Source organism: Polypterus senegalus, chromosome 5 (genome assembly GCF_016835505.1).
Source record: "Polypterus senegalus isolate Bchr_013 chromosome 5, ASM1683550v1, whole genome shotgun sequence".
NCBI lineage: Eukaryota > Metazoa > Chordata > Cladistia > Polypteriformes > Polypteridae > Polypterus > Polypterus senegalus.
The window spans coordinates 169,049,261-169,337,558 of NC_053158.1; the positions used below are offsets into that span (position 1 = coordinate 169,049,261).

At 38.4% G+C, this 288,298-nt stretch overlaps 1 protein-coding gene across 4 annotated transcripts; it reads right to left on the reverse strand.

The window, feature by feature from the left end:
- Positions 1-138,442: 138,442 nt before the first annotated feature.
- On the reverse strand, positions 138,443-240,947 carry LOC120529636 (dnaJ homolog subfamily B member 6-like). Of its 4 annotated transcripts, none has more exons than XM_039753612.1 (11): positions 240,786-240,947; positions 240,482-240,546; positions 224,903-224,995; positions 221,500-221,609; positions 219,333-219,404; positions 218,979-219,083; positions 217,714-217,827; positions 217,340-217,487; positions 215,245-215,315; positions 146,315-146,479; positions 138,443-140,885 (listed from the first exon to the last, which is right to left on the reverse strand). In XM_039753612.1, the coding sequence occupies exons 3-11, from the start codon at positions 224,965-224,967 to the stop codon at positions 140,788-140,790; spliced, it is 948 nt and encodes a 315-aa protein (XP_039609546.1). In that variant the 5' UTR covers positions 224,968-224,995; positions 240,482-240,546; positions 240,786-240,947; the 3' UTR covers positions 138,443-140,787. The 4 variants fall into 4 exon arrangements, with proteins under 4 accessions (XP_039609546.1, XP_039609548.1, XP_039609547.1 ...); XM_039753614.1 differs by having other exon boundaries at positions 240,882-240,900; XM_039753613.1 differs by lacking the exon at positions 240,482-240,546.
- Between the last annotated feature and the right edge of the window lie 47,351 nt (positions 240,948-288,298).

A 288,298-nucleotide genomic window follows, 5' to 3' on the forward strand; every position in this document is an offset into this window, starting at 1 on the left:
ATTCCATAATTCAGTATTCACATTTACTTATTTATTTACTTTTGTGGAAGTGCAAGACAAATATATCTCTACATTGCTAACACTTATGATTGACTCAAATACCGTATTATTAACATGTCAAAGCAGTAAGTGAAGATCCTATTTTAAAAATGCCATGGGTAATACAGTATCCTGTATGTTGGCAGATATTAATGCTGAATACAAGTTTAAGTAGCAAGGTAGTCTATTTGTGCAGCCAGCCTACAATTGACTGGTATCCATCCAGAGTTGTCTCTTGCCTTATGGTCAGTGCTGCTGGCATTGTCTCCGGCTAAATACTTGCAGCCTAAAATGTATATTTCTAAATGTATCCAACTATTCAATGCAATATTAAAGTGTTACCATAATATTCATTAAGAAAATGCAATACACACAAAAGACACTGACTATGTTAAAATACTATATTGAATTAAATACCACACAAAAATGATTTTGTCAGCATTGATGATATGAACAAGCCAGCCAAGGAAGTGTATGTATTGTATGTCTGACATGAACTGAGATAAACCTTTGATTATAATTGTCCGGCAAGTACAGTATACATGATATGCAGTTTTTTATACATTCATTGTTTTATGATGAAAAGGCTTACAAAGCACTTTATTAAAATAAAATATAAAAAGTATTGTACGCGTTGTAGCCTTCAAAGTGAGTAAGAATACACAGGTGTCAATTTTTTAAACCTTTTTCATATGACAAAAGGGTATAAGGGTGAAAAAGGAATCCATCTGCTACAGAGGGCCCTTTTGCCTTTTTCTCTGGAGAGGTATATTTTGGAATCATTCTTCACGCCTTATTTTTCACTTTCTTATTTTTCAGACAGGCACGGCTGTCTTTTAAGAAAATACATCTTTCAAAGGCAGTGGCAACTCTGCATGAAAATTCTGGAGGGAACGTACAATATTCACCCAAAAAAAATTGATCATGCAATCATACCATGAAGATATTACACTGAACTGATCCATTTTCACACAACTAGTAAATATCACGTGACGGCGCAAGGGAGAGACACTGCATTTCTCAATTGCTAATGGATTAGTCTGCTAGCACTAGTGACTGTAAAATGTAAATTGTAAAGTGATTACAAAACACTGCAGCTCAAAAATCGCACAAACAGTATGAGCTGTCAACATATCTTTTCAGATCAAGATTGTATCCACCAAAGCACAGAGTTAAAAGATCTGTTGACATCAAATACTCAAGACCAGAACCAACATCCACTTCTATTTATTTTCTGTTTAGTGGTTGTTTTAGTTATTTTTGAAATACTAAGGGGCTCTGTCCCCTGCTCGCTTCGCTTGCCCACCTCTGGGTTTGGTTTACTGGATATACATTTTAAAGAGATCATTATTTTCATGGGAATTGTTACATATGTATTATTTTCACTTTTACTTTAAAACTTTTGTAAAAACAATAGTTGTCCTTTATTTCCGGCCGTGGGCATGGTTAAATCTCTTTCTCGCTGGATGTATAACGTTGCTTGCGTTGTGAAGGGGGGTGGTGGCGGCTGATTGCACGCTAAGGAGATGCTATCGGATCAGCTGCCTCTTTTTGCTGCTGCTGCTGGCGAGCTGCGTGTTTTGTTTGTCATGCTGCACGTCAGTCATTTAAAAGCCTGTACAGCAGCTATCCTTCTCTGTCGTTCGTATTGTGAAGGGGAGGAACGACTGATCACATGCTAAGGAGAAGTGGTCGGATCATCTGCTGGCGAGCTGCGTGTTCTGCTTGTCGCTTGTCATTGTTTTAACAGCTGGGAGCACATGATGTCTGTCTGCCAAAAGCATTCCAACAACGGCTAGGTTAGATGTCCGTGAACTTGTTTTAAATGTTGTTTCACTGCATTTACTCATGTGACGTTAAAGTGTCTCTCACGGGACATCAAATTGTCTTCCGAGAAGATCACGTCTTGTCTCCCTCCCAAGATGTTTTTTTTAAAATAGAGAGATTAGTTTTTCATATTTGTTATTTTGCTTATTTTAAATTTTTATGTACTCTCTTTAAATGTTTGTGCAATCTGTGTACTTTATGGGTGGAACACATGGGACATACGGCCACCTTGATATCGATGCTGTTGGGTCCTCCCTCTGCCTTTATGCATCCAGCAGCGGATCACTGACTTAGTGTAGGAATCTTTGTAATTATTTCTTTTAATCAGTTATTTCTGGTTTCTTTGCTTGTGTTATTAGATTCTGTTCTTTGGATTATGTTTTGGAATGTGTTTGTCTAGGATTGCCTTTATTCAAATCTTACTGTGATTTTCTGCTTTTTTCCTTATTTTTAAAATTCTGTTAATAAATCCTTCTTTATAAAGATTTCTTATTTAGAAGAGTTTTACATCTGTTAAGACATTGTTGATATATTTTCAAACATTGAAAGTCTTCTTGAAGCTTCTCTTTTTTGGTCTATTAGGTCAACAGCTGCAGGCAGTAGTTGGGGGCTAGCTGCCTAGTGGTAAGGCTACATTTTGACAAGCCAGTAAAGGTATTGGCCTGCATGTATTTTGGAGGCCTTACACCCCCTTTTGCCATGTTTGTGACTCTTTTGTACAACACAACTGTTATGAATGGCACCTTTAATTATTTTTGTGTGGGTCCCCTACACAGCATAAGATTCATTGTGATATCTTTTTGTGGGGTTTCTGACACAAGGAATTCAAAATGGGCACCAACATTTTGAAATAGTTGCTAGGTCATTGCCATGGCAATCTTTTCAATGATGCACTGGGAATGAGAGAGAAGTGACATCATTAACACAACCATAAAAATGTCCTTGCATACGTTGATTTTTGGTTAGTGATTTGGCTCTGCATACTTTCTTGTTTGCTTCCACTATCGATCCATGCTTATTTGTTGTTTTTTTTACCCACATCTGTTCTCCTTGTCATCCCTCATAAAATTTCTTGCTGACTACTTTTTCAATCAGTAGAACAACATTTATTCATTGAAGGGTACACTGCCAATAAATGGCAGGTAACACACCAGTCAATCCATGGAGTTAATATCAATAAACACAACAGTTATTTGCTGAACAGTACAAAGCTGGGAAACCATTGAAACATCATTTCTCAAACATCATACCTGTAGGACTTGCCACTTCTTTGAAAGAGGGTCTTTATTTCCAAACCAGTTTTCTTCAGTTGTCTTCTGTTGGTTTCTTTACTACGATGCTAGAAGGAGCACATTTACTGTAAGGCCTCTTTGGTCACTTTTTAGAATTTAGATTCATCACCAGAGATAACAGGCCTCACCAGAATTAGCAGAAGGTAAATATTAAAAGATACTTTACAGTTACATTCTCTTCAGTGTAATATCTTGTTCTCGAAGCAATCCTTGTATAAGATGCCTTCTTTTTTTCTTGCATTATTGTGGCATCCTTTAACAGAACAACCACTACTGGACATTTTAGAGCTTATTGCAAGCATGTACTCCAAAGCGTTGAGAGGGAAACTGTAACAGTACACATGCAGTAAATAAAAAAAAGGAAAATAGCACTCATATTGCTTCTGAGAATACGGTGGATGAGAGCCTCAGCATTTAGACCTTTCCATGAAACTACAAGTTCATGTTGTACGTGCACACACATGCATAAAGATATGGGTATATCTAGGAGACTGCAGGGGCAACAGAACCGGTCCCACCAACCAGAAACAGGCTGGCAGCACCAGGCAAAAAGACAACTCCACTTACTACAAAACAGTAATATTTTTAGATATTAAATTTCATAGAGCGTATGATGGAAAATTGAAAAAGAAAAAAAAAATGATTAAAAGCAGAAAGCTAAGTTGGCTTTAAACCAGAGGTTCTCAGGTTCAGTCTTTCGGTACCACTTTGGCTGCTGGTTTTTTCCAACCATTTCACAAATCAATGAGTCATTCTTACATGTAATTGATTGAACTTTTTAATCAGCTGGCCCTTTTTCTTCACTTCGGAAACATGTTTTGGTATGATATTTACACTTAGAAGAAATTCATAATTGGGTGTGTGTGTTACATTAAGGTGAATTACTTTTCTTTTTCTTGTTATTTGAGGTTTTCCTTACTAATTCGCACACAAGTGGATATGACACTGGAGTAGCATCTCCACATCAGCAGCCAGATATCTTTGCACCATTGTTTGCAGGGCTCATCAATTACTGTTGGCATTTGGATGCAGTTAAAGGAGCAAACTCTACAGGAAAAGGTGAAGCATGTAAGGCTATGACAGAATATAAAAAATGATCTTCATTTCTTTTAAAATATAATACCAGTCAAAAGTCCGGACACACGTAGAACCTTTCATGTTTTGGATAAAAAATGTATACCTAATTCTTACTAAGATACTTTTAAATACATTTAAAAATACAGCCAAGATATCACTAGTGTTGTCAGTATCTACTACTGCTTAAAATTACTGATTTCTAATGTATTATTCAGATATGACTGCAAAGCCCCTTTTCAGCAGCTAAAATTTTCTCAAAAAATGTGTCAGTGTATTTTATTTTTTCTTTTTGCAGAATGGAGGATACTCCATGTGACAGATTACCAAGAAATTGAAGATTTCATATATGCCTTGAGAGAAGACGGTGAGCTAGATCTAACCAAGATAGAAATAGAAGGGAATGGCCCAGATGCACAACTGCATAACGCAATAAGTGCATCATAGTGTGTAGTTTGAGAAGACGAGACTTTACAGGCCCTCAGTTGGCATCTTCCTTAAATACAAGTCAAATACCAGTATTGTCTGCAACAGAAAAAAGACGACTCCAGAAATGAGTCTGGCAGTCAACTCTGGGTGTTATTCTGCAATGCTTTCTCTAAAATAAATTTGGGAAATGTGTTTATGTGAAAAATACTAAGCTTAAACGTTGATGTGATGGTGTTTCTCAGTACCAGGTTTCAGCCAGTGATCTATAATATTGCCTTATCCACAAAGATCAATTAACAGCAGGATGCATCAAAGGCAGCACTAAGTGAAATGACTACCTTGACCAAATATGGGTTCTCCAGACAAGACATCAAAATACATTTAGAAGAGAATCCTGTGCACTGACTGAAGGTCCTGGACTGGACTGTGAGACTGAAGTTAAAGAAATGTTAAATGTAAGAGAGAGAAAGAGAGAGGGATGAGCACAAGAAGCAAATGGAAGCGGAGCAGGGTAGAACTGAACATAAAGTTGTTACCATTCACAAGAAAGTTAGATGGTATATTCCTTATTTGTGGTAGATCCATTTCTCATGGAAAGTATATTGATTTAATAGCCCCAAATTAATGCTTAAGTAAGTACATAAGAGGCTAACAGATCTGAGCAATTTAAAGGTCACTTTGCTCAGATGACTGTCTGCTTGAAGATCACTTGACTCAAACTTGGTGACCACTAGTAGTCTGTGAACCACACTTTGAGAACCACTGTTCTACAGAAATTGCATTAGAACATCACTTTCATTTAGGAATGTGACAATACTGCCACTGATACTACTACTTATAATACGGTGAAATAAAATACCAGCCTCACAGTTAAGGCAAACACACCAGCTGTAGAAGCAGGGTTCAATGGCCCATCTTTAGACACAGTGTAGTAGATGCTGGAGGAAAGATAAAACTGGAAGAGGACACTTGAATGTAAATTTCTAATTTAAGTAGAAATGTTATGCTGATGGAGGTTGTCTTACTTCTTCAAACTTTCCATTCCTAATGAGCCATTAAATTACCATAGCACCCGTTTCTTCAACTAATTAAGACAAAATAATGTTTAGAAAAAAGATGCTCAGTGTATCATAATCAATTCAGTCAGTAACATCATTTTCACAGTGAACATGTTTCTAAAGCTCTATCCAAAACAGTCATGTATTTTTATTTGTAAATTAGGAGTTATTACTTTAGAATATGGATGGATGGATAATCTAGTTTAGACAAAGAATGGATTTAGGAAAATGAGAGGAGAGACTAGAAAAATCCAGCGTGACATTGTTCCTGGAAACATATATTTAGTTAACTAAAGTTAAGATTAAGTTAACGTAAGTTTAAGTTAAATTAAGATTAAGTTAAAAGTTAAGTTAAGACTTTAGTTAACATACATTATAGATAAGTGCACTTCAAAATTCCAAAAAGATGCAATTCTGAAAAGACCAGAGAGTGTGAGTGATTGTGCCCTACAATGGGTTAGTGCTTCACCAGGGTCAGTCGCATCTATGTGGGTGATGCTATTAGAATGTTTGAAAATGGACGTTTCTGTACACAAATTCTTAAAATGTCCATTCCAATATCTAGATATTTTATTCATGTCCAACCAAGGGATACAGTGATTCAGATTTTTCCTCAGAACCTTGTTATGTCTCAGATCAGATTTTCTTCTTCTGTTGCTGTGACTCTGGTTGTAAACATCTTGACTTATAGAAAGACTTTTCACCTAAATTGTAATATTACACATATAAAACATTAATTGGGGCTTTTTTATAAAAAAAATACAACCAAAATTAAAAGTGTGATCCTAGCATAAAAACTTTCCTACAAGGACTGTTGACTTGCTGACTAATATAATCATTTACACTTGTTGAAGCTAAAGACATCATTGTTATGGAGTAGACAATTATCATTTTGAGGCTGTAGGCATGATGTTAAAGAAAAGCTGCAACCTGCTTCATTTACAAATTGTGCTTAAACGGACTGTGATGACCTGTAAATGAACTCTGGGACTTACAGAGAACAATGTTTTGAAATCCTCAAGTCAAGACAATTGGCTTTATTGTCAAACCATTCACACACAGTATTGCAGCATACAGTGGCACAACATAATGTTCCACAGGACCGCAGTGCAACATAAACATAGGACAAGTGCAAGACAGGTAAAGAACTACTGTATATTATACTCTATAGTACATAGATATGTAAACAAACAAATAATAATAGGTAACTGAATAGACAGTAATGATTTGAAATAGATAAATAAATAATAACAACTAATAATAAAAAACTACAGTAGCAGTAAGTGTACCAAATGTACTGCATATAAATATGCTACTAGGAGCAGATCTGAGGGCAGGGGGGCAGCACAAAGTTTAGAGTCGGGACAGCCAAGGAGTACAAACCGTTGCAGAACCTGACAGAACTAGCATGATGGAAGTGGGGCAAAGAGGCCATGAGAGGTCTGGGAGCAGTCCTTCACAGTGCTATAGGCTTTTTACAGGCAACACTTTATAAAGATCTCTTTCATGAAGGGAAGACATCTCAATGATCTTTTCTGCTATGTGCTCTATATGTTGTTGAGACCTTATGGTCAGAAACACTTGCAGTTCCCAAAGTAGAGAGTCATATCGCTCTTGATGGTACTCCTATGGAATGTGGTAAGATTGGCAGGGAGGTAGGCTTTTCTTCTTCAGCCACCAAAGGAAGTGAAGACACTGCCACACCTTCTTGGCTATGGAGTTGTGTGTTAATTGACCAAGTGCTCTTAACCAATTCCACTGCAGAGCCCTTGACGTGCAGTGGGTTGTTTACATCATGAGCCTTCCTAAAGTCAACAATCATCTCTTTTATCTTGTGCATATTAAGAGAAAGATTCTTGCACTTGCATCAGTTTGCCAATTGTCATATTTTCATTCTGTAAACTGAATTATTCCTATTGCTGATGCTACCCACCACCATTGTGTCATCTGCAGACTTAATGATGGCTTTAGAAATGTTTGCAGTCATACAATCATGAGTCAGCAGAGGGAACTGAAGTGGGCTGATTACACAGCCTTGAGGCACACCAATGTTCAGCATGATAGTACTGGAAATGGCATTTCCTACGCAGACTCTCTGGCATCTGTCTGTCAGGCAGTGCAGAATTCAGTTGCATATAGAAGTGTTGTAGCCTAATAGGCTGAAATCCTGTGAAGATCAACCCTGTTATCAACCCTGTTATAAATCTGTGTATTTTCTTCATTTTGCTTTTTCTGTTCTCTAACTCTATGTAAATTTTCTTTTGCTAATATCTAAGTGTATAATTCACATTCTAATCTCACATTAGAATAACCAGACTTCCTATAATTCAAATGTTAAACAAGAATGACACTTTTACCAAGGTGTCCTAGAGGTGCAGTCTTCACAAGATAAATTGTTTGGGAGATGCGTTTGTGACCAAAGATGTGCATAATAGGCAGAGCTGTCCATCACTAGCCAATTATCTATATGTAACAACACAAGGGAGTTATTGGAGGGAGAGAGATCCCCTCTACCTGAAAATCGAAGACCCTGCCCATGTATCAGCCCAATTGATAAATCTAAAAGACGCCCAACAACATAACTTCTCCTCAGACACAAATGTTACCTTTATCTTAATGGAAAGAGTTTTTTAAGCTTTTTAAATTTGAATCAAGACTTCACTATAATTCCCTTCTGACCAAAGTATCCAGAGTTGCCTGGGTATAAATTAACAGGGGTTATGCATTTTGGACATTCAACATGGCTAAACACAATCCATGAAGAGGAAAAAACACGTATTCTTGAACAAAAGCTGTAATCCTGTGAGACAATGCCAAATTAATTGAGAAGAAAACATCATTTGACCTTCTGCTTTTGCGGTACAAAACTTTATGCATGCTGATAACAATATATGTGTTGCAGTGCACTCCTGTTGCCTGATGGGAATTGTAGTCCTTGTGCCAGCACTTTTTTTTTTTAGTTTCCCCCTCCCTTTAAAACCTTTCTTCCTGATATGACATACAGCCTATATTTTAAGTTGGACCAATGGTGAGGAACATGCAAAATGTTATAAAAATTGGTTCAGCCATTTTTACATAAGTAGCAAACAGACATCTAAACACAAATGGCTAACAATTTTATTTATATAGATTTTCTATCATTAATTTCAATTAGATCATTTGCTATTTCTTAAGGCAAAGTGCCTGAGGATATTGCAAGCCAGATATGAATATTAGAGGAAAGGAATGTATGAGTGCTACCCAATTTACAGAGAACCCTGCGAGATGACACAAGCACAATGACCCTGGTCACATGATTTCAGCAGTCAGTATCACGTGAATACAGAAAAACAAGATGGCAATAAAAATAAACATTTTTATTACACAAAAAAATACAAACAACATAATCTGGTTGCATCAAAACCCCAAATAATTTTAAAAATACACATCTATATTTGTGTCTGTATTATACTATTATTTTATTTTAATAAATACTGCTTTGCTTTTACATTTCTACAGTTTGTCTCTACATTTGGGGTGATTTAAGTAATAAAGTAGATAAAGGGCCGCTGGTGTGGGGAGATCTTTCTTTCTGAAAGGAGTTACCCCAGTACAGGAGAGAACACTGACATACACTGGCATCTAATCCTGGCAAGTGGTATTTTCAAAGGTGTATTAGCCTCCATATGTTTAGATTATTTTCGGGAAGCAAGATGGTATTATTAAGTTACTAGGCATTAAGCCCGTTACAATAACAGGTGCTAGAACAGAAGTGCATAAACATTAGTAGGAACAGTCTATATTAAATGGCAAGGGACCTTGTATGTGGCTGTAATATGCGTCACTGTATTGTGTGCCTTTAATTTTCTCCTGCAGTAATACTGGTTTGTATTTCCATAAAATGCCTGTAATTTTCTGTGACAATAATACAGTGGAACCTCGGTTCACGACCATAATTCATTCCAAAACCCTGGTCAAAACCCTATTTGGTCATGAACCAAAACAATTTTCCCATAGGATTGTATGCATTTAAATGCATTTAATCCATTCCAGACCGTACGAACTGTATGTAAATATATATATTTTTTACATTTTTAAGCACAAATATAGTTAATCATACCATAGAATGCACAGCGTAATAGTAAACTAAATGTAAAAACATTGAATAACACTGAGAAAACCTTGAACAACAGAGAAAAGTAACACTGCAAGAGTTCGCGCTATAGCGCTACGAACAGCTCGCTAAAAACACTTTTTTTTAATAAGTTTTAAGCACAGGGAAAAAAATGAACATTTGAAAAATCTGTAATTTAATAAACAACCAAGAAAAGTAACATTGCAACAATGCACGCTCGTCTGTGTATGTGTCTCTCTCTCGTGTGTGTGTGTGTGTGTCTCTCTCTGTCTCTTTCTCGCCCCTGTGTGTGTGTGTCTCTCTCCCGCGCCTGTGTGTGTGTGTGTGTCTCTCTCCCGCGCCTGTGTGTGTGTGTGTGTGTCTCTCTCCCGCACCTGTGTTTGTGTGTGTCTCTCTCTCTCCCGTGTGTGTGTGTGTGTGTGTCTCTCTCGTGCATGCCCCTGTGTGTGTCTCTCTCTCGGCACAGGGAGAGGCTGAACATGTGCGGCCCCACGCAAGACACACACACACACGGACACCTGGACGCACACAGGGGTTTTATTAAAGAGGATAGCTAGGGACATCATGAAGGTATTTTAACTTCCATATGTCTATGTTATTTATTGGGACCAAAGTTAGGCTTTAAGGTTATATGTCTAAGTTATATCCTGGGATTACTGTGTGTTGAGTCCCTATCTGGAGTACTGAGGAGTGATAGGCTTGCACGCATCACTCATAATTAGTGCTTTTATGGATAGGGTCTTTGTGTGCGTGTGTCTTTATTTTGTAATGTATCTGGTTGAAGCTGTGTATATTTTATATTTCATTGTTGTTTTTATTAGTATTATTTTATATATTTTGGTTGATTTCATATTTGATGTGATAACTGTGTACTGCCCATTCAAATGTAGTTCTGTTCCATGTATTTGTGGATGGAGACCCAAGAGGCGGGACTACCCTGATGACGCCACTCCTGATACTTTCCTCAGGTTATTTAAACTGGCTGAGAAGGCTCAGAACTGGAGGTCATTTGATAAACTGGAGTTCTGTAAGTATTGTGTCTTTCTGTTGGATTTTCTGCCTTGCTATATTATTTTTGCACTCGTTAAATGAATTTCATTTTTGGTTAACAGTGACTGGTTTACTTTAGGATTGCCTTTTTAGCAGCTTTTTGTTGTGTTGAGCTTTTTTTTCAATAGTTTCCTATTTTTGCAAATAAACTGATCCCTTGTTTGCCCTTTATTTTTGTAATTTTTAGTGTTGTTTTGCGAGCTCACCATTTTTGGGCCTACTGCAGCTGAAGCCAGCAGGCCTCAATGTTAAGGTTGCCTGTGCTGGGCAGACCAGATAAAATTATAGCCTGCTTCCTAGCTGTTTTTGGAGGCCTTACTTTATTTTGCTTTGGGGAAGCTCCATATCATAACTCATGTGTTTGCTAAGCATATATTGCAAGAGTAAGCAAACCTATAACAAGGTTGATGAATTCCTTTAATCCCACAATAATACAATTGTTATGTAGTAAAAGTGTGCCCTGTGAAAAAATAATTTCTGGACAGATGTTATAGTTCTGCAGTGTCATCTTTTTAATTATTTCCCACATGTCCATCAATGATTGCTAATAATTGATAACTATGACTGTCCATAATCTGATACTTAATAACTGATGTAATCCAATTTTAATGTAGAGGGAAGTGTTTCTCTGCAGTATCAGGCACAAGGCAGGATCCAACCCTCAGCAGGAGGTCACTGTAGATGGCTTTTCTCAGTTGAACAAGCTTGCTGAACTTAATGTTCTACTCTCATTTATACAATATATCGCATGAACTGGTTAACCTCATGTTCACACTTTCCCTCACTTATTTTGTAAGACTATATCACCTCAAAGATTTATCATCCACTGTATAAGAGTGACCTCTTCATTATTTAAACTGCCTCATTTTGGAGCTTTAATAACTAGAATGTAACAATTTTAATTGCGACCAATTATTAATATTATTTTAATCATGATCATTACTGTGGTGATATACAGTGTGTCAAGTTTTATGTATATTGTGTTTAATATACTAAGATTAGATAAGAATACTACTCTGGTTTATTCCTATTAAAAGTATATTAATACAAGGGGTGAGATTTCATTTACAAACTATTTTGTGGTGGACTCTGGATATAAAAGGCCATCAGTTAGATATGTCAGTGACTATGTCATCCCTATTTTCTTGAGAGGTTGGGATTGTTACAAAAATACAGGCTCAATGATAACAAACCATTTGTAAGATAAAATTATCACAAAGAAGGGTAGACAACTGAACTGTCTATTTACAACTTTTTATCTAATATCCTTATGTTTAAAATGAAGGTCACAGATTTTAAGGGAAAGAAAACAAGTGTGTTAGATTTTAAGCTAGGACTGTGCCATACTGCAGAAGTCTTTCTTCACTGTCACTTCCATTTAAGTTGTGTTCACAGCATGACTGAACTCCATCTTAAAAAATAATATAAGAAGCAAGAATGATCTTCATACAAATATTGTTTTCAGCTTATATATTTTGAACGGTTCATGCGCCTTATGAGTTGTGGAACCTGTTTATGATGAAGCGGCCTCTGAAAATGAAGAGGCGGAATGCTATGTTTAAATAGAACATTCATAAGATGCAGCTCACAACTGCTAAAATGTTTCAATATAATATCAGGATGTGACAAAATTCTGAATACTACAATATCACAACACAATACTCTATGATGGCTAAAAGACTATGTCAGAAAAATATTGGAAACTAATAATAATCATAAATTAAAATGGGTTTCCACACATTTCACAATTTTATGCACCCACTTTTTCTATAATATTGAAACAGCCTGAACATATGCCAGAAGAACTGACACAAATTAGAAACCAACCCTGAATAAGAGGTCAGTTCATTGCATGACTGACCACCAGCAGTTAACCATAGCACGAATCTCAGAGCTAAGATGCTTTGTAGTGTAAGTCAATGGCAATAAACTTGGCAACGAGGATGGGATTAGCACCTTTGATGGGTGGAGTGTAGTGGCAACACTGCACAGAAAAGATGCCGGCTAACACACAGAAATATCAGCTGATGTTACCAGGAATTGCTCCACTTGCAGTGTTCCAAAGTGGCCTCTGCGTGGCTGACTAATGGAAATCTCCATTTAGCCCATGCTGCAAAGGGAATGCTTCTCAGCCCAAAAGTGTAGGTTAGTGTCTAGTAAGACAGTGCAAATCTTTGAATGTAGATGCTTTGTGGTGTGTGTCCAAGATAATTCAATGACACACTCATGTACACACATACTGCCACTCAGCACCAGGTCAGCTACAAACTGAAAATGAATATTGAAAGCATGATATGGGAGGAACTGGAGTAAACTTGTACAAATGTTGGAAGAACACACAAAGTCCACATGAAGGGCGAGTAGAGCAGGCATTACTCACTATCACACCACTCATACCAGAAGTGAGTCCTTTTCTTAGCAGGAAAGGGTTTCGATTGACTTTGGGAGTAAAGGAGTAGGTGTGCAAATGTATCTAAATAACTTTTAAATTAGTGTTCTTCAGTTTGACATAACATCTTCCTGTTGCATCACTTTTACTCTGCTTATCTTGGTAAGTATCACAGATGTCAACATGTTGGGGTGGACATACCAAGCCCTTATCCTCATCCTTCTTTTAACTCCTTCTGAAGAATTCCTGTATGCTTCCAGGCCAGTCTAGAGATGTAATTAATACCACATATGATGGGTCTTCCCCCGGTCTTCTCTCAGTGGACTGTGTAAGATGTCATCCATGGCATATTCTTAGAACATGCTCAAATGATCTCAACCAGCTCATCTCAATCCAGAGGTACAGAGATTTCTGTTCCAAGAGTCTCCCTCAAACATGGAGAGTGGGCCTAGCAATCCTGTGTAGAAACTTCATTTCAATCACCTGTACTCACAATACCATTCTTTCAGTCACTACTCAGAGCTCATAGACATTAGTGGGAAGAGAGATGTGTTATGACAGGTAGACAAAATCTTCATTTGAGGACTTAGAAAAACTTGATTGATGTAACTTGACATAAGTAACTCAAGTCAGAGATTTTAAAACAGTGCAAAGCATTACAACAACCTCACTTAGTTTAAGAATGTTACAAATAAAGAGGACATACTATGTGGCTTACCTTGCTTGGTGTTACTAATAACTTACGAGCTGATCAGCATCTTCTTGACATAGTAAATTCGTCATTAAATATGGGGGTCTTCCCAGACTGACTTAAACCCCTACTCAAGAAAAATAATCTTGACCCCTCTGCTTTTGAAAATTTTAGACGCATCTCTAACCTGCCCTTCTTAAGTAAAATTCTAGAGAAGACAGTCATTATGCAGTTAAATGACCACCTTAATAAACATGCTATTCTTGATAAATTTCATTTAGGTTTTAGAACAAATCACAGCACAGAAACTGCACTCGATAAAGTAGTTAACGACTTGCGGGTAAATGCAGACAGAGGCCATTTATCTGTTCTCATCCTCCTCGATCTGAGTGCCGCATTTGACACCGTTGATCACAATATTCTTAGAAATCGCCTTAGTCAATGGGTGGGCCTCTCTGGCAGGGTCCTAAATTGGTTTGAATCCTACCTGGCAGGGAGAAAATTCTTTGTTAGTTGTGGTAATTACAACCAAAGACACATGATATCCTATATGGTGTTCCACAAGGCTCTATCCTGGGTCCGCTGCTCTTCTCAATCTACATGCTTCCGTTAGGTCAGATTTTCTTAGGGCACAATGTGAGCTACCACAGCTATGCTGATGACACACAGCTGTACTTATCAATAGCACCTGATGACCCCGACTCTCTTGATTCACTAACACAATGTCTTACCTGTATTTCTTAATGGATGAATAGTAATTTTCTCAAGCTAAATAAAGAGAAAACTTAAATTTTAGTGATTGGCAATAATGGATACAATGAGGTTATCAGAAATAAACTTGATGCATTAGGATTAAAAGTCAAGACGGAAGTAAAAAGCTTAGGGGTAACTGTTGACTGTAACCTAAATTTTAAATCGCATATTCATCAGACCACTAGGACAGCATTTTTTCATTTAAGAAACATAGCAAAAGTTAGACCTCTTATATCATTGAAAGATACTGAGAAATTAATTCACGCTTTTGTTTTCAGTCGACTAGATTACTGTAACGCACTCCTCTCAGGACTACCCAAAAAAGACATAAATCGTTTGCAACAAGTGCAGAATGCAGCTGCTAGAATCCTAACTAGGAAAAGAAAATCCAAACACATTTCTCCAGTTTTGATGTCACTACGCTGGTTACCTGTGTCTATCAGAATTGACTTTAAAATTCTGCTTATGGTTTATAAAGCCTTAAATAATCTCGCTCCATCTTATATATCGGAATGTCTGACACCTTATATTCCAAATCGTAACCTTAGATCCTCAAATGAGTGTCTCCTTAGAATTCCAAGAGCAAAACTTAAAAGAAGTGGTGAGGCGGCCTTCTGCTGTTATGCACATAAAATCTGGAATAGCCTGCCAATAGGAATTCTCCAGGCTAATACAGTGGAGCGTTTTAAAAAACTGCTGAAAACACATTACTTTAACATGGCCGTCTCATAACTTCACTTTAATTTAATCCTGATACTCTGTATGTTATTGGTGGCTCTAAAATCAGTACTGACCCCTACTCTCTCTTCTGTTTCTTTTTCCGGTTTCTTTGTGGTGGCGGCCTGCGCCACCACCATTTACTCAAAGCATCATGATGCTCCAACATTGATGGACTAAAAGCCAAAAACCTGCATGACCGTCATCATCAAGTCCTTCTGTGAGAACCCTAAATCCAAAGAGGACTGTTTCATTTATGTGAGGTAGAATGCCCAGAGGGGACTGGGCAGTCTAATGGTCTGGAATCCCTACAGATTTTATTTTTTTCTCCAGCCATCAAGATTTTTTTTTGTTTTTTTCTGTCCTCCCTGGCCATCGGACCTTACTCTTATTCTATGTTAATTAATGTTGAATTATTTTATTTTCTTACTGTGTCTTTTATTTTTCTGTTCTTCATTATGTAAAGCACTTTGAGCTACATTTTTTGTATGAAAATGTGCTATATAAATAAATGTTATTGTTGTTGTTCTAAGAGGTGATTGTTGAAGTAGTGTGTGAACAGACAGACATGTGCATGCATGAATAAAAGTTTAAAGTGTTAATGTAAAACGCACATATTCTTCGCCATTCTCAGAAACTGGCATTAAAAGTACAACATGACATTTATGAAAGAAATACAACCAGAGTACTACACTGGCAACTCAGCATGCCAATGTGGAAATGCAGGGTCTGTTAGGGGATAGGAAGTCCAGCGCTTCTGATGGATGCCTGGAAGGTCTACAGGTAGGACATCAGTGTATCAGAGAGCATTACGGCCTCTGGAGAAACATATGCCGTGGCCCTAGGATACAAAGAGAATGTAACTTAACAACTGCTTGAACATCTCTCCAGAGAGAAAGAGAGAAAGTTAGAAAGAGAGACCGACAGAATGTGAGCCTAGGAAGGTTGGGAAGAAGGCTGCTAACTGGGGAAATTTAGCCCAAGTTGTTCAGTTGAGGCTGAGTTGAGAGATGGCTGGAAAATGGCCAGTACTTTACCAACTACTACTGGACTGCAGCAGTATTTTGTGACTTTCAGGAACAAGTGGCTGCTGAAGGCTCAAAAGGATAGATTTCTGACATATTGTCCCTGTAACAATATTAGTGCTACCCCTTATCTTAGAAGTGATTCTGAGTCTTGGCCAGAAATAACACTGGCAGAGCTGTTAAAACCAACTCAAGGCATAGTTTCAGTTGAGCTTGGAGATAAGAGAAAGGTCGGGGATATGCTTAACACTACGTGACGCATAAGCTTGAGGATGCTGTGGCTTCAAAAGCAGCATACTGTCTATACTTGCATGTCTACTTTAAGTAAATCTGGAGGATTCCACCAGGTGTCAGTGCGAGAAATCATCACAAGGAGAAAACTATGTCCAGTTTCACTGTGTTGTGCATTGAGGAAAGAACGATGTTAAAAGTAAAAATTTGCATTCTGATGCTGTTGCACAGGTGCAAAAAAAAAGATGTTAACATCGACACAGAATGTCGAGACAGTATGTGATACAGTGGGTTCTGGGTGGTCTTTTGGCCTTGGAACCCCTGCAGATTTTGTTTTTTTCCAGCTTAACTGGAGTTTTCTTTTTCTGTTTTTTTCTGTCCTCAGGGCCATTTGACCTTGCCTTTTTCTTTGATACATACTATATAACACTATTGCCTAATCTTGTTTGTTTATGTTTTATATTAACTTCCTTTTATTTCATTTTGTAACGCACTTTGAGCAGCAGTGTTTGTATGAAAATATGCTATAAAAATAAATTTTGTTGTTGTTTAAATGTATCGCGTCATTATGATGGGGAATATGCAACGCTTGTATTGCCCATGTGAGAAATGGATGAAGAAAAGCACCATGAAGACCTTTTTCAGTCATGATTTAAGTTTGATGATTTGATTTACTGCATCAAATCATTTATCAAACACTGAAGCACACAGATTGATCCTGTTGGAGCTGCAAGCCTGTCATCACATGTTGGAGAGTAAATAACGATAGTGGAATGTCTGACACTTTACATTCCAAATTGTAACACTTAGAACTTCAAATGAGTGTCTGCTTAGAATTCCAAGAGCTAAACTTAAAAGAAGTGATGAGGTGGCCTTCTGCTGTTATGCACCTAAAATCTGGAATAACCTGCCAAAAGGAATTTGCCAGGCTAATACAGTGGAGCACTTTAAAAAAAACTGCTAAAAACACATTAATTTAACATGGCTTTCTCATAGCTCCATTTTAATTTAATCCTGATGCTCTGTATATTCAATTAATTATCTTTACTATTCATGGTGGCTCCAAAATCCATACTAACCCCTACTCTCTCTTCTGTTCTTTTTCCGGTTTTCTGGGATGGCAATCTGCACAGCCACCACCGAATCAAAGCACTATGATGTCCTTACACTGATGGATTAAAGGCCAGAAGTCCACATGTCCATCATCATCAAGTCCTTCCATGAGACCCCTGAATACAATGAGGACTGATCATTTATGTTAGGTAGAATGCCTAGAGAGTGCTGGGCTGTCTCGTGGCCTGGAACCCCTGCAGATTTTATTTTTTCTCCAGCTGTCTGGAGTTTTTTTTGTTTTTTCTGTCCTCCCTGGCCATTGGACCTTACTTTTATTCTATGTTAATTAGTGTTCATTTTAAGTCTTACTTTGTCCTTTTTTCTCTTTCTTCATCATGTAAAGCACTTTGAGCTACATTATTTGTAAGAAAATGTGCTATATAAATAAATGTTGTTGTTGTTGTTGTGACGTCACGTACCAAAACTTGCACACACACGCCACCCATATTTTTGCAGGTACTGCAACTCACGTACACATTGTGTTCACTTCTGAGGACGTGCTTAGAGGATGCTTCATAAAAACGCTAGGAATGTGTGGCAGCCATGATGCGTTATTATACGTTCTGAGCGTGATGTATAAGTCTAGGATTTAGAGAGTGACATGATTAGTGACAAGAAGAGTGCCTGCTGGCAATATCAAAGTGGGTAAGTGGGCACTTCACTTTATTTTCCATTATACTTTTGGGCATCATTTCATGGTGTAGTTACTACAATAAATGCAGCAATTTTGATAGATTTACTCTGTTTGATATTTTTCTGAGTGCGTTGGTACAAGAGCCTGTTATAATATAAACCAAGGATTTCTGTAAATCAGAAAGACAATTCCTTGATGCTAATGGCACTTGATAAGAACCATTTTAAAATTCTGGGAACTTTTTCTTCTAAAAGAAAACAACAGCTTTTTTAACCTCTCCTGCTTTGCGTGAATCTTTGATCACTGCATGTACTTGTAATGCTACAATGGAAGGACTGGGTGATAAACGTGAGTCGAAAACAAAAGGAAAATCACAGCCAGGAGGTCAAGACATCAAAGCAAAAAAACGCAAAAAGATACACAAAGTAGTAGTCAGAAAAAACAGAAATCACAAACTTTGAAACACACTACCGGTGAAAAGTTGTAGGACACCTCAGGTTTTCCAGCTTTTCATCAAATGTAATAAGCTGAAATGCTATCAATGACCTAAAATGGTGAAAAGGTAAGCAGTAAACTGCCAGAAGTTTAAATTGAAAATTTAGGTTAGTGAAAACTGAAAAAAATGAAAATTCAGAATATTACAAATGGGTCTTCTTCAGGGAAGAACTAATAGGTTACAACCAACAGATGTTCTGCTGCAATTAAAGTATGCTGTAAATCAAGCCTTTCAATTTGAAGGAAACAATTTGCAGAGGTGTTGCAACTTCTTGGTTACTTAAAATCCCTCTGTCTGTCTTAAAGCAGGCAGCTTTTGATTTTGTTTCTTAGGGAGTAAACTTGATACCTCATGATACATCTCTAAAAAAATTTATTTCATCATGCATTTCATTTCATCCCAGTTGACACAGTGAGTGAGAGAGAGCCACGGGCGATGGCTAGTTTTAACCCTAATTTTGGTTTAATTATGTTTTTTTAATATCAAGAATTCTTTTTTTATAATTTGTTTTTGTGTCAAATTTAATTTAAAAATTTCTGTTTTATTTTTATGTAGTTTTCATTATTTACACAATGCTCCAAGCAGTATCATGTTGTGCTAATGACGTCACAGAATACAATTATATAAGTATGGTGGCATTTGCTCCAAACACTATCCCTCAGTTGATACATGTAATGAATCTCTCAAGAGCATAGTATTAATTAGATTTCTTTTCAAGTAGACTGTAGTGTCAGGTGATGAATTCCTTTTTGTCTTTGACTTTGTCTTTTCATTTTTAGAAAGAGAGACAGACAGAATGTGAGCCGAAGAAGGCTGCTAACTGGGGAAATTTAGCCCAAGTTGTTCAGTTGAGGCTGAGTTGTGAGATGGCTGGAAAATGGCCAGTACTTTCCCAACAACTACTGGACTGCAGCAGTATTTTATGACTTTCAGGAATAAGTGGCTGCTGAAGGCTCAAAAGGATAGATTTCTGCCATATTGTCCCTGTAGCAATATTAGTGCTACCCCTTATCTTAGAAGTGATCTTGAGTCTTGGCCAGAAATAACACTGGCAGAGCTGTTAAAACCAACTCAAGGCATAGTTTCAGTTGAGCTTGGAGATAAGAGAAAGGTCGGGGATATGCTTAACACTATGTAACGCATAAGCTTGAGGATGCTGTGGCTTCAAAAGCAGCATACTGTCTATACTTGCACGTCTACAGTGCTTTAAGTAAATCTGGAGGATTCCACCAGGTGTCAGTGCGAGAAATCATCACAAGGAGAAAACTATGTCCAGTTTCACTGTGTTGTGCATTGAGGAAAGAACGATGTTAAAAGTAAAAATTATTTGCATTCTGATGCTGTTGCACAGGTGCAAAAAAAAAGACGTTAACATCGACACAGAATGTCGAGACAGTATGTGATACAGTGGGTTCTGGGTGGTCTTTTGGCCTTGGAACCCCTGCAGATTTTGTTTTTTTTTTTCCAGCTTAACTGGAGTTTTCTTTTTCTGTTTTTTTCTGTCCTCAGGGCCATTCGACCTTGCCTCTTTCTTGCCTAATCTTGTTTGTTTATGTTTTATATTAACTTCCTTTTATTTCATTTTGTAACGCACTTTGAGCAGCAGTGTTTGTATGAAAACATGCTATAAAATAAATTTTGTTGTTGTTTGTATACAAGTATGTAACTATCCCTCAGTTGATACATGTAATGAATCTCTCAAGAGCATAGTATTAATTAGATTTCTTTTCAAGTAGAATGTAGTGTCAGGTGATGAATTCCTTTTTGCCCTTGAGTCTTTTATTTTACCCTGTGGTTTTGGTATCTCAGTCTCTTTGCCTTTTTGACCAAGGTTCTGGTGCGTTTTGCATCTCCTGGACTATCGCTCCTCACAATAATACAAAGACTGAGTTCTCACAACACAAACAAACTACAGTACACCAAATAGCAATTCCTGTTTAAAAAAACAAAATGATATCTAATGAAAACTTAAATGAATAAATAACTATAAACTGGAAAACTAACACCAGGAACCACTTCATTGGTATCGAACATGTGTATAAATTATTAAATGTTGATGAAAAAGAAGATAATAACGACAATACTACAAGGAAAAGTAAACTTCATAAGCCAGAACTCCCACTGAAATATTTTATATATAAAAATAAACAACTATTCAGTTTTATAAGCTCAATTCATTGCAATTTTTTGCTCAGGCGTATGCATAGATTTAGACTACATTTATACATACCCTGAATCATAAACCTACTGAAACATTCCAATTACTTCTTTAATTCTGTGGTATATATCTATGTGTCCATATGGAATTATGTGTAAGTGCCAAGCTACCAAAATATCTGTGCCCATCTCATATTAACTGAAATCTCTCCATATATGCTAACTGCACTGAAGCTTTTTTCAGGTTTCAGGTAATGGGATTATTGGAAAAGAAGTATGGAATTATACAAGGTAAGCCAATTTGTGTTTTCTGTTTGTTAAAATTATGTATTTCTATAAATTTTTGTTTATAATAGTGCTAGACAGTAAGAATTTCACTGCATATGTGATAGTATTTTTAATATATATATCTAGTAAAAGTAGCTTTTAAAAACACAAGCCAATTTAATTGAAATAGTGTGATAACCAAGAAGTACATAGAGGCATTGCTCAAAGTTAAACTATGTACATTAATATTGTGAAGGTACCCGATCAATAGATGGTTCCTACCTTGTTAGGTGTTGCCAGAAATGTCGTCAACGTCTTGTAACCCTAAATTGGATAAGAAGGTGACTCTCTTAGTCTGTTACTGCTTTGTAATAAGAGATTTTCAACGGTCTTAATAAAACTATAAAATGGAGCATATCTAAGGTGTGTCTGTTAGTCACTTGCTGCTATGTAACAAAGCCTATGCAAAGGCTCTGTTTGTATTACATAGCAGTGGGTGACTAACAGACACGCAATAACATAACTTTGAAGGCTCTGTCCTAAGGAGGCTGGCTCCATAAGTGGATATTATTTCATATTTTTATATTCATAATATATATAATAATTAGATGAGGTTTAATAGGAATATTGCAGATAAGTTGGTTAAGAAAATCATCCCCTCATTTATTTTATTTTTCTGTAACAGGGAACTCTTAGGAGACTAAAGAAAATGCCTCCATAGACCAGTCTCAGTGGTCCCTCTTATAGTAAATCTCTAAAGAAGTTTGTAGCTTTTGCCTCATACATCCCAATGAACAATTAATCCCTCTTGCTTTTACTTGGGAAGTTCCACTTCTAGTTTGCCAACCAAATCCGGAAGGTTCTCTAAACAGGGGAAGACAAAATACCTTGAGAAGAATAGTAAGAATTACCATAAAGTGTCCCTGTAATTATTGGCAGAAATCTCCAGTTATAATCATCAAAGTTAAGTACATTAATACACAGAACAGCACAATAAAATGTAATGTGGTAGAGGAGGACCTGTAAGAAACTTTAAAGTGACTGTATGTTTCTCTACAGTTTATTGCCATGTTATTTTGGTCATTAGTATCACATTTTTGACGGTTTTATTTCCCCATTCATTCATCCATTCGCTTTCTGACCTGCTTATCCGCTCCCCAGACAAAAACTTTGCCCTGGCAGCACAATCTTTTCCCACTTAGCCCTCATTGATTGCAGTGAAGAAATCGATGATGCTCCATGCAGAGAACAATTGCTCTATGGAGATTCATGCTCTAACTGGAAATTTTTTTTTGTAGAATTGTGTGTTTCCCAATCTCGATCCTGGAACCCCTTGTGGTAACTGATATCTGTTACTAACAGCTTGCTCTTTGACATTCTATTTACAGGTATGTATTTTTTTCTAAAATTACTTCTTCTATTACAAGGTCATAGGCACTGACACCTTATATTTGCAACACTGGGCACATGTCATAAAATAAAAATAGGTGGAAGGGCAGATAATGTAGAATCATCTAAATTGTTACAAAGAGACTGATTTGTGGTCAATGAAATTATATGTAAGTAAATGTAATGTATTACACTGAGGAAGTAAAAATGTTAGGCTTGAATACACATTGGGAGGTCTGAAACTTGAAAGGATACCTTTTGGGAAGAATCTACGAGGCATAGTATTCTCGTCTCATTCAATATCAAGATCATATACAGAAGCAATCAAAAAAGCTAATAGGCTGTTAGGTTAGGTTATAAAGAACAATATGTGAAGTACAAGTCAAGGGAGGTTAAGCTTAAATTATATAACACACCAGTGAGGCCTCATCTGGAATACTGAATAAAGTTTTGGTCTCCATAGTACAAGACACAACATCAGTAGAGAAAGTCCAGAGAATTGAACAAGGTTGATTCTGGGACTAAGATATACAGAATGAACTATGAAAACAGCTGCTAAGTGTGCCTCTTTTTATAATATTAAACAGTGCTTACGAAAAGCCGATATCAGATACAGCCTCTTGTATCCTGCCAAACTGAAAGTGGAGATTCAAGGCAAACATTACATATATACCAGTAGGGAGGAAGCAGATGAAGAGTTAAGAAAGCTGATCCCAACACTTTCCTGAAATACGACCGTGAGACGTACCCTGTCATGGCATCAAAAAGAAGATATCACCGGCTGTCTGATCCGCTTGCATTGACACTGGTACTGTAATTATACATTCTTTTCCCTTCTCGGTCACTATCTGTTTTTGTTTTAATTGCAATTTTACACGTTTATGTATGTATGGGTGGAAGTAATTAAATTAGTAACCCTTTTCTTTTCTTTTTATTTATTTATTTATTTTTATTATTCTAAAGGAGACTGTTAAACATCATACCCTTGGTTTATTGCTGTTGATATTATTACACTAGGGTTTACTATGCTTATCCAGGGCCACTATTTAACACCATTCCCTGGGTTTACTATCTTAACATTTCAAGAATGTTGAAGATTTTCTTTCCTTTTTTTTTGTTATGCTTATAGTATTTAGACTGTATTGGCAATACATATCTCAATTTTAATTTACATACACCGCTGCTGGGGGCTTGTTTTGTTTTGGACGCCCTCTGTCACTAGGTATATCAGAGGACTGGGACTTTGTGAAGTGGGGTTCAGCCACAGGGGGGGATTAGGGAGGGGGAGAAAGAAAGCAAGCTATCTCTAATTTATCCTTTTAATTATAATTACCAACGTAACAATAGGCTGCACGGCAATAACTCGAGGGAAAATTGGAAATTAAGATCAAAGCTGTCTCACTTTTGGTTAAGACTACAAAATGACATCAAAATTCAGAATCAGTGTCTTCAAGACTGGACAGTTAACTTTGTGAGCTGGAATGTTAAAGGCCTGAATCACGAATTAAAAAGAAAGTATTCTCTCACCTAACAAGTGTAAACGCTAAAATAGTATTTTTACAGGAGACCCACTTATTAAGCAAGGATCAGTTCCGGCTGCAAAAAGACTGGACTAGCCAAATGTTCCATTCCAACCAAGGTTATTATAGTTAACGAAAACTAAAATCAAAACTGAAACTATTATTAAAAAAACATTTTCGTAAACTGAAATAAAATAATTAACAAAACCGAAATGAAAAACTAAAACTAAACGAAACTATTAAAGTAGCTGGAAAAACTAACTGAAATAAAATAATAATTTACTAAAATATTTGTAGTTTTCATTTTTTAATTGAATATTCTTGCCGTTAGTCTTTAACCCTTGTAAGTTTTAACTCTAAAACAGAAAGTCATCCACCACGAGCCGCCCGTATATATTCATCCAGTGAATGGCAGCTGGTGAAGGAGGGCGGCAGTTCACACAGCATTTGCGGTGACAGAGCAAACTGAGTGCGGGTGCATAAAGCATGTGAAATAGAAAGCGATTTGCGTGCCGCCTTTCTTTGTGCTTTTTGTGTATCAAGATGTAATTCAAATGGCTGAAATCAGAATGTGCTGGTCAATAAAACGTTTACCATAGAAAAATCACAAGTGAGTAACGTTTCAGTTTATTTCTCAGGTGTCTGCTATTTGTTGACAGCAATTCACCTGCCACTTAGCACAGGAGAAATCGTTTTTACTTTCTCATATATAAAAGTATACAGAAAGTATAGTAATCATGAAAAAATTCGACCTCGATATTTTGATGAATCTTGACGTTATAGACTAACCAGTGTCCAACAATACTGTTTTTTGGAATTGCGTGTGTGCGCGTCTCTGTGCGCGTGTAAACACGTTAACTCAAAACGAGATAGATGGATGAAATTCGCATGTTGTTGTTACACCACAATTGTAGATCTGTATTAACTTTTGGGCCAAATCCATCACCCAGAAGTGGTACTTTATCTGAACACATACTCAATTTTTTTTATTTATACAGCTGCAGAGTCCGATTTATTCAACTTTACTTTTTTAATAATTGTTCAATATATTATTAATTTGATTTGTTGTTGATGGTAATGTACATAATATTGAAATATAATCATTGTCTTGCAGTTTACTCCTCAAATATCCATCCCCATATCTGAGTATACAAGAAAGTCGAGGGGAGAGCACTCCGGATTTTAAAAATAAAACGGCGATCGAGAGACTGACTAGGTCATCATACAAGATCAGCATATTGTTACTGACCAATCACTTTTGCTTTAAAAACATTGTTTAACAATGAAGCGATACAAACAAAGGTAGAGAGTCTGACAAGTAATGAAAAACTACTAGTGGGTTTTTGTATTTATTCCATATTTATTAATTATTATTATTATTATTAATCTTTTTTAGTTCATATTCACAACTCAAAATCCCTAATATTGTGAAAGTAATCCATTAGCAGAATATTTTAAAATATTTGTCTCCCTTTTTTCAATGTTTTTCTCTCTCTCCCAAAATAGATAGTTGAAATATCATATTCTTTTGTTTTTAACATCAGCCTTATCATATATATTGCATACCAGGGACTTTTCCTGCCTTGCATCCAAACCTGCCACAGTAGGCTCCAGGTTTTCTGAAATCCCTCTGGATAAACAGGTTTAGATAATGTATATATTGTTCCTAATATCAGAATCTGTTGTTTTGTGCCTGTCTGTACTCTTATTACCTGCTCTTGCCCTGCTCATTATGAGTTTATTGTTTTTATGGTGGGCTATTCAAGACTCACCACACATAACCTTGACACTGCATGCTTGTTGTTCTTTGTTTCCCTCAATACAGCTAGGTGGGGTCTGCACACTGATTCAAGTCTAATAGCCCTGTTCTTCGTAAGCCCGTGTGATTTTCATGAGAAAATATTTAAAAAATTATAAAACTGTCTAAAATTGTTCATATTCAGTGTCTAGTTTTGATTATGCTTGTTTTTATCAGACAAAAATAAAACCAGATAATAAACCAGGCAGTATAGTAAGCTTCCACTAACATTAAACTCATATCCAAATCTGTTAAGTGTACAGTTTTGTCTGATTGTGACACAAATCTAACTCCGTAGGCGCTCCATGCCATAATTACTAAAACTAAAACTGAAACTAATATATATAAAAATAAAATAGAAATGTCTTTGTGAAATAAAAACTAAACTAAAACTAAAAATACATGATGAAGGAAAACTAAAACTAAACTGAATTTCCAAGTAAGGTCAGAAAAAATATAGAAATAAAAACTAACATAAAAAAGCAAAACTATAATAACCTTGATTCCAACTTTACAAAAAAAACTAGAGGTGTCTCATTTGTAGTATCAGATGTTGTATCTGATCCTGAAGGGAGATACATGATTGTTATGGGTAATTAATTTAATTGTAAAGTGATTTTGATAAATGTTTATGCACCCAATGTGGATGATAGGGAATTCATCCAAAATGTATTTGCATCCATTCCCAATGTGAACACTCATAAAATTATAATGGCTGGGGATTTTAATTGTGTTTTAAATCCAGACCTAGATAGGTCTCCTATCACAGGGGCGATGACATCTAACACTTCAAAGACAATTACACAATTTGTAATTGACCACAGCTTATCAGACCCCTGGAGATTTCTAAACCCAAATTCAAGAACATATTCCTTCTACTCACCAGTGCATCATTGCTACTCAAGAATTGATTATTTTTTTGTAGATAACCATTTCTTGCCTATGATTAAATCCTGCAAGTACGACACTAGTTATTTCTGACCATGCCCCTCTGATTTTGGAGATAAAATCATTATGCCCCACATCACACAGATGGCATCTTAACCCACTTTTATTAGCAGACGAGAACTTTACAGAATTTATATCAAAACAAATCAGTTTTTTTCTAGAGACAAATATATCTTCAGAGGTCTTCCTTAAGAGGACAGATTATCTCATATCTTTCCCACAGAAATAAATTGGAAACCAAGTAGGTATCAAAGCTAACCAACGAAATTACTAGAATAGATCAAGAACATGCCAGGTGTCCAAGTGAGGCTCTTCATAGGAAAAGGAAGGCTCTGCATTCAGAACTCAGCCTCTTGACAACTAAAGAAACTGAACAACTCATTTTAAAATCAAGACATCAGTACTATGAACATGAAGAGAAAGCTAATATGCTTTTAGCTCAACAAATCCACAAGCATGAAGTCTGCAATGCAATCCCAGCAATTACCAACCCAAACGGAGACATCATTAACCATAAAAATATAATGCACACATTTAAAGACTACTATAAATCCTTATATTCTACTGAGTTTAAAGCAGACAAGACACAATCTAATGCATTTCTGGATGCATTAGAGATACCACAAATAGATACTCTTAGTGCAGTGGGAAAGCAGCAGGCCCTGATGGCTACCCTGCTGAATTTTATAAGACATTCTCCACTCGGCTAGCTCCCCTCCTATTAGCAACATTCACTGAAGCTAGAGACAATAAAATTCTACCTCAAACGTTTCGTCAAACATTAATCACCGTCTTTCCTAAATAAAATAAGGACATATTACAATGTGCATCATATAGACCAATTTCACTTCTGAATAATGATGTTAAGATACTGTCCAAAGTTTTAGCTAGAAGGATGGAGAAAGTGCTGCCTTCAGTAATATCACAAGATCAAATTGGATTTATTAAAGGCCGACATTTATTTGTCCAATCTTCGATGCCTGTTTAATGTAATATACTCACCCGCAAAGTCAAACATCCCAGAGATTTTGTTATCCTTGGATACAGAAATAGCATTTGATATAATTGAATGGAATTACCTTTTCACTACATTGGAGAAATTTGGGTTTGGCCTGAACATTTGTGCATGGATCAAACTACTGTATACCAATCCAGAAGCTTCAGTTTGTATTAACAACATTAATTCAGACTACTTTAAACTAGAAAGTGATACCAGACAAGGATGCTCCTTGTCACCACTACTTTTTTCAATCACCATTGAGCCACTAGATTATCAGAGAAGGACTTAAACAGAAAATTTCTCTATATGCAGATGATATGGTACTGTATATATCAGACCAACAAAATACTGTGCCTGCAGTCCTAACAGAATTTCAAAAGGTTTCTGGTCTCAGAATTAATTTGACTAAAACTGTGCTCTTCCAGTGAATTCTCAAGCATACAATATTAGATTGGACACCTTGTGAATTTCCCCTTGGGATTAATAAAGTATCTATCTGTCTATCGTCCCTTTTATCATCGCAGATCAGTTTAAATATCTAGGGGTAAACATCACACATAAACATAAAGCTCTTTATCAACAAAATTTCTCTGTCTGTATGGAAAAAATAAAACAAGACTTGCATAGATGGTCAACCCTTCATCTCACTTTAGCTGGAAGAATTAACATTGTTAAGATGAATATCCGCCCTAAGCTTCTCTTTATATTTCAAAATATTCCAATATACATCAATAAATCATTCTTTAAGAAATTAGATTCAACCATAACCACATTTATTTGGAATTCAAAACATCCACATATCAAAAGAGCGACCCTACAAAGGCCAAAGGCAGAAGGTGACATGGCTCTACCTTTCAATTTTACTACTGGGCAGCAAACATACAACATATAAAAACCTGGAGATTGATGGAAACAGATGAACATATACAGGCTTGGTCTGCAATAGAAATAAAATCCTGCAGTTCCTCTTTATATTCCTTGCTTTGCGCCCCAATAAATGCTAATTATCACCAATGTACTAATAACTCAATAGTGCTTCACTCACTCAGAATATGGAACCAATGTAGGAAGCATTTTAAGATAGAGAGTCTTTTATCAGTGGCACCTCTTCACGAGAACCACCTTTTTCACCCCTCGCAAACATATGCAGTTTTTAATGTCTGGAAATAATCACTTAGAAATCTGTACATAGACAACGTCTTTGCATCCTACGAACAATTACACTCTAAATTTAACTTTCCAGCAACACATTTCTTTCACTATCTTCAAATTAGAAACTTTTTTAAATGGAACCTGCCCAATTTTCCTCACCTCTCACCTCCCTCTATGCTGGAAAAATATTGATCAGTTTCAAGGATTTAGACAGCATCTCTGCAATTTATAAAACCATTTTACAGTCCCTCCCTTTCAAAGTTTCCAGAGTACAGTGGGAAAAGGATCTCTCCTTCAACATATCAGAAAAGGAGTAGAAGGTAGCAATGCAGAGAATTCACTCGAGCTCCATATGCGCAAAGCATACATTTATTCAACTCAAAATTATATATCAAGCACATCTGTCTCACTTAAAATTGTCCAAAATGTTTCCAGGGCAAGATGCAACCTGCGAACGCTGCAATCATGTTCCAGCCTCACTGGGTCACATGTTTTGGGCTTGCACCAAATTAACATCATTCTGGACCAAACTTTTTAAATGCCTTTCAGACAGCCTGGGCATCACAATCCCTCCTAATCCACTAACAGCTGTGTTTGGTGGACTCCCAGATGGGATTAAAGTGGAGAAGGACAAACAAACTGGAATTGCCTTTACTAAACTACTGGCACGCAGACTTATCTTGCTCAACTGGAAGAATCCTAACTCTCCCCTTTTAAGTCAGTGGATAACTGTTGTTTTATACTATTTGAAATTGGAAAAAATCTAATTCTCACTTAGAGGATCTTTGCAGAAATTTTTCAAAACCTGGCAGGATCTAATCAATAAAATTTTAAAATAAGCTTTTAAAGCACTGAGGAAACAGATTCTCTCCCTATTCTTTTTTTTTCTTCTCCATTCATCTATAAGCAGAGAGCGGATCAGCGAGCGGAAGCAGAGAGCAGAGCGGCGGCGTCTCCCACAGGCACATAGCCCTTCAAAAGCACCCGAGCAAGTTCACCTGAGGTAAAGCCGCAGCTGACCAGTAGAAATAACCGGCAGTGAGAAATTAAAGTCGATCGCTCAGCGGGTGGTGGAAACTTAAAGTGACGGTGATTCAGCTGAACATGGAAAGCGCCGAAGCACCTATAAAACGGCAAAGATGACTTTAACATTTAATGTAAGTTCTATCTGCTCTCTGCCCATCGAGGGCGTTTATATGTTGTGTGTCCTGCAGTATGTACAGCTCAGGTTTTCCGGCCGACAGTGCAGATAGCTTCACCTGCCAAAAATGTTTAGTTAATTTAGAGTTGGTCGGGAAAATACGCAATTGGAGGACCGTTAGGAATCTGATAGCGATTAGGCAAACCGAAAATTGGATCGACTCGGTTTGTTTAGACAATTCGGCTACTTCTGATTCGCTTCAGTCTCTCCAGGTCCCACTGTAGTCAGTGCGCGGCTGAAATCAGCAGCACCAATTCAGCCACAGGGCGAGTGGGTAACAGTAAGACGGGGGTCTAAGAATCCAAAATTTAGTCCCCCAGCACCCAGGTCACCAATTCGGACCCAGAACAGGTTCTCAGCTCTCCGCAGCGCGCCTGTGGAAACTGAGAATAATAAAGTGCTCATAATTGGCGATTCCATAGTGCGGAATGTTAGAATTCCAAACTATGTTAAACCAGCAGTTAATGTTAAGTGCCTTGCAGGGGCCAAGATTTCTGGCATAAAGGCCGCATTGGACCGTGTTGCCGACGATGAAGTATCTACCTTATTGCTGCATGTCGGCACTAATGATATTTATTTACAGCAATCTGAGGTATTAAAGCGAACTTCATCTCTATGCACCAAAGCTAAAACAAAATGTCGGAATTTAATTGTATCTGGTCCCTTACCAAGATTATATAGAGGGATGTGATTTATAGCAGATTGCATTCCTTTCACTGCTGGCTAGAAACCTGGTGTGCAAATAAAAGCATAGCATTTGTGAACAATTGGGATGATTTTTGGGAAAGGCCTGGATTTTTCAGAAGAGATGGTCTTCATCCTAACTGGAGGGATCTTATGTATTATCCCAAAATATGGCAGCAAAACTGCCTGGTTGACTGATTAGAGCACCATCCAGGCCGCAGTCATGTGATCTTAAATCACAGGCTGTTCTTTATCCCACCTGTTATTTTCCTGAAGCTGTTACCCATAATCCCTGTTGTGGGGCATCCAGTAAATTTAGTCTTGATACAAACCATAAATTAATTGATAACCAAAAATAAGGTGTATAATTAGACCAAGGGATAAAACCAGACACTCCACCAGGGGCATCTGTAATAGAAATTTAATTCAAATTAAAACAAAAAATATATCAGCAGTTCAGAAAGAACCATGTAGTTTTAAATGTTGTTTATTGAACATTCGCTCTCTTGGCACTAAAGCTGTTTTGGTAAATGATATATATTAAGTACAAAATCTGATCTGTGTCTTCTTACTGAAACCTGGCTTAGTAAATGTGACACTGTTCCCCTAGCTGAGGCGTCACCAGATGGATACTCGTTCCTTCATAAGTCTAGAGATTCTGGTCGAGGAGGAGGCCTTGGAATAATTCATTGTAACAAAATGCAAATCACTCCTAAAAATTTAGGCAACTTTACATCCTTTGAGGCATTCATTTTAAATATTAAAACAGATTCCAACACAATTATAGTGCTAGTCTACAGACCACCAGGGCCATATTCATTGTTCATGACTGAATTTAGCAACCTTCTGTCTGATTTGGCTATAAATTATGATCACGTAGTTCTGATGGGGATTTTAATGTACACATTGATGTGGAAACTGACACTTTTAGCAAATGTTTTACTTATTTGTTAAATTCAGTAGGATTTTGTCAGATTGTCAAAGGTCCAACTCATAATCATAACCATACATTAGATTTAATTATAACTTACAAAGTTGAAATTCAAAATTTAAATATTACTCCATTAAATGTAGTTATTTCCGATCACTTCTTAATTACATTTGATTTAGTTCTGCCCATGCCAGCACTCACAGATTAAAACAAAGACAGTGCGACATCTAGATTGTAATTCTGCTTCAAAATTTATAGATACCTTGAGTAAGTCGAGTGTAATTGTGGAAAACCATTTAGATCAGTTAACATCAAATGTAAACGTGGAAAACAATTTAGATCAGCTAATATCACATTATAATGTGACCTTGAGAGATGCTCTGGACACAGTGGCTCCCCTAAAACAAAAGTGATCAAAGCACATAGAAACTCTCCCTGGTTTAATGAAAATACTCGAGCTCTTAAATTAGAGTGTCGAAAACTGGAGCGCAGATGGAGAACAACAAAGCTACATGTCTTTCAAATTGCATGGACAGAGAGTGTTAATAAATATAAAAAGCCCTCTTTAAAGCTCGCTCAGAATACTATTCTACATTAATAGATAGCAATAATAAAAATCCTAGGGTACTTTTAGAGCAGTGGCTAAATTAACAAATGGGAATTCAGATCAACAGTGCAAAATACCAACAGATATTAGCAGTACAGACTTTATGAACTTCTTCAATGAGAAAATTAAAAATATAAGATCCCAGATCTCAGCATCACAGTACAAACCAAATACTAGCTTAGCAGACCCTGCCTCACATTGCATTCAGCACTTTAATAATTTTAATCCTGTAACTCACCAGGAAGTCTTAACTTTAATTACTAAAATGAAGCCCACTACTTGTTCCCTAGATCCAGTGCCAACAAAACTAGTAAAAGTGCAATGGATGTTCTTGCAGCCTATTCTAAGCATTATCAATAGTTCATTACTGCATGGCACAGTACCTGATGCACTAAAAGTGTCAGTCATTAAACCTTTACTTAAAAAGTCAGACCTAGACCCACACATACTAAATAACTATCGGCCTATTTCAAATTTACCATTTCTCTCTAAAATACTAGAAAAGTAGTCGCCAGTCAGCTTCAGTCACACCTTACGCATTACAATTTATTTGAGAAATTCCAGTCTGGCTTTCGCACTGGTCATAGTACAGAAACGGCACTAACACGGGTTGTAAATGACATTCTGATATCCTCTGATGAAGGAAATTCCACTGTAATTATGTTGTTGGACTTAAGTGCAGCATTTGACACCATTGACCATTCTATTTTACTGCACAGGCTAGAAAACGATGTTGGGCTTACAGGCCCGTGCTCGCTTGGTTCAGTTCTTATTTATCAAATCGATTCCAGTATGTACAGAAATGTGCTGACAGTACTCCATCATTATACACAGAAGTTCAATATGGTGTCCGCAGGGCTCAGTACTGGGACCTTTACTGTTTTCACTTTACATGCTTCCACTGGGATCTCTCATTAGGAAACATAATGTTAATTTTCACTCGTATGCAGATGACACCCAGTTATACCTTTCATTTAAATCAAATGAAGTTTCTCCGATGTTGTCTTTAATTAGTTGTGTTAGTGAATTAAAGGAATGGATGAATGAGAACTACTTGTCTTTAAATACAGATAAAACAGAGATGTTAATTGTTGGAGGGAATGACGCTGATCACAGCAATATTTTGTCGTCATTTAACTCAGTTGGAATCCCAATTAATTTTACTGAATCAGCCCGCAATCTAGGAGTTATCTTTGACTCTAGCATGTCATTTAAAGCATATTACAAAGTCGTCCAAAACATTTTTTTCCATCTTAAAAATGTTAGGAAATTAAGGCGCTTTCTAAATAAACAGGATTGTGAGAAATTAATTCATGCATTTATCTCTAGTAGGATTGACTACTGCAATGCGGTGTTCACTGGCTGTTCAAACTGTTCTCTATACAGCCTCCAGTTAATCCAAAATGCGCTGCAAGAATTATTACAAGAACAAGAAAATATGAACACATAACCCCAGTTCTTAAATCTTTACACTGGCTCCCAGTTAAGTTTAGGGCAGATTTCAAAATCCTCCTTTTAACATATAAAGCATTAAATGGCCAAGGTCCGCTTACTTGTCTGAACTTATCATGACTTACAAACCTGAGCACATTAAGATCTCAAGATGCCGGTCTGCTTAGGATTCCAAGGATTAATAAAATAACAGTGGGAGGTCGAGCTTTTAGTTACAGGGCCCCTAAACTGTGGAATGGTCTTCCTGCTTCCATAAGAGATGCCCCTTCAGTCTCAGCCTTTAAATCCCGGCTGAAGACTCACTACTTCAGTTTAGCATATCCTGACTAGAGCTGCTGATTAACTGTACATACTGCATCTCTGTTGTTAGTCATTAGCACTAAAACCTAAGTAACATGATAATTATAATTGAATACTAACCCTCACCTATTCTGTTTCTTTTCTCGGTACCCAAATGTGGCATTGGTGCCACGCCCACCTGCCAAGTTGTTTGCCTGCCTATGGTAAAGTCATCCCTGATGGAGGATCACAGGAATCATGGGAAAGAGGGGTCCTTTCATCGAGCAACGTTTCAGCCGTGGCATGGCCAAATGGGGAGGCAGCTAGATGGATGAGGTCTCCAGGACTCTAAAAATATCCAAACCTAATTATGTCATATCATCTACTGTTAAACCGTACTTCTAAAATTTTTATTATTATGCTGTCTTAAGGAATTGTTCTGTTCTGTGTATATTGTATTGTATTGACCCCTACTTTTGACACCCACTGCACCCAACCTACCTGGAAAGGGGTCTCTCTTTGAACTGCCTTTCCGAGGTTTCTTCCATTTTCCCTACAAGGTTTTATTGGGAGTTTTTCCTTGTCTTCTCAGAGAGTCAAGGCTGGGGGCTGTCAAGAGGCAGGGCCTGTTAAAGCCCATTGCAGCACTTCCTGTGTGATTTTGGGCTATACAAAAATAAACTGTATTGTATTGTATTGTATATTCACTTATTAATTTATATATTTACTTATTTTTACTAGGTTTAAGTTTTATTCTGCTGCCCATGCTCTATTTCTCAGGGGTGGGGGTTGATTTGTTTTCAATCCTATTCTTGTAAAATTTATCTATTTGTATTGAATGTTGTGTGATTTCAATAAAATCAATAAAATAAAAAAAAGTAAACAGATTAAAGGAGTTGAACTTTGTCAGTTTAAAGGAGTTTCATAGGTTATATGATTGAAGTGTTTGAAATTATTAAAGGAATTAGTACACTGGATCCCTGTTATTTGTTTAGAAACAATTTCCACAGGAACACCAGTTAAAAAGTTGTTGTGGTCAGCTTTTTCAAAAATGGTACAAAGCTTGTCTTCACTCAAAGAAACAAGGAATAATGACCAAGCAGTTTGGTGGAGAATAGTCCTTAAGAGACCTTCAAATCTCAACTTGATTTTATTGTGGACAGTCTAGAGAAATAGGATGGATGATTTTGTTGTCTCATCACAATTGTTGTAATGTTCTAAAAACCTGAACAGGACATTATGCTGCTGCAGGACAACACTCACTCAAACTGCAATATTCACACAAGCCAGTCAATGTTACAGTTGTGAATAAACCTAACCTGCGTTTACCAGGATTCATTCCAAGGACTCCAATGTGAGTGTTGTGGGAGTTGTAGACTGATGCCCCTGAGAAGTAGGAGCGCACCAGTCAAGGAGATAAACAGTGGCCACCTGAGTTGAATGCATATCAGTGTTTTCTTTAGGAGAGTAAGTGGCCCAGCAGGAACTATATTGCCTGACCTTCTGTTTAGAATATAAGAGAAAAACAACAAGGCTCGTAGGTGATCATTACATATCATGAGAGTTTACTCCTTATGAAGATAGGAACTGAACTGCTGCATCAAAGAAGAACCGGGTGTCATTGAGGTTTTTAGAGGCTACAGAGTGCATGGTGCTATTCCTTTTAATGAGTAATCAGCAATGAGTTTGCCTGAAAGACCTAGCGCTGTGTTGAAGGACAGTAGGAGCTCATAGGCAAAAATTCTTGATTAGGTTTCCTGTAACCAAAACTTGTGTCCAAAACTTGGCTGAATGTCATCCTGAGTGACAACTTTAAGTTGCTGCAAGCCAGACTCTGAGTTGAGCTTAAAGAGGTGTAGGGATGATGCAAGATTTGTAAGAAAGAAATATAAGAAGAGTACCTCATGACATTATGGAGGTGACAAAAGTGCGTCAGTTCCCCATCTAACATACAACAGGTCAAAACTTGTTCAGGAGGGCCCAGAGAAGCAGCAGTGGTTTGGTTATTTTCTGTTTATTTTAACTTTGTGAATACTTTGTACATAGCATAAATAACATTTTTATACTTTTGTCATGCTTGGCAACATACTGTATGAAGATCACTATGTATTTTCAATCCTAATGGCAACATTTTTCATGGAATCTTGCTAGCACTCTGCACAAAGTTCTTTCCTTGCTTGTGGCTGAAGCTACTGCCTCCGAAGAAAAACTGATGAATTGTTGGCCAAAGAGAAAATGATAAATTGTATATTTATTTTAAGTGTACCAAGCTGTTTCTTTTGTAAATGTCAGTCACATTTGTCTTGGCTTTTATTATAAACTTTTACTGAAATCCATTGGAGGTACTTCATCAATAAAGTTTCATATCAGCTTTAAGGAGGAAACCTTCAAGTTTAGGTTAAACAACTATGACCAGATGATAGAGGTGAACACTAATCCCTGATATCCTATATTATGCTTTTCCAAGCTCCCTGTTGCAGTCTCCATACTCAAGCAACACCTGACCTTTCATAGTTCTTAGTCATGCTTAGGAGATTTGGTTCTATTTCTATTTCTTTCTTTTAGGGATTACATACAGTACTGTTATAAAAATCCTGTATAATAGAAAAGAAAAACACAATTGCAGACAGAAACAGTGTTGTGCAAAAGTATTTGCTTGAATCCTGATTTCCTCTATTATTGTAATTTTTGACTGGGAAAAAATCAATATGAAGAAAAGGGAACATACAGTAAGTGAACAAATATTTTATTTATCTAATGAACAAAGTTATCCAAAGACAACTGTCATTGTATGACAAAATAAGTTCTTCCTATTTAAATCAAACAAATTAAAGGGGTAATTGGATTAAACACAGACAGCCTAATTAGAGCCAGGCCTGCTCAGTATTAACCTGACTTATTTGACCCTTACCATTTGAGTGAAGTCACAGTCACAAAGATTCAACAAGCATAAAAATCTACAATTAAAGAAAATTCCCAAAGCAATCAAAAAAAAAAGATTATCAGTCTGAATAGGACTACAAGGCCATTTCTAAGGCTTTAGGAGTCCATTGATCCACAGTGAGAATGATAATCTTAAAAAAGAAAATACTCGGAACAAGCAGTGAATATTTCCAGGAGTAGCTGGTCTACCAAAATTACTCCAAGGATAAAGTATAAAATCATCCAGGAAGACACAAAGTATCCTAAAATAACTCCCAAATGACTGCAGGCTTTGCTTGATTCTTCAAAAATCAGTGTTAATTTCACAGAAATGCATTGAAGAGTTGCAACACTGGAAGCAGCGCTAAACAAGAAGAACATAAATGCACGTCTCACATTTGCCAGGAAGCACTTGGATGATCTACAAACCCTTTGGGGTAAGAGCACTAAAGGTAAATTAGACAAAAGTGGGAATTGTATGGATAACATTGGTTCTTATCATATCTTGGGTAAAGGAAATATATCATACCAGAGTAAGAGCAACAAAAACAGCACTCAAGCATAGTGGTAGTAGTGTGTTGTGGGTGTTTTGTTACCTCAGGACTTGAAGAACCTTCTATAACTAAAGGGACCATGAATTCTACTCTGTGTTAGGAAATTTGTATAGAGAATATCCAGTCATCCATCCATGAGCTGAAGCTGAAGTATAGTTGGATCATGCAGCAAGATAATGATGCAAAACACCATGATTCAAAAGTTAAAGTTTTTGGACAAGCCTAGTTATAGACTTAATAGAGTTGCTGTGGTAGGACCTGAAATGAGCATCTTATGTTTGAAAACCTACCAAAAGGAAACATTAGTTTTCAAGTGTTATGGACCAATTACTTTTTCACACAGTGCCATTTGGAAATGTAAAACTTAGATCATTCAAATTACATGAGTTAAAAGAAAATTGTGTTTTCTTATTCTGTTTTCTTTATCCAATACTAGACTTGAAGATTTGAAAACATATGGTGTTTAAAATTTTAAATAGCATAGCAAATCAAGTAGGGGACAAGCCATTTTCATGGCATGTGCATTCAATTTGTGATGACCTAAATATTTCAAATAGTAAATACTGTACTATTGGGATGAGACTTCAGAAGAACTGCTTTCTTTTATTTAAGTAATTCATAATATTTAGCTAACATTTTGAGTCAATTCATTGTGAAAATTGCCTTCATAACATATGCTGAATTTCATTTAGTATTTCATGATCACTAGAATTTAGTTAGTAATTCATAGTTTTTCTTTATAGTAAATGGGTGTTATTTTACCTACTGGATTTTTTGTTCTCCTCTCCTCCTTTGCCATCCAACCATAGCATTGAACTCTGTCACTTACCATAATAACCATTAGATATTTAAAAACTGCAGCATGGTAGCGCAGTGGTAGTGCTGTTGCCTAGCAGTAAGGAGACCTGGGTTTGCTTCCTGCGTCCTCCCTGTGTGGAGTTTGCATGTTCTCCCTGTGTCTGTGTGGGTTTCTTCTGGGCGCTCTGGTTTCCGATGCATTGGCGATCCTAAATTGTCCCTGGTGTGTGGGTCTGTGTGCCCTGTGGTGGGCTGGCGCCCTGCCCAGGGTATGTTGCTGCCTTGCGCCCTGAGTGGACTGGGATTGGCTCCAGCAGACCCCCGTGACCCTGAGTTAGGATATAGCGGGTTGGATAATGGCTGGCTGGATGGATTGATTTAAAAACTGAGTGTAGTTAATTGTTTATATTTATTTATAAGCTTTATTTATTTTTTTACTCTAAAGAACTTTAAGCTGCACTTTGTTTGATAATCTGCTATCTAAATAAATGTTGTTGTTACTGGTACTTCAATTTAATTAATTCTTACCTGTTTTTCTACAAGTTTTAATTTGATTTGGTCAGAACAACAGATCCTATAGTTAGGTAAATTTACTATGATATTAAAAGATTTATGACTGAAGTATGGCCTGAAACAGAGTTCTTTTGGTTTCTGCATTGCACCCACTGCAAGGATAAGTTCCAAGTACCTAACTGTGAAAACTGTGAAACTCAGATGAGGCGAGTATGTTGGAAATATGGATGGATTTAGACTGAAGCAGTAGTAAAAATGTCACTAGAAAAAAATGGGAATTTATTTTACATGCACTGTAAAGTTTATAAAAGTTTATTTATCAAGTGTTACTAGTAAATAATTTAAAGTTACAGTTACAATTAGTCATGACATAAGGACATTTATGAAGCAATAAATACCAAGGCATGCTTTTGTAACTCTTTCACTAAAACATGCAAAATACTTTGTGGTAATGACACGCCATGTTAGTGCTTGAAATCTTACTGGTACTATGATGCAGTAGATTAGCTATGAAGAATGCTGACAATAAGGATATGCAGATCTTAAATATTGACAAATCACATCATACATGGATTTGCCAATAAAAGGTGTCATTTTGCTTGGCTTTTCTCTACATTCATAATGGCTTACACGGTACAACAACCTAGTACTACAAACTACAAACAAAAGCCACACCACCTTTTACTTTAGACCAGCATCACACAGAACAGTCACTTTTCATAAGACATACATTAAACACTTAAACAATATGTGTGAAATGCTAAAATAGTTTTTTGATCATGCAGATTGACATAACTTTGCCACCATGCCACAGGCCAGAGGTGCAGTTTCAATTAATTAACAGTGCAGAAGGCAGGAGCTGTACATTTAAAGAGTAAAACAGGGTTGTCTTGCTACATGAATACTGTTGGTATCATGGATCAGAAATCTCTGCCATATTTTGATATCCCATCACACTTCTCAGCAAACCTGAGACAAAAACAAGAAGTAATAACTGAACGGGACTCCTATTTATTATTTTTTTCTCCTGAAAGTCTGTGCTATCGTTCTTGAATCCTCTCGAGAGTTGTAAAAGATGCATTCCCCTTTCCTGTCAGGTAGGCTGCTAGCATCTAGCCCTGCCTGTAACAAGCTTGCAGGCTGCTGCCATCCTGCCTCAATAATTGCTCGCAAACTCAGTATTAAACAATGAGTGGTTTCTAATAGCATAACATGTTTTTAATTAATATTTTCAGGGAACACCCCCACCATTTGAATTTCAGTCTTTCGTCGCCATAAACATAAAAATAAAAATACGATAAATTGTTTTTTTAATCATTTAAATATGATGCATTTGGGCAGTGATACACAAAAGCTGTTCAATCTGCTGTCCCACATAAGTTCACTTTTCCATAAAGGTTGTGCTGGTGTTGATGTGTTTTAGGTCTAACTTTAGAGTTGAATTTTGCTATAGAAAAAAAATCCTCTAGCTAATTAAAATCCTGCCTTTTCCCTCTGAGTTTCATGAAGAATATTGGTGCAGTTTTACCAGCATGTGGTCAGCTATGTTTGATTGTAGCCTACAGATGGAATGAAAGTTTTCTTTGATTATTTATTGAAATGTGCATTTCTGGACTATTTTTCATGTTGAGTTCATTTTTTATCCTGAAAAATAGTAAACTCTTTTCATAGAGTAATTTGATTTGTACTATATAGCAAGAGTTTCTTAGTGAAACTAATATAATAATAAAATCATCATAATTACCATAAAAAAGCAGAAAGCTGATTAAAAATTAAAACAAATTAATAAGTGCAACTTAATAAATCAGCAGTGCAAGTCAAATGCAGTACTAACAGTTTGTTGAGCTAATGCACAAGACTCCTCAAGGAGGGTGGACCAAAGCCAAAGCCCAACTCAAATGAGCTAAACTCTAAATAAAAGATGATTTAAGGTATATCTCTCTATTATAAAAGAAAATCTTGAGACAAGACTATTGCCAAGAGATTTTTTTCAAGTCCTGCCCTCCTCTCAACCATTTACAGTTAACAGGCCATGTCCACGGTCCTCTTACCTCGTAATCATGTGAACGCTTTTGACAGAACACAATTCCTGTGCTCTCAGCTTTTATAAATTTTTAAGTTTTCATCACTTTAAGTTCCCAATAACAGAAGACTTATTATGTCCAAATCTAATTGAAGAATTTCATCCTGAAGGGTTATCAACAGAAGAAATGAATACACGGGCAATCCTAGCACAGAGAAATGATGAAGTCAAACAAATTAACGTGAAAATTGCATATGCAACAATTCCCATAAAATAACAATCTGTTTTAATTGTACATCCGCTCCCCCAAATGTGAGCGGCAGAGTCGTGAAGTGTCTAGCATGCAGCGCTCCCCCGGGCATTGGCGAAAAAAGTTTTAAAGAAGAAATACAACTCAAAATCCAAAAATAAGTGTAATTTCAAATTTAAAAGTTGGGGCCAACAAAGTAACTAATAGCAATTATTAATATTATTATTAGCAATTATTATTATAAAAATCAAACTTCTTTAACAAGACTACAGGGTTGCTTATGATGATTAACACTAATGGACAATTAGCCAAACCACCAAAGCTCATGGAACTAGAAATTCTTAAATCAAAGTAAACACTTATGATTGCGACTTACAAACATAATGAAAATGGGGAATAGAGGTACAATTAAGAGTAAAGAACACAAATAACAAATAAATGAAACTGACAGAAATAACATAAAAAAATTTAAAATGACTAAAAATTGACAAAAACAACAATAAAACAGAAAATACAAATAAATTGAAACTGATGCCTAACCATAGCCCCCATCTAAGTGTCTTCCCCTACAAAACCAAATAATCAAAAGCCCAACAACAAATACAAATAGTCCACAATCAGAAAAATGTTCATCTTTAGGCCTGATAATGATACATGAAGACTACTTTCTGGCTGACATTCTCCCAGCTATGACAACTGTATAGCAGGCAGAACACCTTCAGGCTGGGACGGTTCTTCTGCAAAAGGAAGATGGTTCTGAGTAAATTGTGGCAAAACTCTCTTTCTGAACTATATGGCACATTTGTATTAATGACAGTCTGGTGCTCCTTAGTGGCGAGACCTTCTCAGAGCACTCAGGCAAGGAAACAGTCTCAGGATTCTCATGCATCAGGATGCTGACAACTACTTGGCACTCTGATACTTGAGCAATGGTGACCCTGTGGCCCACAGACATCAACTCAGTGAATTCCAGAGAAAAAAGTGACTGTGCCTCCAGCTGGAGACTCAAGGAGTAAGCTTGGAACACTCCTCCATGGGATGTAGCACGCTGAGGAGCTCCTCTCGTTGCAGAAGTAGCAAAAATTCACAGACTGTGTCTAAACAGCAAATGCACACCCGAATGACTTGAACAGAACACTATATGGAAGTATGGGAGCCCCAAGTTCCACAGATACAGCAAGCAGAACAGAAGTGGGTAGGTCAAAAAATAGGGAGGCAGAAAAAGACGATTGTGGATTGAAGACTCAGGCTAAAATAGGTACAGTTTGAGAAGGTTCAGACAGAAAAACAGTTGAAACTGGAGTAGACAGCAAAACTGGACTATTAAAATGAAGTAAAAAGGAGTTAATTAGCAGTGAAGACTGCTCAATGATTAGGAAAAGGGTTGGAATGAAAACCTGCAGCCACTGCGGCCCACCAGGACCGGAGTTAGACACCCCTGCAATAAAGGAACATGCAGTAGAAAGTTTCTTTGTAACAATTTTTTATAATAGGCCAAAGCAATATAGCACAGTAACTACATTGTATTTATAGAGAATGACATTAACATCATCCAAAGAGTTTTTAAAAAAAAAATGTAGCTCATTTTGAAATCTTTTTTTGTTTGTTAGTTGAGTCACAAACATGGTAAAAATGGGTGTAAGGCCACCAAAATGCTTTATTACCCGCTCAGAAGAGTCTCACCCAAAATCCACCCTCAAAAATTGGAAGCTAGATTAAAAGTTCAAAATGTAAAGAAATATTCCAAAAATATATCAAAAAGCCTCAAAATGAGAATGATGACCAGAAACCTCCACCATGTGCACAAAAGGGCAACCAAGAAATCTTTATAAATGCTAAATGTATTTGCCAAAATTGAAATATATAACAAGAATGGTCAAAACCGAACCAAGCAAACATTTTCCCCAAAAAAATCTAAGAAGAGAAACCAAGAACACAATAGAAACATTTGTCAAAAAAACCTGTAAATCCACAAGAAAGGAAAACTTGCAAATGAATTCAAACAATTTCAGTACTCAACCACTGCATCTCAAATCTAACAGGAAATAAAAGCCAAAAGGACAACTCAGCAGTCATGAGATTATGTTCCAGCCACAAAACACAAGGAATGGGGGCCCATTTAAGGGGACAAATGGTAAGTGTAACTACTAGAAATAACATAAAAACATGAAAAATAACTAAAATTTAACAAAAACAACAATACAACATACATTACATAAATTCAAACTGATATGTAACAATACTAATATATAAAACTAGGAAGTAACAAAATCAAAAGACTCAAAAAATTTTCTTCACAGGTTCTGTTAAATGCTTTGAAGACAAAAACTGACAAATGATCTTATAAAGAACTTGTACAAACCTAAAGCCTAAACCAGAAGTAAGGATTCTGCAAAACAGAACTGAAAAGCACCACCATAACAATGAGAACAGAATCTTAACTCTCACAGATCAAAAGAAGAAGCCAGGATTCAAAAGCCAAAAATCAGAACAAAATAAAAAGGCTTAGCTAGACTGAGAAGCAGTTCTTTATTAAACTGTTACTGCGTTGGTCTTCTTTTATTTTCCCATAATCCTCACTTTAAGTGACTGAGTTACAATTAATATTAGCAGGGAACATCTGTGAGAATGTGAATCCAGCAATGCTAAAAAATGTAAGAGGGACAAAGTCCAAAACAAAAGTTTAAATGACAAGGTTCTAATAGCCAAAAAAATACAAAACCTTTGGAGTCATAGGTGTATTGACTCAGACAGATGCAACGAGAAGCTTGGAAAAGACATAATATGAAAAGATACAGAAGATTGCACCAAGGAACCTTAAGAATTGATCAGACCTAGAGAAGCTAGGAGGATGTAAACCTTTGTAGAGTCTGTTTTTAAAAAGTAACATCAAAACAAATCCGCAAAGCAAGAGTCAAAGAGTGGGTCTTTATCCTTGATTTAAATGTTTTAACACCAACAACAATAATAATGATGCTTTTTATTTATATTGCACCTTTGCCATGCTCAAATCTCTTTTCATAAATTAAAAATGAACAACAGGATAAAAAAGGTAAAGAAAAAGATAAAATACAAAGCAATGTATACAAAAGAATATCAGCATATAACAAAATTAAAGATAAATACAGACAAAACAATGCTTTTAATTAGAATAAGAGGTGATACAACAGAACAAAATACAAATACTTCAAGAAAACCTTGAACAAATAACATCATTTCTGGTACAATCACAAATCATCCTGAGCACCTGGCCTGAGAGAAAAGGTCAGAAATGAAGCTTAGACCATCAGTGGATCACTTGACAGAAAATACTGAAATTGTCTATTACAAGAAATTTAGCAAGGTTTGACAAGAAGGATGTCTTTAGCAAGAAGGATGGCAAATTGTTGCAAGAGAGAAGAATAGTGGAACAGAAATAGTAATGCAGTATTTCGAAAAGATCCCTATTCACAACGATTGCCAGAAATAAAGAATTCAAGAAAACTGAAGCAATCCATCCTCAGCCAGTGACACATGGTCTTTGAAAAAGCAGTAACATTGGTGCTGGTTAAGACAAGTTGTGTGGATTCTGGTTAGAGTGGCATATTTTTACAAGACAGGGCAAATCAAGTTTGAAAAAGTTATTTTAGTTGCCTTGTTAGAGGCATGCAGTGATAGGCTGAGCTACAGAATTGATATTCTTGACTTGGTATGCCTACATTTATCATTTGTTTTAATTTTATGAACTTGCATTTCACAAAACAGTATATGCAGTGCTGTAAGTTTGGTTTTCTGTATGCGTGAGCCCGGGCACTTAGGGTGCCACTTTACACAAGTATGATCAATAACAGCCTGTTCTTTGTTTTGGACCTGTTGAGTTCCAGCTTCAGGCAACATTTTTTTCATAATTTAAATAAGTTGTCTTTTAATACTGTAATGCATGCACGTACCATCCCGGGCTGGGAGGGAGGAGGTGCCGCTAACAACCTTGTCATGTTCTTCCCCCACAGCCCAGTGAGAGCAACTAACCAGTCCTGGAGCTTCAAAAGGACAACTTCCCAGAAGAAAGCAGCATTGACCAAGGAAACGATCTGCAAGATGAGCTCCTAGTTAGAGAATAATTCATGAGCAAAACTTAGAAATAGAGGCCACTTTGCTATGTGACTATTATTTTCATACCATTGAGTGTTGTTTTTTGTTTAAGAACTAAATGGGGAGGTCTGTGTTGGCAACCCAAACTACTCCTGACTTTGTCAACCCTTCCTCCCTCGACCACCACAATACCCACTCACACACACACCCAACCACACTGCCACTGACATTAACTTAGAGTGTTTGGGGAATTCAGAAGATACTCCATGTCTACTCCATGTCTACTCATGAACAACGACCAGGCACAGGTTTCAAACCCAAGGCACTAGATCTGTGAAGCAGTGGCGCTGCAGTGCTTCCCTACATTAGAGCTATTCATCTGTATAGTGTTCAGCTTGTTAGTAAACATTTCCATTTCTAAAATTGTACAATATACTCAACAGCTTCAGAAGAGTGAGTCTTGTGCTGCTTTATTTCTATATTTACTTTAAAACTCCACCCACAATGCCTCCTCCGAGAAGACAGCTAAAGAGAAATGCATCATTAACCAAAAAAAATTGTACCAAGACTTAGTGATTTAATTTATGTCTTCCAAATTAATTTTGCTGTTATAAACATGCACATTTTCTAAGATCGAAACCATTGCCACTTCAAAATGGATGTATTCAGTTAGTTTTAAGTGTTTATTTAAGTCTGTAAGGATGCCACTGTAGGCCTGTTTTTAAACCAGAACAGGTACGTTAAAATTAATAAGAAACGCTTCACTTAAGAACACAACTTCCTGTGGCAAATTAACGCATACCATTCTTGAGAAAAGACTTTGAAATATATGGAATGATAATTAATACAGATTTTTGTATGAATCTTTAACACTTGATACACAATTAGTAATAATAACAACATAACAAGCAATGAAAAATCTCCAAGCAAGAAAAGTAAAAATGCTTAAGGGTAACAATACAGGTCCTTTTAGGTGTTATATAAAAGTTAATTTGTAAAAAAACTTGCTTTTTAGGTAATAAAAGTCAAACTTTTCAGATTATGAGGTACAGATATATTGTTGAAGATTCATGCCACAATCTAAACTGGCAGAGAAAGGAGTCCATTTATACACTAAACGTTTTAAGATTAGGTAGACTGTGTTATATCAGAATAAAATTTGTCTGCAGCAGGGATATGGTACATAAGTACATTATCCCACATTTACAATAACATAAACCAAAAATAATTACACACATATTATAATCAGAACACACATTCATGATTCCCATGAATAAACAACATTGAACTCCTATTGGGCACTGTATTAATTAGAGTATATCAGGGCTCGGCACCCAGTTACTCCCAGTGTGTAATTTAGTTTTAGATATGCACTATAGTGCTGGGAATAGAAGCATAATTAAATCTATTGCTCTTAAATCTAAGTTAAATTTAAAACCTTATGAAGTTGCACAGTGGCTACGGTCTGACAAGTCGCAGTTCATTTTCCCATTTCTGTCCTTTCTTCATGATTTAATGTATATTTGGTCCAAAGCTGTGCTTATTTTTAACAGTCACCTACTATTTATAGTGGCCAAGGATCAACAAATCTGGATAAAGACGTGGGCCATGCATGTCAAAGAGAGTGCGGCTAATATTAGACACTTCACGACAAACACCCCAGCATGCTCTTCTGTTCAAATTGTCACTGTAGCCCACAAAAATGACAAAATGGGTGATTTGACTGTGCTTAAAAAAACTTCAAAAAGCAAAGTGTTTCCTGTTCGAGATGTGTTTGAAAATGCAATTTTCCTTGCACTCATACGTATTACTCATTATTTCTTTCAAAGATGAAATGTATGCTGATTTTTAATGGGGTCACTTTTATTAAACTGCCATGTAACTAAGCATTTATTCATTACAACTAGTTTTTCATTTCTTTTGCTCGTTCCACTGCAATCATTTGATCCACTTTTCCTCAGCATCAGCGATGCAAATTCATAATTATCAAGAGTCTTGAAGTTGAATAGTTCCAATGTTTAATAGATATGATCAAAAAGCTCTAATAAGACAGAATGTGAAACTGCATCTGGCTGTGAGCATGTTTTCAAAAATGAATTTTGTGCATTCATTTGCTTTTTTTTTTTTTTACATTAACTCCAAATCATGTACATTTTGATTTTGTACAATAAAAAAATTAAATTCCACATATTGACCACAGTAGTCTTGTCTGACAAGTTTTCTGTTGCAGTAGAATATTCAAAAGCAAAATATGCACATTAAAAAATGAAAATCAGCCAAAAAAAAACAAAAACAATGGAAGCCATGTTGTCAACCCACTCCTAAGTGTCACTTAATCTTGTCAAATAAAGGTCGTGTTACAAACCTCCTGTGATTTTGTTTCTTTCATGATGCCTTCCTCTAATTGGCTTCCTCAAAACATCTAACCTTAACTTTGGCAATACACTACATAAGTGAACATGCTCTGAGGTGGATAATGCGTCTTTTTTATTGAAATAGAAAGAAGGTTAAATTCTGGTCTGATGTTGACTGGAACATTTTATGTGACCTTTGCAATGACAGGTGACAAGGCACAATAATCCTTATGTGCAGAAACTTACATCTGCAGGTTGCAGCCAGGGAATGCAATAGAAAATAAAGCAGGACTAACAATCATTACTAGGATAAGTAAAAAAAATAATTGAAGTTTTTATATTATCTGGCTGGTTAAAGAATAACTTAAAAAGATTTTGTTTTGCTCATGTTTATTGGTGTCATTTTTTGTCATTCTACAATGTTTGCAGTCTTTATGTAATATAAATAGAAATGCGACTAAAAGAAAACATCTCTGTTCAGCAAAAAGTTAATAGTTAAGAAAAGGAATGTGACAAAAAGGTTTATTGGTGTTTTTTTAAAATAATTGAAATGAACAACAATCATTAAAATACATATGTTTTAGAATAACTGTAAATGGTGTTATTTAACATTCCCAACAAGGGATTTGAATAATGTTTTATTTCAAGTAAATAGCGTATTAATCAGTCATTTTTTGATCCATCCTTCTGAGCCCTCAACCCAGCCTTGATTTATAGCTCCATCTAGTGGGAAGTTGACCTCTTATGTAGTTTCGGATCAATGGATGTACAGTATTTTTATGTTTAAAGTAGGCATATAAAACTCACAAAATACATGCAAAGTGACAAAAACCACTACAATTATTGCTAACAAAATGAAAAAATAAGGCTATTTGTCTCAGTTCTTAAAATGATTACATAGCTTAAAACATCAATTGAGAATTACTTTCATATTTTACTTTATTGCTTTGACACTGTAATTTGTTTTTAAATATTTTACCCAAGATCACAGCATCTATGCTAGTGTGAATTTGTTTACATATATCCACAAAGAACAAAGTAGTCATTAAGTACAGAAGAGACAAAAAATACATACTGTGTTAGTGATAAATTATGTTAGTGCTTCCTTAAAGAAATGGGATTAAGGCTGAAGTAATAATCATTTTAGTTATAAGCTCCTTTAATTAAATTTCTTCCTAATACACATAATATAAGCACTGCATCATTAATTCTTTTTTCATTTTCTTTACGCATGTAAAATGTAATGCAAGCATTAACAAGACAATTATTCTGAACTCAGCTGTATTATAATGCTGATGCGCACTATGCAGATAACATCTTCAGCATTTGCCCATCTCATTGATTATATGCATTCAAAATCTGTCTTAGTTTGTGTTTACTGAAATCCCACTTGTACACAAGAAGCTCCACATTTGTTCTCCACTTCAGGACTTTATCGAGACTGAACTATTGATGATTGCTTTCCTGATCCAGATCTGCAATGTGGCTCCTGTCTTTTGTACCCTTGTACTCTGCTTTCATCTAGGTGGAATATCTTACTCAGCATTCAACTGAACACACCTTTACTTTGTGCCATTGTATTTTTTATTTATTTTTTTTGGTTGCTAAGTGAAGATTCCTGTGAATGCTTTCCTCACACTTCTTCCTTTTTCAGTGAGGCATTATTTAAGAGTGTGCTTTATATCTAAACTTTGCTCAGTCCTGAAATCTCTTTGAAGATTAAGAACTCAGCCCTGGCCTTTTTCTTTGCCATCAACAATGGTTTTTTCATTGCTTTTAAAGACATTTTGTGTTCCAGACCTCTTTCCCAGACTCTGTCATGACTTGCAGAACATAGAAAGTGAAGGACATGCCAAACTGCATCATTTCTTTGTATCAAACAGAACTGACTACTGTAGTGCTTTATTGTACAGCTGTTACACTTGTCAATTACTCTATCTCTAATAACAATTAACATGGAAAAATTAGAAATACAAAGTATGACCATATAACTCAAGTTCTAAAAATGCTGGGTTAGTGCCAATTTTAAAGTACTCGTTTTGACCTATAAAATTACCTTAACCTGACTGATTTTATCAATGCCAAAACTCCCAGACACATGGACAATGATCACAAGGCATACATCTCAAAAATGACCAGGATAAGTAAAACTACTGAAGTAGAAGGCTTTCGCTCTACTTTGAATTACCTATCGATATTAAAGGGACCCCAAATGTCATAAAGAATAATTCAAGGTTGAAAACTCATTTTTATTTTTGCATCTTAATAATTTTCATAACCTTTCTGATGGCAAGTTTCTAAGTATTTCTCCTGCTCTTTCTCTATTTGGTGTAGAGTGGTGGTATTTGTTGCCACTGATAGGCTGATATTTTAATCTGGTTGTCTGTTGGAATAAGGCAGTGCTGCTGGATTATCATCATAGTCTTCAGTTGTCATTAATGTTTCCCTGTGCTGATCTGCATTGTCCTGGGAAACTCTGGATGAATTTGTGGCCAAGGTAATTTGAATACTATTTACCCTTCAGTTCTGTCTTTCTTTTTTGAAGTGTTAGCTGGTCTTAACTAGGCATATTTGTGGTTTTTCATATGATATTTAGGTGCACCAACAAACCCATCAACTTTAAAGAAATGCTCACTAGCTCCTCAACATCCTCAGACATCCACTTGCATTCCTCAATCTTTTCTAACAAACTTCTACAGGTATATAGTAGAGTCCAACTCGCTGGCTGCATAACATCCTGGTACTGCACCTGCTTAGCTCAAGATCATGAGGTACAGCGGATGGTGTCAAACCTGACACTGAATATTACTGGCACCCTTCTTTTAAAGACACACTCACTGCCTTAGAAGGACAAACAGTATAATTAAGGATCTCAGCCATCCAGCACATCCAGTCTTTTTTGTTCATGCCTTCAAAAAAATGGTACAGGGCCATTAGTACTCGCACCAGTAGATTCAAAGATAGGCTGTACCTACAAGTTGTGAAGTTGTTGAGCAGTCAATCATAAGAACAACCATGGTAACATAACAGTGTGTATAAATATGTACTACTTACAAATACATATTAAGAATAAATTATATATAATTTATATAATTTTCTAGCCAACACAGGGCGCAAGGCAGGAAACAAACCCCGGGCAAGGCACCAGCCCACTGCAGATACTGTATATATATATATATATATATATATATATATATATATATATATATGTAATGGACTATAATGGACAGCTAGGACTTCTGCCTGGCCAGGATGCCTTCATAAGGGAAGGATGGGGGGAAAGAACTTGCATGTGCTAGTACCTCTCCCGGGATGACAGAGGGCAGTCACCTTGGATTGATATGGTGCTACAGATTTGGAGCATGGAAGCTCAACACTGCTGGGGCTCATGGTCACTGCCAGGGAAGCATGGGGAATGGTGGAGCCCATGGAAGTACGCCTGGGAGGAGGACAGCTGGAGTACTTCCGGGTCAGAGTCGGGAGGAAGAGGACAAAGCTTGAAGAAGGAGTGGAGATGGAAGAGAGAGAGAGAGAGAGAGAGAGAGAGAGAAGGCAAAGTGCTGTGTTGGTTATTGGTGCTTACTGAGTACTGTATACTGTGAGTTTCCCACCACTGAATAAAGTCTTGTGTGTGTTGCTGGATTTGTGCCTGTGTCTGCTTGTGTTGGGTGTTGGGGAGCTGGAGCCCCAGGTAGTCACAATATACCGTGTATATAGTAAAATAGGACATAAATAAAGATAAAGTACTGAAGCATCATCTTGGTGACCCATAAAACTGGATTTGCAAAAAGCAATAAATGCACAGTAGTCTTTTCAGAATGGAGTTCTAGATAGGAACTGAAACAACATGGTTGATTTCCAGGTTATGAGTTCAAGTGCCAGGAAGGGGAGGGACCAGGAAAATGGACATGGAAGTGACATCAACGATTGAGCGGCTGTTAGTCTTTGATTCTGCAGAGGTAGAATAGGAGAAAGCATTAGTATACAGTGCCAACCTCTTGTGTGGTGGGTGATTACTATCTTCAAAGCCCTGAAGCTGTCTGCCATGTGCACATGCTTGACTCTCTCTATATATATTTTTGTCACAGCAAAAAAACATCTTGGTTATCTTATTAGTCAAAGCTGGAAAAATCAAATCTTGTAGGCATTGCATCAGCATGAAAGTTAAAAGATAGATTAGTATCAAAGTTTACATTGATAGCCGATGATATTAAAAAACTATATTACAATCCCTGTCACTTTAGTGGTATCAGTACTGCTATTGGTAGAAAGTACACCTAATAATAAAGCTTCTGTTTTGTCTCAGTTTATTGACACGTAGATTTTACTCTTCCACACTGTTTCATTCTACTGACAACACAGAAATACCACTAGGTTTTATTCTGTGTCTGCCAGCTTTACTGCCAGACCTTTTCTTAAGTCAGAGGCCAATTCCTGACTTTACATGAACTCTTTTTGTTGCAAGTTTCACCTCTTGCTCGGTTCATGCAAAAGAAGCACAAAGCTTACGATTAACTTCTTCCTGTAAGACATTTAAAAGGTTGTGTAGTGGAGTCCTGAGACTGTTGCCCTCTCCCTTGCAGCACTGACTCCTGCTTTGCAACCCTGGAACTGTGAGGGTTCAGAATGAACATACAAATTAATGTTCTTTAATCTATGACATATAGACATTTGCTTTCTAACTTTCTTTTTTACCACAGTTTAATAATTTAGTCAATGCCACTTGAAAAGGCTCTGTAAGCCATCTTTGGATCATTAATAGATTGTATGTGGAAAAATATACTACAGTAAAGAGCAACAAGATGGTTTAATACACCAAAGGAAATGTTCCAAGCTAAATGCAAAGGACTTTCATGTTTTTTTACCCAGATGCATCATACCTACAGTTATTTTTCATTTGTCCATTAATTGTTACCCACTTACTGTAACTCACTGATGATCACATAGCTTTCTGTTAATTTTTACAGGTAAATTAATCTGCCATTTATTCAGCCTTCAGTGTTTTTTTATTATACTAATAGGCAACCATCACTTCGGCAGATCCACATAATTCCAGATATCAGAAAAAGATATTTGATAACAGTTATTCAGTACAGCTGACCAACTAAAATCAGATAGCATATAATCACAAGCTAGCATGCAGGGAGAGTGCTGCCTCTCCCAGCAGGACGTCTGCTTGCAAGCCAACGCAGTCATGACTCAACCACACATTACTAGAATATTTTAAAATACTGTATTCATTTTGAATTCCTGAAACGGTGACTCTAAGTATTTTACTTTTCATATGATTGTCAGTTGATGAAGGGCTGTGAAATCCTGTGACCTAGTTTCTTAGTTCTTAAAAATTAGCTTTAAGAAAAAAAAAAATGAGTGAAAAGAGAGAATGGCAACACAAATATATTTGGTCCAACTGAGGGAAACGATATTTACCTCTTGATGATTTAAACTTTTGGTTTGTTAAGCGATGTCCTTCTCTATGTGCAAAAATTGTCTTAGTGATGTAATACTTTGAAAAGACCATTCTATATGTCCTAATATTGCAGATACTTAAAACAATTCATCTCAATAACTTCATTCATTCATTTTGCCTAATCTGTGCATTAGCTTGGCATAGTGGTGCAGTTTTTAGTACTGTTTCCTCAGTTCCCACTCCCTGGGTTAGAATACAGGTATGTGGAGCCACACATTACCTCCATATCTGTGAGGGAGATTTCTATGGCTACCCTGCTTTTTTCTACCTGCCTACCCAAAAATGTCAAAATCAAATCAAAATTGGCCCAGGTGAGCATACATAGATTGACCCTGGGATGGAATGGCGACATATCTGAGGTTGGTTCCTGTCTCCCACCTGATGGTGCCAGGATAGACACCAGCCTGCCTTGACCTTGACAATGAATTTAATTAAGTCAGTTTGAGAAGTTTATGTTATGTTATTCTATGTAAACACCTTATAATTATGATTTCCTTAAGTTCAAAATGTTCAGTTCTTAATTTCAACGTAATATATATTAGATTTTAATTCTATTTGTATTGTGCAAAAAAGCACAGACTCAGTTTAACATCCTCTGAAAAGCATCCTTCATATTATTTTTTTATATCACCCCCAAATATTACTGCCATTTTTAAGTCCATTGGCACTCAGCTGGTCTAAAAGTAAATAGCCCACCTTGCTGTATATCCCATAGTTCTTTGATTACAAATATGTAGCCAGATAAGCAAAACATTAATTCTTCTTTATTTAGATAGTGTTTCACAGTTTTTCATCATCATTAGACACATTAAATGGCCATTAGAAGTAAGATTATCAGTATGAAACCTTGGAATCTGATGGTTTTTTTTTGGATGCATATACATTTCAGATTGCCCAGGTAAGTAATTTTAAAGCAGAATTATCTAACTTCTACAAATGGTGTTTCTTAAAGTGTATCTTCCCAGAGACAAAGAGCAAGCAATTTATTGTACAAAATACTCATGCATCACAGACATTTTTTGAATATAGTTTTTATTTTTATGAAAGAGCCTTAGGGTAGACACCGTTCTTTGTTCATCCTTCTGGTGAACAAATGAGCCGGATGTTTGGATTTCCCACTCTGGAACGAACAAGATAAAGTTGTCCATGTGAAAAACATGGATTCTTCAGATTGAATCCATCAGCTTTCATGGACTGACCTTAGGTCTTGCTGATTGACAGTATAAAAGCCGGATGACTAGGGAATTGAATCCATTTAAAATCCATAAGTAAGTCTTTGGGATTGAGTGGAATTCTTGGTATGAAGACATCTTCACCTCTTGCACTGCCAGTCAGAACAGTTGCTTCAATTATATTTGATAACACCTTCTTGATGCACAGTAGAGTTTCACTGCAAAGATTTGGAGGATGCAGATTTCGAAAGATGATGGGTGTCCCAGTCTTTAGCTGCAAACTGAGAGTTGGAATTCCTGGAGGCTGCAATGAATTCAGAAACTCTTATGGACAGCACACTGCCTGAGTCGGGTCCATGACTGTATCAATGGATTTGTAGCAGCTATGGCTCTTGTGTGTCTGCTAGTCTGGCTTTGTTCCATTCTGGTGTTTCACTTTCTCTGGAAATGACAGCACTGATTCTTTCCTTTTCAAGTATGATTTGTCTTTGTCCTGATTTTTCCTTAGCCCTTGAGATAGACATCCTTTTGGCAGCAGAAGACACTTTGCCAATTACAGACTTTTACTTCGGGTGTATAATTTTGTCAAAAATATGAAAAAAATTGTCTAAGAAAATTCTGTAATGATTTAACGGATTCCAAATTATCAGCCAATCCACTTATCTTGGCATCATCTGCAAACTTAACCAGCTTGTTACTTATATTCCTATCTAAATCATTTATATATTAAAAACAGCAGAGGCCCTAGTATTGACCCCTGTGGAACACCACTCTTAACATTATCCAATTGTGATAAGGTTCCTCACTCCATCACCCTCTTCTCCCTGTATATAAGCCAATTTTGCACCCATCTAAAAACATCATCCTGAACTCCCACTTCTTTTACTTTGATGCCCAACCTCTCATGTGGCACCTTATCAAATGCTTTCTGAAAGTCCAGATAAATAATATCATATGTTTCACTTTGATCGTATCCTTTTGTTGCTTCCTCACAGAATTCCAGCATGTTAGTAAAACATGACCTCCCTCTTCTGAACCCAGTGCTGACTGTTCAGAAAAACTCCTGTACTTACCATATGCTGCTCAATCTTATCCTTAATAATTCCTTCCATTAATTTTTCCTGGGATACATGTTAAGCTTACTGGCCTATAGTTGCTTGATTCTGCCCTGTCACCCTTTTTATATAATGGAATACTATTTGCCATTTTCCAGTCCTTTGGAGGGCGGCACGGTGGCGCAGTGGTAGCGCTGCTGCCTCGCAGTAAGGAGACCTGGGTAAGCTTCCTGGGCCCTCCCTGAGTGGAGTTTGCATGTTCTCCCCGTGTCTGTGTGGGTTTCCTTCGGGTGCTCCGGTTTCCTCCTACAGTCCAAAGACATGAAGGTTAGGTGCAGTGGTGATCCTAAATTGTCCCTAGTGTGTGTGTATGTGCCCTGTGGTGGGCTGGCACCCTGCCCAGGGTTTGTTCCTGCCTTGCGCCCTGGGATTGGCTCTGGCAGACCCCCATGCCTATGTGTTAGGGTATAGCGGGTTGGAAAATGACTGACTGACTGACAGTCTTTTGGGATCTCCCCAGTGTGGAGTGGCTTCCTAAAAATATGTGTCAAGGGTTTATATATGTACTCACTAGCCTCCTTAAGAACCAGAGGGTAAATATTATCTGAACCTGGTGATTTGTTTCACTTCAGCCTATTTAATCTGAGCAGCACTTCTCCCTCAATTTCCAAATTACTCAGTACCTCCTTAGTAGTCAAGTTTACTACTGAGAGGTTATCCACTTCCTCACTTGTGAAGACCTCAGAAAATTGTAAGTTTACAGCATCCACTATTTCACTGTCTATATCTTTTAATTCCCCTTCACTATTCCTGATGCACTTCTGTTCTTTTACTACTAGAATACTGAAAGATTAGAATAGGCTTGTGTCTTCTGCTTGCAAACAAAACAAAAATATGTTGTTGTTCAAAGGTGTTCAGAAACTACGAGGCTCTGAACTTATGAAAAAAATCAGCGAAACAACACAGTAATTTCACTCTCGTTAAAACCTCTAATTTCATGAGCTATATAAGTTTAACAGAAAAACAATTACAGCTTTTAAGAAAACACTCTAAATTAGCATTTTTACACTGTTCGAGGTGAAGAAGGTACTTACCGGTATATATCAAGGGAATTACTTTTTAATAAACAAACCATGTTTCTGAGCTCTGGAAGGTAGATGAAATTCATATGCAATATTTAATCAAAACTGAAAATGGTGATGCAAAATCCATTTGTTGAATTAAAATGGAATGAACCTGCATTCATTCATAATCCAAAGCATGCTAGTATAAACAAATACAGTGTAGTTAAACAGCAAGCAACCAAAACATAGAAAGACAATTTTGGAGAAGAAATAAAATACACCATGAAATAAATACTCCTCCTTGAACCGTCACTTTATCGTGGTGGAAGGGTTTGCATGTCCCAATGATCCTAGGAGCTATGTTGTCCGGGGCTTTATGCCCCTGGTAGGGCCACCCAAGGCAAACTGGTCCTAGGTGAGGGATGAGACAAAGAGCGGTTCAACAAACCTCCGATGAAGAATAAAAACCTTGGACGACGTTTTCCCTTGCCCGGGCTGGTCACGGGGCCTCTCTGGAGCCAGGCCTGGAGGTGGGGCTCGATGGCGAGCGCCTGGTGGCCGGGCCTGCACCCATGGGGCTCGGCCAGGCACAGACCGAAGAGGTAACGTGGGTCCTCCTCCCCATGGGCTCACCACCTATGGGAGGGGCCAAGGAGGTTGGGTGCAGTGTGAGTTGGGTGGTGGCCGAAGGCGGGGACCTTGGCGGTCTGATCCTCGGCTACAGAAACTGGCTCTTGGGACGTGGAATGTCACCTCTCTGAAGGGGAAGGAGCCTGAGCTAGTGCGCAAGGTGAGAGGTTCCGGCTAGATATAGTCGGACTCACCTCGACGCACAGCTTGGACTCTGGAACCAATCTCCTTGAGAGGGGCTGGACTCTCTACCACTCTGGAGTTGCCCCCGGTGAGAGGCGCCGAGCAGGTGTGGGCATACTTATTGCCCCCCGACTTGGAGCCTGTGCATTGGGGTTTACCCCGGTGGACGAGAGGGTGGCCTCCCTTCGCCTGGGGGGAAGGGTCCTGACTGTTTGTGCGTATGCGCTGAACAGCAGTTTGGAGTATCCACCCTTTTTGGAGTCTCTGGAGGGGTTGCTAGAGGGCATACCTTCTGGGATTCCCTCGTTTTGCTGGGAGACTTCAATGCTCACGTGGGCAATGACAGTGAGACCTGGAAGGGCGTGATTGGGAGGAATGGCCCCCCCGATCTGAACCCAAGTGGTGTTTTGTTATTGGACTTCTGTGCTCGTCACGGATTGTCCATAACGAACACCATGTTCAAGCATAAGGGTGTTCATATGTGCACTTGGCACCAGGACACCCTAGGCCTCAGGTCGATGATCGACTTTGTGGTCGTGTCGTCGGACTTGTGGCCATATGTCTTGGACACTCGGGTGAAGAGAGGGGCGGAGCTGTCAACTGATCACCACCTGGTGGTGAGTTGGCTTTGATGGTGGGGGAAGATGCCGGTCAGACCTGGTAGGCCCAAACGTGTTGTGAGGGTCTGCTGGGAACGGCTGGCAGAGTCCCCTGTCAGAAGTAGCTTCAACTCCCACCTCCGGCAGAACTTCAACCATGTCCCGAGGGAGGTGGGGGACATTGAGTCCGAATGGGCCATGTTCCGTGCCTCTATTGTTGAGGCGGCTGACCAGAGCTGTGGCCGCAAGGTGGTCGGTGCCTGTCGTGGCGGCAATCCCCGAACCCGTTGGTGGACACCGGCGTGAGGGATGCCGTCAAGCTGAAGAAGGAGTCCTATAGGACTTTTTTGTCCTGTGGGTCTCTGGAGGCAGCTGATAGGTACCGGCAGGCCAAGCGGAATGCGGCTTCGGTTGTTGCTGAGGCAAAAACTCGGGCATGGGAGGAGTTTGGAGAGGCCATGGAGAACAACTTTGGACGGCTTCGAGGAGATTCTGGTCCACCGTCTGGCGTCTCAGGAGGGGGAAGCAGTGCAGTGTCAACACTGTATATGGTAGGGATGGTGCGCTGCTGACCTCGACTGGGCGTTGTGGGTCGGTGGGGGAGTACTTCAAGACCTCCTCAATCCCACTAACATGCCTTCCACGAGGAAGCAGAGCCTGGGGACTCTGAGGTGGGCTCTCCCATCTCTGGGACTGAAGTCACCGAGGTGGTCAAAAACTCCTTGGTGGCAGGGCCCGGGGTGGATGAGATACCGAGTTCCTTAAGGCTCTGGATGTTGTAGGACTGTCTTGGTTGACACGTCTCTGCAACAGCGCATGGACATCGGGAACAGTGCCTCTGGATTGGCAGAACGGGGTGGTGAGGGTGTGTTCTAACTACAGAGGGATCACACTCCTCAGCCTCCCTGGAAAAGTCTATTCGGGGGTTCTGGAGAGGAGGGTCCGTCGGATAGTCGAACCTCGGATTCAGGAGGAACAGTGTGGTTTTCGTCCTGGTCGCGAACAGTGGACCAGCTCTTCACCCTTAGCAGAGTCCTGGAGGGTGCATGGGAGTTTGCCCAACCAATCTACATGTGTTTTGTGGACTTGGAAAAGGCATTCGACCATGTCCCTCGGGAATCCTGTGGGGGTGCTCGGGAGTATGGGGTACGGACCCCTGATAAGAGCTGTTCGGTCCCTGTACAACCGGTGTCAGAGCTTGGTCCGCATTGCCGGCAGTAAGTCGAGCCCATTTCCAGTGAGAGTTGGACTCCGCCAGGGCTGCCCTTTGTCACCGATTCTGTTCATAACTTTTATGGACAGAATTTCTAGGCGCAGCCAGGGTGTTGAAGGGGTCTGGTTTGGTGGACTCAGGATTGGGTCACTGCTTTTGCAGATGATGTTGTCCTGTTTGCTTCATCAGGCCGTGATCTTCAGCTCTCTGGATCGGTTCGCAGCTGAGTGTGAAGCGGCTGGGATGAGAATCAGCACCTCCAAATCCGAGACCATGGTCCTCAGCCGGAAAAGGGTGGAGTGCCCTCTCAGGGTTGGGGGAGAGATCCTGCCCCAAGTGGAGGAGTTCAAGTATCTCAGGGTCTTGTTCAAGAGTGAGGGAAGAATGAAGCGTGAGATCGACAGGCGGATCGGTGCGGCATCCGCAGTGATGCGGGCTCTGCATCGGTCTGTCGTGGTAAAAAGGGGTTGAGCCGTAAGGCAAAGCTCTCAATTTACCAGTCGATCTACGCTCCTACCCTCACCTATGGTCATGAGCTATGGGTAGTGACCGAAAGAACGAGATCGCGAATACAAGCGGCTGAAATGAGTTTCCTCCGCAGGGTGTCTGGGCTTTCCCTTAAAGATAGGGTGAGAAGCTCAGTCATCCGGGAGGGGCTCAGAGTAGAGCCGCTGCTCCTCCGCATCGAGAGGAGTCAGATGAGGTGGCTTGGGCATCTGATCAGGATGCCTCCTGGACGCCTCCCTGGTGAGGTGTTCCGGGCACGTCCAACCGGGAGGAGGCCCCGGGGAAGACCCAGGACACGCTGGAGGGACTATGTCTCCCAGCTGGCCTGGGAACGCCTTGGGATTCTCCCGGAAGAGCTGGAAGAAGTGGCCGGTTAGAGGGAAGTCTGGGCCTCTCTGCTTAAGCGCGACTTGACCTCAGATAAGCGGAAGAGGAAGGATGGATGGATGGATGAAATAAATACAAAAATATAAAGCATGCAGTTTTTATATATATATCTCAACCACTGGGTTGTGACTCACTTTTAGGTTGCTGTCGCTGGTGTGGCACGGGTTGCTATTTTATAATGGCAGTGGATAGAGGTGGGTCGCAACTTCGGCCAATCTGCTCTGATGATCCCAAGTCAATCTTCAAGGGGGGCCATACCTGTTGGTTAGTGAAGATATTGGAAAAAATGGGTTGCAACATAAAAATGGTTGGAGAAACACTGCTGTAACATATGAAACAAGATGACTAAGAAAAGAAAGGAAAGAAACGGCATCAACCAGTTATTTTAAGAGCTAATAAATATGGAATGTGGAAAGAGCCAGTGCCATAGCCATGGGACAGCAGAGATCTGGTCAACTGCATCTGTCAGTAGGGCAACTCCGTTGCTGCAAATCCTGCATGGGAGCTGCCAGTGAGAAAGAAGGCACATGGCTTTTAGGAAAAGCCGGTCGGTTTTAATTTTGTTTTAGTGACTTTATTTATTCTGATTTTAACCTCAACAGAGTCACCTTCTTTTTAGGGATTATTTATTTATTTACTGAACCTTTTTGAAGTACTGCACTTTTTGAACACTTGTTTTGTTTTGACTTCTTTTTAACAAAAGCACTTGCACTCTTCACCATCCTCTTGCTTGGTGTGTTTGTCCTCATCTGCTCAGCTCATCCCGGTCATGACTATTGATGGTGTCGGGTCCAAGAGGCTCCCATAACAGAAGAGGGAGCATGGAGCCGACCTGCACCATCACATATGTATAGAGTGGTCCAGATCTAATTATGCAATTTTCATTACGTTATAAAATTAATTTTATTACATAGAAAATCACCCGAAAAATCCCGGACCATCAAGAAGTGTGCGAACTGACGACACGAAGAATCGTCTTCATATCGAACTGGAATCGTCTCCGCATAAATCAAAAGTTATCCAGACGATCTGGATCTGCATAATTAGATCCGGACCACCCTGTATGGTTAGCAGACAGGCAATCCTCCTCCACCCCAGGATCTAATTGCACATGAATTTATCTGCTCCCTACAAATGCTGATGGTGTTGCTCTGAACAAATCCAAGCAAATTAGGTCGCAAAAGGTATCACTTCTGGTAGTTTTAATCTAGACCCTTGTTCCTAGAGAAAATACTTTTCAATGCTCAAGGTAGTTATAAATTAGTGACCAAGTAATATTCATGGGTAATATTATTGACAGTTTTATTATTTATATTAATATTAAGACTGAAGTATAAACAGATATCCTTAGCAAATGTTTTTCACACTTGCTAAAATTCACATATTGCAAAAGGTCCCAATCATTATCACTATCATACACTTCTTCTAATTATTACTTGTGGTGTTGAGATTCTAAATTTCAGCAACACTACAGTAAATAAAATTGGCTCTGATCAGTATAAAATTATGTTTGACTTGTTGCTGTCCTCACTAACTGAATCACAGATTAAAGTGAGAGCATTGTGAAATCTACTTGTACATCTGTACCAAAAATTTTGGACATTGTGGGAAATTCAAATATAATACTAGGGAACAACGCACACTGAACTATTGAACACTGTTTTTTTTTTTGCTTTTTAAATAAAAGCACTTGAGCACTTTTGCACCTACCCTTTGCTGAATGTCTGTGTCCTCATTTACCCGGCTCATTTTGGTTATGACTATCAACGGTTTTGGGTTGAAGATGCTCCTGAAATGACTGGGAAGCATGGACCATCACAAACAGTATACAGTTGATCAGCTGACAATTAATTACAATGGGACTCTTTCAAACTACATAAATAGACAGTGTTAAAAATTCCTTTTCTGGCCCACTACACACAATCAGATGAAAACAGAACTAGCTCTCCCATACTGTTTAGACCGCAGATCGTAATTTAGCAAATTAGAAATACAAATTACCATGAAAAATCCCTGTAAAAATTAGCTGCACAGATTTAATAAACTATTTTAATGATAAAATTGATAATACAGGATCCTAGATTTCACAGTCAACTTAGCATTGCTGAGTCAAACCTTCTTTCCTCATGCATACTACAGTACATGAGAAATTTTGAGTTGATAACAGAACACAAAATTATAACCTAAATTTCTAAAATTAAATCTAAACAATAAATAACAAATAAAATGTGCAGTTCCAGTCTCACGTTAATCATTAAAACTTACTTGAGAAATTTTCGTCTACCTTTCACAACAGTTACAGTACAGAAAGAACATTAGCCTGTGTTGTCAAAACCATTTTAATGTCTTCTGATGAAGGAAACTTTACTGTTATTGCTCTATATTGCTACATTTAAGCAGTCTTTGACTCCACTGACCACTCTTTTCTGTTATGCAGGGTTGCCAATTACATTGTCCTCTCAATCACTGTCCTTTTTTAGTTAACAAATTGATTTTTTTAATATATTTTTATTGATTTTAATTAGAAACAGATAACATTCTGTACAGTCAAAATAAATTTAACAAATCAAAGCAAAATTCAACTCCCTCCCAAGAGAAAAAGAGAGGAGCCAGCAACTGCAGCTGCTCTATAAAAAAGGAGCAAGAAAAGAAGGGTATCCTTTTTCCCTGAAATGGAAGGTTATTCTAAACTGTTATTAATTAGATCTTGCCATATTTTTAAAAAACGTTTTGAGTAGATCCTCTAAGTGAGAATTAGATTTTTTCTAATTTCAAATATAGAACATCAGTTACTCACTGACTTAAGAGTGGGGAGGTGGGATTCTTCCAGTTGAGCAAGAAAAGTCTACATGCTAGTAGTGTAGTAAAGAAAATTACAGTTTGTTTGTCCTTCTGCACTTTAAGGCCATCTGGGAGTATACCAAAGAGTTGTTAATGGGTTAGGAGTGATTGTGACACCAAGGCTGACTGATAAACATGCAAAGAGTTTTGTCCAAAATGTTGTAAATTTGGTGCACGCCCAGAACATGTGGCCCAGTGAGGCTTGAGCTAAATTGCAATGTTCACATGTTGATTGTTGCCCTCGAAACATTTAGTACAATTTTAAATTAGATAAATGTGCTTGATAAAAGATTTTAAGTTGATTGACTGAATGCTTTGCACATATAGAACTCAAGTGTATTCTGTACATGGCTGCCTTCCACTCCTTTTCTGAAATATTGAGTGACAGATCGTTTCCCCAATATACTCTGGGGTCTTTGAAAGGAAGAGACTTTTTTTTATAAATTGTAAAGATGCTATCAGAGTCTTCAAGAATGATCAACAATTATACGAGAATAGAACAAGGTGGAAGGTGAGGAAAATTGGAAAGGTTCTTTTTAGGAAAGTTTCTAGCTTGAAAGTAGCGGAGGAACTGTGTTGATGAGAAGTTGTATTTGAAGTGTAATCATTTGTAGGATGCAAAGACATTATCTATGTACACGTTTCTTAGTTTTTTAACCCTGGATATTTGAGAGGGTGGAAAAACGTGGTTGTTTTGTAGAGATGCAACACATAAAATCTTTTCTGTCTTAAAGTACTCCCTGCATTGGTTCCATATTCTGAGAGAATGAGGGGTAATTGGATTGTTAGTGTAATGACAGTAGTTTGTATTAACTGGGGCACAGGGCAGAGAATATAATGTAGTACTGCAAAATTGTATTATTATTTCAGACCAGGCTAGTGGATATTTATCAATTTGTGATGATGTCCAGGGGCCTCATATATAAACGGTGCGTAGGCACAGAAATGTTGCGTAAGAACTTTTCCACGTTCAAATTGCGATGTATAAAACCTACACTTCACATAAAGCCACAAACTGTTCCACGGTGCCTCATACCTTGTCGTACGCAAGTTCTCCGCTTGGTTTTGCAGACTGGCGGCACCCAGCGTCAAAGCAGTGCTACTGTTCCTGTGTGGTTACTCTTTGTTTTCCTGATGCGGCTTTATAAATACACTAAAACTAATTGCATATTGTTTATTACTGTAATGCATCTGATTGTAATTAACCTGTAAAAATATAATGGTCCAGGGAATAGCCATAGTATTCCAAATGCCATAACTGCTTTAACGTTGTTACTCTCACTGCACCACCTTCTTCTTTCAGCTGCTCCCGTTAGGAGTTGCCACAGCGGATCATCTTTTTCCATATTACTCTCACTGCACCACTCGGAGTATTTATATCACTGTATCTGAGTGTGAATCACAGCAGCAGCTGATCGGAAAGAGAATTATCAGTTAACAGCATCAAGCACACATGGTCTCAGCCACGGCCAAACGTTTCAAAACCTTTCCTGTATAGACCTCGTGGTTCAGAAACAGTTTCATCCCAAGAACTATAAACATACTCAATCAATTGCTCCTTGTAGAACTGTCTGTACCTATAAGTAGAATTACCTCACTGTAAACTTGCACTTCAGTTATAATATTGCACAACCTGAGCCACTTTATATAGCGCATATTTACATATGATGACGATATCATTTTTAAGATGAAATGCAGCAAAATATGTTTATTATATGATACGGATAAAACTTTAACTTCATTTAAATAATCTGTATTTTTCACTGGGACTGGTGTGAAGGATAGAATAATTAAACATGTACTACGAAGATATTTCAATGTTCCTTAAACGTTCTGAAGAATTGGCGCTCTAAGCTTACAGATGGCTTAACGTCTATTACAGAGCTGATTGTGTGGCGATCGGTTATTTGGAGAAAGAAAAGCAAGGACTTCAGGTGCGGCCACGCCAATATATATTGAATATAATACAGAAAGAGAAAATAACGACACAGCTAAAAATGCAGCAACAAATTTCGACAAAAGTTAAACGCTTGTGTCATAAGCACGAGGAGGCTATGCAGTGTCCACAATGGACGTGGCCATCCACCGTGCATAAGATACCATATTGACACTGGCGGGCGAAGGGGCCACCAATTCTTCCTCTGCCCAGGGCTGCCATAAGCCTAGAGGCAACCATGAGTACTGCAGCAATAAATAATTTCATCAAAGGTCGCACACAATCACTGCGCCATGAAACCCATGTTTAATAACGTGCTTTAACTCCTATCATCATGAAAATTATATCACGTATACATCACAGTATTTTAGTTATTCAGAGAGCTGTACTATCACAAATGTAATGGACTCTGTGTCCAGTTGGAGGAAGAGAGCCACTTTAAGAAGCAAGTAGTGATTCACACACATAGAGCACATAGAAGATCACATACAAAACAAAGCATTTAACGTGCTACTTTAATTACCATGTGATTTGAAAAACTGGTAAATTAAACTATTTTAAGGTGACGTTTATGATGTTGTACTTCAATGACAAAATAAACTACGTGATTAAAGTGAAAATTTTGAGATTGAAGTTGACATTTTGTGCTTTTTCCCCATTGTGTGCCTTTTTTTTCTCTGTACCCTAATAAGCTTTCATATGACACTCAGATGGTGGGCTATGACTCACCTTTTCATGGCGATATCTGACAACTTCTTTTTTAATTCCAGCACTGTGCAACTTTGTAAATGTGAACTTTCAAGTTTCTCCAACACGCTATGTCACTCGATCAACTTCCTTTTGTTGATTATACCACGGTATAAATAAACAAATAGTATGTTTTTCCTTTGCCTCCACTTGGTATTCGCTGAAATTCTTATATTTTCCCCCGTGCTTTTCCCATTGTCTTTTCACAGAAGGCTGAGCTTAAGGGCGATTTATATTGATTTGCATATTCAAAGAGGCGTAATTCTGGGAGGAGTTGGGGAGGGACAGAAGGCGCATGCATGTGCGTTAGTTTTGACGCTGATCGGGATTTATGGAGCGGAAGAACGTGGAAGTTGGAGTACGCACAGATTCCTGCATCTGGAATTTTCTGTGCATAAGCACATTTCGGCTTTTGTGCTTACGTCATGTTATAGTGCGAATTCTACGCTTGGCGTTATACATGAGGCCCGAGATCTATATAGCTTGTACAGGGTAAGGCTGAAAGGACGGGAGTCTTTGAAATGGCTAAAACTCACCACTAGGTGGAGTGACAGATGTGCGGTAGGTGGCGTTAGGTTCGGAAAGTCTTAGCATTTTTTTATATTCTTTTTAGTTGATGCCATGGAGCCATGGACGATAGAACACCGCGTTTTTGTGTATGACTGTTTTGTCAAGAGCAACCAATCTATTACCGCAGTTCAGTGTGAGTTTTGTTGCCATTTCAATATCCACAGAAATAAAACTGTTCCCGCTCATAACACTATCCTACGTTGGATTAAAGCATTTCGTACACGAGGTACACTAATGAACAAAAGACCACCGGGGACTACACGAACGGCACTTACCCCTGAAAATGTGGAAAGCGTACGACTAGCCCTGCTGCACAGTCCAAGTCGATCTGCTCGGAAGCATTCTTCTGAACTTGGCCTCAGTAATCGTTCGCTAAGGCGTATTTTGCATTTAGAGCTGCATTTTCATCCCCACAAATTGTCAAATGCTATTTCAATATGAACTAAAATCTTTCAATAAATTTCTTTGTAAGAAAAAATTAACAATTTTGTGATTTTGTAAAAAAGTCCGCCCTTTCTGCCTCACCCTATATATTTGCCACCCAGTAATTAAATTGAAAGTTGAGTAGTGCCATGCCCTCTTCTGCTTTAGGTCGTTCTAGAGTCGCCCTTTGGATTCATTCATGTTTCATGGAAGTGGGTTTATAGCATCTAGTAATTCTGAGAAGTTTATCCAGAGATAACGATAGCATTATACTTACAAGATTTGATAGTGGGCAAAAAATAGTTGTCTATGAGGAAATGATTAGTTCTTGAGTAACAATGGTGTGCAGGTGAGAAGAAGGATTCTGCTCTTAGGATAGGATTTAAGAACCCCTATGGGTCAGATAAGTTATGATCTGTTAAAAACGTAATTATCTTTGCAGTATTAGATGTTATTACTGTCGTATCTGAGTATCTATCCACGTCTGGATTTAAAACACAAAGTCTCCAGCCATTATAATTTTGTGAATGTTCACATTCTGGATAGATGAAAATATATTTTGTAAGAAGGCTCTATTATTTGAGTTAGGTGCATAAATATTAATCAAAATCATTTTGGTATTAATTAAAGTGCCTATCACCATTACATATCACCCTTCAGAATCAGATATTACATCTGACACTACAAATGGGATAGTTCTGTGTATTAAGATTCCCTCGCCCATTGTTTTCTTTGTATAGCTAGAGTGAAAAATTTGGCCAGACCACTCTCTGCAACCAAAACTGGTCTTTGCTATATAAAATGCTATCTTGGCATTTAGACTTGTTAAATGCAAGAGTACTTTCTTTCTCTTTAATTCATGATTGAGACACTTGACATTTCCGGTCACAAAGTTCACTTTTTGGTCATGGAAATATTTCTTCTGAACTTTTGTTGACATTTTGTAGTCTTAGGTTAATGTAGTACATTGTACATACAATAACTTTGGCATAGATTTCATATTATTGCCAAGTGATATATCTATGAAGCATATTGTTATTTTGTCACTTATCGTTATTGTGGTATAAGTGATAAAATAGAAATAGCATTGCTCTCTTTCTCTCCACTCCTTACCAATCCCCCGTGCCGCCACAAATGAGACAAGCTACACTTGGTGAAGTCCTAGTCCTCTGACATGCCTAGAGAAGAAGCACATCTAGCGCAAAATGAACCCCCTAGCAGCAGTGTGAAGAAGGTTAAAATGGAGATATCTTGTTTTCAATAAACAGTATAAAGAAATGTGATGACTGTATCCAATCATTTCATTTTGAACATAAATATAGTCTGTGCTCAGTAGACGGGCTGTTACTGTTTTCACATCTTACTACTAAAATATATATATAGTTAGAAAACTTAATATTCTTTTTCACTCATAAGCAAATGGTACTCAGCAATACATTGTTTCCAAAAAAAAACCCAACTTTTTCTTATTGTGTCCTAAATTAAGTGTGCCAATATGTTAAAAGTTTGGATGACCGATAACTACATTTTCTACAATATACAAAAAAGTAAAGTGTTATTAATTAGTAGAAATGATACAGACATACAATAAGGTCCTGTTAACCTAATACATTCTAAATCATTTTTTCCCATTTTAAAATACTGAAAAATGTCAATACAAGTACAACTCCCTACTGTAATGCATTTCTCACAAGCTGTTCAAATAATTTTTTATAGCCTTCAAAATGCAGCCATTATAAGAACTAGAAAGTACTACCAAACAACTCCTGTTCTTCCGACTTTACACTGACTTAATTTTAACATTAAGTGCAGAGCTGAGTTCTAAATCCTTTTTCTTATATATAAAGCTTTAAAGTTCCAAGGAACATATCAATGCATATGTACCAGTTTGTGCCTTACAATTTCAATATGCCTGTCCATTAAAGATTTCAAGGATTAATTAAACAACAGTGGGATGTCAAGCTTATACTGCAGCTATAGGGTACTATTGCTCTGTAATGATTTTCTGTCTTGAATTTTGGATGCCCAATCTGTCTCAGTATTTCAATCCAGGCTGAAGACTCACGACTCTGGTCTAGCATACGCTGATTAGAGATGCTGGTTAGTTGTTCATGCTGAGTCTCTGTTTGGGAGTCATTAGTGCAAAAGTACAATTATTATAATCATTATGAACACTTTACTGACCTGACCTCCTCTGTTCGGTTTGTCTTCTTGGTATCATGCTGTATCACTTGGTGCTGCTGCTACACTGCCAAGTGGCCATTCCTGCCCACACTAAATGATAGAGACAGCTTTGAAATCCAAAGATTCAATGATTTAATTTTCATAGTAGACTACCCAGAGTACATATGTAAATTGTAGAAAAAAGTGATTGTGCTGCCAGTTGTCTAAGGTTTCTAAAACCATTGACTCTATGAATTTGTTACTATTAAGCATACTGCCCAAAGAGATTTATTTTCTCCAGGAATACTCATACTTGAAGTTTTTGTTTTCCTCATCTCTTTTGTAACATTATCATAATTTTATGTTAATCAGACTAAAATTTGCTATGTTTAGACTGTGTGTACAATCTAATCCATGGGCTCATGTATGTAAATATGTATTTTTTAATTATTTTTGTCATTTCTTTCATAGCTAGAAACTTGTGCAAGTGCTCTGACTCTGCTGTGAAGGGCGGTATACAAAAAAAAAAAAACTGAATGGAATTAATTTGAATTGTGAGTCTCATACTACATCTGTGCATTTTTTCTACATAATGGATTTGTGTCCACTGGTGGTTAGGGTTTCTGGAGCATAACCAAGTGTTTCTAAAAATGATGTCCCAGCACACAGCCCGACTGCTAGGGGGAAGGTCACAAATCCATATCCTGATTAGTTAAAAAAATCTGGAGTAGGACATAAAGTAGCCTACTGAGGGAAAAAAAGAGGCTAAGAAAGTACACAAGGAGGTCCAGAGCAAAGAAGCATCTCAAAGCAGAATAATAATAATAAAGAGCAGGAGGAAATTAGTAAATGCAGAAGCAGATTTTGGATTATGCACAATCCAATGTCTTATAAAAACACCGCTATGAGTGTAAATGTTCCCACAGGAATAAAGGGGGTAATTACACGGCTGAGTGCCAAGTAATAATAAAGAATTATTAAAGATTGGAGACTAACTATGCCCCCTCACTTTATGCCCTAATAGTTTTTACATCTGGTGCCACGTGTGAATTGTATAAGATATATAAGATATTATTGGGATGAGGAGTAATTTGCAGATTCTTAATGCAATACTTTAAAATCAAATTCCTTTTAACTTTTTAGAGGTCACCAGAGATCATGTGCAAACCAAAAGATAGTGAACATGTAGTAAGCCCAGTGACAAAACTGCAAGTCTGGGAGAGAAAGACTCGCACTTTATCGGTGAACACTGCTCTTGTCTAAATTCTATAGGTATTTAAATACTAATCGGCTTATGTAAAAGAGATATAGGAATACTGATGGCAAAAACAACACTAAAATGAAAGAAGCAACATTTTATCATTTTTATAAATACAGCTTATAGCTTGATAACAAAATCAAGAGAAGAGAGAACAGGCATTGATATCCAGAAATTTCAATTGACCTATAACGAATACATTTCTGGTAGGTGTGAATTGCAAATTAAGATTTTCGATTGAGACTTTTTTTAAAAAAAAAAAAATTGTATTAATTTTACAAGCTGAGATTATGTCAAAGGTATTAAATAAATTGAAACCATGTAGAATATATTTTGGTCACTGCTGAAAATGCTATTTTAGGCGTACAGTTGGAGCATACACAGAGGAGGAGGCGAGAGTAGCTACCTGGTGTAAGTGTAACAATCTCTGTCTTAATGATGAAAAGACAAAAGTGATGATAATAGAGTTCAGGGAATCCACCACTGCTCATCTGCCTCTCACCATTGTAGGCGCTGTTGTTGAGAGGTTCAAAAATACCAAGTTCTTCGGAGTCCACATCACGAGTGACCTTTCTTGGTTCTTGAACTCCACCTCCATGGCCACAAGAGCTCGGCAGTGTCTATACTTTTTGCGAAGACTGAAAAGAACGAGCCTCTCCCCACCAATCCTTACCGTTGAAAGTCTGCTCTCTAGCTGCATCACTGTCTGGTGAGGGGACTGTAATGTTTCAGACTGCCACACACTACAGAGGATAGTGACAGCAGCTGAGAGGATTATTGGTGCACCTCTACCCTTGAAAGGCGTTTACCAAACCTGCTGCTATGGTGAAAGACCATTCCTACCCGTTACATGAACTCTTTTCTCTTCTACCGTGTAGCAAACAGCATTGAAATTTCCGCTCAGTTTCTGTAAGACCTAGTAACAGTTTCATACCACAGGCCATCAGAATTCTGAACACTCAAAAATGTATACTTTCTGTCTAATCAGTGTCATTCCAGTGTACCACCTCATTCCATGCTTTATATACTTATCATATGACACTTGGACATTTTCAACAGCACTTGTACTTTATCTTCTGTTTACTGTTACAACAGGCACATTCCTATCCTGTTATGTGCTTTGATACCCTTATACTTATCACACATTCAGTGCAGTACAATACTGCAAACTGCCTCTGTACAATATCTTATTTATTGTGCAATATTACTTTAGTCTAGAACATTTAAATCCCTTTCACACTATACTGTTATATGGTTGTATTGTTTATGTATTTTATTTTATACTAGCAGGAGTACCCGGCGTTGCCCAGGAATCTATAACCAGTGAATTTCCCAAATGAAAGAAACAGAACATAGAAATAGAACAAACAGTTTTCTGATTCACATTTTATTGTAAGTTCCTCCACTCTGGATTCTGTCTGCTGTGGCGTTTCAGACGCCCTTGAAATAGACTTTCTTGAGGCATCTGAAGTGGACCTTCCAATTCTACATCTTTTTTTTGGTGGCATGGGTATATTAGCGAAAAGCAGGGCAATTATAATGTGTTACATTTTATTACGTACGGAATAAGCACCACAGTGAGATGAATTTGCGTTATTTACAATACGCCAGAAAGCCAACAAATAGCACCAGTCAGAAAGAACAACTCTGAAATTGTACTGTGAGTCGGACTGGTGCTGCATTTGGGGAAAATGGTTGGGGAACGATGCTGTCTTTTTAAGGTGAGTCTCTGTTCAAACTTGCTTGCATATAACGGACATTGGCGAATGAAATACAGCACTATCAGTGCGTGTGGGAGTGTGACGTGCGGAAACGCGGGTGTGTCAGCCGGTCACATGCACTGGGTCGTTCATGTTTCACATCCATACGGCAGTCTTTCTTGGATGACCAAGGGGAATTCATACTTTTTATAGGCATGGTATGTATAAAATGTTATGTGTTGCAGATGACATCTCACGCAATAAGGTACGTCCAAGTTGGAACATAGTGTATATAAAGATCTATTGTTGGATGTAAGCCTTAATTCATCTTAAAGCTAAGCTCACAAGGACAGAATCAAGTGAGCTCTCTTTAAGCTTGGCACTCCTCCATTACTTTTAGATATTTTCTGAACTCATGTCCTATAAGTTTGGAGTTCAGGGTATAAAGGGCAGCTCCCTACATCTCCAGGTATCTAAGATTGGATAACAGACTTTTCCATGTTGGTGTATGCTTTTTTTGGTTTATTTTTTGGGTTTAATAGAATCCTTGCTTTATTCATTGATTTTTGTTTGCAACCTTCAGTTTAGGTGTAAGATTGGAGAGACTCTTGGTTAAAGAATTTAGACTTGGCCTTTAATAACATTTCATCTTCTGTTTGCAAAACCTTTTACTTGCTTCTATCTGCACAGACAATAACATTTACTTTCTGCAGTAGTTTCCCATCATTTGTCTCTGTGAGACTTTGAACAGCTTAAATATATTTAATAATTGTTTTTTCAATATATCATAAATCAGCCAGACAATTCACTTTGCTCCCTTTAACTCGAAGGGAGTAAGTCAGCATCTTGCTTCACTATAAGCTTTTCCCAATATCTTTGGCCATGACAGTACCTAACAATAATTGAAAGACTATCACAATCATTTGATACCTTTAATTATTTTTTAAAGGTATTATGAAACTTTTGAAATAAGAGTTAGTTAAAATGGCAGATAAAGTGCTTTAACTTTCAGGTGAACACTGGCTCAAAGTATACACTGAAGGAGAAGTGTTCACAGCACAGCCCCTCAGTGGTGATCCTTCTTCTGGGTAAAACAGGGGTAGGGATTCATTCTTAAGGGAATTAAAAAAAAAAAGAAGACTGGATGGAGTTTGATTCCTGTTCAATGAGAAGTATATTCTCTGTAGACAGGTTATTACATGGCAAAGCTGAAAATAAGCAAAAACAGTCCTGCTTCCTCTCTCATATTCTCTCAGATTTTCCATTGCTTAACTTTACAGACACCATTTTTGACACGGTACAAAGTAGCTGCTTAATTGTCAGTGCATGTCTGAATGTAGATACTTTTAACATTGTAATTAAGTGAATATTTGTCTACTTAAATTCAAACCTTAGAGATGGGCATCTGTGCCCACAATATTGTCAGCTATGTATAACTTTATTTATTAATTTCTAAATTTTATTGATTTTATTGTAATCATTCCATACAAATAGATCAATTTTTACAAAAAATAGGATTGAAAACAAATCAACCCCACCCCTGAGAAAGAGAGCATGAATAAAACTTAAAGCTAGTAAAAATAAATCAATTGATGAGTTTAAAAGGCGGATAAAGATAAATGAAGAAGAAAAAGAAATGGGAAGAGAATCTGCTTCCTCAGTGATTTAAGAGAGGGGTGTCAAACTCCAGTCCTGGAGGGCCACAGTGGCTGCAGATTTACATTCTAACCATCTTCTTAATTAATGGCCAGTTTTTGCAGCTAATTACTTCTTTTAATTAACTTCACTCAGGCCCTTTAGTTGTTCCTTTTTCCTTAATTAGCAGCCAAACAATAATGAGACACAAACCAAGCCACCAAATCTTACAATATCTGAAAATAAAGAAAGGTGAAGGTCTCAGTAAGGTTGATCTCTCAACTCACCAAAACACTTGACGATGTTCTTATGAAAAAGAGAAAATCAACAGTTTGGGAAATGTCAGCTGTGGCAGAACGAGAGCAACAACAAGCCGTAGAATTAAATAACGAGTTTAATTAACAGCAAGAATTGGCTTCTCATTAAGAAACTGGTTGGAGTTTGAAGCCCCAGTTTAGCTGGTCATCTCACCTCATTTCATGTTTCATTTCTGTTTGGCTGCATTTTAATGAGGAAACGAATCAATTCAGAGGACTGAATCCTTCTAACAGGGCTATTAAAATGTGAATTAGCAGTGAAGACAGGCCACTGATTAGGAAAAGGGTTAGAATGAAAACCTGTAGCTGCTGCGGCTCTCCAGGCCTATAGTTAGACACCCATGCTTTAAGAGCTTATTCTACAATATTATTGATTAGATCCTGCCAGGTTTTGAAAAAGGTCTACACAGATCCTGTAACTGAGAATTAGATTTTTTCCAATTTCAAGTAATATTAAACATTAGTTACCCACTGACTTAAAAGAGGAGAGTTAGAATTCTTCCAGTTTAGCAAAATAAGTCTGTGTGCCAATAGTGTAGTAAAGGCAATCACAGTTTGTTTGTCCTTCTCCACTTTAAGCACATCTGGAAGAACACCAAACACAGCTGTTAGTTAGGAGGGATTGTGACACCAAGGCTGTCTGAAAAGCATTTAAACATTTTTGTCCAGAATGATGTTCATTTGGTGCAGGCCCAAAACATGTCACCCAGTGAGGCTAGAACATGATTGCAGCGTTTGCAGGTTGCATCTTGCCCTCGAAACATTTTGGACAATTTTAAGCGAGACAGATGTGCTCGATATATAATTTTGAGTTGAATAATTATATGCTTTGCGCATATGGAGCTCGAGTGAATTCTCTGCATTGCTATCTTCCAGTCCTTTTCTGATATGTTGAGTGATAGAACTTTTTCCCATTGTCCTCTTGGATCTTTGAAAGGGAGGGACTGCAAAATAATTTTATATATTGTAGAAATGCTGTTTGAGTCCTTGTAATTGATCAATATTTTTCCAGCATAGATGGAGGTGGGAGATGAGGAAAATTGGGCAGGTTCTGTTTAAAAAAGTTTCTAATTTGAAGATAGTGAAAGAAATGTGTTGCTGGAATGTTAACTTTAGAATGTAATTGTTCATAGGATGCAAAGATGTTGTTTATATAAGTTCTATAAGCAATTTAATCCCAAATGTTTTCCAGATATATGTTTGCGAGGGTTGAAAAAGGAGGTTCTCATGCAGAGGTGCCACAAATAAAAGATTCTCCATCTTAAAATGCTTCCTACATTGGTTCCATATTCTGAGTGAGTGAAGCACAATCGGGTTATTAGTATATTGCCGATAACTTGCATTTATTGGGACACAAAGCAGGGAATATAAAGAAGTACTGCAGGATTTTATTTCTATTGCACACCAAGCCTGTGTATGTTCATCTATTTGTGTCCAGGTTTTTATAGCTTGTATGATTTACTGCCCAGTAATAAAATTGAAAGTTAGTCAGGGCCATGCCACCTTTTGCCTTAGGTCTTTGTAGAGTCGCTCTTTGGAAACGTGGATGTTTTAAGTTCCAAATAAATTAGGTTATTGTTGAATCTAATTGCTTAAAGAATGATTTATTGATGTATATTGGAATGTTTTGAAATAAAAAGGGAAGCTTAGGAAGAATATTCATCTTAACAACGTTAATTCTTCCAGCTAGAGTGAGATGGAGAGTTGACCATCTATGCAAGTCTTGCTTAATTCTTTCCATACAGATGGTGAAATTTTGTTGATAAAGAGCTTTATGTTTACTTGTGATATTTACCCCTAGGTATTTAAACTGATCTGCAATAATAAAGTATAACCTTATTTAAAAGCAGATAAGAACAACTGAGTCCACTGAAACACAGGCAAGTGGCAATAAAGTTTTGTCCACAGACCCATTAAACTTAAAGATCAAAATATAGCAGTAACATGGAAAAACAATTTTAAAAAACAGTCAGACCATCGACAAGTATGCAAAGAGCCAGATGGGAGCAGTGTGGAGCAAATGCAGGTGTTATGAACTGGAGTCACCAGCACAGCAAAACTGATATGTGAAGCCTTCCAAAAACCCTAAGGCCAAAACAATAGGTGGCCAAACCAGAAGAGACTCACACCAAACCAGCTAGTTCCCCTAACTGTTACCTGCAGGCCTAAATTGGTGAAACTGGTTATTAAAGTTAAAATGCTTTTAATTTCTGAAAATATCCTGATGCCTTTTGAAGAAAAGAGACCAAGAAAAATTCTGGCTTGTAGAGGAAGTCTGAAATTAAGAATATCTATAAGTAAAGGAATTTTTTCATAAAATAGAAAAATATAACAAAAATGATCAAAAGAGCAATTCAAAGAAACCAAGTCCTAAAACACAATCTGATATCAAAATTAGTACATGAAGAACAATGCTAACAATTGACTGCGTCACACTTCAATGTACCCCTACTGAGATCCTCTTCTCTGACCCAATAAATAGCCAGAGGGAGGTCTCGGCAGTGGTAAATTCATAGTGGCCTTACCTCTTGGGGTACAACCCATAGAGCACAAGAAATGGATACACATTTAAAGGCACAGAATACAAATAATAAACAAATCTAACAGAAAAAACATCAAAGCATGAAAAATAAATACTCAAAATTCTGGCTATTATATAACAGCAGGCATAAAAAAGAAAAAATGCATATACAAAACTACAAAAGAATATTTGCAATGGGAGTTTGTTTTGGTTTTATTTATCAAAAATATCTGTTAATGGGGTAAGCAAAATAAGCTAAATAATTTTCAATATAAATTTCTTGATAAGGCAATAAATCTTACAAAAAGGAAAATGATCAAATGGCTAGATATTAAAACGTTTACTTACTAAGCTTTCATTCTTTGCCATGTAGGGGTAGAGCCCCAGTCCATTCCTGATATAACCAAATTATTTCAATTTCAATTCTTTATTGTCATGTGTACAAGTACCATGTACAATGAAATGCTTGCTTGCATGTGTCCCTGCAGACAGTGAACAGAGAAAAAAACAAAACCTACACATAATAAATAAATGAATATAAATAAGTAAATAAATAAAACCAGAATCCTAGGAATAAATGGGGACAGTGGCAGAAATATATGTGCAGGTAGCAGTGGAGGTGACACAAGGTTACTGATTGTTCATGAGTCTGATTGCAGTTGGGTAGAAACTGTTCCTGTACCTGGAGGTGCACATCCGAATGGACTTTAGTCGCTTCCCAGATGGGAGGAGGGTGAAAAGTGACAGTTCAGGGTGGCTGGGGTCCCGCCTGATATGATTCACTTTCCTAAGACAGTGTGTAGTGTGGATGTCATGGTTTGAAGGGAGCTGTGTCCCCGTGATCTGCTGTGCTGTATTCACCACACGATGCAGAGCTCTGCAGTCCTGAACTGAGCAGTTGCTGTACCAGGATGTGATGCATCCTGTCAGGATGGATTCTACAGTACACCTGTAGAATCTGCACAGGTTTGTGGGGGACATCCGGGCCTTACTCAGTCTCCTGAGGAAGTAGAGACGTTGTTGGGCTTTCTTGATTACTGCCGCAGTGTGACTTGACCAATATAAATTTCTTGCAGGAAGTGATAAAAAAGTGGAGAGCTGATATGTGAAGCATTAATCCTTTGTTGGGAGTCAATACAAATTTCTACATGAAATGTGATCCATGAAATGTGTATCAAGGATAGATTAATTTATGATGTTTTATAGCCTACAGCCTAAGATTTTGGTAAAGAATCCAGAATTTGAGTTTATTAGGGAGATTGTGAACTATACAAATTAGTTTTCATTATCCGTATATCATGATACTTGTTTATAATGCCAGGGTTGTGGATCAGAGCACGCTGTCAATGAAACTTGGGGAATTTGAAACAAAATAAGAGACAACTGTTCTCACAAAGCTGAATCAAATTTTGGTTGGATCCCATTTTCATTTTAGATAATGTTCCATAAGTTTCTCATTCACAATTTCACTTCACAGTTGGCTCTATGGCCGGTGTTGCCAAAGTTTTTTTTTTTTTTCTCATTTGTTTATGTAAAAATATTACAGAAATACCCTCCTACCATTTACCGTATATACTCACATATAAGTCGGGTCTTGAAACCCAAAAAATCGATCATGAAATCAGACTGTGACTTATACGCCCGTTCAAAAATGCGACACTTACATTTTTTTACATCTTCTTGCCTCCTCCAATCTCGAATCAGTTTCTTAGACACATCGAATTTTGCTGCAGCAGCGCAGTTACTAATTTCTTTCGCCACATCAACGACTTTTAATTTAAAACCAGCTTCATATTTTCTTCTGATCAAATGCTCCATCGTAGATAAGGGATGCTGTTACGATAAAGGAATATGAGAATGTGAGATACAAAAAACACAAATCAGTGCAAACGTCGCTTCAGAATAGTTCGGGTATTACCGTGTGGTCACGTAGGCACAATACATAGGAAAAAAAAGTCAGTGTGCTCCATGGTTGCTATCTCAGTTGGGCATTAGCATATCATAATCTCTTGGAACAGTAGTGCGAGTTTTCCAAATTTGACTTATATGACCAGCATTATAAAATACCAGAAATTATACGGTAAAATCAAGTCCCGACTTATCCACGAGTATATATGGTATGTCCCACAGGGCTATTTCCTTTCTTTTTTGTTGTCTTAAGCAGTATATTTATTTAGGATCCTCAACCCACTTTTTTCTGTCTGTGACTTAAGGAACCCCATGGCCTTATGGTTTCAAGTGGTTATTTAGGTGACTTATGTTTAAAAGTGGGCCTGATCACACCTGTCTGTCACCCAAGTGAAATGATCCACTGAAATGACACTTTTAGAGCAAAGAGCTAGACGCAGAAAAGTAAGTTGGGTATTGTATAAGTCCAGGCAAACATAACAGCTGAGTTTTCTTCCAGCAATGTAAAAGAATGTGAAAAAAATCCACCTGCTTGGTCATTTTATGGTTACCCAGCTCTGAACCGCAAAAGGATTTTTTTTTAATTCTTTTAGTTCATTCAATTCTCTTATGAAGATGCGTGTCATGTGTTTACTAAACAACGTGAACAAGGCTGCTGTGACATACATGTTAATGTGAGTGACCCAGGAGAAAATCAAGACATCTGAAAACCCTGAGGTCCCTGGCAACTAATGCAGCAAACAGACTATATCATTTGAGTGTAGGTCAAAATATTCTCACATTTCTAAATTGCAGGTCCAGTATTAAGGTAAAGATCTGTTTGTGTGCACTTGCTGCCTCAGAAGCCAACCTGTCCTTACCTTGTAAAATTAAAGACAAGCATGTGGGGGATGCATTTGAAATTAAGCTCATTGATGTAAAACAGTATTTAAATTCCTTGTGAACGCAGATATTGGCATCTTATATGAATCCACAGAGAATAAATTAGAGAAGTTTTTTGTTAATACTTTGCTCTGCTTTCGTTGCAGCAATTGCTACACATTATTCCATGGCCAAAGTTTAAATTGAGTTATTCGCTTCCCTCTGTAAAAAAGAAAAATATTTTTTGCACTCTGTTGTTATTGTCATTGAAGTTGATGTATCCTTGGCCAAAACCTTCAAGTCAAAGGGAGCAAAGTGAATTGTCTGGCTGATTTATGAAGTATTGAAAAAACAATTATGAAATAAATGCAAGCTGTTCAGTTCAAAGTCTTACAGAGACAAATGATTGGAAATGATCTACAGCAGGAAATGTTATTGTTTGTGCAGATACAAACAAGTAAAAGATTGTGCAACCAGAAGATGAAATTTTATCAAAGTCCAAGTCTAAATTCTTTAACCAAAAGTCCCTTCACTCTTACACCTAAACTGAGGGTTATAAACAGAAATCAGCGAATAAAGCAAGGATTCAATTAAACCAAAAAGGCACACACCAACAAGGAAAAGATTGCTATTGAATCTCAAACACCAGGAAGTGTAGGGAGATGACCTTTATACCCTTGACACCTGTCACAAAAATGACCAAAAGACATCAAAAAGGTTTGGGGAAGCCACTAATATAATATGCCCTGGCTGCAAAAGGGTAAATAGTTGTAAGATGTTCACAAGTCAGAGTTCAGAACAAAACTGATTTGAGTTCAAAAGTATGGTGGCTTCAAAGGCCGGGACAGGTAGTGGCGTCACCGGGACCGGAAGTGATGTCATCTGAGACTGGAAGTACAATACAATACAATACAATTTATTTTTGTATAGCCCAAAATCACACAAGGAGTGCCGCAATGGGCTTTAACAGGCCGTGCCTCTTGACAGCCCCCCAGCCTTGACTCTCTAAGAAGACAAGGAACAACTCCCAAAACCCCAGTAGGAAAAAATGGAAGAAACCTCGGGAAAGGCAGTTCAAAGAGAGACCCCTTTCCAGGTAGGTTGGGCGTGCAGTGGGTGTCAAAAAGAAAGGGGTCAATACAATACAATACACAGAACAGAACAAATCCTCAATACAGTATAAAAATAAAAATTTTAGAATTACGTAGAAGAATTTAACAATGGATGACATCACATAATATGATTTGGATATGTTTAGAGTCCTGAAGACCTCACCCATCAAGCCGCCTCCCCTATTGGCCATTCCACAGCTGAAACAGTGCTGGGCCACCCAATCCGATGAAAGGACCTTTCTTTCCCATGATTTCAGTGATCCTCCATCAGGGGTGACTTTACCATAAGCAGGCACAACAACTTGGCAGGTGGGCCATGGCACCAGGTGCCACATTTGAGTACCGAGAAGAGAAACAGAATAGGTGAGGGTTAGTATCAAATTATAACTATCACGTTACTTATGTTTTAGTGCTAATGACTAACAAGAGAGATGCAGTCTGTACAGTTAATCAGCAGCTCTAGTCAGGGTATGCTAAACTGAAGTAATGAGTCTTCAGGCGGGATTTAAAAGCTGAGACTGAAGGGGCATCTCTTATTGTAGCAGGCAGACCATCCCACAGTTTAGGGGCCCTGTAACTAAAAGCTCGACCTCCCATTGTTGCAATGCAAAACATTTCTAACACCCTTAAAACAATACCAAAAAAACTTGGAGCAATAATGAATTTAACTTTAAACCATTTGCACCAAAGCGTGATGTTTCCCCTAACAAATAAAACTCAAAAAACGAAGATACACTATTATTGTTGCTGCATGACGAGTAGAAATGTTTTAATGTAAATCAATACTAGATTTCATTTGTGAGAGATACCGGTACATTATGTCATTTCTGTACTGTCCGATTTTTTAGAATTTTAAAATGAAAAAGTATTCTTAATGTAGTTTTACAAATCAGTAGAAGTTTTTTTGTATTTTTTTATTAATCTTCAATAGATTAATACAATACAAGAGACCTTTAAAAAATATTTGGGTGCATTCTATGCACAGACAGAACAAGTTTAATTAGGCTTTGAGGAATACAGTTTGATTGAATGTTCAGTCCTTTTACATTCTTCAGATATCTTAATAGAATGTCACCTCAGCAGCATATCCATTTCAGAAGTGATGCATTTTGTTAAGCTTAGTGCTGTTCAGATAGTTTCTCATTAGAATAGCAGAATGTAGTATTTTTTCTTCTGCTGAAACTATGCTTTGCTGTAAATCTCATTACTTTTCCAAAACAGTAATTTGCAGACACAAAAGCCGTGATCCTTAATGGAGGTTTCTTAATATTCTTACCAGTTCTGAATTATTTCTTTCAGCTAGAGCTTTAATAATTTCCAAACAAAATCTGACAAGCAATCAGTCATCAAAGCAACAATGCCCCATGTCTGGATTGCTTTTAATATTAATAAGGAGCATGGTGCCTTAGTAGTTTACCATAACTGACACATGCAAGCCCAAAAACATTTTGTTGCTAACACAACAAAGTGAGAGTATACCAGTTTTATATTTTATCAAATGATGTTTTAAGTATTTTAAACAATTTTTTCATATATGAAAACAAATCCCTCCATTCACTCTGAACTCTCTTTTAAAATTCATCACCTCAACAGCACACCCATCCACACCTATTCATGCATGGTGGACGAGTTTACCAATTGTTTATGTCTTTAGGATATGGAAGAAATTAGAAGAAATGAGTGAACTCCACAATAATAGGGGTCTGGGAGTTAAAGCAAATTCTCCCAGTTCTTTAATCACAGTGCTACTTTACTGCTCAGTTATTTGTTTTTCATAATAACACACAGGGGCAGAATTTACAATCAGAAAATCATAGGTTAAGTTTCTCTTTCTAATACTGTACATTTTTTCAACCAAATTGTGTTATGTTTATATGTTGTCTATTAGTTTATGCAAAATGTTTTTATTGGTATCTGTACTAATAAAAGGCAAAGCCCTCACTGACTCACTCACTCATCACTAATTCTCCAACTTCCCGTGTAGGTAGAAGGCTGAAATTTAGCAGGCTTATTTCTTACAGCTTACTTACAAAAGTTAAGCAGGTTTCTTTTGCACAGAGGGTACTGGGCTGTCTCATGGTCTGGAATCCCTGCAGATTTTTTTTTTTTTCTCCAGCCGTCTGGAGTTTTTTTTTTTGTTTTTTCTGTCCACCCTGGCCATCGGACCTTACTTATTCTATGTTAATTAATGTTGACTTATTTTATTTTTTACTGTGTCTTTTATGTTTCTATTCTTCATTTTGTAAAGCACTTTGAGCTACATTTTTTTGTATGAAAATGTGCTATATAAATAAATGTGGTTGTTGTTGTTTTCAAAATTCTACATGTAACGGTCATAACGGTCAACAACGTCCGCCATGTTGAACTTTCTTATTCATGGCCCCATCTTCACAAAATTTGGTAGGCGGCATCCCTGCGCTAACCGAAACCAATGTATGCACTTATTTCGTGGTATGATGCCACTGTCAGCCGCCATATTGAACTTTCCAACGTCACTAATTCTCCAACTTCCCGTGTAGGTAGAAGGCTGAAATTTGGTACCTATTTCGGTGGTATGATGCCACTGTCGGCCGCCATATTGAACTTTTCAACGGTCTTTGTTACTTATGGGCCCATCTTCAACAAATTTGGTATGCGGGTTCCCAACCCTAACTGAATCCTACTTACGTACATATATACGTTCATAGCCTGCAGCTCGGTCACCGTGAGGCGGTGTTGGGTCCCCCATCCCAACGCCTCCCACGTTGTTTGCTGCCTGCCTATATAAGGCCGTCCGTCGCTCCAGTCTCTACATTCCCTTCCTTGCTTCGCCACGGATTCACGTCTCCCTGCTGATAACTACAGCCTTTTTATTTAATCCACGGCTTCTCTGCTGTTTTATTGTTCATTTATTATGATTATAGTTATTGTGTAGGTATTTTAGACTTACTTTACATTGTTCAGGTACCCATTTCCTTTATCATTCCAACCGTACTCGCATTAACATGTCTATCGAGGTGATCACCATCGATCAAAGAACTGTCACTTACAGAGTGGTTTCCATGCCCGGAGATGGCACCTATCTTTTCCATTCTCTGTGTTACATATTGCACGGCCATATCAGGCTCACTCTTGATATCCGGAGGAACATTGTGTCTTATGTATTGAATGACTGGGACAGGTTCAAAGTGTGGACTGATGATGGTACAGGAGATAATTATACTACACAGGAGCACTACAAGAGTGAAATGCTTAAGCCCTTCACCTATGATTCTGCATGTGAGTTGATGGCTGCCGCTGAATTGTTTGGTTGTTGCTTTCAAGTGTACCGAAATGGGCAAATATTTTACACCTTTGGACAACTGCCAGTGCCTCTTAAACATCTTAGATTCACAGGTGACGATTTCAGTAGTGGACACTTTGATGTTTATGAATGTTTAAACTCTCAAAAGCTGGATGTGACTTTATCGATGAAACCGGTTGTATACTTACAACGCTTGACAGATGCCGAATGTCACTTAAACACAAGTCCTACAAATACTGTCGTCATTGAAACAAACCATGAAACTCAAACCGATTATGACAGCAGCAATCCAAGCTGTGAGATTTGAAACAAGATTATTGTTCACATGGCCAACTATACTTGCATGCTCAAGAGTGAGCTCAGCGCACAGCTTGGTCATATTACAACCGGAGGGCCGAACACACAATGTGGTATACAAAGAGATCCTTAACAAATAATTATTGGTATATTTTCCCTCAGTTTAAAAAGGTTTAATTTTCTTCTTAATAAAAATTTTAAGGCAGTACTTCGCTGCAAAGCGCGGGTATTTTGCTAGTATATATATACAGTATATAGTAAGGCTCACTTGCTTATTTTACTTTAACAAATAAAAAAATAGGTAAACTTGGTGTCCATGAAGAGAATATAAAAAGAATACAGTATAGCTTAAAAATAAATATCTCAGTTTTGAGTGATCACTGCTTCATAAACCAGGTGGAATACAGATTACAAATGTGTCAGCTACCTGAAACTGAAATAGATACTGAGACACTGGATACAATCATTCTCTTTAGAACATTGTAGTTGCATAAGGATTTTTTGAGTCTAGTTTGCTGCAGAATAGAAATAGGAGTATTCTTTATCAGTGTTTATGTAAATAATAAGCCACTTCTTTCTTTAATCCTCCTCCAGTGATGCAAACTTTCAGAAGATAGAAGTGAACCTGTTAACATTAACAAAGCTATAAGATTTTTGAAAAAAGAAAGTGTTTGCCTAACTATTAACAGATACTATCCACTGTATATATATTCACTGATGTTTTAGACTACCAAGTCCTCAACAGGATTTACAAATGCAATAATGAGCTTTAGTTGAACCTCCAGAGTTCAATGAGGCTATTTCTTTTTTCTTGTGGTGCAAGGTTATTGTTTTCCTCTTGAACACATGAAGGTTTCATCCTAACATGCACTTCAATCTAATCCATTATCACACATGCACATTACAGGTGTGCACTGGAGGCTTTGAACAGCAGGCAAACAGGGGAAAGGTTTTGGCAAGAAAAAGGCACTAATTTCTTTTTCTTCTTCTACCCCATAGTGGAGGCTCGCCTTACCTCACTTTCAACATACTTTGGAAGATCTACCGAATTTAGCATTCCTTTTTGGACCTGAATCTGTCAGAGCCACTATAGCCCACAGAAGCCTTTTCTTTTGCTAGATCTTTCTTTTTCTAAGTTTACTAGCATTGCTGCTATTAAACGGGGTTGCTCGGATGAAACCCTAACCCTTTTATGTTGCCTTTGTTTCTTATATTTCCTCATCATTTTCAAGCATACTAAATCCATTCAGGGTCAAATGGGGCTGGAAAATATGTTGACGGCATTTGTTTTATCATGATAGGATCATAGGGTTTCCCTATTCTCACTTTGACACTCTTTATTATTACATAGGCCTCAACAGAGTGTCCCTAATCCCCACTATAGCTTGATATGTTTACACACATCAGCCTGTCACACAAATGCAGCTACATTGTGAATGTGCACTAATGATCACTCTTTTGTCTGTGACCCCAGGAGACAAGATAGAGCACCAAAGCAAGCAAGAAAGAAAGTTTATACGATGCATTATAGATCAAAATTCTCTAATTTAAGGTTCCTAATGTGCCTATAATAGTTCACTGATAAAAGCGCGATAGACATATGCGCCCCGACAAATGAGCGCTGACAAACCCGCTAACTGGTTTTTGACAAATGCACGCCGACAAAATCGGCACGACAAAATCTCGAGAGAGGCCAAGAGAGTGGGACGCCCTTGCTGCAATTCTTCCTACATATGCAGGGCGTGATCTTAAGGACTATCTGCGTGCCGTGCTGATGGCATGCCGCGTCTCATAATATTGACTTCTAAAATAAACATTATTATATATGCTTTAAACTAGTAATTCATATTTAATGAAACTTTCGCGTTTTAATCGGCGCTATTTTGTCGCCGCGCATATGTCTATCGCACAAATGTCGGGTCACACCTTTAATAGAAACAAAGTAAAATAAATGTGAAAAATTACCAATAACTTGTATAGAATAGCAGTTCTTCTTGATAAGTTTCTAGGCATCCAATGTGCCTAAAGGGCCAGGGCCCTCTTCATAGTAAGCTGATCAGTCTGTGATCTGACATGATCTCTGGCTGAAATGATGGAGTGAGCTTCTCTATAACTTCTATAACTTCTTTCATGCATCTCTTTTAACTATTAGGATGTCATAGAGTGGAAGCTAACTTCCCTGCCTTGTTCAGGCCTTGTGTTCTTTGACCGTTCCTGCCTAGGCATGACTTTTACCAAGGCTATGTCCTTGCAGATTTACAGCCTGTTATGATTATGCATGTAGTGGCTGCTAGTTCTTCGACTGTACTGGCCATGACCTGGTATTCTCTGAATAGAACAGGCATAGCAAGGTCTTATCGATTCTCAGACTGGAACAGGTTACAAGAAACCTTTTCTTCTGACTAGTGAAAGCTTTCCTAAATTTCTAAATACATAATTTATCACTAAAAAGATGCATGGCTTAATATAATATGTAAAATATGAAAGAGGACCACATCAAAGAATTGTTTAAAAGTCTGTCCTTACGTCAGTATTTAACTCCAGTTAGCAACTAAGCGTGTTTGGGTAACCCCAGATCATCACAGCACACACTGGTATACACACTCAAACAAAGTCAGTTTAGGATTGCCCATTAATGTAACACACAAATCTAAAAAGTTGAAGGAAAACTTACATACCACAGGTAAATGAAAACACCACAATAATGGGAGCAGGGGATAATTATTATCTGATCCAAGACAATTTTTAGAGAGACACAGCCTATCCTGGCAGCAGTAAATAGGAACCAACCTAAAATAAAACACCAGTTCAAAACCAAATTTGTCAAATATTCTAACACACGAGTCTGAATGGAAGACCAGAGAATCCTGAAGAAAACGCACTCAGACATGGAATGAACATGCAAACTGCACAAAGAGTGTGACCAGGTGGAGTTTGAATGCAGAATACTTGAACATTGTGCCACAATGCTGCACACCTGTAGTACATTCTCAAGTTCTGTTCAGTTGGTTTTATCATTACAAATTTCTAAATTCTGTATGTTTAGATTTTTGCCCTACTTATATTATTTTGATTTGTATTACATTTTAAATTTTAAACTCTACTTTGAAAACTTGGAGTGCTTTATAAATATTATTGGCTTAATGTTGCTGGTCCCAGATTGAATCTACTCACCTACATTATATTCTGGGGCACTACTTCATTGATGACTTCCCGATGACTATAAGTGTTGTATAGATGTAATTCTTTTTTTCTGCTATCACCCTTGAGGTAGTCTGCTGTTTAATCTCAGGTAGTGAAAAATCATGTCACAGGTATTAAAATCTAACATAGAAAGAGTTATTTCACGTGTGTTACCTTCACTGTGAGGCACCCTGTGGCTGAAAGCTGTGGGAGAGATTGTGACAGTTAACAAATTAGCTTTTAAAAGAATATGAGAATGAAAATAAGTAGCACAATGACTTGTCTGGCCTTATCACATATCATACAGTGATGGGCATAAATACATCCTTGTTTTGCCTGTCTTGAAATGTCACTTAGTGACTCATCCCCTGTGTGGCGCCAAACAGCAAATAGTAGATGAAGACACAAGAATGAATTAGAGATCTGTAGGGGAGAAGGAAACTCAGTATTAACATCCTTCTATAGCTAGATACAGACAGCAAAAATGTATTTGTAAATAAGAAAGACAGTGAAACAGCCTGATTCTTTAAACTTTAAAAAAAAAAAAAAAAACAGAAAAATATAAATTAACCAAAGCAAAAATTCTATACATTTTAAAACCCAAAATAATTAACAAGACTGTCTTGCAGTAGTTGAGAAAATGCAGGCATTGTTAAATGTCCATATCTTAACAACTGTAGTGTACTGTCTCACTCAATTGGATAACAATATTGCACATCCATTACTTACCACCAGAGGGCAAATTATAATGTCACATGAATAAGAAGGATAAAATATGATTACTGGAAACAAATTCCTGCAGGTAATTAGAGTTTCAAGAGTGATTAATAATTAGCTCTTTATGGTGATTGTTGTTAAAAAAAATTAAGGAATACCTTCAGCAGGAAACTGAAAGAAAAAAAATTCTAGGTGATATGCTGCCTGAATTGTCAGTGATACTATTTTTGTGCTCATTTACTTTTTTCATCTGTATGTCTCATTAATATGATCTTTATGACAAACTATTTAATTTTACATAACACAGAGTTTATGTTTATCCCCTACACAGGATGAGCTAACTCATGTCTGTACCATGTGAATTCATGTTGTTTTGCTTCACATCAGTAGTTGGAAAACAATGCTTTTTCATGTCACCCGGTCTCTAGGGCACTCCTGTCCTCCTAGATCTCCTCTTAGATCTGAGTGCTGCATTTGACACCATTTATCATAATATTCTTAGAAATCGCCTTAGTCAATGGGTGGGCCTCTCTGGCAGTGTCTTAAATTGGTTTGAATCCTACCTGGCAGGGAGAAAATTCTTTGTTAGTTGTGGTAATTATAACTCAAAGACACATGATATCCTATATGGTGTTCCACAAGGCTCTATCCTGGGTCTGCTGCTCTTCTCAATCTACATGCTTCCATTAGGTCAGATTATCTCAGGGCACAACGTGAGCTACCACAGCTATGCTGATGACACACAGCTGTACTTATCAATCGCACCTGATGACCCCGATTCTCTTGATTCACTAACACAATGACTGACTTGTATCTCAGAATGGATGAATAGTAATTTTCTCAAGTTAAATAAAGAGAAAACTGAAATCTTAGTGATTGTCAATAATGGATACAATGAGGCTATTAGAAATAAACTGGATGCATTAGGATTAAAAGTCAAGACTGACATAAAAAGCTTAGGGGTAATTGTTGACTGTAATCTGAATTTTAAATCTCATATTAATCAGATCACTAGGACAGCATTTTTTCACTTAAGAAACATAAGTAAAGTTAGACCTCTTATATCACTGAAAGATGCTGAGAAATTAGTTCACGCGTTTGTTTTCAGTCGACTAGATTACTGTAACGCACTCCTCTCAGGACCACCCAAAAAAGACATAAATCATTTGCAACGAGTGCAGAATGCAGCTGCTAGAATCCTAACTAGGAAAAGAAAATGATTTGTCCAGTTTTGAAGTCACTACACTGGTTACCTATGTCATTCAGGATTGACTTTAAAATTCTGCTTATGGTTTATAAAGCCTTAAATAATCTCGCTCCATCTTATATATCAGAATGTCTGACACCTTATATTCCAAATCGTAACCTCAGATCCTCAAATGAGTGTCTCCTTAGAATTCCAAGAACAAAACTTAAAAGAAGTGGTGAGGCGGCCTTCTGCTGCTATGCACCTAAAATCTGGAATAGCCTGCCAATAGGAATTTGCCAGGCTAATACAGTAGAGCACTTTAAAACACTGCTGAAAACACATTACTTTAACATGGCTTTCTCATAGCTTCACTTTAATTTAATACTGATACTCTGTATGTTCAATTCTTCATAATAACTATTCATGGTGGCTCTAAAATCCGTACTGACCCCTACTCTCTCTTCTGTTTCTTTTTCCGGTTTCTCTGTGGCCTGCGCCACCACCACCTACTCAAAGCATCATGATGTTCCAACAATTATGGATGGATCAAAAGCCAGAAGTCTACATGACCATCATCATCAAGTCCTTCCATGAGAACCCTAAATCCAAAGTGGAGTGTTTCATTTATGTTAGGTAGATTGCCCAGAGGGTACTGGGCAGTCTAATGGTCTGGAATCCCTACAGATTTTATTTTTTTCTCCAGCCGAGTTTTTTTTTGTTTTTTCTGTCCACCCTGGCCATTAGACCTTACTCTTATTCTATGTTAATTAATGTTGACTTATTTTATTTTCTTACTGTGTCTTTTATTTTTCTATTCTTTATTATGTAAAGCACTTTGAGCTACTTTTGGTATGAAAATGTGCTATATAAATAAATGTTGTTGTTGTTGCTGTCCACTGTGCACCAGGTAATCTCATGGTTACATACATGAAAGACCGTTCTCAACTCTCTTCTCTGCGTGCCTTGAGAGTGTGGGTAACATGAGGGTGAATGTGCCACCTTTGCTGCTTTACAACTAGTCCAGTCCTGAGCATCATAAAATGGGGATAATGAAAGCAGTCCTTTAATAAATACCTGGGGACACCTCTGAAATCAAAACTGTAGAACTGCTACAATGTTAATTAAAGCACTCAACCAAATAAAGTGAACAGGTCAGCAATGTAGAAAGGGAGACTGAAGGAAACAAACAAAATAAAAATCAGTATGGAACGGCCTTTACAGTACTTCCATGTAAATAGAATATTTCACAATATGATTTAATCAAGTACATTAACTTGTATTTACACAAATACATGTAGAGCAAAATGAAAAGAAATTGAATAACTTAAATGATATTTATTTGAAACTAAACATGTTAGATCAAGTAAAGTAAACAAGCATATAGATAGTGTGAGATATGGCCGGCCATTCACCCCAGCCAATACCCCCAAGCCGCAAGATGGAGCCCTCCTTGCAGCATAGAGGTGCCCCAAATGCCAGCAGGGAATTATAGACAGTGGAATTATAATGTACAGCCCTGCTGGATACCAAAGGGGCCACCAGGAGGCTGCAGGGAGGCCCAGGGATTTATATTTCCCATATAGCCCGGAAGTATTTTCAAGTCATGGGAACGGAAGAAATGATATACTTCCGGGCTGAAGAAAAAGAGAAGTATTTACCTGACCCGGAAGTGCTGGATAATCACATGGACTGAGGGCTCAGAAGCACTTCCGGGTCGAGGACTATAAAGGACTGTGGGAAATCCCAGACAATTGAGCTGAGTTGTGAGGCAGGGTGGCTAAGCGTCAGGGAGTGGAGGATTGTGATTTGATTATTGTTTAGTGATTGGGGTATTGGTTTATTGAGTATTGTGGAGTGGAGGGTGCTTTGTGCACTTATTTATAATAATAAATTCAACATTTGGACTTTTTATCTGGTGTCTGATGTGGTGTCTAAGGGTTCAAGGGAGAGAGAGGCCCTTAATCTATCACAATAGATGGATAGATAGATAGATAGATAGATAGATAGGGACAATGCCACTGTGCAAGTCAACTTTTACAGATCTAGGTGTTCATGTGTGTGTTTGTGTGTGTTGGTTTCTTTTTCTTCATCAACATGAAGACCTTTGAGAAGCTTGTCCTAAAACAGTTACGACCACTGGTTTCAAAACATCTGAATCCTATCAGATACATAGAGGTGTGGAAGATGTTCTCATCTACATGCTTCACAGAACTTATTCCCACTTGAACAAAGCCGGTATACCACAGTCAGATAATGTTCTTTAACTTTTGGTGTACTTTTAACACTATTCTGCCTCATCGACTGGGGAAAAAGCTCAAGGCTTTGAATCTTGATGCCCCCACCATCTCTTGGATCATGAATTACCTGATCAACAGAGTTTGTGAGGCTAAGGGACTATGTGTCAGAAATGGTGGTGTGCAATACTAGAGCACCTCAGAAAACTGTCCTGTTATTCATCCTATTTACCCTCTACACAACAGACTTCCAACACAATACCAACACAGGCCATCTACAGAAACTTTCAGATGACTTGCCCATCATAGGCTACATTAATAATGGAGATGGGACAGAGTATAGGAAAGTTGTGGAGGACTTCATCTTGTGGTGCAGGAATAACAACCCCCAATTGTACATTAGCAAGACAAAAGAGCTGGTGGTGGACTGTCAAAAAGCCTCTGAGACCAGTCACCATACAGGGGGAGGATATGGAAATGGTGCAGAGCGACAAGGAACTTGGACCTTACGTGAACAACAAACTGGACTGGTCTGACAAGGGCCAGAGCAGACTGCAGCTTCTAAGGACACTGAGGTTTTTATGATATGTATAGGAAGCTGCTGGGAATGTTCTACCAGTCCACAGTAGGCATTGTGGAGTTTTATGATGCAGTGTCCTGGGGAAGTAACATAAGCTATAAAGAAGCACAAAGCCTGAACAAACTGATTAGGGCAGCCTGCTTCATTACAGGGCGAACCCTGGATACACTGGAAACTGTTGTGGAAAAGAGGATGGTGGCAAAATGTATTATTTATTGGCTGTATTATCTGTCCTGAAAGTCTGTATCCTTGATTTTTATATTTCTGCAGCTGTATGTATTAGTATTTCCCCATGAGAGTAATAAAGTTTAGCTAATCTAAATTAACTAGCATGTGTTGTGGCAGGGCAAACAAGCTGTCAGCTTTCTTCACTTATAAATTTTTTTGAATGTCTAAATGCATGTGTATGTGTGTTTGCGTGTGTGTACATGCATATTTAAATAAATAATTTCAAAAAGTACTTGTACTGGACTAAACTGGATCAAAAACAGTAGACTTGAAGCCCGAAACAAGACAAATATGATGCAAATGTTTGAAGAAGATAGGTCAATTTTTTCATAGGTCATCATTGTGCACAGGTGTCCACAGACAGACACCATGCTGAAATCACCTTTTCATGGCGTTTTGAACTTAACTCGTTTATGAATATCTGACACCATCACCAAAATTCCATTTACATTAAAGACAGTTTTTAATAAAATCAAGTGTCAGAGATTTGATGGGATGTTAAAAAAGGTAGTCAAATGTAGAGACAGTAAAAACACAGAGATGTGTTTAAACAAAAGACCAATCATCAAGTTAAAAGGGTTGAAATGAATTTTAAATAAAAAAAAAAACAAAACCAAGGAGAGTCCTTAAAAAGGTTTTTTTTTGTGTTGCTAAATATTTGGATGCTCTTTAATATGTACTGTCACACACGCCCCTTTTCCCTTCTGTGTCAGTCTTGTTTTGGACTCTGTTGTAAGCACTTCAGTGCTGGTATTTGAAAGAAAACGTTGCAGCCAGGATACCAAATTACATGGGTGGCTGCCCCAAACCTTTTCTGTCTTTGACTCGCTTTGTGACAGTGGCGTAGTCGGCAGGATGGAGAAGTCCCAGAAGAGAAGGGGACAGGACCTGCAAAACACCCAGGTGGGAGCGTATCGGGGCCGAGTATTCAGGCGGGGAGGGTGCCCCGTGGTTCGGCGAGACCCGGTGCGGGCTCCGCTCCCAGCACGCAGAACTAGGCCGCCTAGAGAGGCCAGGGAGTGTGCGGGTGGGGCTCACCGAATTGGGCTGCCCTGGAGGGGGAGACAAGAGGGACTCAGTATGCTCTCTTGGGGAGAGTGCCTGCCCCCAGTGAAACCACAGCCCCTTTACCACCTTGGGGTGCCCCAGACTGGCAGGTGAGTAAAATAACGAAGTGGAGGTTGGACCCTGAGAGGCCGACCAGTAAACAAGCCTGGTCCTTATGGGCAAAAGTATGGCAGTGGCTACGGCCCTTGGAAAACAAGCCCCACCAGGTCATTGAGCAGGTAGCGTGCTATCTGCTCCTGAAAGCACTTCCCCAGGGCTTCACCCAGCCGGTCTGGGGCGTGCAGTTTAAGAACATGTCTGAGCTCATAGAGCTTCTGGAAACACAGAGGGCGGCCTCACACTCTGGGAGAGCAGAACCGCCCTTCTGCCAAACTCAGCCGGGTATGTCCCAAGACCTAGCCCCTCCCTGTATAACCCGGAGCTTGCATCGGCGTGGCGCGCTGGCACGCAAAACCGCTTGGAGGCGAGGAGGAATGCAGGTGGAGGGGAGGAGGGCTTGGTGTGCTCTGACAAACCCGCTGACGGTCCCGCATACAGACGGGTGATCGTTAACGGTTTAAAACTTCCGCTTGCTCGATTCCGCAGCAACATTTCCATTGTTGCCCGCCGCTTTGTGCTACCGCGACAATGGCTAAAATTCAAGACCAGTATAACCTGTGTCCACGGGAAACCCGCTGGTACAGCACCGCCGGTCATTAGCTACGGAGGATCAGTCCAGAAAGTAACCGTGGCAATCCTTCCTGATCCTCCGCACCCGGTGATACTAGGGCGGACTGGTCTGACATTAAAAGCGCGAGACACATACCACTCCCGGCGTTAGGTTGGGCTTCGTTATGGACGGAGATGAACCTCCTCAAGCTGCCTCCACGCCGTGTAATCAGCCGGCAGAGAGAGGTGAAGCAGCCGTCCTGGCTGACGGGCAACTCCCGGCAGGCTGACACGCCATCCACCAACGCCGCGCGGAGCGGGAGGAAACCACGCCCATTGAGGTCGGCGCTGACCCTCTCTCCGTGTTGCGGTTTCAATTTAAAAGACGCCGGCTTCTTTCAAAAGGGAGCAATGGAATGACGACCCTGAAGTTTGTAAAAATGCAGTGGTCCTTGTCAATGGCCAGCGACTAGTCAGTCGATGCCACAGGGCCCCTACTTTGTGTTAGATAATGACCTCCTTTACCGTGTAGCAATGCATGACGGGCAGGAGACGAGGCTGCTAGTGCCGCTGCACCTTCCGGCGGCAGGTCTGCGAGCTAGCACACGCCCACCTCCTAGGTGGCCACCTGGGCACCAAAAACTCTGGAGCGGATCAAGCCCGTTTTACTGGCCAGGAATTAATGAGGAGGTTCGCCGCTTTGGCGCTTCCTGCCCGGAGTGTCAACTGCGACAGATTCCTAGGAGGGACCGTGCTCCTCTTGTTCCTATTCCCTTGATTGACGCTCCTTCCACAGAATCGGGTCGACCTGGTGGGACCTCTAGAGCCCTCAGCCCGAGGACACAAGTACATTTTAGTCCTCGTGGATTATGCTACACGATACCCGAAGCTGTTCCGCTGCGCCAGCTACCTCTAAAGCCATCGCACGGGAATTACTAGGGTATTCGGCTGGGGATCCCCAAAGAAGTCTTGACAGACCAGGGGACCCCTTCACCTCGGAGACGCTCAAGGAGACTGCCAGATTACTGAAAATAAAGCATTTAAAACCTCGTGTATCATCCTCAAACCGACGGATTAGTAGAGAGGTTTAATCAGACTCTCAAGCAAATGCTACGTAAGGTGGTCAGCGAGGATGGAAGGAACTGGGATCAGCTCCTCCCCCTCGTCCTTTTTGCCTATCGGAAGTCCCACAAGCCTCCACGGGTTCTCCCCTTTGAACTACTGTATGGGCGACAACCTCGGGCATATTGGATATTTTGAAAGAAGGCTGGGAAGAAGAGGCTCTTCCCACCACTAACATACTGGAGTATATCGCGCAGTTACGCGATAGATTTGGAAAGATTCGCCTGTCCTTAAAAGTCACATGGAGGAGGCTCAAGCAGCACAGGTTCGCTACTACAACCGCTGCACGCCTCTTCGGGAGTTCCACCCGGAGATCGGGTCATGGTCCTAGTGCCTACCTCCCACTCTAAGTTGCTTGCCCACTGGCAGGGCCCCTACGGTTAAGGAGAGGAAGGGACTGGTCGACTATTTGGTGAGTCAACCCAATCGCCGGCCAAAGGAGCGGTATATCATGTGAACCTGCTGAAACCGTGGAAGGACAGGGACCCTGATCCCTCCTCCGCCAGCCCCGCCACTCTTCGCCACACACACGACCTTAACTTTGGCGCAGACTTGAGACCCAGGCAACGGCAGGAGCTGGAAACAGTTATCCGGACCGCTCGAGAGGTAGTCAGTGAACACCCGGAAGGACCTCTCTGATTGAGCACAACATTGTGACAGAGCCCGGGTTGTTGTCCGAGAACGCCTGCATCGCCTTCCCGAGGCAAAAAGGCTGAAGTGGAACTGAGATCAAGCGCATGCTGGAACTAGGTGTAATTGAGGAGAGTTATAGTCCCTGGTCCAGCCCCATTGTGCTCGCCGGTAAGCCTGACGGAGTTGGAGGTTCTGCAATGACTTCCGCCGGCTTAACCAAGTCTCCCAATTTGATGCCTATCCAATGCCACGCTGGGACGACCTCCTCGAGAGGCTTGGACAGGCTCAATACCTGACCACACTTGACATGACAAAGGGTACTGGCAGGTTCCTTTAACGGACTCCAAGGAAAAACCGCTTAGTACCCCTAGCGGACACTGGCAGTATCGTGTCCTTCCATTTGGGTTACACGGGCTCCAGCAACCTTTCAGCGCCTGGTGGACAAAGTGCTTCGCCTCATAACTCATACAGTGCTGCCTACCTAGATGACGTGGTCATCTATTCCAGCACATGGAAGGAACACCTACAGCATGTCCAAGCGGTATTACGGACACTTGGTGAGGCGGGCTCGGATTAATCCCAAGAAATGTTTCTTTGGATTAAGCGAGGCCAAATATTTAGGCTACCTGGTGGGTCGGGTACCGTAAGGCCACAGTGCTCCAAAATTGATGCCATTCTGAAATGGCCCCGTCCGCGAACCAAGCGGCAGGTCCAAGCCTTTCTCGGGTTAGCCGGGTACTACCGCCGGTTTGTATCCCGGTTTTCGGAGAAAGCGCGCCTTGACTGATTTAACAAAGAAGAGGGCCCCAACATTGTGGTATGGACTGCAAAACAGACGCTGCATTTGGTGACTTGAAGAAGGCCCTTACGCCCGCACCTATTTTGATGGCACCTAACTTTTCTTTGCCTTTCATCCTCCAGACGGACGCCGGACACAGGCCTGGGAGCCGTGCTGAGCCAAAGTGTCGATGGTGTCAACACCCGTCATGTTCCTGAGCCGGAAACTGTTGGACCGGGAGACCAGGTATGCGGCGGTGGAGAGGGAGGCTCTGGCGATTAAATGGGCGATCACTCAGCTGAGGTACTACCTGTTGGGCCGTGAGTTCACCCTTGTCACGGACCATGCACCTCTACAGTGGATGGCCCTGCACAAGGAGTCGAATCCGCTGGTCACCCGGTGGTTTCTTGACCTGCAGCCGCAAGTTTTCGCCGCTCATCGCCGGGTGCTCTCCATGCCAACGCCGATGCTCTCTCGGTTTACGACCTCTCGGTTAAGGTCGCCCGACCCGACGGGTCTGGGCTGAGGGGGGGGCCTTGTCACACACGCGCATGGGAGGCAGCTAAAGGGCTCGAGTGAAGGCAGTTCTGAGCCATGCCGGGATGTGGCAGAGCGCACTAACTCTCTTTCTCACTTCCCTGTAGACCTAACCCGGGAGGTTCCACCTGTCTCTCTGGACGTCACTTCTGGGACCGAGCCAATGGAGACAGACCTTGCCAGCTCCGCCCCTGCCAATGAACAATGAACACGTGCCCGACCCTTATGACCTCACTTCCTGTCTCCCCCTTTAAAAGCCTTCCCTTTTCCCTTCTGTGTCAGTCTTGTTTTGGACTCTGTTGTAAGCACTTCAGTGCTGGTATTTGAAAGAAAACGAAGTTGCAGCCAGGATACCAAATTACATGGGTGGCTGCCCCAAACCTTTTTCTGTCTTTGACTCGTTTTGTGACAGTACGATCATCTTCTACAGTATGACAGTATGACATGACCACCGTGGTGTCAGGAGTCACGTGGCATATACATCCCATACCATTATAGTGAATTAAAGCTCTGAAATAGTGGCACCCATGAGAGCAAAAACACACAAAATGGAAGTGCCAATGAAAAATAAGGACACAAAATGGCTGCATCAAAGATGAAATAATTGCAATAAATGGAAACAAAAAGACATTAACTAAATAAAAGTCAAAAGAAATAAATAACAAAATCGAAACTGAAACATTATTTGTGTAATCCCGATAGCTGTGTATTAAATAGGCATGCAGTTTTCTCCATTCATTTTTAGTAACCACTTTGTCCAAGTTAGAGTTGCAGTAAGTGTAGCCCTTGCTGTAAGCATTAAATGCAGCACAGTGTCACATGTTAATACAAGACAATCTTACTTAATTTATACACAATAAAGAAAAATAAATCCATTTTCCAAACCCAGCAGGGAGCCTATCCCAGCAAGCAATCTGATCAAGGCAGGAACGATTCCTGAACAGGGTGCCACTCCATCTCAGAGTGAACCTAAAGACACATGCACACTAAAGACAATTTAGCACTGCCAATCCACCTAACCTCCATGTCTTTGGGGAGGGTACAGCAGCACCAGGAGGAAACTCACAGGGACTGGGAAGAACATACAGGCTCAACGCTTGGTCTCCTTCTTTCGAGGCAGCAGTGACATCAAACCACCACCATGCTGAAAAATAAATCTTTAGTTAAAATGGAAAATTGCTATTATTGACATTAATATCCAGCCTCTGAAAATTTCCGAAGTTATGTGTGACAGCAAACATTTATCCAGCCATCTTCTCACTCTGCTTATACCAGCAAGTTTTGCAGAGAGTTGGAAAGTAACCAAGTAACAAAAGGCTTGAGGCAGGAACACACTAACAGTATATCTCTGGAATGAGGCAGATTACCCGAATCCCCAGAGGAATGCCACAAAAACATGAAGAAAGTCTAAACTCTTAAAAGAAGGCATTCAAGCCCATAGTCAAACTGGAGCAATGCCACCTACTGCATTTCTCTGATGGCTCATGACAAACAAAATTCTAATTATAAAGCTTAAGTCTGACTCCAACAATGTGCGCTGAATAATTTTCCCTTTTATAGGTTGCCAGAGACTGTTCAGCCCAGTAACCTTAAAGAGTTCTGAAATTCTGTTGCTTCTAAACACTATCAGAGATCTTCTTGTGTAAGAAACACTGTCCTTTCCCCGGAGGATTCCCACTCGTACATGTCGGCATTCTATACATAGTGTTTTTGTACTGAAACCACTAATTATGCAGTCCTGGGTACAGTGGATAAAGGGGAATGAGAGTGAAACAGTAAAGTAATTGCTATTCAGTGGAAGCTTGGTTTTGAAAACAGCTGTAAATAATTATTCTTCACCCTTTTCACTGCCTGGTTTCCATGATGTCAACAAATGAATGTTGACAAAGTTTTTTATTATTGAACACCAATAAAGTGGAACACTTCTTGTGAGGTCGCAGGCCCAACATTTAGCTTGAAACTTGGACAGCATTAGGAGCTTGAACTTCCATATATTTAAAATTTCTTGCACGACTCATTTTTGACATGTTTGAGAACAGTAAGGCCCACAATGGTAGATTATATACAGTGGGTACAGTAGGGGAGGTGCCTTTTGGCAAATATTGATACATTTACGGTAAATCTTCAACTGTGAAATCTGTCAGTTATTTAGAATATTAGAAGAAAGATTATCATGCTCAGTGGTGGCTATGAGAAAGAGATCTTGTGCTCTTGTCTGGCCGCACTCCTTTCAAAATGCTTGACTGTGACTCTCTACAGAATTTTCCTTAAGTCGCCATTGAAAAATTAAGAACCTCTGGGTTAATCCTTTTTTATGTCTTGATTATACCTAGAACTGTCTTTCCACAAAAATCCGTAAACTGTAAAAAGTTGAATACCGGTGCCATGAATGTAAACCTTCAGCTGGTCGACTTTAGTTGTGTGCTTTTCACTTGCAAAATTCCTAAGTGGAGCAAATGTGAATGCCAGGCTACAGGGCATAACACTTCTCAATTTATGAATGTCTTACTGCATAATTGCTTTGTGACACCCACTGAAACTTTCCGTCAATGTCTACCCATTAGCTGTCTTCACTTCCAAAACTCAGATCTAGCCTGAGATCTTGTCTCCTCTATGACACACCTGCAAACTACCATTCTATTTCTAGCATTGAATTTTCTCACATTTTCTTATCCTTGCCATTGCTGGTACAGTATCATGTTGATTATAGTGTATTACAATGTCATAATGTGCAATCTGCTGGGTTATATTCTCTTTTAATTTTGTCTAATGTATACAGTTTCTAAAACTGTTCTCTATCAAGTTTTCTTCCTACTTTCCCAAACACAGGCTGGTTAAAGCAACTGGTAATTGCAAATATGTGAGTGTGAGGGTATGCATGCAGTTGGACCTCTGATACATTGGCAACCTATCCACGTCTGCCCTATTTCTGCCCTATACCCAAGCATGCCAGGATAGTCTTGGCCCCTCAGTGGCCTTGAAATGGATTATGCACAATTGAGAATGTCATGCCATGCTTTGATTCATTGCCACATTTTGCAGTCTCATTCTACAGACTTGTGAGCATTGCTTTGTATCTTTTGCTCCTTCAGTGTTGCACGTGAACTGTAAAGCATTGTAATATTAACCTGTTATATTAAAGGTTAAAAGGAACCAACACCTAAGTCAACTGCCACTACACTACAATTATGTCACCCATATTTTGATAATTTTCAAACTGCTTATTTGAGTGGAGCAGCACATTGGATCAAACCTCAACACAATTGCACTGGGTCTTTAAGGATTTTTGTCCAAGAACTCCAGTGTTCTTCCCATATTCCAAAAGGTGAAGTTTAGATGAATTAGCAGCTCTAAATTGGCCCTGTTGCAAGTGAGTATCCATAAGATCAGACTACATCTGACGGAATATTCAAATCAACTCTACAATGTACTTTGACTACAACAGCTCCTTACTGGCAGAAGTACCGGCATGTACTGTCAAGCCTCTACAGATATTCCAAAGTGCAGTGGTACATCTCATTTTCAATCAGCTGAGATGGGCAGATGTCACTCCACTGGCTCCCTGCGATGGCACATATCAAGTTCAATCACTGATTCTTGCCTATAGGGCAGTAGGTGTTACAGCACCTAATAATTTGCAGGCCGTTATTACGTCCTATGCTTTTCCCGATCTACTCAGGTCTCCTATTGAACAATATCTGGTTATACCACCTCTACATAGCACCAAATTTCAATCCAGATTCTTCTCATGAATAGCTAATGAAATAAACTGCCCACATTTAACAGAACAACTGACTCCCTCACTGTGTTTGAAGACTTTTCTCATTTGTGAATACTTTCTCAGTTGTTAATGATTGTTAAGGTAAGGTTGTCCTTGGATTGAGTGAATGGTTGCTTAGTTATAAAATCTAGAGTGCTTTTCACTTCTTTTGGTCAATTTCGTAACCTTGTCTTATAATATTTATTTCAAAATTGACACTAACCGATGTTGACTTCTTATGATCACCTTATTTATAGACCGCTTTGAATAAAATTATCTGCTAAATAAGTAACTATAAATGTAATGTGAGCCAGTAAGGAAATACATGTGATAGACTGGCACCCAATTCGGTACTGGTACCTGCATTATATTCAAATAGGTTGCAGTTCCCTGTTGTTAGGTATTCATGTAAACGTATGGGTTTTATTGTTATTTCTGTTGTCTTTGTATTATTATTTTTCATGAGATTTCCATCAATTTAGTTTATTATTTATTAATTGTGCACTGTCTCTTTAAGTTTACTGATGTTCCTTATTCTTTGTGGGTGAAGCCTCAGAAGACATGGCCACCATGACACTGGCACTCCTGGGTCTTCCCTCTAGCTATATAAGTGAGCTGAGAAGCCTCAGGAGCAGGAGATCATCTGTTTGTTTGGAGTATTTGTATTATTTCCTTTTTTTATTATATATGCTCTGTTCTTAGATAATGTAACCAGAGTTTGTACTGTTACTTGTTTGCTGTAAGATTTCCTTTTAGGCAGCTGATGTTGTCTCTTATTGCTTTTGAGCATTTTTCTGTATTTTTTGCAAATAAATATTTAATTTACAAAAATCCTTTGTTGGATTTTGTTCACAAGCTGGGGTTTACATTTAAAATCCCTCTTTGGAACTTTCTGATACAATTGTGAACATTTCATTTTGCTTCACCAGCTCCCCATTTTTCAGACTTTCTCTGGCTAAAGCCAGTAGGTAGTATTTGGGGCATAGCTGAGTTAGTGGGAGCATCCTCTGGGCAGGTTTGTTAATATTGCTAATAATAATTTTTACAAAAATGAAGAAACTCTATTTCACTGTTGGGGCAGTGGTTTTAAAGTTCCCTGCTACACTTTTAGATTTTGTTTTATCGCAAGGGTCATTTTAAATGACTCATTGTAAGTCTGAGGGTAGATTTTGGAGGCAAGACCTCATTCTGTGTTTCAACAACTGAACTGAGTTCAACATTATAACAGGACTCAAGTAAGTCTTAAAATTGAGTGATGTACATACATTTTTAAGAAAAGGTAATAAAAGAAAAACTTAGCTTAGCAAGGTTCCAAATGGCTTTTGGAATTACAGGCAGTCCTCGGGTTACGTACAAGATAGGGACTGTAGGTTTGTACTTAAGTTGAATTTGTATGTAAGTCAGAACAGGTACATAAATGTAATAAATGCTATTGTTGACCGACTGTAACCAAGTGCTCTGCCAATGATTGATGGAGTTTCACCTCTCTCTGACCTTTTAATTATTTCTACTTTATTTTCAATGGTGATGGTTTTTCTCTTCTTTACTGTATCATCAGCACTTGCATGAGATTTGTGTTTCAGAGACATTCTTGAAGGGTGAAGACAAAAGATTAAGATGAACTCTTCTGCACAGCACTGTACACGTTATCACAGCAGGAAGGTGCCCATCGTCAACACGTCTGATGTACTGACAAGAGATAACTTCCTGCTATGTACGTAACAGTACAAACAGGCTTGCTATTGAGAATGAATGGGGGCAACAACGGGCTGTTCATCACCAGCCCACCTCACAGTCACCTCCACTACAGTATGCTGCCTGCAGCGTTCGTCCACCGAGAATGAACATGGTGAGGCCAAAGGTGGGTAGTGAATCACCCCCATTCAATAGGTAGCCATCCGATGCACACTACAATGCTACCCCCACCACCCCGTTCACCTGCAATGGCCTCCGTTCAGCCACAACTGGGTCTCAGCTTGCAGCATTACCAGCCGCCCACCGAGAACGAATGGGGCAGCCATGTGTGGTGGGCGGGCAGTGAAACCACTTGCCACTGGGAGCTGCCCGAGGGACACTACAGTGCACGAGCAGCGAAATCACCCCCCTTTACCCTCCATTCAGCCACCGCTTGCAGCATTACCAGCCGCCCACCGAGAACGAATGGTGCAGCCGTGTTTGGTGGGTGGGCAGTGAAACTGGGAGCCGTGCGAGGGACACTACACTTCGTGGACAACGAAATCGCTCCCCTCCAGCCTCCGTCCAGCCACCACTTGCAGCATTCCCAGGCCGAAGATGACGGAGCGACAATTACGGAGGCGCATGTGTCGCAGCTGTGGCCCGTTTGTAAGTCGTAGGTCGGATGTCCGTAACCTGGGAACTACCTGTAGTTGGAAAAAATTAAAGTTTGTGTTAAATTCTCAAACCAGCCTCAGTTGAGTGTGCTGTAATTCCTGTTAACAAGCAACAGAAAACAAAGTTGGTAAACAGTGGTTGTTGAAATGTTTCAGCCTGGGTTTATTCCCTGGCTTATTTCTTTTTAATTATTGATTTGGTTATGTTTCAGTACCACTTTTGATGTGTTTATTTATCATGTTTTATTTGGGGTCTATACTTTTAAATGTGTGACCATTTTTATGTTATGGTTGGAACCCCAGGAGGCCAGGCCATCCTGACATAACTGCTGCTCGGTTCTCCATCTTCCTTAATATTGAGGTGAGAAGGAAGGATTCAAAAACGGTTCATTGATTGTCAAACAGTATTGGTTTTCTAACTTCTTGGATTTTGGCTTCTCCTTCTTGACTTGGATTTCTGGATTGTGAATTAAGATTTTTTCTGTGAGTTGCCGTGTAAAGCAAACCAGTTTTGCTTTATTGTTGCCATTTTTTTAAAAGCCTGTTTCTTATTTTTGGAGCCTGGACAAACCCAAGGCCTGCCTGTGGAGTTGGGAGACCTATTCTACACAATAGGCTAGGGAAGGTCCTGGCCTGGTTTTAAGGGTCTTTTAAAAGCCTTTCACCATTTTTCTATTTGTTTATGCTCCTTCCTCATAAAAGGTGTCACAAAATGTGTAAACAGAAACATCACTAAATGTTAGGTAGCAGAAATGTACGAGAACACAAAATGTCAGCATTGATCAGAAATCTATTTCATATTTGTACCTAGTCATTTAGCAAATATTTTTACCAAAGTGACTTACAAATCACAAGTACATCATAACCAGTTTTGAGCAAGTGAGAATGGGGCATGTTTTACAGTTTTGAATCTGGCCTTTAACATAGTTTCTGTTTGCCCTGGAATGGAGGAGTACTCACTGGAGGACTGCTGCTGACGTTGTTTCTCATCTGGACCTTGTCAGCTCCACCCCTTCCACTTCATTTGATATCCATTGCTACAGGAAGTCCAACGTCATTCTCGACCCTGGAAGGAAATCTTTCACAGGCTGCATCAACTTCCAAGATGTCACTAATGATGCATCTCACATTTCTTTTCTGAATTACTTTTCAGTTGTTATTACAGGACATTAACCTGGTTAACCCACAGTGCCCCAAATCTTTATCTATTTATCTTTTACTTGATAACAGGTACCCATAGTTGAAAAACTGGAGGATAAAGTTACTAATGCAGAGCTACATGGTCAGTCAATGAAGGGGATGGAGCTGTTTACCTTCTGATTTAAATTTCCTTGTCTTCGCCTCTAGGCTATACCGGTAGTCACAGATGATTCAGCAGGGTTAATATGGTAGCTTACATAAGTACTTACATTTGATTAACAGGCAAAAATATAAGAACATTCTGCCATTTCTTCAAAAAGCATGCATCAACTATATGAAAGAGTGGAATACACTAGCCCCCATCAAGGGCTGAGTTCTGCTTAAAGCCAAAGGCTACCAGCATAAGTGTCAGCTAACAGCAACATTGAACTGGATAAACATTAGAAAATTAATGGATGGATGGAAAGTAACAAGTATCCATCATGCTATCAGATCCTAGTATCTTTAAAATGTGTTGGCTGCAGATTGTACTGTAAATGCAAGTAAACTATATAGTTAATGATTTTGTGAATGATCTACTGAACTGAAGAGTGAATCTTACTCATCGTTCTTGAAAGCCATAATTCAATGCAGACCAATTCAAGTTCAGTTGAAGCATGCCCTATTATATTCTTATATGAGCTAATCAAACGGGAAAAAAAAAAAAAAATCATGTTCCTTATTGGATATTAAAGCTTTTCAGTTTTGGGAATGGAGTTTGACCTTTTTATTGTTCTAAATCATTCTGTCTATATTTCAAAAAATTGCATTCTCAAAGAATGACGTTTACTGTAACTGTTTAATTTTGTCTTATATTATGCTCATTCTGATCCTAATTTTTATATCTATTCCTATGTAACAGCCATGAATTTGGCAGATTAATTTTTCCTTACATCTGCATGTGTATATTGATGAATTTGTCATCTTCTGATTTGCCTAACTATGCAGTTGGACTCCAGATTAGCTCAAAACCTCCCAACAAGACTTCTGCTCCATTGTGGGGTTGATGTGCTTGATCAACCTTCTCCCAACAGCTTGGTCCTGCACCTCCTTGTCAGTCAGGCCCCTTTCCTTCAGACCTTCTTTAACTTTACCCGTTCACCTCTGCTTTTGCCTCCCTCAATTTCTTTCCATTCCCATCACTCTTGTCCACATTTTCATTGTCTCTCCTCATCACATGTGAATACCACTTGAGCCTACTTTCCTGTACGTTCTTAGATCTCTCCTACTTTGGCTGTACCTCTGTTTGTCTGATGTCTTATTCTGTCCTTTTTTGTAACTCCACCCCCATCATTCTAATTTCTGACACATCTAAATTCTTCTCCTGTGCTCCTTTTACTGCCCATGTCTCAGCTCCATACATCATTGCTAGTCTTATCCATCCATCCATTTTCCAACCTGCTGAATCTGAACACAGGGTCACGGGGGTCTGCTGGAGCCAATCCCAGCCAACACAGGGCACCAGGCAGGAACCAAACCCGGGCAGGGTGCCAACCCACCACAGGCTGGTCTTATCACTGTCTTAAAAATGTTATCTATAACCTTCTCCTTAATTCTTTGATCACACAATACTCCTGATACCTTCTTGTAATTGATCCATCCACACTGCACTCTATGTTCCAGGACTCAAAACATCCATAATCAGATGAAAGATGTAAGAACTTAAAGAACAGCCCCAGTGTAGATCTACTCTATCTGGGATCTTGCCTGTTAACCCAACATTGCTTTGAACCCAAGTCTTCACTCCCTCATAAATATCCTGGATAATCCGCACATTCTTCTCTGGTCCTCCTTTCTCTCGCATACATCTCCAGACTTCTTGACATGGCACAGTATCATAAGCCCTCTCCATATCGATAAATATTACATGCAGACCTTTCTGATTTTCTTGATGCTTCTTTATAAGTTGTATCAATGCGAACACTGCATAAAACCAAACTGCTCTTCGCCTGTGGTGGTCTCTTCCCCAAGCCTTCTCTCTATAGCCTTTTACCAAATTTTCATTTTGTTTGACAATTCCATTACTTTTTCCTCCTTTTGTCTTATTCAACTTTCTTTGTCTTATTCAATCGTTTATTTTCTCCTTTCCTCTAGTATCTGCTGACTTTCTGGAGAGGATTTACTTTTTTACCTCCATACATTCTATGTATTCCTTCCATTGTACTGGCAAATGAGGTGACTGAAACCTGTGAGTCAATATACCATTTAAGAAAACACGTGTGGCTTTAATATGAAGTGACACAGAAGGGAAGAACTCCAGCCAGCTAATGCATTTTGATTTTGTTTTGAAAGATTACCAATGAAAGAAAGTCATTTTACAGATCTTTTTACCCTTTTACAAACCAGAGAAGCATCTGCTGTTTTACTGACCTTAGTTAGTTGTCTACTGACCTTAATTACTCTAATTGCCTCTGGCCTGTTTATGAACATAAATGTCTTTATCGTTTCTCAGGGAGATGAGCTGCCACACGCTGTGCTTTCACAGACATTTTTTTTCATTTCTTGGTTATTTTCCTGTAGAAACTTTCAGTTTGCAGTTAAAATTAAGGACCTTAGACTCTTTATTTTATACTTTACTAAGCCTATGTGTTTCTTAAGATTTTTCAATTTGCCTACCAAGGCAGTTTTCTTCTTTGTACCTCTTTGCAGGCTCTGATCTTAATATTAACGTGTTAATTTATTTTATATTCATCTAAAGACACAGAATTAATTCTTTGGGAGACTATAAGAGAATTAAAAAATATTAAGCATGTAAACTAAATAAGGGGTGGCACAGTGGCAGTGCTGCTGCCTCGCAGTTAGGAGACCCAGGTTCACTTCCCAGGTCCTCCCTGCGTGGTGTTTGCATGTTCTCCCCGTGTCTGTGTGGGTTTCCTCCCACAGTCCAAAGACATGCAGGTTAGGTGGATTGGCGATTCTAAATTGTGCTTGGTGTGTTTGTGTGTGTCCTACGGTGAGTTGGCACCCTGCCTGGGTTTGGTTCCTGCCTTGTGCCCTGTGTTTGCTGGGATTGGCCCCAGCAGAACCCCATGACCCTGTGTTCAGATTCAACGGGTTGGAAAATGGATGAATGGATAAACTAAAGAATTCCTCCACTTATTTTCTGATCTAGTTTAATACAACATTTTGTTTAGTTTGTACCAATTTGGACAAAAAACAGGAACATGCCAGGGCTTCACAGGACAATCAAACACACACATAAACACATACTGAAAAATTGGCCAGCTAGCTATTTATTTTGAGACCTTTAGATAAAGTCAGACTCCAAGAGGAAGCCCATACAATAATGTGACTGCTAGACCTCACACTAGGAAAGTCAAACTGAGGAAGCTATTTCTACAAATAATTTGTTGGCTTACCATACTGATGGCAGTCTGAATTTAAGGAAGTGTTACTGTAAACAGGAGGAAAATTTGTGACACAATTACATTTTATTTAAAAGGATACATTTTATTTTGCAGAAATACAGTTAATTCAGAAAGTATTTAGAACCATTCACTTTCAGTTTATTGTGCTGTACATTCAATTTTAAATGGATAAATTTGACATTTTTGCCCATCCATCTGGCCCACCGAATCGACAAGATACTTTAAAAGGCAGGCTCAGTTATGGCACACACTCTTGACCCACTGAAGGTAGTAACTGAATGCCGTTATGAACAATGCTGCACATTCTCTATCTGACAAATTAACGCTTGGCATAAGTGTGTCAGGAAATGCTACTGGGGCTCTTTTATACCAACGACAATATGCCTGCATAATGCCTCACTGTGACTGTAACTGCAAAGTCAGAACTTTTCTTTCTTGTTAGATTTCTTTCTTTTTAGTCAGTCTAGTGTTATTTGAGAGTGATTTGTTGTCATAATATTTTTTATTGATCTTCTGTAAAAAGCCAAACTTTCCCCTGAGGAGAAATAAAGTAGTATCTATCTATCTATCTATCTATCTATCTATCTATCTATCTATCTATCTATCTATCTATCTATCTATCTATCTATCTATCTATCGACCCATATTGACAAATTGAAAGCATTCAAACCCTTAATTCACTACTTTGTAGAAGCCATTTTGACAGCAATTACTGCTTCTTCGAGTCTTCTAGGAGTAAGTCTCCACAAGCTTTGTGCATCTGGATGTGGGCAGTCTATTACAAATTATGGAGACAATAAGATGATGGTTAAATAAATATAGTTAATAAATAAGGGCTGCAGAAGATGAATTATGCAGTAAAAAGAGTAGCAAGTGCAAAACAGAACTGTAAAGACATACCGATTGCGTTAAATAATTGGAAATTAAAATAAGAAAAATGATCCCATTCTTCCTGGCAGATTTTTTCATGTTTCATTAGAATGGATGGGAGGTGTCTGTAAATTGCTACCTTCAGGTTTCTTCACAAATGTTCTATGGGGTTTAGGCCTAGTCTTAGGCCGGGCCACTCAGTGACAGTCAGGGACTTGTTCCATAGCCACCCTACAGTTGTCTTAGCTGTATGTTTTGGGTCATTGTCATGCTAAATGGTGAACCATCGCCCCAATATGAAGTCATGTTCACTCGAGCGGGTTTTTTTCAGGACCTCTTTGTTTCTGGCTGAATTAAACACTCTCAATTCGGACCACTCTACCTGCTGTTCCACTAATAAGTACCTTCATATAATGATGCAACCACTGCCATCCATCATCATAGGGATAGTGTTAGGCAAGTGATGAGCAGTATCTGGTCTTAAGTTGTACGCAAAGAATTCAGTTTTTGTTTCATCAGACCAATGTTTTTCCTCATGCTCTCAAAGTCCTTTAAATGCCATTTGGCACATTGAAAGCAGGCTTTCATATACCTTTTACCTCCATCAAGTCACTCTACCATAAACACCCAATTAATGCTAAAATGCTTCTCCTTCAAACAAGTCCTCCCATCACAGCAGATGACTTCTGAAGCTCTGTTAGAGTGACCATTGGGCTCTTGGGCAACTCCCTGCCCAAGGCCTCAAGTTTCTCAGTTTGGCCAGTCTGCCAACTCTAGGAAGAGTCCTGGTGGTTCCTAACCTCTACCACTTCACAATTATTGAGGCAACTGTCCTCCTGGGAATACTCTGAGCTTTAGAAATAGTTTTATATCCTTGTTCTGATTGATTCTGCACCACAACTTGATTGTGGAGGTCTACAGAAAGATCTTTTGATTTCTTTTCTTGGTTTTTGTCTTGACATGTAGTGTAAATTGTGAGACCTTCTATCCACAGGAATGTGATGTTCTAAATTATGAACAGTCAATTGAATTTTCCATTAAAGCAAACAGGATGGGCCTGGCCTCAACCTGGAATGCTACAGCAAAAGGGGTCTGAATACTTAAATAAATAAAAGATTTCAGCTTTGATTTTTTAATAAATTTGCAAACCTATCTGAAAAGACGTTTTCAGTTTTACATTTTAATCAATGAGTGTAGATTGATGTGCAAAAACATCAAATTGTATCCATTTATATTAATTCTACAATGTAATAAAGTGTACACAAAATGAAGGGGTCTGGATACTTTCTGAATCCACTGTACAGCATATCACAAATATCAATTATGTACCATTGCCCATGTTCCCAACTCATGTGCCATAGAGCTTATAAATCTAGAGTAATGTCAATGTTTACACAAATGTGTCACTAAGATATTTAGCATTGTGATATCTTCTGACATTTTTACATATAGATGTAGACACAGCCCAGAGACAACTAAAGCAGAACAATTCCACATTTTAATTTATTCTTTAGTAATTCATGCATTATTTGGGACTGTTTTAAATTTTTACTTTTTTTCCCCAAAATTTCTTTGCACCAATTACAATAAAAGATAACAATTTGGTTGCATTTTAAAATTTTGTTTATGCATGGATTTCGGATTTCAATCCCTGCCATGGGGAAGTGGTAATGTGCCTAACTGGCATTAAAAAAAATTTAAAAATAAAAAAAGTTTTATGTCCTCTGCAGAGTTAAAAGAGAGACGTGTTTTGGAAGAAAAGGGACAAAATGTAAAGAAATACGTCTTAAATTTTTACAGAATCTAACTTATTATATATAACTAGCTGAAATACCCAGTGTTGCCCGGGAAAAAAATAAAGGTTTTTTTTTATTTTTTGAGAAAAAGATAATTTTAAAAAAATACGACTTTAAAAATAAAAATAAATTAACAAACAATAAACCTGGGTTCACTTCCAGGGTCATCCCTGCATGGAGTTTGCATGTTCTCCCCGTGTTTGTGTGGATTTGTTCCTGCCTTGCTCCCTGTCTTGGCTGGGATTGGCTCCAGCAGGCCTCCGTGACCCTTTAGTTAGGATATAGCAGGTTGGATAATGGATGGATGGATAAAGACTCACTAATGTGTTTGTCTTGCGGTGCTGTATGTATGTTATCATCCAGTTGACACTTGGAACTGGCCAACTGTATTTAATTTGAAAAGCAACAGGGGTGCAGTGCTGCTCAAAAATAAAGAATGCTGGCAGTCGCCTGGTATTTACTAACTGTGTAAGCCAGCACGGGATCCTAGAAAGTATTTTAAATCATCAGAACTACTCTGGGCATCTCTCTGCTAGAAGGATTCATGTTTGCATCGCTTGAGCATTAGCAGCTAAGTGACTGTCTTTCTTAGGAGGTTTCCTTTTGCTGGTGTACTGGCCTCGCTTGTGTATCCTCGGAGCTGGAGCCCTCACCCCGACTCTACGTCGGGACAGGACAGACACACACACTTCCATGCGTGTAACTCTATTTAATTTCAAAAGCAACAGGGGCGCGGTGGCGCTCAAACATAAAGAATGCTGGCAGTCGTCTCCAGTTCGCCCTCTGGTGGTCGTTCCTAGTGTCAACTGGATGATAACATGCATTCAAGACCACAAGATAACGCAGAAGGAGGTAGGTTACGGCTGATTTCACCCTACAGTATTTTTAGTCGACCAATGAGGAACATGTGTACCAAGTTTCATGAAAATCACTCCAGCTGTTTGTACGTGATGCTGGAACATACATACAAACATTGACTTTTATATATATAGATAAATGTGGGTGTATATTTATGATAGTAAATGATAGACCAGTTTAGTGTAATTTTCTAGCCTAAGTGCATCATCTGTAGTTTTCTGTAGTTGGTTATAAAATAATTTCTATTCAGTTATTGATGACAAACCTGTGAATAGCTGAATCCTTGAATTACAAGGGCTGACTGTATATATACACACACATATACAAGCACACACACACACTAAAAACAAAAACTAAAAGAAAGAAAACTTCTGACTTCACAGTTAGAGTCACACTGAGGCATTAAGTTTGCATATTGCCATTGGTATACAAGAGCCCCTTTACAACTTTCTGCAAATTAATTTGTTGTTGAGAGTCCTCAGCGTTAGTGTGTGAGTGAGTGGATGTGCTGCATTGTTCACTGTGGCACTCAGGTTTGTTTTAATTCTCACCTTTGCTGCTGCCTCCAGGGGTCCACAGTATGTCTCATAACTGAACCTATCCTTATAATTAGCTTATTTATTTGTTGGATGTCTCTTCAAATTATGTTTCCAGCCCAGCACACCACAGCATATGAAATGGCACTGGCCATTACAGAGTTGTAGAGGACATGAAGGACATCACTACCAAATTTAAAAGAATGTTGTGTCCTAAAAAAAAAAGAGTCTGCTCTGTCCTTTCCACTGTAGTAGTATCCATGCACTTGGTGGAATTGTGTGTTTTAAAGACCACAAACATCACATGCTTTTTGAGTGACTGCTTTTCTTTTGCAGACAGAGATGCATTTTGGTGAATTTAGCTTTACATTTGTGTTTAGGGTTTAGAACAAATGGGATATTTCATCAGAAAATGGTAAAACACTAATTCTGATATAATGGCAGATGTAATGGACCATGTGAAAAGAATTTAAAATTAATATTTTCAATTCCCTTTCAAGCAAATATTTTCACATTTAAAATCAGTCATGATTTAACAAGAGCTCACAATATCACTTTTGTTTTGAATGAGTGAATCCTTTCCATTGCAATATATACAGTATGCAACCAAGAATGGGTTTTGTGGTGTCCAAAGTAAAGGTTTGATATTAAACACCATCCATAACAGTCCCAGACATCCTGATAGGTATAATCAAAGTGGACAACCTTATGACAAATAATCCATTGATGCAGTTTTGCTCATCACTGACTTTATAGTAGTGATTGGTGATTCATGAACGATTCATTCTTTTTGAACATGTTTTTTCCAGTAAGTCATACATATCGATTCACAAGCATGAACAAATCAATTCAGCAGAGCACAACTGGGAAGCGCTGTAGCACATCATCTTTTCTCTTGTAGGTAAACGTTTAAAGCACATGTGGATATACCACCCATCTGATTCATGATTCTTCTGTACACTACTCATGAATCTTTCGCAGACTTCATTTGTGCGATGAACTCTAATCTATATAGGTCTTCACCAGCTGCAGCCATGGCATCTTCATCTGCAAAGATCAAAATCTCTTCCACTAATGGAGACTATTTACATCCATAATTAAGACAATATTTTTTCTGACTGCAGCACATCACAATTTCTCAGGGACTAACTACTTTTTTGATAATAGCGTACTACCTTTGTTTGAATCAATGACACTCCTGTTATTCTTGTAATTAAACTCATTATGTACCTACCGTATATACCTGTGGATAAGTTCTCCCGCAGATAAGTCGGTACTTGATTTCTGGTATTTTATAATGTCGGTCATGTAAGTTGAATGTGGAAAACTCACCCTATTGGTACAAGAGATTATGTTATGCTAACGACCACCTGAGAGAGTAACCACAGAGCACACTGCCTTTTTTCTATGAGGGTGTGGCGGTGCATCGTATCAGCGTGTGCTTCTAACGCCCGTCTCTCTCTCTCTATTGTGCCTACATGACCACACGGTAATACTTAAACTATTCCGAAGCAATGTTTGCACTGATTTGTGTTTTTATCTTTTATCGTAAGAGCATCCCTTATCTACGATGGAGCATTTGATCAGAACTAAATATGAAGCTGCTTTTAAATTAAACGTTGTTGAAGTAGCGAAAGAAATTGGTAACAGCGCTGCTGCAACAAAATTCATTGTGTCTGAGAAACTGATGCAAGATTGGAGAAGGCAAGAAGATGTAAAAAAAAAAAATAAATTAAGTGTTACATTTTTGAACAGGTATATAAGTCGGGGTCTGATTTTATGATTGATTTTTCAGGTTTCAAGACCCGACCTATGTGTGAGTATATACGGTATCTGTTTATTAAAAAAAACAAATTTCCCATGGGTACAAATAAAATTCTGTCTTTCTATCTATTATGCCCCTGTAGTGCTGCACAACTCACCTATGTTGTGTGGCGGACCGCCAGTGCCCTACCCGGCTCAGGACACCTCAATAATGGAAGGACCGGGGAAAGAGAGCTTATTTTGGACACCATCTCCCCCAGAACACTAGAGGGCAGCCCCTGGCTTGTAGCAGGGCCAAGGGTTTGGAGCATGGTAGCTCAACCATGCTGAGGCTCATGGTCACCGCCAGGGGGCGTCTGGACCTTTGTCAAGCCCTTCTGCCACATCTGGAAGTGCTGCCAGAAGAAGCTTGTTGGACACCTGGAGTCCTTCCGGGTGTCCTATAAAAGGAACCAGCCACCACTATTCATGGAGCCAGAGTCGGGAGGAGGTGGACGAAGCTTACTGGGGGAGGAGTGGAGGCAGAGAAAGAGAGAAGAAAATTTTATTGCTGTGGGGAGCAAGAAAAGCACTTCCCATGTGAAGAAACGTGTGTTTTGTAGCAAACTCATGTCTCTGCCTGTCTGTATCGGGGTTGGGGTGGTTGGAGCACCCCTGGTTTCCACAGCTGACATAATATATTGTTGCTAGATTTGATCTCTTCTTAGAGACATCAGACATATCTGTGGGAATACTTAGGAAACCACTCTAAGGGGACATGTTATTAGCTTTTGAGTGCTCATATTGGGAATTAATGCAATAGCCTTTACCATGGATTCTTTATAACTGGTATTTGGTCCAAATACTGTAATCAAAATCAGTTTAGATTCATTCAAATACCCATTACCATAATATACCACCCTTCGGGATCCTATATTATATCGAAGCTGCAAATGGAATTGCTTCTTGAATTAAAATCACCCCTACTCTGGTTTTTTTTTTTTTTTTTTTTACAATAGATGGGGTGAAAATTTTTACCATATCAATATTTCTTCAATGAGGATTAAGGCTTAAGGTTGTAACTGAGACCCTTGACATTCAAGCTAACAAAATGTATTGAACAATCTGTATCTTTTGTTTGTATATTAGGACTCGTTTTTCCCAGTAAGGATAGAGAAAATTTCAGATTATGACTTTAGCCATTCAAAACATATATTTCCATACAGGCCTGTCTAAGATTAAAGCAATAAAAACTCAAAACAGTAAAGTGGAAATAAAATAAGAAAGACAAAAATATGGGGAACTGTCTATATTCACTTCTACATGATAATAACCTTCCAAGATACATTAAGCAATATATAATAGAAGCAATAAATGGCGAACCCCATTAGGAAAGGTAACCATGTCAATAAGTCAAAGTTCACACAAGTGTAACTCTCAGAAAGCAAGAGAATTGGCCTTTAGCAAATATAAGAAGGCTGGAACCATAGGAGCTTGACAGACAAACATCTGAGAGAGATGGTTGGTATGTAAAAGACAGTTCTCAGCTGTTTTATGTTCCAGATATTTTACTTTAATTGTTATGATGGATGTTATCTATTAATTTGTATGTGTTTTCTGCTCATTGTGGGAGATAATACATCTTTTTTACCGCAGTGAATCTGTTCCTAGCATTAGTTTTATGTTTGTAGTCACATAAGAAAATTTGTAATTTTTTATTACTTCATGACACTATATTGGATTCCATTATTTAGCATTGTGGTGTCCAATGCTTTTTTGGAATGGTCCATCTGGTTTTTTTGACAGATGTGATGTCATCAGAGCAACCAAAGTTTGGCATGTGCATCCCTTAATTACCCAAGATCTGGATATTTAGCGTTTTCAGCAAGTTATTTTCTTTGGGGTATTTCTGATGGTAAAAAGACAAGCTTTTGTTTAAGAATTTAGACATTTAGTGTCTAGGATTTGTTTGAAAAATAATTCTGATTTCTGGGTTAGGAATTTGACACATTTTCTTTCCATATCTCTTCTCCTCTCCCGGTTTTTACTATTAAAGCGAGATGCTCTGTTCCCTGCAGAAAGAACATGAATGAAGTTACAGTGTATATGCTGTCACACATTGCTACACCTTACAGTATAGGTGGTGTGCCACATTGTACCACCTCTTTATGACATCTGGGCTAATGGGTACAGAGGTAGGTTCAAGAGATAGCACAAAGAGCTCTGAATCTTAAAATATGTTTGCTCCTTTTCTCAGGGACAGTCCAGGAGTTATCACTATGTGACTCAAAGTAGCTGCTTTAACTCTGGCAGTGAGTTCACATTCAGCTACAGCCAAAAGCAGGAGCTCCACACTTTGATGGGTGCCCAATTGAGCCCACAGACAGAAAAACAACCAAAAGAGAGAGTTTTATTAAAACGAGACTTTGACTTGCTCTACATGAGCACATATAACCCATATGATGCCCAATATACCATCAGGGTGTGGTGAAATTAAATAAAAGCAATTTCATTTGTTTTTATAAGTGGCATCATTTCTCTTCCCGATGGCCAGAATGTGATCACAGTGGCAAAGATCAAATGCCACAACAAATAAGAATCTCAGTTTCTAATCAGCGGTCAGTTATTAAAAAAAACTTTCTCTATATTTCTCTCTATATGTTTTCATTTGAAACCTGCACAAGACAAAGCTGACAAAAAAACTGGGTTGAGAAATACTGTAGAGAGAAAAGTGCTACATGCACAGCCCTATATATTGAGGCTGAAGAGTTCTGAATACTAACTGAGATTGGCTTACTTGTAAAGTTCAGCCTGAATAACCCAGTGACTCAGGACTCCTTTGCATTACTTCTTTTATTTTTGTACCAATCAGTAGGGTAATTACTTGGGAGCTCAGCCAAAGAGACAGAAAAAAAAATCAGTTAGACCTTGTAGGCCGTGAGAGAAATAAGGGCACTTTTCCAGATTTAGCCTGACATCAAAATAGCTTTTGGCACCATTTTATAGCTGTTGATCTCTTCACAGATCATTGAAAATTGCTATTATTGAAAACTAAAGCGCTCTTCAATCATTTGCTTAACTCTTCACTTGCATTAGTTCACAGGAGTTTGGAAAAGTACTACTTTGCTCTTGCACACTGCTGACATTAAACCAATTGTGTTTGTAAGTTCTGTATTACTATATCTATTAGCATTTTATTAATTTTGAAACAGAATAAAGCAAAAGTTAAATGAGCCTGTGACATTTCACCCAAATCTCAAGTGTCAAACCTTATAAAGAATTGGTGCTGCATTTCGGAAACATCACTGGCTTTCCCTCCAAAGTCAGTGACAACAGAAGATTGATCACATAATCAACCACCCCAACCAATAGGTTAGCAATTGTAAAAGAAATAATGTCGACAATATTTTCAGAAAATAATAAAAAGGAAAATTAAAATAAAGGAAACATATTATTATTCATTCTATTTTCAAGTAATAACGCTACCCTTAAGTATAAATAGCTATCTACATAAGATAAACTCTCTAAAAAAGATCACTACGATCTGAACAGAAAGAGTAATTGATTTCTATCTGATTTTTTAAAAATGTCTTACTTCATGTACAACATTATTTTAAATCACCCTCTGTGTTTTCTTTTACTGTTATGATAAAGTAACAGTATTACACCTGTTATACACCCCATTTAGTTGTAAGAAAATGTCATATTTCATCACAGTTACTTAAACTGTACGGTCCTCAAATATACAATAAGATTCATACGTTAGGTGTTCATGTGTTAGGATTCAAATGTTATGTCATGTGTGTTTTGTTTATTTTTATTTTTTTAAATCTTTTAATTTAGATGCTGCCTTGACCAAAAAGTTCCCTTCAGACTATGGTGTTGTACCCAAAGTTGTTTGCTCTACAGTATAGTTGAGATCTCAGAACTTATGGGTAGGGGAAGATCTGCTAGGAAACTAATGAAGTTTAAACTTCAGGACCCCTAATCCCAGAGGAGCCCTACAGGTGACTATAGACCACATTACTTAAAAATGTGGATGTCTACTGTTTGAGAAGGAGTTTTTAAACAATAATAATACTAATAATATATTGCAATTTAACCCTGTGCTCTGACCCCCAAAAGTCATGCAAAAAGACAGTTTCCCCTCAGGGATGATATACGTGTATATATATACTGTATATAATACACTATGTAATAAATTTAAACTATATATATATATAAACTGCTCAAAAAAATTAAAGGAACACTTTGAAAACACATCAGATCTCAATGGGAAAAAGAAATCCTCCTGGATATCTATACTGATATAGACTGGATAATGTGTTAGGAACGAAAGGATGCCACATCGTTTGATGGAAATGAAGATGATCAACCTACAGAGCCCTGAATTCAAAGACGCCCCAAAAATCAGAGTGAAAAAATTATGTGGCAGGCTACTCCATTTTGCCAAAATTTAATTGCAGCAACTCAAAATTGTACGCAGCACTTTGTATGGCCCCTGTGTTCTTGTATACATGCCTGACAACATCGGTGCATGCTTCTAATGAGATGACAGATGGTGTTGTGGGGGATCTCCTCCCAGATCTGGACCAGGGCATCACTGAGCTCCTGGACAGTCTGAGGTGCAACCTGGTGGCATTGGATGGACCAAAACATAATGTCCCAGAGGTGTTCTATTGGATTTAGGTCAGGAAAGTGTGGTGGCCAGTCAATGGTATCAATTCCTTCATCCTCCAGGAACTGCCTGCATACTCTCACCACATGAGGCCAGGAATTGTCGTGCACCAGGAGCCACTGTACCAGCATAGTGTCTGACAATGGGTCCAAGGATTTCATCCTGATACCTAATGGCAGCCAAGGTGCCTTTGTCAAGCCTGTAGCGGTCTGTGTGACCCTCCATGGATATGCCTCCCCAGACAATCATTAACCCACCACCAAACTGCTCATGCTGAATGATGTTACAGGCAGCATAATGTTCTCCATGGCTTCTCCAGACCCTTTCACTTCTGTCACGTGCTCAGGGTGAACCTGCTCTCATCTGTAAAAAGCACAGGGCACCAGTGGTGCATCTGCCAATTCTGGTATTCTATGGTGAATGCCAATCGAGCTGCATGCTGCTGGGCAGTGAGCTCAGGGCCCATTAGAGGACATGGGGCCCTTGGGTCACCCTCATGAAGTCTTTCTGGTTGTTTGGTCAGAGACATTCACACCAGTGGCCTGCTGGAGGTCATTTTGTAGGGCTCTGGCAGTGCTCATCCTGTTCCTCCTTGCCCAAAGGAGCAGATACTGGTCCAGGTGATGGGTTATGGACCTTCTATGGCCCTCTCCAGCTCTCCTAGAGTAACTGCTTGTCTCCTAGAATCTCCTCCATGCCCTTGAGACTGTGCAGGGAGACACAGCAAACCTTCTGGCAATGACACGTATTGATGTGCCATCCTGGAGAAGTTGGACTACCTGTGCAACCTCTGTAGGGTCCAGGTATCGCCTCATGCTACCAGTAGTGACACTGACTGTAGCCAAATGCAAAACTAGTGAAGAAACAGTCAGAAAAGATGAGGAGGGAAAAATGTCAGTGGCCTCCACCTGTTAAACCATTCCTGTTTTGGGGGTCATCTCATTGTTGCCCCTCTAGTGCATCTGTTGTTAATTTCATTAACACCACAGCAGCTGAAACTGATTAACAACCCCCTCTGCTACTTAACTGACCAGATTAATGTCCCATAAGTTTCGTTGACTTGATGCTATACTCTGATTAAAAAGTGTTCCTTTAATTCTTTTGAGCAGTATATATATATACTGTATATCTGAAAAAGCAGTGAATACACTTGACTTGAGCATTCCGGGTTTTCATCCTCTTTCTCTGTACGTTTAGCATTCGTTTGCTCAGAGGTTGATGCACTTGCTATTTTCTGAGCAGCTCTTCTTTTCTCCACTCTAGCGGGACGCTTCTTCTCTTCTTTCGTCTGCACCTTTTCATGTTAAAACTGATTAAGTCAGTTTTTGTGTTGCAATTAAGTAGTACGTTTTCTTTAATTTTTCACTTCAGTCTTCAATCTACCTCAAGAATGATTTCAGATATGAAGAGGTAGGAGAAGTGACGGTGAAGGTGGTGGGTATGAGAACGGCACACATACGCATGCGCCTTGCTGCTTAATTGACCACTGCCGAGAGCTAAATCTACAATAAAATAAAATAAAAATAAAAAGAGGAATAACCATGGAGGTCAATCATCACCCAGTAAGCGGATAGTAGATGTCACGTAGTATATGTGTACCAAATTTCAAATCAATTGGTTCAAATGGTTTGCGAGCTACAAGTGATTTAAAATCCTGGACAGACAAACGGACAGCCACGGTAGCGTATTATATAAGAACAAGGATTCAGACAAAGTGAGTGAATATAACACCATACTCATACATTAAATATAAATTTAGATGATACACTGTAGACAAGAAAACAGTCATACAGTTGACAGTAGTAGTGGCTGTTTAGTAACCTTATGACAATTAGATAAAGAGTTAATGAATATAGTACTGTAAGTGCTAATAATCTTGAAACATTTGTCAAACAATTGCATTTAGATAATATTCTATGCCAACTTCACCACCATCTTTATTGTTTTTTGTTCCTGTGCTGAACAGATGCATACCTAGACATTATGCAGCAGTGATTACAGACTCCACTGTGCGCTTATAAAATCTGGTTAACCAAATTGATAAGCAATCTTTTTATAATTCACCACAATTGTTTATTCCATTATATTATATATACAAATACAAATACATCCTCTGGAGCTTCACAAAATCATTATTTCTTCTTTTTTTTTTACTTTTTAGGCATCGTTCAGTATGAGTATTATTCTACAACCAGTAACGGCGCACTGCATGACTTGACCATTCCTAGTTTTCATCCTCTTTCTCTGTACGTTTAGCATTCTTTTGCTCAGAGGTTGATGTGCTTGATGCTTCCTGAGCAGCTCTTCTTTTGTCCACCCTAGCGGCCTGCTGCTTCTCCTTTTTCGTCAGCATCTTTTTGCATTAAAACAGATTGTTAGTTTTTGTGTTGCAATTACTTAGTACGTTTTGTTTCATTTTTCACTTATCAGTCTGCCTCAAGAATGATTAGCGAAGGTAGTAGGGAATGAGAACGGTGCCCATAGGCATGAGCCGCACAGCCTCCCTGCTGCGGGCTGCCGAGAGTTGATTTTACAATAAAATTAAATAAAAATAAAAAAGTGTAATAAAAATCATCACCCCGAAAGTGGATAGTAGACTTCACGTATTATATGTGTACCAAATTTCAAGTCAATAGGTGAAACGGTTTGCAAGCTACAGGTGATTTAAAATCCTGGACAGACAAACGAACAGCCACGGTAGCGTATTATATAAGAAGATATACATATACACATTTACATTGAATTTAATGAAATAGATGCTGCTTAACAGGTCATTGCTCTAGCTCAGAATACGGAGCCCTTTTAGCATGCATCCATACACCAAGCCTGTGAGCCAACAACAACAAAAAAACTGTGCTTTTATTGTGCATGACAACCAAGACAACTCACCACGTGCCAAAGTCACCCTGAACTTTAGAGCAGTTAAAACAGCAGCCCTGAACTTTTTCTGGTCACTATAATATGCAGTGATCCCCCACCTATCGCAGAAGTTACGTTCCAGACCCATCAATGACAGGTGAAAATCCGCGATATAGAAAGACCATATAGATAAGCATTTTTTTTATAATTTAAACCTTAAAATACCCCTCCCACATGCTTTAAACACATGTAAACTTATTAAAAAACACTTTGTAAACACATATGATATGTGGATGTCGTGCTAAGGATATGAGTAACATCAACTCTATTATAAAAAAAAATCTTGGCAGGGAGACCAGGGAGATGACACGTGATCTTCTCTGAATACAATTTGAAGTTCCACGAGGCAAGGCAGTGAGACAGAAGGACAGCTGCTGTACAAGCTTTTAAATGATCAACGTGCAGAGTGACAAACAGAACACGCACCTTGGCAGAAGCAGCACAAAGCCAGTGGCTGATCTGTTTGCTTCTCCTTAGCGTGCGTTCAGCTCCCGAAATTCACAACATGAGTGGAAGAGACACGAAGTGGCAGGAGCGTAGCGCGCCCACGGGGGGGTTGAGCGAAGTGAACAAGACCTGATCATCTTGGAAAGACACTTTGACGACATGCGAGACTAAACATTACAACCTTAGGGAGCAAAACCCGTGAGACGGTGACTTTTGCTTGTCATGCCCTACTTACAAACAATTTAAAACAAGTTCACGGACATCTAACCTCGCAGTTGCTGGAATGCTTTTGGCAGACACACTTCAGGTGCTCCCAGCTCTTAAAACAATGACAAGCAGATCACGCAGCTCACCAGCAGCAGCTGCAACAAGCCAGCAGATGATCTAAGCCCATCTCCCATCCCATCCCCCTTCAGAACGCTAGCAGCAAAAATGCAAAGTGGCAAAAGGACAGGGTGCTCTACAGGCTTTTCAATGATTGACACAAAGCGCGACAAGCACAACACACAGCTGGCCAGCAGCAGCAGCAAGATAGCAGCTGAACCGATCTCATCTCTTTAGCGTGTGTTCAGACCCTCCTTTACAACGCGAGCATCGTTATAAGCCCTGAGAGAAAAAGATTTAACCACGCCTGGGGCAGGAAATAAAGGACAAATATTCTTTTGACAAAAGTCTTAAAGTAAAAATGAAAATAATGCATATGTAACAATTCCCATGAAAATAACAATCTGCTTAAATTGTTTATCTGGTAAACCAAACCCAGGGGCTGGCTAGCGAAGCGAGCAGGCGGCAGAGCCCCCTAGTAATAATAGTAATAATAATGACCAGGGGCGCAATAGCTGAACCACAATATATTATTTTCCTTGTAAATAATTTTTGTGGATTGTTTGATGTTCATTGTGTGTAGTTTCTTTCTGCTTATTTTCTTTCTTTAGGAAGACTACAATTTTGTTTATGTACTGTGGCGGCCGAAACGTCCCTAGGACAGAAGGATAGAAGCACTTCCTGGTCAAGGACTATATAAAGGAATGTTGGAGACCCAGCAAGCAAGCTGGAGACGGGAGGAGTAGGACAGAGCATGCTGGGAGATACAGAGGAGAGAAGTAGTATTGTTGTTATTATTATTATTATTATTGAGAATATTATTGTGTATTCACTTGCCTGTTTATTGTGGCTGGGGTGCTTTGGAGGCACTGTTTAAAAGAAGAAAAATTAAAATACTTCGGAGTGCTTTTATCCTGTGTCCTGACCGTCTGTCTGTTGGATTTAAGGGGCAACAGTGGCCCCTAGCGTTCTTACAGTACATTTTTGTCTTTATTTTTCATTTTTGGGTCTGACAGTTTCACTGTATATATTGCTCACTATTTTTGATTGGGACATTGTTTTTGTGCACCAGTAAATAAAACCCACTTTTTTGTGTCTCTGTCTCCATGTCTGACTTCTCTCAAGTCTGATCCCTGACGTGCTGAACTGCAAGACGCCCACTGTGTAGTCTGGCGCCAACCTTGCCACTACACTGGGTGTCACAGATCAATGTTTCAGTATTCACATTTTCTGCATCTGCAGGGTTTTTCGGGAACATAACCTCTGCAGATAATTAGACCTGGCTGTATATGTAATATATACAGTACAAATAAATATACAGTGTAGATATACTGTATACTGTATGTGTACATACTGCATACAGTGTTTTAAGTCAAGATTTGAAATGTTACAGGTTAACCACATTCTGAAATGGATCCTTGCATAGGAAAACGTGTCTGAAGATTTATTCATCCACCTCAGGATATGCCAAGTGTCATGACTAAAAGAGACGGAAAATAGAAAAGACACCAGTCTCAGCTATAGGCATAATTCCTTGGGGGTTCAAGTTAGAAATCATCAGATTCAAAACGTGGACTAATTTTGTCAGCGTTTTATTGTTATGAACCTGAGAGTTCCCAAGTGCACAAAGTCCCGAAAAATCCCAAAAATGTTCACTAGAAGGGGAAATACCACAAAACCCAGCTATTTTCACGGAGAGTAACATAGTACAGTATCTTTAGAATAAAAAGATTTATTTTTCAAAAGCTCTCTTGAACAAATATAAGCTTAGAGAAGCACAAAGGCACAGGACGCAAACCTTCAAAATAGTCAAATCCAAAAGCACACACAGTTCCAATACAAAATCCAAAGAATAGTCAAAAAACAGAGCACAGAGGTTGAAAAACAGAAATTCACACTTCACAAAGCACAATAACAGATAACCTCTAGAGAAACTCACCACACCAAGTGCATGTAGAAGACAGAGACTTTATGTTATTCCAGCCTTTACAGGGCTGAGGGCAGTCCCTTGACAGTGATGGGCAGGTGGTCTCACCTTGGGGCGACCACCAACAAAACACAAGGTGCATAATAAAAGATGCTTCAACACAAAGAAAATAAATAATCACAAATGTTAATATAACAAATTAAGAAAACAGACATAAAAATTGCATTTAGACCCCAGTCAGGGGATGAACGCTGTCAGAAATGCATCATTTTTTAATGTTGAAAGTTTCCTTCCAAATTTTAAAGCCAATTCACTCTTCTGTTATGTACAATAATTATATGATGCATTTCATTCATGATACTTATACCTGAATCTTTGCTTTATAAGACCTATTTCTAATGATGATTTGTATTGAATTATTGCAGATAACAGGAGGTACAATGGAAGCTGATCAACACCATCTTAATCACAAAACTAATGAGTTCAGTATTGTTTCACTGTTTATGTGTGCTATTTTCAGGTCTGAGTAATGTACTAATGCTTCTGTTCACAGGTCAAGCAGCCTGGGTTTGAATTGCAGCCTGGGCAGTGCCAGTGTATAGTTTCAGCATGAATTCCTTTCCATAGGCTATTGCAGTTTTATTTCAGTATCGTGAAGCTTGAATGGCAATTCCAAAATGGACCTGTCTGTGTTTGTACAAGAATGGGTCCACCAATGGATTGGCAGTTTATTCTCAGTTGGTTCTAACCGTACAAACAATGCTGCTGATTTGGTTTCCATCCATCTTGTAACCATGAATAAGATTAACACTGGTTTGAAAATGTTGTTATATTTAAGTCTTATTCTCTGATGCATTGATGCCCGTATCAAGTGGGACGCAATCCCTGGAAATTAGCTTTTTAGAATTGCAGCCATACTACAACCAGTATACAGTATCTCCTCAGGACACATGGTGGAGATAATGAAATAAGGAAACATGGTGGAAAAGAAAGGATCCATTTACAGTGGTGTGAAAAACTATTTGCCCCCTTCCTTATATTTTTATTCTTTTGCATGTTTGTCACACAAAATGTTTCTGATCATCAAACACATTTAACCATTAGTCAAATATAACACAAGTAAACACAAAATGTGTTTTTTAAATGATGGTTTTTATTATTTAGGGAGAAAAAAAAATCCAAACCTACATGGCCCTATGTGAAAAAGTAATTGCCCCCTGAACCTAATAACTGGTTGGGCCACCCTTAGCAGCAATAACTGCAATCAAGCGTTTGCAATAACTTGCAATGAGTCTTTACAGCGCTCTGGAGGAATTTTGGCCCACTCATCTTTGCAGAATTGTTGTAATTCAGCTTTATTTGAGGGTTTCCTAGCATGAACCGCCTTTTTAAGGTCATGCCATAGCATCTCAATTGGATTCAGGTCAGGACTTTGACTAGGCCACTCCAAAGTCTTCATTTTGTTTTTCTTCAGCCATTCAGAGGTGGATTTGCTGGTGTGTTTTGGGTCATTGTCCTGTTGCAGCACCGAAGATCACTTCAGCTTGAGTTGACGAACAGATGGCCGGACATTCTCCTTTAGGATTTTTTGGTAGACAGTAGAATTCATGGTTCCATCTATCACAGCAAGCCTTCCAGGTCCTGACGCAGCAAAACAACCCCAGACCATCACACAACCACCACCATATTTTACTGTTGGTATGATGTTCTTTTTCTGAAATGCTGTGTTCCTTTTACGCCAGATGTAACGGGACATTTGCCTTCCAAAAAGTTCAACTTTTGTCTCATCAGTCCACAAGGCATTTTCCCAAAAGTCTTGGCAATCATTGAGATGTTTCTTAGCAAAATTGAGACGAGCCCTAATGTTCTTTTTGCTTAACAGTGGTTTGCGTCTTGGAAATCTGCCATGCAGGCCGTTTTTACCCAGTCTCTTTCTTATGGTGGATTAATGAACACTGACCTTAATTGAGGCAAGTGAGGCCTGCAGTTCTTTAGACGTTGTCCTGGGGTCTTTTGTGACCTCTCAGATGAGTTGTCTCTGCGCTCTTGGGGTAATTTTGGTCGGCCGGCCACTCCTGGGAAGGTTCACCACTGTTCCATGTTTTTGCCATTTGCGGATAATGGCTCTCACTGTGGTTCGCTGGAGTCCCAAAGCTTTAGAAATGGCTTTATAACCTTTACCAGACTGATAGATCTCAATTACTTCTGTTCTCATTTGTTCTTGAATTTCTTCGGATCTTGGCATGATGTCTAGCTTTTGAGGTGCTTTTGGTCTACTTCTCTGTGTCAGGCAGCTCCTATTTAAGTGATTTCTTGATTGAAACTGGTGTGGCAGTAATCAGGCCTGGGGGTGGCTACGGAAATTGAACTCAGGTGTGATACACCACAGGTTATTTACTTTTTCACACAGGGCCATGTAGGTTTGGATTTTTTTTCTCCCTAAATAATAAAAACCATCATTTAAAAACTGCATTTTGTGTTTACTTGTGTTATATTTGACTAATGGTTAAATGTGTTTGATGATCAGAAACATTTTGTGTGACAAACATGCAAAAGAATAAGAAATCAGGAAGGGGGCAAATAGTTTTTCACACCACTGTACATTGCATTTAAATGTGGCTTTTACTCCCTTATGTACATGCCTGTCATAATTCAGAAACTTTTTTTCTCAAATCTGATTTTTTTTTCTTTTTCTGTAGGAAATCAAATATTCTATTTTGGCATGTGCTGCTTGTATTTGTCTGGCAGTTAATCTTTTTTATTGCTATGACATTGACATCAGTATGTTGGGTTTCTGTTTTGGTTGCCAGTGATGCAATTTTGTGTAGTCCAGTCATGGCAACAGCCATTATTTTTTTTACTGTTACTATCTATGCCCATTGCCAGTAACATAATGCAATGTCGTGATGTCAGTTCTGATTCCCATTTTAAGTTGGCTAGGTCCAACTCACAGTGTCCCAGTTTTGAGCATAAAACCTCTTCATAAAGCCTAACTGATTTCTCTAGAGGAGTTAGACGAACAAAGTTGGTTGAAACATAAGCACTTTTACTGCGTTATTTGTGACCTGATTCTTGTTTGATGCTCTGGTCTTGACAGTTGGTTTTATTTGTTCATCTGTTTATCTTTGCCTGTTAATTCATTAAATTTGTGCACACCCTTTTAGAATAATTTTCATCCCTTGGCTAATTATTTTTGTTAAACATATCTTTGACTTCCACACTTGATAGAAACACCTAGGAAAAAGCTTCCAACGCTCCTGAAAATGGACATACATCTGTCAACGATCCTAATTAAGGATTGTAAACAACCGTATTGTCTTTAATAATATAATCTTTCTTTTGTACTATACTAAGGGCTTCGCCCCCTGCTCACTTCGCTCGCCAACCCCCCGCCAACTTTTCCCTGATAGCAACATAAATTGACGATCTACAACAGGCATGTCAAACTCACTACCATTGGTGGGCCGCTTCAACTGCCATACGTGCGTCAGCAGGCCGCACTGTAAGAAATACTATTATACTATTATACAAAATTACTGTAGCTTTCTTTTCAATACTGAAAACTTTAAAAAAATGTAACACTTAAAGTTTAAAGTTTAAAGAAAAGCAATTTATTTCCATACAATCTCCGTACAACAGAGTACAATTAGAGTCTTAGCCTCTTAGCTAGGTCCTTATATTATTATATTATATTCATTGCTTATATAGGAGTCTTACAGTGTGAGATTTTTTTCTTTTGTCCCGACACTTGGCATCTCTTGTTAGTAACCAGTTTGTCAATATCAGGCTTGACATCTTGTGCAGCTGCAACTTTTATGAGGTTCTTTTTAAGAGGTGCTTGACTGTAAGTCTTGAGCGATGTGGGGTTTTGGTAGCTTTCATTAACAAAAACAATTGCTCACAAAGGTAAGTGTTTCCGAACATAGACAGTACTCTCGATGCCAACTTATGGATCTGCACATACGACAGTAGCAGGTAAGCATACAAGCCTGGCACACCAACTTTGTTGTATTTTGCCATCAGAATAGAATCTGACTGCAGTTCAATAAATTCCATTTGGATATTCTTAGGCGCATTCTCAACGTTGTAAGAGTATGGTGACCTAAACAGCACAAAGTCCTGTTCGTGTGAACTGAAATCCGATATGCAAAAAGCCCCCTGACCTGCACTAATTATACAAACTCAAAATCTGTTAATAAACAACTCACCAACCTCTCGTGTCCACTTCAGATCTTCAGCTGTAGTCTGCACTGTTTGTTACAATACTAGCACAAAATTACATAAAACTAGAGCAAAAAAACGTGAAAATATGCGAGCTATTACTACTCGTGATGGTCAGTTCTGCCCAGTGGCCAGTCTCAGCAACCCAGCCAGTAGTGTAGCCCAGTGGTCCGCAACCTGTTTGATACCAAGGACCGCTTTACTAGAAGCAAATTTTTCCAGGGACCGGTGGGTTGTTGGAGGTTGGAGTTTATGGGGTGACTATGGGCGGGTTCGTAGGGCAGTTTTATACACAATTTACATTACATTTCTATTATTATTAAGTTATAATTTAGTAATAGAAATTATACAGCTTACCATAATGCAGAATCAGTAAGAGCCCTGAGCTTGTTTTCCTGCAACCAGACGATCCCATTTGGGGAAGATGGAAGACAGTGACACGCGAAGTGTGTTGCTTATGTTCAGTATACTCCGTAATCTCGTTTTGGTTGCTGTCACTGCAGAAAACGTGCATCACAAAAATAGGATTTTTTAAATGGAAGCAGCTTCAATAGCTTCTTTCACATTATTTTAATCTTCTCCTGCCTACAAGTTATGCTGACGAGAATTTTTTTCAGCATTTCCTTGCGATGATACATTTTCAGGGTGCGAATGATGCCCAAATCCAATGGCTGAAGCACTGCTGTGCAATTGGGTGGGAGGAATTCAACGTGAACATTATCTAAGTGCGGAAGCATGTTGTGGTCAGCACCGTTATCAATCAGAAGCCAAATTATCCTTTTCTTCTTCTTCATATTGTGAGGTTTCTGAACTCTTTTGGGATCTGGGATCCCCCCACCCAACGGGAACCACACGCTGAAGTACGTCCCGAAGCGCTATTGCCATGTATGAGATTGTTTGTCCGGGTCTCAAGAGAGTTTAAAAACCTCATATATTCTTGAATGAGTGCCGCATTAATATGAATGTTTCTTGAACAAGCATCACTGCAACCACATAAAAACAGCTTTTTCGGCGTGATTTTTCTCCTTTTTTGCATATAACAAGTATGCAAATTCTATAGAAGGGAGATAATGAGTTAAATTCTAATGGATGTTTTTCAAATATTGACGAGCAATAAGGAAAATGTATCACTTAAAACCAAACAAAACAAAAACAGCAAAAAAACAGTACGAGGAAAGTTCGAAGAAAGAACATTTCTTTACAGTGTTTCTGTTTGGGGATCGTTGTGCAAATGTCCACAACTGAGCTGTGACCGCAGAACTAACTGCTCTGTGGATGATTCATTCAAGCATTTCAAGGTCACTTTGTTGTAATGAAAGTATCTGCTGCTGAATGTACTTCATAGTAATGAGATTTCTGTGGACTCTTGTCATATGGGGAAACTGTCAGAAACATAAAAATACTTTGTTGTAATTCTCTCTCACCGCGGTCTCTCTCCTCTTTCTGCGCTGCTGCAAAGCCCCGCCCGTCTAACGTTCTAAAAAGTGTCCTCAGTGAAGGGGGCAGCCTTTTTGCTGTAGCCCTTCACCGAGTGAGTCTCCATTGCTGGCAGTACTGTCGCGGCCCGGTAGTGGGCCGCAGACCGCAACCTAGCACTTCAGTTGCAACTTCGCGGCTGCAACTATACTAGCAGATGACTTTTCTGGTACCGTAATGCCATGGGAAAATGTGCTTTTGTCAGAAGGCAGAAGTAAGAAAAGTCAATAAGTAACGCCGAAGATGCAGAATGATTCAATCACAAACGATAGTAATCATTTTGTACAAGTTTAGTACTAAATAGGATCTGTCATGCGGGCCGCACAGATTTCTGTTGCAGGCCGCGTGATTGACATGCCTGATCTAAAAGTCTCCGACTTAAAGTTTAAAGCCAAACAATATATTCTATCTCTATTTTTTCCATTATTTCACCGAGTAATAATTTCTGTTTGTTTGCGCTAATACCATCTTTACTATAATTTTTTTGAGACTTTCAAATTTTAGTACTTTCATTATCTCTAACCTGCTCTGCAGGTTTTTTATTGTGTTGTATCACAACAACATTTTTGAATTCTTTATGATGTTCTGCTTTGTCATCAAGTCTTTGTCTTTTATTTCCAGCCACGGCGTGGTTAAATCTCCTGGCACAAAGTCTCGTCTCACGGGACGTGAAAGTGTCTCTCTGAGAAAGTCATGTCTCGTCCCAGGCTAATAAGTCTTGTCTCGTCCCAGGATTTTTTTTATTATAATAGAGAGATTTACCTGCTTAGTTAAGGGATATACAGATTGCAGTCATATAAAAAAAATCCCAGAAAACATGCACCCCCCTGCTGGATATAGCATCCCACCCAGACCTGCACCCAGTATGATCAGAATAGGCCCTTGAGGGCAACTCCCCATCTTACAAAAGTGAAATGAATAAATAAGTTCAGAAAATGGTTAGATGGATCGATTTTCAAGAGTGTGGTAAAACCTGCAAAAGCTGATTGGCTGAGACATTGTTTATCTGACCCTTAAATGTTTTATTTTGTATATGATTGATAAACTATACAATTTTAAACCATTTCTTGATTCCAAAACCTTCTATGCAACATTTCATTACTCTTGTACTGTAAATGCTAGGATGGATCCAAAAAAACCCGAAAATTAGTTAATAGCACAGCTGTAGGTTTGCAGTTATCGCTACGTATCATGTGCCTACAGCCTGGCTCATCAGTTCACTGTGGCCCTGTGCCGAGTTGATTGAGTGCATATTTCTGGTATTTATTCTACAATCATGCAGGTGATTTCTTTTCTCCGAGTCACCAAGGCAGATTTCCAAGAAACAATGAGGATCACAATTTTTGACATTGATGAAGTTGTTCATAAAGAGTTTGCTCCCCTTGGACAGACTGTTAATTAGTGACATCAAACTGAACTGCTGAGGCATCTACGGAAAAGCATCAGGAAAAAAAAAAGTCTTCTGAAGTGCACACACTGTTTTGTCAGTTAAAAGAGTTTTTGACCTAAATCAATGTGATTGTTGTTTTTTAGATCCTGTATTCACCAAGTCTCACTCCCTGTGACTTAATTTTGTTTCCCAATATAAAAATTGAGACTGAAAGGAAGAAGATTTGCTGCCATGGAAAAAATACAGGGGGCTTTAGATATGGTAACGAAAGATGAATGCAGGAAAGGATAACAGGAATAGGAGAAGTGCTTGGACAAGTGTATTGCATCTCAGGAGAGTGTTTTGAAGGTGACTAAAAGAGAATTGTTATACGTTTTATAAATATTATTCAATAATTCCATGAATTCTTGGGTGCCCCCTGGCATATTATCAATTTCAGATCAATAATAGTCTTTTTCCAAATAGTGCTGTTCTTAGTGAACATAACTTAAATAGCCATTCAAAGCAACAAACATTGTGGACTACATTCATCCCGGCCAATACCCCCAGGCCGCCAGGTGGAGCCCTCCCTGTAGCATGGAGGTGCCCCGAATGCCAGCAGGGAATTATGGACAAAGGAGTTTTTATCCACAGCCCTGCTGGATACCACGGGGGCCACCAGAAGGGAGGAACAACGATGGTTTTCCCTACAACCCGGAAGTGCGTCCTAGTCACATGGACAGAGGAAATGACGTGCTTCCGGGTTGAAGAAGAGAAGTTTTTATCTGACCCGGAAGTGTTACCAGTCACATGGACAGAGACAGAAAACACGTCCGGGTTGCGGACTATATAAAGGACCATGGGAGATCCCAGGGTTGAGCTGAGCTGGGTGGCAGGGTGGCAACGCGTCTGGGAGAGTGGAGGATTTATTGAGAATTGTATTGTGGATTATTATATGAGTATAGTGGAGTGGAGGGTGCTTTGTGCACTTATTTGCCTAAATAAAAATTATATTTGGACTTTTATCTGGTATCTGGTGTCTGATCCGAGGGTTCAAAGGGATGACAGCGCCCCCTACCTGTCACAACATGCTTGCTTATATGGCATGGGAATGCAAAGGATACTGATGGTATCATTCACACAACTATGACTATTAGCCTTTTATGTCGGTACTGTATGTGGTCAATGTATTCCATTGATGGTGCTTTAGTTTAATTTCACATGGTGGGGTGGGGGGGCTTCATTTTTTTTTTTTTGCACTAGGGCCCATCAAATTCTAGCTACGCCACTGATTATAAGATTTATGTATTTGACGTGAATGACATAAGGAGTCATCTTTGAAGAGCACAATAAAAAACAGAACAGGTAAACTAATAATAATAATGAGCCATGTAAATTGTTTCTGAGGATGCTGTGCAACTTTCATGGATAATAAAGTATTGGATGGAAAATAAAGTTGTTAAGCATGCAAATATTAACGGATATGCAAGTAGAAAAAAAAAAAGGCAAAGGAAGTAATCATGCCTGAAGTGTCTGTAATCCCCCGCGTAGCCCCCATAGTGTTTTGCTGAGTGCAATCAAAAAATTAGCTTTGATTTGCTGCAGAAAAGAAGTGCACTTGAAATTCTGTTATATTGTGCTTTTGTCTTTTTTTTTCCTCTACATACACAACAAGAAAATAATACAACAGAAAAGTGGACACCAAAAGCTTTTCAAATGTGGTTTGCAGGAAAAAAGTGCACATATCTGAAAAGGCAGATCTGAACAGTTAGCCTGAATGAGGTGCTACCCCACTGAACAAATTCAGAGACACAGGGTTTAAGACGCAGGTAGCAATGACCAGTGGGAGACATGTTACCATTAGTTGGTAGCAAGGATTTTAAGGAAGAAACAATAATGGATCTTTTGTAAATTAGCCAAGAGCAGCCCAGTAGCTCAGTGCCTGCTATCAGAAGAAAACGTAGGAGCATAAATATATAATATACAGAGAGAGAGAGACATACACAAAATACTTTAAAATGAATGACTGGATTTTATGCAGAATGAGTCAGTAGTCTATGACATTGTTGATGGCCCTCATATATACATTTTGTGTCTTGTATTTTCAAATAAGTCATTAATTTCAGTCCTTTTCAGACCTGCTTATCATAGACAAGTTGCAGAAGAACCTGAGTCTAATAACACGGCAATGAGCCCAGCAACTGTTCACCGACTATCCAAAACACATTCATTTTGCACAAGGAAACTAGAGCTCTGTGACCGGCTGAAGGAATCTGCACTCGAAACATGACGTTACCACCTCCACGGTCAGAAGGCTGGCTGGCAGCTGGCTGAGAGTGCTCTCACTTGAGCTGACCACGTTCAGACTGGTGCTGCCTGATCCAGTGATCGCTGTTTGAGTTCCACTGCCGAGACATCTCAAGGTGAACATGTAGTGGCTGAAATGCCATGAACAAACTCCAAAAGAGAAACACCACAAAGGACACCCATAAATGACAAGAAAACCCTGGACTAATGACCTGGAAGGCAGTAATACCATCCAGTTATAAGCTAACACCATTTTGGCAGTAAAAAGGGTAAGTCAGGTGATCAGTTTGTCACTCTTTAACAATAAGGTGTGATTTATTAAAAAAAACCAAACATGAATGAAGCTTTGCAAAGTTTAACTTACACTCTAAGTTTTCACAGGATAGGCCTTATTTGTGAAAAATTGCTCCTTTGCACTGGGGAGATTACACTATGGCACGTTGGACAGGCTCTTGTGACATCCAAGGTATGATGCTGTTAGCTAACCATCAGTAAAGAGAAGGAAATTAACGTCACGCAGCAAGAATTTCAACAGTCCATTTGACACTCCATACTCCACCATATCATGCCGATAAACAGCTGTTTGACTTTAAATCAGTAAAGACTCTCAATTTAAAAAGAAGTAACTCTGAAATACACATTGGGCTGGTTATTTATGTCCTAGGATTTCTTTTTTCATTGTTGTCTGCTGCAGTACAATGTCAGAGACTATTGAGAACTCGCTTACTGTCATTTGTCTTGGTCTAATGCAGTTGAAACGACTCATCTGTGTAGTTATAAATGTTAGGCAATCTGTAAAGATCTGAATTAAAACCATATTTAAAAATGTCATTTCTAGAATAAACTTGCTTCCCTTATTTATTTATTTATTAGAACATTAGAGAAATCTAGACGTGAACAGGCCATTCAGCCCAACAAAGCTCGCCAGTCCTATTCACTTCTACAGACATTTCACAAAGTTCATGCTGGCAAACCAAACCAGTTTCAAAATGACACTACGAATTAGTAAAACAGTCGATAAAGAAGTCCCTTTGAGTGCTGAAATGGATGCCAGTAAAATAAAATCACTCATCTTTCATAATGCTATGGAAGTTAAATATAAAATACTTCTTAATATTACTTTATATTAAACTAATATTTCTTTTTTCAGCCTAGCCTACTAGAACTATGAAAAACAGGAACACCGATTTCCTTTCTTCCCTGGTTTATTACAATACCCATTGTTGAAATGAAATGAAATACAAGATGTGTGGACTCAGCATTAGCGATCTTGTTTTTTTGTTCTGTTACGTACCTAAGTGGTATTTTTCTATTAAAATGATCTGAAAGAATGATTTGGTATTCATTTCAATTAGAGGATTGATAAATGCCTCCTTTTGTTAATTAATTATGTCAATTTCAACAATTTTAAACACTTCAATTGAAACATACCTTTTAATATTTTTTAAATATCTGACATGACAATTTTTGTGTATTATGTATTTCCGCCTCATGAAATAAACCATTACATTTCTTATGGACACACTGAATTAACTCTTTTGCCGACTTTTGTCAAAATTCAGGGGTAGAGGACAGTAATCAGCTGTAAACTGCAACAAAACTCACCGTTACATTTTAGTTCGACTCTCTTTGCTAGAAGGATAGTTACATAGCTTTGTTGATTTAACCTCGATTCCCAATGCGTGCCTGAGTAGCGAAGAGCAAACAACCTCTACAATGGCATCAACATCTGGCAAGAGACCAAAGCGAATGTACAAAGCAAAATACTCCATGGACGTTTTATGTCATTTCGTTGAATAGGACTCTTACTTGTTGGACTCTGAGTTTGATGCAAGTGATCTGGAGATGGATATTGAAAACGAAAGTGAGGTACCAGCATCATCTGATTGGTCGCCAGTTGATCGTGGTGCTGAACACTTCATGTAGCTGATGCACCAATAGCAGTTTCACCTGGGAGGACCACCACTTATGATGACAGGAGGTGCGAACCATATTGCATCACACTGTGACTGCCACCCTCCTACTGTGCGAAGACAGGCAGGCAGCCAGCTCACTGTGCATTCCTGATGAATATCGAGACGCCCCCATGCAGCCACTGCTGCCAGAGATGCTGAACATGCGTCAACAACAGCCACAGCACATAGCAACAGACGTTTTATGTTGATTCATGTGTGAAACCAGTGCACTGTGTGCTTTTCGAAAACTAATTTTTTTGGAAAAAATATTCAGCCCTCAAAGAGTTAAGGCAGCTTTCGCTAATTTAGATGTTTTGAATTTTAGAATAGGAAAAATTGTGTGGAAAAAAAAAATCACACTTTACTGTAGATCTTGTATGCCCATACAATACTTTTTGTGCAATTAACATTTATACTCTACCCAAAGTACTGCAAACAGCTAAGACATGCCGTCCAGCTTTCCCCTCAGCACAATTACAAGAAAGAGAACAGAGACCAAAGGAAAATGCAAAATCATAAAATTCTCATCAGCAGTGTAAAGGTGAAGAACACATTTTATTTAACAGTTTAAGAAGTGTGATGTCAGGATGAATAAAAAGAGTCAATAAGCTTTTTTAAAAAAACATTCTTTTGTAGGCTAAATGCTATTCCAATTAAAAATGAATAAAGTACAAGCACAATACGGAAGAACAGAAATGAAGCACATTTAAATGTCTTTCACATCATCCGCCTATGTAACATACTGACATTGTTTTCTTTATCACATTAACACATACACATGTTTTGCTTACATGAATCAGTCACTTATTTATGATGTCAATGCCTGCTTAGAATACAATACTGTAACAGTGCTGTCTGTGACAACAGAGGGGAAAGCCACCAAAGTGACAAGTGTGTCCCAGCAGGCGGAAGTGCCAGGATAATTCTCTTAAAGCCAGGCCGTCATCCACAGTGACTGAGTGAGATGTCCCTTTGTAGGATAACATGCTAAACACCCCAAAAAAATTAGCTTTTTGTCTACCGGATCTCTCTGCACTGGTGTGGCACAACACTTCAATGCAAAAACAATGAATTTGGAGTTTTCAGCTTTGGAGAATTTATTATTATTTAGTATCGCTCATCATAGTGGCTGAGTAAATGAATCTTTTTCAGATTGTGAGCTAACAAAAACCCATAATAACTGGCTTTTTCCTGTACAACATATCACTTTAACACAAATGCTATGAATTTAGAACTTTGTTATTATTTTTATCTATTTGTTCATTTTGAAAGCCACATTATTTTTGAAAGTAATACGAAGGTAAATCAAAAAGTAAAGGCAATTTGAAAATTTTGTGGTTACCATGAGAATAGAAGCTGACGCAATACAGCACGCTTGCGGTTGGTTATGGGTAGTTTAAACATGCAGAGCGCAATGCTCTGCCGTTAGTCCAGTTGAAGCCAAGTTCAAACAAACATGGACGCTTCACTTTGGGAGTGCAAGAACAACGCATGATCATGAGATTTCTTTGGGCATAGGTTGTAGGTTTCTAGGTTGTACTTTTGTGTGATGTGAAAGCATAAGCATTGTTTACACTTTGGTATAAATATTGCAGTGTATTTGCATGTATGTTGAAACCTTTATTTTGTTTTATTAACAAATACAATATAACGTTATCACACAAATAGAAATGTTGAACTAGACCGGTCCTATTGTGTCATTGCTTCTTAAGTTCAGCCTTGGTGGCCTCCTGTTGCTGTGGGTTTTCCTACCAGTCTTATTGGACTCTTACCTTAATTAAGCAAGCTTTTATATCCCAGCTTCAATGATTTTCATATCAATCCAAAAATAACAACCTGATTATTATAAATTATTATTGAATGAAGCATAAATGCATTTGTGTTAGATGGGTAAAAATTCGTTCTTATTACTTTCTAATATTCTACTCTTTTTAAGGTTCGCCACCAAATAAGCACACAAGATGGTGACACTGAAATAGCTGCTGCCCTTTCTTTGCAACAGCGTCTGCTCTGCTCATCCGCATTTGTCAGGATCTTGATGCAATTAAGAGAGCAAACACCACAGAATTAGCAAATCTACAATAAAATAATAAAACAGAGTCAAGCATTTAAAAGTATTGCAAAATATATATCTTGTGTTTTTTCTTATAAATGAGACACTCTTCTGAATGCCAACATCAGCAAATTAAATCATGAGATCAATTCGAGGTAAAATTGCCTTACTAATTGAAACTGGTTACAGAGGCCCCAAGGGCTGACATTGAGAGCCACTGTCCTAAGATAGTGAAGGGTCTGACCCACAGGAGCAAACTAAACCTTTGAATCGCTTTAGATCAGATGTTCTGAAGTGCAGTCCTAGAGCCCCTCTGTGGCTGCAGGTGTTTGTCCCAATCTAATTGGACCCTAACTTAACTAAGCAAGCTGTTACCTCCAAGTTTCTACATTTCTTGCATCTACTTTATCTAGAAGTTACAAATTTGGTATGCTATTTCTTTTGACTGAATGGGGCAGTAATTTATATGTGTTAGATGGGTAAGAATTTATTGTTTTTTTCCTATTTTATTTTTTAATGTTCTGGCTATTTAGACAATGATTTACTGACTAGCTGTGCTACCCGTCTAACACGGGTTGAAATGTAAGTAATCAATATAGACCTCAGCGTTAACATTTGCAGTGCACCATCTACAGGAATGTATTTTATAATACATTTAAGAAATTAAATTTGCTTGGGCAAATCACAAACATTTGTGGTAATAATTACTACAAGTGTTTGTGATGCACTGTCTTTTGGAATGACACATGCAATGCATATGTCTCTGTTATATGCCATCTAGTATGGCATTGGTAAAGGTGGTGTTAATTAATGTTTGTGATGTGCCATCTGTTGGAACAACAGATGCAATGAATTTTATTACTATAAATGTTTGTGTTTCAACCTTCTGTTGAAATGACATACACATAGAACTACATATTCTGGATAATCTATTCAGTTTTTTTCTATAATTTGCTTGAACATTCCGGTTGATTTTGCAACTACTCTTATCGCGTATTGTAAGTATCATAAGTCGCTTGCGGTACCAATTTATTTGTATGAATCCAAGAGAGACGCTGGGGGCAGAGGGAAGAGGGGCAGGGCACGCGCCAGCCTCTGTTCAAGTCACTCTGCCTCACGCCACATGTTGGAGCATTCCTTGCCTCTGCTTAGCTAGTGATACCTGTTTGTTCAACAGACATTATCATCTACAGATTGTTAAGGAGTAACGTTTGACATTTTTGAGAGAGAGATCAGAGCTATGTGTGTTTTAGAGGGTAGCTACTGATTACCAGAGATATCACGGCCACATGCTCTTCTCCCCACGTGGGGGACGCTCTCCTTTCAGAGCTGCGCACGATCAGATACAGTGGGAACGTTTGACGCTGGAGCATACCTACCTTCCACTTGGACAGAATGACTTTTATTTTTTATTGTTTTTAAAGTTTGTCCTGTTTCACTGCTTTGTGGGCAGAACCGCAGGGGACAGCTAGTATACTATAAGATCCAGATGTATGCTATCCAGGATTATTTCAGAAAATTGTTAGATATATTATGTGTATTAAAACATAAAAAACACCAGGTACATATTGAATTTAGAAAGAAAATATTTCCTATGCAAATCATTATGGAAAAGTGTTTTTTTTGGTTGTCTTTTAGCACCTACTACAAAAAAGATCGAGATGGCAAAGTTGACTTCTTATTATTCTCTATTAATATTTCAGCTTGTTGGCACATTTACAGGCCAGACAGTCATTTTTTTTTTTTGTTGCTTACTTTTTGTAATTCTTTAGGCTAGGATACATTTTTGAATACTACTTTAAAAGTAACTTTCAGTTGTAGCTTTCACTTACCTAACCTTAACAAGTCAGCAGCAGTTGGTTGTGCGTTCCTGTAAAGTCAGCCACATAATGTGACATTCCCAGCAACACACCTACTAGTCTGTGACTCGCTCTGACAAAAATCAAACATTTTGTCTTTAGTCATAGGAGTGAGCTCTTTGCTTGAATGTTTAAAACAATTCATAAAGTAAATGGGTGTTTTGAACCTCACAAACAAAAGAAAGACTTATTTGTCTGATGTCTCCATTTTTATGTACCATGATAGAACAAAAAAAGAAATAAAAGGGCTGAGACTCGCTATAGCTGTTAACCCCAGTTACAACGCCTACTCTGACAGGCGGCACGTTATTCACTGTCACTAAAAAGGGCAAGTATGATGGCACGGGTGGGTTGGCATGCAGTCCATAAATATGACATAGCCAGCAATTTTCAATCATTTCAACTGACAACAGACCAAAGAGATCATCAGTTTGTAGTCAGCGAGTTTAACATACCCCACATCTAGAAATTGCGTAATGTGACATTGTCTTTACTGACATCTGTTTTCATTGTGGAAACCATACAAGAAAAGGAAATCTAAATGTAAGAAATAGAAAACATGAAACCCTAAATGCATGGTAGCAATGTAAAGATTTCTGACCATGGCACACATTTACGGAAGCTGAGAGATGACATGCATTATCTTTATTTTTTTTTATTGTTTTCTCAAGATAATTTAACAATTTTCTTGAGGGCTCCATAAAACAAAACGTAACCTTTGCTTCTGTTGAGCTTGCTAACACATGACAATAACTGATAACAACAAAAATTGCAACTGATGAAAACCCATGTGATACATTCACAAATGTAAACCTATTTGCATCCTGCGTTTCTGCTAGCAGTGCAATCATGTTGGATGATTTGTTGCATGCCTGCTTTGTGTCAAACTGTAATGGCTAAAGTAGATTTTAATTCCGAGATTAGAGATTATTTTTTAGGCAAACCCACAGCCCTCTCCCATAGTGAGTTTCTTATAGCTGTTCATGTGCCAGATATAATTTGGTCTTCTTCTTTTGAGTGTCCTGTGCCCCCTTTGCAGAACACCCAAACATGATTATACTTCAGACACAAGATCTTTAGTGACCCGCATTCTGGTCATCCTACGGTACCCAATAGAATAAACGGTAAGCTTCTGTTATCTCAAGAAAACAATAAAAACAAAAAACAAATGAAATTGCACTTCCTCTGCAAAATTTTTACATTAGCTTGAATGAAACAATAAAAAAGAAATAATAATGTTGCACATTCCCTTTCAGCTTCCGTGCACATTATTGCTTTTGTTTAGAATAAAAGTATTAAAAAGAAAATGGCTGGAGTCAAGAGACAAGCTAGAGCTTAGCATCGCATCACTACAAGAAAAGGCCAACTAAAGTCTTTAGGGTTGTAATTTCTTCCATTTTTATTCTAACATCACAGTCTCACATTTGTTTGCAAGCGTCTATAATAAAGAATTTATTAATCGCCCATGTTTTACACACCTTTTTGTGTGCTGAATGTTACGCTGAACAGTTTTTAAAAATGGAAACCTGTTCAATTTCAGGGATTAAAAAATAGCCATACTATTGATGGGTTTATAATTTATAATTTCTATTCTGTCTTAACACAAACATTAAGTCTATAGGGGATTATTTTTTATTTTACATTATACCCACTTTATAATAACTTTATAAATATGCAATTGTCATTGAAAAATGTGTTAAATAAGTGAATCAATCCATCCACATTTGCTAAAATCCATAAGGGTAAGACTACTATTAGTATGGCTGTTGTGTAAATATGGAAGTAAAAATGAACATTGTGTATACGTTGTATGATTCAAATTTAAAACTGGATATATGGAGTACAGTTACATGTAAACAACATATTTCAATATTCATTATACTTAGTCACATTTGTTTGCCTTTATTTAGATAGCCAATCATCAATCTTACCATTTACATGAGTGTCAGACATTATTGAAGTGTCAAACACTTTTTTTATTCTCCAGTAAACCAACAATCACAAAAAAATGAAAAAGTAAAACAAATCTGCATATTTTCAAGGATATAGTGCCCAAAAAATAAAAACCGTGTAAGACTGTAGTTGATCTCAACCTTAATAAATACACGGACTACATGCAGTGTGAAATGCAAAAAGCAGGCAAACATAATCAGAATCACTGCGATGCAAATGCGTAAGGCTACTCCTCATTTAATTTCTTAACTGTACAGTTAAACGTTGTTAACAAGGTGTTCCTGACCGAGGAGTTGGTCTTGGTGCTTTTTTCTTCTTTGTCTCATCTTTTTGGCGTGGTTTTTTTCTTTTGCCATCGACGTATCCTAAGGAGAAAAGCTTGATTAATTCACAGAACACCCAATTAAGGTTAAAATTGCAGATTCATCCTAGTAACTGCTACACATTTGAAGTCGGCATGCTAGTTTACAAGCTTCTCTTTTAGTCATATTAAAAACAATATTTATTGTAAGTGAATATAATCTCAAAAGTTAAGAAGGCAGTAAAAAAAACCATTAATAAAATAATTCATATTTACATTAACAAGGATTTCATGCACGATGTTCCTAAAAACTGAATGAAATAAATTTGGTCTAAATTTTTTTTTGTCTAATGGTACAACCGCATTTGCTTATCAGTGACCAATCCATAACACTTTGCCCAAATGCAGGCTGTTTCAGGCATATTCAGTAACTCTGACAAAAAAAAGTCAAACTCGATATCCTACGAAGCCCATCCTGATACTTTTCTAGGTGCAGACCTTGTTCAAGTCTCAAAAATCTACTAAATGTACAGTAGGTCCCATCAAAGCTAAATATATCTCAAATGTTGTAATTTACCTTGGATAAGGTGTCAGCCATATTAAAAGTAGTAATAATAGAACTGTATAGTACACCATTGATGAATAGTGGTAGGATTAAATTGTTCATTTGTCTATCTCAGGATCTGCTAGATGCTTATCTGCTCCAGTAAAATTTCAGTATTCTTTCATTCTGTTATTTTCACCATGAAACATCTACAGCCTAGACTGCAATTCTTTCATTCTTCATTTTTTTTTCTTAATGTAATATGAAAGTAAATCAGAAAGTAAATGCAATTTGAAAATTATGTGTCAACTGTAATGGATAGAAGTTGATGTAATGCAACATGTTCACGATTGTTTATCGGTAACTCAAACACGCACCGTGCAGTGCTCTGCAGTTAGTCTAATTGAAACCAAAGTCAAGTAAACATTGACGCACATCTCTGGTATTCCACAATTGCTGGACAACATACCCTAGTGAGATTTGTTTGGGCAGGGGGAGTGAAACCTGAAAAACTTTACCAAAGGATGTTGGCTTGGGCAAATCAGTAGTTGAACTTTGGTAGGGCTAACTTTGACCAGATGCGACAAAGCCTAAGTAGGATACACTGGGATAAGCTTTTAAGTGTGGAGACAGACGAGGAGCAGTGGAATAGGTTAAAAATGATTTACATGTAATGCAGGACAGATACAAATTTGGAATTAATAGGAAATTAAAAAAAAACTCCACAGTGGATTAATAAAGGTTTAAAAAAGAAGCTGCAAAGGAAAAAAACGCTTTATAAGGCATGTAAGACTAATGACTGCAAAGTGAATCGTAGTGCATATGAGAACATGAGGGCAACCATTAAGAAGGATATCAGGGAGGCTAAAAGACAGTTGGAGAGGAATATAGCAGATAAGTCGAAAGAAGACCCTAAGAGATTCTTTCAGTATTTTAGTAGTAAAAGAACAGTCAAGGAGGAGGTCAAGTTCATCAGGAATAGTAAAGGGGAATTAAAATATACAGACAATGAAATAGCAGATGCCCTAAACTTACATTTTTCTGAGGTGTTTACAAGTGAGCAAGTGGATAACCTCCTAGAGGTAAACACGACTACTAAGGAGGTACTGAGGGATTTGGAAATTGTAGAGGCTGCTCAGAAGATGAACGCTGCTCAGATTAAATAAGATGAAATCAAACAAATCACCAGGCCCAGATAATATTTACCTTCACGTTCTTAAGGAGGCTAGTGAGCACATACATAAACCCTTGACACATATTTTTAGGAAGTCACTGCGCACTGGAGAGATTCTGAAGGACTGGAAAATGGCAAATATCATCCCATTATGTAAAAAGAGTGAGAGGGCAGATCCAAGCAACTATAGGCCAGTAAGCTTAACATGCATCACAGGAAAATTAATGGAAGGAATTATTAAGGATAAGATTGAGCAACATATGGCAAGGACAGGAGTTATTCTGAACAGTCAGCAGGGGTTTAGAAGAGGGAGGTTGTGTTTTACTAACATGCTGAAATTCTATGAGGAGGCAAGAAAATGATACAATCAAAGTGGAGCTTATGATATTATTTATCTGGACTTTCAGAAAGCATTTGATAAGGTGCCACATGAGAGGTTGGGCATCATGTTAAAAGAAGTGGGAGTTCAGGGTGATGTTTTTAGATGGGTGCAGAATTGGCTCAGACACAGGAAGCAGAGGGTGATGGTGCGAGGAACCTCATCAGAACTGACCGATGTTAACAGTGGTGTTCCACAAGGGTCAGTGCTAGAGCCGCTGCTATTTTTAATACAAATAAATGATTTGGATAGGAATATAAACAACAAGCTGGTTAAGTTTACAGATAATACCAATATAAGCGGTTTAGCAGATAATTTAGAATCCATTATATCATTACAGAAGGGCATGGATAGCATACAGGCTTGGGCAGATTTGTGGCAGATGAAATTTAATGTCAGTAAATGTAAAGTATTAAACATAGGAAGTAAAAATGTTAGGTTTGACTACACAAGGGACGGTCAGAAAACCGAGAGTACACCTTATGAGAAGGATTTAGGAGTCCTAAGCTATCGACTCCCCGACAGTGTTCAGAAGCCATTAAGAAGGTAAACAGAATGTTAGGTTATAGTGGATCGAGACTGTTATTTTAAAATGAGTTCATCAAGAACACCTGGCAACAGTTGGAAATTTGTTAAGGTTAATTTTGCACACACATTAGGAAGTTTTTCTATACATAAAGAACAATCGACACTTAGAATAAGCTATCAAGTAGTGTGGTACACAGTAAGACTTTAGGGACTTTTAAAACTCGACTTGATGTTTTTTGAAAGAAATAAGTGGATTGGACTAGTGAGCTTTGTTGGGCTGAATGGCCTTTTCTTGTCTAGAGTGTTCTAATATTGAAATGTTCTAATATTCAAATTTTACGGTACCCCATTTCATCATGCACTATGGCTTGTGTAGATCCTTGGCTGATATCCAAATGTGCAGTAACAGTGAACAACATAATTTGTGTGTCTTCTTTGGTGAAAGCATTTGCCTTATCAACCTGGGCTTGAGTGCACGATGTTGATGGTCGACAAGATCAAGCTTCATCGATTACACTTGTGCTTACAAATTTAAACCTTCTCCCCATTCATAAACTTTTCATTGAGTCATGTTGTTTTCACTACCATACAGGGCCAGTATCCTTCAGTAAATTTCAGGAGGTTTTACTCAGGCAGCGGAGTGTCCATGTTCATTTAACTATGGCCTTAAGTAAACTAACGGCAGAGTGCTCAGCATTATAATTACTGTGTTACTACTTTTGCAGAATTTTACAAATGCATATTTCTGTTTTTAGGGTTCAAGAGTCTACTCCTCCTGTACATTCTTAACCGGCAGCAAGATGACAATTTAGGAGCAAACAGTTAATCTAAGAGCTGCAATTTACACGTTTGTGTGTTCGTCATACACCAATTTTTTAGAATAAATGTTTGAAAAGAAATGAACAATGAAAAGGTATAAAAATCTACAGACACTGCAGCCCTTTCAAACTTAGACTTCCCACTCCAGTGTTGGAAAGTTTTGTTAGAATCTGGACGTTTAGAGTTTGGACAGAGGTATGGTGTCCATTTTTGGATATTCTTTTCACTATGACCAAAATGCTGTCCTTCCTTTGGCAAAACTCCATTCTCCTTCCTATCGCTGCTAAGATGGCATCTGTCCTCCAACACAATGTCCCTGTTTCCTGTGGTAAAACTCTATTGTCCCTCCTATAAATTCCAAAATGGCGTCTGTTGTCTGACCTCTGACAAAATGATGTTTGTGTTCCATCAGCCTACAAAATACCATTTGCTCTTTCATGCTCCGATGTCCACCAAAATCTCTCTCTTCTTTCTTACCACAAAAATAAGAGAAATGCAAACTGGAAGCTTCGCAGAGGGACACGGTAGCAGTCAATCGTTTATGAGGGCAGTTAACCTGCCTAACATTTTACTACCAGCCAATCATTAGAATTGTATCTGAGGGAGGAGAGACATTTTGGAGAAGGTTGGAGGCATCAAGTAGGATGGCATTTTTCGGAAGTTGGAGGCCCTTTTGAAAGAGACAGTAGGGAAGAAGGCATTTTTGGGAGGGAAGAGGATGTCTTGAAATAGACGCATTACAGCAGTACAAGAAACCAGTTGAGTGTTAGCTTGTTGTCAAACACAGATGTGAAATTTGGTAGATTTCCAAACTCCAATTTCATACAGATTTGTGTTATTGTGTGTTTGGGACTATGTTGTGTCTGTGGGTACGGGGAAGGCGTAGCCCACAGACGAAGAAAATAAAAAGTTTATTTAATTTTACATGTGCCTCCCGTGTCTAGTCTGTGTCGGGTCGGGCACTATATAGCGTCTTTCTTACACCATATAGACACTTCCAGAAAAGTCAGTGAGGAGCATGAGATTTTCAAAAAGACGCTTTATTGTCTTTTATCTGTGGTGGACAAGTGAATGAGTTCTGCATTTATAATTTTTTTGGTGAAATTGGACTTTTAGGCATAGAATAAAATTTCTTGTGACACTTTTACCAAACTGCTTTAATTCTCTTTGAATATATAAAACACTTACACAGTGTACTAGCAAGGGTGAAGTTAGTCAAAATGGCAGTAACATGTAGCATTCTCTAAATACAGAAGAGTAACTAAACTGCTCAGCAGCACTGCATGAGATCAAGTGGATAAGCTGATGTGATTGGCAAAAGTTGCAGTGAATTAAGGAGTATATCAGCTAACACTTCAGTTGTGTATTGTCGACAGTCTCAGCAGGCACCTCTTTGTCTGCAGCTTATCTTTGGTGATTCAAGTCACAGTCTGCAGTTTTTTCTTCTATCTTTCATGTATGGAGTTAGCCTAAAAACTATTGAATAAAGAGGTCTGCACTGATATGACGTCACTAACACCACTTTGCAGGCATGACTGTAATTGCCGATGGTAATTATTGAAATTTTCCATAATTAACAGTTAAGAGTACCGTTGCAATTATAGTTGGCAGAGGCAGTGACCTGGGGTATAGAGCCTGGAGTCTCTTATAAATCTCACTTCTCATGGCTACAACTGCTATAGATTGCTTACTATAAACTGCTTACTGAACACTGAATTTACTCACTGATTTTAAGGTGATATTTTTGTTTGTCGGGAAAGGAAGTTATCATTTAATATCCACTTGTATTTTACCTTAGAAAATAAAAATTTCTATTATCATGCTGCGCCGTCAGGGTCTTATAATACTACTGTAGCCTTTTGTCAGTGTCTCTAACTGTAAAACTTAAGACTAAGAAAATTAGAAAGTAATGAGCAAGGATTATGCTACTTAAATGATAGGGGATGATACTTTATTCAATAGTTTTGCAAAAGTGAAAGGCAAATGGAATAAAATACAGAATATTTTTCACTTGAAATTTGTTTCACATGAAGTAAACAGATACCATACCATGCATGCTTCTGCCAGAACCTGATGCAGGGCGAACACGCTCATCCTCATCGTCACTCAAGTTTTCATTAGCAGTTCTCAGGTACCGGGAATGTGACGAGTGGGGCAAAGCGTTCTGACCCCGGCGCCTCCGTTCATCAGCTAGGGCTACCTCATCTGCAACCCCTAGGGCACAAACATAACAAATAACTGTTGACTAGTATGTTCATGGAATTTCTTACATATTGAGTTCTTTTTATATCTTTTAAACAGTTTATCAATCATTCAAAATTTTAGCAACTCTCTTTATAATAAACAGGTTTGGATAATGTTTAGAAAATAATTACAAAAGGTTTAGACATAGCTGTAAGTACATTATAAAAAAATGAGCTTCTTAATCAGTGGTCTGCAAAGTCATAAACTATTAATTAAATGTAGCATTTTCATTCAGGGTCTACTCTCAAATACTTAATCTCATGAGAGTGAATTAGTGATTCTCCCATTTTTATTTGAAATATGAAATACTTCACTGAAAGGAAAATCATTCATTTATTTGAGTGTAAATCATTGAACAGAAACTTTCAATGGATTGGGCCCTTGAAAGAAAACACCTTCTAAGCTTAAGCATTGCCCAGCAGTGAATCCACCCTGCAGATAAGGATGATGTCATGTCTGCCAATTACCCCTGCTGTAGTTCAAAAGATACCTGCAGATTCAATATTTCAAGAGCACCACTGTGACACCCTTTTCTCCATTCTCAATGTATTCCCTAAACCTTACATTTAGTGCTTTGCAACTTAATGTATAAGTTATTTTCTTTCAACAAATACCCCAACGAAGAGACTGTGTCTTGAAATATTTTGGCCATCTGTTCACTCTTTAAAACTATGAATAGCTGACCTTGAGTTTAGTCTTGAACCAAAAAAGAGCTATTAAGAGTGATGATTGTAGTTTTCAGTACAGACACATTCTAGTCAGTCTTCATTTTGTATTTTTTACCCACATGGATGCCTTACTTATACACTTCTGATCCCAGTTTTTATTTTTTCTGTTAATTTGGACAGTATTTTCCTTTGCTTTTTTACATTTATTTGTATACTTTTTAAAGTATATGTGTTATGTTTTCATCTTTTATTGATGGGACTGTTTATTTGTAGTATGATACCATTATTTTTTTTTGCGCTTTTGATTTGATTTGTATATTCTGCTCTTTTTCATTTTTATTTCTTTGTTGATGGGACTGTACATTTTATGTTATTTTTTTCTGTGTTATTTTTTTGGTCTTTTTACATTTGACTTGTACATAAGAAATGAGACAATTAGAAATACAACAAAAGTTGGAGAGCTCTCTAAGTACATACAGGAAAGTAGGTTCAAATGGTATGGACATGTGATGATGACAGACAATGAATACGTGGGCAAACAAGTGAAGGGAATAGAAGTACTGTACATGGGGTAGAGAGAAAGTAAGGGATGCCAAAGCAGAGGTGGATGGATGGTGAGAAAAAAGACTTGACGAGAAGGGTCTGTCTGGCGAGGAGGTGCAGGACCGAGCTGTATGGAGAAGGTTGATCAAGCACATGAACCGCACATAGAAGTGGGAAAAGAGGATGAACAGGAAGAAGGTGGTTTTTTTTATATAAATGTGCCTTCCTTATTTCTATTATTTTTTTGTTGTTGTTGATGGGACTGTATTTTATTTACAGTAAGTTACCATGTTTATTTTGTACAATTGTGATTTGTTATTTCTTTTTTTCTCATGATTTAATGTTTTCAGTTTTTTTCACTATTTACGTTTAGATCCAAACTGTGCATAATGACATCAAACACCTTCATTGTTAGGAGACATGTTTTATGAATAATCTCTGCTCAAACTATTGTGTGCAAAATAATCGTGTATATCTCAGGGATACTTGAATCTAAATCCCACCTTAACAGCAATGCCAGGTTGGGTAACATTGTGCTATTAACAGAAAGGTAATATTCTATTCCACAGTACTTGTACAAAGACCCATTTTGCTCACCTGAAAGAATCTCAGTCCACGTTCTTTAAATAAGCTGAAAAGTGATTTTCTATGTTATCTCAAAGTTATTGTAAGGCAGAACTATCTAACGTCTATAAATGGTGTTTCTTAAAGCATATCCACCCACAGGAAAATTCAATTAATGTAATTCATCTCTGGGCACAAAATCCAGGAAAAGGCCGTATTGAAAAAAAGACCCCCTGCTAAAAGGTCTCTCAGGGTCAAAATGTGTGTGCCAAAGTAATCTAGTGTCTCTTCCTGACAAAGTGGGATATGTGTGTCAAATTTTGCTCAGATCGGACCTAGTGTGTGAAATTGTGTAAAGAACACTCGTACACACATTGAGCTTTATATGTTAGATGAAACACTTCAGAGAGGGATCGCTCTCTGGATTGAGTGGAGTGCTGTGTTTTGTTTTATGAATTATCTTCATAATATATCTAAATTATTGTACTTGCTATTTTTCTTTTTTGATTGGATAGTGTTTTCGTATATTGTGTTTTTTTTTTTTCTTTAAATGAAAGCAAATGACTGCCGTAACTTCAAGTGCACTAGTAATGAAATAGGATGAAGCACGCCGCATTCCTGCCTTCTAGTGTTTGAGAGCCATAACCAATGTCAAGATGATACGGACGAAGGCAGAAAACGGTAGTCAGCAGAACTTACAAATAAAAACACACACACACACACACAAAGCACATCAAACTGACTGTAAAGGCCAACTTTTAATTTCATTCAGATCATTAACTATATGCGGACATGAACCCAGGTGTTATCCCACTTCTCAGGTTAACCATAAATTAAACAATGAGCTTTATCAAGTGCACATTTTAACAGTTTTCATACAGTGCTGAATACACATTACATTTTAAAAGATGAAAAAAGTCAAAAGGCGCCAGACCTAACAACCCAGCAGTAACACGTGTCTTCCTTAATACTTGGAATAAAATAATCTTTTGTGCAGATTAATATAACAAGACTGTTTCAAAGAATCAGTCAGGCTATTGTGTTTAATATTCAAGATGCAAGTATTTTATTAATATTTTATATAATGTAACTTGTTGAGATTAGAATAGTGAGTAAATAAGAGGTTTCATTCTCTGGTTGGCACGATAATTTACATTTCTATTGAATTAGCATAAATGAAAAAAGGCAATGATTATACTCTGAGATTACATCCAGATTACATCTCTATTGTGTTGTTTAATTAAAAAGAGAATCAAGAAAGAAAAAAAAACACCCTGATGCCTCTTAGCAAGCTACTTTTATATGGCTCTGAAGGCCTCAGTTGTCTGCTTTTGGAAAAAAACATTTTAAATATTTAACAGGTTATCCAATTTGAAGGAAAAAGGGTTAATTGTAACTATAATCATGGAAAGTGAAATTGTATTTTATACAATAAGCACAAAGGCACAGTGCAGAGATTTGTGTGTGTTCTAGACACTGTAAAATCATTTTTAAAAGTGCTGCGTATATATCATAATACTGCAGCTATTTATGAAAAGGGGTATCTAAATCACTTAATCAATTCTTATATCTCATAGGAATTGCATATTTATTATGTGAGATTATAGTTCAAATCCCACATAAAAAAATGACAGTGGTCTCCCCTATACTCAGATATGAGGATGGATATTTGAGAAGTAAACCGCAATACAATGATTGTATTTCTATATCATGTACATTAAAGAACCATCAACAGCAAATCAAATCAAAATAATAATATATTGAACAATTATTATAAAAGTAAAGTTGAATAAATCAGACTCTGCAGCTGCATAAATAAAAAAGTACTTCTTCTGGTTAGCAGAAACAGCTTAAAAATTGATAGAAATCTATAATTTGTACCTAATACTTGTATGCAGAATTTGGTTGACCTAAAAGAAAAAGCATACTCAAGTTATCGTGTTTTCATACACACACACACACAAACACACAGACATAATTAAAAAAATGCTATTATCGGACTCAGGGAGGTCTAAAATGTCAAGATTTCATCAAAATCTCGAAATCGAAGTTTTGGACAATGACAATAATTTTAGTACGAGAAAGTAAATCAGAGAGAGATCTAAAACGTTGAGATTCATCAAAATCTTGAGGTTGAATTTTTGGAGGATTACAATATTTTCTCTATACTTCATATATGTCACACTACACAACCAACAGTAACTGACAGTGTCACACATGCTCATGGGAGGCAGCTAAATGGCCTGAATGAGAGTAATTCCATGCCAGACCAGAGGGTGGAGGAGTGCACTAACTCTTTATCTCACTTCTCTGCAGACCAGTTACAGGAAATTCTGCCTGGCCCCGACGACATCACTTCCGGTTCTGGGCCTGATGATGCCACGTCTGGTTCCAGCCCCTTTGATGATGTCATTTCCTCTGCTGGCCTTTAAAGTCACCATCTTTTGGCAATGAAGTCTGATCTGTACACATCTGTACAATTATTCTTATATTTGCAGCCAGGAAACAATATATGGGTGGCTGCCCCAAACCTTTTTTATGTCTCCAGTCTATTCTTGTGACAAAAGATACCACAACTCAAATGTGATGTGACACCGTTCTACTGGAAAGTTCACTATTTGCGTTTCTACAGGACAGGGATCTCAAACCCAGGTCATAGAGATTACAAAACTTCACAGCAAATATCAGCTACAAAGAAATGCACTAAATACAAAAGTCTTCAAACATTGAGGATGTTAGCAGTTCAAATGAAGTTGGGCAGCTTGTTCCACCAGCCAGGAGCTACACGTGAAAAGATATTTGATACCACGCAGGTGTGGCATCACTAAACGGCATTCAACAGTAGACCTGAGTAGTGAAGGAAATGTAAAGGACCTCAGATGCATCTCCATATATACAGTATAGGGGCAAACCAACTGGCTTCTGTGTAGATGGCATCAGATTTAGACTTAATGCATGCTGCTATAGGAAGCCAGTATACTGTATTTTATCTGTAGTTTTTCACGCTTAACGTTAGCTAATCCTAAAAAATATTTTTTTTTTTGCATGTATAGAAATCTTGAGTAAGACTCTTCACATGAAAAAAGTGAGCCTATCTGTGCATGTGCACAAAGAAAAGTGTATTCACATTCCCCTCAGGTTTTATAAATCCAAGTTTGAATATCTATTATCCTATATGATCAATTCCACAGACTTCAAGTTCACATCTGGTCATACAATTGTTCTTTTTTATAGTAAGTGTTAAGGTTCCTCTCTTATCCAATGGTTATCTACTCAAATCTATTGCTAACAGAGCCCCAATATCTCTTTCATGGTCATCAGTACTTTGTCAAGGAGAAGGACGTTTTACTTTCTGTTAGCTTTTACTCCAATTCTTCCAGGTAGACTAAATTATACCATAGCATGCTGACACTTCTCAACCTCAGTTGAAGGTTCTGTCTGTCTAGTTTTAATGTCTTCTTCTGTGTATATGTTTAACAGCCACATAGGAATCATTACTTGCTGTGTGCAACTAAAGCAGCTAATGATATTGTTAAGGGTGGATCAGAAGTCTGAAACCAGACTGCTTGGAGCAAAGGCATGGTTAAGACTCTGTGAGATTTGGTGCACAGGGGAGCTAATTACTAAAGACAGTGGGATTAAGCAAAGTACAAGGAAAGGTCAAAACATGGAAACTGGAATTCACAGGGAAATGCTAGTGCGAAGAACTAAGTACTCAATGATTGAGTGGTAAGACTGTGAGGGATCACCTTAAATACTTCAACAATTATATAGCATAATGACATGCAGCTGAAAAGCTGCCTAAAAAACTGTGACCAAGGATAGACGTGAGACCAGAAGGAAAGAGAAGCAGCCAGTAGGCACAGTGTCCTGCCAACAGGGCAGTCAGTACAAACTGAGAAACAGAATCTTTGTGGACTTCTTTAAATTTTGCAACCTTGCTGTAAAATCCTTGCTCATTCAAGCTTTCCTAAAAGAAAAGGGTCTTTTTCACCAAATTTGATGCATTATTCAGATAGATAGATAGATAAAAACAGGAATAGAAATAGGTAAGGGAGAATCAGCTTGCATGCAGAGGTAAATGTAGCATGAGGCTTGCTGTATGACCTGTAGTGGGCTACCACAGAGCTCCAAACAACAGACACAACCACACAGACACAAATCCTCGATTCAAATGCAAGGTTAATACAATAAAAATACCCTCAACTGTTTCTTCACACAGTCATAGCTAAACAAAAAACAATACAATTCTGTCGTCATCTTCCTTCGTTCCTCCCAAGCAAGCTTTGTCAGTCCTCCACACCAGACTCCAACTTGCCTGGGTGAGGCAGAACAGCCCCTTTCATGGAAGGCCCACGAATAATTCTGGTGCCAGGGCATTGCCCATAGGAAGTACTTGCAGGTCAGGTGGAAGCCCCACAAAGTAGGGATCACGGATCATTGTAGCACCCCCTGGTGGAACCTACAAAACCCAACAGGACTGATCCACAGGACTACAATTCCCAGAATACCCTGTGGGTGTCTCTATGAGAACTGTATTCCAGGGATACTGCCATCCACTAAGTCGGGGGAGTCAACATTCCTAGTCAGTCATCTTCTGATGCTTCTCTAATATTTTGGCCTCCCGATCGGGCACTATTATTCCATACCCATCTGCTGGTATGCCAGTGTATTTCCTTCCGCATTGGCATCTTCTGCCAAGCTCATGGCTGAGGCAGGGAAACTCCTACTTTACTTCTTTCTCACTCATTACTCTGGTCTCCCAGTGACCCATCCAAACAGGGACATCAGCCAAGACCTGCCATTCATGAGAACTGCCTCAATATAACCGAGTGATAAAATAATTGCTTAACAGTTTAAGCCAATCAATGAACCAATCATCAAGACCACAGGCCATCTGCTAAATATAAGAAACTTTGCAAGTAGACATTATAGATGGTTCCCTAGAGTGACAGAAAATGAACAAACATGTCTTTCTCAACTAGATGTATAATTGCTGCTACACATTTTAAACAGTCACTACAATCAGTATCTTCACTATTAGGAACAGCAGAAGTGATGAAGCTCAAGTTAAGGCAGCAAAATATACCCAAACTTAAAAGAAACTGTATAAACCTTTCAAATATGCTAACTCTTTACTGTTTGAAAGGGAAAGCACACATGTTCCTAAGGGTGCAAACTGGGGGGGCACAGAGGATACGTGGCATGGGGGCACATAACAGTGGGTGCCTCACTCATTATTTAGTGACTCCGGCTGTACCCTGATCACAGAGGACTGGTGTCATCAAGGAAAACCATAAAACACATCTCTCTATCTTCAAGGGGGATGGTTATAAGTATACTGCTGACTGTGGTATATTGATAGGAAACATTTCAGAGAAGAAGTGTCAAAAATAGAAGCCAAAAAGGTCATCACCAAGAATTGGTCTTACGTTTCGTCAATCCTAACTGCTAAACCAAAAATCTAAGTCAAGCCAAAAAAGGGTGTTTAACACTAATAATAGATTGTTGAGCAATCAATACTCAAAATGGCAAAGTGTAGGAAAACAAAGATGGCATTTAAAAAAATATATAGCTATTAAAAAACAACTTCAGAATTAATAGATAGTATCAAAATGGATTCTTCAACCTCAAAAACCGATATTCAGACATAATTGTTAAATAACAGACTGCAAAAAAACAAGGAAATAACTTAAAATGAACTCCAATCATAACACACCACACTGTAAAAAAACACTGCATTATTACTAAACATGCATAAAATGCTGCTCTAATTTTCTTTCTGCATTTCTATTTACTCTTTTTTTTATTCTTTGCTCTTCAGAATTACAGATACATTCATTGTCAGACTTGACAATAAATATGAGCATTTTGCAGGGTCAAAAAAGTTGATTCTTGTCTAACATGCTTGGTGGTACAGGCTGAGAGACCCCAGTGCCAAACTTATTTTACGAGCATCAGAGATCGTAAAGGTGTTTTGTTTAGGAGTTAGTGAGGAGAACAGTTAGAGATGTTAGCAGTAGTAGGGCCGGTTTACAGAATTCATCATATATCCTTCTTCACGTTAGAATTAATAAACAGGAATCACAAAATCCAATATAAGTCAAACCAGATTTTTTTTTTTTCCTAAAATGCTTTTTTTTTCTTCGTTGTTGTTTGACAGTCAATCTGTAACAAAGTCTTTGATTTGATCACTGAAAGGATCAAAGGACAACTTTGTTGTGTGTGCTGCCATTTTTACAGTGCAAGAATGCCTGCACAGGGGTGTGCCACATTGTCCAACATAGAGTTAATTAAAAATCAAAACAAAAAAAAACTAAAATTTAGTTACATTCAGAAATGTAGTATTCTATCTATCTATCTATTAATGGTTCCTGATCATAATGTTACTAATACATATTGATGAAAATGCAAAAACAAATGGAAATTAAAATGAATAAACAAAGACATAAAAATCGAGCACAAAAATTGAATCCATCATATATTGCTCTTACTCATGCCATTTGTTTTAATCGGCTCTTTTTTGTTTCCCTTCCACTGAAATTAGTAACGTGTAAAAGCATTGTGCCACCAGATCTCGAAGTGAATTGAACTGGTTTATCAAGTCACTGTGAATTTTCAAAGAGGGACAAACTGTGACCAAGTTGCAAATGGCATTTGCTTGTCACTTTCGCAAGCTGCTCCTGTTTATATTTCAGTGTTCTGCCAAAATCACCCTCACCTTGTGCCATGTTCCCATTGTGAAATTAACGTGAAAACTCAGAAGTAATTTGTAATTAGGCACGCAATGCAATTGACTTGTGGTTACAGCTTCAGTGACAGATCAATGGCAAGATTTTAGCAATTGCAGTTCCTGAATATGAAATGTCTAGTGTAAATCTTGTGGTTCGTTGCTTCATGATGTACATTTGACACTAGCTTTATGCAATAAGATCATTCCCCCATTCTCCCTTAAAGCAAATACATTCGAACTGCTCTCTTGTAATGACTTAACGTATTGATAGCCACAGGTAAATTTGTTTCCAATGCCAAAGTAAAATCGGGGTGTTGTTTTAACATACTAATTAAATACATTTTGTTCTTCAACAAATTTCATAATAAAAATGTATTTTCTCAAAAAAATCTGAGTCACCTTATAATTGTTGCATGGAAGAGAAAATTCTTTAAGCACACCAGCTGAGTGATGGCAAAGTTAGATCTTGCACAATTCACAGCAATTGAATGTCCCAATTTCCACTTGAACTTTGTAGTGGTAAGACATTAACTATGGAGAGATATTCAGCTGATTGTGGTTCATTTATTTGTGAAAAATAAATGTTATTTAAAATATGGCTAATAAAACCTTAAGATTACTTAAATGTCTAGAACAGGGGTCTCCAACTCCAGTCCTGGGGCCTCATGCATAACGCAGTGCGAAGAATTCACACTATAACATGGCGTATGGAAAAAAGCAGAAATGTGTGTATGCACAAAAAAATCCAGATACGTAAATCTGTGCGAACGCCAACTTCCACGTTCTTCCACTACATAAATTCCGGTCAGCATGAAAAGTAACACACATGCACGTGCCTGCTGTCCCGCCCTGCCTCCTCCCAGAATTACGCCTCTTTGAATATGCAAATCAATATAAATAGCCCTTAAGTTCAGCGTTCTGTGAAAAGGCGATGGCAAAAGCACGGGGGGAAATAGAAGAATTTCAGCAAATACCAAGTGGAGACAAGGAAAAACATACTATTTGTTGGTTTAAACGGTGGTATAAACAACAAAAGAAAGCTGATCGAGTGACATAGAGTGTTGGAGAAACTCAAAAGCTCAAGTTCACAAAGTCACACAGTGCCCAAAATAAAAAATAAGTTGTCAGATATCAAAGTCGTCATAAAAAGGTGAGTCGTAGCCCACTGCCTGAGTGTCATATGAAATCTTATTAAGGTACAGAGAAAAAAAAATAGGCACACAGTGGGAAAAAAGCATGAAATGTCAACTTTAATCTCTAAATTTCCACTTTAATCACATAGTTTATTTTGTCATTAAAGTAGAACAACATAAACTTCATCTTAAAATCGTTTAATTTACTAGTTTCTCAAATCCCATCGTAACTAAAGTAGCACGCTAAATGCTTTGTTTTATATTTGATCTTCTATGTGCTCTATGTGTGTGAATCACTATGTGCTTCTTAAAAGGGCTTTCTCTTTCTCCAACAAAACATAGAATTCTTTACATTCGTGATATTACAGCTCTCTGAATAATTAAAATACTGGGATGTATACTTGATATTATTTTCATGATGACAGGAGTTAAAGCATGTTATTAAACAGGGGAACATGGTGGCACAGTGATTGTTCATGCCTCACGCAAGATGCTTGCTGTGCTGTGCGCGACCTTTGATGAAATACTTTATTGTAGCAGTACTGTCTCTTTCAAATGTACTAACCCCCAATTCCTGTACTTACTTTTCTTTCTCCAAATACCCAATCGCCATACAATCAGCTCTGTAATAGACGTTAAGCCATCTGTAGGCTTAGAACGCTGATTCTTCAAAACTTTTAAGGAACATTGAAATATCTTTGTAGTACATGTTTAATTATTCCATCCATCTAACCTTCCCTTGTTGCGCCAGCCCCAGAAAGAATACAGTGTGAGGCAGGAACAATCCATGAATGGACCACCATCTCCTCACTAGCGCTGCAGCACCCTGTCCTCACATGTTTAATTATTAACAATATAGATTATTTAAATGAAGTTAAAGTTTTATCTGTATAATATAATAAACATATTTTGCTGTATTTCATCTTAAAAATGATATCGTCATCATATGTAAATACGTCCTTTATAAAGTGGCTCAGGTTGTGCAATATTATAACTGTATCGCAAGTTTACAGTGAGGTGATTGTATTAATAAGTACAAACATTTCTACAAGGAGCACTTGATGGACTAATTGAGTGCGTTTATAGTTCTTGGGATGAAACTGTATCTGAACTGCGATGAAAGGCTCTGAAGCATTTGCCGTATGAGGGCAGTTCAATAGACAGTGTGCATGGTTGAGGCAGCGTGTGCTTGATGCTGCATACCGATAATTCTCCTTCCAGTCAGCTGCTGTAGAGCTGTGATTCACACTCAGATACAGTGATATAAATACTCCGAGTGGTACAGTGAGAGTAATATGGAAAAATATGATCCGCTGTGGCAACCCCTAACATGAGCAGCTGAAAGAAGAAGAAGAAGGTGCAGTGAGAGTAACATTGCTAAAGCAGCTATGGTATTTAGAATAGTTTGACCATTCTGTGGACCATTATATTGTTACAGGTTAATTACAATCAGATGCATTAAACTAATAAACAATATACGGTTAATTTCAGTGTATTTATAAAGCCACATCAGGGATGTGGGTCTAAAAAAGAAAGGGAAACCACACTGGAACAAGTAGCACTGCTTTGACACTGGGTGCCGCCAGTTTGCAAAACCGAGCAGAGAACTTGCATACGCCAGGGTTGGAGCTACTGTGAAAATTTGCGTGGCTTTACACCGTTTAGGTTTTATACATCGCAGTTTGTACGTACGCACCATTTATACATGAGGCCCCTGGAGAGCTACTTTGGCTGCAGGTTTTTATTTTAACCCTTTTCTAAATTAGTGACCAGATTTTGTTGTTAATTAACTCTTTGCCTTAATTTTATTGATGCACAATTTAAGACTCGGGGCCCCTTAATTATTTATTTTTTCCTTAATTAGCAACCAAACAATATTAAGACACAAAATGTACCAACACACAAACAACAACAACATCCTGCATCCATCACACGATAACTGAAAGATAAAGAAAGGTGAAGGCCTCGGTAATGTTGATCACCTCAGGTCCAAAAAACATTTTCACAGAGCTCTTAAAAAAAAAAAATCAACAGTTTTGGAAATGTTATCGTGGCAGAATGAGCGCCATGGAGTTAAATAACGGGTTTAATTAACAGCAAGAATTGGCTTCAAATTAAGAAATAGAATGAAGTGAAGTTGGTTGGAGTTTGAGGCCCCAACTTAGTTGGTCATCTGTTGGCTCTCTTCACATCAAATTTATGTTTAGATGCTGTTTAGAATTCAATTCAGCAGTCAGAGTCTCAAGAAAATATTGGGAAATAGTTAATTAGCACCAAAACCTGGTCACTAATTAAGAAAAGAGTTGAACAAAGAGAATTAACAATTGCAGCCACAATAGCTCTCCAGGTCTGGAGTTGGAGACCCCTGGTCTAGAATATCAATACTGCTGAGCCCAGTAATCACAAAAAAAATGGTAGGCCAAGGAAGACCTCCACTGTTGATGACAGAAGAATCCTCGCTATGGTGAAGAATAAGCCCCAAACGCCAGTCCGACAGATCAAAAATAGTCATCAAGAGGCAGAAAGTACTATCCACAGTGAACAGAAATACAGAGGCCATGCTGCAAGATGCACCCCACTAGTTAGCCACCAAAAAGTACGACCAGATTACAGTTTTTGAAAAAGTACTTAACAGAGCTTTCAGAATTCTGGAAAAAGGTCTGCTGGAGAGACAAGACAAAGATGGAAATGTGTCAGAGTGATGGCAAGAGCAAAGTGTGGAGATGAAAAGGAACTGTCCAAGATCCAAAGCATACCACCTCATCTATTAAACATGGTGGTGAGAGTGTTATGGGTTAGCTGCCTCAAGTACTGGCACACTTATCTTCAATAATGATGTAACTGCTGACGACAGTCACACAATGAATTCTGAGGTGTATAGAAACATCTGATCTGCTCAAGTTCCAATAAATACCTCCAAACTAATAGACATCACTTCTTTCTACAACAAGATAATGACCCCAAACATACTGCTAAGTCAACACAGGAGATTTTCAAAGCTAAAAAAATGGAAAATTCTTGAATGGCCCAGCCAGTCACCTGATTTAAATGAAATTAAGCTGCATTCCGTACGAAGAGGAAAAAACTTAAGGAGAGAAGCCCCCAAAACAAGCAGGAGCTAAAAATGTTTTAATTTCAGGATTGACAGAGTATCACCATAGAAGATACTCCACACCCAGTTATGTCTACGCATCACAGACTTCAAGCAGTCATTGCATTTAAGGGATAGACAACTAAGAACTAAATATATGACTGCTTTAACAGACTTGTCATTGTTGTATCCCAAACATTATGGCAACCCGAAGTGGAGGGACTGTGTAGAAAAAGTGTTGTTATTACTACATGGTGTGACCAAAATGTATGCAAATCCTCTTACATTAAAGTTTGCAATATGTACTTTAATCACATCTGAATTGTTTGATTTGTAATTTTAAACTGTGGAGCAGAGGGATTAATCGAGCAAAAATGTGTCTTTCTCTCAAACATTATGGAGGGCACTGTATGTGTCTTACAATGCTTTTCATATCTACAGTATGTATCAGTATTGCAACTGAATATAAGGGACTGTCATAGATATGGCACTACATGTGTACATGGTGCTTCTCCTTTAAAATGTTCTGCTAAGGATAACAAATTCAGGTACTTCCTGATCATTTCCGTGAAGTGGCACATATGCTTGCACAGATTTTCTGTATGTTTTAGTTTCACATTCTCCAATGTGTAGCACTTAGTGCTGTTTGAAGTTTAATCCTGCATCTCTAGAGTTATAAAGCCTGACAGAAGGCTTGAAATCTGCTAGTTTAAGCCATCCTGATTAGAACTGGAGTTTAAAAGATTTTATTGTTACTTTTGTGATATAATATTGGGTTTCATCTTAAGCAGAGACAGCATTAAATAACTCAATGTCACGCTGAGGCTAGTGGATAAAACATGAAAATAGTGAGAGAAAGAGGTTAGAAGCTTGCATTGATACAGCATGTGGCTACACCCACCATATGATGGACCACCTCAGTTTTCCATGCAAGTTGGAGGGCCTGCTTGCAGGACTGGATGCAGGTTAACATCATACCCAGGATGGGGCAATTGCAGGTTAAGGGCCTTGCTCAAGGACCCAATGGAGTGGAATCACTTCTAGCACTTACATGATTTAAACCAGCAAAGTTCTGAATGCCAGCGCAGATCCCTAGCCTCAGAGCCCACCGCTCTGCCTATGAGAATATAATAAATCTGGTAATGAAACACAGATCATTTGAAAAAGTATGGGAAGTGTTATTTCTTGAGTTGAATTAAGACATCCATCTATCTATCAAACCCACTTTATTCTGAATAGGGACTGGGAGTCTATCCCAGCAAGCAAAGGACACAAGGCAGAAATAATCCCTGGACAGAGCACCAGTCCATCAGTGGGTGAACACACATACACACACATATGCACACCTGGGTCAATCCATCTAAACTGCATGTCTCTACACTATGAGAGGAAACCACAGCACAGGAGGAATTCCACACAGATACAAGGTAAGCATGCAAATTCCACACAGAAAGCACCCAGGCTCCTTGTTGTGACGCAGCAGCTCAACCACTGTGCCATTATGTCATTCTCTAGAAACAGCAAAATAAAATATAAACCATATTACAGCACAATCTGTATTGTAGTATGCTATACATTACTAGCTGTCCTCTGTGGCTCCGCCCACATAGTAGTGAAACAGGACAAACTTTAAAAAGCAATAAAAAAGTTGGCACTGGATTTGATTGTGTTCAGCTCTGACAGGAGAGTATCCCCGACGTGAGGAGAAAAGCAGGTGGCCGTGATGTCTCTGGCAATCAGCAGCTATCCTCTAAAGCACATGTAACTCTGATCTCTCTCTCAAAAACGTCAAGCGTTACTCCTTAACAATCTGTAGATGACAATGTTTGTTGAACAAACAGGTATCGCTTGCTAAGCCGAGGCACAGTACACTCCAACATGTGGCGATAGGTAGAGCGAATCGAACAGAGGCTGCCACATGAGTGAGGAGGCCCTGCCCCCCTTGCCTTGGCCCGCAGCCGCTCTCTCGGATTCTTGCAAATAAATCAATATCACAAGCGAACTATGATACATAACCCAATGAGAGAAATCGTAAAATCAACCAGAATATTGAAGCAAATTACAGAAAAAACCTGATCTAAATCCATTAAGTAATTCTCTCGTGAAAAGCGAACCGACATACATACAGAGGTTGGATTTGATATATATATATTGTCACACACGTGTGCTTGGGAGTCAGCCAAATGGACCAGAAAACGCCAATTACACACCAGGTTGGGGGGCAGCGGGTTGCGCTAAACCTCTCTCTTTTCTTTCTTTCATACGAGAAATCCTGCCTGTCTCTGCCCCAAAGACGTCACTTCCTGGGAACCGACTATAAAAACCCCTCATTCTTCATACTTAATCAGTTGTACTTTGGGCTTGAATCTGTACACATTGTACTCAACTGAAAGCCTTCTGGGAAACTATACCGGTGGCTGCCCCAAAACTTTGTTATATATATATATATATATATATATATATATATATATATATATATATGGACTACAACCCGGACACAGACAGGCGGATATCTTAATTTCACCAAACACACGTTTATTTACAATATATATACAATAATGATGTTAGTGCACTTCCCAGTGCCTCCAGCACCGTTCCCCCAAATGTCCAGGCCTCACAGTCTTTGAGCCTCTCTCTTGGCTGCCTCCCGTCCTCTTCCACCCGACTTCCACCATCGACTGAAGGGAGGCGGCCCCTTAAATAGGAACCCGGATGGACTCCAGCTGCTTCCCGGCACTCCTCCGCAGACACGCCCCAGTATTCAGGCACCAGGGCGCCGCCTGGTGGTGGCCACGGGTCCCTACAGGGCTGGGCTTCCAAGCCCTTTACTCGAGGCCCCCAACATAACCAGGCGGACACGCCCTCAAGGGTCTGGAGGAGGCACAAGCCCTCCTCCGGTCCTCCTGGGATACCACTATATATATATATATATATATATATATATATATATAAGATAGATATAGATAGATAGATATAGATGATTAAAAGGTGCAATTGTTGCATGACTGTTCTAGCATTTTAGAAATGTTGTTCAGTGTTCATTTCGACTGCTCAATCAGGAAATGAAATAGCACATAAGAAAAAAGCAAAAAATGGCACATATTATTATTTAATTTCTTTAAACAAAAGATTTCAAAGTACCATCTACAATAATGAGACCCTTTAATACTCTAAAAGGGCCCTTTCATCACTCTGATCAAAGGTGGCTATAATTTAAACTATAAAGCAAACACATATTCTGCTTTATAACTCATGCAAGCATCTTAAATGCATTGTAGTGATTGCCTGTTTATAAAATAATCTTTAAGACACAAAGCCACGAGTCACTGATGAACTGGAGGCATACAGTAATCCTCTTGTCCCATTATAACATTTTTAATCAGATGATTCTCATTTTTAATGAAAGCAGACAAAAGATTAATTTTGATTTACATTTCTGGAGTTTATTTTCCTTTATAGTTCATGAGCACATCAGACAGATTTTGTACCTGTTTGTAGATATATACAAAACACTTATTACCATTTTATAATAGCTTTGATTAGTCCACCTCTTTCAAATCAAGTCAGACATATTCATTAGTGTAGCCCTCGGCTGTTTCACCTCAGATTTGGACCATTTATTTATTTGTGAGACACTAGAAATACAGTCAATAACAGGCATAAACATTGATAGTTCATGGGGTGGCACAGTGGTGCAATGGTCAGCTCCTTGTGACTGGGCATGAATCCTGGTCGACTGATGTAAATGTGGACTGTGCACACCTTTTTGCGTATTTAAGGAGTTTTCCTATCATATCCTAAAGACGTACAAGTTAGATTGGTTGATATCTATAAACCGAACCAAAATGTAAGAGTGTGTGGGTGTGTGTGCCATGCGATTAACTAGCTCCTTGACCAGGGCTGATTTGTGTCTTGTGCTCAGTGGTGCTCGTCCCAACAGCTGTGCCAGTCTAAGTTGGATAAGTGAGTTTCAGTAGGGGTGGAAGATGGATGGAATAGTCAATAACCATAGACATAAAGTACAAATTCTTAATTTTGTCAATCCCAAACCTAACTGCAATTTTACACTATGATTTACACACAGTGCAAGTAATTGTCCAGATTTGGGTAACAGAACATTTGAACAATCTACACAAAAAAAGGACATTCAGTCCATCAAAGCTCTCCAGTCCTATCCTCTTAATTCTAAAAAAATCAGGAGTGGTCTCTCCTAGACTTTCTCGTATGCAGTGATCCCTCACTATATCGCGCTTCGACTTTTGCTGCTTTACTCCACCGCGGATTTTATATGTAAGCATATCTAAATATATATCACAGATTTTTTGCTGGTTCACGGATTTCCGCGGACAATTAGTCATTTTATTTATGGTACATGCTTCCTCAGTTGGTTTGCCCAGTTGATTTCATACAAAGGATGCTATTGGTGGATGGCTGAGAGGCTACCCAATCAGAGCACGTATTATGTATTAAATAAAACTCCTCAATGATATACAATATGCTTCCCGTGCGGTCCTTCGCATACTTAAAAGCCCGAATAGCATCTATTGATGTTTGATTGTTTGCTTTTCTCTCTCTGTCTCTCTGACATTCTCTGTTCCTGACGTGCACTCCTTTGAAGAAGAAGATATGTTTGCATTCTTTTAATTGTGAGACAGAACTGTCATCTCTGTCTTGTCATGGAGCACAGTTTAAACTTTTGAAAAAGAGACAAATGTTTGTTTGCAGCATTTTAAAGTTCCTGTCTCTATAACCTCCTGTGTTTCTGTGCAAATCTGTGACCCAAGCGTGACAATATAAAAATAACAATATAAAATATGTTTTTTACTTCACAGATTTTCACCTTTCGTGGGAGGGTTCTGGAACGCAACCTCCGCGATCAAGGAGGGATCACTGTACTCAGATATGGGGTTGGATATTTGAGGAGTAAACCGCAAGACAATGATTATATTTTTATTTTATGTACATTAAAGAACCATCAACAACAAATCAAATCAAATTAATAATACATTAAACAATTATTATAAAAGTAAAATTGAATAAATTGGACTCTGCAGCTGCATGAATAAAAGGTAAAGTACCACTTCTGGTTATTGGAAATAGTCCAAAAGCTGACAGAAATCTACGTTTTATACAAAATACTTGTATACAAAATTTGGTTGACCTAAGTGAAAGCGTACACAAGTTGTCATATTTACATACACACACACACACACACACACACACACACACACACACACAGATATTTCCAAATTTGGTATTTTCGGAGTCAGGGATGTCTAAAGCATTGATATTCATCAAAATCTCAACAACATTTATTTACATAGCAAATGATGTAGCTCAGAGTGCTTTACAAGATGAAGAAAGAAAAAAAAGAATGAAAAAATATATAAAAATAAAATTAGGCAATACTAATTAACAAAGAATAAAGTATGGTCTGATGGCCAGGGAGGACAGGAAAAAAAACAAAAACTCCAGAGGTCTGAAGAATAAAAACCAAAATCTGCAAGGGTTCCAAGGCCATGAGGCCACCCAGCCCTCATTAGGCATTAAAGTTCAGAGGGTAAAGCATATGATGAGAACAGGTGCCAGTATTGTAGGTAGAAACTGGAAGAGGTGCCAGTACTGCCAGTACTGCATACTGGTGACGACCGGCTCACTTCAAGCACTGATAAGAATAGTTTTACAATTCAGTAACTAAAACTGTCCACTGTACTGATCTCTATATACTGTATATAAAATCCAATGTCTGTTTGTATGTCTGTCTGCTTTCACGTGAGAACTACTTAATGGATTTAGATTTTTTTTTCTATAATTTGATTGAAAATTCCAGTTGATTTTGTGACTTCTCTCATTGCGCTATGTATCATAGTTCTCTTGCAGTTCCAATTTATATGCGTGAATCTGGGGGACATGAAGCAGGTTGAGGTGAGGGGGGCGGGTCGTTCCTTACCTCCACTTAGCTAGCAAACGAGAGAACTACTTAACGGATTTAGATCACATTTTTTTTCTATAATTTACTTGAACATTCCGTTTGATTTTGCGACTACTCTTATTGCACTAAGAATCATAGTTCGCTAGTATCTATATATATATATATTTGTATGATGGCTCTGGAAAATGTTTAATTCATGGAGAACAGAGATAACAAAAACAAGAATTTATGGACATCAATGAGGAGAAGCAAGCAATATTGAAATCATCATCTTCCTATATATAGCTCATCTGATGCCCCTATGGGGTGGAGAACTACACACACGCATAAAGAGCTCAACATATTTGGTTATTTATTCATCTCTCTCGGTTGCAGCAGGTTGCTCTCTGCTTTCACTCATTTCATTGGTTATCTTTTTTTTGTTTGCCTACAATAAGCAGATGTTCCAATCTGACCAGGAAAGTTATAGTTTTCAATTTCATGCCTTCATATCCCAAAAAAGTCCATATTTTGAAGTACTGATTGAAAGTCCTCAGTTTTCAGTTATCAAATGTGGGTAAAAACCATTTGAGGTAGCAATTAATCTCTGCTGTATATTTACAGTCTAAAATGTGCAATCGTATGATTACTCTAAGAAACTGTGAAGGAGTAAAGGTAAACAATAAATCAGTCTTGAACAGCGTGGAGGTGCTGTGATCAGAACATCTCCAGGGGTCTGAGTTGAAATCCTCAGGCCTACATGGTTTTTTTCAGCTACATCGCATCCTGTTTGGATTCAAAAAACGTAGCTACTCTTACTCTGTGGCAATCTCCGGCCTGTGATTATTTCACAAAAGCATGAGCTGGCTTAATCAATTGTGTAATATCCCATTTTCCCCTAAAGCACAAGTCATCAAAGTATGGCTTGTGAGGTGCATAATGTTAAAATCTTTCTAGAGGCTATTTGACATAGCAGCTGTATAATTGCTCTTTCTGCTCCAAAGCTCTTCAAAAGTGATTTGGTACTTTTTTTGTTTTCCTCACACAGATGTAGCTTTAAAAAAAAAACACACAGCATCTTGGGAAATAACTGCACCTATCATGTTGTTCCTGGAGCAACATCCAAGATGTCATTCCAGGGAAGTCTTTCACCATCAACCAATTGGCTTTAAAGTTAGCCTGTGACATGTTAAAGCAGGGTTTGCATGCATGAAAGCACATGAGTTTACCTTCTTTAATCAAATCAAATCGCCTTTTATTGTCAATTCACTATATGTACAGAACATACAGAAGAATTGAAATACTGTTTCTCTCTCAACTTCATAGTACAATATAAAAAGTTTATAAGTATAACATATAAGATAAATAAAATTAGAACTTGTAAAGTAAACCTAAGTACAATGTGCAATAACCAGTCGTGCAAAAGCCACTTATAGTAAAAAATGAGAATGTGCATTATAGGGTAGCTTATGAGATGTACAAAAGACAGACAGTTAGCAGCAGATGTAACATTGAGTCTTTATATAATACCAGCTGAAATAGGGTACTTGGTAAATAATGACTCTTGTTACGGTCCAAGGGCAGGGGGCAAGGGGGTAAGATAGTGGACAGAGTTCAGCATCCTGACAGCTTGGTGGATGAAGATGTTCGACAGTCTTGTGGAGCAGGCCTGGAGGCTCCGGTACCTTTTCCCTGAGGGGAGGGGGCTGAACAGGGAATGTAAGGGGTGGGACGAGTCCCCAGCAATGCTAATGGCTCTACAGGTGAGGCGGGTGTGGAAAATGTCCTTGAGGGAGGGCAGTGGGGCACCAATGATCTTACTGGTCGCATCCACTATGCGTTGCAGTGACTTCCTACAGGAGGCAGTGCAGCCTCCATACCACACAGAGATGCAGCTAATGAGGATGCTCTCTCCCAGTAGAAACAGCACATGATGGGGGTGAGGAATTTGTGCTGTCTTCAGTTTGCGTTGGAAGTAGAGGCGGGTTTGAGCTTTCTTGGCCAGTGATGTGGTGTTATCTGACCAGGAGAGGTCCTCAGAGATGTACGTCCCCAGGAACTTGGTGCTACTCACCCTTTCCACAGCTACACCATCAATTGTCAGTGGGGGGTGCTGTGAATGACCTCTTCTGAAATCGGCCGCAATCTCTTACCCATGTTCAGAAAGAGATTGTTGTCTTTACACCACTGGACCAACTGGCTCACCTTGTTTATAGTTAATACAGTTTACTTTAGGAATTTCAATAATGACAGCTTTCTTTTCATCCAAGATAAGATGGTTCTACATTTCTGTTTGTGAATGACACAAAAATAGGGTATTTTCCCATGCTTTATCATAGTTTCTACTTTATGATGCCAGAGACTGACTTTAAAGTTGAAGGTGCCATTTACAGAAACCGAGGATATCAGAACGTTCTCCTCCTCTTTCGGTGGCTTCCTGAAGGTCTGCATCCCTGACTTTTGTTTTATTTTCAGCGTCTTGTCTCTTTTCCCATATTATTCCTTTTTATCGGGTGTATACTGTATATTAAAGGATTCTGTATATTGAATGGTTTCTTGGAATGTAATCATTTATCAGTAATTTTCTGTCTTATTGTTCGTTGTTGTAAACTACTTTTAGCCTTGTTTTGTAACTGTTTATTTTCACATAACTGTTTTTCAAATATACCTTTGGATGTCAAGCATCCCAGTCATCTGAGGCTGCCCTATTTCAGTTTTCTTTGTGCCTCAGTCTAACTTAGTATTTTTACGAGAGTATAGTCAATAAATACTGTTTATAAAAACTTTTGTGATCATTTTCTTTGGATTCGCTGTACAGCAGTGGTAAAGTTTTAACCTTGATTATTCAGTTTCCCTTGTTGTTTCCTAGGAGCAAACATGGCCACGCTGATGATTCGCTTTTTATAGGCTGAAGGTATACAGGGGGCCAAAATCCATACACAGCTTTTTCCACAGTTTGGAGACAGTGATTTACCATGGTGGAGTGTTTATGAATGGATTGAGAAGTTTAAAAATTGGTGGACAAGTGTTAAGCACTCGAGTACATCCATATAATGATTCTGATGAGTAAAGGGTACAGCTTCAACCCATAAAATATAGATCACCACTTTTCTTTAATGCAGAGTTCAGAGCACACCTTTACTTCTAGAAAACCATTAAGTGGGTACGACTGGTGAGCTTTGTTGGGCACAATGGCCTGTTCATGTCTAGTGTGTTCTAATGTTCTCATTTTTTTTTAGTATCAGAAAACCATATGATTTGAGCTTGTACAAAGTAACAGTTATAAAGATTAAATAGTATGAATTCAAAGTATAAAAGTATAAATTCAAACACCTGCTTCTTATAAAATTTCTGGTTTGTCAGAAAGTCAAGGTGTGAAATTACTAGTAAAAGAAGTCAATGGTAATCAGGAAGGTTGGACTTTTATATTCGTGTTATATTTGTTTTTTCCTACAAGAGTTTTAGATACTTTTTTAGATAAGAATAGAAATACATTAACTTAAGAGGAACACCTCTGCTAGCTGTTCAATATGTGCTCGAAAAATTTACAAAACTCCCCTAAGAGAAAAATAATATATATACTGTATATATATATATATATAAAAATACTTTTTAAAAACCTTGCTTATATTAAGTTACAAAGTGTACTAAAAATTAAAAAATAAGTCTCTCATACATCACTCATAAAATAAAAGCGTGGGCGCTTTTGCTAAGATTTTAAGAAGCATTTTTTGAATGTTGATTGATGAAAAGCATGCGCTTTTATTTTACGAGTGATGTTTGAGAGACTTATTTTTTACTTTTTAGTACACTTTTTAACTTAACATAAGTGTAGTTTTTAAAAAAGTATTCTATATATACAGTGGAACCTCGAGATACGATTTTAATTCGTTCCAGCACTGAGCTTGTATAGCGAATTTCTCGTATCTAGAACAAACTTCCCTATTGAAAATAATGGAAATCCAGTTAATCCGTTCCGCACCCCCAAAAATAACAACATAAAAATCAATTTTCCTAACAAATAACACTGATAAATAATATATACAGTACAAGTGGAACCTCGGTTTGCAAGTAACTTGGTTTACGAGTGTTTTGCAAGACGAGCTAAATTTTTTAATTAGTTTTGACTTGATAAAATGAGCGATGTCTTGCAATACAAGTAGTATGGATACACTTTGTCTGCTGAGCGTCATGTGAGTATAACTGAGCTGATGGTTCTCTCTCATGCGCATCTCTCTCTCTCCTTATCTCTCTCGCTCGTGCGTGCCTCTCTCTCCTTATCTCTCTCGCTTCGCACGCTCTCTCTCTCTCTCTCTCTCTCTCTCTCTCTCTCTCTCTCTCTCCTTATCTCTCTCGCTCGCCTCTCTCGCGCTCTCTCCCTCTCTCTCTCTCTCTCTCCTCTTGAGGACAATCGTCTCTTATTCTCCGTCTGCATGTCCGCAATATTTTTGGATACGCTTATACAGCGAACTGCTACAGCGAAACAATGAAATCACAAGCGCACAAACACGTAGATCCTCACGCTACAGGAGAACAAGGAACACTGAGTGAGCGGACAGGCTGGCAGCGTCAACTTGGGTGAATCCCTGAGTCGAGGCGGATCGGGAAACACGTCACGCATAACCACAGCCTGGCTCGTGGCTCGTTACGTGAGCCAATGCTCATATTTAGATCCGAATTTTTCGCTCTAACACTTTCCACTTATCTTGAATTTCTCATATACAGAGGTGATCGTATCTAGAGGTTCCACTGTATATATATATATATATATATATATATATATATATATATATATATATATATATATATATATATATATATTTTCATGCTTGGGTCACAGATTTACTCGGAGACACAGGAGGTCATAGAAACAAGAAGGATTTTTATTCAAACACCGCAAACACATGAGCTTAAACGTGCTCCATGACAAGTCAGAGATGACAGTTTTGCTAGGAGCAGAGAGAGATAAAAGCAAAAAATCAATTCCAAAACTGACAGGCTGCAAGGCTTATAAGTCCATGGAGTACCGCTGAGGCTTGTATTACGCGTTATAGTGCGAGGATAAGGAGCAATGTGAGGGTAGTCAGTGTTTCAGGGTTTGTGGTTTTCCCAGGGGCGTCTGTCTCTGTTTGGTGTGCGATCAGCCCTCCAGCTCACACCCTTCCTCTCAGCTTTATTCACAATTCTGTGAATCAAGCGACACTCTGTACCAAGTTCATGTAGTCGGGATAATACATCTGTGTTGACGTGTTCAGAACCTGGTCGGTGCTTTACTGTGAAACTGTAAGGTTGTAAACCCAGAAACCATCTCATTTGACGAGAGTTTGTATCTTTCTGTCGGTACAACCACTGAAGTGGAGCATGATCAGTTACCAAAGTGAAGTTTCGTCCCCACAAGTAATAGCGAAGCGCTTCCACAGCCCACGTAATTGCCAAGCATTCTTTCTCAATTGTAGAATAATTACATTCCCTAGGAAGTAATTTCCTACTCAAATATGTGATTGGATGTTCTTCTCCATCAAAAATTTGTGACAGGACTGCGCCCACACCAAATGCACTTGCGTCTGTTTGCAAGATAAAATCTTTTGTGAAATCCGGGTTCCTTAGAACCGGGTAAGAAGACAATGCTTTTTTTAAATCGTTGAAAGAACGTTCGCAATTTTCTGTCCACAAGATAGGTCGGTTTTTTCTGCCTCTAGTAAGTTCTGTAAGAGGAGCAGCTCTATGTGCAAAATTTGGAATGAATTTTCTGTAGTAACCAGCGAGCCCCAGAAAAGCGCATACTTGTTTCTGTGTCTCAGGTCTCGGGTAAACAAGCATTTCTTCTATTTTCCTTAACTGTGGCCTAAGTAAACCTTTGCCCATAGAATTAGCAGTAAGGCCAGCCTGTCTCAAGCTTTCAAGAACGGCTTGAAGCCGCTCTAAGTGTGTTTTCCAATCATTGCTAAAAATCATGACATCGTCAAGGTATGCCCCGGAATATTCAGAATGAGGACGTAGGATCTGATCCATCATACGCTGAAAAATTAGAGGTGCCTCGTGAAGACCAAACGGAGTCTTGTAAATTCATAGAGTCCGTCAGGAGTCGCAAATGCCGTTTTCTCACAACTGCTAGCCTCTAAAGGCACCTGCCAATAGCCTTTCGTGAGATCTAGCGTGGAGATATAGCTCGCCTGACCCAGTTTTTCCAACAGTTCATCGACACGGGCATGGGATAAGCATCGAATTTAGAGACCTTATTCAAGCATCTGAAATCGATACAGAACCGAACCGAACCGTCTTGCTTTGGGACTAATACGACTGGGCTGCACCAGTCACTTCTACTTTTACGAATTACACCCAGTGTCAGCATTTTTTTACCTCTTCGACAATATTTCGCGCTCCGTATCCGAACGGCCGCATCTGTTAGCGAACATCAGGTTCAGTGGTAATTTTATGTTTTGTAATGTTAGTCTTGCCTGGTAAATCTGAAAAGACATCAGTGTTCCGTTCTATCAAAGATAACAGTTCTGTCTTTTGCGTGTCAGTAAGATCGTTACCAATGGTAACATCGGTCTGAGAAACAGCAGCCAAGGAAGTGTTAACCTCTTGTCGGTCGTGCCATTCCTTCAAGAGGTTAATGTGTAAAATCTGGAATGGTTTGCGCCGCCTGGTATTCTAACCTTGTAATTTACGGACTCATACGCTCCTCAATAATGGCGGGCCCTGCCATTTAGCTAAGAATTTGTGTGGATCCGAGGGAACCAGTACCAAAACACGATCGCCAGGTTTGAACTCACGGAGCTTGCTGCGCCTATCGTAAAGACGCTTCTGAGTTTCCTGTTCTCGTTGTTGGTGTTCCACAGCAATAGAGGAAAGCATAGAAATTCTGTCTTGCAACGAAATTAGTCGATCTGCAAAGCTTCGACCTTGAGCTGCTCTCTCGTTCCTATCCATTCCTCACGCATCACATCCAGGATGCCTCGCGCCGCCTGCAAATAACAACTCGAAGGGACTCAAGCCAGTGGACGCCTGTGGTGATTCTCGCACCGTACAAAACAAAAGGTAGGACAGTGTTCCATGTTGTGGGATCATTATGAGCAACTCGCCTGATCATCTGTTTCAATGTTTTGTTAAATCGCTCGGTTAAACCATTCGTTTGAGGATGGTAAACAGTAGTACTCAATTTCTTAATAGCAAAGCTGTCACACAATTGTTTCATCACGAGAAGTGAAAGGTGTGCCTGATCAGTTAAGATTTCTCTAGGGATACCAATACGAGTAAAAGTTTCACATAGTGCTTTGGCTACAGTCAAGAGTTGGCCTTTTCAGCGCAATCATTTCTGGATATCGTGTGCATAATCAACCAACACCAGCAAATATTGGTACCCATCCTTAGTCTTAGGTAATGGTCCCACAATATCTAATCCCACACGCTGAAAGGGAACTTCCAATATGGGCATAGGACAAAGGGGAGCCCGAGGAGGCTTATAAGCAGAGACGATCTGGCAGTCTGGACATGAAGTACAAAATCGTTCAACATCTTTTCCCATATTAAGCCAATAAAATCGTTTTGATAACCGGTCTCTAGTTTTGTCGGCACCGAGGTGCCCCCCCAAGATGTGTGAATGTGCCAGATGCAAAACAGTTTCCCTATGTGCTTCAGGTACCACCAGTTGTTCAATAAATTCCCCCTCCAAATGATCTGAGATCACTCTGAAAAGGCAACCGTCCTTTTCTATAAAGTGTGGGGTTTTCACACCCCCGGAATTACGCTCTTGGTAATAAGAGTCATTAGCAGGGCGAGCCTGTTTAAATGCATATTCTAATGAGCTATCAGTATGCTGCAAACGCACAAAATCTGATTGTTCGTTAACGCCGGTTTGTGTTCTGAGGCGTTTGCAATCTGGGAAGATGTAGAAGGACCAGCCCATTCTGGAAGATTGTCGGGGTGACCTCCTCCGTCTCGCTGGAGAGATCGGGTTCAATATCTAAGTTGGGCTCTAGATTTTCCCCGCCGCTACCAGTTCTTCATCTTGGTTTTCTTCTTCTCCCTCCCCACTAAGTTCATTAGTGGACTGGACTACTGGTCCCTTACATTTATTAATCAGTTGCGGAAAAAGAGCATTTCTCCGTCCTATGAGTAATGGCCAAGGGCACAAGTCTGAAATGGCAGACCAAACCTTAAAGTGGCGACCCTATAAGTTAAAGGAAGAAGTAAAGTCTGATAATCTTTAACATCACCATGTACACAGCGTATTTTTACAGTCTCACAGTCTCTAAGGCATTGTTCATTAAGACAGTCTCGTCTCACAATACAAAGGTCACTTCCTGAGTCTAACAATGCTGAGATTTCTCTGCCCCCCCAATTTCACCGGGATCAACAAGCCATCTTTTCCATCTGAAGGATATGTAATAGTTGAGCAACAAATCTCAGCCAGTCCAATCTCCATTGAATGAGCTGGAGACAAGCGACATTCTCTTGCCAAATGGCCGAGTTGATCACACCGGAAACATCTACGGTTGGCTCCACGTCGACGTGCTCTGTAGTGTCCATGGTTTCCTCGGCCCGCTGTTGCCGCGGTCTCCCCAGAAACAGGCGTCTCATCTATGACTGGATTTCCCTGGGTCCTACCTGACCCCATTAGATTTTCAGGTCCTGCAGCTTGTCGATCGAAACGACGAGAATGTCCTGGACGTTCGTTCACAGGTTGCAAAGCAGCACGAAATCCACCACTCTTTCTCCAAGCGGACTGTGAACCCTCTAATCGTCTGGACATAATCGTTAATGATTTAATATCATGACGTAGAAATTCATCTCGAAGAACTTCAGGTATGCCGGCCAGTAATATATTCACGACAACTGTTTCCATCACGTCTCCTTCAAACCAGCAGTGCACTTTATGTATCAAATCTTGAATTTGTGCACGGATTGGGTCATCCATATTTAGTTTCCAGTCTTTAAGTGCATAAGTTTTAGACATCTGAAATAAGTCTTCGACAGCATCCATCTGTGCAACCACTCCTGGTACCACTTGTCACGCTTGGGTCACAGATTTGCACAGAGACACAGGAGGTCGTAGAAACAAGAAGGATTTTTATTCAAACACCGCAAACACATGAGCTTAAACGTGCTCCATGACAAGTCAGAGATGACAGTTCCGCTAGGAGCAGAGAGAGATAAAAGCAAACAATCAATTCCAAAACTGACAGGCGCTGCGCAAGGCTTATAAGTCGGCAGAGTACCGCGCGAGGCTTGTATTACGCGTTATAGTGCAAGGATAAGGAGCAATGTGAGGGTAGTCAGTGTTTCAGGGTTTGTGGTTTTCCCAGGGGCGTCTGTATCTATTTGGGGTGCGATCAGCCGTCCAGCTCACAATATATATATATGATTTTCAACTTTATAGTCTTGGGTTTGTTTTAGTATAACTTTGTAATCAATATTTTAACACTTCCTTTAATATTTCTATCCGTTACTAGCGGCATCTATTGGTGAAATTTTTTAACTGTTCTTCGTATGAAAATTTAATTTCTTTATCAACATGGATTAATTGATCAATTACTGAAACTGATTGTTGATTCATGTATTGTCATTGGAAGTGTGTAATTGTGCAAAATCTCAAGTCATTTTGACAATAGGAAGTGGGTTAAATATCGATCAAAAGATTTGTACCAGACAACAAACACATGAAACTAAAATATGAGTGGTAATAATAATAATAATAATAACAACATGGAAACACTTTCATCACCAGATACTTAATTAGAAAATGTAGAATGAGTGTTAGTAAAATTTTTCCAGAGACACACAAGAGGGTTTTCCAAAAATGCACACCACAACCAGTTAATCCATTTCTGCTTCCATTTATTTCAACACAGGATTGCCAGGGTCCCAAAACTCATTCAAACAGTACAAGACACAATGCACGGACTAGTCGCTCGCACACTAATGTAGTTGACCATTGATGGGCTGGTAATTCAAGGAGATATTATTAAGTGATGGGTGGCTCTGTAGCATGGTGGTAAGCACTGCCACTTCATTGATTATTGTCTGTGCGTCATTTGTGTGTTTCCTCCCATATCCACAAAGACATGCAGGTTGGGTTAATTGCCAGCTTTAAAGTGGCTCCTGTGCATCTGTGAATGTATGAGTGGATCTCAAAATGGTTATCCTGAACTGGATTAAGTGGCTTGTTGAATACATTTTATTTAATTATTACTCCAGCAATATAGCAATAAATCATCGTTAATTAAAGGCCAGGCAAAATAGTCTTTTTTTAACTTTTATTACCTGGTAATGCACACAGTGGCCACTTTACTTGGTACACCTGCTCAATAACACAATATACCTGCTTCACCAAATGGCCAGTGTGGCCACAATTCAATACTTATACAACTTATAGTCCAATGTACGAAAAGCAACTGATTGACTTTGACTATATGTACAATTTGAACAACCTTGACCAGACATGGTGGCTTCAGCACTTCAGAATCTGCTACTCTTCTAGGATTTTTACACCCTACCTTCTGAATAAATTGTGTGGTAAACAAAACACATCCAGCAAATGGCAATCCTGTGGCCAAAAAAAAAATTGTTAATGAGAGGGGTCAGAGTAGAATGGCCAGACTTGATCAAGTTATCAGAAAGGCTAGAATACTCAAATAACAGCTTCTTTATAACAGTAGTTTCAAGAAGGGCACTCCTTGAAGCAGAAGACCATTCTTGTCTATCGAGAATAGGAAGATGAGGCTACAGTGGGCATATGATCACCAAAACTGGGTGATTGAAAATTTGAAGAATAAAAAATGCTTGGTCTGACACATCATGATGTCTGTGCTAACAGGCAAACGGTAAGATTCAAATTTGAAATAGACAGCACAACTCCATGGATCCATCTTATCTGGTGTCAATGGTACAGGCTGGTAATGGACGTGTAAAAAAGGTGTGGGGAAAGTTTTCATGGCAAACATTAGGCCTCTTCACATCACTTCCCACATTTATTATCCCTTAGCCAACCCTTTAACAACCCATTGTTGTTTATTTCGTGAAATTTTCTTGTGAACCAAAACATTCAGCTCGTTTCGCTCATTACTATGGCTGATCTTCTTAATGTAGCAGTCAACCAAGGAAACATTTCCAGGGCGTGACACTATCAGTTGATCTCAGTGGAGTGACTTCATTAACTCATATTCTCAGTCAAGTTCCTGAAATTCTCTTCCTATCCATCTCCCTCTTCTTATTAATAACTAGTTTTATCACTCCTTTTCTAAAAATCTATGCAAACAAACAACATTCTTGGCCTTTATTCCAGCAAATCCCAAGAAACAATGATAATAAAATAATAATAATATGTTTTATTTAAATATCGCCTGTCCCATGCTCAAGTACTATCTCATAGATTTATATAGCACTAGCTATCCCCGGCAGCTCCGCCTGCGTTGTAATGAAAATCAATAAACAAACAGGTATCGCTAACTAAGCGGAGGCAAGATACACTCCAAAATGTGGCCAGAGGTAGAGTGATTTGAATGGAGGCTGGCACGTGACTGAGGAAGACCCCACCCAGCGCCCCAGTCCTGACGTTACGCTTCCCCCTCCCCTCGGCCTGCAGCCTCCGTCTCGGATCGAATAAATCGCACCTGCAAGCAAACTATCACACTTAGAGAAATGACAGAAGTCGCAAAATCAACCAGAATGTTGAAGCAACTTATATAAAAAAAAACCTAATCCATTAAGTAGTTCTCTCATGAAAAGCGGACATACAGACAGACAGACATTGGATTTTATATTTATAGAGATAGACTAGCATTGGTTCAAACTGCTGTTACTCAGAGCAGCATATAGTGAATTAATATAATAATAAAAAGTAAACTCATCCAGACAACTCAGATTGCTTGACTTAATCCCTATTCTGACAACATTCGTTTTACACCCGGAGCTGGGATAAATTCATTGCTTGAAGTGGGATGGTATGCACCAGAACTCCATAACGAAATTTGACGGTAAACTGCTGTGAACTCACACACTTCAAAGGTTTGCCCTTTGGTTAACTGCTGCTAGTGAGCTGTGACTTCACATTCTCTGGCTCAGAAGCAAACACTTTGCAGTGTGAGCGAAATGGAGCGCTCCATCAGTCAGCCCCCACAAAGCCCATCGCTGAACACTGTGAGTGGTGCGCTTCCTGGTGACGTCAGCTGATCTGTCTCTGTGTCAGTCCCCACCTTTTCTCCATGCAGCGTCACCACAACACCCCGTTCTTGCCTTTTGAGTACCAGTAGGTGATATATGTGTGACAGTGCATGCCATCAGTTTGCACACATTAGCCCCCCATACTTAACAAAATAATATGTCCATTTGCACCCATCCCTCTGCATTTCGATATAAATTGTGCATATCAGTGCATCTTCACCAGCCCCCTGTTACTGTATGCACAACAAGGAGTACACCAGCAGTTTTTATTTTCCACTCCAGGCACTGAGTGAAGTAATTATTACTGGGAGCAATTAATAATTGTAATTTTAGTCCCAGCCGAATTGTTCCAGTAATGGTTTTATGGACATGTCAGTTTGCATAGGACTAGTTTAACCTGGGATCATGTTTTACAGACTTTTTTGCAGAAGGTAAAAGGCTCTGTAATATTTACTGAGATGTGAATGTGCAGTCCGTAAAAAGTTAAGGACATAAGCAATTTGGATGGGACTAAACTTACACAGGATCCTCCTAGTAGAGTGTTGTACCACGTTAGCCATTATGGATGCAATGGGAAGTCAAGCAAAATGACACCATTTATTGGCTAACTGAACAGATTACAATGTCTTGTTCAGCCCCTTGTTCAGCCCTGAGTTTCCTTGAAAGTTTGCATATTTTAATCTGTTCAGTTAGCCAATAAAATGTGTCATTTTGCTTGACTTTCCATTACAGATCTTCCTGGAATAATTACTTTACCTCCTGGTGTAAAACGAATAACGTCCAAATGGGGTTTTACTCTTCTGTCACCATCCTTGTTGTTATTTTTAGAGATTTGGTCAGCCATTCTTGACAAGCAAAGTGCTTTATGACTCTAGTCACGTAATATAGTCTCAATCTCTCTTTATGAAGTTATCCTAAGTTTTACAGCCAAATTACAAATTAAGTCTTAGCTTTTCTCTAATGCAGTTTAAAATATTTATTCTAGTTTAACATTTTCATACTTGCTTAGCAGGGTCTGGAGGGTTATCCCACCAGCTCTGAATGTAATATAGAAACCTACCATGGATGTGGCACCAATCTATCGCAGGGCCCACTTACCCACAGTTTCAAATGGCTAATCTATCTGACACATGTGACTTTGGGAATAAGGAAAGGAAAGGAAAGATGGAAATTGCCTGATGAAGGTCCCTCTCACATATCGGGAGAACATATAAACTCTACACAGACAACAACAATCAGATGCATGACTGAAACTAGGATGCTGGGTCTATGAGGTAGGACAACTGACCACCATGCCACCCTCTGTTCAAAAAGGACCCCATACAACTTACCCTAAAAATGTATGTTGCTATCCTAATAAAGACTGTGCTGTTATGTACATGAATGGCATGGTGGCTCAAACATTAGCTCTATTGCCTCACAGCTCCAGGGAACTGCAGTACATTCAAATTTCAGCCTGTTTGCAGTCTCTTAGGTGTTTTAACATTCTCCCCATATACATTTTCTTTATGTACTTCAATTTTTTCCCCATATACCAAACCAAGTGTGATTGGTAAACTGGTGACGTGATGCCAATACTGACAGAAGAAACTCTGATTTTCCACAACCTTGAAATTAAAAATGGAAGGCTCTAACAAATGGATAAATATATGATGCATTCTTCATCACATAATTTAACATGTTAAGAGCCACAGCATCAAACTCGCAACACACTCACATAACATAAACCCTACCAGAAAGACCGCTGAGAGTAAAATCGAGCTAATTACATACTGTGGGAGAATCAAAGTGCTTCGGATTAAAAGGTGCATGCTGCCCCCTAGTGGTGACAAATTGTGATGCACTTTTCTGTTCGGAGTATTTTTACTGAAAGATAAATAAGCCCACAGGCCAGGACATTGATTCTTGGTCCCAAATGTCAGCATCAGCAGTTTTTACTGCAAACAGCCTTTAAATCAGTCAAGAATTCCTGCCTTTAATGGAGCCCTTTTGCCAGCCTTGACTTCAAGATGATTTCTTTATCTTTGCTTCATTTGCCTTTGTAGGAAGTTAACATTAATTTTCTAGACATAATGCAATTTATACTCAAATGAATCAATGTCTTAATAAGGAAGTGTAATATTATAATTAAACAGTAGCTAGACTAATTAAACATTCATACACTCTCAAACCAGCTAAATTTAATTAAGAGTTGGTGGGGAGGGGGGTGGAAGCCAATTTGGGCAGCGCCAGGAGCAAGAGGTGACAAAGATGCCAGACCATCTCAGGACATGCACTCAGATTGGCACAAATAAAATGAATGAATGAAAATGTCTGAACTTGCAGAAGCCTGTGGTATGCCTACTTAAATAAATAAGTCCTGATGTGCTGAAATATGATTTATACCGTTGATCTGTTTGGGGTTTAAAAGGGAAATGAGTGTCCGAGCATCAACACCCCAATTGACATGGAGATAAATTATAGTGACCACTTATGAGCATGGTTGGCGTGATAGGATTCTAAAACATTCTATTGTCTAGCCTGCTTAATTCACTTCAGGACTGCAGGGGACAAGAGCATCGGAAGTGTAGCAGAAAGTGACCTTGGACAGGACGCTAGTCAATCGCAGGGCCCACTCACGCTCACACCCAGATTCATACAGGGACCATTTAGTTAACCTATCCTGTAAATTTCTTGGGACATGGAAGGGAAAACAGAGCATCCAGAGAAAAACCAATGGAGACATGGGCAGAACATGCAAACTCAACATGAGTAGGCATGGGATTTGAACTCAGGAAACCGCATTTGTAGGGTAGGAGCACTAAAGTGTGTCATCCTGCCAGCCAGGATGGTATGGGGCAAAATTTTGGACAACGTTAAAAAAATAAATACACAAATAAATGTATTATGAAATGTGACAAAAAATAAGTAAAAACACAATGATATGTGAGCATAAACAATTAAATGTTTCATTAAATATGTTCTTTTTGCTTCTTTCTTTATGCATGCATTTAATTCTTTTTCATTTATTTCAGTGCCATCACAAACAACATGAAATACGCAATGACATGAAATGAGCAATGACATGAAAACTACCCTTTTCACCTGAGAAAGTTGACAGGATGGGCTGTAGCGAGTACTGGTTTTTGATTGGTGAATCATCCAAAAGTGGACAAACATTAGCCATTAACAGCTACATTTATTGCCAACACTTAAGATACAGACTTCTCGAGTTTAAGTAGCTGCTTTGCACTGTCATTCTGGACAGCTTTTTTTGCACTTCTATGTGCCATAGACTCGCACAGTCACAACTTTGGGCATGTGCTTCACTGATGATTCGCCAGTCAAAAAAGTGTACTCACTAGAGCCCATCCTCGACTTTGACAGGGAAAACTGACAGTTGTCATTTCATTGTGTAATTCATGTTGCATGCGGTGCATTGAATTGATTTCATGACACAATTATTTATGCTCACATAACTGTGTTATTTATTTATTGCCAAATTCCACAATACATATCTTTATTTGCAAATATATTCCTTCATGTATTTATTTTTGTTCATATTCTGGTTTACAATAGATTTCAATGAGCTAGTGGGCTATAACAAGTATTTGATCCGAGCCTGAAATCCAAGCCCCAGTGAAGAAGCAAACCTATTTTGTATTACAATCAAAAATGTAAAATCAATAACATGTTTGATAAAACTTGAATCGGTTCACTCCAAGTCCATCTACCATAAGTTTTTCATAACACTTAGCAGATTCATCCAACTTTGAGTGTAATGGACTGCGTCATATGTTGATTTTTTAGGCCCATCCAAATCAAGCCTGGCCTCATTTCTGCTCAGCAGCATTTCTTAACACTTTCACTGCCATTGCTAACTCACTTTGTTCATCTCACCACTTCTTCTTAGAGGCCTTCTATTTTATCACAGCTCCAGTTGGTTCAGAACTCTGCTGCAAGAGTCCTTACACAAACCTGCAGCTGCAAGCACCTATAGTAACAGCCATCCTTCTCTGCATTCACTGGCTCCCTGTATCTTACAGGATTGAGTATAAAACTGTACTAATAATATATAAAGCTTTAAATGGCCTTGCACCAGACTATATCAGTAACCTCCTCCATCACTGCGCTCCTGCCAGCCCATTACATTCCACTGACTTGGCAATCTCGTTGCATCCCAAACTAACCTGGGCTCCATGGGTGACAGAACCTTCAGTTCTGCTGCACCAAGATTTTGAGAATGGCCTTCTTTAATTAATGAGATCAGCTGATTCAATGCATTTTTTTTTTCAAAAAACAACTTAAAACTCATTTGTTCAGATAAGCATTTAAGTTCCCCTGACATTCCGTCCCTTCATTCTGCTTACCCTCTATGTATGGATGCCCATGAAGATTTGTGTTTCTACCACAGATTAGGTTATTTGTGCAGGGCTTTCTTGTAGTATTCATATTTTTGTATTTTATTTTGGTTTATTGTCACTTATTCTGTTTCAATGATTTGTGTATGCTGTACTTATCTTTATTTGATATTTATTCAGATATTATTTCTATCCAGGGTTGTATACGAGGGGGTACCCAAAAATAACCGGAATCTGTATCCGGCTCGCAATCTAGACTTAGTTGCAAATTTCACACTAGGTGTAGCATACTTACAGTCTGCCAAGTGGCGTTACCATGTTGGTTTTTCTTGGTGCATATTTAACGTGTTGTGCGATTTTTGTAATGGGTGATCATAAATCTCTCTATTTAAGAGATTTCTGAATTTTCTTGCCACCTTCCCTATTCGCCTGAGCCTGCTCTGTGGAACTTTTTCTTGTGCCCACATATGAAAAAAGAACTCAAAGGAAAGCGTTTTTGTACCGTGGAGGAAGTCAAAGAAAAATCACTGAAGGCATTGGATAACGTTCCTCTTCAGCAAATCCAAACATGTTTCCACCAGTGGGAAAACCGTTGGGACAAGTGCATGCATTCACATGGAGGGTACTTTGAAGGAGCCTAAATTTTAAGTAAGTAAAAATTATTAAAACAATTTTTTTTTTTTAATTCCAGTTATTTTTGGGTACCCCCACATGTGCCCTGCTGTTCTTTCTGAATTTCTGTGAAGCACTCTGAATATGGGAGAGGTGCAGTATAAATAAAATGTATTATTATTTTGTTAATTTCCTTCTGCCTGCATACTTCAAATGTTTCATCTTCTGCACTGTTTTCAGCAACAGTGTTCCCTCGCCCTTTTGTCTTTTGTTCATGCTCTCTCATGCCACAACTCTTTCCTCTTAAGTCATTGTTGGAGTTTATCTCCAAGTTGCAGGTCTGTTGTTACCAGACACAGAAAACAGTGTATTACAGTCCGCTACCACTGTTCAACTGTTAAGATAACTTCACCAGCCAGGGGCTCAAACCACAATGAAGCTCAGGTGTCACCGATCTCAGGCAAACAACATGACTGGCCGCACTTGGTCCAGCTTTAACAGTATCCTAGGGCCCAAGTGCTTTGTGGCAGTTATTATCATTTCATCCCACCACCCATGTACTGACCCATGCTAAATCTATTCTCAGGTTAACAAGCAGCACTAAGCACAAGGCAGAAATCCACCCTGGAGATGACACCAGGTCACTGTAGAGTACATGCATGCACACACATGATCATATAAATTATCATATCAATTTAGAGCGTGTACATCTTTGGGATGGAGTAGAACTGGAGTGCTTTGGGAAAACTTTTGACAAAGCATGGGAGAATATGGAAACTTTGTTAGGACTTTGACCAGGCCCAGGGCTGAACCTAGTTTCCAGGAACAGTTCATACCCCCACCTGAAGGTGGCAGAGTTCCTCGAAGGTGTTCCCAAACAGGACCCCCACAGGGTTGCACAGGAATTTGAGTGTAGAAGTGCAACCCTGTCAGAGTCCTTTGGTGCTGCCAGAGGGTGCTGTCAGGAGACAACAATACTGGTTTCCATGTGACCAATAGTGACCTCAAAAGACAATACGGCGACACCAAAAGCAGTCCTGGGTTTGGCTTGAAAAGAAGCCAACAGCCTTACACTGAGCAGCCAGAGTCGGGACTCAGCAGGCAACATTCTTGGAGGGAGGAAGGAAGGAGAAATGACAGAACTTTGTATTTGATTATAGATCTTTTGACAAGTGATTGTTGGAAAGGTGAGGTGGATGAATAAGTATCTTTTACTTAAATCCATAATTTTGTTGGGCATTACGGTGTCTGCGGTTTGGGTTTTGGGGGCGCCCCCTGTGGTAAAAACATATATATACAGTATATATACTGTGAAGGGCCCCTGCCTGGGACCCTTAATTGGCCAAGACTCCAGCCTACAGCCTTGAAGGTCAAGGGGAGACAGCTTGTACAAGTCTTTAACTCCCCAAGGAAGCTAGATGGCAGCCCCACCAATTCCCACAGGGCATCTTGGGAACTGGAGTTTGTCAGTTCAGCCTTGTTGGGTTCTGTGAGTGTCCCAGGGGGTGCTGAATAGACTATCAGCTACAATATTACCCAGAAGTGCTCCCGAGCCACAGCTTCGGGACACTGGAAGTACTTCCAGGGATTACATAAAGGAAGCCGGAGTCGGGAGAAGGATAAGATTGTAGGGAGGAGCAGAGATGGAGGCAGAGAGAGTCAGAGAAAAGAAAATTGCTGTGTGCTGATTTGTACTTTTTGGTATTTTGTGATTGCAGTGTGGGAAACACTTTCTATAAGAGTTTCATACAATAAAACTGTTTGTGCTTGCTGAACTTGTGTCGGAGTATCCCCTACATCTTACTATCTATATGTCTGTCTGTCTGTCCATATATTGTCAGTGAAGAAGTGCATGCTGCATAATGGCATACCTACGGTCGGAATACTAAACAACCAAGTAACTAGCCTGCCAGCCTCACAGGTTACAGGAAAGACATCAAAGTCTTAAACCTTGTGGCCACTACACGGAGGTCAGAGTATGCTCTCCAAATCACACAGGAGAAAAATGGCCATTTAAGTTAGTATCACAGCCCAGGAGTGGTAAGTAAGAAGAGAGTGCTTTATCCTGTTGTCTCAAAAACTTTGCAGTTGCTTCACTGGCCCAGAAATGATTTTGGTGGTGTCCATAAGTTAACCCTTTCAGGGGGGTATAAATGAATACCAGAGGCAAATGTGCTCATAATTTGGAAGTTAAGGACTACAACACTCCAGATGGTGAAGAACTGGAGTCAAGGTAGAGAGTGAAAGTTTAAAGACAGCCAATGGGTTCTGAAAGAAGTGGGGAGCTGGAAAGTATGTGAAAAGTCCCCTCTGTTACAGCAGGTACTCAGCATCTCATTTGGGTTTAGGTAGACCTATTTAGGTTCATTAGACTTGAATTCTTTAAACAATGCATGCTATGTTGTATTGACTCCTCACCTATCATACTGTGCCCATTAGTAAAAATATATAAGCATAATTATATCAACAATATCAGGGCATTTCAAGAAATGAAAAAAAAAAAATTGTGTGAATTTGAAACCTTTGTAAATTCCCAAGAATTTCCTAAAACAAAAACTAATCTGGAGAAGCAACAATATAAAATATTTCATATTTAAAGTTAAAATCTATATTTTTCCCTTTCCTTTTTTTTGGACAAAATCTCTCCTGAATTTGCTGTTTAAGTGTGACATACTGTATTAAGATAATAAATTGTGTATCCAGCAGGGGGCACTGTTGCTCAATTTATCTGACATAATTTGCCCTGCTCAGCTATAACAGCACTAATGCAGTCATCCCTTTTATTTTGTTATATCATTTTAAAATATATTTTTTTAATTATGTAGAAAATGTAATAATTTTATTGTGCTAATTTTACTGTGCAAAGAAAGCAGTGGTCTATACTGTATTTAAAAGAATAATGATACAAATCAATAAAACACCATAATGAAATATGTTGTGTATTATTAATATATATATTTATTGCATAGTATGAATATGTATTTAAGTTCATCTACATCTTGTTGGACATATGAGAATAGTGGATATCTTCAAGGCTGAATGTAAGAATGTCATTTGATTCCTGAACATGTATCGGCTCTGTCACAAGCTTCTCCAACTAGTTTGCCTTCAGAACAGAAACACAATAACATTACTTCACCCTTTATCTTCTTCAGTCTGGTTCTCTTGCAGTCTATATATATGCAAGTTGACTTTATTTAAATTCAAGTGATCTGGAGTCAAATTTGACTTACTTAAGCATTTCTATATAACATCCCATAATTATGCAGCAGCTGCTTGGTGACTTTGTGCTAATAAGAACAATGTTTATATCAGCAGAAGCAGATAATGAGAGTGTATATTTAGGATTACAAAGCCTGTGACCTTCTCAAACTAAATATACTTCCCAATTTAAAATGATTTTGTGCCAGGGTTTGGATTTTGCTGAACAGAATCTACAGCTTGGCATTGTTGCAATGCCATAACTACTTATATAATGTTTTCATGTGTTGTATACATTATTGTATATCACAAATGTTGTTTTCCTCATGGTGGTTATGGAGCTTATGTTAGAAAATTAGACCATTAAAACAATTTTGAAAATAACAAGCTATTTAGCCCAAGAAACTTAGAAGTCTTATTTTCCCAATTTCTCTAAAATGACATTGAGTCAAATTTTGAAGGTTCCTGCTGTCTACCATACTACTTGGCAACTTATTTACTTGTATTGAGTTTCCTGCTTCAACATCATAGCAACAATGAGCACAAGGAATTGGCTGACAGTCTTGATCTTGCCACAACTTGACTACTGCAACTCCTTACTGGAAGGAGTGGCTGCCTGCTCTACTAAGCCAGTGTAGATGATTTAAAACTGAGCAGCACATCTTGTGTTCAGCCAACCGACACAGGCACATATCCCTTTTCTTTTTAGGTCACTACACAGTTCAAATCCTTGATGCTTGCCCTACTGAGTAGTAGTCAGTGGGTCAGCATCAAAGTCCTGTGTATGGAGGAAGTCACAAGTTCCTATGCTCCTTCTTGCCCACTCAGACGAGACTCTTTTCATGTGTAGCTCCTAGCTCATAAAACAAGATGTCCACTGTGTTTAAGAAGTGTTTGAATCTCTCTTGTTTTAGGGGTGTCTTTTCGAAATTATAATAGTTTTGATGCTGGGTTCTTAGTTGCAAAGATAATTAGCTTTGTGTTGGTCTGTTTGGTTTACAACTCCTCACTTGTGATGCTTAATTTTGTAATGCTTGCTTCACAACAGACCTCAGGCTGGTGTTATTTGATTACGTTGACCACTTTTGTAAGTCACATTGGATAAAAGCATCTGCTAAGTGAATGAATGCAAATGTAACAGTGCATGGGGTGTCTCTCCATCACAGGACACACATGTTCCAATAGCCCCGACTTTCTTCGACTTGATCAATTACAAGACATTGATTAACTTCAAATGTTTCTGGAAGAAAGGAAAGGATGTTGCACTGTTGTTATTCCAGGCCAGTCAGTTACATTCAACCAATCAGCTTTACACTCAGCCACTGATATCGTAAGCCAGGAAATGTGCGTCAATCAATTAATTAAATCTGAACTAAAAAGACCAATTATATTTATAAGAATACATGCAAAGAAAAAAAATCAGTAACTGTTTAAAGTTCAAACTTGTTTTAATGTGTTCTTAAATATGTGAAATTGTCTGCCTTCAGACATAAATGCTTTCTTTATAATGTCAAAGGCTAGGTTTAAAGCTGATTGGTTGAATCTAAAGGACTGCCCTAAAACAACAATCCTACATGAGCCATTCCTACAAAGTTAATGTGAAATTTGTAGAAGTGTTTGCTGAATTATAATGGTATGTACGTCTCACATAGGTACTGTACTTAGATAATGGAAGATTTTGTTTTACTCAACATAAGATAACATGTTAATAGAACAACATTCTTAATACTCCGTCTGAGGCAACAACAAAAATGATTTCAGACATATTGATAGTAACACAGATAGATAGATAGATAGATAGATAGATAGATAGATAGATAGATAGATAGATAGATAGATAGATAGATAGATAGATAGATAGATAGATAGATAGAACTTTATTAATCTCCAAGGGGAAATTCACTACATCCACACTACTACATTTTCATTTGAAAAGGCAGACATTTGTGACAGCGCTTAAACCCCAGATTTTTGAAAGTGCACTCCAGAGACATACATTTCTGAAAATGTTGTAGTGCGAATGAATGTATGACAACGAAGAGTTTGGAAAACGCACACTCTAATCATGATCTGAATGGTTGGTGCTTATTATGCAGGCCTTCCCTTATTGGATCCTGCACTTTACAATGTCTCATTTCCTCACTGGTCACGGAAGAAAACCATATTTCAACATAGCGGACATACTGGAGTTGGTTTCCCAGCCGCTTGTTGTGCTGCTTACCTGAATGTTTTGTAAAAGGTGAACGCTACATACATGCAAATAAAAGGAAATATTTTTCTGGTCACTATAGTTTCGCGATAAATCCGATGGCCGGTGCTGTAACCATTCCTTCAAGGAAATTCCTTTTCTTGTGTCCGTCGATGAACACATTCCCTTTGTAGGTGAACAGTTCCGTCGCGTGTGCTTTTAGTTGTTTTAGTGTGGGCAGAGAGTCTATCGTTAAGAATGTGAAAACGATGTGGATGGAGATCGTTTTCATTTAAAAGTGCAGTGTGGATTTAGCCTTAGATTGGAATGTTTGTTCGCTTGCAAATGGGAAAGCATGGAGGCATACAGTTTCAGAACATACACGTACGTCACATTGAATGTTTTAATGTACGTTATTAGCAATACACTTAGTCATAAATACAGTACCGTAAAGTAAACAAAACTAAAATTTAAGCCTTAAACAGTAACATGACAAGCAAGAGTCTGCGGATTTGGCAGGGGCAAATATACTCAAAGCTTTAACCTTTCTAGTAGCTACAGAAACCGGGAAACATCGGAAAAAAGCAGCTACAAAGCCCTAAGTGCCGTGCCAATCAGTGCTCCACCCTACCTCCCTACTAGTTGCTTACTGTACACCTCAGCTTATTATGATATCTGGAAGAAAGAAGATGAGAAACAGACTACTCATCATTTACTAAAACCGTTTGTAGATTCTGAGAGCAACAATACAGTGTCCCTGAATGGTAACCTTAATGGAGTGTTTCTTGCCATTGCAAACAACATGTGTCAAAATTTAATTACCAAGTACCGTCAGTACACTGTTAAAGAGACTGGCCTGAAAATGTGTTTGCTAAGCACAAGTAGCAGTGCCTCGGCAGATTTGGAAGTGCACTGTAATTGCAGTGTACAGATAAAGACAAACTTAATAGTTTGCAGTTACAGGCACAGAGACCTGCTAAAATCTCACACTTATTGACCACCAATTCACCACCTTATCCTTGAGGAACTGACATCTAAACATAAATGTGATGGATGCAGTGTCTTCTTTGACAAAACATCAGCTGATAGAGCACCTTAGTACATAAAGTGATGGAAATGATTTAAAAATCAACAGACAGTAGCACTACAAGCAAAATGAAAAAAGAATGTGTGGAGTAATCACTGCTTAGAGATGTTGTTACAAGTAACAGTGTGAAATTTAGCAGGTCTAACAAAAGGAGAGGATCAGACATCCACAACGTTATTATTGAAAAGCAATCGATATGCAAAGAGTCTTCAGATTGTGTCTGTCACTCCGTTGGGGAAGGATTGCTGCTTCCAGGCAGTGTAACGCCATACTGTATGTGAGTTGTGTGCTGGGTTTCCACAAAGACAAAATTACTAGGAGCTTCAATAGGGGCAGAAGTGTGAACTGGGAGTAAACGTGCAAAAGATTGTCATTTCCTCATAGATTTTGCTTTTTGTGGACTGTTTAGTTCACAAGCAAACTCCAGGGGAAGACCCAGGGCTTGCTGGGAGGATTGTATCGCCAACATGGCCTGTGAACATTTTGGGATCCCAAAGTAAGGGATGCGGCTGCTGAAAGGGATGTGTTGGCCTCATTGCTAAGAGTGTTGCTCCCATGACCCAGTCTTGGATAAATAATGGAAAATTAATGAATGAACTTTTCAGTTATGGTATCTCATTTGCATGTACCTTACCTCTTTGCCTAAGTAGATGATGACATATTAGTCATTTTGTCAAAATGCGCTATATATATTCAGCCAGAATAAATTACAGTGAATTATATATACTACCGGTTAAAAGTTTTAGAACACCTCAGTTTTAATTAGTTAATCAGTTGAAATGCAATGAATTACTTACAATGGTGAAAAGGTAAAGCAGTAAACTGCCAGAGGTTTAAATTTAAAGTTTAACCAACCAACCATTATCCAACCCGCACTATATCCTATTAGATTAAGCAAAAAACTGAAGCAACTGAAAGTTAGAATATTAAAAATGGGCCTTTATCAGGGAACAACTAGATGTTCTCCAGCAATTAAAGTAAATTAGGATGAAGCAAACAATTTGCACAGGTGTCCTAATTTCTGTTGATTACTTAAAAACCCTCCATCTGTCTTAAAGCAGAGTTGGAACAGACTAAGAAAATGGCAAATAAACACATGTAATGAGATTATATTATTACCCTTTGAAGTGTAGGCCTTTCATTTAGAGAAATTGCAAAAAAAAATCAAAGTGTCAGTGAGTATGTTGTCCTACAAAATCCAAAGGAAACTGGAAGAAACTCTGATAGAAAAAGATCTGGCAGACCCAAAGTCACTCAATCAGAAGTCAAGTTTGTCAAGGCCACCAGCTTGTGCGCCTCACAGCACAACAGCATCAAGCACAACTTAACAGTGGTCTCAGTTTTTAATGTGAAGAGCAGACTTTGTGCTGCAGGTTTGGCAGGGCGATTGGCAGTACGGACGCCATTCCTTAAAAGGACAAAATTAGGCCTTAAAATATCAGCTGTGGGCAACTGCAGACTGGAAGAAAGTCTTATGGACCGATTCATTAAAATTTGAACTCTTCGGTTCATCATGCAGGGTGTCTGTGCACTATCAAGTAGGTTAATGGATGGTTCACACCAACTATCAAACATGGAGGAGGAAGTGTGCTGATCTGGGGTTCCATTGCTGGAGGCCGAGTTGGTGACTTGCGCAGAGTGACTGACATTCACGAATCAAAAGGGTTACCACAGTTTGGCTGTTATATCAGCAAAAGGTGGCTACTTTGATGAATCAAAAATATGAATACAATTTTTGTACACTTAATGATTCCTTCCCTTGTTTTTATTTGCAATTGTTTATTTGTTCAATGCCTTGATTTAATGAAACATTAAGCTATTAAACTGCATGCATTTCCATAAAAATGGAAAAAACTGAGGTGTTCTAAAACTTTTGACAGGTAGCGTATAGAGTATCTCTTTGGCTATCTTACTGCCTCAAAAATTACCCTCTTGTCATGTGTACCTATGTGAAAATATAAGTAATAAAACACATCATTATTTTTTATTACTTTAATATAACATTCATTGTTTTATACGTGGGGTGGCACGGTGGTGCAGTGGTAGCACTGCTGCCTCGCAGTTAGGAGACCTGGTTTTGCTTCCTGGGTCCTCCCTGCGTGGAGTTTGCATGTTCTCTCCGTGTCTGCGTGGGTTTTCTCCTGGTACTCCGGTTTCCTCCCACAGTCCAAAGACTTGCAGGTTAGGTGCATTGGCGATTCTAAATTGTCCCTAGTGTGTGCTTGGTGTGTGTGTGTGCTCTACGGTGGGCTGGCACTCTGCCGGGGTTTGTTTACTGCCTTGTGCCCTGTGTTGGCTGGGATTGGCTCCAGCAGACCCCCGTGACCCTGTAGTTAGGATATAGCGGGTTGGATAATGAACGGATGGATGTTTTATATGCTGCAGTGCTTGGTAGAGATGCTACCTCATAGTGCTTTGTCTAATATTAGTTCTTGTGTTACCTTCTGTAAGGAGCTGGGGGTTAATTTATTACATTTTCTGGGGATTCAAGTGTGACAATATTTGCATGCCAAAAAAAAGGAAAATGCGTACTGCCCCCCACCCACCAGAAAAATGTGGTATATTCACATTTCTACACAATTTACTCTTCATAACTAACATAAACCTTATAAATATAGAAACGAGAATCTGCCTCGAATGGCGCCTTGAAACTTCCATATATGGGGCATGCTAATCAACCTCATACATATGTAACTACAATGCTACAGAGCTCCATTGGCTCTTGATGCCATTGAGACCCCGTCATCTGCATTCAAAAGTATCTGACTGTGCTGCACAACTGAGAGCGCAAAATCACGTGTGGAATGCATTTTGGGGGTCGAGGAAAGGCACAAGTCGCCAGTGTCTGACCCAGTGCCCATTTTCACCTGGCAATATGAGTCTAGTTACGTTAGGACAACCAGACACTGCTGATAATTTCCTTTTTATGAAGGCAAAAATATGTTGTTTTTTTTATGATGTAAACCCACACCATACAAAAACTGGATATGGTGCCTCGCTTGTCGGTTTATGGTTTCCTGCACAGAAGACATGATGAAGTGAAGCTGGCCTGAGATATTCCTGACCTGTCAGCCAGTTCCCTGAGAAATGACAGCAGGTGGTCTAACCTGACAAAAAAAAAAGTTCTTCAATGCAAATATGCAGCACTGGTCCTCTTGAAAGGGAACTAAAATACAGTCTATACATCATATTCATCTCTCTTAAGTTTTAATCAGTTTGTCACATCAACACACATTATAATAATGGGTTGGTGTTATGAAATATTATTCATGTGAGTCGTCACACACAGTTGTGCTTGAAAGTTTGTGAACCTTTTAGAATTTTGTATATTTCTGCATAAATATGACCTAAAACATCATCAGATTTTCACTCAAGTCCTAAAAGTAGATAAAGAGAAGCCAGTTAAACAAATGAGACAAAAATATTATACTTGGTCATTTATTTGTTGAGGAAAATGATAGAATATTACATATTTGTGAGTGGCAAAAGTATGTCAACCTCTAGGATTAGCAGTTAGTTTGAAGGTGAAATTCGAGTCAGGTGTTTTCAATCAATGGGATGACAATCAGGTGTGAGTAGGCACCATGTGTTATTTAAAGAACAGGGATCTACCAAAGTCTGCTCTTCACAACACATGTTTGTGGAAGTGTATCATGGCACGAACAAAGGAGATTTCTGAGGACCTCAGAAAAAGAGTTGTTGATGCTCATCAGGCTGGAAAAGGTTAAAAGAGTTTGGACTCCACCAATCCACAGTCAGACAGATTGTGTACAAATGGAGGAAATTCAAGACCATTGTTACCCTCCCCAGGAGTGGTCAACCAACAAAGATCACTCCAAGAGCAAGACCTGTAATAGTCGGCGAGGTCACAAAGGACCCCAGGGTAACTTCTAAGCAACTGAAGGTCTCTCTCACATTGGCTAATGTTCATGTTCATGAGTCCACCATCAGGAGAACACTGAACAACAATGGTGTGCATGGCAGGATTGCAAGGAGAAAGCCACTGCTCTCCAAAAAAAACATTGCAGTTTGCTAAAGATCATGTGGACAAACCAGAAGGCTATTGGAAGAATGTTTTGTGGATGGATGAGACCAAAATAGAACTTTTTGGTTTAAATGAAAAGTATGTTTGGAGAAAGGAAAACACTGCATTCCAGCATAAGAACTTTATCCCATCTGTGAAACACGGTGGTGGTAGTATCATGGTTTGGGCCTGTTTTGCTGCATCTGGGCCAGGACGGCTTGCCTTCATTGATGGAACAATGAATTCTGAATTATATCAGAATTCTAAAGGAAAATGTCAGGACATCTGTCCATGAACTGAATCTCAAGAGAAGGTGGGTCATGCACCAAGACAACGACCCTAAGCACACAAGTTGTTCTACCAAAGAATGGTTAAAGAAGAATAAAGTTAATGTTTTGGAATAGCCAAGTCAAAGTCCTGACCTTAATCCAATCGAAATGTTGTGGAAGGACCTGAAGCGAGCAGTTAATGTGAGGAAACCCACCAACATCCCAGAGTTGAAGCTGTTCTGTACAGAGGAATGGGCCAAAATTCCTCCAAGCCGATGTGCAGGAATGATCAAAAGTTACCGGAAATGTTTAGTTGCAGTTATTACTGCAAAGGGGGGTCACACCAGATACTGAAAACAAAGGTTCACATACTTTTGCCACTCACAAATATGTAATATTCGATCATTTTCCTAAATAAATAAATGACCAAATATATTTTTGTCTCATTTGTTTAACTGGTTTCTCTTTATCTACTTTTAGGACTTGATTGAAAATCTGATGATGTTTTAGGTCATATTTATGCAGAAATACAGAAAATTCTAAAGGGTTCACAAACTTTCAAGCACAACTGTAGCTAGTTTACCTGCATTCCCCTACTTGATGAAGGGTGTCACCATTTCCCAGGTTCTCCAAAATGCTCATGGGTATGAGTTGCCATAACTATACACAAGTTCTCCCATTAAAATGTATTTTATAAATTAAAACATTGCGTGGGAAGTCACATATGCACATTTCAAGCCTGTTTTTGTGCATACACAAACTTTATAAATGAGGCTTCAGGTACGTTATTTCTACATTCATGTACAGTACTTTTTTTCTGGGAAATCTGGAATCCTTTCATAGTCCAAAAGTGTACTGCGATTACCATACTCCAAGTCAAGAGTGAGCTGAAGAGTTGAGTATGCAAGTGTGTGGGTGCTGTGTGAGTATACTCTGCAACGTAATGGGCATTATTCTTAGTACTGCTTGCATGTTCTGAATATAGATGGATATATGTTGTGTAGGTCACACATGCAGGTAACTTAACGGTACTAAACACACACAATAAGACTACTGCTATTAATATTACATGTCATGGTCCCCCAGTGCAGCAAAGTGCAGGTGACCCTGTAACTATCAGTCACCTCATCATCATCTAAAAGAAAATGAGGCTAAAATGGGGACACCAGCTTTAGATGAAAATGTAGGAGTGCAGGAGGGCGAATGGCTGCCTGGGACTCCAAGCTGTTTAATGCTTACAGGGGGCTCAGGCAGAACTCGAACCTGGTGTGTAAATTGTAAATGTAAGAACACCATTGACTCTGCGTCAGTTATAGTATAGTATAACTTCCCAGGACAAATAATTTCTGAGAAAGTACAATAAATTTTCCTACAACTCAGTTTATCTCTCCATTATATGAAAAAATCTTGGGATGAGACTTTTTTCCGGTAACAAGACATGATCTTTTGAAGAGAGACACCTTGGAAGAGAGATCTTTTGAACAGAGACACTTTCACATCCCGTGAGACAGGCACGTCACGTCATACTTATACTTATAAGCAAGTTCCGTGACACACATAAAGAGCAGGTTAGAGATAATGGAAGTAAGAAAATTTGAAACTCTCAAAAAAATGAGTGAAAAGATCACATTAGCACAAACAGATGTAAAATATTACTTGGTGAAATAATGGAAAGAGGAGAAGAGATGTTTTGAGGAGAAAAGGACAGGTGCTATACAGACTTTTAAACTATCGAAGTGCCATCTGAAATGCCAATAACGTGGAAAGAAAGCAGAAGCAACCCAGCAGCAAGGCAGTAGCTGATCGTGCAAAGAGGAGGTAAAAAAAAAAAAAAAAACTGTTACTTTTTTCCCAGTGTATAACCGTTTAAGAGGGGTTTCAGAGGAGCGACTGCGTCACCTTGATGTTCATTCAGCCACACTCTTCACAACGGCACGTGGTGGCCTTCATATATGGCGTATAAGGTGGCTAAAGCTGGTGTCACATTATGTCATTTTTAGTCATTGGGAGTGTCAGACATGCCCAACCCTAGTTGCTGATCTCTGTGCAGGACCATGTCAGTTTACATGACTGAAAATGGCTGGCCATGCAACTTTTACCGAATTCCACCACTGTCATGCTTACCCCTTTTCGTGGCAGCCAGTGATGTGCTGCCTGACGGAGCCGCTGCTGTATAAAGGGTTGGTGGACCCAAAACCCCCAGCCACTCCTTAACCCGTCTCACGATTCAAAAGTAAAGACATCACTTAAGAACATGACCAAATTTGTATGATTATTACGTTATGAATATTCAAAAAATGCGTTTGTTAAGGCTGGTTACTGGTGGGGTGTGACAGCCAGAGGCTAAAAACGCATGCATTAATTTCAGTTTTATAAAGGAACTTGACATTGTGCTGACAGACAGCCAGTTTTTATAAATCCAATTTTTTTTTGTGCATATGCTGTTTTTGTCTTTGTAGTGTATGTAAAATTTTAATATGGACTCTAAGCAAGGTTTATTGCATTAGGCCCCTGCTATCCACCTTTGTAATTTATTCCATGTGTCTCTAGATTTAGTTGTGAAGAAAAATTTTCTAACGTTTGTGTGAAACTCTTAAGTTTCCATTGGTGTCCCCATGTTCTAGTTGAAGAACTCCTAAAATCAGAGCTTTGATTTATTGTACTCAGTAGCGTAAAGTACCATAATGCACTTTTGCAATCCATATACTGCAATTTTTGTTTAAAGGGGGGACCTTGGAGGTAGGGAAAAACATGAAAACAAAATAAACAAACGAGTGATAATGAAAGATACAGAAAACAGTACCGTATATACTTTAAGTTCTCCTGTGAATAAGTCAGGGCATCATTTTATCGTATAATTTTCAGCACTTTAAAATGTCGGCCGTATAAGTCAAATGCGTAAAACTCGCGTTATTGGTCCAAGGGATTATGATATGCTAACAATCACCCGAGAGAGTAACCACGGAGCACACTGACACAGTAATACCTGAACTATTCTGAAGCGACGTTTGTACTGTTTTGTGTATCTCACACCCTCATACACCTTTATCATAAGAGCATCCCTTATCTATGATGGAGCATTTGGTCAGAAGAAAATATGAAGCTGGTTTTAAATTAAAAGTTGTTGAAGTGGCGAAAGAAATTGGCAACTGTGCTGCTGCAACAAAATTCGATGTGTCTGAGAAACTGGTGCGAGATTGGAGGAAGCAAGAAGATGTAAAAAAAGAAAAAAAAATGTAACTCGTATTTTTGAGCGGGCGTACAAGTTGGGATCTGATTTTATGATCAATTTTTCGGGTTTCAAGACCCGACTAATACGCAAGTGTATATGGTAACTGCAACGTAGTACAGGCATTATCTGCGTAAATCCTTTGATTACCAACATTTCCCTTTTTCCTATTACAAATACAACCTCTCCCATTTTGTTTCTTAAATGGACTGTCCTTCAGTATATTAGAGCTACCTTGTGTCAGGACTGTACCAAGTGAAAAATGGGGGAATTGTTCCAAATCAGATGATGCAAAATGCAAATCAAGGGAAGATCAACAAAAGGCAGAAAATGGCACAAAGGATTTTTGAAAACATTTTTGTCCCACTAGATGATAAAACCCATTCAGGTAGTGAGGGCAAAGGTGGCTTCAAGCAAGCACTTTCCAGAGGGGGTAATCACCAGTGCAATAGGAAGTGGAGCCACTCTGCAACAGCGAAAACCTGAACCTCAATTACACAGAACCATAGTCATCAGATCTGTATCAACTACATAGTTCAAGGCCTTCATTAGTGTGGCCTCAACCAGCCAAGTTTTAAGGATAATTGTTCTGCAAGTCAAATAATGGTGAAACATTTAAGCCTAAATGGTTCATAAACACTACAAGCGAGTGCTAAATGTGGAAAGACGATGGCTTACCATGGGTGTTGAACTCCAGGTCTGGAGGGCCACAGTGGTTGCAGATTTTCATTCTAATCCTTTTCCTAGTCATTGACTAGTTTTCACTGCTAATTAGCTCCTTTTCCCATCATTTTAATAGCCATGTTTTTAAGGATTCAGCCCTGTGAATTGATTCTTTTCTTTGCTAAATGACAGCCAATCAGAAATGAGATGTGAAACGAGCCAACAGATGACCAGCTAAACTGGGGCTTCAAACTCCAACCAATTTCTTAATGAGAAGCCAATTCTTGCTGTTAATTAAATTCGTTATTTAATTCCATTACTTGTTGCAGGTCTCATTCTGCCACAGCAGACATTTCCAAAACTGTTCATTTTCTGTTTTTTCTAAGAACGCCGTCATAATGTTTTGGTGACCTGCGAGATCAACCTTACTGAGACCTTCACCTTTCTTTATTTTCTGATACTGTGTGGGTACAGGTTAGCTGGTCATATGGCAGCTTGTTTTGTGTCTCAGTATTGTTTGGCTGCTAATTAATGAAAAACAAACAACTAAGGGGCCTGAGTCAAGTTAATTAAAACTAAGGCAAAAGAAGTTAATTAGTAGCAAAAACTGGTCACTAATTAAGAAGATGGTTAGAATGAAAACCTGCAGCCACTGCAGCCCTACAGGACCGGAGTTTGACACCCTTTGGCTTATACACTTGCTTGAAAGCTTTTTACAGATAAGGGAACTGGAAGCTTTTTGGTGACCCAGCGAAAGGTAAATTTCATAACGTTCCATGAAAAGCTTGCAGTCTTCAATGAATAAGACGTGCCTCATTAGCCTGTCATTACTCAGTAATTAAGAAGGCTGACTTTAGGCATGTCATTTAAACATTTGCAAAAATAAAGAAAAGAAAAAAGCAGTTTAAGTAGTGGGCCTATATTACTTATGAGATCACAAACAAGAACATCGTTGAGTGGGTATAACCTACATTTTCTCAGTTACTTAATTAAATAAACATTTTTGACACCTACTAAAATAGTATACTTAAGTAACAAAAAAAATGACTTGCAGGCTCCCTCAATACAAAAAATAAATAAGTGGTAAAAACATTTGCCCCACTGAGTGCTACGAATTCCCCTCAAAATTGTCAACACTTAAATCATGCTCCCCTTAATCACTCTTTCTCCATTCACTCTAACTGAAACAGTTCAACTCCTTCAGTCTTTCCTCACACCTTGCAGTGTTGGAATCAGCCTAGTCCAGGAGCCATCAAACAGAAGTGATCTGGGGCCAAATGCTCACAGAGAAAATACTTTTTTTGGGCTGGGCTAGCTTGCCATAACTCTCACCTCATCCCAGCACACACCTCACACAATTTAACAGACATACCCATCTTCATTCAATCACCCACTCAATCACACCACACGTTAATAATGTTACATTTCTGTCTACACATGATAAGGAATCAAGTATACGCTGCACCGAGTTCATTCTGGTGGTAGTATTAAGGAGCAAGATCAAACGTTTAAACTCTTTATTTTATTTCACGGATGTTCACAGTGGGTCAGCATATTCATTTATGCTTCATTGGACTGAGTTTCATCTTTTGCTTATAGTAGGAATTCTCAAATTCAGTCCTAAGGGACCCACTGTTGCTGAGGGTTCTTATTCAAGCCATTTCCCAAATTAATAGGTCATTCTTACTTCAAACAGAACAATTACCTAGTAATTAGAAAAATATGCTAGGATGATATTTCCATATAATGGAAATTCAGGAACATTCTTTAATTAAATTCTTTTTATTCCAACTCTTCCTGTGGCATTAATTGTATCCAAATACTGAAAATTATTGACAAGCATCGCCAAGCTTGGTGCAAATGACACCAAATGTAAAAGGGGAGCAGCTACGTCAAGATTGTGCTTATTTGTGTGCTTAAAGAATACAAAATGACCTCAACATTAAATGAAGAGCAAAACATAAAAAGGAAGGAAAATGAAAATCCATTCACTACAGTTTAACACACATACAAATGCTTGCTAGAAAATTATGTTTTGTAATTTCTGGATTTTTACAAAAAAGGCAGAAACTGGGAAATACCAGCTTGCTTAATGAAGACCAGTTAAAAGCAGGAGATGTTTTGGGATTATCACCTTCTGCTACAGGCAGCTAACCCAACTGGACTGAAGAACTGCTAGCATATGATAATGAGAGTTTAATGGTTGTACTATATAACTCTTAAAATTGGCATAGTAGCAGTGTCTAATCATGTAACTTTTAATGACTAGCCAGGATGTGACACTCAAAATTCATGCTTCACATCAACTATGTCTGCGACAGGGACCAGGTGACTCTAGGATGCTGACCACAATATGCTTTTCCAGTCATCTTTTGTCCAATGTATGTGTTCTTTCGCCTACTTTAATCATTTCTTTTAATTTGTCAGTTTCAAATATATCTTTGAAACTCTGCCGCTTAGGCCAGCACCCTGGGCTCGTCTTTTCACTGTTGCAGAAAACAATGGTATTTGGCATTTATTTAAAATAGACCTGCAAGGTGTTTGCTTCTCAAGTTACACACTCGGATGTCCTTCTCCTCATATGCAGTTACCCATCTGGACCTTCCCCTTCTTCTTCTTCTTCTTCAATCCTGGTTACATCCAGCTTGCCTCCTTCACCCAAGGTGGTAACTGACACTTTTGTATGAAACCTTCAGTTTCTTTGCAATCTATTGCATGGAATGAACTTCATTCTGCAAAAACAAAATATTAGACCCACATGTTTCTTGAGAAAGCTGTTGATTTTGGCCATTTTCTGATCCCAGAAATGAACTTTAGGAATGCCAGTGCCTTGCAGCTCAAGTGCACAGAACAACAATTTTTAGCAGTGCTAATGCAGTTACAACGTTTTCTCAAATGACAAATTATTATTTATACATAACTAATTAAGGTTAGACTAAGGGAGTTCACCATTAGGAGACTGAAGGAATGGCTGCTGAAAATGGAACTTTGTAGTCACATGTGGATAATGAAATAAAAATCAAGTCATTTCAAACCATTGTAAACACCAGTAATGTCACGACTCTATTTTCAGATACGTTTAATGGTAACTTGATAAAAACAAAAAGTTATCAATTTCTATTGAAAACATCAAAGGTTCTGGCATGTCAAGACTTTCGACTGTTACTGTACATTTCATACATGCATTTGCCATCATTTGGATCATGTTCAATGTAAACATCAGATACATTTGAACTATTTTTTCTATAAATCCAAAAATGTACAGGGCACATCGCCTCAGATAGTACTGTGGCACCATACATGTTGAACATGACTTTTTACAGGCCATATTTTAACTTTGAAGGCAACAGAACTACTGTACTTTTGCAGTACTCATTTAAATTAAATGTTTTAAAGTATATTAACTAAGTTTGTAATTTATAATCTATATATTTTCCATTATGGCAAAGTGGCACAGTGGGTAGCACTTCAGCCAATCAAAGAACAAGTCCTGCATTTGAATCCTTTGCTTGTGTAGACTTTACACATTCTCCATGTGTCTCTGGGGCTTATCTTTCCACATGCCTAAAGATGAGCTGGTTAGATTGACTGATGAGTCCAAATTGCCACTCATGTACAATCTGAACTAACACCTGTTTATGGCTGGTTACTGCCTTTGAATGCTTTATATTACTGTTTTCAAGAATGTGTGAGGCTGGACACGTTGAACAAATGGTGGCCTTGAATTTTAGGTCACTTAACATTGGCCTGGCATGAATGGATGTGAGTGGGCTGTGAACATTCCAGTTGCTGCAGTTTCCCAAGCTGCAAATGAGGCTGCTGGGGTAGACCCCAGCCAATCAGTGTTCTGTACTGTATTAGGTTTATCTATACTAATAAAAGGCAAAGCCCTCACTCACTCACTCACTCACTCACTCACTAATTCTCCAACTTCCCGTGTAGGTAGAAGGCTGAAATTTGGCAGGCTCATTCCTTACAGCTTACTTACAAAAGTTGGGCAGGTTTCATTTCGAAATTCTATGCCTAATGGTCATAACTGGAAGGTATTTTTCTCCATTAACTGTAATGGAGTTGAGCTGCAATGACGGGGGCAGTTTCGTGTGACATCATCACACCTCCCACGTAATCACGTGAACTGACTGTCAACGCAGTGCGTAGAAAACCAGGAAGACCTCCAAAAAGCGCTTAAGAAAACATGCATTATATAATTGAGAAGGCAGCGAAACAATAAGAAGCGGCGAGTGACATATACTACCATATTCATGAGTGCTGCTACCTCGGAAAGAAAGCAAGGTGTAAACCTAAACTTTAAATTAAGTTCATAGACAGGCTACGCTGGCGTTTCACATGCCCACAGGTAATGCGGGATACAAGTTTAATGAGAGGACGAGGATATAAACGAGTTTTGATCACTTTGTAACTAAGTTAAAATTGTAGGTGAAGGGGTGTGCTTATGCAAATTCCGAGAGACTGTGTTTGTGGGGGATTGACAGTTAAGGCGGGTGGGGGAGTCACGTCATCATCTCCCCGCCCATTCATCCCATTTCACTCTGAGCTGAGCTCTGCAGCTAACGCCGTCTTCCGAAGCAACTTCGTCAGACTGCCACCAAATACTCACAGAAAAATCCACAAGTTAATACACACGCTCTCTCTAGAGTTTCTCCACACTGAATCCTCCAGGCACTACTTACAAAAGGTCACATTGACAATCGTGTTACGTTATTTTTAAAATCTTTCCTTTTCTTAGCACAAGCACAGCTGAGAAGCTTCATGCATGTGCTCCATAACGCTTAAAAATAATGCATTTAATCACACTTTGCATTACAAGCAAAGGGGAGCTTTTGTCAATGCATGATTTCCTGGTACACCATTACATTGATCAGCGCATCCCGATTCATTTTACCCTCGCACCACCTTAGTTTGAGAAAAAGTATGAAAAAATATGAGGTTAACACAGAAAAACAGATCACCAATTCAAGCTTTATGAATAATCGATTCGCCATCAATAATTGTTTTGGTAAAGCCATCCTCCTTCCATTTTATAATTTTTCCGCCATTAGCCATGATTAAATGAACGGTAAATAAAGTAAGAGCAAAGCGAGCTGACTTATTTAGGCAGGCATATATATGACAGCAACACTCATGACAATGTCAATCATGTTACGTTATTATTAAAATGTTTCCTTTTCTTTTCATTACTTCTTTAACACACTACTTCTCGCTGAGGCGGTATTTTGCTATATATATAATATATGAATTACCTCCAAAGAGCGCTGAGACTTTTGATATCATGAACGTGTCTGCAAAAACTGGGGTCTCCTGCCCAGCAAAAGTCGAGCAGCCAGCGCGTGCATAGCTGTGCCGCCTTTGAGACGCTGACTGCACTTCTGCTTTAAGTCAAAGTGAGCACTTTTAATTTTTTTCATCCTCCCCCTGCGCTATAGCCCAGACAAGTGCAAACACAGGACCCCTTTTCTACACCACGGCAAAATAATATTAAGGCGATTCACACTTTCTTTTGCACGTATACGATTATGAGGTCCTACTCGGATTATGAATTCACGCACACGAGTGCAGGACTGACAGTGCCATCACAGCCGATTAATGGCGGGACGCCTCACCAGTCTACACAAGACCCACCGCGACTGTCCCCAAAAGGCGATCATAACGCCAGCGAACACATCTCTATACTATATAAAAGAAAAAGGCAACTTTCCTTTCTTTACACTTTTTTCCTTTTATGCCAAACCAAAGCCTTTCTCTCTTAACACTGCAGAGGACACAAAACTAATTTTCTTTAAATGCCGGTAAGGCACATTACCAGAGGCACAAATTTGAACGATCACATAGAAAATGTAATTTCTATACCACAGCCGTCGTGTAGCGCCTTTCAAAAGGGATCTACTACTGAGAGATGATCCATATACATTTTAGCTGCTGTTAGTTACTTACCTGTTGTGTTACACAGTCTTTAAAATGTAGTTTACCCAACCACTCCAGTAGTGCTCAATGTACCTGTACTTCTTAAAACGTTAATGTTTTACTGTTTAATAACTTATAGACTATATTTTATTATTTTTCCCTTGCACTCAGTGACCAAAGCTATACACACACATATAGACACATACAAACATACACACAAGTATATGTATGTGTATATATGTATGTATATATATATATATATATATATATATATATATATACACACACACTATCTACATTATATATATATATATATATATATATATATATATATATATATATACTGTATGTATATATATATATATGTGTGTGTGTATATATATATATATGACAGCAGCAATCCAAGCTGTGAGAAAACAGTAAAAAGGAGGCATGTCAGACGTCGTGGTACATTTTCTGATGCAGCTAGACGAAAATAACTTTGTGACGCTGCCACCAAATACACAAAACAATTACTTTGACAATCATGTTACATTATATTTAAAATGTTTCCTTTTCTTTTTCATAACTTCTTTAACACACTACTTCTCCGCTGCGAAGCGCGGGTATTCTGCTATCTCTACTATAAAAGAAAATCTTGAGACAAGACAAGACTATTGCCAAGAGATTTTTTCAAGTCGCACGAGACGAGACTATTGCCAAGAGATGTTTTCAAGTGTGCCCTCCTCTGAAACATCTACAGTTAACAGCCCATGCCCACAGTCCTCTCACCTCTCATTCGTGTAAATGCTTTTGTCAGACACAGTTTCTGCATTCTCAGCTCTTACAAATTTTTGTATTTTCCTCACTTTAACTTCCCAATAAAAGAAGATTTATGTCCAAATCTTATTGAAGAATTTTAACCCGAAATGTTATCAACAGAAGAAATGAGTACATGGATAATCCTAGCAAACAAATTAACGTGAAAATTGTCAAATCGATTACACGGCAAATTGGTTAAAAGCATATCAATAACTATGCTGAAACAGTTGGTGGTGACTGTGCATAAGATGAAAACATCAACTTACAATATCCCGTAGAATATCTACAACTGTTAACACCACCCGGTCTTCCACCGGCCGAATTACTGTTGAAAGAAAGATGTATCGTAATGTTATTGTGTAATTTATGTATGAGTGATGGGCTATGTAATAAGACAAGATTAGTTATATTCAAAATTGGTTGAACAATTCTGACGTAAAATTTTAACAGGCGACAAGAAAGGTAATGATCCAAAGTGGATCTTGATTTGCCATTCGTATTAAAACATTTACAGTTTCCTGTTAGAGTAGCTTTTGCTATGACAATTAACAAATCACAGGGACAAACATTCGAAAAAGTCATTTATTTATTAGAGAGAAAGAAACGATATTCACTTATGGGCAGTTATACGTTGCGTGGTCATGATGCAACTCCAAACACGACATGAAAATTCAAAGCAATATTAATGAAAGGTTTATTCCAAATATTGTTTTTACTGAAGTTTTACAGTAAAAGTGTAAGTTTAAAAAGTATTTGCGTGTTACTTTCAAAGCCAAACAGAACAAAAACACAATGCAACGAATACCTCTAACACAACATAAAACATAATTTTCTTTCAATTTATTTTACTATTTTTTTTACTATGGTTAAATACTTGCTGTAATGTAAAATAGTTAGTTCTATTATGCATATGTAACAATTCCCATTAAAATAACAATCTGTTTAAATTGCACATCCGCTTCCCCATACGGGGTTGGTGAGCAAAGCAAGAAGGGGAAGAGTAAAACTAAAAAAATAAAAAATGTGAAGGGATGGCATACTGAAAATGTTGTACATTCTATTTATTTCAGCATATGGTAAGTTAAGAAAAATAATGAGCTGAAAAGAATAAATACTGTGTTGGAGAAGTGCTGTACCCAGAAGAAGTTAACTTTTAGCATATGAAATCACCATGGCCAGGCACGCAAATGACTGCATGCTTGTTATATCCTGTGCGCAGTTGCTACTACACAGCAGCAAACTAAGTCATGTAAAGATCATTGTGACCTTAGAATATCTGCACCGCCTCAACAGCAGACCAAGAATGTCTTGGGGACAGTTTATCAGTCAACCAAATGATGGACTACAAGCCAGCAGTGTGTTTGGTCTTTGTGTAGTTGGGATGCCAAATCAGTAACCTGCATCATGTCATGTATTGGTTGTATGGTGTTGATGGAGAGATCATCCCACAGGCCATTACTGTAATACTGCAAAGGTGATAACCCCAAACTATGCACCAGTGGTTGACTGATGTTGGGACTCCAATCGTGCTTAAATTATGACTGATCTCACATTAAAAATATCTCCATCGGAGTTGTTGTCGGGATCAAGATGCCGTGTTTATTATAGCCTTACATACATTTATCTTCAGCTATGAATTCAGTTAATTCCATGCTGCTGAAGACAAATGTATTCAAACATTTTGACAGGTCTCAAATGAAACACCATCACAGCTGGTGTCAGGCAATGCTATCTGTTATAACTGATCTACTCTGCTGCTTGTAACGTACTATATACTGTAAACATACAGAGAGAGAACAGAGGGACTGATATAACACTTGGCCGCCTTTAGCTTGGTGTTGTCATCATACAGTAAAAGCAACTTTAGTATGAATACACTAATTATGGAAAACAGATGAGTGCAATAAATCCAGAAGTTACACATTTACTTTAAGCACTTAACTAAATCAATGCAATTCTTCCTGCAGCAAACTTAACACCTAAATTATAAAACTGGAATATCTGTACTGTATTTTCTGTAGCTTTGTACATCCAGTAGCTACACAACAAGAGATGTACAAAGCACTTGGGCCAAGGCTTCTGCTTTTAGGCACATTTCAGAGTTTACAGTAAGAGTTAATAATGTTTTTAAGAGTACAAATAATATTTTAATTGGGGCAAACATGGAATAAATATGACTCAAATATTTATAACACAGGAGTTTAGCTACTTTTGCCCTGAAGTAGAGCCAATAATTTGAAGCTGTTTATTAATGCTAGACACACCACAAGGCCATTAATAAAGTCTCCAATTTAGAAAGGAATAACTCATTTTTTTCATAAAAGTAATATTCACATAAAGAAATGTTTACTACAACAAAAGGACTGGCTCCTTGGACACTAGTAAAAGCTTATTTTCATAATTGAAAGTGAGTAAAGGAGTCTTGCCAAAGAAAAAATTAAAATGGCTTGGCACAAACACAAAGGACTAAACTGACCAGATGGTAGGGACTGAAATCGGATGGTGTTGCGTTCAGTGGACCTATAAATGATATGATGGCTGTTATTTAACTAAAGTGCCCAGGCTGAAGTCCTTCTGTATAATCCGAGTAGCACAATTCCTCTCATGACCTTGATCAAAATTCTAGTTAATTTACTCTTATCATTTCTGCCATAGAACTGTTGAAAAATACACAAAATACAATGTTTAATATAAACAGCCAACACAGGTGGACTTGCATCCCTGCTGGAACAGACAGTCCCTTACCTGGCTGGGAAGCGTTTATGGAATGATGTGGATGGATGAGCATTACAGCTGGGAAGCCATAATAACACAAGGACAGAGGGAGACCCCTTCTGATTTCCACACACTCCCCCTATATTGTATGCTCTCAGGGCATACTGAGAACTGTAGTTGGGGCATTTGGGCCATTTCGCCTCACTGTGGGAATCGTAGTCAGGAGGTAGTGGACGGTGGAGGAGGATAAAAGGAGAAAACAGGAACTGGTACTGTGATTATGGTAATCTGAAGAAACGCCTGTGGAAAGGTACTTCATTCAATAAATTAACCTTTTTTCAAACGCGTCACTGTGGCAGTCTAGTTATGTCTGGGGTTTTGTGGCGTCTTTTATTAAGAATTTATACATACAGTAATACACATACATATACACACAGTTCCATGCAAAGATTTGGACACCCCTGGACAAAATATATATTTTGCTTATATTTGATGTAAAATAAATAAATAAATACAACTTCAAAAAGCAAACAAAAGAAAATGGTAGCATTTTGAAGAGAACACTCAACAATAAATGGTTCTTCTGAGGATCTAAAAATGTTTATTGGCTGATGCCTATAAAACAGGGGAAAGCTATAAAAAGAAATCAAAAGTGCTTCTACCTACCAATATGTCATTAAGAAATGGCAGCTCAAGGGAGCCACGGAGGTCAAGAAAAGATCTGGAAGACCAAGAAATGTAACAGAACAGCAAGGAACCAGCAGGCAGGCTCTGCTGTGCAGCATTACATACACGGACATGGAAAACTTACCTGTGATAACATCAAAAACAGAAGCATTTTGACATTAAAATCAGACTCTATGGCCATAACCATAAAAGGTCTGTTTGTAAACAAAAATGAGCAGCACCTTGGCAACTGTTAATACAGATGCATCTCAATAAATTATAATTTCATCAAAAAGTTAATTTATTTCAGTATCATCAGCAGATGACATGGCTCCCCATATCATCATCAGCCATAATCAGTACAATGGAAAGAAATAAATGCTTGAAATATATCACTCTGTGTGTAATGAATCTGTATAAAATATGAGTTTCACTTTTTTAATTGACTTATTAAAATAACAACTTTTCGATGATATTCTAATTCATTGAGATGCATCTGTATGCGGCAATTCTATTATGCTTTGGGGTTGTGTCACAGCTACTGACACAGTAAATATTGTGCGATTGACGGGAATAGATTCCACTCACTATCAACAAATCCTTATGGGCAAAATAAAAGAGTCAAAAGGATGACTTCTACAACAAGACAACAATCCATGACTCACTTTGAAATCTACTATGAAGAACCTGAAGAAACACAAATGTAAATTACCCAGATCTGAACATCACTGAAAATCTGTGGCTAGATATCTCACAGCTGTAAACGATCTGTAAGGAAAATGAAAAAAGATTTTCAAAACAATCATTCAAAGGCAGCTGGCCACAAACAAAATAGCATGCTGTGATTTTTTTTGCCAAAAGGGATGATACTAAATATTGACTTAATAGGGTGCCCAAACTTTTGTAAAGGCCTCTTATTTTTTCAGTTCAAATAAATCATACATTAACATTTTCAGACACGTCATAGCTTTAGTTTGCTCATTATCAATGTATTACTTGCTATTGGTTACTTAAAATATCGACAAATTATACAATTTGGCCAGGGTTGTCCAAACATTTGCATGGATCTATATATGGGAATGCACACATGGCTAAAATCTTGGTACCGTTTCACTATTTAAAAAAACAAAAACAACTTACAATTTACTTTAAACTAATTTAAGACTCGAAGATTGGTGTGTGCTACTTCATACTGGCAGTTAAGTTCACATACCAGTGACCCACCCCAAACCCACAGTGCCTCAGAGTTGCAGACCTGTACAGTTTGTGACTGACATATGGCCAAATGACTGGTCTCAAATGGAGGCACAACTCAAAAGTCACTGCTTGACAGTATTTTAATTGTAACCTTCAAAGATTCAAGCCACCCTGAGCTAGAGGTAGCAAATCCACCCCCAAAACATCATCTGTGTTTCATGGTAAGGATGGGCTTCTTTTCTTTAAAAGCTTTGTTTCCTGTGAAGACAGAGTAATTACAAGTGTAATTTACCAAAAAGCTCTGTCCAAAGAATATTCTGGCAGGAGGACTGTGGCATGTCAACAAGTAATATGATAAACTTCAATTAGTCTTTTTTTTTTTTTTATAACATTTCTCTCTGAGAAGTGGAGTCCTTTTGGGTTTTCTACTATCTGTAATTACAAGTGTAATTTACCAAAAAGCTCTGTCCAAAGAATATTCTGGCAGGAGGACTGTGGCATGTCAACAAGTAATATGATAAACTTCAATTAGTCTTTTTTTTTTTTTTTTTTATAACATTTCTCTCTGAGAAGTGGAGTCCTTTTGGGTTTTCTACTATCTAGCTTATTTTCATTTAGGCTGAGACAGACTGTATAACTTGAAACCTGTTTTAAAGTCTCTACCATTTAAAACATTCTCTTCAATCTTGGGTCAATCTTTTATTTGTGGACACATTCAGAGATGCTGCCTACATTCCCCTTTCAGAGATGGTTTTGTAGCGTCTAAGTTGGCCATACTTGGTAATCAACCTCTTTCAAAAATCCTCAAATAACTCTCAGATTTTCCTTTTTTCTTTTGCATACTTAGTGTGATTCACAAAGTGACACAAAACAGGCAAAAAAGTTCTTTCCTCCATTTAAACTGGCTCAACGAGTCATTATAAAATTGAAGACACACATGATGTTGATTAAAAAATGATTAGTCTGCTTGAAGCATTACCATAATTAAGTTTTCAATAAATTTTCAAGGCTATTTTAAAATGTCTTCGTAAAATAACCAAGAATCGAGTTATTTTAATAGCTTTTTGTTTTAGAAGAAATTAATGCTTGGTTGACAAAAAATGATCTTTCTATACATTTCAGGAAGATAGTGTATTATTTAAATACAATGCAAGAGTACCGGTACTTTTTGGAACATCTGTATGGGTCTATTTAATATACATTAGCATTCAAATGTTTGTACTTACCTGTAAATTTTACTGTTTTTGATAGAAATAGTTTTTTAAGCACCTGTAAATTCAAGAAATTTAGCCAAGACACAACTAATGTTGCAAATGGCTGTGACTGCTTGAAATGACTGATGTATTTACTCATCTATGACTACAAAACCACGTTTTCCACAGCCATTACTCCACTGTCAAATGGTAAACTCTCTTAGCTCATCCTTAATTTTCTTTGCATTGTTATGTAAATGAGTTAAAAATATTGAAAACTTTTCAACAAGAAATGTTACTATGTGTAACAAAACCATGTAACTATCAAAATGTCAACATAAATACAAGTATGCCTTGTGTCCACTGCTGTACTGATGTAGATTTTAGTACACTTCCTTCCTGTAACCAATGCACAGCCCGATGTCACAATCTGGAGAGTAGATGCAAGTTTCTTTGCACATTTTACTTAGATTTTTTCTTTACTTACTTATGCATAACAGGGTAGAATGTCAGTGCCTGATATGCACAATCAACTCACCCCTTGCGTTACTATTGGCTATCTCATTGAAAGGCTTAGTGACATCCACATCTTCCCGTCATGAACATTTGTCGCAGTGTAAACAGTTCTTAGGGGGCTAACACATTTCTTGTTTTTCTACTTGATTGAGATAATTTTGTCTTTTTGCCACACACCTTTCTGAGATACAGTGAACCTTCAGACAACCAGTTTCACCAGGCATATCATTGCAGTCCAGTGCTGTACACACCAGTTTCACTATACATGTCAATTTCTGATAACCAATTCACATTGTCATCACTACTGTTGAATTCATCTAATGGTTCAATTTCAGTTTGCTCTAAAACTGAGTTTACTGCTTCTCGTTTATACACCATTGTTTTGATTGAAGGCCCCTCCCCACTCATGAATAGTGATGAGTTACCATACAGTGGCAAACCACATAGAAATATTAACGATTTTTTTGCGGCATAATGTTATTTTATCTACTAGACTGACAGAACAACAGTGCCCTGAGAGTTATTCAGGTTTTACATTGTAAAGCGGATCTTTATACTTAACCCTTAGTCCGACTCAACCATGTTTCATATTATTCTGAGCCCGAGTCACGCTTGGGATTAATGCCAAGAAGGTTAACTGATCATGTTTAAATGCTACACGGTTGTTAGAAAAACCTTTGTGATTGTGTTCATACAGATGAAACCTGTTACTCTTTTTGTTAAAACAAGTACATTACCATTCCTTGGGTTATAAGATGCTGGCATTCCTGAAGTTCAACTCAGGGATCAAAAATAGTCAAAACAAAACAGCTTTCTCAAAACATGTCAAGCCTATTGTTACTTTGAAAAATGAAGGTCACTCCATGTGGCAGCCTGCTAAGAAACAGAAGATGTCAAAGATGCTCACTGTTATCTTGAGAGAAGAAGGCAACCTGGATCTAACCACGATAGAGAAAAAAAAAAAAAAAAGTAGAAGGACCAAGTACATAACAGGATAACAACACCAGGGTCTGTAGTTTGAAAAACAGACACCTTACAGGCCATCATTTGGCGGTTTCCTTAAAACCTACAAGCCAAATACCCATGTCACCACATGCTCAATTTAGTCTCATATCTTCCCAAATGTTAAACCTTCTAAAAGCCTTATGTGCTTTTTCTTATTTAAATTAGAAATTAAAAGTGTAGTTTCACTTCAACTCAGCACTTACATGGAGTGTTTATAAAAAAAGATTTGCTCCTATATTACTTATATTTTGTACTGTTCCAAAAGATGCAATGAAATTATATCCTATTCATGGTATATTGTGCCTATTACCCCCACAGTCAAAATGAGCTTATAAAAAGAGTGGTTTTAAAAAATTGAGGATTCTTGTTTCTTTTTCAAACTGCTATTAACCGAAACAGAACACAGGCCAAGATTTACATTTGATTCTGAATTCATGAAAACTATGTAAAGTCAATATTCAACATTTCCCAATTCATGAATTTTTTAAATTTGTGGAATGTTAAAGGTTTGTGGTATAGCGGGTCTGTGGCTCTGAATGAATGGCCAGTTTTTAATAAATAATCCGTTTGACCATGTCAGTCTCCTGGAGTGCACTTGCACAACCGTAAGGAGTTGATGAGGTAATTGGGGAGAGATGCGCCTGCATGTAAACGTGTGATCGTTCTCAATTGCTTAATCGGCTTCCTGCTGCATGTGACTGACACGTTGTGCCCACGGAGCCATGTAAGTATGGACCAGCACAGGAGATGGGGAAATTAAAAAACAGACAGGATGAAAAAAAAGAAGAGAAAGGCATGTAGAGAGAGAGTGTGGCATTGGGGTAAAGAGAGAGAGAGAGAACGAGCCAGCCGGCTAGAGAGAGAAGGCAGCACAGTAAGGGGTCTTGTAACAGTGATGGATCAGCACTCTAGAGACGGATCGTACCCACTGATTGTGATGAGGAGTGGGTGCGATCAAGTTGGTGTCCACTCCAGGTATCCGAGGGACGACTACGTGAGCGAGGATGACGACAAAAGGACAACCGACCCTGAACAGTCTGGCAGACGCCGACGGAGACAGCCAAGACAGGGGTTGGGATTGAGAGGACTGCGGCTACTGAAGTCTCTCCAGCTGAACAACAAATAGGTGAGATGGAAGACCTGGAAGGAGTTGGACTCGGCTTGTTTGACCCACTGTCTGGTGGTTTTTATTCTTGTTTTTAGCCTAGTTTTAAACACTAAGATTTTTCAGTTTTTATTAATTTTTATGAACTTTTGAGAACTGCACTTTTGGACACAAACTGTTTTGATTTTTATTTTATTGTTAATAAAGCTATCCCGTGCTTAGCATGTGTTTTGTCCCCATCTGTCAGCTCATTCGGTTATTAACGGTGTGGGTTCAAAAGGCTCCCAAAACCGGAAGAGGGAGTATGGAGCTGGACCCGCGTTGTCACATGGCCAATACATAATCAGCCGTCAACAAGAATCAGAACATATTTTGTCAAAACATAAGAAATTTGAAAGATGCTAACACTATGAATATCTCTGATATACCCTTCCTTTGTATTATTCAAACAGCTATCATTCAAAATACTTTTGGATATACAAATGACAGTAAAATAAAACAAAAAAAGCATTTTTTTTAAGGGAAGAAGCATGGGCCAGCAATTTATAAGCTGGACAGGAAAGTACAAAGAAGGGGATTCAGTCACCACTGTCTGGCTGCAACATCTACTGCAGGATGAAGTAGTCCAATTTCTTAAACAGCACATTAATTCAAGTTATCAGCTAGGCATATGTCAGTGACACTCCTCTGCATAATGCATGGATGGTTTTTGGGTGCATATTCATGATACATAAGCAAAGAGCAGAAACATGAAAAATGTTAGGGATTAGAAGATGGCATTGTTTTCATTAATATACAAACTGAAATGTATGTCTCTGTGTGTCTCTCTCTCTCTAGGGAATCATCGGCACGCACAAACCGAAAGGGAAACTGGCTTGTTCGTATACCGAGTCTGTGGTCGTGAACAGATGCAAAAGTTTGACAAAACTTTTTGGTCGTAAACCGATTTGTACGTGAGACGTTCGTGAACCGAGGTTCCTCTCTCTCTCTCCCTCCATATATGAATAAGTCAAATAAACTTGTACTCATCTAAATGAAAGAAATATGATATGAATGTCTAGTAAAAGATGGAAAGCATGATATCAACTATACACAAAATGTTATAAAATGTATTCTGGAAAAGAACTGGTATCGAATATTGCTATACACACTGGTTAAAAAAATTCAATGAAAGTATCTTGTATGAAAATATTTTCAGTTTCATGTTAATATTGGCTAATTTAAGAATAATTTCAGAAATCTGACATTCATATACCACCATTCTACTAACCAACAACAATGGATTACGAATTACACTCTATATACAGTACTTTATATTATGTACTGAAAACTATGATCTACTGCATATATATTTTTCAGATAAATTAAAAAAGGTTTAACTAAAATTTCTTTAAAGTGCATAATCAACCACATATTTTCCAATGTACTGTTAGTTGTAGCACATCAGGTAAGACAATTTCTATCATACTGAAAAAATGTTGCTATAAAAGCCTAGCAGCTTGGTCTAGAGATTAATGTAACGTTCCTTAGAACAAAGAAAACATTTGAGTAAGAGTATGCATTTTTACAGATAGCTAGAGTCAAATGCTTAAAATTTAAGAGTAAGAAGGGTGCATTAAGGCAGCTGCCAACTGAAATACCCTAAGAGCACAAACCGCCCTTCTTGAGCAGAAACAAAATTTATGCAGTTAGTCTGATGTGCCATTGAGAATAATAAATTAGTAAATCACATTTAAAAGTAATGTAACATGATTCATGGATTCACTATTAATATACCTGCCACAAAAAAATTCTGTTTAAAAATATATATTAAAGTACAGTATATATAAAGTTGTTATAAACTCTGTTAGTAAGCACATCACAGCACTGTCAAAGGTGTTTCATTCACACTCTTTAGGATATTGGTGATTTAGTCCACTCAGATAAAGCAGTGCAATTTATTGGTTATTCCCCACAGCACTGGCAATCAAGCAGTATTGTCCACTCTTATATTTGTGGTAGTGTTCAGGTAAGAAATGCATAATTTCTGCAAGTGTATTTATTAAGTAATACCTAGGAACAATTCAAACACAATTTTACAGATTTAAGAAAATAATGGTTTTGTAAAATACATATAAATATATATTTATAAACACTCTTATCAAGGTATCGTAATACCTTAACTGAAAGTCAGTCTAAAAACGTTAACTTCCTTTAAATATAAACAGGAATGTATCAAAGTAGTATTTAATAATTAAAACTAATTAAAAACCAATAAACATTTTTAAGCTGTAATGTTTAAATGAGCTAAATATAACGTGTATGAAGAGTCAAAATATTTTTGATTTTGTATCCTTAGGAAAGTTAACCTATGGCAACTGTTACTGGTGGTTAGATTACATACTTTTCACAGCAGTAAAACCCAATTAGTAATAAACTTTTTGGCCATGCAAAGCAAGCTCTATTCTTCAAATCATCACACAGACTCTGTAAATGCAGCATCCCTAAAAAAGGATGTTAACAAATATTTATTGATTCCAAATGGATAGGTTTTACAAATTTACAGAAAAATCACCCTGTGCGTTTTTCATTAACTTGTTGTTTGTAACAGTTAAATAAATATTTAACAGCTTCTACTAATGCTATTCATGCAGAAAGTAAACTCGGGCAATTTGGAACAACAGCAAAAAAAAAAAAAAATTCATAGCATGTTAATACTATTAATTTATTATCTAGTGGCATATACAAAAATTACTGACAAGTTAGAAAGTTGAAAAACAATATTAAATGGGAAAGCAGGGTAACGTTTTCTAGTCTGAACACTGCTAGAAGCAAATTAAAGTCATTTCATGCTTCTGTCAAATTTACACATTTACTTTGCCTCCATACTAGGCAAGGCAAAATTGCACCTAGGGAAAATGGTAATACAGCAAAGTGCATACAGAAAAACACAAAATTCAAAACAAAAAACATTGGTCCAAAGACGACAATATGGTCCCAGTAAAAATAAACTAGAATAAACACAATTCCCCAAAACATACACAATAGGCTCCAAGAAAACATATTGACGTTAATTATGAAAATATTCAGTTCAGAGATGTCTTTCCAAAATGAACTACTTGCACTGGTAGAAAGATGAGTCAGCACTGATTACAACACACGCCTGTCTGCTTGGTGTTACTTGTTATCCAACCGTAGAAGTTGCTCCTTACCATTTATAGTTAGAGACTTTAGCTGCCCATCTTCCTCAACCTCTACCCTCTCTTGGCCATTTTCTACAGTTCTAAAAGTGAGAATAAAATTAAAACGTTCATTAATCTCTATATATAATAATGTTTAAAAACTTTAGATAGCGAAAATACATTTCTATATTTCCAATTTCTATATAATGAAATAATACAAAACACCACAAAAAATATTGTCCCAATTATACAAAGTACTACAAACTAAAAAATAATTCTGTAAATATTTAAATTTCCTGAGACCACATTCCTTATGATCTTAAAGTAATCATAACCCATACATTTTCTTACACTCTTAGTATGATAATTACCATATGTGGAGCCAGGAACATCAGGCTGCTATATATTCTGTTAATTTTTGTTAACACAGGGTCACTTAATACAAGTGGCATGTTGTATAACTGAAACATTTAGCTGTACCTACTTTGAACAGAGTGAAGAATAGGTTTTCAGATTTTTTATAAAAATTTGTGTTTAAGAGGTCAGTTATTATGAAATTTTCTACAATTCTTTCTCCATGGCAAGGACAGTCCACATTACAGTTTTACTGAGGTATATTAAATTTACAGTTTAATTCTTGCACTTTTGTCAAAAGAAGGAAACAAATACAAACCATTACTTCATGAAATACTTGGAAAGAGAAACTGAAAAATAACTACGTACTGTTACAGATATTATATAACCAAGCTAAACATATTTTACATCTCTGGCTGTATTTCTTTTACGTTGCTGAGTGAAACTTGACTGTAGGTATTGTGATACTGAACAGATTGTCTGGCAAGAAACTCTTGTGGGTTTACACTAGTACTCAGCTAGTTTTTCCACTTATTTTGGTCAACAGAATTTATCACTGAATGCTATAGGTAAGGCAGAGAAATTCAATTGTGGTACTAAAAAACAAAATAAATGAGCAGATCTTTTAATTTTATGGATTACCATCTTGAATGTTACAGTGAGAAGCCTTTCTAAATAATGTAACTAAATATTAAAACAATAGGTACAATTTCAAAGCCTACCCCAAGGATCTTCATTGAAGTTATCTTACTTTTATATTGAAAGTTATAATTAAAATTATATGTAAACGCTGGAACATAAATGCAATTGCCATCTATTGTCATTTAGAATTGACTTTAAAATACTGCTTATGGTTTACAAAGCCTTAGATAATCTCTCTCCATCTTATATTTCGGAATGTGTTACACCTTAGACTCCAAATTTCTAACCTTCGATCTTCAAATGAATGTCTGCTTAGAATTCCAAAAGCTAAACTTAAAAGAAGTGGTGAGGCAGCCTTCTGCTGTTATGCACCTAAAATCTGTAATAGCTGACCGATAGGAATTCGCCAGGCTAATACAATGGATCACTTTAAAACACTGCTGAAAACACAGTACTTTAACATGGCTTTCTCATAGCTTCATCTTAGTTTAATCCTGATGCTCTGTATATTCAATTAATTATCATTATTATTTGTGTGGTGGGTCCAAAATTCGTACGAACCCCTACTTTCTCTTCTGTTCTTTTTTCGGTTTTCTGTGGCGGCGATCTGCACCACCACCACCTGATCAAAGCACCGTGATGTCCTTACATTGATGGATTAAAGGCCAGATGTCCACATGACCATCATCATCAAGTTCTTCCATGAGAACCGTGAATATCATGAGGACTGATTGAGGTCATTTATGTTGGGTAGAATGCCTAGAGGGGGCTGGTCGGTCTCGTGGCCTGGAACCCCTACAGATTTTATTTTATTCTCCAGCCAGGAGTTTTTTTTTTTGGTCCTCCAGGACCTTACTTTTTATTCTATGTTAATTAGTGTTCCCTTATTTTAATTCTTATTTATTTTGTCTTTTTCGCTTTTTTCCATCATGTAAAACACTTTGAGCTACATTATTTGTATGAAAATGTGCTATATAAATAAATGTTGATGTTGTTGTAGTGAAATTTAGAGGTTTCAATTGGACAATCCCATTAGTAGAGGCACCAAGTCTTTCAAACCTAACTTGAGAAAAATGCTAATGAATATGCATATTGTTAAGTAAGTAAAAGGGCAGGTAGGTAAACATACCTTTTTGTTGTGATTTTTCTTCCATTTACAATTTTCGTAGATGTTGAAACAGAACGGAAGTTGCCCATACCACCACTGCTGCCACCAAATGATGTGGATGAAAATGAAGTGAAGCCACCGCCACCCATTTGCCCAAATGAAGAAAAGCCTGAGGAAAGAAAATCTTCATTTAATACAAACAAAGAAAAGTTATAAAATGTTTAATCAAATGATTTCATGAAGAAAACAGATTTTACTAATTTGCAAATTCAAGTATGTGCCTTCAACAGGGTAATTGTAATTGTCTTGTAATAAAAGATACACAGAGCACACAATATCAAGGAAAAAGATACTCTTGCTGTATGGATATGTTAAAAACCTGTATTTTTAAATACCTGTGTCAAATCCTGGAAAACCACCAAACCCATGAAAGAAGGCGCCCCCAGTTCGATTTCTGCTAACTCCACGCTGGCGATTTCGGCTTCCAAAGAAATCATCAAAAGGATTGTCTATGTTGAAGAAAACTAGTTAGCCCAAGTTTTCACATTAAATACAAAAATTATATGCTATCATGCTCATTTTTAAACATAAGCAATAATTATACAGTGGGACAGAGTCAAACAGATTACCTACTACAAAGCATGTATTATTGGAGAATAACCTTCTATTATCTTCAATATACAGTATCAAAACCATTCTTTCATTTATGTGACAACTGCAGCAGGAAAGTATATTCTACGTTACATGAGAAAAAAGATGGTCACTGTCTTTTTGATGGTAGACTTCTTTTAGGTTTTCTTTATGAAGAAGTAAAAATGAATTTGTGTTTAAAAAAAAAAAAGTGTGGAAGGGCACAAAATATAGGTTTTCATTTATACCAATCAGATCAGTAGAACATTTTTTAAGAGTAATCCTGTTTAAAGCTTTTAAGAGAAAAAAAAAGAAAGTCAATCAAGGATTTTCTTATCATAATTTGTACTACCTAATTGTCATGTGTTTAATGTATACTTAGGTAAATTCCATTAGAACTTTAATTAGAACCACCAAATTCCCCCCAAGTGTCACATTTAGCCAGTTTCAGCACAAGTCTTTCAAATTACATACTCCCATAAAACAAAAAAAAATCTGTATCAGTACACTCAAAGCTACATGCTGAAGTCAAATGCTGATTGAAGCACTGATTGTCTAGTTTTACTTTGCTGTATGCGTATCTGTTATTTTGCCATTTTCAATAAAGAACTACTATTACTGCTAGTATTTTTATTTAATGAAAAAATGTAAGCATAAAAGTTTAAAGAATTGTCATTAACCATGCTTTTTCTCCAAATAGGATAAATATATCTAATAAAGCAAAAATGAGGAAGAAAAAAAATGTAAAGTAGCCTACAATGCATTTTAACAGATATTAATAACCTCATATTCATTGTATATCAAAGGTTATGATCCTCACATGCATCTGAGATTAACACTTCACGTTACTAAATTCTTTGATAACAATGATGAATATTTAAATTCATTCAGTAACTGCTATAAAAACAGGCTTCTGAATGCCACAAAACTGAATTATTATTTATTTTGTATCCCAAAATTTTTGTGCACATTCCCAACTATGACAATTCTGCCACCATGTAAACTGTAAATCACTGGCTATAATACCTACCAAAAAAATCTGCAAAAGGATCGCGACCTCCAAAAAATTCCCTGAACACATCTTCTGGATTACGGAATGTAAATCCAAAGTCATACCCATCATGAAACTGCCCACCTTTAAAAAATGAAAAACAAACAAATTTGAAATTTAAGGGAAAAAAAAAATCTAACATTTACTTTAAACTGACCACAGACTAGAAAGTAGGTTCTTTTAAAGTATACTACTGTCTAGTTACTAATATATATACTATAACATAATGAATGCTACTATAACAAGAATACAAGATAAAAATAAAAAAATATAGCAAAAATCTATTATTTTTTTCATCTTTTCAATAAGTGAAATAATATTTCTTAAACATACCTCCACCTCCTCCTCCTCCTCCACCAGTCAACCCTTCTTTGCCATAACGATCATATATGTCACGTTTACTGGCTACAATTGAAAAAGTAAATGTTATTAGTTTTGATAGTATAAAAACATGATTTATTACACCAAATTACTTTACTTCGATAGTATAACATTCAGTATCGTAAGATTAGTTATCCTACTTTCCTCTTCCCTGGTAACTCAACTGCAGGGTTTTCATTTTCTGTGTCCTTGTCATCATCTTCCACTTCATTACAGGTAAGACATTTAACAGCTTGCACAACAATGCTTTGCAGCAAAGCACATGCAACAATAACAATAATGCAGCATTCAATTACCCCCAATCATGTGTAAAGATGGAACCTCCTAGACTGTACTAAAACACACTGCACTTCCTTCACGGTGCATGTGTTTAATTACTCCTTTTTTTATCCAGAGTTTGGGGATTTAGCACTGGTGTTAGCAGGTATGTACAAAGAGGATACTTGCTGACAACCAATAGCCTCACACCATCGAATGCATCAAGACTGAATTGAGGAATAGTTCACACATCTCACCTGCCCTTAAAAGGACTCAAAGCTTGATTGTGGAATTGGGAAGCAACTGCTCTAACTAACAGTAAAAATGACCAAGACCACAAACGTCAAAGCTAGTCTGTCTTTCAAAGGTTTCAGATTGAGGTATATGGCATCACTATTCTTACTGGGGCACTAGTGAATTTTCTTGAACTGTAATGAGTGGACTCTGTCTTTTGTGTGCTGAGCTGCAGACAAAATCCAAATTAGAAAGTTCTTTGTGAATAACAACTAGGTTTTTAATTTACAAACAAGTGCACATACTACTTTAGTTAAGAAGAGTTTGGAAAATTGTCCTTTATTAGTAAACAATGTTAAAATGAAGTTAATGGAGTGCTTAAGTATTACAATGCTTTTAGGAATCTAAACAGGTCCATAACATTACTACTAGTATCTACACAGTAAAACAAATCAGCATGCTCTGTCTTGCAGATTATCTATGATTAAATGAAATGCCTACAAGAAATAATGTGTGTTAAATGGCAAAAAAAGCTGACGATAACTAGATTTTGGGATCGACAAGTCACTTGAATTAACAGGCACATCCATTATGATGATTTTACATTTCAGAGGAGGAAGCAAAATAAAACAATTGTGCAAAATTAGATCATACATTATATTAAAAGTTATTATAAAGGTTCACTATTTTAAGTACACCATGAGTTATTGCTGCATACTTAGGACCATAAATTCATTACACTAGAATTATCAAATGATTATCATTTTTTCTATAAATTTACATTAGGATATAAAGATCACTTTTATTAAGCAAAAATGCTTTTACATGGATACTCCATCAAAAATGAAACTTTATCTGTTACTTATCTGGTGTTGTTTACAGTGATGGCTAATCATTTTTTTCAATGTTTTCATGGAGAACAGAGATAAAGTTTTTAATAACGTGGGCTTACCAGAGGCCAATGCTGAATAGAAGCAAATGACAATAAAATGTACATGAAAAAATAAAATCTAAATTACCAGAGTCGCACAAGTCACATGCCTATTTTTGATGAAGCATTGTTTAAAAAGCCATTTATGGAAAAATCTCTTACAAACCACTGGGGAGCGCATTCAAATAGAAATGAACCTCTGAAGTGAATATGAAGCCGACTTTTGAGGGTCTCCAATGTTCTACAGTCTATCATGCTACTTGGTAATTTATTCCATTTATCTGCATTATTCTCTATGTAAAGAAAAACATTAACACGTATACATAACTTACTTTTAATCAGTTTCCATCTGTGTTGGCATTTTTTGTTAAAGAACTCATTTTAAAATAACAGCTGCAATTTGCTGTACTAATTCCCTTTATAATTTTGTGGATTTCTAAAAAATGTAACTTTTTGTTAAATTACTGCAATTTGATTCTCCATAGCATAATGTGACTAACTGAAATAATATCCATGTGCATGTAGTGTTTTTGTATTTGTGTTTGAGTGTTCAGGAGCGTCACTCTTTCATTCGCATACGGAAAGAAACCATGTTTATAACGGTAAAATAAAATAGAACATTTGTAAAAGGAACATAGCACAAATGTTACTACCTCGCTCAAGAAATTGAAATCTTAAAGACAAGCTAACACTTACAATCTGAAAGAACTTCATAGGCTTCAGAAAGTTCCTTGAATTTTCTCTCTGCTTCATCTTTGTTTTCTGGATTCTTATCTGGATGCCATTTAAGTGCAAGTTTTCTGTACCTGTTATTTTAGCAATAAATGAAGAATAAAATTGTTCAGTATAGTTTTAACTTTAGGTAGAAATTAATACTTAATGTTTCAAATACTAATAAAAATACACAATGATACAAATTTTTTTGTACTGGTATTGTCTTAACCCTTCATTGCCGCCTCCTTTTTCCTAGTCAAATGAATATTTTCCACTCAATTAAACGATAATTATTGAAAATAAGAACTAGAAATAAAGAAAAACTATATGAGCAAATGTAAATTCTCATTTACTTCAATCTGTAAATTTATGGTACAACAAATGATACAAGAATGAAGGTAAAAAGAAAGAATGGATTAAGGTTTTGCAGAATGATTTGCCGATTCTCAGGAAAACCAAAAAAAAAAGTTTAATAACTAGATTAATTTAAACTAGTTGCCAAATGGCAACCTTTACACATTTGTTTAGTCCTGCAATAGCCTTTTCACACAAAATATATTCAGATTTACTATTTCTGTTTACAAAACAAAAAGCACTGTCAGTTAGCTCTCCATAAATTCAAAGAAAATAAATGCTGTATTGTTAAATGAACACACTGCTTTATTATTAAATGGATACTGTGCTTATGTTCAAGTCAAAAATCTAAATGTATGTACATTATTGTAATTTTTAAAACAGACTTTAAAAGTCTTGATTATACAGATTTTTAATTCAGAGTCTCCCAAGTATTCACTCTCTGTCTTGTAATAACTGGAATATAAATGTGAAAGGTTCTGGTCATCCACTTATTGAGAATTGCTTGAGCTAGTAACATTTGACCGGATAGGTCCAATTTCTAGGACATGCCAAGAAGACTGTGGTGTACTGATAAAAAAAAGCTAAGGCAAGCTGTTTATTTGCATAAGTAAGCAATTTATGTCCATTTCAATTCGCCACTTTTTAATCACTATTTATCTTGACTACTATTTTAAAATTCCACTAAATTATAAACCACTTTAACTCTGTTTAGTATATCAATAAAATGTTACAGACAACATAGAAATTACTGATGAATTTCACTGAGGAAATACCAAAGAATTCACTATATTCTTAAAGAAATGTATCTTTGGCACAGATCACGTTCTAGCAGAAAACAATCTGAACATACTTAGAAACGCAATATTAAAGGATCTAAAAAAGAGTTACTTTGCTCAAAGTTGTTGGGAGGTGAAAGTTATTCCCAGGAGTGTTATTACTGATGTCCACTCTTTTGATAACATCTAACCTTAGCATTCAAAACTTAAGGTAAATTGGTAAGTGGTGAAAGAAGTATACCTGTGTTCCAGATATAACTAGGACAACCAGGGACCATAAGCTCCATGATGATGAAAAGAATATGAAAGCCAGCAATTTTCAAAAATAAAAAAAGCTCTGGAGATTTACCATTGTCCATCCTTTTTAATTCCAACAAAATTCCTGTTTCCAGTAGGACTAAATTGTGTTTCTTTTTCACTTTTAAGGCTGAGAGGTAGCGCTTTCAAAGTTCACCCACATAAAAAAAACTGGCTCTCATCATGTGGCTATGTATATTTTAACCAGCTTGGACATTAATGATGATTAACAATTTTTTGCATAATAAGGACATATTATGGTGTTAGGCCATGGTGAGTGCATATTTTTAAACAATAAAATGTACTGTATTTATGATCTATCAGTGTCATCCACTTCACTGCTCATGTACTTGAATTAAGATGGCAAATAAGCATATTTATAAGTGATTACACATTGGCAAGTACAAACTTGTGAAAATAAACCTCAGCTATAAGCAAACATATAAAAGAGGGCTGTATAGCTCACACAGTACAGCATTATATATGGTAAAGAAACTCCTAAAATGCTGCTGTGACTATGTATTTCAGTTATATTAATTTCACATAACTTTTTAAAATCAGTGTGATCCTGGAGAAAATAAGTATTTATGCTGTTTAAAGCTTTTATACTGATATTTAAAAAAAGAAACACTGCACAACAGTTAAAAACACAAATAATAACAGTTAAAAAATAAATTACATGCATATAGCAATATCCATCCATCCATCATCCAACCCGCTATATCCTAATTACAGGGTCACAGGGGTCAGCTGGAGCCAATATATAACAATATAAAACAATAAAATCAACTTTACGGCTAAACTAATAAGTTAGTACAAAAGTAGAATAATCAATTCGAAAGACTCAAAAACAGTTCAAGCACATTAACTCTCTCATGCTGCTACGTCATGTCTATCAGCTCAACTCAGCTTAACTCTAAGTACATAGAAGTGGAACCTTGGATTGTGGAGTAACTTGGTTTACGAGCGTTTTGCAAGACGAGCTAAAGTTTTTAATAAATTTTGACTTGATAAATGAGCGAGGTCTTGCAATACAAGTAGTACGTATACACTTTGTCTGCTGAGTGTCACATGATCACAACCGAGCTGATGGTTTTTCTCTCTCTCGCTGCGGGATTGTGGGTAATCGTCTCCCATTCTCGGGCTCAGTTGGCGTGCCTCACTCATAGTCAACATCCATATGAGCGTATACCGTTTACAATAGCATTGTGACCGTGTGTTTGTGTTGTAATGTGCGAGTTACTGTCATGCACCCCAAAACACGAGGCAGAGTCTCAGTACTTTAGCATCACCAGCTTTATTCAGCTTGAAACAGGAACAGTACGGTTATTTATTGTAGCGGGATCTGCCACTTTAATATACACAGAAACAGCAGTCAGGCAAGGTCGAAGCCAGGTTAGTGGCCAAGTAAGTGGCCCAATAATACTGTGCCCTGCGCATTTATAATGTTCATTGTATCACCCATCAATGGCTGATGCTTATAGCATGTCCACAATCTTTTCGGATTCGCTTTTACGGCGAACTGCTACAGCACTGGGAGCCTGCGGTTGTTTAGGGATGCTCTTCCGCATGTCGTCCCGTTCGGTATAATCCGATAAGAATTTAGAAACTCACTCACATCAGCCATGATTCTTTTCAAAGGTAAAGTGCAGGTTAATTTGTTTTATGTATTTTTACTTTATATTTTGTATTAATCATTTTTAAATGAATAGTTTTGGGTTGTGGAACGAATCATCTTAGTTATTATTTTTTATGGTGAAATTCGCTTTAATATACCAGTGCTTTGGATTGTGAGCACGTTTCCGGAGCGAATTATGCTCGCAAAGCGAGGTTCCACTGTATACTTTAGAGCTATTGATAAAAAAAAAAGCATTTCAGGGAAAAGCACTACAAAAACACATAACATTAATTTTAAAACATACACACACGGGACAAAATAGAAAAAACATACTTACGCCTTTTTAATATCGTCTTGAGAAGAATTTTTTGACACTCCCAAAATCTGATAATAATCCACCATCTTTACTGAGAGTTTGTTAGTGGAAGAACTATATTTATAAAAAAAAAAAAAAAAATGATTAAAATTATAATTAATGTTGAAATAAAAGAAATTGAAATACTGTAATGGACAATAATTGTTGAATTATGCCACAAATAAGCAACCCAGAAAATGGTAAACATTTCCAGAAAATGTCTCATGCATAAAATACATCTTAAGACACAGAAGACTGAAAACAAAAAGTTTAAGAGATTAGGGTATATAGGTCAACATTGGTCTGAGAAGGAGAGATCAGATGCCAAAAGAGTTTATTTTTGTAGGAACTATTCAGGATAGAGAAACAAATATTACAGTCATGTGATTACAAACCTCACAACAAACCCAGTGTTCTCTCCACTTACAGCATCTTTAACAGCTCGGAATAAAACCAACCAATTGAATAGCTTACTGTACAAGAATACTAACAAAATATGTGGATAAAACCCCTTTACTGAACAGCTATTCATTCCAAGCCAGAAATTAGCTTCTCTTATTCTCAATAAAGCCAATTAATGTAGTGATTTTTGCCCCTTTATTGGCTTTGGTAAACTAAAGACTAACTTAAGACAGGTGACATTATTTATGCCCATGAATATTTTTTAAAACAGTTCCTTCCTGATCTACACAGCTACTCCCTCACAATCAGTGTCTAATACAAATGCATGGCCCATTGTCTACAACGAAAATGCATATTCTCCTCTACTCTAAACAAATGTATATACAGAAAACATGACTTTCATCATGGTACTTCACAAAAAATGTAGTTAAATTAGTGTTAACTTAGCAGTTACTTCTTGTATTCCTTAATAACAAAAACTCCCTCAAAGAACAAAGACACTGAGACTTGCTCTTGAAGCTAAGCTTGGAAGTGGTGGTTATAGGCGAGTGTCTGCTGGCTTGGTGACACACACAATGCTAAAAATGAGAGGCCCTGTGTGGGTATCTAGACACTTACAAGCAGGCAACAAAGTACAGATGAATTAAAAAAAATGCTTGTCTCAATGTGACCCTGAGCTGCAGAGATAAACACTGTTGACTGTTTGCATGTGCCTAAAAGACATTTGATCTTTTTAGATATGTAGGATTTGGTAGAGTTTTCGAAGTCTACTACGCATAAAAAACTGGCTTCCATCATGTCACTATGTATACTGTATACTGTACTGGCATAAATAATGATCAACCTGAAATGGTACACTGCTACCGAGTTCAAATGGGTACCTTTAATACTTACAGGGTAATGATCAGGACAGCCTTGAATTTGAATAATGAGTGGTTAGTTAAATTCTGAACTGGTCATGAATTTCAAAGAATTATCAAACAAAAGTTGGTCATAATTATAGCCAGGGCCAGAAGCACTTTTGTAGAGAAAGCACAACTTTTAGCAGACGCTCATGTCCAATGGTCAACCATCAACTTTGTAGTGAGATTACCTGAATTTGTGAGGATTCACATAATGATCAGTCAATTCGCCACCATCTGGTGAGGAGCTGTCTCAGGTGGCCAGTATATTACAAAAACTTGGAACCTCTACAAAGAAGATACAAAACTCTCTACCATGGTACCTCATGTTTATTAGTTATTAAATTTAAGCATTGGAATTTGGGTATCCAACACACTTTTAGTTATTCATGCACACACAATTTTTATAATCCAATACTTTCCCATGGATATTTCTTGACAAGAAATCTGTCAGGTTTTAAACATATCTAACCTCTTTGTCAAACTAGCAAATTTAAAACCTACAGAAATATCTCTTCAGTACACCAAACAGAACCGAAACAAAAATTCAGTAATTCTTTGAATAATGCAATCTTACAAACTTAATGCTGATCTAAGTGCTTTTGCCTTCTCAGGAAAAATGTATTTTCAACAGGACAGTCAAAACTTGGAAACAAATGAATAGAGGAGAGAGATGAGGAACTAAGGACTGAAGAAGACACGAAGAAAGACTGGGGTCAAGCAAATAATGCATTTAGCTTAAAAAGACACACTGATGCTGGAGTAGCACAGTTAAATACACAGTTAAAAAGTAGAACACAAGATTAAGGGAAAACGAGATAAAATAAAGATAGGCAACTGAAGGCCTGTATTTTTAAACATTTCACACACAGGCTTTAAATGGTGTAGTTTAATGTACACTTTTTATTCCCCCTATAGATGCTGAAATTCCCCCTACAATGCATCCAGAAAGTATTCACAGCGCATCACTTTTTCCACATTTTGTTATGTTACAGCCTTATTCCAAAATGGATTAAATTCATTTTTTTTCCTCAGAATTCTACACACAACACCCCATAATGACACCGTGAAAAAAGTTTACTTAAGGTTTTTGCAAATTTATTAAAAATAAAAAAATTGAGAAAGCACATGTATATAAGTATTCACAGCCTTTGCCATGAAGCTCAAAATTGAGCTCAGGCACATCCTGTTTCCCCTGATCATCCTTGAGATGTTTCTGCAGCTTAATTGGAGTCCACCTGTGGTAAATTCAGTTGATTGGACATGATTTGGAAAGGCACACACCTGTCTATATGAGGTCCCACAGTTGACAGTTCATGTCGGAGCACAAACCAAGCATGAAGTCAAAGGAATTGTCTGTAGACCTCCGAGACAGGATTGTCTCGAGGCACAAATCTGGGGAAAGTTACAGAAAAATTTCTGCTGCTTTGAAGGTCCCAATGAGCACAGTGGCCTCCATTATCCGTAAGTGGAAGAAGTTTGAAACCACCAGGACTCTTCCTACAGCTGGCCAGCCATCTAAACTGAGCGATCGGGGGAGAAGGGCCTTAGTCAAGGAGGTGACCAAGAACCCAATGGTCACTCTGTTAGAGCTGCCGAGGTCCTCTGTTGAGAGAGGAGAACCTTCCAGAAGGACAACCATCTCTGCTGCAATCCACCAATCAGGACTGTATGGTAGAGTGGCTAGACGGAAGCCACTCCTTAGTAAAAGGCACATGGCAGCCTGCCTGGAGTTTGCCAAAAGCCACCCGAAGGACTCTCAGACCATGAGAAACAAAATTCTCTGGTCTGATGAGACAAAGATTGAACTCTTTGGTGTGAATGCCAGGCGTCACATTTGGAGGAAACCAGGCACCGCTCATCACCAGGCCAATACCATCCCTACAATGAAGCATGGTGGTGGCAGCATCATGCTGTGGGGATGTTTTTCAGTGGCAGGAACTGGGTGACTAGTCAGGATAAAGGGAAAGATGACTGCAGCAATGTACAGAGACATCCTGGATGAAAACCTGCTCCAGAGCGCTCTTGACCTCAGACTGGGGTGATGGTTCATCTTTCAGCAGGACAACGACCCTAAGCACACAGCCAAGATATCAAAGGAGTGCCTTCAGGACAACTCTGTGAATGTCCTTGAGTGGCCCAGCCAGAGCCCAGACTTGAATCTGACTGAACATCTCTGGAGAGATCTTAAAACGGCTGTGCACCGAAACTTCCCATTCAACCTGATGGAGCTTGAGAGGTGCTGCAAAGAGGAATAGCTTGTGGCATCATATTCAAAAAAACTTGAGGCTGTAATTGCTGCCAAAGGTGCATCAACAAAGTATTGAGCAAAGGCTGTGAATACTTATACACATGTGATTTCCCAATTTTTTTATTTTTAATAAATTTGCAAAAACCTCTAGTAAACTTTTCACGTTGTCATTATGGGGTGTTGTGTGTAGAATTCTGATGACAAAAATGAATTTAATCCATTTTGGAATAAGGCTGTAACATAACAAAATGTGGAAAAAGTGATGCGCTGTGAATACTTTCCGGATGCACTGTATGTGATATAATTTAAGGAAGAGCTCCAACCACTAATTTCAAGCCCTACTTACACCTAGTAGGCCAAAATATAGTGGGGAAAGGAGATCACAAAAGATCAAGGAAGATGGCATTAAACTGCAAGTTAATAAAACATTTTATGCGCTGGCAGTAAACCAGTTTTATTTAGTGAAAAAAAAAAGTAAGCCAAATGGACATTTATTAATTTAACTAGGTCAAAACACAGGCACCATCTCACTTTGTCTCAAAATTACTGTAATGAAGCTGCTCTACTTACAGTATGTTGGTCTGAAAAATCCTATGGCAAACAGTATTCTCAAAACACTGCACATAATGATTTATACATGCAAATACACTTTGTATGTTTTCTAATTTTTTGCTATCTGCAGTAACGCTCACCACTTGCAGATAAACAAACCCTTACAGAACTAGAAGGAAGGCTCTACAAAGCCATTCAGATTGAAAGACAACCACCACAGAAGACAAAAACCACACAAACACTAACAATTTATATCAAAACAACTCGGTGATAGTATTAAAGTACATGACACTTTAATCTAGATGCACTGTTTTTTTTTTTTCTTAAAAGAAGATTAATGGAGGCTGCTTATTCTCCTGTCATGGAATGCATTTGTCATTTACGTTTTCTTTCACACTGCATCTAGTAGCACTAGTAAACATTTTTATATTTGCTTATTCTTGGAGACACTGTTCAACATTCAATGTTGCTTATACACTTCACAGTACAACTGAAAACGTACTGAGCAAAAAGTAAACAATTAAATCAACTTTGAGGGAAGCCTCTCCTACAAGATGAAAATTTTTTTCAATTCAAGATTCCATTTTACCAAAAATTAATAAAGGATAAAAACAAACTAATTTCAAGTTAATTACAGTAAGTCTCTTTGGAACTCTTATCCTGTTTATGTTTCAGATTAAACTGTATCTTCACTGAAGAGAAGAAATGTCAGCATATTAACATTACTTTGGCTCAAACTCTGCAGTTTCTGAGGGACTTCACATTGCCAGTATACTCCAGTATGCTGCTTCTGTGTTCCATAATTGAAGGGGATAAACCTTCACTTGTTTTGGCACATTAATAAAAAAAATGGAGTCTCTGTGTTTACTACATTCACATTCAGACATAAATACTAATAAAAACAGAACATAGTGCCTTTTAAAAGTATTGTCACTTGACAAAATGCACGGTTTCCAAAAAAAAAAAAAAAAGCTTCCCCAAATTTGACACTTATTTTAAATCACTGAAACTCAAAATTAGTTTAATTGTGACATGTCAGAAAGCGTTTTAAGAAAGAAATATTCTGTGTGCATATGTAATCTACTCCCTCACTTTTATATTTTGTAGATCCACCATCAACAATAGCAGCTTTAAAACTTTTGGGGTACATATGCCTGTACTTAGCACGTTTTTGGGGAGTAACATCGACTTATTTTTCCAGGAAGCTACCCTGCCAGGCTCCCAATAACATTCCATCCCGTGTCATAACCCCTCCCACCCAATTTCTCTCCTGATCCCACCAGAGTTTCAATTCCACTCTCAAAAGCATTTTTGCCTTCCCCTTTAAAATGCACTTTAGTTGGGCTCATAGTGTGATTAGACTAAAGGAGGAGCACACAGATGCAAATAAATTAGTTTGTGATGGTTTTCTTTTTCACAGTACAGTCAGAGTTGATCTATTCATATGGTTTTCAAAAATAATAGATGAATAGATAAAGGGTGAGCATATGTTCATGCAGCATGATAAAGCTGGTGCTGCGTGAAGGTTTTTAGTTCGTTCAATTGCAGTCTCAGCCCTTTTTTCTATTGTTTTACAGTAGTACATAAAACATGAGACATCAGGCAGGCAAACTTCTCTTCTGTTTCTATAATTCTAAAGATATCTAAGCTCTCCTGCTTACATAGCCCGCCCCTCTGACAAATGAGAAAATCAAACCCATTGGATGTTATTGAGGCCAGTGGCAGACCGAGACTTGGTCTCAGTCATTAGGTTTGTCACATTAGGGAACTGACTGCCTCCGACTGACTAAGATTATATAAATCAAGAGTTCCCAAAATGATCGATATCGACCCCCTGGGGTCGATTTGAACTTTCTAGGAGTCTATAGTTTCAATAAAAAAATTTGGGGATCGACAACAGCAAAAATAGACACCCTTACTACTGCTATTTTTTTGTTACTTCAAAGTATCTATGATTCCAATAGGTACCTAACTAAGAAGTAAAATAATTAAAAAAAAAAAAGACAGTTTTTTTTGATAAAAACACATTACATACCAAACTTGTGAATGAAAAGGTAAAATGTGTCATTAAAGGAGTCACACATAATAATGCATGAAAATACATTTTTTCTTTGATGTGACACGTACTTATTTGTGATTTGAACTTTGAATATAATTATTTATTGAGGAGCAGTACTACGAAAAAGAAAATCAGAGGACACAGTTATTTATTCGAGTTTGAACAAAAATATTCTGTTTCAACCAAGTACAGGTAGTCCCCAGGTTACAGACATCCAACCTACGACATACAAATGAGGCCGCAGCTGAGATGCATGCGCCTTAGTAACTGCCGATCCGTTATCTTCGGCCTGGGGACACTGCAAGCGGTGGCTGGATGGAGGCTGGAGGGGGGCGATTTTGCTACTTGCGCAGTGTAGCGTCCTTCGGGCGGTTTCACTGCCCGTTCATTCTCGGTGGGCAGATGGTAATGCTGCAAGTGGTGACCCGGTTGTGGCTGAACGGAGGCCATTGAGGGTGAACGGGTAGATGGGGGAGTAGCACTGTAGTGTGCCTCGGATGGCTGCGTGTTCAATGGGGATGGTGATGTGGTAGACACTGCAGACAGCATACTGCATACTGTAGTGGAGGGAACTGCGAGGTGGGCTGGTGAATCGCCCCTCGCTGCCCCCATTCATTCTCAATAGCAAGCCTGCTTGTACTGTTACACACATAGCAAGAAGTTGTCTCTTGTCAGTACAGGGTGGTCCAGATCTAAGTATGCAGATCCAGATCATCTGGATGACTTTGATTTATGCAGGGACGATTCCAGGTCGGCGCGAAGATGATTCTTCATGTCATCAGTTCACACACTTCTCGATGGTCCTGGATTTTTCAGGTGATTTTCTATGTAATAAACTGAATAAGTTATAGCGTAATGAAAATTGCATAATTAGATCTGGACCACCCTATACATCAGACATGCTAATGACTGGTGCCTTCCTGCTGTGATAGCGTGTACAGTGCTATACAGAAGAGCTCATCTTAACCTTTTATCTTCACCCTTCAGAATGTCTCTGAAACACAATTCTGATGCAAGTGCTGGCGATATAGTAAAGAAGAGAAAAACCATCACCATTGAAAATAAATTAGAAATAATAAAAAGGTCAGAAAGAGGTGAAACTCCATCATTCATTGGCAGAGCACTTGCTTACAGTTGGTCAACAAAAGCATTTATTAAAATAATGTACCTGTACTGACTTGCATACAAATTCAACTTAAGTGCAAACCTACAATCCCTATCTCGTACGAAACTCGGGGACTGCCTTTATTGTTTTTTTGTTTTTTTTTTTAATAATCACAGGGGCTGTCGAAATTGTTGTTAATAAATGTTTTTATTTCTTCAGATAATAATATGACTGAACCAAAAAAGAAATGCAGACAGTACAGCTTGGACTATTTGTACTTATTTTGAATTTACAAATTTTTCATACATGTCAAAAATATAAAAAACTCTGCTTGTATTTTTTTGCTTTAATTTTCGTTTCAGTATTAAAAGTTGCACAAGATAATGCCATATTCCGTAGTCCTTTTATCTTTTTCAATCATTATTTACAAGTGATTAAAATGAAAAGTTTGATATCTAGTGAAATATTTAATATAGAGTACTGTACAAATGTATTAATTTGAGTAAGTAAAGTAAATGACTAGAGGGTTAGTAAACGGGTCTGCGGCCGAAAAAAGTTTGGGAACTCTTGATATAAATGGAGAGAGAGATTGGGAGCATGCTCTGATTTTGGTGTGTCGCTGCACCCACCACATGACCAACCACCCAGATTGGGACCCTAGTGCAGCCATGCAATAGGTGACACCTCAGCACCACACTGGAACAGTGCAAGTTTTTTTTGTTTTTTTAAAAAAAAAACAGTGGCTGGAGTGCCAATCCTGCCACCAACCCCCAAGTTTTCCCTGCAAGTTGGAGAACCTGTTTGCATGGCCAGATGTAGGTTAACAACATACCCATGACAAGGACAAAGCAATTGCAGGTTAAGGGCTTTGCTCAATAGTCCAATGGAGTAGAGTCACTTCTGGTGTTTAAGGGATTCAAACCGGCACAGATCACTAGTCTCAGAGCCACAATTGAAGATGTTTCATGATTAACTGCAGGGAAGCAAGTGTTTTTTGCTTGTGAAAATACTATTCATTATTAGAATAAAACACAAACATTGATACAATAAAAAGTAACAAAAAATTTAATCTGTTTTAAAAACTCAGTATTTTGAATGTGTCTGCAAAAGCCAGCTCTGTCAACTCTACATGACCCAATTACATGATGCCTGAACACCAACAGCTCTAACACATCTAATAAGAAAATTGACTTTATGCTTAATGACTGAAGTGTTACCATGGCTGTAAAGTGCTTATGAACTGCAAATCAATCTTAAATGCATTGAAACTTTTAATGTTAGTCACAAAAAACAGCACATCTCATATTCTTAGCAGAAAAAACACAAATGAAAAATATAAACCCTATTTTTTAATATTTAAAATTGTGCATTATTTGCATTTCTACTTATTATACAGTGCATCCTTAGCCAAGCCTGTGGCTGTTATCAGGATACCATGTACTAAAAATACCACTGTTATGGGAATTATGGGAATACTTAATCATCACAGTCTAACACCAAATCAATTAAGCTTCAGGGATATCAATCTGTCCGGTTAGGAAACATAAGCGATTGTGAATCAATTTCACCTACTTTGGTGCAAATGAAAGTAACAACAGGTGCACTGAACAGGCAACAGGCAAGACAAACCGAAAAAATGGAATGTTTTACAGGTGGTGACCATGGACAATTGCTCTCTCCTTATCCTTCCTTCCTTCCTGACCAATTCTTCCCTTGTTTTCTGTTTTGCTAGTGTCCTTGTCACTACTGGTAGAATGAGGCAGTACTGCAGCTGATTCACATTACATGGGTATTCCAGCTCTTCCAGCATGGGATAGCCATGCATCTTGTTGCAAGAAGGTTTGATACGTCTTCCAGCACAGTCTCAAGAGCATGGATGAGATACCAAAGATGCGACTTATTCAAGGAGAGCTGGACAAGGTCAAAAAATCACATCAAACCAGCAGAAGGACTGGTATATGCTCCTTTGTGCAAAAAGAAACAGGACGCACACTGTGAGAGCCATAGAAAATGACCTCCAGCAGGCTACCGATGTGCATGTTTCTGGCCAAACTGTAAGAAACAGTCTCCATAAGGGTGGCATGTGGGGCAAAAGACATCTAGTGGGACCTGTGATCACAACAAATCTACCATGCAGCTCGATTGGCATTCACCAGTGAATACCACAATTGCCAAGTCCACTACTGACTTCCTGTTCTCTTCACAGATGTGAGCAGGATCACAATGTGCACATGTGATTGATATGAAAGTCTCTGGGGACATCATGTTGAATATTATGCAACCTGCAACATCAACCAGCATGACTGATTTGGCAGTGGGTCAGTGATAGTCTGGGGAGGCAAATCCTTGGACAGTCACACAGACCGGAACATACTAGGTAACGGAAAATCAGTGAAATAACATATTTTACTAGTCATAATGTACAGAACATAGCTTTCCAAACTGGATATCACAACACCACAACATATGGCTTGATAAGTGTTATGAATGTAATGCTCTCTAATATGTCTTAAATTTTCAGTTTCAATTACAACTTTCAATATGGAAACACACTGCAGTAGGGCTGCCAAATTAACCAAAAGTAAGATTTAAATAATCATATTAACATAAGTACATATACGAAAACATCTTAAATAATCTTAATGCTATACAGATTATTTTATTACATGGGCTTTTTCATATTCCTTGTTAATATTTTCCTTTTTGCTTTTGGTGCACCTGTAAAGCAGAAATTCCTTATAACTGATGTATAGTTACATAAAAGCAATAGGAGAAAACAGAAGACTTCAAAACAGACCTCCACAAAAAATGCTTTTTCACAAATCAATGAGAAAGTGGAATGAGGCACAATTTATACACAAACATCTCTGACATACTAAATCAGTCTTAATTGCTCAAACATGTTAAAAGTAATATAAAAATTGCAACAGATTAGGTGTGTATAGGAAACATTAATGAGTAATACAGGGCACATATGGGTCTAAACTCAGTTTCTCTCCACTACTCCTAATCCACAGAAGAGCAGTGACATCTGCTAAGCATAATGCAAATTGCAGAGGCCAATTATATAATAAGGAAAAGGAATGACAGTTCTGGCAAATGCTGTACTTCAAGCACATGCAGCATGGCAACCTGCTGGTATTTATAAACTGCTGGGGATGGAACAATGATCTTGGGAGGACCAGAGGTGTGTGCTTCCTGGTTTAACAACATTTTGGCAAAAAGGGCATTTATTTAGCATATTTTCAGCAAGCGACGGTATAACAGAGGCTTATGCAACACCAGCAACAGAACATTTTCTGTTCTTTTTCCCCCCACAGACTTTTTCACACTGTTTGCTCTGTACAGTAGGGCTGAAATGATTCCTTGATTACTCGAGTAATTTGATTACTAAATACCATCAAAGCAAATTCTTAGCATTGAAGTTTCATTTAATCCATATACAGTGGGTATGGAAAGTATTCAGACCCCCTTCAATTTTTCACTCTTTGTTATATTGCAGCCATTTGCTAAAATCATTTAAATTAATTTTTTTCCTCATTAATGTACACACAGCACCCCATATTGACAGACAAAAAAAAGAATTTTTGAAATTGTTGCAGATTTATTAAAAAAAGAAAAACTGAAATATCGCATGGTCCTTTGTATTCAGACCCTTTGCTGTGACACTCATATATTTAACTCAGGTGCTTTCCATTTCTTCTGATCATCCTTGAGATCACCTTCATTTGAGTCCAGCTGTGTTTGATTATACTGATTGGACTGGATTAGGAAAGCCACACACCTGTCTATACAAGACCTTACAGCTCACAATGCATGTCAGAGCAAATGAGAATCATGAGGTCAAAGGAATTGCCTGAAGAGCTCAGAGACAGAATTGTGGCAAGGCACAGATCTGGCCAAGATTACAAAAAAATTTCTGCTGCACTTGAGGTTCCCAAGAGCACAGTGGCCTCCGTAATCCTTAAATGGAAGACATTTGGGACAACCAGAACCCTTCCTAGAGCTGGCCCTCTGGCCAAGCTGAGCTACTTGGGGAGAAGAGCCTTGGTGAGAGAGGTAAAGAAGAACCCAAAGATCACTTTGGCTGAGCTCCAGAGATGCAGTCAGGAGATGGGAGAAAGTTGTTGAAAGTTAACCATCACTGCAGCACTCCACCAGTTAGGGCTTTATGGCAGAGTGGCCTGTCGGAAGCCTCTCCTCAGTGCAAGACACATGACAGCCCGCATGGAGTTTGCTAAAAGACACCTGAAGGACTCCGAGTTGGTGAGAAATAAGATTCTCTAAAGATAGAACTTTTTGACCTTAATTCTAAGCGGTATGTGTGGAGACAACCAGGCACTGCTCATCACTTGCCCAATACAGTCCCCACAGTGAAGCATGGCGGTGGCAGCATCATGCTGTGGGCGTGTTTTTCAGCTGCAGGGACAGGACAACTGGTTGCAATCGAGGGAAAGATGAATGCGGCCAAGTACAGGGATATCCTGGACAAAAACCTTCTCCAGAGTGCTAAGGACCTCAGACTGGGCCGAAGGTTTACCTTCCAACAAGACAATAACCCTAAGCACACAGCTAAAATAACAAAGGAGTGGCTTCACAACAACTCTGTGACTGTTCTTGAATGGCCCAGCCAGAGCCCTGACTTAAACCCAATTGAGCATCTCTGGAGAGACCTAAAATTGGCTGTCCACCAATGTGTACCATCCAACCTGACAGAACTGGAGAGGATCTACAAGGAGGAATGGCAGAGGATCCCCAAATCCAGGTGTGAAAAACCTGTTGCATCTTTCCCAAGAAGACTCATTGCTGTATTAGCTCAAAAGGGTGCTTCTACTAAATAATGAGCAAAGGGTCTGAATACTTAGGACCATGTGATATTTCAGTTTTTCTTTTTTAATAAATCTGCAACAATTTCAAGAATTCTTTTTTTGGTCTGTCAATATGGGGTGCTGTGTGTAATTAACGAGGGAAAAAATTAATTTAAATGATTTTAGCAAATGGCTGCAATATAACAAAGAGTGAAAAATTGAAGGGGATCTGAATACTTTCCATACCCACTGTAAATACACCTCAGCATGTTTCGCACAATGTGCTTACGCTGTGGATATGTGAATTGAACATGTGATTTGATGACGCAGATTGCAAAATCGAGAAAGAAATAGTGGGGCGAAGTGAAGAGACCAGCCCAAGAAAAAGACAAAGTGTCATTTCAAACTGTAAAAAACAAAAACACACAGCATGTACAGTGTGTCTATTTCTAGAACTGAACTAGCCTACCACAATAGCACAACGTCAATGCTTCAGCATCTCAACAGAAAGCATCCAGTATACACATTCAGTCCATAGAGCGGACATGACAAGGTAACATTAACATTAGTATTTAATACAAAACAATACCATTTAATGTACGAAGCAATATAATCCAGCAATATCCACATCAGAGTGTCTCTTTACTGCAGAAGAAAACATTGCATCACAGTACAAAGCAAGCATCGATTCTGAGCATGCTGATATGCTCACTTTTTTCACTGCAACCACCACATGCTCCTTTAAAGGCTTACAAATTCAAACACACACTAAATCTACCACATCCAGGGGATACGATACGTCCAGAACTATTTTTTTCTTTGCCTCCTACAAATGCCGGAAATCCTTTGAAGACAGTAGTAAAGGCTTACGTTACACTGAGTTATAGTTAGGTTGAAACTTGTAGTTCTGAAAGTTAAGCTGCACAAGTTAAAGGCAATTGTTATGTCTTATTGTTGTAATAGATTTATACCTCAGTTTAAGGGTGTATGTGTACTTTTTTTTTTTAAAAAGTACCTTGTAATTGACATATTATTTCTGTACTTTTTTGATTTTACATTTTAGACAATGTTTTCTTTAAAATCCAAAATGTAATATGGAACTTAAATGCACTACATGGGTTTATTTTGACAAAAATGTACTGTATGCAATTAAAGCAATAGAAATGTTGTTTTTATTTTTTTTAAAAAAGGAAATAATTTTAAGAGAAACGTGTTATTTTCCTTTTTTAAATTTACTGTTGCAAAAAACAAAAAAAAAATCTCCAATTACTTGATTAGTCAATGCTATAATCAGTAAAATACTCAATGACTTAAATAATTGATTGCTGCTGTCCTTGTGTACAGCACTCTTCACAACTGACTTCTGTTCTGTCAAACTTCTTTTCCTCCATTCTACATTAAAACATGAGTTTCCTTTTCTCAGCCACAACAACAAAGTACATGGAATAAGAATCATACAAAAAATATATTGTTGGGTGGATTATCAGGGAGCGCTCTTACTTATAGTGCTGGATAGTCACAGTTCTTTGTGATACATTATTTATATATATAATTCACTAAGGCAAGACACCCATCTAAAGCACAAGACAGACACCTATGGCGCACGCAGGAAGGAGCCATGCCCACCAACTCCAAGACCATTGGATATGGCAACTCGCAGAGCCACGGCCACCAACTCGGTCGCGACGACACAGAAAAAACGGCTTCATTTATATTCGTCTGTCGTAGAGGCCACATGCAACTCTGAGCCACATTGACTGTTCATAGAGGCATGTTTCTCGCGGAGGTGAATCGCCATATGCAGCGTGTAAAACAGTTTGCGAGGGATATCCCATGGGATCCTTAAAACAATCCTTTACAACTGAGGTTAAAACACAATGAAGTAAGCAGTCTTTAAAAACCGAGTTTTCGATTACAACGCACGACCACGTGCACCATAGCAAACTGTTATACACTCTACATACAGCAATTCGCCCAGCTACAGTGGTCGGGTGTCTTGGTGGATTATATATAGAAAAGCAGCCAAAACCGAACAGAGCAATGAAAAGTCTACGTGAGTCACAGGTGCATGTGGACTGTGCAAAGACGACGATGACTCAAGTGAAGAGTTGGAGGTGGGCACATGAGCAGGCAGGGAGCGATGGCTGTCCGCCAGTTTTCAGTCACGGAAGATTGTGTGTTGGTTCGTTCCGTGCATTGTTACAATGTTGCTTTTCTTGCTGATTTATTACATTACCGATTTTTCAAATGTTAATTTTCTCCGTGCTTAAAAATCATTAAAAAACCGGCCTGATTATGCGGTGTATGGTACGCCGCGGATTGGCAAAGTTATTAATATTACTGCTTTTCTAGATTTGGCTGTGATTTACAAATGGGAAATTGTATTAAAGTTTATATTGATCAACACCTCTGAAATCCTGGGTCTGAGATTTGAATCTCCGATCCAGGCACTGGACCTATGGAGTTTATCATCAGGTACCAGTGTTTTTTCCCTCTCCAAATACTTTTCACCCCAAAAATCTATCCATGCAAACAAGTACAAACTGGATTAACTGAAAATGCTGAATTTTCTTGGCAGGAGTTTTCCCAGTACAAAGTTAGAACCAACTCGTGTTCAGTGTTTTAGTGTGGGTTACGTCTCCTCATTACCATGAACTGGGTGAGGTTCAGAAAGTTGATGTATAGATGGTTAATAGTCTTCAGAAAGTTGATGTATAGATGGTTAATAGTCTTCTTTTTTTAATAAATAAAAAACTGGTGGAAGACTGGAGCAATGAAAGTAAAGCTAAACCAAACATCAACTGAACTTTAATCATACAACGCGTAGTTTCACTTTTAAAACCAATGCGTCATAAACCAATTACAAATGCAGTTTTATTAATACAAAAAAAAAAAAAAACAAAACTAGGTTGAAATTCAACAACATGCAATGCCTATAAATTCATTCTTTACTCTTGCTTAATCGTGCATTGGCCATCATCGCATTAGCCGAATGTGCAACAGTAAATATATAATCTTTATTTATTTAAAAATGGTAATTGCATATATTTAGAAATACAAAATTACCTTAAGAAAAAGATTTCCGGCTGCGCTACTTAACATTCCAACACGACGAACAAACTGCGCCTCGCTTACTATGTGTAATCCAGGTGGCGTGCAAAGAGATAAGGCAGCCGGGGCAAATCACACTGTCTGGACTTTGCTACAAATAAATAAAATCTCTCTACATCCGCATACGTCCATCTTTTAATTTTTGTTGGAAATGAGCATGTGTGTACAAGAGACACTTTACTGTCTGAAATTATAGCAATCCCCTCCCCCCACGGGTTGACAGGACTATTTGTCTCAAGCACCAAAAAAAAAAATCATAAAAAAAAAGATACGTGCCTCGACCCGTTATACTCTGTTTAAAAGGAGGTTTTGTACAGATCAGTAACCGATTGTTAAAATACCAAAATGCACAATCAGCATCATTGACTTACTATTCTTATTTTGTCCAATACTGATGCTGAAAACGAACAGCAGTGTTTCGATCAACTCGCCGGGCCTGCAGACATAAAAAAAAAAAGAAATTTACATGTACTTCTGACGGCCAAGCTCACTATATTTTAGTTTTCCAGCAACCATTCCGAACGTGGAGCTGGCATTATTAATATTTACCGGCCGCCCCGTTTTTGTTTTGCTTGGCTACACGACGAATTACCCTTCACAACAAGCTAGAGAGGTGACGAATAAGTAACACAGGGGCAGACCATGAGTAACAGAAACGCAAAGGCAGGAACTTACTTTGTACTTTTATCACGCTTTCCTCTCCCTTAGACGAAGATAATTCGTATTTATATTGTCTGTTTGGTTTTTGTAATCTGGATTTTAAAATAATACCTCCACGGCCGCACCACAATCCAACAGAAATTCCGGAAATATCTGCCGCACGTCCGTACTTGACGTCTGACGTCACTTCCCCCACGGGGCGTCAACGTTCTAGAAACTTGTATTCCGTCATCAAAACAATGCATGTCAGTTACTGAAAGGAAAGCGAAAGAAGTAACACCGTGGTGTTTGTAGTTAGGGTTATGGTAAGCAAAAAGAACAAACACTTTAAGAAAGCACCGAAAACTTTCAAAAAACGCGTGTTGTTTCATACAGCAGAATGAATATATAATGTTATTTATATATCAAGTATACAGTATATCACAGAGAAACTAGTCTTAACTGCATCCCTTTCCAGTTGTTAAAGGAATGATATTTTCCTCTTTGGGACAGTACAATAACAACAAAATTCTCCATCAGCATTTTAAGTTATTTTTAAAAACGAGAAACAAAACCTTCAGCTGATGGACATTTTTAGAAGCTAAAAAATATGTTCTGGACGTTATGTCTGCTACCATCTCATGGCGTCATTGGTCTGGGTTTGAACCAAAAGCCAGTTTACCACCTTCATCCAATGTTAGCATTGGTGCTCATTCGAGTTTCATTCCACATTCTCAAGATGTGTATCCATCGATCCATTTGGGGAACTCACTTTTTCCATCTTATGGCTGCAGAGAACTGGAGTCTATAAGACTGAATACTAGGTAGATACCATACCTGGATTATTATTCCATTATCTCGAAAGTGCAGTATAAATAAATGCAACTTATTATTATTATTATTATTATTATATTTCACATCCTCGACCTGCTTCTGTGTTAAATTGGTGTTTTGTTAATTTATTATTTGTAGCAGTTCACCCAGAGGAGAATGTAAACTTGGAGTCAAGTCAAGTTGGGGAGCATGCACTGGTACAGTGCATTGCCGCACCCACTACACGACAAAACAACTCAGGAGCTCGGTTGGCAATCCCCCAGGCAGACACGCGGTCCAGTCCTACCCTCTGGATAATAATAAACTTGGAGTCTCCCAGTAAAATCAAATGAGTTTGACCTGTTAATAATTAAGTGGTATTATTTGGCACACAACACAGCATATAAAGCTGAAATATCTTTGAAATTTAAATAAAAAGTTTTTGTACTGATATGGCTGTGGATACATTATATACTTTGTGATAAACCCCATGCGTCTGTGAGCCCCAAACCCCAACATGATCACCAAAACACAGTCTTTTTTTTAAATAAACAAAGGTTTTATTTAAATACCTCCAAAAATATTACCAATATTCTCAAAACACTGGTCCTTTTTCTCTCACCACTGCACTGCCCTCCTCCAGTCAAGTGTTGCCTCTCTACCACCTAGCTCCGACTCACGTGAGTAAGGGAGTACGGTCCCTTTTATTACAGACCTGGGGGTACTTCCGGTGCCAGGGCGATTGCCCGATGGAAGTACTTCTGGGTCACACTGAAGTCCATTATTTGTGTAGGGAGCTTGTTTTCCTAGAACGCCCTCTTGTGGTACCCCGTGACTTCTGCAGGGCTGCCCTGCCAGACTACATTTCCCAGCATGCCCTGCTGGCTTCCCACTGGGTGTATATATCGGGGACTGCTGCCATCTAGTATGCTGGGGGATTTAACAGTTCTCTAGCAATCTCTCTGCTTCTATAGGCTAGGCTGTCCATCCATTTCTTCCTTCCGGGTCTGCTTACTTTCCTGGTCGAGATGTCCGTCCAGCTCGTGTTGCATCTGCAACTTATACTTAAATAATGCATGATTTGTAAAAAAAAATGTTTGTAACTAGAGCTTGGGATTCTTCTTGTTACAGATGTCCCCTCACCTTATGTCCAGTATTCACTTTTTCAACAAAGCCACAATTTCATCAAAAAAAAATGAGTCATTCCCACAACCCCAACTAAACCCAAAAGAAAACAAAAGGAATCTGCCAAGTATGGGGCTTTCTTAGTAAACAGTAATAACATTTAGTTCTATTGTTTTATATAAAAATAGAGAGCTTATGTTGCAGAAAAACATTATTCTGTTTTCAAACAATTCTTTATTTGCACATAGGTCTCATTCCATAAAGTGAGCAATCAATAATACAATTCATTTCCGTTTAATACTTTTCAATTATCATTACCTTATCTAATATGTCATGTCATCAGACTCTTAATATGCAGAATTCTGTCATTTAGCCAATCAACTACAGTCACCAGTAACTTTGTATACATTTTGATTCTTCCAATTATGGGTTTTCCTTTTGATCACATCAACACTTCACAAAAGGGGTGTTTGGGCTTTCTCACTAGTTTGTTCTCGCTTTTTAAGGGGTGTTAATTACTCATTTACTTCATTTTAACCTTAGTAATTATGTCAGTGGTTAATCTAAGATGAGGCAGCACTCACATGCTCAAGCTTTAAGCCTAGTTTAGTTAACCCTTTTAGTTACCTTCAGTCATTTTCCTTATGCTTTTAATAATCTATTGTTACAACTTTATGTAAGTAGCCTATTATCTAATTTTCTGGTGTTTATTTATTCTTACTCTATCTACCTGTATGTGAGCATTCCTCTCACCAAAGACCTATATGTCATGCAACTCTGCAAGTTGTCCAATGTGAGTAGATGTATGTTCATTAGTGTACTTTATGACAAACTGGAGTCTTCTTGAAGGTGGTTGTCTCAGAAATTGATCAAGTGGGTGCAGAAATTGGACTGATGGCTAATAAAATATGTGAAGCCCTCGTTTCTAGATAAATACTGTACAAGTATTTCCTTTGTTTCTGAAGACTTGATAAAATTTTTAAATGAATGTCTAGATTTAAAAATTTCAAAATGCACACATAATAGAGAACTTCCCGGGACTTTCCTTGACCACTAATGTTGTCATCATTCTACCACTTGACTCTGTTTTAACTTTACATTGGGGAGTGTTTATCATGCATATCACATTCTGGATTTACTTCCAAAGTGAAGGGTACAACAAAGCCTGTTGTCTGTGCTTTCTCCTGGTAACCTACTCCTTAAAGCCCATTTACAATATGTAAAACTCTGAACAGCAAAGGATGTGGCTTCACCACCTGTTCAACAGAATCTTTGTGTCCTGGGTCGATCCTTTTGACAAGTAAGTGTAGAACCTAGAGAGGAACACAAAGCCATCAAATCTCAATATATCCCAACAGTGCAGCACTTACTGTATGTAGTACCTCTGTTGTCAACTGCTTTTGTAAATTGCTTCCTCAATTTTAAATTTTGTCCACAGGGCCATTTTCGAAACACATAATAGGGTTTGTTCCACCTAGCAGAACTCACCTCTCCTGTTAAATACGTGGGGCTACCTTTCATTGGTCTGAGGCACAACATCAAAAAGAAGATACAGTACTTTTATTTTTTGCTAGAGTGGACAATATGATTACAAACAATTTTCTTCATCTGTCAGGTTTCTTATTGGTGTTACTGATTAAAGGTGTACATGAAAATAATGTTTTACTTAAGCTTGAAGCTGCCTACTTCAATCAGTTTATGTAGTTTAATTGTTTAAATTCCTATGTGCATAAATCCAGCCTTTGCTTTACAGTTGTCATGTACTTTAATTCAACTTTTTCTGTTGTAGTGTTTCAGTTTCATCTTTTATATACCAAAAGTTTTCTCCTGTTTAGATCTGCCTCTTGAGTTGGCGTATACATAAAACTCTTATTATTGGACAGTCAACCAAAAATCCAGGTTGTTGATTCATGATTAGAGCTGTATTGCGTAAGATTAAACTTTACTGATAATAGACTGTTAGGAGAAAGAACGACTTCTTACATCACTCATGAATCAGTGTGTAGTCTTAGAGACAAATGATTTTCAATTGTATTATAATGCTGAAGGTATGAAGCAAATCTAATGTATATCCTGTTTTTCGTGTTATTCAGGCAATCCAGTATGCCATACTTTATTAAACTTTGAGCAGATAGCCTCCATAAGGTAAAAATAATTTACATTGTTTAATTTACATTCTTGCTCTCTCTTCCTCATCAGGCTTTTATGTTTATTTTTTTTAGTTATTTATCTGTTTTTCTCAAAGAATGTATTGCCAGTCAGTAAAAGGTAGGCCCAGCACCTTAAATAATTCAGCTTGAGGCAAGGCATATTTTGTGTCGCCACCCCCACCATCCCTTCTTCTTACTAGTCATGACTTGAAACATACAGGCTTCATAATAGAGCACTACCATGATACAGTATGTCTTTGTAATAACAGGTGGGATGAATAAAATGGACGAGTTTCCTGCTGTAGTCAGTTTTGCAGTCACTGGGAAAAGAGATTGTGGAAATGGTGTGAGGAGATCAAACAGTGCTGCAGGCCTTACAAGTACAGCGCTTTGTGAACATGGCAACAATGGAAGGGAGAGAAATCCCAAGTGATGGTCTCTGCAGTGCACACTATCCATTGTATGAACTTGTGATCAGACACTTTACAGCTTCCATAACAGTGATGTAGCTGGTCAGGACACTTTAAGTGGTGCCCTTTAGAATGTGAAGAGGAGACTGGGTTGTCACCTTATATGAGATTCTTGTGGGGTAATGCAATTCAGCAACCACCCTCAGCCCCACTGACAGTTGGAAAGGTAGACTTATATTTACTAACTGAAGGAATGTGCACCTTTTGCACTGCACTAACTAGACTTCTCAGTTCTGTTCACCTACAGGTTAAAGAGACACTTTCAGAGAAAATTACTGGGGAATGCCATTCATTACAGCCAGGGGACTTTGTCTACATAAAGGTGCACCAAACAAAATGAGCCTGCACCCCTCTTTGGAAGGAATCAACACTCTTACTGCTGTAAAATGCTGAGAGCTATCCGCCTGGGTACAAACCTCTTACTGTTCTCTGGTACTTCATTCAGAGTTTTTTTTTTATAATTGTCATTTTCCTGATCCTCCACATCTTCAGGGTCTTCAAAGTAGCATTGCAGGCAAACAGTGGTCCAGAAGCAGATGACATCACGAAGGACAATGCACTGAAAGATTGGGCATCATCACCACTAACAGCTTTTTATTACTTTCTCACAACTGGGCCACCACAATTATAAGCATCTCCTGTTGGATGTGTGTTGCCCTCACAAGTGTACCACTTCTCTTTGTTACTTTCCCTTTGCTAGATAAGTTTGGATAAAATTTATATGAAAACTTTTCCTTATAATCTATTAATGGTCCTTTAAGAATTACTCTGCTCTAGCAATATTCCTCCATACATCACTGAAAACTTTCTCTCAACGCATACTACACTGAAGCCCAGGGTTGAGGTGAACAGAGTGCCTATCCATGGCTGCCCAGAGGGTGCGGTGGGTCCTGTTCTACTGTATCCGTTGAACCACATGTTCCATTCACAATATGTAGCCACCCCAAAACAGAAGGAAAAGGGCACCCATCTTGAAAACAGAACCTTGGATGGAGAGGTTTCCATATAGCATTAAAATTAGCTTTATTTTTAGAAACTCATGCTCATCCCATTCCAACTGCTCCGGAGAGAGGCATCCGCTGAATGGGTGATTTAATACTCTACAGACCACCACTCTTCAAAATCACAAGGTGCTGGATTTAGTTCTAGCCTCATGGAGGGCACCTATGCCTTATGTGGCTCACAGTGCTTCACCTACAATTCAGATGCCTCACACGGTATCTCCAGACTGCAGATTACGTTTGGAAAGCAGTAGCAGGAATTAACACTCTTACTGAACACTCTTCTGGATTCCTAAACTTTTGTGTCAGACTCATTTGCCTACAATCTCTGTCGTTGCACCACACCATTATGCTTCACTTCCATTTACCATTGGTTGACTGAACTAGACTAAGACTGGTTGAACCACTAGGACCAAAAAAGGGGGATGTGAAAGAAATGTCTTACTTTAATGAACTTTGAGCAGGGTAAAGTATTTTAAATTGTAAAATTTACATTCATGTTGTACCTGCTTAGTCAAACTTTGATGTTATCAAATGTTATTGATCAAATTATTCACTCGAACTGTATTCTTATAAAGAAACGTAATCTTTATAGATGTGGGACATGTTAAAGCAATCAAAGTGAAATATTGCCATTTCACCTAAGGAGTGTATGTGCAGGACTTGTTGTGGACTAACAATTAAGTTATAAGTTATATAAATCGTCTAGTGACATTCACAAAATGGTATTCACACGTTCATAGTGTGTGGATCCCTCTGTGGCTATTGTTATCATTTTTAGTAAAAGGGCATGACATTTTCTCACATAAGCCTAAGAGTGAAGCTCATTTCATCCACGTGCTACAGATGCACACCCAATGCACAGTCCAACATCTCTGCACCCAAAGAATTTGTTTTCCCAGCCCGTCTCAGCTAGGCAGCTAAATACAACAAGACATCATCTCATTCTTGACATTCAGGGTGTAGCTTCCAGCCTTAGTAAGTGGTTGACTAGCATGAACATAACAATACGCTTCTGGCCAAGAGTCAGTAGATTTAGAAGTTTAAAACTGTCTGTTCAATAAATGACATAGGGGAAAAATATGTAACCATATTTATTCTCACAGCTGCAATTTATGTAATATCACAGTACCTATGAAAGTAAGCACTCCCTTGGAAGTTTCCACATTTAATTGTTATACAACATTGAATCACAGTGGTTTTAATTCGGCTTTTTTTGCCGCTGATCAACAGAAAGAGACCCTTTAATGTCAACATAAAAACAGAAGTTAATCAATCACAAATATAAAACACAATTATTGACCTTATAAGTGTTCACCTACTTCAAGTAAGTATTTAGTAAATGTAGATAAACTTTTGGTAGCCATTACAGTCTTGAGTCTGTGGGTCTCTATCTGCTTTGCATATGTGGACACTGCAATTTTCCCCCATTTTGTTTGCTCAACAATTGCTCAAGCTCTTCCAGGATACATGGGTATCTCAATTAGATTGAGATCTGGACTCTGACCTGGCCACTCCAAGATATAAACATTATATTTTTTAAGTCATGGTAAGCCTCCCTCACTAGACATCTTTTTGCACAATTAGTTTTTGTGAATGGCCTCCTCTAAGTCATCATTGTGTAAGGTTAGGCCCTGATATGACTCTGCACAACTTGGACTTTCCAGATGAGGTGCATTTAAACTACGATCAACTGAACCATTTTGATTACCAATGGGTAACCTCAGTTGAACTAATTTTGTGATTTGTAAATGCATGTGGCTACACCAGTGATGATTATAATAATGTGCGTCATATTAAATAGGATGAATACTTAACCCTCTTAATTCAATTCAGTGCCTACTGGACGAAAGGTGATGAACAATCCTAGACATTGGACCAGCCCATGACATGGGTCAGTAATGTGGGCCAGTTAATATTAAATACATGTCTTTTAAATTGTAAGAGGAGCACTTATGCAGGCACTGGGAAAGCAGACTCCACATACACAACAGCCAGGGGTGGGATTTGAACTTAGGATACATTTATAATACAATTGGTTAGTGTCAGAAGCAGGATTTGATCCGTCAACCTGGGGTTTTGAATTGCAAAGCCTTAACCACTGCATCACACTGCCTCAACTCAGGAAAATACTGAAACCATAGCCATTCTATGCTTTTCTGATAGAAACAAGGGTTTATTCTGCCCCCAAAGTCAATATCTGATAGAAATAGCATTCCAGGCTCCTTTTACATTACAATAAGCCTCTATGCAAGCTGCCCCCAAGACTGTCTCCATCTCTCTTTATGGACAAAACTTAGCACAAACACATAGTGCATCCTGCACAGGGTTCAGTTCCATTGTCTACAGCAGCCAGAACTGTCCATCTTTGTTCCTGTACTTTATTTTTGACAAGATTCTTGATGCCTAGGATATCTCTGATTTCTGGTCCTCTCCCAAGAAAATAGAGCAAACATGCTTTGTGGTATATAAACCTCCCTGGTCTAACTCCTGGAACTTCTCTGTGCTCTTAATCCAGACATCACAAGAAGGTAAAGCGAGCTGCAACAGTAGTTAAAAATCATAGGATAAGGCACAGCTCTGTTAAAAGCACCATGCAGTATAGAAGTATTTGTAGTACTGTACACCACACTTAGATTTTCTTGTATCTTTACTGGTTTCAGAAATTACTCACTACAAATTAACACATGCATTCATTTTTGAAACAGCTTAATCATGTTCAGGGTCACAGTATGCACAGTTTATCCCAACAGCATTAGATATTTGGCAAGAACCAGCCATGAACGGGGTCCTTGTCCATTGAAGCCATAGTGGTGGTGCTATGCAGAAAGGTGGGCTGAGGTCACCAGGAAGACCTCCTCTTGCAGTGCTTCTAGGCAGTCTCTGCATGCCTGAGAACAGAAGTTCTTCTCTTGCTTTCTGAGTGATAAACAGATCTGCTCCTGAGAGCCTTTGTAATCCGCATATTACAGGTTTGTGAGTGAACTCCTGCAGTTACCACAGTGTAAATGTGTAGCCTGGGATGGATCATGGTGTGAATCACTGACAAAACACTTGGCATAGTTGGTAATATTTGCCCTGTTGATGGGTGGAGTGTAGTGGCAGTGCTGCACAGAATGTCCTGATGTCACCAGGAAGCACTCTGCTTATAGGCACTGACTGTGCACATGAGCATAGACGTTCTACTGTTGCTTCAGTCATGCAGGTTGGTCTTGTACGAGAAAGTGTGGGTTTATGCATAAGTGTGCGCTGTGCTTGGCTGTGAGTCAGTTGCAGGTGCTTACTGCCTTGAGCCCTAGTGACCAGGATAGGTTCATTCTCCTCAAGGAGAATAGAAAGCACATTCAGACAATGTAATAGAAAGCACATTCAGAAAATTAACGGAAGGACTAACAATGGTAGCCATTATTCTTGCAGTCACGGTGCCCGAAGCAGATGTAACTCTGATAAACTGGAATGGACAAAAGGCAAAATTGTTTACAAATTGAAATACATCACAAGCCATAAACCCAGCAGCTCAAGGCTTTGACTGAACAAACGATTGTGATACCTGGCTTTACAAGATGATTAACTCACTGATAGATTAGTTTTCCTTCTCGTGTACCCCGAAGGAATCTCAGACTTGCCACACCCAATAACCACATAGCTCCCGCCAAGAAAAAGCAAAGGCAAGTTTCTGAAATGTCTATCACATGCTCTGAAGGGGTGGCACGCAAAGACCTTTGGCAGGATCATTGCTTTTTTTATTTTCTTATCTCTGACTCAAGACTATTTTTAGCTTCTGTGAAGGCTCATACTTTCATCAGCTATTTTTTTAAAAATTATTTTATCACAAAGGGTAAACTGCAACAGTACCAAAAAAAGGAAAATCTGAAATCAAACATCGCGTGACCTGAACTCCTTAATTTGTCTAGTGCCTTGCGTCACAGGGTATTAAAAAATTATTTGCTGACCGTTTTTACTGGCACCATTCCAGCACTGGAGTTGCAGCTAATTCCAAATAAACAGCTTTAGAAACATTGTAGATGCCTTTGGCTGTAATAGGGTGAGTCCTCTTTACAACTGTGAATCAACAGAAGTACATTCACTGATTAAAGTCACATATATCCATACTCCAAACAGTATGCAGCAACTGCATTGTTCTCTATAGTGTTTGCATTTGAGTGCAGTTTTAAATTAAAGTTTCTTTTTGTGGAAGCATGGCACCTCTAGACATTGCATGTCATGCACAAACATAATAGTATTACTCAAGAAATGTTAATTAGTATGGTTTTCTGCCTTACTTCTATGATTTATTATCTTGCCAAATTGTGGCACATATTGTCCTGAACGAATAAGCAAATCCTCAAATGCTGCGGACCAGTAATCACAACTTAAGTAATAACAACAATCCAGTACATCTGATATTACAGTCTAGACATTGCCAAACATTAGTGCCCTTACGACAATGACTCTGCTGTCTCAGACAGGCAAAGGGAATGCATATACCAGATAATTAAATGAGGTTAAAAATATATATATCTACAATCCTAAGCCTAAAAGTGCAACGATTTTATGTGACGTTTTAAATCGAGCTCATTTTAAAACCTACATATATATGTTAGCTATCATTCTTTTCAGAATTTATCAAACTTTAATGTGATGTTGTTAGATTTTCAGATTCTTATTCCCTTTTTAAATTATAAACTAAAAAATATCAAGAACTCACATCCTGTGAATTGAATTTGTGCCAAGAGATTTAACCACGCCCGAGGCCGGAAATAAAAGACAAAAGAGTAGATGACAAAGACAGCTGCTGTACTGGCTTATAAATGTTCAACGCGCCGCGCAAGATGCAGATCAAAGAGGAGGTAAAAAGAAATTATTTGTTTCCCATTCTATCACCGTTTAAGAGGGGGTTTCTGAGGAGCGGCCGCGTCTCTTTGAGGTGCGTTCAGCCCCGCTCTTCACAACACGAGCGGCAGAGATGCGAAGTGGCTAGCGCATAGTGCAGGCCGTGGGGGTTGGCAAGCAGGTGGTAACCCCCTAGTGTACAGTATATTATATATATATATATATATATATATATATATATATATATATATATATATATATACAGTATATATAAATAAATAATATAAAAAAGAAATCACAGCAATGTTACAGAGGTCTTCAGGCAGGTAGAATGGAATGACAGCATGAGCCATTTGCTTTATTTGATAAGGGTGACTAGTAGAGGCTGACACCAATACTAGAAATCATTACCATTTCCAAACCAGAAAAATTGACTCAAAAGTTTTGAATTAAAGAAAGAGAAGGTAAGTAATGTGTGTAGGTAGGGGAAGGTGATGATGTTATGTTGAACAAGTGCACCAGAAATGTTAATGGCAAAAAGATATGCTAACATCTGAACCAGAAAGGTTTGACTAGCAAAATCTTGATCAGTTATGGTTGCCTATCTTTTTCATACATTTTCACCCCTTTGTTGATGAATTATAGTAAAAACAAAAAATATCTTTGTAGTGAGACATTTGACTGGCAAGGAGTTGTAGGACTGAGCTATTTGGAGAAGGATGATCAAGCACATCAACCCACAATGGAAGTGGGAAAAGATGAAGAGGAAGAAGAAGTAGTAAGACATTTGTCTCCAAGTATCATTGTGAGCACAAAAATGGATAACCAGCAGATGCAAACATGTGGCTAAAGGTAGTGGGGGACAGAAAGAGGTGAAAGCCAGAATAAACAGAGAATGTGAGCAAACAATACGAAAAAACTGAAATGATACTTAGCACTTGGCCTACTGGCTTAGAAACTACACTGAAGTCTTTGTTTGTTTATTCAACCAAGGGATACTGAATAATGGAGGTTCTGCCATATTTGTACCCTCCCAACCTGTGACATAAGGTGTGCCACATGGTCACAGTCACATGATCCATCTTCTGTGTTTTTTGTAGCCATGCCACCTGCACTTTAGAACAGGTCATCCATCTGAAACTATGCATGTTTTGGCCTGGCCAGTATATGGTAGGAAACCAAAAATCCTGTCTCCGTTTCTCGTTGCTCTGCACACCTCTGACTATAAATTTAATACAAGGTCATGTCACTTATGAGGTGTATTGATATGGGAAGAGACAGAGTTTAGGAGTCAGGTGGAGAACTTTGTTTCTTGGTTTCAAAGAGAATTGTCTGCATCTTAACTTAAGCAAAATCAAGGAACTGGTTATAGACATTCACCTAACCAAAGAGCCTCTGCGTCCAGTCACTATTCAGGGAGTGGATGTAGAGGTGGTCCACGCCTACAAGGACTTGGGGGTCCACATGAATGGATGAATGAATCCATCAAGGGCAAAATAGGTTCTTCATTTTTAGTAGACTGTGTACCTTTAATGTTATTAGTGACATCCTTCATGTATTCCACAACTCTGTGATGGCCAGTGCAGTTTTCTATGTTGTGGAGTTCTGGGCTGGTAACTTTGCTTCAAGAGAGGCCTAATGAATTAATAAGCTGATTAAAAGTGCAGGCACAGCTATGAGACACATTCAGGACCCCCTGGAGGTAGCAGCAAAGAGAAGAATTAAAACAAAACTGAGTGCCATTACAAACAATGCTGCACATCGTCTCTGACACAGTAACACTGAGGACTTGTAGCCAACAAATAGTTTAGCAACAAAATATAAAGAAACATGACTGGGGCTCCATTACATCAACAGCAGTATGCCTGCATAATGCCTCATTGTGATTGTGACTGCTAAGTCAAGAAGTTTTGTGTTCCTTCTTTTTACATTTTTCTTCCTTTTTAGTCATTCTGTTGTGTGTTCAGATCATAGTGTGTATGTATACTTACAGTTAGGTCCATAAATATTTGGACAGAGACAACTTTTATCTAATTTTGGTTCTGTACATTACCACAATGAATTTTAAATGAAACAACTCAGATGCAGTTGAAGTGCAGACTTTCAGCTTTAATTCAGTGGGTTGAACAAAAAGATTGCATTAAAATGTGAGGCAACTAAAGCATTTTTTTAACACAATCCCTTCATTTCAGGGGCTCAAAAGTAATTGGACAATTGACTCAAAGGCTATTTCATGGGCAGGTGTGGGCAAGTCCGTCGTTATGTCATTATCAATTAAGCAGATAAAAGGCCTGGAGTTGATTTGAGGTGTGGTGCTTGCATGTGGAAGATTTTGCTGTGAACAGACAACATGCGGTCAAAGGAGCTCTCCATGCAGGTGAAAGAAGCCATCCTTAAGCTGCGAAAACAGAAAAACCCATCCGAGAAATTGCTACAATATTACGAGTGGCAAAATCTACAGTTTGGTACATCCTGAGAAAGAAAGCAAGCACTGGTGAACTCAGCAACACAAAAGACCTGGACGTCCACATGGAAGACAACAGTGGTGGATGATCGCAGAATCATTTCCATGGTGAAGAGAAACCCTTCACAACAGCCAACCAAGTGAACAACACTCTCCAGGGGTAGTAGGTGTATCGATATCCAAGTCTACCATAAAGAGAAGACTGCATGAAAGTAAATACAGAGGGTGCACTGCAAGGTGCAAGGCACTGTAAGGTTCAAGAATAGAAAGGCTAGATTGGACTTTGCTAAAGAACATCTAAAAAAGCCAGCACAGTTCTGGAAAACATTCTTTGGACAGATGAAACCAAGATCAACCTCTACCAGAATGATGGCAAGAAAAAGTATGGAGAAGGTGTGAACAGCTCATTATCCAAAGCATACCACATCATCTGTAAAACACGGTGGAGGCAGTGTGATGGCTTGGTGTGCATGGCTGCCAGTGGCACTGGGACACTAGTGTTTATTGATGATGTGACACAGGACAGAAGCAGCCAAATGAATTCTGAGGTGTTCAGAGACATACTGTCTGCTCAAATCCAGCTAAATGCAGTCAAATTGCTTGGGCGCATTTCATGATACAGATGGACAATGACCCAAAACATACAGCCAAAGCAACCCAGGAGTTTATTAAAGCAAAGAAGTGGAAAATTCTTGAATGGCCAAGTCAGTCACCTGATCTTAACCCAATTGAGCATGCATTTCACTTGTTGAAGACTAAACTTCAGACAGAAAGGCCCACAAACAAACAGCAACTGAAAGCTGCTGCAGTAAAGGCCTGGCAGAGCATTAAAAGGAGGAAACCCAGCATCTGGTGATGTCCATGAGTTCAAGACTTCAGGCTGTCATTGCCAGCAAAGGGTTTTCAACCAAGTATTAGAAATGAACATTTTATTTCCAGTTATTTAATTTGTCCAATTACTTTTGAGCCCCTGAAATGAAGGGATTGTGTTAAAAAATGCTTTAGTTGCCTCACATTTTAATGCAATCTTTTTGTTCAACCCACTGAATTAGAGCTGAAAGTCTGCACTTCAACTGCATCTGAGTTGTTTCATTTAAAATTCATTGTGGTAATGTACAGAACCAAAATTAGATAAAAGTTGTCTCTGTCCAAATATTTATGGACCTAACTGTATTTATCTATTTGTGTATTTATATTTAAAGAGCTTCTGTAAAAAGCCAAATTCCCTACTGGGGACAAATAATGTTTGTTTGTTTGTTTGTTTGTTCTTTCTATCTAGGAAAAGCTTGGGTTGCTGCTAAAAGAGGTGTTGGTGAGGCTAGCAGGGGTTGCTTAGCCTGTGCGTGGATTTCAATGCCAAAAGTGCAGTGATGGGGAGACTCTGCTGTAAAAATGTTTTGCGGTCATTTGGATGAGATCTAAAACCTACTTCCTGATTGTGGTCATTAAAGATCCCTGGGCATCATTCAGAAAGATTAGATTTCATCACGATGTCCAGGCTAACTTGCACATCTTGGATATTATGACATCCTAATCATCCCCTGTCTCTAATTGGCTAACTATTTCTTTCACTCCTTCACCACATTATAGCTAATGTGTGGTGGGTGAACTGGTGTAATGATAGCTGCAATTAAATTACAAGTGAATGCTACACATTGGTGGTGGTTGAAGTGGTTTCCTTCAGTCTACCTATCTTTAAACACAGATAAAACAGAGATGTTAATTGTTGGAGGGAATGACGCTGATCACAACAATATTTTGTCATTATTTAACTCAGTTGGAATCACCATTAATTTTACTGAATCAGCAATCTAAAAGTTATCTTTGACTCTAGTATGTCATTTAAAGAGCACATTAAGAGCAAGTTGTCACAATCATGTCTCTTCCATCTTGTTGGGAAATTAAGGCACTTTCTAAATAAACAGGATTCTGAGAAATTAATTCATGCATTTATTTCTAGTAGGATTGACTACTGCAATGCTGTGTTCAAACTGTTCTTTACACAGCCTCCAGTTAATCCAAAATGCTGCTGCACAAATTATTACAAGAACGAGAAAATACGAACACATAACTCCAGTTCTTAAATCCTTACACTGGCTCCCAGTAAAGTTTAGGGCAGATTTCAAAATCCTCCTTTTAACATATAAAGCCTTAAATGGCTAAAGTCTGGCTTACTTATCTGAACTTATCATGACTTACAAATCAGAGTGCGCATTAAGATCTCAAGATGCCGGTCTGCTTATGATTCCAAGAATTAATAAAATAACAGTGGGAGGTCGAGCTTTTAGTTACAGGGCCCCTAAACTGTGGAATGGTCTGCCTGCTACTATAAGAGGTGCACTTTCGGTCTCAGCTTTTAAATCCCGGCTGAAGACTCACTACTTCAGTTTAGCATATCCTGACTGCTGATTAACTGTACAGACCACATCTCTGTTGTTAGTCATTAGCACTAAAACAAGTAACATGACAATTTGTTACTAACCCTCACCAATTCAGTTTCTCTTCTCGGTACTCAAATGTGGCACTTGGTGCCATGGCCCACCTTCCAAGTTGTTTTACCTGCCTAAGGTAAAGTCATCTCTGATGAAGGATCGCAGGAATTATTGGGTTCTTTCATCGGATTGGCTGGCCCAGCGCTGTCTCAGCTGTGGAATGGCCAATAGGGGGAGGCAGCTTGATGGCTGAGGTCTCCAGGACTCTAAACAAATCCAAATCATATTATGTGATGTCATCTACTGTTAAATTCTGCTCAGTATGTGTAATATTTTTATTTTTATACTGTATTGAGTATTTGTTCTGTTCCATGTATTGTATTGTATTGAACCCCTTCTTTTTGACACCCACTGCATACCCAACCACCCTGGAAAGGGGTCTCTTTTTGAACTGCCTTTCTTCCATTGTTTCCCTACAAGAGTTTTTTTTGGAGTTTTTCCTTGTCTTCTAAGAAAGTTAAGGCTTGGGGGCTGTTAAGAGGTAGGGCCTGATAAAGCCCATTCTGGCACATCTTGTGTGATTTTGGGCTATACAAAAATAAATTGTATTGTATTGTATCTTATTTAATGTGCTTTGAATAGTAAAAAATATTCTATATATTTGTAATTAATTATTATTTTGTGTAAAAAAAGAATATGGAAAATGAAAACAAAATGAAAACATTGTATATTAACTTAAAACAGGTCAAAACCTACACAAAAAGATTGTCCTTGCTAACAAAAGGCTAAACAGTGCAAAATATGAGTAAAGCCATAAGTCTCTGGCCTGCAATTTGTCGAGCATGGGGCACTGTCAGGAGGCATTCTACCAACCAGCCCCGGACTAACCGTTAAGCAAATTAAGCTTAGTTTTAACCCCTAGCTGTCATGCCCTTAATTCTCATAGTGTATGAGTTTTGCTTCTGTGGAGTATAAAAACAGCTTGCTGGGTCTGGCTAGCATTTAACTCATTAGCTAATTTGTGTAGCAGACATTTAAGCGCTTTGTTATTTCTTCTATTGATTTTTATATAAATAGAGTAAATATTATTCTTTTTTCAACTTCATCACTTATTTAGTTTTAATGTCTTGTCAGTTAGACCAGAGGTTCTCGGACTCAATATATATTTGTAGGTGGAGATCCACAAAGGGAGAAAATGAATCATGTATCATAAAGTAGTTTTTTTATTCCTGAGCTTTCAGCCCCTGCCAGGGGCCTTCATCAGAGTATAATGCTTAGACTTACAAGAATCAAAGGCAAAATATAGCAAAAATTATGGGGGGGAGGGGGCTTGGGGAGGTAGGATGGGGGGCTACGTCAGTGTAATTGGGGGGTATTGGTTGTAAAGTTTTATTTATTATGGCTATCAAATGAGAACGCCATCAACAGACATTTGGACATAAATCCAGCATATGCAAACTTAAGAAGAACATCCATCCATCCATATTTTCTAACCCGCTGAATCCAAATACAGGGTCACGGGGGTCTGCTGGAGCCAATCCCAGCTAACACAGGGCACAAGGCAGGAACCAATCCTGGGCAGGGTGCCAACCCACCGCAGGACACACACCCACACAGCAAGCACACACTAGGGACAATTTTAGAATCGCCAATCCACCTAACCTGCATGTCTTTGGATTGTGGGAGGAAACCAGAGCGCCCGGAGGAAACCCACGCAGACACGGGGAGAACATGCAAACTCCACGCAGGGAGGACCGGGAAGCGAACCCGGGTCTCCTAACTGCGAGGCAGCAGCGCTACCACTGTGCCACCGTGCCACCCCAATTCATAATAAATAAAACTTTACAACCAAATGTGGTTGCATATATATATATATATATATATATACATATACACACACAGTATATATTACCATTATTTTTTACCAAACTTAGTTTTCTAATTTCTGTATTGTTCCCAAAACACAGTACCTGGGAAATAACATTTCATTTAATTAGCCCAGGAGTCCAATTAAAAACAGAAGCTGGTTGGAAGAAAAACCTGCAGCCACAGGGGGGCCATAGGACTGAGGATGGGAAACACTGGCTTACAGTATACATTTCCTTTAATCCTGTCCTGCTACTAATTGACAAGGAACTTTACATTGACATATGACATGTTAATTGGTCTTTTTTATATAATAAATCATGCAGTCATAGAGTAAATGGTATTGACTTGGTTTTACTGCCCATTTCATGCCTTTCTTAATTCCATATGTGTTGTGCATAGCGAGTGAGAGAGAGTGTTGACCTTGTTGAGTGGTTTGCTTACCTTGGCAGTGACATTCTTGTCTCCGGTGACTCTTCCAGTGAAGTCAGTAGATGGATTGGGAGAGCATGGGGGGTCATGAGGTCGCTGGAAAGGGGTGTGTGGCACTCCTGATATCTATGCAAAAGGACAAAGGGCCAAGTTTTTAGAGTCCTGGGGCCTCATGTATAATGCCGTGTGTAGAACTCGCACTATAACATGGCGTAAGCACAAAAGCCGAAATGTGCTTATGCACAGAAAAATCCAGATGCAGGAATCTGTGCATACTCCAACTTCCACGTTCTTCCGCTACATAAATCCCGATCAGCGTAAAAACTAACGCTCGTGCACGCGCTTTATGTAACACCCCAACTCCTCCCAGAATTACGCCTCTTTGAATATGCAAATGAATATAAATCGCCCTTAAGCTCAGCCTTCTGTGAAAAGACAATGGGAAAGGCACGGGAGAAAATATAAGAATTTCAGCGAATACCAAGTGGAGGCAAAGAAAAAACATACTATTTGTTGATTTAAACCGTGGTATAGTCAACAACAAGAAGTTGATTGAGTGACATAGCATGTTGGAGAAACTTGAAAGCTCACGTTCACAAAATCGCACAGTGCCGGAAATAAAAAAGAAGTCACATATCAAAGTCACCGTGAAAAGGCGAGTTGTAGCCCACTGTCTGAGTGTCATATGAAAGCTTATTAGGGTACAGAGAAAAAAAGGCACACGGTGGGGAAAAAGCACGAAATGTCAACTTCAATCTTGACATTTCCACTTTAATCACGTAGTTTATTTTGTCATTAAAGTAGAACATCATAAACTTCATCTTAAAATCGTTTAATTAACCAGTTTCTCAAATCACAACGTAATTAAAGTAGCACGTTAAATGCTTTGTTTTGTATGTGATCTTCTATGTGCTCTATGTGTGTGAATCACTACTTGCTTCTTAAAACGGCTCTCTTCCTCCGACTGGACACAGAATCCATTACATTCGTGATATTACAGCTCTCTGAATAACTAAACTGCGGTGGGTTGGCACCCTGCCCAGGATTGGTTCCTGCCTTGTGCCCTGTGTTGGCTGGGATTGGCTCCAGCAGACCCCCGTGATCGTGTGTTTGGATTCAGCGGGTTGAAAATGGATGGATGGATGAATAACTAAAATACTGAGATGTATACGTGATATCATTTTCATGATGATAGGAGTTAAAGCACGTTATTAAACATGAGTTTCACAGCGCAGTGATTGTGTGCGACCTTCGATGAAATAATTTATTGCAGCAGTACTCAGGGGCGGCTCTAGGCTTGTGGTGGCACTGGGCAGAGGAAGAATCGGTGGCTCCTTTGCCCGCCAATGTTAGTAAAGTAGCTTATGCACTGTGGATGGCCACGTCCATTGCAGACACTGCATAGCCACCTCGTGCTCATGACACAAGCATTTAACTTTTGCCGAAATTTGTCGCTGCGTTTTTAGCTGTGTTGTTATTTTCTCTTTCTGTTTTATATTCAATATATATTGGCGTAGCCGTCACTGCAGTCCTTGCTTTTCTTTCCCCAATACCCAATCACCACACAATCAGCTCTGTAATAGAAGTTAAGCCATCTGTAAGCTTAGAGCGCCGACACTTCAAAACGTTTAAGGAACATTGAAATATCTTCGTAGTACATGTTTAATTATTCTATCCTTCACGACACTCCCAGTGAAGAATATAGATTATTTAAATGAAGTTAAAGTTTTATGTGTATAATTTAACAAACATATTTTGCTGCATTTCACCTTAAAAGTGATATCGTCATCATATGTAAATACGCGCTTTATAAAGTGGCTCAGGTTGTGAGATATTATAACTGTAGTGCAAGTTTACAGTGGGGTGATTGTACTTATAAGTACAAACAGTTCTACAAGGAGCACTTGATTGAGTGCGTTTATAGGTCTTGGGATGAAACTGTTTCTGAACCACGAGGTCCGTACAGGAAAGGCTTTGAAACGTTTTTCCGTGGCTGAGGTAGCGTGTACTTGAAGCTGTATACCGATAATTATCTTTCTGATCAGCTGCTGCTGTGATTCACACTCAGATACAGTGAAATAAATACTCCGAGTGGTGCAGTGAGAGTAATATGGAAAAAATTGCCACTGTGGCAACTCCTAACGGGAGCAACTGAAAGAAGAAGAAGGGGCAGTGAGAGTAACAACGCTAAAGCAGTTATGGTATTTGGAATACTATGGCTGTTCCCTGGACCATTATATTGTTACAAGTTAATTACAATCAGATGCATTACACTAATAAACAATATGCGGTTAGTTTCAGTGTATTTATAAAGCCGCGTCAGGAAAATAAGGAGTAACCACACAGGAACAGTAGCACTGCTTTGACGCTGGGTGACGCCAGTCTGCAAAACCGAGCGGAGAACTTGCATACGACAAGGTATGAGATACCGTGGAAAAGTGCGTGGCTTTACGCCAAGTGATGTTTTATGCATCGCGATTTGAACGTGGAAAAGTTCTTACGAAACATTTCTGTGCGTACGCACCATTTACCGAGGCCCCTGGTGTTTCCTGTCTTGCTATATGGTTGCGAGACATGGACGCTATCCAGTGACCTGAGACGAAGACTGGACTCCTTTGGTACTGTATCTTTCCGGAAAATCCTTGGGTACCATTGGTTTGACTTTGTGTTGCTCATGGAGTCCCGAATGAGGCACATTACCTGCATTGTGAGGGAGCGTCAGTTATGGCACTACGGCCATGTGGCGTGTTTCCCAGAGGATGATCCAACTTGTTGTTGGGGACCCAAGTGGCTGGACCAGGCCAAGGGGTCGCCCACGTAACACCTGGCTGCGGCAGATAGAGGGTCATTTCTGGAGGGTGGGAATGGACCGCTTGTCTGCCTGGGGGGTTGCAAACTGGGATCCCGAGCTGTTTCGACGTATAGTGGGTGCGGAAATGCACTGTACAAGTATATGCTTCCCAACTTGACTTGACATCGTGCATAGCCAAAGTTAAGAGTGAACAGCTCCTTTAAAATAAGACAACAGTTAATATTCATGTAATAGCATAAAATATTCATGATAATATGTTGAAAACTTTTTATAATTAACACATTCTGCAAGTAGAAAAACTGTAAAAAGGAGTTTCATTAATGTAAGCAGCACAGTATTCATTTAATAATTAATTCATTTTGTTACACTTTCCTTCCTGAGCTAGAGGTGTCCGAACAGTTAGATGGTGATACTGGATAAAATTCATCTTACGGTACTGATTTAAAAAAAACAGTTCACTAGCATGTTAACAATTTGTGGAAAGACTAACACATGTAGAAATGTTTTCTTACAAAACATGCAAATGTGTGCATGCAAAAGTAAAAAAGAGATGTAATTTCACATCAGTGTATTTGTGTCATTAATGTAATGTCTTTACGTATCGACTTACATGTGAACTGTGTGTAACAATTGACTGTACCCCTTTAAAAATATTGCTCAGCGTGGTCTCCAGTTCAACATGATTGGTGAGTTGATGCTGATTGTAGTCCCTGAAAGCTCCGTATTAGATTAAGTGGGCTTGATAATATTTTTAACTTTAAAACAGGAAGTGGGGATTGGGGAACACCACATCTTTGTATTGTCTGAAAACAGACAGGGTTTGAGAGTGAGCCAGGAAAATCAACAAAAGCATGAAAAAGATTAAAACCAGATCACAAGTACCAGCATAAAAGTCAAAGCAAATGAAAATAAATCATGGTCAAAAACAAGCAAGGGAGTCGTTAACCTAAAAATATTTTGCAAAAGAGTTTCAAGAAAGGATGTGAAAAGAGCTTGTTTCTGCAACTCAGATTAATGAGGCTCCTTTAGCCCATCACATTATGTCATGACCTCTCAGGAGACCCTAACAACAAGTGTATTTGATGGGGACAAGTGGTACTTCATGGAGTGTTATATTAACAAAATAAGCAGGACAGTGACTAAATGAAACCAAAATGAATACAAATGAAAAAAGAACCCCAAAACCAGCAATCCCTGAGTAAAAAATAATAATAATAAAATAAAGTAAACAAAGAAATCACATACAAGTACATTTATGTCACATAACAATCTACACCTTCATTTCAGACTAAACAATACTTATCCTATAGTGTCCTGAATTAATAGGGTTAGTGAATTAAAAGAGTGGATGAACGATAACAATGCTGTCTTTGAATAGAGAAATAAAACCCAGAAATGTTACTTATTGGAGGAATTATATAAACAGCAACAAAATATATATCAAAATATGGAGGATACTGAGAAATTAATTCATGCATTTATTTTAACTAAGCTTGTCTTATTGCAATAGCTTACTCACGGTTTGTTCAAACCATTCTTTATGCAGCTCTCCAAAAAGACACCAGAAACACTTAGGAGCTTTGGAATCCAAAGATGAAGGAATTCTGTCTTCTTAAAACTTTATATAATACAGTAGAATGCAAAAGAGGAGATAGCTGGGCAGTTGGCTTAGGTCCCCAGATTTCTCATTGATTTTGTCTCTGACTTTGCCTTTCACCTGACTGTGGACGGCCCAAAAGTTTATTTTCTCCATGGTTGCTGCTGACTGGAGTTTTTCTTTTCTTCTAATTTGCTGTCAGCTGGATATATTTCAATGATAATTTAATGGACGTACTGTTGACTGTTAAGATCCTTTTATATTAATCGGTTTTGGATTGTTTGATTCACTGTGTGTTCAATGTATTCTGTGCTTTTATGAATGTGAATAATATAATTAGTATTTAATCTGTATGGTTCCGGTAAACTTCAGGTGACTACATCAGAAATGACTCTTAAGTCATTCAACATCAGTTAATGACTGATGCAGGGCAGAGGCAGCTAGCGATTGCAGGCATTAGTGCTTGTTGTTGCAATATTATGACACTAGGTGTCATTGTAGTTCCAGCTGATGCCAGTCTGTTGAATTTTATATTACAGCCTTGGCTAGAGATGTAACTGCTTTCCTCTCACTTGACTTCTGTTCAAGCCAAATTAACATTGAAGATTTCAGATTTACTCAGAAAGCTCCACCATGAGCCATTACATTTTATTTACTTGGCAGGTACAACATTTAATTGGTTACATTTCTTAGTTTTTTCCAGTTAGAGCACAGGTAGGTCACTCAGTGTCAGTGGCTGGATTTGACCCAACAACCTCAGTCCAAAGCCTTAACCACTGACTGCCTCAAACACCATAGTATTTGAATGCCAAAGAAACCAAATTTCTCTAAAATGCAGTGGATAAAAATCCAAATTCTGTTATTTTTTTAGTAAATGTACACACCAGTAAACATAACACGATAAGCACAAGCCTCAATGCCACACTGGGCCTGTGACATGCTAAAATGTATCACATTGACCTTCCAGTTTCTTGGACTAATACAATTGGTTATTGTTAAGCTGGTTATCAGTATCCTTAGGTTGAATGATTGTATTGACATTTTGTTGTATGAAAAAATCAAGAAAATTATGTTGTCATAGTACAGTCATAGTCATAGTTTTTATTTTTTTATACGTTCATATTTCTCTAATCCTATTTTTGGGCTGACCCTTTGTAAAATTATGTTTTTTCTTTAATGTTGCATGGATTGTTTAATTATTTAAGTACAGTATTGTGGTTTTGTGTGCCTTGCATTCATTCATTGTGTTTTATGGGTGAAACCCTTGATGTCACTGCTGAGAGACCACCCTTCAGGCTGGAGGGTAGGGCGTTCTGTTAAGGGGCGCATTTATCTGTAAGTATTGTATTATTTTCTGGGTTTCTGGATTTTTTGCTTCTGTCTTTTGAGTTTGATTGTTGGATAATGGATTAGGACTTGTTAACTGTGGGTTGCCATTTTAGAAAAACTCCTTTGCCTCATTGTCTTTTTGTTAAATTCAAATAAATTCTTTCATTTATAAAGATTATACAGTGGATCTTGGTTCACGACCATAATTCGTTCCAAAACTCTGATAGTAAACCTATTTGGTCGTGAACCGAAGCAATTTCCACCGTAGGATTGTATGTAAATACAATTAATTCGTTCCAGACCATACGAACTGTATGTAAATATATTTTTTTCAAAGATTTTTAAGCACAAATATAGTTAATTATACCATAGAATGCACAGCGTAATAGTAAACTAAATGTAAAAACCTTGAACAACAGAGAAAACTAACACTGCAAGAGTTTGCGCTGTAGTGCTATGAACTTCTTGCTAAAAACACTTTTTTTAATGAGTTTTAAGCACAGGGAAAAAAAATTAACATTTGAAAAATCTGTAATTTAATAAACCACCAAGAAAAGTAACATTGCAACAATGCATGCTACGAACCGATCGCTGTAAACAGAAGTGAAGTGGAGGTTACAATCCAATAGAAAAAAGTCTTCATTAAATACAGCGAGGTTAAAACAATGCTCGGATCTGTCTCTTTAAAAACAAGCCTTATGCGTCCAGCCGCCTCTCTCTCTCGGGTGCGCGCGCACGTGTGTGTGTGTGTGTGTCTCTCTCTCGCGCACGTGTGTGTGTGTGTCTCTTTCTAGCGTGCGCGTGTGTGTGTGTGTGTGTGTGTGTGTGTCTCTCTCTCTCTCTCTCTCTCTCTCTCTCTCTCTCTCTCTCTCTCTTGAGAATGCACAGGGAGAGACTGAATACGTGCAGAAATCATCGGCACACACAAACTGAAAGGGAAACTGGCTTGTTCGTATACCGAGTCTGTGGTCGTGATCAGATGCAAAAGTTTGACAAACATTTTGGTTGTAAACCAATTTGTACGTGTTCCGAGACATTTGTGAACCGAGGTTCTACTGCACATTAGAATTATCTCTCAAGACAGAGGTTTTATGGTTTTTCTTTTCTTTGAAGGGCACTTCTGTGCATTATGGGATATTTAAGGTATTAATTGAACTTTAAAAGCCAGTTCCCCATTTTAGGCCTGTGTAGGCTGAAACTTGCCTGTGGATTTCTGGATCTGGCTGTATGGGATGAGGCCTATCTTTAGGCAGGCCGGGACAAATCCAGGCGTGGTTTTTGGATCTTTTGGGGGCCTATCAACCTTTTTGCTATTTTGTATGCACTTATTTGAAACAGGATTAAACAAAAGGGTAGTCAAGAAGGCAGGCATGTTCATACAGTATGAAAAGACAAAAACAACAGCAGACAAAGTCAAAAATGTAAGATGGAAGTCTCAGACTGGTGCATTTATCTTTATTCATGTCTCAAATTTGAATTCTTTATTAACGTTGTCATACCGTCACAAGCACTGTGAAAACTATAAACAAAAAATATAAACATACTTTTTTTTTAATTTTACAAAGAAACAGAATAATCAATTGCATACCTCGCTTCGCTTACCCAGGGTGCAACAATTTTAAAGATTACTGTTTCAGAGATAGTGTTTGTATTCCGTAAGTTTCCTCTCAGTTTCTTCACACTTCTGGTGTTCTACGTCGTTACGTCCCCTATGTGCGGAATGATTTCTTGGTCATTTACAGCCGTGCCATTTTATATTCCATGATGTTATGGGTCACATGACCTGTGTGTTGCATTCCTAAAACAATAGTCATAGCAGCTGCAAAAAAAACATGACTGTGATGAGATGGGGTCTCTGGATATATGGTGAGAGTAAAAGGATTATGAGAGAATGATGTGAAAAATAAAGTGTTATTTATCAATCTTACATCATAATAAGCAAAAGTGAGTCAGAAATACGTAACAGTACTCTTATAAGAAGTTATGCATCTTACCATATGTGTAGAAGAGGCAGAAGAGGAAATCCACACCAGAGTGGAGCAGATTATCTAGGTTGTTGTTTCACAAGTAACAGTTCTGTTGTGAGATGGAGTCACATGCAATTAAATGGGTATGAGACCTCCTAAAGGACCATACAGGCAGGCCAGGAACCTCACCAGCCCGCCCAAGGAGACTTACCCCAAATTCAGAAGGAGAATGACAGTAAAACCCAGCTTATCCACACAAAATAAGAAATCTTTATAAATAAAGGTTTAATTCACAAAAACAGAAAAAAAAATGAAAAGACAAAATCTTGAAAGACCTATAATAGACAAAAGGTGTAAACATGTCCATGTCCAAATGCATTATAGGTAAGCAAAAACCAATGACAGGAGCATTCTCTCCACCAGCTTAAGTATCCAGAGGGAAAAAATCTGAACATTTAAGGAGACGGTGCATAATTACAAACATAACTGAAACTTTTTAAAATCCAAAAAATAATAATTAAAAATAAAACAAACATACGTTGCTACATAACAAGTTTATATAAACAGCTAGAGCCAGCAGCACATGTACTACCCCACTAAAAAATGAAACTAGAACAATTCCTTCATTGATTCTTCCATTCATGTTGTGAATCTGAATTTTGTATTATTAGCTTTATGTTTTTCATATTATTTTCCATTTTAATTAGACTATTCATATTACTATTATTTTTAAAAATTTGGTTGCTGATGATCATCATTGTGGCATTTTGGAATTGTTTGGTAGCTTAGCTGATGTTACAATGGTAATGTTATGGTAATGTTGATGTCAACATTTTTGAAATTAAAAAACAACATTTCTGAGTGGTGAAAGTTATCTATTTTTGTCCCCGTCATTTTGTTACAAGTTTTGATTATTTTTTTGATGACTAGAATCCCTGACATCTTATTTTTTGACTTTGGCCCTTTGCTCTGTTGGCATCTTTCTTATTCTTCCTTATTAAAACTAGATAGATAGATAGATAGATAGATAGATAGATAGATAGATAGATAGATAGATAGATAGATAGATAGATAGATAGATACTTTATTAATCCCAAGGGGAAATTCAAAGTCCTTTGTAATGTGATTTTTACCATCCAATCACAAAAATTAATTTATTATGGCCTAATGAACATAAGAACTTGAGTAGTTTGACAGATGAAAGGAGACCATCCAGTTCATCAGCTAAGCTGTCCATCTAACTCAATCAGATACTTTTTAAAGGTTGTCAAGATTTGTTCATCAACAAAATGGTTTGGTAGTTTATTCCAAATTCCCACAAATCTTTGCATGAAGAACTACTTTCTGGCTTCTGTTTTAGGTACACTTCACCTTAATTGCCACCAACACCCCTGAGTATGAGATTTGCAATTTCATTGAAAGAATTCTGCTCACTCTGCTTTTTCAATGCCTAAGAAAGTTTTGAACACCTGAATTTGATCCTCACACAGCCTCCTCTGCAGGAGCCCAGAGGTTTCATTCCTTGAGCCAGTTTTAGATCTTTGGTAGTTTATTTTACAAAGTGTCCATTAATTGTTAAAGACTGTATGTCTACTCTGCTGCAAAGCATCTTCACAGCACGAAACTGCCAGGGCTGAAGTAGAACCCTTAGCAGGAAGTGGGACAGTTTTACTTTCTCCATAAAGTTGCAGTTGGGTTGAGAATTTGAGTTCATGTTTTCAAAGGGTTTGCACATCTCCCAGATGATATGGCCATTCTTATCTTGCTGTCACTCAGTGGACATGAGCGTTTGTTTCTGTGGCACAAGTAACTTGTAAAAGGATCAGCCAACTGACTTTGGATTTGGCAGTTTTAATGCTGTAACAATCAGGTATCGCCAAGTTCAGCTACTAAAACAGCAAAGGTGAATTCTAGGATGCTGAAAGAACAATAAATAATGATACCCCCTTTAATTTATGATGTAAACATAGCAAATGTATTTAGAGTTTAAATTTAAATCATTAACAAATACAGGTGGAGGAATATATAAACAAAATCAAATCAAAATCTTTATTGTCATTGTAGCAATGAGACATTATACAATGAAATTTTTAGGTGCAGTTTTCCAGTCCAGAAAAAATAAAATAAAAACAAAAACAAAACACAATTACTCAAGTTACAACTAAAATAAGGGAATAAAAAAAGTATCCAAAATTCTCCATAACAGCAGAACAATGTTTTCCACTTATACATATAGGGTGGTCCAGATCTAATTATGCAATTTTCATTACGCTATATCTTATTAAGTTTATTACATAGAGAATTCACAAAAAATTCTTTTTGTTGCCGATAGATGGCAGCACCTGCCCTGCATTCCAAAATGGCGGGGAGACAATTGTCAGTTTAACAGCGGATGCAATGTATTCGCCCTTTCATAATTGCATATTAGGTCTGACCACCCTGTACATACATACTGTACATTATATTGCACTTGTCCCTTATCTAATGTTAACTTAGAATGAAGGTGCACTCGGTCAGATTGACCACTTAGCAGCATTCAGCATGGTGATGGCTGAAGGATAGAAACTGTTTCTCAGTCTATTTGTCTTAGTCTTTATGGATCTGAAACATCTGCCTGAAGGCAGGCATTCAAACAATGCATGTCCTGGGTGTGATGGGTCCTGAAGAATTTTCTTGACGTTCCTGAGACAACCAGAACTATGTAGTTCTTCTAGTAAGGGGAGAGGACAGCTGACTATCCGCTGGGCGACCTTAATGACCCTGTGGAGCTCTTTCCTCTGTGCTACTGTGCAGCTGGAGAACCACGCACATAGATAGTAGGCTAGGATCCTCTCTACTATGCAACGGTAAAAGGACACCAGCAGTTCCTCAAGGATATTGTTCTTCCTGAGCACCCTCAGGAAGTAGAGTCTCTTTGGGCCTTCTTCACTACCTCAGCAGTGTGTGTTCCCCAGGTCAAGTCCTACCTAATGGTGACTCCCAAGAAGCGGAAGTCTGAGACCCTCTCCACACAGTCACAGTTGATGATGAGTGGCTGGATGTTGTCTGCCTTCTTCCTGAAGTCCACGATGAGCTCCTTGGTCTTGGCTATATTTAGGAGCAAGTTGTTATTCCTACACCACGTTGTCAGCCGCCCCACTTCATCCCTGTAGGCAGACTCATCCCCCCCAGAGATGAGCCCTACTACTGTGGTATCATCAGCGAACTTAACAATGGTGTTACTGAAGTGGGCAGGAATGCAATCATGGGTGTAGAGGGTATAGAGCAGGGGGTTCAGCACACAGCCCTGTGGGGAGCCAGTGCTGAGGTGTGGAGAAGTAGGGGCCCACTCTAACCCTCTGAGTGCGATCACTCAGGAAGTCTTTGATCCAAAGGCAGGTGGAGTGTGGAAACAAGGTTAGAATAAACTAAAGAAAAATGAGTCTGTCATTTTCAAAACTCCCAACAAAGAAGGAAATAGTCTCTGTTTTCTTTATGAAATCTGATTGATCTCAGCCATCCAGTGGAACCCTTTTTTGCTTCATTCCATGCTGGTTGATTTTTCTTTTTCTAAATGCCGAGGACATCCAATAAGCATGATCCATTAAACAAATTATCCAGAAGCTTCTCCGTTCCACTTAGAATCCACAACCATATGGTAATCCTTAATACCAGTACAAGTAGTTTACTTTACACGCCTGTTTCCCAAGATGGAGGATCTCCTTCTCCCCAGTGGCTTTTTTTTTTCTACCTTCCACAAGATGATGAACTTCCTGTCACACTTTGCTTCAGTATAAAAATACTTCCTGTCTTACCCCAGGCAGTCCTTTCAAAATAAAAGATCTCAGCAATAAATTCCAATTTCCATAACACTCAAACCCTTCCAACTGAAAAGTTATAGGTCACCAAAATGGTTGGTTCACAGGAAGGTGAATTTCTTGGCCTCGATATCATTTTTTTTATTGGAAGTGACTAGGGAATCCATTCCCAGACGGGTTTATCCATTCCTGGGAATTCGGGAATCCCACATGTCATTCCTGGGAATCCTGGGCTCCCGGGGATGACACAGTGCATGGGCATCTCGCATGTGTACGGTTTTAGAACAACCGACACTTATTTTTAATAAAACTACTGCAATATGTTGACACCAATAAAAGACTAACCTTATCTACAAGCAGTTCATGCTGTCATATAAGTACATGTATCTAGATCGGGGTGCCCACACTTTTTCGGCTTGTGAGCTACTTTTAAAATGACCAGGTCGAAATGATCTACCTACATTAAAAATGATATATATATACAGTAAATATATTGTGGACTGGGACCCAGACACAGGCAGACAGACAACATAGTTCCACCACACACTGTTTATTTACACTACTATTTACACAAATTACGTGCACTCACAACCCCAGTGCCTCCAGCACCGATTCCCCCAATGTCCAGGCCACACTCTTCCAGTCACTGTGCCTCTCTTTCGACCGCCACCCGTCCTCTCCCAAGCTCTGTCCTCTTCCACCCGACTTCCATTGCTGACTGGAGGGAGGCGGCCCCTTAAATGGGAACCCGGATGGGCTCCAGCTGCTTCCCGGAAATCAGTCCTAACCACACCCCAGTGTGGCGGAAGTGCCGGCTGCGCACCCGGAAGCCGTCTGGGTGTCCCCTGTCGTCTTCCCCCCAGCACTTCCTGGTGTGGCGGAAGTGCTGGGCTCCAGGGTTCCTCAGGCACCAGGGCGCCGCAATATATATATATATATTGCATAGTTTTACTGTCAGATAATGCAAAGAGTACGCGACACGTGTTTCGCCCTAATTCTGGGCTCATCAGGAGTACACACTCACTGGACCCCCTCTCGTGGATCGAACCTTGGACTCTAGCGTCGAAGCCTCTTTACATTGTGCCAGGGCGTGTGGTTCGTTTATTTGACAGCATGTAGATCAGGGTAATTACATTCATGGCATTTGTAGTCTGAATCACAATATGATTGTATGGGTGCATGTTGGATGACCAGTGTGTTAGAAGAAAAGAGATCTCAGACTGGCCCTTTATGTCAATCAAGTGGCAAATGCCATAGGGAGGATATATGATAGACTAACATTTAAAAAAAAAAAATTTTCAATGCAACACGATCTACCTGCACTACCTTTCTGATCTACTGGTCAATCACGATCAACGTATTGGGCACCCCTGATCTAGTTAGTTGCGGTAATAAGAGCGTAGAAAGCACAACGTGTCCAGCCTGTGGTCGTCCAGGCAAGAAGTAGGCCGGACAGTCATTAGATACTGATACACTTGTTCTAAACAATGCCCGCTTGTGCCGTTGCTCTGAAACACCACCATTTCAGCTTTTACTGATGGATCCAGTTTCTTGTCATCATTCTGTGATGGCAAGTTTCTTGGCACATATAATGCGGATGCAACAGACTGACGCATTGCAATTTCAAGTTGCCGTTCAAAGCTGTTGTCTGACAGACGTCAATGAAGTGTGCCCCGTCCCGGCATTCGAGAGCTGCAGAGTGCAGACTCCTCCCAGTCCACTGTGCTCAGTTTTAATGGGAGCCGGGAGACTGACGACTGCTGCTGGTCTGTTGTGATTGAATTAGTCGGCAACACACTACACCGTGGGCCAAAAAACCGTGCCACTCAATTATTTTTAACTATAACTCAGTTATTTCTTGATCGATGTTTACGCTTTTACACGCTATATATGCAAGCTTGGCCGTTCCCGGTTTCCCTAGAAGTGACCATAAAATTTGCGTTTTAAAAATAAAAGGTACCAAATAAAATTTCAGAAAATTGAAAGGGTTTCCAGACTTCATTCAGATCATTTTCATTGTCTCTAAAAATTTCCAAATCTCTAATCATTTAACGTTTACTGTGAAAAAACTATGGCACTTTGGCGTTGTGTTGTTGAAAAAAAAAACATTTCAAATTAAAGTGTTGAGGAATAAAAACATCAGTGTTATTTGGAAGAACTGAACTGTTTTTGAGAAAGTGAAAAAAATATCTACAGTAATCACTAGTATGAGTACCTGACTTGGCTTCTTGTGCTTTTAACAGATGCTTATGCAGCAATTATGTCTGTCAGGTAAGAGTTGCTGTTGGTTTGGTTCTTAAAAAATTTGCAACCATGGAGCATAGATGTGTTACTAATGAAGGTGATCAGTCTTTTTTTTTTTGGTTTTAAGCCATTAGGACATTAAAAGATTATTAACATGAACAGTCCATTCAGTCCAACAAGTATGTCCATCCTATTCATCTGTATTCTCCAAAATAATATCAACTCGAGATCGGAAAGTTCCTGAAGTCCTGCCACACAACTTAGTAATTTATTCCATGTGTCTTCGGTCTTTGTGTGAAGAAGAAGAAGGAGGTATGGTCTTGCCTCATGGGATTCCACCCACAGAACACAAGGCAGACAAAAGAACACAGCACAATATGTCGATACTAAATAATAAATGAACAGAACAATATTATCAAAAATACATAATTCTAATAAACATATGTAAAATAATAATTGAAGTTAAACAAAGAATGCACAAAAAAGAAAAACATAAGCCAATGAACAACCCCTGGCTTGAACACTAACAGTGAGTGGACTGCTGTAGAAACCCAATGCATAACAGTAAAGCACACAGTAAGAAGTAATAAAAACAGATCTTGAGATTATAATTTAATTTTGAGTATTGCACCATCTATGGTGTGTTGCCTTTTGAATGATATATCAAGTTAGTATTTACAATTTATATTCTTTTCTGTGTTTAGGGTATTGCAGTGAATACCTGAGAAGGAACTGAGGAGTAATGTTCAGCAGAATACGTGAAGATGGCACTGATGTAACTGATGTTAAAGAGGTAAGCTAACAGATATAAAGATGCTCCAGTAGGTGACACATTTGCTAGCTCGCTCTTTGAATGTCTCCCAATTTCCTCTCAGGAAGTGCTTTTTGGGAAGCAGCAGAAGATTGCTTGCACCTCATTTCACAAAGCATTTAAGTGCATGCGCTTTTGTTTTAGGAATAAATTTGCGCATTTAATCATGTAGAAACTTTATAGACATATGTGTCAAATGGGTGGCACAGTGTGTACAGAGCTGTGCAATACAGCCGGAGCACGTCTGGGTAAGCGGCCTTGGGTGGATTCAATCTGTGACCTGCGCCTATACAAGCAAAACTTTGCTTGGGTGATCTTGTGTCCTTTTTCAAGCATCTAAGATGGCATAGGGCATAATTAGTGGATGGGGAAATGCTGCAAGTTAAACATGAAATTAAGCAACCTGCTTAAAGTACAACCTTAATATGCTAGATGAAAGGTGGGCAAACATTGTAGCAGGATGAAGTGATGGGTGATAGGTGGACTTCTATCAGCTCACAGTACGAAATGAAAAAATGAAGGGGTAAGATAAGAAACTTGGCACATTCTGTCCATCTATTTCCTGCTACTAAGTGCCTGGTCATGGTGATTCGTCTGAAAGGTGCTATAAATAAAAAGACTAACTGATTGATTCAAAGTTTTCAGACTTTTTTAAATGCCAATCTAACAATGTTGTGGAAAGTTGTTCAGAACAATGGACAGAGAAGTTAAGATGAAGATGAACTTCTGTTGGAGCCGAAAACGTTTGTAAGTGAGAAAAACATACGGGGTGCTATAATGCTGACCATGAAAAATCTTTTTTAAACAATGGATGGACAAATAATTTACATAAGTGAAAAAGAAAAAAATGGATTAATTATGACGCCATCAGGTAAACATCACAACACAATGGAATTTCATCTTTAACTCTCCTGCATATTATTACATGTACTTCATATGGGCTCCTGCCAAATTCCATGTTGCAACAGCGAGCAGACTGAGATAACGCAATGCTTTGTCATTAGCTGTGTTGCTGAGGTATATTTTAATTTACAGTCAATTTATGAGTGCCATTTATGTTGGCATGCCAACAATTCTGCTTATCTCTTAGAATTAAATTGTGAAAGTCAGATCTCTTGTATAATTTTTTTTTTTTTTATAAATCATAAGCTTTCGTAGTTAAGAGTCATTATACTTTGATTCTTCCAAAAAGAATTAAAAAATTAAATGACATTAAGTCATACTCAAGACTCAACATCTCATAAAAGAAGTAAAATAAGACACCCAGGGTTAGTTCGGTCTGACTGGCCACTCAACATTGTCTGTGAGGCTGCCTTTCCAAAGCTAAAGGGTATTCATTTTTGTGTGACATTCATTCTATAGAGTACTAGCCATGTTACCTGTTGAAGACAGGTAATAGAAACCATTTTAACAATATTTGAGATGGGTGGCACAGTGGGTAGTGCTGCTGCCTCGCAGTTAGGAGACCCGGGTTTGCTTCCCGGGTCCTCCCCGTGTCTGCGTGGGTTTCCTCCCACAGTCCAAAGACATGCAAGTTAGGTGCATTGCCGATCCTAAATTGTGCTTGGTGTCTGTCTGTCTGTCTGTGTGCCTTACGGTGGGCTGGTGCCCTGCCTTGTGCCCTGTGTTGGCTGGGATTGACTCCAGCAGACCCCTGTGACCCTGTAGTTCGGATATAGCTGGATGGATATTTGATATCTCTTGCCGTTGTCACACACGTGCGCATAGGAGGCAGCTAAAGGGCTTGAATGAGGGCAATTGCGAATCAGACCGGGATGTGGCAGAGTGCACTGATTCTTTTTCTCGCTTCCCTGCAGGCCATTCACGGGAAATTCCACCTGGCCCTGGTGATGTCACTTCCGGGTGCGAACCTATAGATCACAGGTGTCGAACTCCAGGCCTGGAGGGCCGCTGTGGCTGCAGGTTTTCTTTCTAACCCTTTTCCCTTTCCCTTTTCTTGAAATCAACTGGGCAAACAAACCGAGGAAGCATGTACCATAAATTAAAAGACACATTGTCTGCAGAAATCCACGAACCAGCGAAAAATCCGTGATATATATTTAGACATGCTTACATTTAAAATCCGCGATGGAGTGAAGCCGCGAAAGTCGAAGCGCAATATAGCGAGGGATCACTGTATTATTTTTTGTGTTTTTAATTATTATGTAAATCTTGTTAATATTTAGTAAGGTACATTTCTATCATTTAGTGTGTAGAGCCCCAAGGTGCAGAAGATGTTCGCAGCAGAGGTTCATTGTTTGTGTCGGAGAGCATTTCCTTAGTAAGGATTGTCAGGTGTGCTGATGAACGGCATCTGGTGATACCACCTCTGCATGACTTCAAATCTCCGTCCAGACCCTTTAAACTACAGTTCCTGGTTGGTGACATGAGCTACCCAGCTCCTCTCCAAAGTCTATCTCCATCAATGTGCAAGAAGACTCTCTAAACTGCTAGGTTTTGTAAGCTGAGAATTGTAAGTAGCCTTTTATTTTGTTCTGAGCTCTTTACTCGTGGTGATTAATTTGTAACCATGACCTGTCACACTTGTTCCAGAACAGCCCCATGACATATGTTTACTCATCTATGCTGACCTTTTCTGTAAGTCGCTTTGATAAAAGCAAATCAATTTTATTACTACACTAACTGTGCTACCCATCCAAGTAGGGTTGACATCTAAGTAGTCAATGTACACCACCTGTCCTCCATTCCTCTATATAACTGGAAGGTCTCCCACAGTTCCTGGCGGTTCATTTTAAAGGTTCTAGGGAGTCAGTCTTGTGGTTTTGCTGTTTTCAATGTTCTGTTTTGGTTTTATTTTGTATTTGGACTTTGCTCAACTTGGATTGCCTTTGCTTCAGACATTTCCTTGTGCCTTTCATGCACTATGGCGCTTGCTTTTGTTACAGAGCACTGTGTTAAGAACAAATCTTTTATTTCGTAAAGATCCTGCGTTTGCCCTTATGCTAGTCAAGGGTTTATGGTATACCTCCCCCTAGTGGGCATTTTGGGAAGTTTTTCTGGAGGATTTGGGACTGCAGCTCATAACGGCAACTGGTAGAACACATGGATACACAGACACTTGTCCTTTTATTAAGATGGATAAGCACCACGATTAGTCAATTTTGGGCTGGCAGAAGATGAGGAAGCTGGTAGCTTAAATTGCTATGACAGAGAACAATGAAGACAGGAAGAACTATCCATCAGCACAGCACCACCAAATACCAAAGATAAGCTCATCTACCCCGCAAATAAATAATTCATAACACAGTGGAAGTTAACTTGATCACAGCCATAAATTCACTAGTAGTAGTTTGATAAAATTGTACACATTTTTATAAATCTGAGCTGACATTATACCATTTAAATAAAACTTCATTAGTAACACTAACTAGTAAAATTTTTAGATTTTAAAAGCTCCTTATAAGATTTGCTTTTCCTCAGCAGTTATTAAATGCTGACCTCAGTTGCCCATTTCCCAGCCCCTTTAATTAAATGATCCTGTATTTAGGCCATTCTAAATGAAAGAGCTGTTACTGGAAATAAAATTCATTTTATGGTTTGGGATTTAAATAAAGGATAAAGGAGGTGTTAGTTCATTTTGAAAATTGCAGTTTTTATATGTCTTTCATTCACTGAAGGTTTATGGTGGGGAGGTGGCTTTCAATTTGTGAAGTGTCACTATTTATTTTCCTTATGGACTCAAATACTCTCCATGATTTGCCTCTGCTGATTAACACTATCCTGTCGGTCAGGAGGGTGGCTTTGTGCCTCATAGCTTCTAGAACCCAAGTTTGTGGTCCTGCCTGACCATGGGCCGTGCACATGTTTCACGAGTATTTTAAGTTTGCTGCTACATCGAACGTCTGCAACTGTGTCACCGAGTGCACACGTGAGTGAGCAGTCTGGAATGAAATGACATCCCATCTAGGGTTGGTTCCTGTTTTGCATGCAACGCTACCAGGATACACTCTGCCTTCTTGTGACCTTCATTTTATAGATTCTTTGTATACTGTTGCTAGGGTGGTTGCCATCAAGGGATGAGCAGAGGTCTTGACCTATTATGTAATCAGGTCAGCAGTGTAAAGGTCATCACCACACATTTTCTGGTTTTCTAAAATTGCAGATTCCACAAACAACTGTTTCACATGTGTACCATTGAGATAGTTTTCTCTCCAATGTTTCAGGCATATCATTTTCACTTTGTTATTTGGTTTTTTAACTTAATGGTTTCGGCTTATGTTTGTTTTGTTTTTTTTTTGAGTAAGTTTCATCTTCAGGCCCCAAATCAAATCCAGTGTGTTTTCTGGTAGCTTTAGGCAGGACAACAAACACATAGAAACTCTTCTTCTTTTTTCGGCTGCTCCCATTAGGGGTCGCCACAGTGGATCATCCTCTTCCATGTCTTTCTGCATCTTGTTCTGTTACACCCATCACCTGCATGTCCTCTCTCACCACATCCATAAACCTTTGCTTAGGCCTTCCTCTTTTCCTCTTGCCTGGCAGCTCTATCTTTAACATTCTTCTCCCAATATACCCAGCATCTCTCCTCTGCACATGTCCAAACCAATGCAATCTTGCCTCTCTGACTTTGTCTCCCAACTGTCCAACTTGAGCTGACCCTCTAATGTACTCATTTCTAATCCTATCCATCCTCGTCACATCCAATGTAAATCTTAGCATCTTTAACTCTGCCACCCCCAGCTCTGTCTCCTGTTTTCTGGTCAGTGCCACCGTCTCCAGCCCATATAAAATAGCTGGTCTCACTACTGTCCTGTAGACCTTCCCTTTCACTCTTGCTGATATCCGTCTGTCACAAATCACTCCTGACACTCTTCTCCACCCATTCCACCCTGTCTGAACTCTCTTTTTCACCTCTCTTCCACAATCCCCATTACTCTGTACTGTTGATCCCAAGTATTTAAACTCATCCACCTTCGTCAACTCTACTCCTTGCATCCTCACCATTCCACTGACCACCCTCTCATTTACACACATGTATTCTGTTTCGTTCCTACTGAACTTCATTCCTCTCCTCTCTAGAGCATATCTCCACCTCTCCAGGGTCTCCTCAGCCTGCTCCCTACTCTCACTACAGATCACAATGTCATCAGCAAACATCATCGTCCCCGGAGACTCCTGTCTAATTTCGTCTGTCAACCTGTCCATCACCATTGCAAATAAGAAAGGGCTCAGAGCCAGTCCCTGATGTTAATCCCACCTCCACGTTGAATGCATCCGACACTCCTACAGCAGACCTCACCACTGTCACACTTCCCTCATACATATCCTGTACAACTCTTACATACTTCTCTGCCACTCCCGACTTCTTCATACAATACCACAACTCTTCTCGAGGCACCCTGTCATATGATTTCTCCAGGTCCACAAAAACGCAATGCAACTCCTTCTGGCCTTCTCTATACTTCTCCATTAACACCCTCAGAGCAAATATCACATCTGTGGTGCTCTTTCTTGCCATGAAACCATACTGCTGCTCACTAATCATCACCTCACTTCTTAACTGAGCTTCCACTACTCTTTCCCATAACTTCATGCTGTGGCTCATCAATTTTATCCCCCTGTAGTTACTACAGTCCTGCACATCCCCCTTATTCTTAAATATCGGCACCAGTACACTTCTTCTCCACTCCTCAGCCATCCTCTCACTTTCCAAGATTCCATTAGTTCCATAGCAACTGTCAACATAAAAGTCCCAAAATGGTGGTGTACATATGAATCCAGCAGTGGCGATAGCTCCCTGGTTGGAATAAGTTCTGTTATAATTGCGGCATGTTACATAACCTGAAACTATATAGATGTGATATAAAAAGGTGATACCCCTCCCTTAGTGACACGGCAGTAAGAAATCACATAGAAGAAATAACTTAGCTTTCTTTAATGACGGTTTACATGGCATAGACGAGGAATCCATTGTAGAGTCTGCCATTTTTGTCACTGTGCTGGAAGGATTTTCAGGATCAGATGACGTTATCTGCCACCCGTCCGTCGACTTCAAAGGTGTGCCGGGCAATATTCCAAGGCTTTCTACTCTTTCTCCTTGTGCAGGCCCCCACTTAGGTGAATCATGCCATTCCAAACAAGGAAAAGAAGATCCAATGTCATGCTGACTCTGACACACACAAATAGTACAATGCCCATTTCGTAGTTGTCCTTATCGTCTTCTAATTCTTGCCTAGCAGTTCGAAATAATGAGCCCCTGTGTGCTAAATCTGGCTTTGTGTTAGTTGTAAATGTGAGAAGAAAAGAAAAGCAGATTTAAAATATTTACACAGAGCACAGTGACATATTAAACTTATATTCTGATTACAACATAGTAAAAAACGAGATGGCATCATGTGTAAAACTCAACTAACATAAGTAAAGGTGCATTTAAACAAAATAAAATCAAAGTGACCTTTTTAATTCCTAGGTCACACAAGACCCTAAAATGATGTATAAAATGCATTTGGAACCATTTAGAAAATGTAAAACCGAGAGTCAAATTATGACAAATAACCTCTGTATTTCTATGAGCCTGTAAATGGTAAATGTCTCGCCTTTTTATTTTGATCCATTGAAGGTACTTCCTTTCCCTTACAGACCATTCATCCATCCATCTTCCAAACCTGTTCATACTAAAGCAAAGTTGCACAGAATACTTTTAATTCTAAATGCTGACAGAAAACTTGTGCCATAACTTGGTGTCTCTTTTTTCAATTTGACTTGTTGTTTTGCACACCTTTATGAAATAATCACTTTACAAATACCAATGTGGCACAAACAAAACTATTTACACAACATATAATCAGTTCTCTTTATCCATGGGGGTTATGTATCTGAAGAACTCATGGATACTAAAGCATTGAACCCTGAGGGAAAATTGGGCCTGGGTTCTGGCAGGACTCTGACTTGAGAACAGGTCCAGTCGGGGGAGATGGGGTCAGGAGGATGTACCAGCCCTCCACCTTCTCCCCTTCAGCCTCAGTAATGATCCTTGCAGTGGTTCACCTATGGAAACTTCATCACAATTTTTACTTCCTCTACACTCTACAGTTAAGTTCAATAGTTTTTTCAGCGCTCTGCCAGATGCCGTGAGCAACGGCAACATGGCAGATCTGAGGACCTCACTAAACTCTCTGATCAGTAATTGTGAAAGGTGGGGTGTACAAAGGGTAGGGACTTAATCAGTGCAAGCTTATGACCTGAACTTACTGGGAATTCCTCATTCATGGAGAGCAATTGCAAGCCCTGGTCCTCATCATGAATGAGATTCAATGGCTTACTCACACTTCTTGCAGCTGGATTGACACATGCTGATCCATTCAGTGTAGCGAGCATGCAGCCCAGGACATCTAAGGGCGTCATAGACCTGTTATTGGTCAACTTCATTTATGCTGATGCATGATAGGTCTCTTGGAATTTCTTTTTATGCTGCACATGGTCGTAAATACAGTAACCTGAGGTTGGTCCCTTCTCCCTCCCGTAGCCTTCCATTAAGATCCTTAGCCATGAATAGGCACAGTTAGACTGCAGGTGTTGTGAGATGGATATCTCTTTTATAGAAGCAGCTAAGTGAACGACATCTGCAAATAGTGAGGATTTACTGTACATAGGCAGTTATGCATGAGACAGAACACCGCCATATAAGTTGTTTGTGTATGTTTCAATAAACATACAAGTCAATCTAAAGCAATAATAGTGTTTTTACTTACCCAATGGTGTCTTCTTTCAAGTAAATCCATGTTGTCTGCTCTGTTTTATTATTAAGTATATACGGAGGTGACCAGCATGCTACAACTGAATGAATCTTGCTTTATCAAAGATCCCACTTGTGTCGAGCCACATATAGTGATAGACTCATTGCCACTGGAAAGCTGAGGTTCACAGAATTCCATTGATGTGTAGTGGTCTATGATTGATCATTCAAATTACATGTCACAGCTGTGCATAGATGGTAGGAAATAAATTGTTTGTGTGAGAGCTTATCTTTAAGTGTCATTACGCACAAAGCTTGAGTCAGATTCTGATCACAGACTCATGTGCAGAAGGACTCGGTGCTATGCTCGATAAGTAAGTACTGCTAGTATGACTTTGAAGTGTCGCAGCGTGCAGTTTTAAGTGCCATCAGTTCATTTACCATTTCCGGACGTTGTCTTCTGTACATTCTCACTATGTTAGTTTTCTGAATGTTTCTCTTTCAATCTCAACTTAAAGTGCTATACCTGCACCATTTCTAAGCGTACCAGTAAGTGCTCTTATGCTGTACCTACCCTTTTTGGAAGTTCAGCCCAACTCCCCTGCAATTGAATGTCACCATATCAAGCTGGTTGTGTTGCTGGGTCACAAGCACATGAAAAAGAAAGCCTTTTCAGCTCATGACTTGTTCATGGTATAATGCCCACCCAAACGGATTAACAACGGTGTGCAATATTTTTTATACAATATTTCTAATCGCATTCTCTACACCCCCAATGCGAGATTACAAAGCGAATTCATGTACAAGTACCTAGTCAGTTTATTAGAAGGCATTGCATCAAATCCCTAATCAAGCAATATAGAAGACCCTGGCAATTGCTCACTGTGCGTCATCCCTCATTTACACAATGGTGCAACTGCCCTGTAAAGCACGTTGTGATGATACTATACATGCTGCTAAATAAAGGTCATCATACAGGAGATGCAGATGTGCCGATTCCATGAGCAATCTTATGAAAAAGTAAGTACAGCACGCTCCATGAGATGTTTTTTTTTTTAGAATATTTGGGCATATTTAGATTTAGCCTTCATTTAAACAGAATATATAGATAAATGTGATATAACAAACATCATACAACATTTACTTTACATTTTGTGGATTGTACAGGGTGAGGCAAAATGAAATACCACGAGGTGGCCGAGTGGGTTGGGGTGGCAGTTCTTTGATATGTGATCCCTTGTAGTTTTCAGTCGGCAACATGCCTTGGTCCAGTGTGCACCGTGATTTCGCTGTTGAAGCATTTTTCGAAAGCAACGAATCCATCATCACTACGCAATGTGCCTTCCAAACGCACTTCAGCATTCCTCCCAACGGTGACATCCCAGATCAAAAAAAAATTCTTCAGTGGGTGGCTAAATTTAGACTGATGGGTAAAATATTGAACAGAAAATCTCCAGGCTGTCCTCGGACTACGAACGCCTGAAAACACCCAAGCTGTAAGGGCTTCGATTTTGCAGTCTCCTAGACGTTCAGCGCGCAAACATGCTTCTGCCTTAGCATTTACGACCTTTGAAGAGGATTTTGCACGAGGACCTTAATTTTTCTTTCATACAAAATGATGGTAGTGCAGGAATTCACTGAGAGGGCCTGGGAGATCTGTAGAGAGTTGTGTGCGAACATTCTGCAAACCTTTCATTGAGATGCCATCGTCACGTGCAGCGATGAGGCACATTTCCATTTGAATGGTTTTATAAATAAGCAAAACTTTTGCTATTGGGCTGAAATCAACCCTTGTGAACTTCATTAGAGACCCCTGCACAGTGAACGTGTTACAGTTTGGCGCGCCGTTGCAGAATTTGGCATTGTAGGCCCTTACTTTATTGAGGAGGGGGAAGCAACAGTCACCCTCACTTCAGAACGATATATTGAAATGTTAGAGAACTTTTTGCAGCCCCAACTGGAAAAAATGGATGTGGTGCATGCCTGGTTTCAAAAGGATGGAGCAACAGCTCATACGACATGGAGATCCATGCAAGTTTTGGGGGAGAAATTTCCAGGGAAGATGATCTCCCTGAGCAGTGATGTTGGGTGGCCTTCACATTTACCTGATCTCACTCTGTGCAATTTCTTCTTATGGGGCTATCTCAAGTCGAAGGTATACACACGCCAACCTCAAAACCTTGAAGCTCTTAAGGGTGCTATTCGCCATGAAATCACCACTGTAACTCTTGAAATGGCCAAACGAGTCATGTGAGGGTTCAGAAATCGTCTCGAAGAGTGTATCGCTAATGATGGCCACCATCTTGAAGACAACATTTTTAAAATACAGTGAAAAAAAATCTATTTTGTATACCCCTTCTTGTGTCAAAATGATTATCTTGTAGCGTTTTTGTAGAATAAATGTTTAAAATGTGGTACTTCTCTTTGGCTCACCCTGTATAATTTATATTCGCACAAATGCAAAATTTGCAAGTGGAAATAAAGGGGTCCAACCCTACATTTAACACTACCTCAAATATCTAAAATAAGAACCAGGTGCACCAGATCAGGTGTAAATAGAAGGAGCCCATCTTAGGGAAACCTCAGACATTTAGTTTGGTTTGTTCTTTGTTGTTAATGTGAGTGTTGTCAACATGCCTAAAACCAAAGAGCTCTCTGAGACCTTCAGAGAGAACGTTATAATATCTAGGAGTTGGGGAAGGCATTTAAGAAGAACTCCGATTTATTAGAAATCAACATTCTATTGTCCAAAAGATGGTCCACAAGTGGAGAAGATTTCTAACAATTACCAACTTGTCCAGACCAGGATGGCCTCAGCAAGTTCAGCTTGAGAGAGGAATACAAGACCGTGAAAGAAATCTTTAAGAACCCCAAAATTTCATCATGGTTACCTACAGGTAGCTCTTGCCACTATTGATGTCAAATTTCATGCGTCTACCATTAGAAAGAGGCTGCTGAAATTAGATCTTCATTGGAGGTGTGCCTGGAAGGAACCTGCTGTCTAGAAAAACATCAGGGCAAGACGTAATATTTTTCTCTGAATGCCTAAGCAAAGATCAGGACTGCAGGAACAATGTACTTTGGGCTGATAAGGCAACACTGCAGCTATTAGGCCACAGTGCCAGAAGATATGTATGGCAAAAACCAAAGATAGCATCTGAACAGTCGAACCTCATAGCAACGGTAAAACTTGGTGGTGGAAATGTTATGGCTTGGGACTGTTTTGCTGCATTAGGGCCTGTACAGCTAATTATCACTGAATCCACTATGAAGCCATCTTTGTCTCAGAGGTTGCTTGAGGATAATATGAGACCATCTGTCAGAATATTGATACTCAACCGAAAGTGGACACTGCAACTTGACAATGCCCCTAAATATACCAATAAATCCAAAACAAAATGGCTGAAAAGAAAGAAATGGAGGGTTCTAGAATGGGCAAGTCACAGCCCAGACCAGAATATCATCAAGATGCAGTTGGGGGATTTGAATTGGGCTGTGCATGCAGAACACCCCTCAAACATCACATGCATAGAGGACGTTCACAAGTCGATCTCATCACAGACTACTAGATAGTTATGGGAAAGACCTACTTGAGGGGGCAATACCAGCTATGAGGAGCCTACTGTTTCTGTTAAATTGTCTCTGGATAATTTTTCATTTATGACACCATTATGTATAGATAACATCTCTAAAATTGTCCACATGTAAGAAAAGTTCTTACTTTTTCAGACGACTGCATGTTCTGACTTAGTGAAGCAAATTCTACAAAGTGATACAAGCAAGCCCCCAAAAGAGTCTAGTGGTATTGTACAGTCTAAAGTTTTTGGAAAATATGTATAAATACATAAATATATAGTACATATTTATGAAACAGATGAAATTATTCTATGGTGGGCTGGCGCCCTGCCCAGGGTTTGTTTCCTGCCTTGCGCCCTGTGTTGGCTGGGATTGGCTCCAGCAGACCCCTGTGACCCTGTAGTTAGGATAAAGTGGGTTGGATAATAGATGGATGGATGCAATTATAAAAACTTTAAGGCATGAAATGTAAATGAGAAGGATGTCCTGGCATTGCATGACACAAATCATTAATATATGGTGTGAAGTTTGTTAAAGATGTGCATGTCATACGTTATTTGACCTACTTTGAGGTCACGTTTCCATTGCAGTGCTTTCACGTAAGCATGTAGCAGCAAACTGGACTAGGACCTTAAACACTCAAGCGTCCACAGTCACAATAATATAATTTTAAATATCAAGAAGTAAACTAGTCATCTAACATAACGCCTGTGGGAAAATTATCCAACATATCTTCTTCACTTGTTGACAGATCATTCTTTACTTGTGCATCGATATTAACTGGATATTCTTTAAAACCTCGACTTTCAAAAAAACAGTCGTCAAATCTGACTAATGACATTTCATAAATGACCGATCACAGTAAGTTCTAGCTGGTCATTTCCCATTTCTGCCTGATTCATTTCGTGATCAGAGAAATTATTTTCAATTTTTTGTATCCAAAGTTTCATTTTCTTCTTTGGGTCTTCTATTTTATTAGTACTGTCAAATTTTGTTTATGCATTTTCTGAAGTGAGAAGTTAAACCTTTTTCAAAAACAAGGTAACATACGCTAACTTCACATTCCAATCCATGTCTTTAAAGAACTGCACAACATCACAAATCAAATTATTTCTGCTGGCAGATTACCATAAAGTATTTTTAAAAATATGATCTTGCGAAAACCATCACACATCCACATGTAATAATACAAAAAAAGAAATGTAGCTCTAGTTATTTGCATTGGTAAAAAATAAGTAAATAACTATAGGAATCTTAATATGTTTAGTTTAGTTGATGCGCCAGACAAGATCCACAATGACAAAATACTTCTTGCAACACGGATTTAGTAATCTCCATGACAGCCAGTGGAACTTCTGGGTGAGCTCAGATCATCAATGCAGCAAGAGAAGCGTTCAGCGTGGTGACAAACTCCGGCTATTTGTTGACTGTTCCAGTAGCTACATCTGGTATAACGCATTATGACTCCAATAAGTTTTCCCTGGAACACAGCTTAAGAAACACTGGTCTAAAACGGCAATGCACGACAAGTTTAACTGACGTCAACCACCAAATTCAGAGCTTTAAGCCATGACAAAGGAAAACAGAATACAATTGTAATCCTACACAGCATCATCAGACTGTCAGCACTAATCCAATCATCTTCTAACCTGTTCATCTTCTTCAGAGCAGATACTGGCAGAAGGGAACTCAAGGCAGGAATGGACACCCAGGTCTATCCTAGCAAGCACTGACACCCACCCTCACCCTCGAACTTACTGCCTTTAAATACAGCGCCAGTAAAGAAGGTCCAAGCTGGCAATGCAAAAGCTAGCCCACTATTTCTATGACTCCATTGTATCCTTTACTGTGTTGCAAGGACCTGGAGCCTGACAGCCAGTTTTTGTTTCCCCTGTCTTGCATTTATTTTATGCTTTTGTTATTTTAAACATTATTACTAGTGAAATCCGAAGACTCACAGTCCTGAAATAAAATGCAAATAAAAACATTGTTGAATACAAGGAGCTTCTAATTTTTTGGAAAACTTGTTTTCTAAATACTTCATTCAGTTCCTCTAGGAGTCCTAATGCATTGTAAAGGAGTCACAAAGAAAAGTTTGGGTGCCAACCAGGCCAGCCCGTTTACTGCAATAATCCAAAAACAGTACAGAAATGGGCATGCGGTGGCACAACTGAAAAGAGGCGTACTAATCTGCTTCTAACTGTATTTGGCTGTCGAACAAGTCAATGTCAGGGAGCTACGATACATCATGTGTGACTGCTGTCCTAAGAATGTGAAACCATCTTCCATAATGTCTCGGTTTTATAGGGTTCTGGCAGGAAGAGGCAGGGCTCTGGTGATAGTGGGAGGAGTTTAGGTATCTTCTCAGTGCTGTAGAGGAAAAACGAGATGCTACTGGTAGGAGTCGTGACGCCTTTTGCTCCAGTGGAGTACTACACACTTCATTTGAGCCTGGAAGGTAATCCTCAAATGCCCATGAGTGTCAGTATTTTATTACTTCTGGCGGCTCATCTTGAGCAAGCAGAACATTTCTATTTTAGCAACACGTTTTTGTTTTTTCAACATTAAAAACTACAGCTTAACATTGATCACATTGCCGAGGTAACTTTCCCAAGTAGTAGTCTTCAAAAAACATCAAAATAAGGATGTAAATGCAATGCATTCATATTTTTGGCAGATTCAGTGGTCGAAAGGCACTTCTGCATTGCGTATCCCGAACTTTATGCACCTACTGTACGAGGCATCATGTCTGTTGCTCGGTATTCAGGATTACTTTTTTCTTCTCAATGTGGTTTAGTGTCTTATTATTTTTCATTCTTCATCACTTAATTGCTTTTTGATATTTGCTTGATGCTCAGCAGATGTTTCTGCTGTTGTTTTTCTGTTTGCCATTATGGTGGTTATCACTTTGTTACTTTGCTTGTTATCACTCAATCACTTTGCTGTGAACACACGGCCACTTTGCTATCTTTTTTGGCCAGATTGCCGTTACCTAAAACTTTATATTCAGGATTACATGTACAATGTAATGCCAGTGAACTGACAGTGATTTGTGAGGCAGCAAGGAGACAGATGTTAAAAATAGAAAAATGGCCAAAACGGACACATCAAAAAATACTTAGGTTGAAGTCAAAATAAGATGCAAAAATTGTAGTAAAAAATAACAGGAGCAAAAGTCAAAACCAGAAGAGCATATTATAGCAATTAAAGGTGTTAAGCAAGAGTTTCAAAGCAGGTTTTTAATCCACAGCTTAGATAAGAAAGTGAACTCTTGGCCAACTGTTTAGCCCATCACAACCTCTTGATTGTGTGTGTGTTTCAGCATCTTGTGTTCTTACTCTTTATCCTTCTTCATCACTTAATTGTCTTCTGTGATTTGCTTGATATTAGCAGACATTTTTCTTGTTCTTTTAGTTTCTGTTATTATGATGGTTACCACTTGGTTTCTCAGTCATTTTGCTGTAAACACATGACTTCAGATCAGGGCCACCAGATTGCCGCTACTTAAAATGTTTGAATTTTCAGAGCACTTCAGGTCATACGCTTTTGATTAAGTCCAAGACCAAGGTTCTAGCCCCAGTAGTTCTCGAGTAATCACAAGAGAGATAGACAGACCTTAGCATTTCATACATAATTGATTATTCATATTTCTATGCAATTTTTGTTATGTTTATTATTTAATATCTTTTTAAATGTTCATTCATTCTCAGTACTTTCTGGGTGGAGCCCCAGGAGGTGAGGCCAACCTGATGTCACTGCTGCTGGGTCCTCCTTCTGCCTTTATGTTTAGTTAGAGAGAGGACCCCAGCAGTGGAGCATCCATCCATCCATCCATTATCCAACCCGCTATATCCTAACTACAGGGTCACGGGGGTCTGCTGGAGCCAATCCCAGCCAACACAGGGCGCAAGGCAGAAAACCCACCCCGGGCAGGGCGCGCACACACACACGCACACACACACACCAAGCACACACTAGGGACAACTTACAATCACTAATGCACCTAACCTGCATATCTTTGGACTGTGGGAGGAAACCCACGCAGACACGGGGAGAACATGCAAACTCCACACAGGTCTCCTTACTGCGAGGCAGCAGCGCTACCCACTGCGCCACCGTGCCACCCGCAGTGGG

Excerpts from the sequence above, each read along its gene's own strand:
- LOC120529636 (XM_039753613.1), bottom strand. The coding sequence starts at position 224,967 with ATGGTGGATTATTATCAGATTTTGGGAGTGTCAAAAAATTCTTCTCAA. Across the intron at positions 217,488-217,713 it reads TTTTCCAGGATTTGACACAG|GCTTTTCTTCATTTGGGCAA; the intron begins GTATTTAAAAAT and ends TTCTTTCCTCAG. Across the intron at positions 146,480-215,244 it reads AAAGTCTCTAACTATAAATG|GGGTTGCAGATGAGGTAGCC; the intron begins GTAAGGAGCAAC and ends TTTGTGCCCTAG.